This window comes from Parasteatoda tepidariorum, chromosome 11 (genome assembly GCF_982258835.1).
Source record: "Parasteatoda tepidariorum strain Cologne lab strain chromosome 11, Ptep-v5.0, whole genome shotgun sequence".
Lineage (NCBI taxonomy): Eukaryota > Metazoa > Arthropoda > Arachnida > Araneae > Theridiidae > Parasteatoda > Parasteatoda tepidariorum.
The window spans coordinates 34238063-34526420 of NC_141765.1; the positions used below are offsets into that span (position 1 = coordinate 34238063).

The 288358-nt window shown below is 28.8% G+C and overlaps 3 protein-coding genes across 7 annotated transcripts in view; 2 read left to right on the forward strand and 1 right to left on the reverse strand.

The window, feature by feature from the left end:
- LOC107450095 (uncharacterized) overlaps positions 1–11641 on the forward strand; it is a 169884-nt gene extending 158243 nt beyond the window's left edge. For both annotated transcript variants that reach the window (XM_043042126.3, XM_016065818.5), the window contains 7 exons: positions 352–471; positions 1095–1169; positions 1255–1324; positions 4468–4580; positions 6080–6188; positions 8223–11014; positions 11095–11641. In XM_043042126.3, coding sequence (XP_042898060.2) covers positions 352–471; positions 1095–1169; positions 1255–1324; positions 4468–4580; positions 6080–6188; positions 8223–11014; positions 11095–11169 — 3354 coding nt within the window. In that variant the 3' untranslated portion in view covers positions 11170–11641. The remainder of the gene's footprint in view (positions 1–351; positions 472–1094; positions 1170–1254; positions 1325–4467; positions 4581–6079; positions 6189–8222; positions 11015–11094) is intronic.
- A 14884-nt stretch (positions 11642–26525) lies between these two features.
- On the reverse strand, positions 26526–47378 carry LOC107450105 (leucine-rich repeat-containing protein 59). 2 transcript variants are annotated; one of them, XM_016065842.3, is made up of 7 exons: positions 46984–47378; positions 46835–46894; positions 36877–37140; positions 34381–34453; positions 33100–33261; positions 30063–30113; positions 26526–26869 (listed from the first exon to the last, which is right to left on the reverse strand). In XM_016065842.3, the coding sequence occupies exons 1-7, from the start codon at positions 47062–47064 to the stop codon at positions 26577–26579; spliced, it is 984 nt and encodes a 327-aa protein (XP_015921328.1). In that variant the 5' UTR covers positions 47065–47378; the 3' UTR covers positions 26526–26576. The 2 variants fall into 2 exon arrangements, with proteins under 2 accessions (XP_015921328.1, XP_042898059.1); XM_043042125.3 differs by having other exon boundaries at positions 47159–47278.
- Positions 47379–47576: 198 nt separating this feature from the next.
- On the forward strand, positions 47577–139187 carry LOC107450099 (ubiquitin carboxyl-terminal hydrolase isozyme L3). 3 transcript variants are annotated; one of them, XM_071187481.2, is made up of 8 exons: positions 47577–47771; positions 54443–54571; positions 61502–61744; positions 65400–65447; positions 66430–66505; positions 70462–70520; positions 135756–135835; positions 138363–139187. In XM_071187481.2, exons 1-8 carry the CDS (start codon positions 47730–47732, stop codon positions 138367–138369), a joined length of 684 nt encoding a protein of 227 aa, XP_071043582.2. In that variant the 5' UTR covers positions 47577–47729; the 3' UTR covers positions 138370–139187. The 3 variants fall into 3 exon arrangements, 2 of the variants coding, with proteins under 2 accessions (XP_071043582.2, XP_015921311.2); XR_015430567.1 differs by lacking the exons at positions 135756–135835; positions 138363–139187 and adding exons at positions 73598–73726; positions 75617–76360 and having other exon boundaries at positions 47586–47771; XM_016065825.4 differs by lacking the exon at positions 138363–139187 and adding an exon at positions 47855–47866 and having other exon boundaries at positions 47586–47771; positions 135756–135839.
- The last annotated feature ends 149171 nt before the right edge of the window (positions 139188–288358 follow it).

The window sequence follows — 288358 nt, forward strand, 5'->3', positions numbered from 1 at the left end:
GTTCTGAATTTCACTGACCATCCAATTAGAACGTCTGCTCCTACACCCCAGAACAAACGTTTTAGAAAACTGGGATAGGTGGAGTAGACCTTGGCCCTCTATGAGTTCAGTTTTTTCAGCTAATTTAATTCAAATAAGTTTTAAAATATAAATTTTGTTTATTTTGCTCTCAACTAGTTCTGCTTTTAACTATGGTTCATTTTAGATTTAATTTTCATGTGAGAAGAAGCAATTATTTATTTTTTTAATAATATTTGAATAAAATATTTTATCTGTTTATTAAAATAAAGCCACACAACTTATTTTTGAAGTTAAAAGGTCTTAAAATTCCCTCACTTTTTTTTTCTGCAGGATGAACTCTTTTCTAGAGTTCGCGCTAGACGGGACTCTGATGATGATGATGACATTGGTTTGCCTCGTAGTCCATGTACTAGTCCTACCACTGTTGATGTCCTAACTCAAGGCTTAAAAGTAATTAATATGTTTAAGTTTATAATATTCTAATTTAGTCTAAAGCCTGATCCACAGGGCGTTTTGGACAGGCATTGGATTGATATCCTATTATATTTGTCCACTCAAATCTTCGTTAAATTTTGGCCAATATTTATTAAAAATTTTATTTTTCTAAAAAGAATTATTACAAAATATAATAGCATATTATTAAATTTTTCAAAAAAATTTTAAATGACATTTAGTTTTTCTACTTCTAATTGAATGGCAACAGAATTTTCATAAAAAAAATCAAATAAATATCTGTTTTTAATTAAGTTCTAAATTTGATCCTCTTATAAAAAGGAAATTAAAAAAATAATAACTAAGATATTGCTGATACCTTTATGAATGATTTTATTGAACATTTGATGACTTTCTTTAATATCTATTCTTCTTCATTATTTGAACAATAAAAATATTTCAGTAAAATATTTCAATCATAAATTCAAACATTTCAATCATAAATACATTTATGATAAAATTAAATTGTAGATATGTTATTTTATGCATTTACTGTTCATGTCAATATAAATAGTGAATTTATATAAACATGTCAAGTATTATATAAAAATTAAGAGCCTTTTATATGGTTTCAATTACAGGAAAAATCATCCAAATCCTTTACTACTTGTAGTGCTGGTAGTTTAATTAGTATGGGTAGTTCTGAAAATGATGAGGTATTTCTTTTCTTTCTCAAAAAAAAATTGCTCTTGCTTTGTAATTTGTTAATGTAATTCTAATTTTCAAAATTTTCTCAACCAGGATTCTGCTGGGCAATCTTCAGGTCATTCTTCGAGGATGTCTCTTATTGATAAACGATCTTTTGATTCTGGTATAAAATTATTTCTATTGCTTTACATTACCTTTCACTTAAAAGTTGAAAGTTCTTAAAAGTTAAACTCTTAAAAGTTTCTATTAATTACACGCTTATTTACTCTCATATTTAGTTCCAATTTTTAACATCTTTTAAAGGGTTTGATATAAATACGGAATTTGATTCCTTTTTGTTTTAAGACTTGCTAAACCATGTTTGCATTTTTCTGTATAACTTAAGAAATATGTTTTCGGTTTATGTTATTTCATTTATTAATATATTATTTGCATATTTTTATATCCATTTTAAGAAATGTGCTAAGATATTATAAAATAAAGTTTAATTTTTTATTTCTCTATGAAGTTATAAAAAATTTTTAAAGCTAAAATCGGCATACAAATTGTATATGAATTAGCAACTGTTAAAAAAAAATCGCCAACTAAGTACATTTAAATGTATCATTCATAGAATAATTGGTGTTTTCTTTTTATCAGACTTCCACAATTTTGTACACTGCTTGACAATTGCCAAGGAACAACTGATTTATGCAAAGTAGTGTGCCTGGTAGTCAATAACAGTAAAATCAAGTGAAGAGGGCGTAATAGAGCAGGACTCGTTATCTATATGGAAGGCAGTGCACACAAGCTTTTCATTCCTTCAAAAGTTTGTTTTATTTTTGCAAAATTCAGTGTGGCGTTACAATAATTAAATGCAAAATAGCAGTAAGGCATAATTTGAGTGCTTACAGTCGTAGACGAGCAGTTTGATAAAGGAAGCTGGTCAAAATTTTGTCCCTGGGGCCACAGTAATGGGTATGTCAAAAAGTGTAATCTCGCAATTAAAAAATGCCGCTGAGGATGGAAATATTATGCAATAGCATGCCAGTGGTTCTGATAGGAATAACACACCTCAGGTTAGTCAATGTGTATCCCTAGTGGTGAAAAGAAGAAAAAATTTCACACCTAAGCAGGTAGCTGCAGACCTTGCAACCACAACCGGTATGCATGTTTCTGCCAGAACTATCTCAAGGCAATAAATCAAAATAGTTTGTATGCATAGAAGACTTTTTGATGCATCCCACTGCAACAAAGCAATCGTTAAAAAAGATTATGTTGATGTAAGAAACGTATTGATTGGGGTCACCAACAGTGGTCCTGAGTGGTGTTCTCCTATAAATCCTGTTTCACTGTGATTTGTGCTTCAGTTAGTGTGGAGAGAGAAAACATGTTATGTGCAACAGAATGTTCATGAGGGTGATCAGTATGACCAAGCGTGCTAGTGTGTGCAGGTACCTTGTAGAATGGCAGAATACCGCTTCACATTTTAAAGCAAGATAGCGTTACATCACAGCAGTATTGCAGAGAGATTTGTCTGGATCATGTTCATCTTTTTAGTGTGTGGTAGGTCCAGATTTTCCATTAATGGACGATGATGTGCAGATACATATGAGCGCAGATGTTTAGATAAATTAGAAAGTGAAGATGTTGTTCGTATACCATGGCCAGTGTACCCTGGACCTAAATTCTATAGAGCGTGTCTGGGATGCCTTTGGTAGACTTGTTTCACAAAGAACACACCCTCTCCAAATGGTGTAAGAGCTGAAAACCACCTTGAGAGAGGAGTGGGACAATATCCCCCAAGGACTCGTCGATAGTCAAGTGGACAGAATGAATAACCCATGCAAAATGTGTATTAGTGTCCAAGGTAATCACATTTTACTGAGGAACTCATATCTGTTTCATTCTGGCAAAAAGACCCATTTTTCGTGGCTGCACATTGTCTCTACTAAACATGGACTTAATTTCATTTCATCTATTAACGTCGATTATTAATTTTTCTGAAAAATATGGCTGTTTCTTAGCAATTGTCAGACAGTGTATTTAAAAATTTTCGTAAAAATAAAAATTTTTGTTTTTAGTTTTTTTATGTATATTTAGCATCAGTTATCTTAACAATGGAATGTAGAAAACTGACTTTGCATTGTCCCACATTTTTTCTCTTTATATTCTTATCTACATATGCTCTGAGCTATGGATGGTTGACAGTGTAAAGCTACGCTGAAATGGCTTAAAAATTTGCTGTAAGACTTCTGGGTTACTACTTCAAGTTGATTTTTACACCTAAGCTTGAAAAAGCATGCGATCCAAAATTATTATATTTGTAGCGTTTGTAATAAAACGCATCGCAAACAAATATAGCTAAATATGGGATAACACTTGAAACATGGCAAACCTTACACTTTGTGTTGTGTTATTACTTTTCTTCAATTTGCTTTAAGCTCACAACCAGTTAGAATTTATATATACAGGAAACTTTTATGAATGGTAAAATTACAGGTAAATTTGAACACAAATCACAATAATAAAACTTCCTAGGAAAATAAGCCTGTTCACATATCCCCTTGTAGCCATTACATACGCAGAGGGATACACAGGAAATTTTCTAAATTTCTTCTAGTTTTAGGAAGCTTGTTATTGTTCACATTCCATTCATATTATTAACAATGGCATAAATAGGTGTTTGGGGCCAAACCAAATGAGGCCTCTATCTAGGGTTGTCAAACATAAAATCAAGTACTTTAAATTAAACTAGAAATAATTTGGTATTGTATGGGTAATGTAATAAAGATTTTTATAAAATTAAAATAGCTAAATATATTTTAATTACTTTTCTAGTAATGATTAAAGTAAACTTGATAAGTGCTTACAAGGACAATTTTTGAAGTAAGAAAAAAAAATAATAATAACAAGCAAGAATTTTTTTTTCAAATATTTCCAAGAAAAAAATTTTTATTAACAAAAAATAAGCTTGATAAAAACTAAGCTAATAAAATATTTAGCTTTTTGAGGGAATTAATAAAATACAGATATTAAAAACCTGTAGTTTTTAAGTCACTGATTCTGTAATATAAAATAGTTTGCTTTTATCAGGTCATGTTTAAAAAATGCTTACTCCAAGTACAGTTATTTATAAACTCTTACACAATGCAATGAGTTTTTTGAAGATTCCCATCCCATCCCCAGTCTTTTATGTTTAACACCATAAATTACCGAACAGTGTTTTTAAAGTATAAATAAACATTCTTCTACTATAAAATATGTTTATAGTAATGAAATTTTTCATGTCTATGTTTGAATTTAATGTGTGTCCTGTAATTTAAGATGTAGATATGGATGTAAACCAGTCTGTACCCTTGAATCATAATGCTGCTCATCACAAAATTGCCATCAAACCAAAAAGAACATATGGATTACCTCGTCGTAGAATGAATCAAGTAAGTAATAAACATAATTTTTTAAAAATTAAAAGCTTATATGTCTGATTTAAGTGTTGTTTATTCCAAAGTGAATAATCAGAAATTTACTATATGTTCATACATGAATTTTTTTTAAATTTATCTTTGTTTAAATTCTTAGCCCTTTACTCAAAATACAGATTATTGGACAGTTTTTTCCAACAAATTGTCCTATTTTTTTAAATGGAGAAGTTATTGTTGTTTAACGCAGAGCATGTCCTCTTTTAGACTTTGTGTCTTTAGATCCTATATTAAATTCAACGCAATTCCACTAAACACTGCCTAAGCAATAGGTATAAAATTAACCATCTAATTAGTATAAAATTAACCATCTAATACATATAACACTTCTGCTACCAAATGTTTTCTAATATTTTTTTAAATCTACAATTTATATAATTTTTTATGTTGAGCTAACTATTCTATAAACCTTTTGAGTTCTTATTTAGAATTTTCATCAGTAGTTAGCAAGTAAGTCATAAAAATTAAATACAATGTACAAAATACTGTAGAAAAAGTAGATAAAAAATACTAATTCAAAATCAAGCATTTCTACCATTTACAAAAGTTTAATGATGAATTTAAGTGACTAAAATGTTTATTTCATTTTTAGCTATCAATTTATAAACTGGAAAAAATTATTTAAAAAAATTAAAATATGAGATCAATAGTACCTACATATGCAAACCACTGTCCCTTCCCATTTTAGCTGAAGCATAGGAATTTCATAAAATGTGGTATTATTTTCATTGAAATATGCTTAAATGACATTTATTAAGATACAAAAAAGTCTCATGCATGAAAAATATGTACTTTATTTAAGAAATGAAATAGTGTATGGTAAGTAATAATGGTAATAGTGCATAAATGGTAATGGTATTTTTTTAAAAAACAAGTTAAGAAACTTGGGTGTTTTAAAAATTTCTCAACAGAAAGTGTTTACTCCAATTAAAGAATGGCAGAAAAATAAAATTGGTGAAAATATACATCTTAGCGTCAATAACAAAAATATTTATTGAAATGGTGCCTTTATGCCCCTTCGGTTAAAATAAATCTAGCAAAAAACGGAAAACATAATCTCAAGTGGAAAACAGAAATTAATTTTACCCGAATGATTTTAGAAGTTTTAGAAATTAGTACTTAATATGGATATATAAGAGTTTAATTAAGCAATCAACAACTGCATTACAATTTAAGCTGTCAAAAATTAAACAGAGAAATAAGTTGCGTTTAATTTTTTCAAGCATTTTTTTCCGCATAATTAACACCAATTACAGTTGGTAAAGAAAAAGCAATAGAGAAATTTAACATGCTCAACCTTAATAACAATATATAAAGCTATCTATTCTTGTACTAGTCAGTTATGTTTCACGTAAAAAACTTTTATCACAACAAATTGCTTGCTATGGAGTATTAATGTAAGTGCCTGTAAAGTGTGAATTGATAATAATTATAATAAATATAAAATAATTATCTAGATTGCTGCTGCCAAACTGAATACTTTACCCTCAACTCCAGAAGTTGTAGAAGATAGCAGTAGACTTCTTCAGAAGGTTGAAACATTTGAAGTTGTGCGAAAGATACAAGGTATACTAATTTGAAAGAAAATGGTTACATAATTATGATTCTAGTAGATGTAATAAAATTACTCAATTTTCTTTAAAAGAGTTATCAAAGCTTATCTTTGTTTTAAATTTAATCAAACTTTATATTTTGAGTTGGCTGGATATTTTTTCAAATTCTGTCAAGCATATTGACATCTGTATTAATCCATTTTAAAAATGCATCATTTATTCAACTGACTACACATCTAAATTGACAACAAATACTTCTTGTGACAGAATAGATAAAATGACATGGAGATATAAACAGAGTTGCAGTGCTAAATTTTTTTCCAGGAACACAAGTTGAAAGAAAAACTTACCTATACTGTTACTGAGATGTAATATTTTTTAACAGATGTAGGAATAGGGAATGGGACACTGGGAAATAGTCAAATCCTATAAGCTATGTATGTAATTGTAGTACAAATTTCAAAAATAAAGTCAAAATTACATTAAATACTTTTTTATTTATTAATTATTATTTTGTGTTAACAAGGATTGATATGCTATTAATATCTAATGTATCAATATTGACTAAGGTGAGTTAAAAACATCATGCTTTATTGTTGGGTAAAATTAGGAAAACACTATAAGAAATTATAAGAAACACTTTGAAGTTTCATTCGTCAAATCAAATTCATTTTAATTTTTTCAATCCAGAATTCCTCATCAGTTATTTGTTTGATTTAAATAATTTTTCAAACTTATGTAAGCCTATAATTTTAATTTCATTCTTGATAAAAATTCTAAAAATATATTAAGAGCAAGTCATTACATCAACCCATATATATATATTTTCTTTCACTTCAAAATATTTTTACATTCATGTATATTTTCTAGTTTTAATCTTTCTAGACTATATATGTTTCTTTTGTATTCATATAATCAACATTTAGATTTATCACATAATATAAAAATGATTAATTGTCCTCCCATCTGAACTACCATTGAAAGAATTTTTAAAATTTATGTTTTTGTGTCAGATTTCATAATCTTATTAATAATAACTATTAAGCTTAGTTTAGCCCCTCGAGTGAGGACGATCACAACTTTTTACTTAAAAATCCGTTCATTATAGAACAAACGCTTTTGAGGTTGATTTATGTTTGATTTTGAGAAACTATTTTTTATTCTGATCAAGCAGAGTACTTTATCATAGCCGATGAAAATATTTTTAAGTACAAATTTAGTAATGAAGTTAACTTTATTTATAATTAACATTTATTTATAGTTCATAGTTAAAAAAGTAATGTAATCAAATAAAATAGAAAAAGAATTTAAAGTTTAACAATATCATTATCTTTTATTCTTGATTTTATGTATGCTCATTGTTTACATTATTCTTGACTTTATATAGACAGATTGATGTATGTAAAACAAAAAGTTACATCTTAGCATTAAGTTTTATTTTTTAACTCTCCCATAAGTTTTTTATACTATATTTTAGAGTATGGAACAACAATAGGGTTTTGTAGACATGTAGTCAACAAACGGCTCATTCTTTTGAAGTGTTTGACAGGATTCTTAAAAATAGCAAAATTTATTTTGTAAGAAAGAAAATAACTGTGCTGATGGTCATTCATACATAACTTTATAAACAAAAAAATGAAATGATTTTTTTTTCTTTTCTGTATTGACATCAGAAATAAAAATTTCTTCCATTTTCCTTTTTTGCACACTTAAACTGCACTAACTGCACTTAAACTGCACACTAATACTGCACACTTAAAGAGCAGAAAAATGTAATTCCTATAACAGAAATTTTTTTTACAATATTGAAAGTAATTTTAACCTCGTTATAAACAAAACTTTTTTGTTATTTTAATATTAGCATTTTGATGACGACTTGGAAACTTGTTGTAATGGAGTTTTTTTTTTTAAATGCGCCATTGTATGAGGTTTTATAGTGATAATATTTACTACAATTTTTTATTGCAAACAATATAATTTAAAGAATAATATAACTTTTAACCTCTGATTTATTTCAAAATTGTACATATGAGGTTTTATTTTTCAGAGTCAAATGCTTCGATTGAAAAAGAAAATGTGTCTATGCAGATGTCTGAGAAAAAAGTCATGCACACATCTTTTTCTTGCAGTGAAATGGCAGATTTCACTTCAGCTCTGATTCAAGATAAAACTTCATCTGAAAGCAATGTGAATATTATTAAAAGAAATAAGGATTATGAATCTAATTTTTTCCAAGAAGAAAAAGTAATGAAAAGTGATAAAACAAATCTAATTACCTCAGAACAACTTGACATTTCTAGGCAAAATGAAATAATAGGGGAAGATTCTAAAGAAAAATTCAAACTAAATAATTTACAGCAAAATTTCATTGAACAAAATGAATTCATTTATCGTGAAGTAAAGTATGAAAATACTTCCTCAGTTTTCGGAAGTGAGATTTTGAAAAATACTTTTGTTAAAAGTGATAATTTAAGTCCGATAAATTTGCATGATGCACTTCAGAATCACACAGAAGAGCCCATTAAAGTCTCATCTCTAGTAAGAAGTATTGAACGGTCAGAATCTTCAAAAGTAACTGATGAAAGTGGAGCCAATTTTGATAGAAGTGCAAATAATGTTGGGCAACACATTCAAAATGTGAAAATTGATGAAAAGCTAGATGAAATTAACAATATCGATCCAATCCGCGATATAATTAAACAAATTAGTCTCTCGAATGCATGCACTGATAAAGCAAATGAATCATTGCTTACAACTGTTTTTAAAGATAATCCTTGTTCTATACCTGGAATTCCAGAAGATAGCAAGCTTAATATAGATTGTGAGTTTGTACTAAAACCTGTAAAGAAAGACTTTACAGGTGATTCAGATTTAATCACCAAAGAAAACTTATTTGAAAAAGAGGGTACTTTAACTTCTTCTACATTTTTTGAGGAAGAGAGTATTATGAGCAGCAAAACTTTATCTTTGGGAGCTGAAGAAGGTGGTATATTTGTTTCTCATCATGCATCTACTCATAATGATCTCAAAGATATGCTAGTCACTGAAGCTCACAATTACGCTGCAGTTGAAGAAAAGAATGAAGTTTTCATTCAATGTACAACTTTGGACAATGATATTATGAAGAAAGAAAGTAATGAACCTTGGGTTAGTTCTGTAGGTTTTTCATCATCAAAGACTGATGTTACAGTTAGTTCCTCATCAACATTGTGTGACAGTAAAATGAACGAGGATAAAATAACAATTTCAGTTAACTCAAAACAAGCTGCCAAACATACGATTGCACCACAAGGTAAAAATATAAAGCAGCCTGTGGAAGAATATCAAAAACCTGCTCCTCTCATAAAATCTGATGTAAGTAAAAGAGTAGTCACAAAAGAAAAAGAAACAAACAAACAGAAGTCATTTTTGTCTGAAGGTTCTAATAACCCAACCAGCGTTCAAAATATAAATTCTCAAAAACGTGTTTCAGTTGAAATAGTTCCTTTTAGTCAAAGAATGAAAGAACGGAAATATCAGCCAATTACATTTTCAGGTAAAGAAACTAATACAGATAAAGAAAAGAAGACTTCAAATGTAACAGTAGAAAGAAAGCTATCAGATAGAAAACTAAGCACAAAAAATAAAGAGGTAGATAAATCAAACAGCAGACACTCTTTTTCTGGTGTTATTACATCAGATAAAAAGGAAGCTACAGTTGACAAAAAACCATCGAAACCTGAAAAAGTGCAGTATCCTGTTCAAATTAGAATACATAAATCAGCTCCAACTCAAGATGTAAAAGAAATAGCAAACAAACCTGGGTCTAATAAAGAACGTAAAAGTTCATTTAATAAAAATATCATAAAAGATGAAAAACTCCAATCTCCAAAATTAAAAGAAAAGAATGCGAAAATTGATAAACAAGAAAAATTAATTCCAGAAAATGCAAAATGGGAAGTTAAAATTCAGCCAGCTGCTAACTATTCAACATCCCATATTGTAGATGAGAGTTGCTCATCAGTAACATCTGAGAAAAATAACCAACAAAATGACTCACAAGTTTTAGCTGGAAATGAGCAAAGAGAGCTTCATTTAAATAATGAGCATGAATCTCTCAACACTAAGAGTGATACTAGAGTTCAAAAAGAAGCTCCAATTTCGTCTGATGAACCAGAGCCAGAATTGCTACGCGTGTTTGCTCGACGTTCAATAAAACAGAAGCACTGTGATAAAGTGAATGATATTGAGGAGAAGCCTGTCTCTGTTGTATCTTCAGAAGACTCAGTTCAATCTGAGAAAAAAGGGGATAATAAAGAAGTGATAAGTGTGTCACATACTAGTACTGTTATTAAAATTTCTGAAACTACAAAAGCTAATATTAAGCATGACTTAAAGAAAAAATCAAAGTCATTTTCTGAAAAAGAAAAAGTCATAGCTCGATCAGTTTCTCCATTAAAGGAAATAAATTTAATCCGCAGGGAATCTCCTACAAAACTCACATTAGATACACCAACAGCGAAAGAAACTTCACATCCAAGACAGAGAGTAGCAAATGTTCCTGACTTACCCGTAAGCTTACCACCGGATGTGATAAAAAGCTCTCTTAATGAGTTGAATGCTGATCATTCTCCTCAGCCAACTAAAGAAGAAAAAACAAGTTTGAGTCCTGTACCACCCTCAACTGGTTCTGTAAATGGAAACTTACCAAATTTAGGGACAGTCAAAGAAAACCAGGAAATTTTAAATGGAAAAGAGGCACATGCACCATCATGGTTACAGCTTGCACAACAGCGAAGAGAACTTCGAGAACAACGAGAGAGGCTTCTTTTAGGAGGGTCTCCTAATTCATTCATGGATGTAAGTAAAAATTTTATTTGAGATCCTTTCAAACTTAAGACATTTTATCATGTTAGTAATTGAATGATTTTTCTCCATAGGCTTCCAATAAACCATCACGCTCATCAAAAGTATGGGATATGGTTAATAACTTTCAAAAGCTGCAAATGACGTAAATAGATGTTTCATAACTAGCTGAAATTGCTTCAAGATTTATTATGTATAAGTGTACAGTTGCATAATGTGATTGCAGCTTTTGCTCGTTATACATTCTTTTGCAATTTAATACCACATATATGTACATGATGTATTTGTAAAAATAACTAAATTGCATACTGTGTTTTATCATTTTAATGTTAGATTGCATTTCTTTTAGTCTTTTTTTGTGTCTGTACAAAGGCCTAACCTGTAAGTTGATTTAGAGTGCTTAATGTTTTGTAGTAAAATAGAAAAAGTTGAAAACAAATCTTGAAAAGTGCATTATGAGTAGTTTTATATGTGATATGAAATTTGTAAAGCTTATAAGTAAAATATTTGTGAATTAAATGAAAAAATTTCCTTTATATACTAAGAAATTATAAAGCCAATTTTGATATGGAACAATATGCTTTTGAAAGAATGTAACAATTAAAGTATTCTATGAATTCAGTAGACTAAATTTATTTGTGATTTTATATACTAGTATGTTGTATGATAATTTCATATCTAAGTTACTCGCATTTTGTCAAAGAATTGATTGTATTGCGAAGATTTGGGAAGCTGCATATCTCTGCCATGCTAATAATTTTAAAATATTCTTAAATTTACAAAAAAAGTTTTTTTTTGAAGTTCACTAAACAAAGGAGTGTTATTTTTATATAATAATATAGTAAAAACTAAAAAAAAAATTTTTTTTACTGCAAATTGTGATCTTGTATTTAACACTTGAAAAATTTTCTTCAAAAAGGAGGTATGCCTATTTTTGAGAATTTTGTCTTTTAGTAAAAATCAACTCGTGGTAAAAAAAATTTCCACTTGATGCCTGAAGATAAAATTTTTAGTGTTACTGATTGTGTTATGCAAAAGAAAAAATCATCTTGCATCTGTTAAAAATTTTAGGTGAACATGAAATTCAAAGCTACCCCTCTTCTGAAGTAAACTATCAATCCATTTCATTAATATTGGTGAAAAGTTTCTTTCAAGGTTGTAATCAATATTTAAGCGTATGGAATTGCCTTAATTATTTCTCAATACAATAACATTAAAAAAACAAGCTTAAAAATTTGTGTAAATTACAAACTATTTATCTAGAATAACTTATGATACAAAAAGTGTTTTAACATGCCTTAGTTTCGATTTAAAAAGTTTAAAACTGGAAAATAAGAATAACATTCGGTTTCAAACATTTCTACATAAAATAACCAATTAGTTTACAACAACAGTTAGTAAGTTGTGTAAAATTTGAAATCAAATTTAAATATATTTTTAATAGAAAATGTGTATTGTTTTTCTATGCTTTGAATAGCCATTACACAATTGCCTTAAAATTTTTTATCAAGCAGATTGTTCTGAGTTCAAAAACCTTAAATTATTGACATTAATATTTGCCAATTAACTTAAAATATCGAATAAATTGTTTTCTTAAAAGCGTAGCTGTATGCATTTTGGAAAGAGTAATGTAGGATTTAGTAAAACTAATATTTTCACTAATTAACTTTGCAATTTTTTAGTAAACAAAAGGCACTAACTTTAAAACACAAAATTAGCAAAAGGTAATATATATTTTTTTCATTAAAGTAGTTAACCAGTGCCAACACTAAGTGTACAAAATACAATTTTTTACATTTCAATATTTCCTTGCTTTTTGTCTTTGGATATAATTAAATGAATTCAAAGCAATTCCTGTAGGAAAAACAAACCAATTAGATGAAAAAATCTTCACCATCCATAAAAAGGAATTTAAATAGTCTGGTTTGAAGAAGTGTACAAAATTTTTTTTTACCATGTTTTAAAACATTGTTCTGTGTTAAAAAGGTTTTAAATACTTATGTAAGTTAATTTCTAAGCTAAATTTTTCTATTACATCAATAACTTTCAATAATCCATTAACGAATTTTCTAGTATTCGCTAAGACATATTGTACTGGCATAATATACTACAGGAATGCATTTTTAATCCCATGGTTTTATTATGTAAAATTCTCTCTAATGATATTTTGTACAACAATATTTCGGCTATTTGTGATTGGTTTAAAATATTTTTTTCCCCTGCATAGTTTTGAAAATGTTAATTTTTTCCTTCTTTATGCAATGGCAAATATTAAATAAATAAAAAAAAACACAAATAAAGATATCTTTAAGTTTAACAAGAAAAACAAAACCATGTATCTTTTTTTTCCTCACTATTTTATAAATTATCCAAGATCGCTCTGACTGCAAGTAATTGAAAGTGGACTTTATTCTAGGAGCAAAAGGTTAAAAAAATTTAGTGCTTCATTCTTTCAATAATATAAAAGTTAAATTTACTTATGAAATTTGTATTTGCATGATTATCGGTTTATTTAAACCAATGAGGATTTTGCCTTTAAAGAAGTGTGAAGTTTCAACCTTAACTTCTTTCTCCTTTAGGTGTAGTATATTTTAAAAAAAAAACTGAAACTTGCTGGATTTGTAAACACTATACTAAATATAAAATTCTTTTTTCTTACGTATGAGATCAATTTAGGAAATATTATATACCTACCAAACTTATAGTAAATATTGTCAAGTATACAATATAAATTCTAAAAGCAGTTGAGCAAATGATTTTGATATATATATATATGTTTTAACTCTTGAAATATTTAGCAATATATAAATCTAAGGACAGTGCAATTTTCTTAATTCAATGGCTAACTTATGAAACACAAATTTAAATATCTGTTTTTCGAAAAGAAAAGTACAGTAGAGAACCATTTATCCAGTATCCAGAAAACCGGGAAACCAGAAAACCCGGAAGAATTTTGCTTGGTTTTCCTGTTATTTTAAAGTATAAGGATTAAAAAAACGGAAATTTGACTCATCCTTAAAAAGGAGGAGAGGGAAAGGGGGGAATTCTACTCCTCACTTGCCCAGTGGAACTTTTCTTCCCTTGACCTTGAAGATCATTAAATCAAGAGGGGGCGGGGAAGGGGAAAATGTTTTGTTTTCTCCTGTGCGTCAGTAGTTTTTCTGATAAGCTGCCATCAATCAAACTTAAAGGACTGGCAAGCTGATTTCGTTTTCTCTGATTTACGAGGGGGTGGGGTAAATGCATTGCACTCATATATCAACGAATGTCCCAGTTAAGGAACTTGAAACTTCTGGCTAAGAGTGTTGATTTTAAAGGTGAAATGTGAGATTTATTTTAATTTCACTTCAGTTGCTCAGTTTTTGTTATCCTTGATTTATTATGATGAATTGTTTTATTATTTGGGATAATGCATTATTTATTAGAAACAATACGTTTCTTAATAACCAGTTATATTCATCTATTTGACATCAATTAACAAAACAATATTTTTTTGTTGAATAAATTCTGATTTTTTAGAAATGTGATATCATTAGCAGTTTTTCTTGATGTGGAATCACATCTGCTTTGTTAAAAATAGTCTTTGTATAAAAAATAAAGAAGATTGTTTATTAATTTAAGCATATAATTATTTGTTAATAAAAGCAGACAATTATTTTATGAAGCAGCAGTTTTCTTTTTTTAATTTTGATCCTGTTTTTCTGATTCCACAGTGTTTTTTTTTTTTAAAGATAAATTTCTTAATAAATTAATTCTTTTTATTCATAAATTTTATCATTAAGTTTTTTTTTTTTTTATAATTCCGCTGATCTTATAATATCCTCTCTTGTTCCAGGTTTTAATATTTATGTTAGTGCCTTTTTTAAATATCGTTTCTGTTCCATAATTTTCAAGTGTTGTTTTCATTAAGATTAATAAGTTTTCTTTTTATTGTTCCCATTCCCCTCCCAGTATAATTAGGTATGAAATATATTGCGTTTTTGAATTATTGCTTTTGTTTTATATTAGTTAATTTGGGGATTTTAATTATCATCAAAAAATAAATATGCGAATTTTGCATTTTTTGAACTTGTTTTTCTTGTCTAAACTTGCAAATGTTTTTATCCTTTTAAAAGTTATTTTTCTACCATTTTTTTTTTTTTAATTTAGATCTTTTCGTGTTTTTTTTCTTCTTATTTTAAGATATGTTTCACTTTTTTCTTGTAATTTGGGTTTGATAAAACATTGATTAACGGCACTTTCGGCTGATCCAGAAAACCGGGAAATTCAGACATCCGGGATAGTGATGGTCCCGAGCATCCCGGTTAATTGGTTCTCTACTGTATCTGCAATTAATAAATTAGATTCATGTTCTGATTAATCATTAACAATCTGAACATTGCATGGGCTAAAGAGGTCCTTTCACTTGTTAGCGAAAAACCATTTTCTTTGTTATTCAATGGTTAAATTTGTATATTGAGTTGAAATTTCTATACAAACTTACCTGAATGTGAAACAGTTAAGATATTTTTTAATACTATTGTTGTACACTATGGTCTTGCTTCCAGCATTTTTTGGTGATATTTTGCTTTTCTTAATCTTTAGGGCACAGTAATATATGAAGGGTGTCTCTAGATCAAGGGCTTTTCTTTCCTTCATTACTTTCAGTTTTAAAATAAATATTGTAAAGTATGTCATAAGAAGTTTTTTAATAGCAATAAGTTTCAGCTGTGATTAAACATGTTACTTTTTCCACATAAATCATATTATGTTAGCTTGGTACAAATCTACAAAGCTTCGGCCACAAAAGCTGATATTCATAGTTTGTTAAAGGACACAAAAAGCTACCACCTGAGTCAGAGTTAAATTCTCTCTCCCCAGTACAGATTTTAGCATCTTTATTTAATGTAATTCACTGCATAGACTTGTATTAAAAAAACATGCTTCTGAAATTGCTGTAAAATTTTTTTTATAAAACTATTTATCTAAAAAAAAAAAAAAAGACTTAGAGAAAAATTTATATCTTTACCTTCTTAAATTACAAGTTATCAGGTAAGGAAAGTAAAATAATAATTTAAAGTATTAAAGATTTTGAGTATACTGACAAGTCTCCATTTCAGATTAAAATAAAATGAATTGTTGTTACCTGCTTTCATTTATTTGAAGAAAAAAAAAACTAAATAAAATACACGAAATTCATAGGAATAAAGATTGCAATCTTTGAATAAACCCTTTTATAGATATTTCATGTAAAATTCGCATTTAGACTATATCTTCTCAGTATTGCAAAATCAGATTCCCCGTGTTATTAAATTTAAAAACAGTGAGAGAATGCTTACCAAGTATTGCTTTTCTTTGTTACTATAACAGACATTTATTATAAATTACTAACAAGGGTTTAGGGTGAGTGGATGAATCAAAATGATGCTGAACCCTTAAGTAATTTTTCAATATAGATAACTTCTTTTTGTGAACTTTAGCAGGGCTAAGTGGGCTATCTATGCAGACTAAGAATCTATCCAGGATCTTCAGACTGGGTAATCCTTTACAAAACTTGAAACTTAGCAAAGTGTAAATACAAATTGAAGTATTAATTTGATAGTGCCTATTTTATGACCCTATATAAAACTAATTTCTTTTTACAAAAAAATAATGTAAAGTTTATGAGAAGAACAGATATCAAATAAGAGGTTCCAGTTTTTTTCAGACATTTTCAATGATATAATTTATTAAAGATTTAGACACTATCAGGACAAGAATAATTTTTAAAAATTATCTTCAATTGAGTTACTCTTTAATTGGAATTTAGCATTGTACTGGCTGTGTTTAATGAACATGCATTTAACTATCACCACTGATATCTATTAAAAATAAAAACATTTTTTATATGTTAAGTAATTTTACCAATTTTAAAATAATGCCAAAAAAATTTTAAAAGGACATTTGCGAAAGTTCATTTGAAATAAATAGCGAAATTTGTGATGTTATTAATATTATTTGACATTTTATTAAAAATTGACAAAATAAACTTGTTATAAATATAAACGTATATACTAAATTTAAATACTTTAATTAATAGTCAGGGAGTATTTAAAGTATATATACGACAAAATTGTTTTGATAATGTAGGTAACTAATATTCCAATTAGAATGTACCCAAATTAATCGTATAGCTATGAACTAAAAAGAAAAAATTCTGTTTCATTATGCATCCTTTGTGTTGAAATATTATTCACTTACAATTGTTACTAAAACTTATCATTCTACTAAAATTTGCATATCAGTAGGAATGAGTACTAATTTCTCTTCAAGAAATTTACCTGGATTCATTTTTTGCATTACAGGACAGATTTGTAATGTTTATCTTTTGTAAAGCTCGAATCGTTAGAATATGCAGCTAAAGTATTTAAGGTGTGTGTACAATAACAGATGGTTATATTCTCGACATTTATTTTTATACAAATACTTCGCACAGGTTATGCCTTTATCGTGGGTCCATTTTATGTGTCTTGCTAATCATTATGTACATAAAACACTGGAGTAAATAAAGATCTTAATGTATCTCAACTGCTCTTTTTTTTAAGTCCAAAATAAAGCACTGTGCAAAACTGAAATTTTAAATATCGTTAATAAATTCATCAATATACTTCAAAATAATCAGTTCACTTGTTTTTTTTTTTCATTAATAAATTCCATCAAGGAAGATTTTTTTCCATTGAAATGAAGATGATGATTAACAAGGAAAAGGTCACCCATATGCAATAAAATTTAAATGTTATAACTAATATTTTCATATGTTAGAAAGTTTACATTGATGATTATTTCGTGAATACTATTTTTATTAAAATTAGTATTGTGTTATTCAAACAGGGATGAGAGTAGTAAAAAAGAGGAAATCCAAGAATGAATATTTATAAATATATATATATACCCAAAAATTTGACAAAAAAAGTGTGATTTTTAAACTAGTAAACCATGTGATTATAAATCCTGAAGGTTAATTTTAAAATTGTATGATTATGAATCACATTCATGATTTTAAATTGAGAGAATATGAATCCCGATATGAGGCTTTTAAATCACGTGAATATGAAATCCTATATCGAATTTTAAAAAATGCGAAAATACAATTCATGATGCATAATCACATAAATACGAATTAGGATGCAAAATTTTTAAATTGCCTGTATACGAATCCCAATATCTAAATTCTAAAGCACGTATAAATACGAAAATCAATGTTTGATATTACAACCGCAAAAACGAATCACGACATTGGATTTTTAGCTCGCGTGAATACAAATCACTACATAGAGTTTTAAAAGCGCATAAATACAAAACGCGATATTGGATTTTAAAACCTCGTAAATAAGAATCATACTGTACGGTATTTAAATAGCATAAATAAGAATCACAATGCCCAACTTTTAAATCAGATAAGTACGAAAATCGATTTTTGATATTAAAATCGCGTGAATAAGAATCAAGATATTTGCAGAGTCTGGATTTGGGATTTCTAAAAGACTTGTTTGTATTGTTTTTGTTTAGACATAATAAATAAAAATTTACAAGATTAATTGAAAGATCAAATAAATATTTTCACCACAAATCCACCTTTATTTTTTTTCCGTTTGCTTTCAAGCCAAAAAACAGGAAGCAGCGACGTCTGAATTACGAAAATATGAGCTATCCGGCAGGCGGATAAAACTACGGAAAATCTTATTTTCTGAGCGTGAAATCGGAGAAAATAGTTAAAATTAGTAAAAAGGAGGAAGGGTTAGCAGCTAGGACGTAGTTTGAATTTTCTGTTTATCTCTAAAAATCGTAAATAAATATAATTATTTTATTTCAATGACTGAATTTTCACAAAAAGCGGGATATTTTTAGAAAAGAAAAACCCGAAACTTTTAGAGAATAGGAGTTCTTGATAAAAAGGCTGAAATTCAAGAGACAAAAGCGAAAAAATCTCATCCCTGATTATAAAGGTCAACCAGTTTTATCCCAAGGAAATGATTTTTAGAGAAACTTCAGAGGGAGGAATGAGGAATTCAATACTTTCGCTCCGCGGAAAATTAAATTCCACATGAAATATTTTAACTTGTGCAAAAAAAACTTTCATGTAAATTAGAGGGAAAAATGTAAAAATCTGATAAAAAAAAAAGCAGAATTTCGCAGAAGAATCACATCCCTGTTCAAAAAAAAATCAGTATTTAATTCATAATAGAATGTATTAATCAGTGAAAATGTGCAACTAGAGGATACTTTTGAGATTATTTCAAACCTGTCAATGTAGAAATAATTGAGTTAGAGAGTGTGAGAGCATCTTAAAGAGAAACTGTTTATTCGGCATAGTACAGTACAGAACCCGTTATCCGGAAATCAGAAAACCAAAAAACCGGAACGAAATTCGATACATTTTCCCGCCATTTTTTTAAAAATAAATTTTTCTTTCCTCATAAAATTTCAAGATTTTTCTTTCTTTTTTGAAAGATGTTTACCTTACCATCATTTTGGAAACAATCATTAGTGTATTACTTCATTGTTTTTTCTTCTTTTTAAGATTATTTCCAAATATATTTTTTTTAGTTCAGTTTGACAATAAGAAAAACGGCTTTTTGTGGCAATTCAGAAAACCGGAAAATCAGTTATCCGGAATAGCAATAGTCCCGATCGTTCCGGATAATCGGTTCCCTACTGTATTAAAAAAATAGAACAATAATCCTATAAAAAAGTAATAAAATAAACAGAGAACGGATTTCATATATAGAAGTTAAAGTAGTAGTACTGATCTGTTGTCAGATTATATAAATACCAATCATTTTTCTTATAAACATACATTAACACTTTCCCTTGTTAAAAAGAGAAGAAAAAAAACTTAACTACGAATTTCTAAGTAGCAGAGTTCATAAGAGTACCATCTTTTCACAAATCTTTAAAAGCCTCGGTTTCGGCAAGGGCTTTGTCAATATATCTGCAGTTAGCAGCTCCATTGAGATCTGCTGCAGACTAATTTCTTCTTCTAAACCTTTTTCACGAATGAAGAAATGTTTTATACTAATGTGCTTCATTCTACAATGAAACTCTGGATTTTGAGCTAATCTGACAGCTGCACTATTATCAACAAAAATTTTTGGCACTTCTTTCAAGGAGAAAATTCCATTGAAGAGTTTTAAGCCAAATTAATTCTTTTGCGGCTTCATTTGCAGCAACTATCTCAGCCTCTGTGGTTGATATTGCAGTCATAGCTTGCCACTGACTTAACCAAGATATAGCCCAATCTGCACACAGAACTAAAACTCTGAAGGTCAATCTTCCTGTTTTCATGCAGTCTCCTAAGTCAGCATCACTAAAGGATTCTAGAATTCCAGATTTACAGATAATGCATTTTTGCATTTCAATGCAAATAATGATTTTCGATAATGGATTTCGATGTAATGAAATATCCGCTTTACTTTGATAAAATCTTCTTTGGAAGGATTTTTCTAATTTATGTGACAAAACGCTAATAGCATATGCGAAGTCAGGTCTAGTGCCCATCATAAGATACACTAATGCACCAACAACCTCACGATAAGGAAACACTCTTTAATCTTCTTTTTCAGTAGTACATGTTTCTTCCTTTTCTTTCCAAAATGGGTGTATGAACTGGCTTACAATTACTGATACCGAACCACTGAAGTATCTTTCTGGCATAGGCTTCTTGTCCAATTTAAAAGCTTTCATCATCAAATTTATATATTTCTAGTCCTAAAAAATAAGATGGTGGCTTGCTTGTGATTTTGAACAGAGTTTTCAACTGATTTATGAAGTCTTTTGAATTTTGAGTAGCAGCAACTAGTCCATCATCTATATAAAGAGATATGACTAACTTTTTATCTTTTTTCTCACAAAAGAATAAACACTGATCTCTTCCATTAACTTTAAAGCCATGGTTTAACATTAATCTACCAAAACATTTATGACAACAACGAGGAGCTTGTTTAAGGCCATACAAACTTTTCTTGAGTTTACATGCATCTTTGGTGCCATTAGTGTAGCCTTTAGATTGATACATGTAAATGGTTTCCTCTAAATCACTATATAAATAGGTAGTTGGTAAATCAAATTATGTAAGACATACATTCTCACATGCTGAAATACTTATTATTGGACATACAGTTCCTAAGTTAGTAACTAGACTAAAAGTTTGATTATAATCAATAACCTTTTTTTGATTAAAGCCTTTAATCACAAGTCTTGCTTTATACTTATCTGAAGTGCCATCTGGATTTTTCTTGATACGAAACACCCACTTACAAGACAAAGCTTTTGCTTTCTCTGTGTTAATAGCCATGTGTGGTAATCTTTTAGTGATTTGATTTCAGCATTCATGTCTTTTATCCAACAATTGTGTACTTTACAATTTATAGCTTCTTATAACTCTGGCTCATTTCAATCTGACATGAAACTTTCAGTTGCCATTGCACAATCTTCAAAACTTATAGGCTGTTTTAGTTCACTTCAATTTCTGAGTTTTATGGTTAATAAATTTTCTTCATCTATGCTTGGATTTTCTGAATTTATTTTTTTAAAGTCATTTTGTTCAAGCTCTCTCTCATTTTCAGCTTCAATTGGTAACTGACTCATTGTATCAATCAAAGGTATTTCTGCAGAATCTTTACAACTAATTAGAGGTTTCTCATCAAATATTACATCTCGAGAACAGATAACATTTGATTGCTTTCTTATCCAATTTTCTACGTTTCTGACTAGGTATATGGACATAACATGATGATCCTACTAATCGCACAAGTTTATTTTGAGCCTTTGCCCCAACCATAATTCATAAGAGCTTATATTTAGTAATGAACTTTTTCCTGTTTTGTTTAATATGTACACAGATGTATTTATCAGTTCTGCCCATTATGATGAAGGAAAATTTATTTCTGAATTGGAATTCTTCAAAGTTTCCAACCATTTCTACTAAAGTCCTATTCTCTTGTTCACTGCCACCATTCTGCCGAGGCCTATAAGATACAATACCATACCATAGAGTACAGCCATACCTTGAGTACTTGTTACCAATTTTTAACCAACTTTCTTCTGTTGTTGAAACGAATCTACTGTTTTTATCCTGTGCTATTACTGAAAATAGGTTTTTCTTAATATCTGGGACTGACCAAACTTCTTTACGTTCTTGGAATTGTCTCTCACATTTAATTTTCTTTTAAGTGCCTCTGCCAACTGGTAGTATTTTACCACTAGCAGCAGTAATTCTATGCAGGGATTAAAAAAAATTGAAGAATTTACTATTACTGGTGACATGTTTTAAAGCAACATTTTCTATAACCCAATCGTAGCTGTTTTATAATCGCTATTTTGAAACTTTTAAATTTGCTTTGGCTTAGCTGGCCTATCATGGGCACTCCACTTTCAACAGACTTTCACCCAGCGACCATTTTGATGACAGTAGTTGCCCTTTGCAATTTGTCTTTTACATTTAAAAATCGGCTTGGCTCTAGTTACGTTTGTTTCTAATGCTTTTTAATTTAATGATTCACTAAAATATGAATCTTTCTTTATCTCTCCTGCATCAACTGTGTTGTTAGTTCAACTAGAGCTCTTTTGTTCATTACTCAAAAGTATCAACTTGATTTATAGGTGCAATAATTGAGATGAAGAGTGCCTTAAAATTTTGCGAATTAGCAACATTTCTGGTAGTCAGTTTTCCTTTTTAACTCTGAAGACCATTATTCAAATCATTCCATAAATGTTTGAGAGGTGATAAATGAGCTGACATATTATCATCGGACCAACTGAATTTAAAGAAGTGAAGACGACTGTTATAGAGCTGGTTGTCAGACGCTTAAGTTCAAGCCAAACTTCACCTGTGCTATCAAATCTCATTACCTTTTGAAATGTGTCTTCTGTTATGGATTTGGTCAACAACATCATAGCACAGTTATTTGCCTAATTAAAATCTCTGAGGTCATCCTTATATTTCTTTTTGATAGTTTCAGAAGCTGTTGGCTCAGGCAGTTCTGGATTGTGCATCTTTCCTTCAACAACTTCCAGAGCATCTGCTTGATAGTTCATAACAAATGTAATTCTGTATTTCAAATAGCCCAATCACTTTTGGCACTTAATGGTTTCACTTGGATTTTTCCTTGATCCATTACATAAACTAATTGCAGACTTTTGGAATATGAATTGACTTAGCCCTAACACCGCTGCTTAACCCTTGCCAAACTCAATTATTTTAACTTCCCATAAATAGGCCCATAACCAGTCGAAATTAATGAATTATACAAGTATTAACTGAATCTAACATCTTAAAAGTGAAACTGTTTCTTCATAGTATTTTTCACTTTCTTCAGCATCTGCACCTATTTAAAATTTCTTGATCGCTAAAATTCTCTGATCATTTGCATCACAATTGAACCACTATGTTTTTCATCTACATTTTCTCCTCCCAAAATATTTTTTACAAAATCAAAGACAGACATTTCTTCTAAAAAAAATTTTGCCAAAATATTTCCCCTGTTCTGTAAAATCTTTTCCCAGGATTTTGTTAACATTGAATTTTGACCAACTCCCAAACAGCATTTATGTTGCAATTGAGAATGCAGTTGAGAATTGTATAATATTTCCAAAAGCCTTTTAGATCAGTTCCCCTTTCAATTCTCATTTTTAATAAGCTCTTTGACACTTCTTTCTCATTGACGCAATTATGCCTTGATCTATGGATTGAATTAGAGCTGTGACATATGGAGGCAAAAGCTTTACCAGAAAAATCCCATCTTGGCACTGCAAAACTCTTCCCAGGGTGAGCTGTAGCATTACTGATCAGCAGCACAGTTTTCTTTGGTACATTTTGACATTCTGAATGTTCGTTAATTTGAGGAGTAAATTTTTTATCAAACCTTTCTTTGATGAAAATGGTGTACTGGAAGGTTGTCTGCTTTTGTCCCTTTAAATTATCTCAGTTTTTTTTAAAAATTTTCCCATTACTGCCAGTTTCAGTTTCTGAGATCATGCAGCATTGCTGCATGTCATTATTATTATTCCTTTACTGAAAGTATGTCATGAAGCTTGCTGTTCATTTTCATATTGAAACGTCCGTGTTGGCAATAATTTCCAATACAGTCAAGATTCGTCGGCATTGTATGTTTGCTAGTACGTTGTTCTCAAAACTCTTAAAATAGTTCTATCATCTATTAATTTTCAATTCTAAATGCTATGTTGTTTATCATTGCAAAAAAAAAAACAAGAAAAAAAAAGTAAAGCACGGATGATCCGCAAAGTAAATTATCCACCAGAGGATAATCGAGAGTTTACTGTATATAAATAATAAAGTAAACAAAATACTACTCGCCAAATAATATAGTCCTACAAAAAAGGACTTGTTTTTTAAAACATGTGCAAACAATAAAATCTATTCATATTAGATACAACTTAGCATACTGGTGCACGTTTGGTACAATAACTCATATATTTACGTGTGTGTTTGAAACAATAATTCAATGAATAAATTCATAATAAAGCTATAATTTCATATTTTAAAACAAGGACTCATCTTACCCTATATAATTGCCTTTTAAAAAATGTTCAGTTTAAATTTAATTCACTGTATATATTATAATGTATTTAAACTTTAAATTAAAAATGCTTGAAAATAGTTTAAGAAATCAGCTTAGAAGCGTATGAACTAGGAATTGTGTTATAACTCCAAGGAAATAAGATTTTAAATAGGCATTATAATTTCTATACTTTGTTGCAAGGTAAGAAAAAATCATCATTTCTATCAAGAGAGCCTGTTTACAGACACACTAGATGGATATCAACAATGCCAACTCTTGAAATGACATTGCACTACTTTCTTTTTGCTTGCTTTCTTAGATCGTGTGATATGAGGAAAACAAAATTTATTGAATAATCAATAAACAAATAATAAGATTATTAAAATATTACATCTAAAAATCGTAATAATTTTATGCCTTTCTGTTTGCATTCAAAGAAACAGATGAAAAAATAATAAATATTGTTTCTTGCAAATCATTTGTTTGTGGCAAAATAAAAGTAAAAACTTTTTATCGCTTTTGATTTGTTAAAAGCATGTCAGCATAAGACCTGCCATTTATAGAGGTCCAATAAAATTCAATGCTCCTGCAACGTCATATAGCTAATTCTTTCTCAAAAATGAATGCACTCCTTATTTATTAAAATATGTCGTCAAGTAAGACTACAAAACTCTACTTTTTAATAAATATATATCATAAAAGATGGCACAAATTAATTTTCTGTATAATGTGTTTAACTTTGAAAATCTTTTTACATTGTTAGGAAAGAATATTTGCATATATTGATAACAAAATAATACGGAACTATATCAGGGTGGCCACTCAAATCAGATTTGAAATTTCCCTGATTTTTCCAGATAAAAACTTTAAAATTTCCAGGTTTTTGTTTCTTTTTTCTTATTAAGTGTAAGATGAGTACAAGAAAAGTGCCTATATTATAAAATATTTCATTCAAAATGTTATTTTTTTAACTATCATCTTGAAAAAAATAATCTATTTTGACAATTTGGGAAGATTTTTTATTTATTTTTTAGTGTTTTGGTAAAAATTTTGAATCAAAATTCATATATTGACCAACAAAAGAGTACAATCAAATATTAATATATGGTAAGTTCTTAAAAAACCCTTTTTTTTAAATTAAAATATGTTATAAAACGTTAAAATGAAATAGAAAAAATTAGCATTAATGCAACAATTTGTCGACAAACGTTGCTGTTAGCGATTGTAAAAAAATGTGTGATTGGTTGGTTTGTTGAGAAAAAATAATTCACAGATTTCTTTGAATGGGAATAAATACAAAAGCTTTCAGAAAAAGAGTGCAATATAAAATCTATTATTATCAAATTATAACCAACTAATTTTTGAAAAATTTTATAAAGTTAAAAATACAAAAACATTTTGTCAAAATGGAAAAAAATTACCACGAAAGCATCGAACAAATTTTAGCCGTAAACAGATTCAGTCCAAGGACAGAATTTAAAAACAGAAGCTAATGTCCTAATCCCTTCTTCCACCTCCACCACAATCTTTCCTAAACTGCACAGTCCCATAGCGGTCAAAGATTTCTACATTCGTTTAGCAACCGTGGGAGAATTTTATGTGGCATTCTAGTTTAACAGAGCTGTAATGGAGCAAATTTTGATGCAAGCAAAGCATCGCTAAGTTGATGATATTTGTACTGTTGGGAGATACATTACGGTCTAATGAAAGTGAGTATAATGGATGAAATAATTTAAATTAAGAAAATTAGTAAATAATTTAAATTAGTGAAAATAAAAAAATTAAAGAAAAAATTGCCAGCTTTTCTTTAAAATTTCCTGATTTTTCCAGTATAAAAAAATTCCCTGATAATTCCAGGTGGGTGGCCACCCTGTATATACAATCGCAAATGATAACTCAAATCTTATATTGCAATGGTTTTTTCTTAACTTACAATAGAGTATTGCTTCAATAAAACCAACTAGATATTATCTTGAATACATTTTATTTATAAATTTTAACAATATATTAATACAGGGTTAAAAGTACCCTGAAAGCATCTGTTCAATTTGACTAGCAAAATGAGTCATTGATACCATATAATAGTGTACAACCTTCAGCAAATTTTCTTTCACAATAGGAGAGTAATATGAAGTCAATTTTAGGCCATGAAGAAAATGAGCTTTTCCTTTGAGAAGAACATATTGAGATGTTGCTCTTAAGTTGTGCATATTAACAGACTTCATGTTATCACTCCATAATAGATATATAAATATTGAAGAGCATATAACCAAAAGGAAGAAAAGGAAGGCCTTGAAAGACAAGTATTTTCCTACCAATAGAAAAAAAAAGTTATTTAATTTTGTAAGATAGAGATAATAACACAAAATCGATTTAATTTATTACATTGGGTCTGTGTGAATGAAATGTCTGATGGGAAGTAACTTTGGTTATAATCCCCAATGATAAGTAAACATAATTGACTAGGAAATTTCAGATTTATGAGTCATTTTCTTTTGAACATTTTGCAGTTAATGCTCCGAACAATCACATGGAGAACATTGTCACAGAGTTACTTTACAAAGTTTTGTATAAAAGACAATGAATTTGAAAAAGGAATCACAGGTCAGCAAACAAGAAAGCAATCTGCAAAATGCGCTTTAAATTAAACTCAGAAAACGAATTATGAGATTTCAACCAATCTTGGCCGCTATCAGTATACCAGAATCTGACAATCAAACTAGTTTTGGATAGCAGACATGGAGTTTTTTCTTGCAGTACACAATGGTTTGCCAATAGCTTTGTGTAATGTTTCACACGTAAATTAGCACTTAATCAGGAAAAAAACAGCGATAGTGTTTATAAGTATAAACAATAAACCTACAAATATTAATTTAGAGCAGAGACAGGAAGTGCACACAACTTTATCCAGAATAGTATTATGCAAGCTTACACACAGGTAAACATCACTAGCCTAGTTACACACATAAAAAATCACTAGTCTATATCCACACACATTTTAGTTTGAGTGAAGGGAGGTTCAGCTAGACAAGAATTTGTATCAAATCTTAAAATGCTAACAATGTCTCTGAAATGTAACCATTTATAGAGCACAGAGTTTGTCATACTAGAACACAATTTGAAACATAGTTTCCTCGAAATTCAAAGCACTGTGCATTTCACTGAAGTCAAGAACAAGAGAATGCCATGCTCTAAAAATGCCTTTAAACAGAGCTTTGCCATAATTAAAGTGCTGACAAAATAAAAGTTTATAAAAATGGCAACATGAAAAAAAAATTCCTTTATTTTAAAACAAAAAAATAATGCTGAAAACTTATTTCCCATATTACCAAACTTTATAGGAAAAGATAAATCTTGTAAAAACTTTTTAATGAAGTTAATCAAAAGAGCTGAGACTGAAAAAGATGAAGAAAACAAAAGAAACATAAAACTCCTCAGCATTTAATCAAAGCCTGCATCATATTCATTATTCTTGTTTTATTTTTCATCAAGATATCAGTGATTGTACATTAATAAGTTTTAGTCAAAAAAACTTTAGGCCCAAATCAAAACACAATGAAACAAAATCCTAATTTCTCTTTATTTCAGTTTATTGGCAATTTAATATTATTCTCAACCTCATCTCCTTCCTTTCAGAGGTGGGGGGAATTTCCTGTTCTCTTGAAACCTAAGCTTGATACAAATGCATGTTGGAGCTATTGCTGTCTTCACATTAACAATTAGGGGAGGGGTGAAGCTCTTTCCTTATTAAGTGCTTATATATATATATATATATATATATATATATATATATATATATATATATATATATATATATATATATATATATATATATATATATATATATATATATATATAGATTTGAGTGACATTTAATTTAAAGACCAGAGCACTTATCAGCAATTGATTGGTATTTCATAGTATCTTCTGTAAAAGAGAAGAAAATCTTGTTTTTTAAACTTCCGATAAACTACTAGAATCGATTATTCAAATTAGTCCAATTTGGGATAGTCATTTATTGTGCTGGATTTTTGGTTGTCACCATTTAAGTGTCATTTTTTTTTCAAGATATTTCATTTACACTGACCCAATACTATGTTTACCTTATCTTTCAGTCAAGACGAAATAAATTTTAATTAGGCGGCTTGTTAACCTTTTGCTTACGGCTGGTACAATTGATGGTCTAGAATAGCAGGTGCTATCAGGTGTTGTAAGTAAGAGGTTAAAAGCCTTCTATTGTTTTCAACTTAGATGCACGGTTTAGTTTTTTGTTGTAGTTTCCTTACATTTTGTATTTAAGAAATTTTATGACAGATGATCATTCTATAGTAAAACATTTTTCAAAAGAGATGGTAAATAAAAGCATTTTATATTGGATACAAATGCACATGATACTTCAAAACTTTCAGATATTTTTTTATGAATTGAAAGCAATAAAACATGTAAGTTATAATTTTAGATAGGTACTTTTATACTAATTGAGTACCTAATTCTAGATTTTTTAGTTTAAAATGATAAAAGCTGCTTTCAATTTGCAAGCTATGAAAAAAAATTCTTTTAATCTAAAAACATGCAGATATGTAACATTAAATAAACTGTATGAAATAGTTAATCTCAGAATTCTATATCGTAATTTTATGGGAAAAACTGGAAGAAACCTTAAAGTAATGTCCTGTTATATCCCCTATTTTTTAGGGTGACATTTTATCTTATGTGTTTGTAGGATAACGTTGAGAAACAACTAAGTCATATGTTTATATATTTGTGTAGATAGAGATGCTTATTTAATATTTCCTCTCAGCCAACATCCCTAGAACAACTAGGAAGATAGTACAATTATCATTTTATTCTGTGCCATTAATATTTATGAGAATGGAGATATACTTTAGGAGAGAAGAAAAAGAATTCTCAGCACAAATGTTAGGAAATTAATAAAATATATGCTTAAGGGCAATAACCAGTTGGAAAGGGGAAGAGAGATCACATTGGTGAGGAGAGGGAGAGCCAATATTGTAGCCTAATGCACCTTTCAGACGTAAAGAGCATCAAAGCAAGGCAAAACTGTTTAATGGCACAAAAGCTGGATATAGCTACATTGCACAAAACTCAAAATCATATTGTAACAAAAACATTGGTGTAGTTTAAAAGCAAATTCAACGTCATACCAATTAAAGCCAAGAGACAGGAAAAATAATTTACAATACCAGCCTAACTGTTGAAAAGTTCAAATAGAATATACTACCTCATATACTCTATTTTCTCACCATTCCAAATTTTAATTTCAACAAGTATTGGTTAATACTTTTGGTTAATACTTTGAAATAATGAAATACATACCAACTTTTTGAACACTCCACCTTACCCACCACTTTTTGAACACCATACATTCCCACCTTTCCTAACTCATGCACACAAAAATTAAAACAGTTTCAATAATATTAGATTATTAAAAAATAAAATTAAACTATGGAAAAAACTGAACCATTATATTGCAAATCATATACCTTTAGTTGAACTCTGTTCCATATCATTTTCACTTTCATATCCGTTTATCCCTAAAAAAATATGATTAAAGGAAAACATTGTTAGTTGCAGAAGTACTTTTATAATTATAGAACTTTAGAATTTTGATTTGAAAGTAAAAGTTTTTTTTTTCTTCCAGCATTGCATTGATGTATTTTCACAATAAAATAAGTTAATTAAAGAGCAAATAATTAAGATCAATTATAACAATTTCTAATAAAATGATAATAATTAAGTTGTACATTTTGGCTTATTTGTTATTCATTAAAAAAACTTCAGTGATGAGAAAAATCATTGATAGAGATACATACTATAATAGCACTGCCCTTGTGTTCAATAAAAGAAAGAAAATGAACTTCAGCTTTCTTTCATAAGTTTTATATATTATAACATCTAAAGCTATTTTTTAAAAACTATAGTGTAGACATAGAACAATTTGAAAAAAAAAAAAGAATTTAAAAAAGTGATTAAAAATTTGCAAACTGTTATTAAAAATGCTTCTTTTAGTTTTAAAAAAAAAGTACTACAAATACAAGTTCAATAATTTATTCAATACTACTGATCTGAAGATCATTAGAATGAAGTTTAAAATTTTAACATTATGTAAACTTAAATCGTAAAAAAAGAATTATAATAAAAATTATAATCTTTCAAGCTACAATCAATGCAAACAAAAAACATTGCTATACTGTTGTATTAATATTTTGCAAAATTCAAACATTTTAGTTGTTCAGAGTAATAAATTAAAAAATGAAATCTTCATATCAAAAAATAATGAAAAAGCATTATCACAGACAGAAAAAATTTCACCTTTTAAAATTTAAAAAAAAAGTTACATTTAAAAACAAATTATAATTTTTTATTTGTTAGGGTTGAGGGGCAAAAATGCTTTTTCTAAAATCCTTTCTACTACAGTAAAATTTTTTAACGTATCTAATGGATGTAAGCAAATTAAATATGACTCAATGCATTAATTTAAGTATTTAGAAAATGATTATTTACTATCTTACTATTAATGAGAGTCATTTTCTCTCGATCAAATAGAAATCCAGTACTTTATTTCGAAATTTCAAACACAGAAACTATTTCTTTAACCTTTTCATCAATTTTTAATTTAATTTAATCTTAAATTGTTTGATTTGTTTAAATTAGTAATCAGGTAAGGTAGAGATGCACTTTTTGCTAGTATTTATTATAGTTGTTTATTCTTTGGATCCCTGGCTGTGGGGCGTGAAACCTCCCTCTGTGAAGGAGATGAGTTTTTTTTTTCTTTCATTATACTCCCCAATTTACAATAGGGATAAGGTCTATTCAACAAATTCAGAAAACGCTTTTCAAAGAGCTTTTCGCAACTCAATAAATTGAAGTTAAACAAGCATATATAAAGTTAATAAGTCTAGAGGCAGCTGAACTCAGACTTCCACTTTTCAGTTTTGTTCTCACTAAAGTTATCTTCCCTGGCCTTTGGAGGGATTTAACTCTCCCTCTACCCACTTTACTACTTTTGAGATATGTGCTCCTCTTGTAATAGGAGAGCACAAATGTTGCACAATTTGTGCTAAAAGTAATAAAAAAATTTTTGGCCTTGACTTTTAGCACTGAAAAGATTGAGATTTCCCTAAGGAAAAAACATTTGAGATTGTGCTTTACGGCAGATTTTCATTGTTTAGATCACTTTTTCAGGTAAGAAAATTAATTTGCTTCGGTAAAAATTGAACAGAAGTAAAATATTTTAATTTTCAGAAAAAATAATAATATCTAAAAAATATCTGTCGATTTGGCACATTTCAGATAATATACCTATGGCAAAAGTCGCACATGCCATACCCTAGATTTTCCACTGAATATACAAGTATTACTAGGGTTTAAGTCAGTATGGCGACAATTGTTGCCAAACGTTCTACAAATGTTAGTAAAATCATATGCATGGGCGACAAATTTGTTGCCTTGAAATTTGTAATTCACAAAATAGTTTTTTCGCATTGAATTCCATGCATTTAAAAAGATCTTAAGATACTAATTTTATTATTCTACGTGCAGTACAGAATTCAAATGTATGGTATTCAAATGGAATAACTTAAAGTATCTGGTACAAATTATTTTTAAATTTAAATGTTGAAATTTCAAATTTACATATTGTTCTGTGCTTTGCATTCATATACTGATAGTGTAATTGTTCATCAATAAAATAATATTTTTTTTGCTTTTAGAATATTTAAACTTTTATGATTTTTATATAATTAATTTTTAATATAATATTTTGATAGCTCTTGCTGTCTCTGGTCCATGTCCATAAAATAGTAAATTTATATTTTAGCATTAATAGTTAAATATATAGAGAATAAATTTTTTTCATTTATTTTAATATAAAGGAGCTTTAACAATCTGCTCATTAACATAATACGGCATTAAACAAATATACCATGAAAATATTTTAAATAAATGCTAAATATTTTTTGTTAATTTTTTTTAACATAAAAAAACCATTTCAAAAATATGAAAATAATAAATGAAAACATAATGTGCATAGATTAAACAAATTTGTTCACACTGGTGTAAGAAAAAAATCTAAACATAAACTGAAAAATATAGTATATAACGCAGGATAGCACATAATTTCTATTTATGCTTTTAATTGTGAAGCTTAATGCATCTTTAACAAGATAAAAAAAAAGTTTTAAGTAGCGTGTAACAATAGTTTAGTTATTTCAGTTCACAAGTTTGTGCCAGTACTAACCAGATTTTGTGACTCTTTTGCAAGGAAAATGGTTTATTTCTGTCATAATACGAAGCGAAATCAATTTTAACTTTCTTTTAAATATTTTATTTACAAATAAAAGAAGAAAATAGATATATATTCTCTTTTTCCATCTACATAAACGAGCTATTGCTAAATGTAAATAAGAATTGCTAGATTAAGTAAACTATCTTCATGCGTTTTGGTTTCGTAATATCTATTAAAAAATTGAAAATGTCATACACAGAAAACATGATTAAATGACAGAAAATATAGATTACTTGAAGCGTTTCCATGGTCATTCTGCTGTTCTTTCTCAAGTAATAATTGAGCTTCTCTCTTAGCTTTGGACTCAGCTTTTCTTTTTTCTCTTTCTAATTTTTTTGACCTGCGCTGTTCTTCAAGTTCTTTATCAATTAAGGCTTGTTTAGCAGATTCTTTTTCTAAAAGAAAAGTATGAAAAGAAATGGAAAATATTATCTACTATTTTCAGTGCAAAAGGCAATGAAATGGACAAAAGTTATAAAACTTAAATTGTCTAAAGCAGCAATTAAAATAAAAAATACTGAAATAGTATGGGGACCTTAATCAAGAGAGTTGATGGCAAATCTTAAATTGATAAGTTGTGATAAGTTACGAAAAACTGATAAAATTAAGTTTTTAATTTGATTATTCCAAGTGTTCTACTTAGTTTATTAAAATTAGAATTTTACTATCTTAAGCATAAAAAATAGTAATCAAATATTTAGAGAGCATAATCCTATATCTAGGTCTCATCACATATACAAAATTAAAAACTGGGGGAATTCAGCCATTTTCTTAATAAGAGTTTGGGTGGCAAATAGTAATCATTCAAATGGACCCTGAATACTCTGCAAATTGCCAGGGCATTTAATGTAATGTTATTAGGGAAACTTTGCACACCCGGCTTTCTAATTTACTGAAAAAGAAAGCAATAAAAACATATTTAAACACTACAAGCCTTTCTTTTTTGCTTGGAAATTTACAGTTGGGCAAAATACGCTCGAACATTGAAAAAATAATTGCACAATTAGAATCTTAGCTAAACTTCACAAATGGTCCCACAGATGCAGAAATTAAAAAGAAATCACACATAGTCAGGTTAAGTTTGAAAATGTGCAAAAAGTTGGACCTTGATTGGCTATAATCCCTGATGCAGATGGATTGATTTATTCCTCTTTCTGTTTTTCTTTTTTTGACATTATCAGAACAGTAAAGAGAGAGAGAAGAGTATTTTTCGTTACAAATTTCAATAAAGATTGTTTTCCTTTCTGCCCTTTAGTGAGAAGGGTAACCCTGTTACTAAATTTTTACCATTCTCTCCAAAGTTAAAACAGAGATGTTAACAACCCTAAAAATGGTTTCAACAGTTTAATGCAGGTTTAGTAATTTTTTTATTTCACCATTTATCATGTTCAGAACATATAAATCTTAAAAGATTGGAAATTATGTATACAAACACTAAATAATCTGAACAAATACAAATTTCTTTTAAAAAAAGAAAACAATTTATGGAGAATGTGATAGAGAATGATAAATACCTCTAACTGCTTTTAATTTTTTCTGTTTTTCTCGCTCTAAATCAGAATCAATTGCTTGCATATAAGAAACAACCTAAAATGTAAAGTTCATAGTAATTTATTATAAAGATATATATATATATATAACTCGTGGCTAAAAAGCTAAGTAAGGTATTTAGGAGGAAAAAGAAGTTTTCATCGGGACAAGGTAGAAACTAGGTTTCAAACAGTACAAACAATGGGGAAAATAAAAACCAACAAATAATATTAATCATATATTTATTTATTAGCAGGTAGTGGTTTATTACTTATATCTGATACAAATTATATTATATTATATATACATATGCAAGTTAAGTAACAAACCATAGAACAAGTGAAATTATGAAGCTACCACCTGAATTTTGATAGTAAAACTAATTTTTTCAAAAACAAAAAAAAGCAAGTTTTTTTTTTTTTTTTTTTTAACTTTTAAAAACCTATAATGAACTAGATTTTCAATATGAGCTAATAATAATTAATTTAATATTAAAATCATTAATGAAATTATTACAAAAATAATCAATATATATCATATTATTGCAACTGTATGTAAATTGAAGTCTCATATCAAGAATCATCGGGACTTCGGCAAGTCTGGAAAATAGATTTTTCCAGATAAGTCTTGAAGGCAAACATCAAAACAGCCTTACTCAATAAAAAATAACAAAAGACAATAATTGACATCAATTCCAATCAACAAAAAATAAACCCACACTGTTTCCATGGTTTCGCAATTTTTGTTACAGATTTCCTCATGGTTTTTAAAATCTCGATATTTTAATATGCCATTATAACATGTTGCGAATTTCTAATCACCTATTTCAGTTGGTAGTCATTTCTCGATCCACTCGATTAGCAACAATTAAACATTGGATCTACTTGGCTTTGAAGATCGTTTTTCGGTAGCTATTAAAAACGGATTTTCACCTGGTTTCTAAAATGTCAATGTTTTAATACGTTATTATTTTGTCCAACAAAATTTCAATCCCACATTTCGCATTTAATTATTGACAATTCACTCACAATTCCACGTAAAATTAGGGTCAAATTTCTGTCAGTTATTTCTACAGACTTTCAAAGTTTTTTAATGATGCAGTATCATATATATGGGAAATTTTGAATTGGGCACTTGCAGAATTACTTTTTTATGCACTTGATTTATGATGATTTTATTGTGCACATGGTTTTGTCAATCACACTTTGGAATTTCTACATAGTTTTTAACATTTTGATTTAGTTTTTAATATAATATTATTATGATCGAATCACGCTTCTGAATAAAGATTTAATAACCCATTTTAGTCGAAACTATTTCATCTCAAATCTGAAATTTTTTCAAAATTAAGAAATTTTTGTGCACTCTGCAATTGAATGTGTGATTTGTAAGAGTAATAATCCTTTTATGCGAGGAATGAGAAAAAATACTTAATTTTTTCACGCTGTAGTGAAATGCTGAATTTTGTTTATGTGATTTTCATTTTTATTCCTGATTATAGTGGAAATTGGATTAAAAACGAACAAAATTTCGAAGTCAGGTAAAAATCATGAAGAAGCAGAAAAGAGGAGGATTCTCCCTTTATTTTTTTTAGCAAATTGTAACTGTAAAAAAAATAAATAAAATTTTTTGAAAAGAGTTTTATGTTTGATACAATATTTGATTGCTAAAAAGTGTCTGGAAAAAATATCTATCAGATAAACAGACTTCCAGAGATGGGACTTTGTATTGTATACATACATATATATACTTTTATTTTATAATTGTTGTTGAACAGCCGGCCCAATTTTTGGGCTTACAACTATTAATGTTCAACTCCGTAACCTTGTAATTTTGAACCCGATCAAGAAGACAAGGGACTTCCTGCACCAAGTATCCAAATACTTGATCCAGGACATTTTGAGACATTTAGACACTTTCCTTTTGAGGACGAACTAACCCGCATTTGTGATACATGGAGAGGAAAACCAAGAAATCTTCCCATGGTTAGGCTAACGGCAAGGGGACTCTAACCCACGATCTGTCTACCACTAAGGATATTTTAAGTCAGCACTGTGGTCGGAGCAAGCCGAATGCGTAATTCGTATTCAGCAGTCGTAGCTGAGATTCAAACCCTGTTCACCTCATTGGTAGACGAATGCTCTATTCCCTGAGCCATCATGGCTAGAAAATGTTTAACAGGAAAACATTAGTAATTACAATTGGTCCTTAAAATAAGGGTATAATATGGTTCACACAATTAGTAAAGGGAAAAACTTGAAATGTTAATTCATGCACACTTGAATCCAAAAATAGAATAAGACAGTATTTGAATGAGAAAATATGAAAAAGAGTAATTCTAAATAATAAATTAAAGAGGAAGAATTAAGATAAAAAATAATAATAAACCAAGATAATTAAAGCCTGAAATTTTCATTTTATTACAATATTTTATTCAAAAGTAATAAAATTTACTAATGTAAGATAGCATATGCACATACCTTTTTGGCGCAAGCTTGGCATTCTTTTTCATCCAAACAGTCGCCAGCAACTGTCTTCAATTTGCCTTCCAAAGGATTGTTTTTCAAGTCAAGCCAACGTAAGTTCTTCAATCTACAAAAGCTTACAGGAAGAGTTACAAGCTGATTTGAATACAAATCTAAATATTGTAAGTTATGCAGATTACCAAAGTTATCAGGAAGTTCAGAAAGACTATTGGCACTCAAATCAATTTTCACCAAGTGGGTTAATGTTGAAAATTCTCTCTGCACAGAAAAATAAATATGTGTCAGTTCCACATCGAAAAAATTACAGTATTTATTTTAGTTATTTCAGCTAATAAGAAATTATGTCCAATAAATACTTAATTTTAAACTTAAAAACATTTTATTACAATATTTGATACAGATATTTTTTTTATTTCCAATGGCAAGGAAAAGGGTACAAATAGAAAGATGAAATAAATAACGAATACAAATGTACGTAGGATAACAAAGAAAGAAGACCGAAGTTATTGCCTTAAAAGTTCTCTTGCTTCCCAGTATCTTGAGGACTCAGTGTGTCCATGAAGGACCCCACATAGAAGCAGGTGGTCCCTGCTCAATTTCTCTCCAGATTTACAAATAGGACAAAAAGGCGTGGTGGAAAGGCCTATGCGGTATAAGTGAGCAGAAAGACAATCGTGGCCTGTATATAAGCGGAAGGCCGCAACTGCATCACGTCTTGGCTTGATACAGATATTGCTACGAGGTAAAGTCAAAAAGTTCTCGGAATAGGTCAATTGCAAATTATTAAAAAAAATAGAATAATAATTTTACTTTTTTGGCCTACAAAGTAATGTCCTGTATCTACACACTTCTTCCAGCATTTGTGTAATTGTTGAAAATGCTCCTAGAGTCCACTTTTTGAGAGGTCCTACAGTCGCTTCGTTGCATTTTTGATCACCTCATCTGAATTCACTAAAAGCGCCCCTTCAATTTCATTTTTAGCAGCGGAAGCAGGTGAAAATACACTTGTGTTAGGTCGAGAGAATAAGGATGGTGTGTCAGAGTGGTAACACTGTGTTGCATAAAAGAAACAAATCCTTTGTTGTCCATTTTTCAGATCATTTTCATCTAATTATTACATAGTCATTTAAGGATCTCTAGGTAAAATTCTTTATTGATAGTTTGGCCTTTAGCAATAAATTCATAGAGAATGACACCCTCGTATTAAAAAAAACCCTCAAAAATTACTTTTCCTCGACTTTTGTCCAAGCAAAAATTTTCTTTTTTGGTGATATTTTTGCCTTTGATCCACTTGACTGACGTTCGTAAAGATACTCCATGTCTCTGTTAAAATTCTTTTAAAGTTGTCAGCTTCATCAACCATGTCAATCAAATCCCTGCACATGATCACTCTCACCTTATTTTGTTCAGGGGATAAGATTTTTGGAACCATGTGCAAAGAAAACATAATGCATATTCAAATCATCATGAAGAATGCTGCGAATACTCCCATGTGAAATATCGATTTTAAGAGGCAATAGCAATGATGGATATTTGTTTATCTGCCTGTACTTGAATGCACTCACCATTTTCATCTGCAGTGGAAGAGGATCCAATGATCACCTTGGATGTTTGTGCAACCTTCACGAAAACGCTCGTACGAAAGGCAGTTTTTTCATGGCAATGTTTTCATATAATTTCTTTTGCATTCCAAGCGTATCAGAATTATACGCTTGTAAGCGTATAAATTGATCACACCCAGTTGACAGTGAAACTACCTGAGGGGTACAAAATTTTATTCGGCCTTTTTATATTAGATTTATTTATTTTGCCACTTTTTTTATTCCATTGATTTATTTTTTACTTGGCTGCTTTATTTATTCCATTTATTTGTCTTTTATTCTGAGACATTTTTGATTAGTTATTAACTGTTCATTTTTTTATTGTTAATTGTTAGCTTGTTTTTTTAATCGTTATCAGTTGTTAGCTTGTTTTTCGTAGTTATTCATTGTTAGTTTCTTAGCATTAAGTGCTATTCTTTTGGGGGGGGAGGTGAGTGTCTTTTGTTAAAACAAAATGTTATCTAAAAGAAAAAACGAGAACAATAATCTCTCTCAGAAAAAGAAACAATTATTTCTTATTCGGAGGATTCGAATTATTTCTTCTGGAATTACTTCTTCTTTGGATTATTTCTTCTTGATTATAATATATAGATTATTATCTTAATTAAAAAAAAATAATTTAAGATGGGACAGTTTTAAATTCACCCCATCATAATCTACGATCGAAACTTAACTAAATTCATAGGTTTTCCTCAAATTAACAGTACAATTTAATTATCGCAATATATGAGGGCCACATTGGAACTTCCGAAGGAGAACCGAAATTCGGTAAATTCCGAAATACAGAATTTAGTCGGTCCAGTGAATGCCGGATTTCGGGTCCTATACAGTTCTGCCAACCTCTAAAAAAATATTTCTTTTCCAACGAATACATGCACAAATGTAGGTGACTATGCCAGGAATTTATTGACTCTTCCTCATATAACAATTAAAAAAGAAACAGCTTGACTGAAATATGCATTTAACCACAAATGATAGTAATCTTTAGTTATTTTAAGGTTGGATAACAGAATTCTAGAGTAAAAATTATCTGCAGGAATTTCCACTTATAACACTAGCTATCAATAATCAGAAAGCAATTAAGCAACACAGAAATATAGAAGGCTGTTAGTACAATTCGAGTTTTATTATTAAATAGATACCAAATTAAAAATCGTAAAACACTGAACTTTTATACTTTATTATAACATGATAAAATTAAATTGATTATTTGGAATAAATGAGATAAAACATTGTTAAAACCTTAAATTACTAAAAACTTGACAACAATGCATAAGACCATAATCTGTAACACACCAAACTATTTATTGTTGGTCAATTAGTAATACGAATGCTTCATAAGATCACAGGAAAATAAATACAGTAGAGCCCCGATTATCCGAGTTTACACTTTAATCGAGCTATATTTCTAGAATTTTTTTGTTCCAGTTTATTTTTTATTTTTAAAACTACAGCTGAAAAAAATCTGATTTCAACTTCCAAACACTCAGGAAAACAATATCCAACAACTTGATTTGATGAAATAATCGTTATTATAGTCAATAATGGAAGTGAATCTAGCGAAGATGATAAAGACAGTGAGGAGGAAAATCAACACATAAAAATCCCCCATACAGATGGATTAAAAGCTATCGAAAGTGCTATTGAACAAGAGGAGACATCAGCCTTACTGTTATCCCTAAAAAAAATGGTTAAACATTGCAGCAGAAAAGCGACAAAGTAATGTAAAACAATTAAGGACTTTAAGTAAAAACTTTTTCTCAAAAAGTGTTTTCTTTAGGAGTTTTTAAGTAAGCTTTTTAATTATAATATGAATTGTATGTGGTGTATTCCAATAAATTTTATATTTGTTAAATATATTACTTTTATACCTACTCTTTTTCTTTCCTTTTACATTATCTTCGCTTCAACCGAGTTTTTCTGTTATCCGAGTTGGTCGTCATTCACATTAACTCGGATAATCGGGACTTTACTGTAACTTTTATATACAAATACCACCAGTGACAGTGCAAATTATTTACCTTCCAAAAAAATCAATAAATAAAAAAAAAATACTAAAAAACAATTTTATTATAATGTAAGCACTGATAAAATTTTATTAATTAACAGGGCTTGCCAAAGAATTAAAAGGCAATTTTTGAAAGTGCGGGTTGGTTTTTTTCCTTCAAAAAATATTTTCATATTGTTGAATGTTAACGTCATTCAGACCTGTTAAAAGTTAACGCCATTAAGATTGCAAAAGTTAACGAATCAAACTAATCTGCACTCTATTTTTAATGATTTCATGGAAATTGATTTGTAAAATTAAGTGCAGAAATTAAGATTTGCAATTTTGTTTTCTTGTATATTTAAAAAAAGAAAGAGTAAATAAAGAAATTTGTCTGAAACATTGAAAATACTTCGCTACTACACCAGCTAATGCGTTATATTTACTTTTATGATGCATGAACTTAAACAAAATCCTTTCCAGCAAAACCTGTTATTAGGAATCAACTTTACATAATGAAACTAAACATTAACTAATTTTAAAACAACCAAAAATTTGAACAAAAATTGAAAATTGTACATTAAGTTCCAATGTTAACTGAATAAAATGATTAATAAAATACTATATGTGGGGAGAGTGTTGTTACAGACCATGTCAACTTTCATCTATGAAAAGATACCACCATAGAATCGAGTTAACATGTCTTATATACTAGTGAATTGTAGTTGTAATTTTGTACTAGTAAATACCCTACAGTACTCCCCCACCAGAATTTTAGCTGTGATAGAATTTGATGAACGGATGCCACTAGTTGATTCATTGCTGTTTTTTTGTGAGAAGTCGAGAGAGCTGTAATAAGATCATCGTACTTTTGAGCAGGGTTTGAAAAAACCCGGGGATTTTTGAAAAAACCCAACCCACCTGGGTTTTATTGAAAAAACCCGGGGAAAATTGGGTTTCATTTGAAAAAACCCGGGGAAAATTGGGTTTTTTCATTTAGTGCTCATAAATTTTACTGTGAAAATATTTTTATTTGTTAAATAGAGTTGTACAAGTAAACACTAAAATTTCATCTGACTTTTACCTGTAATAAAATTAAACTGGAATAAATATTTAATGGTCTTCCATGTTTTTATAATACGATTAACAGAAAGTGAAATTAAAATTACGTATAATTATAAAGAGTATCAGTTATTTGCCCCTTTTTTCAAATATTTAAATAAATATATGCATCTTTAGATACATTTTAACTTTATAGTTTCAAAAGACAAATTAATCTTAAAATTACAAAAAAAGCATATATAAAAAGTTATAGCTTATTTTTTTAAAATCAGAAAATAAAACTTTAAATTTGTTTATTGTTGTTTAATGTATCACTTAATAGAAATTTTTTTTTGTTTGCTTTCATTATTTTAAACATGATTAAAAGAAACAAAATAAATTGTATTCAAATGAAATCTTAAAAATAATATTTAAAAAATCTTAAAAGTAATATTTTAATTTTTAACTGTTTTTTAATTGTGATAAACTTTCTCCAAATAGTTAAAAATTGTCAGCAGATGTTAAGAGTTAACTTAAAAAAAAAGGTCCAATTTTTTCCTTTATTATTATTATCATACAACAGATTCAAAGGGTCTACATTTCTCTCTTAGATGGTGATACACTTTTACGAGTTTTGTAGCTTTATCTATTCCTAATCTATTTCGAAGTTTACTCTGCACCAAACCGAAACTTGAAAAGTGTCTTTCGATAGAGACAGAGGATGATGGTGCTGAGTTCAAATAAAAAAGAATTGACAGAAATTTTGTGGAAGCTAGGAATTTTATTTATTTATTTACTTATTTTTTTTGCCATAATTTACCACTATTTTTTGCACTCAAGCATCATTGATTTTGGAAAGTATTCAGGATCGGAAATTTTGAATGCCATAACACGTGGCAGAAATTCTGGATGATGCTTAGAAAGACAGTTTTCTGCTAATTGGTCCTGTTCATCATTTAAAAATTGTCCCCTTGTTTCGGGATCCAGGACGCATATGCTAATAAATGATGTGGCTGAACAGCCTGATTGAATTTTTTTACAAAATGTTTATGGGGTTCTAATTCATCACACGATAGTAAGTTAATTCATAAAAGCTTCTGAAGTTGAAAGGTTTTCTAATTGAAGCTTTTTTAAAGCTTCAGAAACAATTGATATCTGTTTTTCCAAATAGATAGTTTATTGGTAAAGCCCAACATTATTTAATATTTTTGACATATCAGTGTTTTCACTACAGCGCGAGAACGCGAGAATCTCGCATATTTTTTTCTTTTCTCGCATTAAAAAATGATTACCGCGAGAAATTCGCGCATTCTATAAATCAATTTCGAAATTCGCGAATTTCTCGCATTTTGGAAAAAGCTTCGATTTACGCCATTTAAAATAAAATCCGCTTCACTTTTCTTCCTGGATTCTTTCATTATTTTCAACATTTGCCCTGTTATCTAGCTTCCCTATTTATCAGTATTGTTCAGAACCTTTTCGAACAACAGAACACAACCCCTCCGAACCCCTTTCGGAACACATTTCTCTGCAACCACGTGTTTACCGTAGATAAGGTTTTTTCATGTAAGATGTTCAAATTTTTTATGCGCTAATGTAATATGGATAAATACCTAGTAAAGGCAAAATCTTCTATGATGATGCAGCAAAAATATTAAATGCTTTAAAAAATAGAAGACGTTAAAAATGTATTATAACAAACAAAAAAAAAGATTTTTTTCCAAGTCTATTTGTGTTTTTTTAGTTTTTAGAAATCTCACTTAACTTTCTGAAATCTCACCCTGTTTTTGAGAAAGGGTGAGAAATTCTCACCGATTTTTTTTCTATGATGAAAACACTGCATATTATTATTAGATTCATTTTGATGTTCAAGAACAATCTCTTCATATTTATGGTAATTATTGGCAAAAGTTTTTACGTGCTCATAATATGAATTCCACCTAGTTTTATTGGGTCATCAAGCAGTTTTTTTCATTTGCCCATCCATGTGCTTGATGCACATTTCTAAAATATTTGTTAACTTCAACGATGTGTCCAATGATAGTATTAGGAGCTACTTCTTTTTGAATCAAATTTTAAAAAAAAACAATTTGTGAAAAAACATCAAGTGGGTTTTTTCAAAGTGGGCCCACTTGGGGAACCCTGGTTATATGTATTTCATATTAAATTTAAATAGCGCATTATCACTACCTATTTGAATCTTCTTTATTGTTAAGTGCATTATGTTTCATAATTTTTTAAATTAGGAACTATAAAATATAAATGCAGTAATATAAAAGGAACAAGTTTATTAATCTTTTTGTTTTCACACACATTTATTTACTATATTTATTAAACATATGGATATTACCTATTATAAAATTATAATCTGTAAATATTTATAATCAGTAAAAACTAAAATTTCATCTGACTTGAGTTAAATAAAAAACTGAAATAAATATTTAATGGTCTTACATGTTTTTATAATAAAGTTAATAGAAAGTGAAATTAAAACTACGAATAATTATAAAGAGTATCAGTTACTTGTCCCATTTGTTTTCAAATAATTAACCCTAGGAAAATGATTTCATTTTTAGATAAATAATTTTAAAAAGTTCTCTTATAAAAAGTTTTAGATTTTTTTTTTTAAAGCCAGAAAATAAAACTGTTCAAATTTGTTAATGTATCACTTGGTAAAAAAAGAAAAAAAAATTTCTTTTCAATTTTTTTAAACATATGAATTAATAATAATAACCTGTTTATTAATATATAAAGCATGCAACTATATTTGAAAAATTGATCTTTTCAGAGTATATTATTTAAATCTTTATTTGATTTAATATCATTAAAATATTACTTTTTGAAAAAACCCACTTGAAGTTTTCAATAGTAGATACCTACTATAAAATTACATGAAGATTCCAGTTTCTTTTACAATTACGAATAATTATAAAGAGTATCAGTTACTTGTCCCATTTGTTTTCAAATAATTAACCCTAGGAAAATGATTTCATTTTTAGATAAATAATTTTAAAAAGTTCTCTTATAAAAAGTTTTAGATTTTTTTTTTTTAAAGCCAGAAAATAAAACTGTTCAAATTTGTTAATGTATCACTTGGTAAAAAAAGAAAAAAAAATTTCTTTTCAATTTTTTTAAACATATGAATTAATAATAATAACCTGTTTATTAATATATAAAGCATGCAACTATATTTGAAAAATTGATCTTTTCAGAGTATATTATTTAAATCTTTATTTGATTTAATATCATTAAAATATTACTTTTTGAAAAAACCCACTTGAAGTTTTCAATAGTAGATACCTACTATAAAATTACATGAAGATTCCAGTTTCTTTTACTTTACTGATATTAAAAACTTAATCATATAAATCATGACAAATTTATGCTGCACTATAAATTATATAAAAGTAAATGCAAAACAATAAGTTTTAGTAAGAAAAAAATTTTTTTTTTTTTGAAAAAACCCGCTTATCGTTCCAAGTGGGTTTTTTCAAGGTGGGCCCGCCCAATAAAACCCGGGCGGGTTTTTTCAAAGTGGGCCCACTTGGCGAACCCTGCTTTTGAGTGCTGATCGTGAGAACTGCATTAAGTTCACAAATATGGTTGCTCCTGTGTTGCCTTTAGCAGTCAAGTGGATACGTTGTGAACGATTGAATCTGAGCAGCAACAGCGCTAGGAGTTTGTTAATATCGCAGTCAGAAGTACCAAGTCAACTGTTCAATGTGGACCATCCATCGAAGTAGGCTTGTTTAGATCAAAATGGGAGTTTCTGCCAAGGTAGGCATGTTCACATCACGTCCGAAGGTCACCAATGTGGGGAGAGTGTTGTCACAGACCATGCCAACTTTCATCTATGATAAGGTACCCCACCATAGAATCGAGTTAACATGTCTTATATACTAGTGAATTGTAGTCGTAACTTTGTAGTGGTAGATACCTTACACTATAACAAAATTTTACATTGCAACAAAACAAATTATAAATAGGTATCAATTACTTCACTTTCTTGTTAGAACTAAATCATACCTTCTTATTTAGTACTCAGGAAAATAAAATTTACGTATTTTTGAAAAAAAACTTGGATTTCATCAAAAACCCAATAAACCTTAGGTTCTTGATGCAAAACCTAGTCGGGCTGGGATTTTTCAAACCCTGTTTCTTACAAATTTGTTTAATTTTTAGTACAATCATGAATTTTAAAAATGTAATGCCTTGTATAAATTTAGTTTCTTATTACTCATTGAAATATTATACGAATTTATTTAATTCTTCAAGATTTTAGGAAATAGTTTTCATTATGGATTCTAGTTCAAAAAATTTTTCTGATACTTCTGTTCTTAATGTTACCAGTAGAACTGAATTTCTCGAATTCTGTCAATTTTGAAGGTTAGTGTGGGTCTTCTACTTGGGTACCTTCATAGAGTATCATTCTAGGCAAAAGGCAGAATATATTAATGAAAGGACTTGCTTTCTTCCCCTTGCCTGAAGTTCCCTATGAAAAATTGTTTTTATAAACCATAGTGATGCTGAAAAATTAAGGACTTTTAAGAACTTTAAACTAATATTAAACATTTTTAAGGATCGTGGGAACCCTGTAATAAATATATACCCTTTTATATATATATATCCAGCTTATAATTTTTAGACCTGGTCATCATATGCCATTATTTTAAAATATCTTTCAATTAAAAAATATAAGACTTTAGGTTTTTTATGTTCATTCAAGTCAAAATTTACGAGTAAAATTTAGATTAGAAAAAAAGATACAATTAGAAGAAGTTTATTGGCAGTTTTATTCTATACAAGTAGGCTAATTTTACAAAATCTAAGTTTATCTATTATTATATATTTACAACATAAACATTTTTAACAATTAAAGGTCTTGTAGAAAGATATCAGTACTAGTCAGATTTGTCACAAGTATAGAGAAGAATTTTGCCACAGGGCAGACTTATTTCTATCATGCTTGGAAAAATATGGGGAAGGAAAGGGAGTACCTAAAGATAAAAGCTGTTCGAAAATTTCCAAAGCAATGAAGACTGGCAGCTAACAAGAATGCAGAATGAATTTTTAAGCACAAGTGAGAGATAGGGGTGATGTCCTTTCTATGGTCTGTTATTCAAAAAAGAATATGCCTCCCTGCTTTAAAAAAGAAGACTGTTGTATAAAACAAAACATAATAAATTATAGTTTTAACAGATTAATATATATTTAATGTGCTTTAAAAATTTACGAAACCTAATATTAAACTCCTCTACGCAGCAAATTGTAAAACTAACATGAACTACTTGTGATTAGTTTGATAATTTATTAAAAAACTTACCGGTAAAGTGCAAATGCGATTACATGATAAATCGAGCATTGTGGCTTTAGTGGCAGCAGCCTGAAAATTTAAAAAAGAAAATTAATTAACAAAAAATGCATTTACCGTATAACAATAAATAAAACAATTTTTGTCGAACGAAAAGCTACCAATTCTTTCACGGGAACTTCCGTCAACTGATTCAAACTTAAGTCAAGTTCATTTCCATTTATTTTTTCCTTCAGAGACATATTGATAAAGAAGAGATATTAATAGAAGTTATATACTTATCAAACTATTATTAGTTCAGTAACCATCTATGATGATAAATCAAGCCTTCCTTACTTCCACAGCTTACGCAGACGCAATCAGATTTAATTCAAACGAAAACTATCAGTCCGTGGACAATCTGCGATGCTTCAAACTGTTTAAACTGATAAAATATGATCAGTTTTGAATGAAATTCATTTTGGTAATCCATCTCATCTCTTTAAATGCAGTAACTGAAAAAATTGAATCAAACGGAATTCGTAGTTATATATTGTGAAATTTAATGAAAAGCAATACGATTTCAATTAAATCGATATTGTAACTGTCAATTTAGTGTGAATAAAATGATTATTTCAACAGTTTAAATTAATTGATTTTATTCATTTTTAATGAAAAAATTCTTTTAAAATAAAACTTTGTGGTATTCCGCTTATTTTTAAATTTCTTGTTTATTTTTAAATCTTATTTTAAAAAACTCTGGCAATTGAAAGTTAACTGTAAATAAAAATATCGTCTGCCCATGCCGCGCGAGAGTGGAAACTAGAGCTTCTGTCAACAATATTGTGATACTTAGTTCTTATTTATATATTTTACTGTCTTATTATTACCTTTTCGTAGATTATTTTTATTAAAATCTGTTTCCATTATGTCTTCCATTAAATGGTTACCTTTGGAATCCAATCCTGAAGTAAACTATTTAACTATTCGAACTGCGTTCTAAATTTCGTTTTGTTTTTCATTGAATACTCTAATTATTATTTTCTTTTCCAGGTGATGAATAAGGTAGGATTGCCGATTTCTACGAAAATTTTCTTCATTTTATAGCCAGAGCAGTAACATATATTTCTATTCATTAATACACTTTTTGTGATTCTATTATGTTGTGTGTTCTACCGAATATCCAGAAGCCGATACTTAACTTCTTTTTTATAGCACAACCAATTACTGCTGTACTTTGTTAAATAAAAATGAAACATATACCCATTATTTGAATACTAAAATATTGAGCCTGTTTTATCAAATTTGTAATTTAATCAGCTTATAGAATTGGAGTAGGGTATCTTTTGAACCAGGGTTCTGGATTTTTTTAAAAAAGTAATAAATAAATTTTTTTTATATATTTTGTTAAATCTAATTCTTTTATTTAAATTTATTTGTTTTTTTTTACAGATATTTAAATGCTTAAGTTTATTTTTACTAAAATTTTATAAATGTAATTGAAGTTATAAAAATAAATCATAACAATACAGTTCACTGTTCAAACACTATTATTGCATTAAAAATTGTCATATAGTATTCCATAATACATATGAATGCAAGACTCAAATTATTTGAAAATGAAAGAGATGTTTCGTAAATTAAAATGTAAAATTTCTATTGAGAAATAGACTAACAAACAAGTCAAAAAATTTATTTCACATTTAGTTATTTTTTAGTATTTGTAATGACAGCATAAATTTAATTACAATAAGCTTTAATTACAATTATTTTCTATTACCTTTGCGTAATAATTTTTAGACACTATTTACTTTTTGTAGCTGTTATTTATTTTTGAATATTTGAAATGACAGAATAAGTTCTGTTGCCTCTAATTACAATTATTTTCTATTAACATTGTATAATAATTTTTTTGTTAGTAACTGTGGAAGTTTTTATGGCTTTTACTTTTTTTTTATATAGCATTCCATAATTTCCAGCTTGTTTAATGCTAGAAAATGAACTCTAAATTTATATTCTAATTTGTTCTAAGTATATATTTCTAGGTATAATTTTATAGAACATTAAAGTTCAATATTCTTATAATTTCTAACCAATAAGTGCCATATCATACAAAATATTCTTTTTTATTACTGATGAATTTTAAATGTAGTGTATAAATTTTTGGTATATTCCAACAAAAGGTGTTCTAAATTATTTTATTTGTTTTCAAATAACTTTTGATGACCTAACATGAGACTTTGAAGTCTGTATTGCAGTAAATATATAAAAATGCACTGGCAAAATAGAAAATCCCAATACCAAGAAAAAGTTGTGCTGGATAAACTAAATTTGGTAGGCATCTTTATACAGCTAAAAAAATGTCCATTCAAGCTTCGTACTTGGTGCTAGTATCACCAATGTAAACATGGGTTGCTTTAAATACATGTTCTACAGTTCTTAAGAGTCATTTTTCATAAAATTTTCGCATAGTGAGTTGTTGTTTGTAAAGAATGCCTTTAAGAAGACAATATCAACAGCTCACTGACTTTGAACATTGTCGTGTAGTAAGGCTGTGAGAATATGGTTTTTCTTTCTGCGATATTGCAGAAAGACTAGATACTAGGCTGCCACGTGGCACTACTCAGAGGGAAGACAGCCGCGCATGGCATCTGCATCAGAAATTCGAGCTGCAGCTGGCACTGCAATGACACAACCAACTGTTACAAATCGGCTCATTCAAGTACAACTCCAAGTGAGATGCTCTGTAGCTTGCATTCCACACACTCCAAACCACTGCCGTTTACAACCTGAGTGGTGCTGAGCTACACTCACTTAAGGACAGAGTGGAGATCTATCGTGTTTTTGGATGAAGGTTAGTTCTGTCTTGGGGACAGTGATAGCCATATTTTGGTTAGGAAGAGGCCAGGTGAGTGTATGCTTTTGATCTGTCTTCGACCTGGACACACTGGACCTACACCTGGAGTTAGATCTCAGGAACAATTTGCTGTGACAGTAAGAACCCTCTCCTGGTTATTCCACATGCCTTGACTGCAAATTCGTTTGTCAACCTGGTGATTCAACCTGTGTTGCCATTCATTAGCAACATACAAGGGGGTATTTTCCAATAAGATAACACTGGCCCTCTTGCTGGTGTTGTAACCCAACATGCTCTACAGAATGTGGACATGTTGCCTTAGTCAACTAGATCACCAGATCTTTCACTAATGGAGCACGTATGGGACATCATTGGATGACAACTTCAGCGTCATTTACAACCAGCATTAATTATCCCCGTATTGTATGACCAAGTGCAACAGGCATCAAATTCAATCTCACAAAATGACACAATGCATGCCAGTTTGCATGCTTGCATTAAATTTTTTTATTATGACACCGGTTATTAATGTAACAGTGTTTCATATTTGAAATAGTTTTTCTCTTAATTGCATTAACCTGTGATCTTCTAACTTTTAATTAATTAAATATATTACTCAGTCAAACTTATTGCCAAAATTTCATTGCTGTACAATTATATTTTCTTGGTGTTAGGATTTTTTTCTCATTGGTGTATTAAAAAGCGACACATTATTGTACTTGGTAAAAATGTTATTCTTTGATAAATCTTAGAATCTCATATCAAGAAATTTAATTTTAAATAAATGAATTATGACGAATCCGATTTTCTTGTAACCTTCCGGGTAATTGTTAAAATGAAATTAAATGTGTAAAAACTTGTTTGTTTTGGTCACAGTGAATAAAGTGTTCAAAACTTATCACTAATTACAAGCCTAAACTAATAATACTATACTCTTTTATAAATATATTTTGGGACAATGAGGATTGTATTAAATTTTGTACTAATATTCAATCACAATTATATGTTTGAAAATTAAATTGAAACATAATCAATTGATCATAACAAGGAGTCATATTACCTTTTTTCTATCAACATTTGTTAAAGGGAAAAAGTTTTCTAGGTAAGTAAACTGTAATTAGAAGTTAAGTGAGTTTCAAGTTAAATAGTGTTTTAAATAATTTGATTCAAATCATGTTATATAGTTGATTAGTTAACTCGTGGTTTTCGAATATGATCGGAAATACTCGATTTCACATTATTCACTTCATTGATCTGAGTCACTTGATTAAAATCTTTGATCGAAGTAGTGATTGGAATCACTGTTTTGAGTACCAGGTTTAAATCAAATTGGTGATCTGATTCTCATGATTCGTACAGTACTGGACAATTTAAGAAGTTTACAGTTTCAATGCACTATAAAGAAAAATATCGGGTATATGTTACTGACAGCAAAATTGTGTGGGATTATTTTTAGTTTTTTCAGAGATAGTCACAGATGCTCTATGTGTGACCTCTTAGTCATACAATACACATTGAACTAGTAATCCAATTTTGATAGAAATGTTTTCCCAATGAGATAAAAACTGAAAAGTGGACCAACTATCCGGTTTTTCTTTACTTCTATTTGTTAAAATATATATAATAGTTACAACAAACTAAAATTTAGGAAAGATGGGAATTCTAATTATATAATTATTAACACACTTGACAACTCCCCCACATTGAAGCTAGTTTTTGTATCAAATATTCCATTGCTTTTTTATTATTTTTCTAGGTTTTTTAATAATGTTTTTTTGATAGACAATTTTAACAGTGTTTTAATATTTTTTATGATGTTGATTATTGTTTAATGTCTCAAATTCAATGTTCATTAAATTTTCAAATGATAAATTTGATAATTTTCTTGTTTACTTTTGCATAAAATTTAATTGTTTAGTTGCATATTAACTATTTTCATTTTTGTGTTTATTGGGACTATTATCAATTGTTTAAAATGTTATTGAATACAATTTATTACAGTAAAAAGATCTTCATAGCACAAAGATCTCGAAACATTACACTTTATATTTTATGTTAGATTATAGGTTATTTCACTTTAAATATGGTAATATTAGTTTGGAGCAGATCAATCTTAAATTGCTTTAAAATAATTTTTAGATACAAATACTTAAAAACACACAAAAGTGTTTCTTTAGTGTTTCATTTACAATAAATACTTTAGTGTTTCATTTACAGAAGAAAAAGAAAAAATTTTTTTTGCCACATTAGAACTAATAAACAAATTAATCAATTTTGGTTTGCTTTGCTTTTTAAATTTTAACCTCATAGCAACAAATAACGTAAAAAGTCGATAGTTCTTACTTAGTTACAGACATTTCTTAAATAAAAATTTCATATTTTACACCCACAAAGCTAGTGTGGTTTATGGAGAATTGAAGCCTTTATAATTGTGTTATGTAGCTCTTCTTTTACAAAGTTTTCAATTTAAGGTATCATTACTTAACTGGCATTTATTTAACTTAAATTTTGATGTTCTAACATATTTAATTAAATTACTGATAAAAAAAATTTAAGAAAAAATGACTTCTGAAGAGTCATTGTTTACATTTCATTTGGAATATGGATTTATTTAGGTTTTTTCTTCTGCTATACTTCATAATATGCCTTTATTAAGTAATAGTGATTATCTTAAATGTTTCAGCTATTGCTAAGTGACATTGGCAATAAATGCGTTCAGAAAAAATTTTGAGTTTTTGATTGTAGGAGAACACTTATGGTTTAAATAGTAAAAAAGAAAAGATTCAATTTTAAAATTTTGGAATTTTAAATAGTTGATGAATTCAACTGCTTATATATTTCTTTAATTTTTTAAATTTAACTTTTTAACTTTTCTGAAATTATATTAATAAAACGTTATTTATCTCTACAATTTTAAGACAAAAATAGTAATTTTATATTTACAAAGCAGCTATGAATTATCTTTTTTTTGTTTTGCTAAAATTTATACATTTGTTCTATAAACAGTATATATGTATAATTAAAATCTATTTGTAGTAAAATGTATTAGTTTCATTTTATTTAGGAGTTTGTTATTAGTGCATTCAAATTTGTAATTAAACATTTACATAACTCCTGTATATGCTTTGTATATAATTTAATTATTTACTGTATAAAGTTTTTAAATTTTATTTATTAAGATTTGCTTTTCTCTCTTTTTACCAATCTCATCAGTGTTGATGATAAAGGGTCTCATAAAATTTGCATCAATATGCATTTTCTTTCACGTTGTATTTTTATTACAACTTTAAGAGTATTTTTAAAATGTCTCTTAACTCATTTGTAGTGTAACTCAGAAACAACTGAGCATAGGCCTTATTGAAAAGCTTCATTAAAAGAAATTTACTTGTAGTTTTTTACTGTTTCTGAAATTAATATTCAATAATTTAAAACATTCAAAATAGTTTTTACGCCTTAAAGTGAATTTAAAAGTGAGCTCCTTGAAGTGAAGTATTTTTTATTAACCAGGACGCGAAATTTCCACAGGATGTGTAGCGTTTTAAAACAGTGCTTAAAGGTGCTTATTTTTTATTTACATTTTTTAAAAGCTCTTAACAGTGCTTTTTTAATTTGGGGTTTGTAAAAGAGGCTTAATTTTCTATCTTTTAAAAACAGATTTTTTTCTTTGTCGTGTCATTCTAAATTACCAAAAAAGGTATGATTTTTCCCAATTTTCTCTGCAATATTTATCAGAAACTAGTATTTTATCTGGATGATGTGAAGTTTATGAAAATGTTTTTGAATTTTATTGATTTTTTTCTTTGTCGTGTCATTCTAAATTACCAAAAAAGGTATGATTTTTCCCAATTTTCTCTGCAATATTTATCAGAAACTAGTATTTTATCTGGATGATGTGAAGTTTATGAAAATGTTTTTGAATTTTATTGATTTTTTGTTCATAAATTACGAACTTTAAATGATTGAAAAAAATAATTTTTATTACTTCACAGATCCTAATTATAAATTTTTTTTTTGTGATTAAAAATATTTTTTGTGTGCTTAAAAAGTACTTAAAAGGTGTTTATTTTTTGTTGAAAAATCTGGCTACGCATCCTGTTCCACTGATCACCTTATCATTGCTGACCAAATATTTAAGGTTAGCAAGTAAGTTTTGTCTTGTAAAATTTTGTATTTCAATTCAAACTATCCTAACATTTCTAGAATTTGCTTTATCATGCTATAGATAGGTTCAAACTTCTGTTAACCTTCGAGAGTGTAAGACTTTAAATTGGCTAAAATGATTTGCTTAAAATTTCTGCAAATGAACCTTAACATACCTAACATAGTATTTTAGTATAACATTTAGTGTAACCTTTAGTTAAAACCTGACATAGTATTTTAGTACCAAGATACAGATATGAAGTCTTAAAAGTATGAGAGCATCTTTTCTTATGCTTTCAACATGCTTTTCTTATTTTATTGACAAGTGGATGAAATTGAAACTGTATGGCAACCTTATTGAAAATTAATGTTATTTTTTTGCAATAAATATGCTTTAATTTTTCACCTTACTACATCTGTAAACATTTTAAAAATTGTTCATATTTTTCGTGAAAATAGTAGCAAGCTAAGGTTTTATCTGGCTAGTACCTAAAAATTGCAATTATTTTTGATTTTTTACATTGACTTAAAATATGGATTAATTGTTTCTAAAGAATTTGAAATTGGAGTGAAATTTTTTTAAAAAATCTGCTTGTTCTATATTATGTTGGTATTATTAAAAGTATTTATATTCTTTTGTTTAGTTTTTGGAAAATTTGGGTGTCCCATTCAAGTGGGGTATATCAGATATAATTTCACTAGATGAGGAGTTCTTGCATATGATTCCAAGTCCAGTGCTTGCAGTCTTGCTTCTCTTTCCTATTACTGAAAAGGTATTAATATTTTTGTTTTATGATAACTTTATTTTTTAAAAGAAATTAATGACTTTTATTAAATTATGCTGATTAGTTATTCAACTACTTTTAAATATTTCTATGACCTGGATGATGAATAATAATTAAAGTCAAAGATTATTTTAGCTTGAATGATAGTTTTTGGTGCCAAATGATCTTTTATGAAAAGTTTTAAGCAAAACTTTATCACATACATTTTCTTACTACAAAAATTGACATTATTTGAAAAGCGTTGAACTATAGTTTATATATCTTTATGGGGCACTATTTAAAAATATTTGTTGCTAATGGAGTAAGTTAATTATATTGAAAATATTTCATGTAGTGTGTGCCAATTTCTCAGAGAGAGACAAACTCAGAGATAAATGCAATCAATTGCTTATTAGCATCAGATTTCTAAGAAAGAGCAATGATTCTGCTTATTCAGGTCAAACACGTCAAAAATCATTGGTATTTTTTTATTTTTTAAATTCAGCATTCATGCTTTTAAAAGCTAAACATAATTGAAATCAAGAATATATTTCATTTAATTTTTGCATAATTAATTTTCAGAAAAATGTTTTATATCACTATTGTGTATTTGTTTTGTATTGTTTATTGTTTTCAATTAATATTATATAATTCTATTGTTTAATTTTTTCATACATAATTTTTACAATAGTTGTTCTAAGTCAGAAATTTTGCAATTAAATATTTCAAAAATGTGTTTTTAAAAAATCCTATTTTCTAATTCATTAATGCTGATTTATATAAACAGAGTTCTCCCTAGGAATAAAAAAAGGCAGAGCGCTGCCTCTTTAAAAAAGGCAATACAGTGCCCACCGCTAATAAAATCGGCCGCTTTATAAAATCAAATAGGCAAGAACAGAATCGTTACAATATTAATACATGTTAAAAACATCGTTTAATAAAATAAATGTCGCCGCTTTTTAAAATCAAATTTTGACTACATAATAAATCAAAAGTGCAATATTTCAGCTTTTTTTTTTGTTCTTATTTGTAAAAATTTTTTTTCTTCAAAATTTAAAGATTTTTTTGTAAGAAGCAACAGTTACTCACAAACCTGTGAAACAGGTGTGGTTAGCACTTTCCTGGGATATACATAGTGTAAGAGTTAAAGAAAAATGTGGGTGGTAAGCAGTGAGTTCATAGAAATCAATTTATCAATGTCAATTCCTTCACTTGAATGAAGTTTGGAGAAACCTATCTCACTCAACTGGGGGTCGAATTCTTATCTTACTTTTTATTTAATGAACCATAGAAGGGAGAGAAGTTTCTTTTGTTATCTATATTAACAGAGAGCATGAATAGATTTCCAAAAACTGTTGGTGCACATGTTCCATATTATTTAAGCTGTTTGAGTAAATTAGAGTTAGAGCACATCTCTGCCGCTGATTGGGTAAACAATGTGTGGCCAACACTCATCAAAGGCTATAAACCAGAGCAAATTTTCAACACAGATTAAACAGGATTATTTTTTCGAGCACTTCCTGAACACACACTGCTGTTTAAAAATTAATCGACTGGTGGATGTAAAAAAAATAAAGGAAAGACTAACCGTGCTGCTAACATGCAACATGACAGAACTGTGAAAAAAATACCCTTTAGTGATAGGAAAGAGTTTAAAACATCGGTGTTTTAAAGGAGTAAAACACCTGCCTACCAGAGTTATGCCAGCAGCTATAACGCATGGATGAAATCCAACATCTTCACAAAATTTCTTCTTGAATGGGACAAGGAGCTGAAAAATGAAAAGGTTGTCTTACTTTCAGACAATTGTTCTGCGCATCCTGCTGATGTGGACTTGCGTTTGAAAAACATTAAATTAGTGTTTTTGCCACCCAACACTACAGCTATTATTCAACCCCTTGATTGGGGAATCATAAGATCATTCAAGTTTCATTACAGAAAAATGGTTGTTCAAAAAATCATTCGTGGTATATACTGTGACAGCTCTTCAGAACTCTTAACTGCAAACAAACTATCGAAATCCCTTACTATTTTGGAATCAGTGCATTTGATTCGTAACTCATGGGACATTGTTTCAACACAAACAATATCAAATTGCTTTAAAAAGTGTGGATTAAGCACTGGCGATGGAGCTGATAACTGATTCGAAGAAATGCTGAGCAATGAAGAAAATGAAATGGACAAGAATTTTTCACGTTACGTAGCTATTGACGATAACCTGCAAACATCAGGAGAAAAATCTTATTCTGAAATTATTACAGACATCAAAAATTGCAAAGTTGTTTCCAATCAAGAAATGGAGGAATCAGGCTCAGTAGATGAAATAAACACATCAGTGCCATCTTCAATGGAAGTCAGAAAATCATTTAATGTATTGCGGCAAGCTTTAGAACAAAGAGGAGGTAGTATTGAAAACTATAAAAACTTCTATAAACTCTCGAATGATGTTGAAAAGTTAATTTTAAATACTGCAACTCAAGCAACCATTGATCGGTTTTTTGCAAAAATTTTGTAAATTTAATGTTATGTGGGGTTTTACTTTATTAAAATAGTTAAATTAGTTGAAATAAAGCATTAATGTTGTCATTATTTCAGCTTTTAAAATGTGTGCATTTAGAATATATCGTAAAAATTAGATTTTTTTTTTCAAATGTTGAATTGCCTCTTAATAAAATCAGCCGCTTAATAAAATCAAAAGGGCATAAGACAAAAGTGATTTTAATGAACGGCGGGCACTGTATAAGTTTTGGAAGAGCACTCATCAAACATTGAAAAATTTATCAAAATGTGTAATATTATGTAATAACTGAATTTGATCTTCAACAATTTTTAACCCTCTACTCTCTTATACTATTTTACATGGATATTTCAAAAAGGGATTCTCTTTATCTGAAGTGGAGAAAAATTTGTACTTTATTAAAATAATTAAAGGCATGCTAATAGATAATCTCAGGGCATGGATTTTTTAGAATAACTCATATACAAATAACTCTGCGCCCTCATTTTTAAACCAAATCTGCACAAACTGTCACTTCTTTACAAGGAGAGGCATGTGGCGTCTTTGGGGGGTAGGAGAAAGAGTTGGGCAAAGTCAATTGCGTCATCAGATCGGCATTCAGGCGCATGATTGACTTTTTTTATTATGTGGTTATTTTCTTACGTCACACGCATCCATAGACGTCACACGCATCTCCCCACCCATTTCTCCTTGTTCATCCTGGGGTTCTCAAACAAGAACTCTTGGGCTTTACTAGCCAATCTACTCGTGTATGGAAGGTTGACTGCATAATGCTAAACATGAAACAAAACAATATAAGAATTTGAAGGACAAGCATACTATGTCCTGCACGATGCAACCCCGAAAAAATAACTATCAGTGATATTTTATACAAATATAGCCAAATAAAGAATAACACACAAAACAGGGCAAACCTTACACCTCATTTGTGTTGTAGTATTAATTTTCTTAAATTTTTTTTTAGGCTCATAACCGGTTAGAATTTTTAAATTACAGGAAACTCCCATGAATGGTAAGATTATGCACAAATTTAAACATAAATCACATTAATAAAACTTCCTAGAGTATTAAGCCTGTTTCCACATCACCTCGTAAGCATAACATAAGCAGAGGGATACACTGGTATTTTTCTAAATTTCTTCCGGTTTTAGGAAGCTTGTTATTATTTACATTCTGTCAACCATCCATAATATGGGTTTGCTGGTTGTTATTTGCATTTTTATATTTCTTGTCAAAATATTACGTTCAGAAGCCTTTTTTTGTTGTTGTTAGTCCTTGGAACGGTTGATTCATTCTGATTGATCTGAAATTGCTCTTTGCTGTATGGCAACAAGTGTTTGCTGGTTGTTGTTTGCATTTTTATATTTCTTCCAGTTAATCTAGTAACAAACAGTTTTGATAGTTTTCATGCTATCTTACGAATTATTTCTGTGTATAAATCGATACTATGGAAAAAGAATGAACCAAATTCCAGAACGATTGGTATGAAAAATAACAAGACTATATTTTTCTAAAAGAATAGCTGGAATTGGTGGCTGGTGCATACCTGCTAAATCTCCTGTTTTTTTATTGATTGCAAGTCCCCTTTATTTTACGACTATCTCCTGCTTACCCGTATGCTCTCAAATTTCTCTGTATTTGTTGAAGAAATTTTACTGTTCGCATTCCTCAACAGATGGTGCTATTGCCAGTACTGCAGTTTGTTGAGTGTTAATAGTTTAAGTCAAGCTGTGGTGGCTCAAGACAGGTAGAATGTTTACCTTCCATTGAGGTGAAGCGGGTTCGAAACCCAGTGATGACTGATCTATACGAATTCCGCATCCATCTTGCACCGACCCTAGTGCTAACGTAAAATATCCTCAGTGGCAGACGAATCAAGGGTTAGAGTCCCCTTGCAGTCAGGCTAACTGTGAGATATTTTCTTGATTTTCCTCTCCATATAACTCAAATAATGGGTTAGTTCCATCAAGAAGTCCTCCACAAAGGCAAATTTCTCCCAATACTTGATCCAGGAGTTTCTTTGTCTTCTGGATTAGGTTCAAAATTACTAGGTTTTAGAGGTGAACATTAGTAGTCGTGAACCCAAAATTGGGCCGGCTGTTCAATGGCGGTTATAAAATGAAATATTTTAAGTAATTATAAATGATGGTTCAAAAAAATCTTCTTTAGATTAAGATTTATGTTCATATTTTTTACTTCGCTAAATGTAAGTGCTTATATTATTTCCAATTTTGAATTTCTCTTTTTGACTTACATGATTTTGCATGATGTATCAAAATTGTACTCATAGCCTAAAAAATGTCGCTAGTGAAATCTTCGATGTTGGTATTCGAGATGGCGTATTCGAGCACTGTGATCGTGAATAATAAGGGGTCAAATAAGAAGTTTGTCGACGCTCAGGTAAATATGAACTCGCTCAATAAACCGAAAAAAAGCGGACTGTATAATTATGCACAATATTTATTTATTATTATTTGGAAGAGAGCTTTTTGTAGCTCGTTACAGCTCTCCTTCCACACACACTCTCTCTCTCTCTCAGTGTTACAAGTGATACTAGGTGGCGCTACAAATCTGTGCGGATACAAAGTTAAAATTAAAGTTTTGCTATGTAAATTGAAAATGTTTTTTTTTTGGTGAGAAGGGGTACCGTTAACAAGAACAAATAGTTTTGAAAACCATCTATATTTTAGTATTATTATTATTGGATGCAATTTCTATAAATTAAAAAGTAATGTGTATGTTTATTAGTTTGTTCGTGTATATTTGTTTATCCATAAATTGTTCTTTATTTAAAAAATCAGTCCCTGACTTAGTTAGTGAGTCAATATTTTATTAGTGCTAAATAAATTTTGCTATAGTTCCATTTTCTTTTAGTTTAGCTTACTTCGATCACTATTTTTCATAAATAATTTTTTAAAGCCTTTGGTTTTTTTTTTAGTATGGATTTTTTTTACTTTGATTTATTTTAATTTTTGTCTGTTTGAGTACTATACACTTGGTTTTAGATAGATAATGTGTAAAATTGAAACTGTTCATTTTTGCTCTTCACTTCAAACATAATTTCATTCTTGACTTCATACATTTCAGGGATTTTTTTACTCACAATCGCATCTGAAATGTAAATATGTATACATGAATAGGAATAATCTTTTGTTTTGTAATAAACTATGGTGTAACCTGTTTTTATTCTTACTATTTTACCCCTAAAATTTTTTCGAAAAAATTCATAAAGTTACCCTAAAATTTTTAAAAATTGGGCTGCTACCCCTAAAAATGTGTAGAAGATATTACCAGATGAGAAAATTTTTTATCCATTAATATGTTGAGTATTGATTGTAAAAATTGGTTATTTAGATTTTAAAAGGGTACTATTACTGCTTAAGAATACTTTAGTGCAGAGATTTCTTATCCATAAATTTGATTTTATGGGATTTAAATGACTAATTTTATAAGCCGTTGATTTGATTATTGCTGGTTGCTGTTCTTTAATAAATGCTGTTATTACTAAGAATTCATACTAGGAAATATATTTTAATTTTTCATAACTTAGTGCTCATTGTTGTCTATTTAGTAGCTTAAAATATTCTTATAAATCTTGAAAATGGGCAGAAATAGGTTTTTATTAATTATCAAGAAATTTAATTCTCTCATAGTTTAAGCTCTCATCGCTGATAATTCTTTACTGTCAAAAACTAATTTCCATTGCTCAATCTAGCTGGTAGTTTCTACTGCTTATTAACATGGTGCGTAGCATTTGTAAAAAGTGCTTAAAGGTGCTTATTTTGTTTTTTTAAAGGCCGTTAAAGGTGATTATTTTCTTTGGGGTTTTTTAAAAAGTTTTTAATATTCCTTTTTCGAAAATGAGATTTTTTTCTTTATCATGATGATTTTTATGCCTTGCATTATGCAAAAGCTCTGTTTTCACATTGTTATATTCAAGGTTTTCACAATTAATACAACCACGATCCATTTCGTCTTACCATCAATCCCTAGCGTTTGTAAGTACCAATTATTTTATATGTTGATAAAATACTTGCGAGTCTACATGTGCTTCTACTAAGCTGGGTTCGATGAGATTCTAGCACTCTCATGTGCAACTCTGCTGCATTTTACAAGATATTCTCAATTTCAGACTTCATTTTCCACCCTTTGAAGTCAAAATGAAGAATCTTTCGATGCTAATATAATCAAGAAAAGAGTTCTTTATCAGAAACTAGTTATTTTATCATGATCATGTAAAGTCTTTTAAAATTATTTTGCATTTTGTTAGTGTATATAATACTTAAAAATATTTTTGGTGCTTAAAAAGTTCTTAAATGGTGCTTATTTTTTGCTGAAAGATTTGGCTATGCACCCTGTATTAATATATTATTTATTTTTCAAATTTACAAATGTACTTACGTATGAAGTTTATTTTACAGTATCAAGAGCATTGTGACAAGCAAGAAGAGCTATTAAAAACTGAAAAGCAAGATACTGATCCTGATGTTTTCTTCATGCATCAAACTATCAGAAATGCATGTGGAACTGTGGCTTTAATTCATGCTATTGCTAACAACATGGATAGTTTATGTCTGGATTCTGAATCAGTTGTAAAAAAGTTCATTGAGGAATCTCGCTCTTTGAGTCCTAGAGAAAAAGCTGAAATACTTGAGAGCAGCCAGGTATATTTTTTATATACTGATGTTTACTTTCAAATGTAATAGGAATGTTTGTTTGTGTATTAATTTTTGAGTCATACCTAACATCTTTGTAGGCCCTTTTAGTGTATAAGCTGCACATATTAATGTTTAAATATTGATAGATTGAGGCCTTTCAGTAGGGAATTACTGTGATAAATTTTTTTTTATTTTATTGTATGTAAAGTAACTTTTATGGGTTAGTATAAACTTAAGGTTGTTTAAAATTGAATTGTTTCATGTTTTGTTTCGATCAATGGCCGGCAAACTGTTGCTAGCGAGCCAAATTTGGCTCTTCCACAAAATAACGCACACAGGCGTGCACATTAAAAAGTAAGAAAATCTTGAAAATACAGCCCAAAAGCTGTTAAATTTTACTCAAGCATAAATATTACTGAAAAAATATCTGCCAGTTTTATGAACCTTTTCAAAAGAAAATCTTATCATGAGTAAATTGAAAAGTTGTCTTTTTGATGAGCATTTGAAATCCTTCTTAAAATTAAAAACAGCATACAAACTTAAGTTGCGCAAACTTTCTAAGGAGATGCAAGGCCATTATTGATAATATTTATTCATTCTTTTGATTTAAATTTTTGTATACCTTAAATTTTTTTATCAATAAGTTGTATTGTTATGATGTGTAAAATAAAATTTCATTTGATGCTCTAAAAATGCGAACATTGCGCTAAAAATGCCTTATGACATGACTTAAATAAAGTAAAAGTATTGAACTGAAACAATTTTTCACTCTTTAATATTATGAGTCATTTCAAAAAATATAAAGCAATGCACTACTTGTTCTACGTTCATTAAAGTTTGAAAAATATGTTTTACAGTTTAACTAGGACTTTAAAATTGAAGAATCAACTTAATTTTTGCCAGTTTTGAGAAGTAAAAAAAATGTAGTGTTGAGAATTAAGAAATGTATGTTAAGATGGTTTCAACATAAAGAAAGGAAAGATTAAAAAAGTTTCACATAGCAGGTATACAAGACATGTATGAATAAGAGAGTTGAAAAAGGGTCAACCTTAACTAGCATACAGTGAACCAAAAAAAAAAAAACGGACCACCTTGGATAACTTTTGATCTAATGATCTGATCTTCATGTTCCAGGACTTAATCTTTATAGTTTTAGGGGGTGACCGTAAATATGCTAATTAATAAGTGCAGATGATATTTTAAATTACAAAAACGTACCTTTTAATTTCGAAGTCTCCGATTTCTGACCCCTAGATATAGGGGGTAGTCTTATTCTGAATAATATGGTCCTAATAGTTTGGTTAGGAAAGTGATCCAAAGTTTGGACCCCTTAATATAAATTTTATTTCTTGCGTATTTCACCATAGCTTAACTTTTTAAACGAATTGAAAAAAATTTTGCACACAATTATAAAATTTATTTATCCAAAGATAATTCCATACAAAAAATAAATTTTAGTAAATATTCATTATTTTTATTATTTTATTTAATAATAGTCATACAAATTTTGAATAGTAGGGTATACAATTTTTTACGTCATTTTAAAGTAGGTAATTTTACATGGCACAATACAAAGTTTAAGCAAAATCGGTTGAAAAGTTCCTGAGAAATCTAATTTTAACTATAAGACTTCTTTTAAATAATTCATCTTTACTTAAAAAATTGTGTGAAATTATCTTTGGATAAACGAATTTTTTTATTGTGTGCAAAAAATTTTCAATACGCTTTCAAAGTTCTCAAGATTTGGCGAAATATGCAAAAAGTAAAATTAACATTAAGGCTCCAAGCTTTGGATCGCTCTCCTGACAAAGTTATGGGGACCACATGTCCTAGATTGCGGTCCCCCTATATTCCCCCTATATTTTGGGAGTTAGAAATATGAATCTGTGGGAAAAAATGTATTTTTATTCAGAGAAAGTATGTTTTTGTATCTAATTTTGTAACTTAAAATACCATCTGCACTTATTAATTAGCATTTGAAGTCACCTCCTCCAACAATTAAGATTGATTCCTAAAGATCTGGTCATTAGATCAAAAGTTATTCAAAGTGGTCTGTTGTTTTTTTGGTTCACTGTACATTGATCAATTGAGAACATTCTTAGTAAAAGCCAGCATAAGAGTTCCTAAATTAAGTAAATAACAATATACCTAATTATAAAATTGAAGTAAGATTGTAATTGTTGATCTGATGATAATTGGCTCTGTTGACTAATGAGTTAACCAACCGTTGGATTTGATAAAACTTTCTGATTAACTTGTGTAGTTCATTTTTTATTATATTTTTATTTATGTTTGTAGTTCATTTTTTATTATATTTTTATTTATGTTTGTAATTTTTGTTTATATCAAATTTAGGTATTATCTAGGCAATCCAACCAACTATGTCTTTAAGCAGATATCTTCTCTGTTGTTTCAATTTAAGTTATTATTTTAAATTTTGTTTATTGGACTTTTGTCATGAAATATAATACAGTGTAACATCCCATATCCGGAAGGATCGATATCTCGGACACTTTTTAACAATCAAAATAAACAAACATCTCTTCATCTTCCCCTCTCTTTAAAAAAAAAAAAAGAAAGAAAGATCTTTTGACACATTTTTTCCTTTTCTAGCTTCTAGTGATTTATGCATTGAACCCATAAATGAACAGAAAGGGTACCCCCCCCCCTTCTTTCCTTTGCATCTGGTTAGTAAAAGAGGCATTTCCTGGAACCTTTTTATTAGAGTGTTAGGGAAAAAAGAAATACTGTGGAAAAGGATAAACTCAGCAAATGTTAACATGAAGGGGGAGTTACTTTCAGTCACACAAGAAAAAATAATGAGGACCCAATCAGCATGCCACACCTTTATGCTTGATTGATAGCCAATGATGGGAGAGAAAATAAGAATTTGTCACTTCCCTGCCCTCAACTTGAATGACAAATAAGGAGGAAATGAATTTTTCTCCTCCACCTACCCACCTTAATGAATGACAGGAATTTCCCCTTCTTGCTTGAATCATTCTAGTTCAAAATGGTGGAGAGGCCAATTAATATTTTCATAACTGTCAATTTTTTTTTTCGTTTTCTATATTTTAAGCAATAATTATTTTTTTCTAATATTTTGTTTTTGATTGATTAGATATCATTCTAATACTAAAACATTATTGCCCAAAAAATAGTGTTTATTTATTTTTTGCTTCTTAGATTCAGATCATTTATTAGATCGTTTTAAGCTATGTTTACCTTGGGGGTCTACATGACTTTGTGTATTCAGTTTAAATAATTATTTTATTGTTCATTTATTTTAGTTTGTTCATCTCATGTTGTAAAAATAAAATTCAAAGTGTCTGCTTTAATATGACACCTCAAAACTATTAATTATCATGTTTTCTAAACATAAATATGGTGTTTGATATTAAATCTGGGGAAATGCAAATCAATATAATGATCAAGTAAATGAGATATAATTATTGCTATAATTATTTTATTATTATTATTTGATAAATTTAATCTATTTAGAATGTTTATTTTGGAAATTGCTTTTCATTATGTTGGAGCCAAAGGATTTGCTTATTTTCAAGAGTGTTGACAGGTCGATGGGATAATCCCTAAGTACCTGAAAAATTTTGTCAAAAAAATATAAAAATGGCATATAGTTAATTCATCATATCTATTTTAGGAAATTAGTGCTGCTCATGAAGCTATGGCTCAACAAGGTCAGACTGAAGTAAGTATAAACTTCTGTCTGTTGTAGGCAAGCAATTTAACAAAAATCATAAATTCCTTAATAAAAAATCAGTTTATAATAAATAAATTTTTTTTATTTTTGAAATTTATGTGTAATCATATGGAGTTTCGAAATAAAAAAAATGATTCATACATATTAATTAGTAAATTGAGAAAATGGTGCAGCTGCAGGGCCAAGCCCCGCGAGGCACCTCTGTCCATCAAGAAATCAAAAATGCAAGTGTAATGCGTATATTGAAATAGTTTTCGCCTGGGAAAGTTAAGCAATCCATATATTGGTCATTAATTGATTAAATTTAAAGCCAAGGCTCTTTTTCTTAGCCTTACACATTCAAATGTGTTGGCGGAAGAGAAAGTTGGAGAAAATCATAATGAATTACATCCCTTCCGTCATGTAGCTTGGCCAAGAGTCGAATCAGGGAAACAAAGGTATTTTAAAAGGTATCAAAAATGACGACTAGGGTAACTTTCCAGACTTCAATTTTAAATTTTTATTTGCAAATTACAACTAACTACTCTTATTTCAAATCCTGGATGGAATACAATTTGTGGAAAAAGGAACTGCTGTTCTGGAGAGGGGAAGTAATCCTGTCAAAATTTGTTTTCAATTTGAAAGAAGAGAAGATCATTATTTAAAACTTCATAGTTTATTCTTGATATATCTGAATTCATTTTTTTCTATACTTTAAATTTTAACTTATTCATGTATATAAGGAAGGGAATATGCCATGATGAGTTTCTCCTGTGATCTAGGCCAACATTTTAAAATAATAAAATTAAAGGAATATTCTTACTTTCTAAAATTTGTAAAAAGTAAAAATTTTAATTAGTAAAGTAAATGTTTAATGGCAAATTCAGCTGAGATTAAGATATAAGATAATAAGTCAGGGTGTAACTTATTTGCTTGATGATATTTCTTACTTGTTTGCTTTATGATATAGCAACTATTTTCTTATTTTTAGGCACCTGGTGTGGATGATGAAATCAACTTGCATTTCATTGCTCTTGTCAATGTCAACTCCAAGCTATATGATTTAGGTGATTAATTAACAATATTCATCCTTTATTAAGTGTCATTTTTATATTATTAAAAAATATATTTTAGTATTAAACAAGCTTTAGATTGAAAAAGGTTTAGCTATTTGGAATGTAATAGCTATTTAAACTGCATGTAATCGAAAGAAAAAAATTCCCTTCAATTTTTATCTATAGATTGTGTTTTCACATATTAAAACCCAGTCTTCGTTATTAAAATATCACATTTTGAATATTTTAATTTATTTCATCCAACTCTTAACTTGTAGAATCCAAAGCAAAACCACGCTTTCTCTTAAGCGTGCTATTTTTTCCTTGAAGGAATTCAAATTTTTAACCTCCTGCTTAAAATCCTTAAAGTGTGACCCTAATTGTTTAATCAGGAGATTTGTTTTAAATTTATGCCTTGTAATTTTTTTTTATTTTAGCATTTTTTCTTAAGTTTTTAATTTTATTTCTCAAATCAAAAATTTTTTTAATTTTATAACTCATTTACTCAAACTAAATTTGCAAAAAAAGAAATTTTATTTTTAAATTTCATTTTATGATTGAAAAAAAATTTAAGTTTTTAGTTATCTTTATAAAATTAGAAACTAAATTGATTAAAGAGCTTCTGAGCAATTTCTGAACTATTCTTCAATTACTTTTTCAAGTTAGATTAAAATTTGATACTTGGGAAGTTCTCTGCCTAGCACAAACTCTATAGAACTAATTAAAAATATTTCCTTTAAATGTTTCACATTATTTTTGCTAATAAATATATAAATTCAACATGATTTACACAATAGGAATTAAATTTATAATAAAATATGTGTGTTACTATGAAATGATAAATGTAGTTATAGACTACTTTTAACTTTTTATATTTCCTATGAGTCAGAAATTATCTGTGAATATAACTGATCATTTATTAACAAATATAAAATATATTTTATTATTATTATTATACTATTGTAATTATTATTATATAATTATAATCATTATTATTATACTATTGTAATTATTATTATATAATTATATTCATTATTATTATACTATTGTAATTACATATTTAAATTCAATTTTTTGCGTGAAAAAATTTGTTAAAAAATATTTGTGATTGTTATGTATGGAGTGTGTTATTTTGTTCAAGGGTGAAAGTTTTCAGACTTCAGGTGAATTTTTGTCTTTTCAAAAAATATTTAATGTAAGATGAAAGGAAGGCGAACAAGATAAAAAGTTATAAATAATTTTAAAAAATTTTGTAACTCTAGTTTTTATTGAATAATTTTTCCTAATATCATTATTAACCTCTTGTCGCCCAAATCCAGTTCGGGCAACTACTACGTGCATATTTCTGATGCCCAAACTGACTTCAAGCAGGAGAAAAATTAACGTTTTTATTTTGTGAAGCCAAACGTTTTTACATTAAGATACCTAATTAACTATTTTCCATTTTCCTAATAGATGGCATTAGTGATCCCCAAGTTTTTCACCGATTACGACTTCAGAAGAGGGAGGGACATGTGGGCTGGGATTTTGGCCTTTACCATACTGTAAAAGATTTGTAAAATTAATGTATTGAAAATCATATTGTTGTGCTTTATATTATATTATAATAGTAATATTTTTAGTTTCAAATTTTTTTTAATTTGCTCTAATTGAATAAGATGTGTGTAATCCATTACTTTTTTATGTGTATATTAAAATTATAAATGCGGTAGTTATGGCATTTAAAATTTTATTTTTGTAATAAAAAACCATTTTCTAACTTTTAATAAATATAAAGAACAAAATTAAACAGTCAAAAAAAATTCTTTTTCGGTCCATTTTTCTGAAATATATGTCACTGTTAAGGTAACTGTAGTATTTATATTTTTAAATGAGTTTTTATCTAGGTCTTTACATTTTAGTGCACTCTTTAATTTTGAGGCATGGTAAAAAAGGTTTTAAGTAACAATAAGTTATTAAAGGTGATTTTTATTTTTCATACTTGCTTATTGTAGCTTTTCTTTAACCACCTAAAAGTTAGGAATTTTTTTTCTATCCTATTAATTTTATTTTAAATATCTGTATACCCAGTAATATCTGTTTTCAGTAAGAATTTAAAACTTATATGCATAAGTAGGGTTCTCACCAACAATGGAAGTTTAGTGGTCCAATTAGACAATCATTTAGTAGTTCAAAAAATTAATATGGTAGACAAACTTGAGAAGAAAATATCGAACATTACGATTGCATGATTCATGTTTTGGTACATATGAAAAGTTTTTAATTGCCATCTATTACACCCTAAAACTAATTAGTTTAATTATTCCACAATGATTAAAGATTAGAATTTATTAAAATTAAGTGGAAAAAATAGCAAAAATAATATTAGTTAATAGATACAAATGATTAGATCAAATGAATAAATGAATGAGGTAAGCAGGGAAAGTAAAATTGAGAAAATATTAATTTAAAAAATTCTAAAATATAATATATAAGTAAATTTTAGAAGAGCAAAAAAAAAAAATGTTTTATTGATGAAAAAGTACACCGTCATTACATGAAAAAATACCAGAGTTTAAGGTACCACACATCTGAAATATATCTAAACATTATGATTGCTATCCTCACATATATCAATAAGCAACATAATAAAAGTTTAAAAATTACAGTTATTCCATTTGAAAAATCTTAAAACTAAAACCTAACCTACACATGGAATAAAATTAATGTACCATAATTTTTTTTCAAGGAATTTTGAGGAAAAAATAAAACTTTCTTTACTATTTTGTAACTGTCAAACATATTTCTAGGTGGCAATATTGTCCTCCATGCATACGATTTTAGCGGCATTCGTATAACATTTGGCGACATTTGTCACAATGTCACCATACTGGCATCAACCAAAAAATAATTTTAGTTGGCAAAATTATTTAACCCCTCCTCACTATTACTTTCCTTCGAGATACTGTGTGGTTTTTGGTAATAACTGGATATTTTTTTATGATCATCTGCCAAAATAAAAAAAGAGGCTGAAATAAGATAAATATCTAATTTCACTCAACGAATAGTTAGTTCTTTTTATCTTTTTTTTGTACAAAATTTTAAAGGTAATTAGCTTTATACATTTAAAGTAATATTGATTTTAAATATTATGATAGATTGTCTCGACTTTTACAATAAACACTGGCATAACTTTGTAATGAGCGAAATATATATGTGTGTGCGTTTGTCATTCACAGAAGAGACAGGGATTTCTAGGACTTAATATTTGTTATAAAAAGTATAATTTTTTTGTTGAAATTAATAAAAATTACCAATTTATTAAATTTATTGTTTAAAACTTTTCCACAAATGTTATAAGTCGTGTCTGTAAACAGTCAGTTCTCACTATTACCCCGATTTTCAGCCTTGTAATTTATAGAAAAACAATTTAAGTGATAATATCTGTGCATATTGTTTTTCATTTAGAGTACTTAAAAAATACTGACCTCTAAACATAAATTGATATTGCATACTTTAATAATCTGATTTTCAAAAATTTAATGCCTGTTCCTAGAGTGTTGTCAGTGGACAGAAACAGAAGTATCAATAAAAACAAAACTATCTACAAGTATTATGCCTTAAATGTTATAATTTCAGTAGTAATTTTCTTTTATAATTCCAAAAATAATGTGTAATTTTGCAATTATTAAAAAATTTTTTTTTTACATTTATGTTTTCTATATCATCGTTGTAAGTAGTTTGTGTACACTAATTTCTAAATATAATCTGAACTACTATAACAATTTCATTAACTTAAACTCATATCTATCTTAAATATAAGTATAAAGCCTAACCTTACTTTTATGGATTAAATTTTGCATTGTTATGCAAATTCACTGGAAGTGAAAATGGAATAGTTTACTTTTTGCTTATCTTTTGCATTAGTATATTTTTAGTAAATATGCATGTCATCAAATTTTTGAACTGAAATTCTAATTTATTTTTAGATGGGCGTAAGTCAGTGCCAATATGTTGTGGTCCAACTAGTAAAGAATCTTTCATGAAGGTAAGAGTTTTAATTGTTTTACCCATTGAAATTGCAATATTGTGCTTGAGAATGATTATTTGCATGTCTGAGTAATAACTATTTTGCTAAATAATTATCTTTAAAATGGCAAATTTATGATATTGTTTTGATTTTGTAAGCGAATGATTTTTATTACTATCTGATATGTATGGATATTAATCTATATAAAAAATAACGTACATTAGTACTTCCTGAAAAGAAACAATCTCTATTGTATTGTCATTCTGATGCACATCAGGGTTCCCCTGGTACTTGAAAGTCTTTGAATTTTGTTAAAAAGTCATTGAATTCTGCTATAGGGTACTTGAAAAGTACTTGATTTAAGATTTAAAATAATACTAATCTTTCTTACAAAAAAGCAGTAAAAAAATAATAAATAACTTCAAAGGAAGATTATAGAAATTCTAACAGATGCAATTTTTAATGCTTGAAGTGAAAGGGGGTTAAAGAAGATGCAAAACTTTTCTCTCCTAGATTTTTTACACCAGATTATTGTTCATCTCTGATGTTTTGAAAACTGAAATTTCTAGCAACTTTTAGGTTTTGTAGTCAGATTTTGAATTATATATAGTGCTTAATCAATTTACATATATGTTCAATGTGTTACCTTCATTATTACGACTGGTTAATATTTATATCCTATTTGTTCTTTTAATTTATATACGAAGGATAATTAATTTTTTATCATTTATATTCAAATTTTTACATTTAGTTTTTAATGATAATAAATAAAATTTAATTATACAGGTATCATTGATTATGAATAAGCATTGTGATTCACATTAAATTGATTCTTGATTTTCGGATTGGAATTCATATAAAATGTTCTATGAATTGCGATTTTCAAATCGAACATATCGTATATTGCTTAAAAGTGGTTTGCAAATTACTCATCATAATTCGTATTAAGGTATTTTATAAATCGCACATCATGATTCACATTAAAGTTATTTCTGAATCATATAATGTGATGCGTATTTCAGTAATTTCAGAATTATGCCTCACAATTCTCATTCTAATAGTTTACAAATCACGCATTGCGATTCACAAAAGAGAGATTTAAGAATTACCAGTCACAATTCTCATCAAAATGATTTAAGAATCACATATAGCTGTTCTATATTAAGCACCTTTCGAATCACAAATTGCAATTTGCATCATAATGATCACTATTCGCATGAAAACTATTAGCTGATCACCCAACAGAATTCACATTAAAGTGATTTATGTATCACACATTGTGATTTACATCTTGTTAGTTCGTGCGTTTTGTTTAATTTGCTATTCATATTGTTCTGATTTAAGAAACATACACCGCATTTCAATTTACTAATCACACATTGTGATACGTAATTTACGTAATCTTCGAAACTAACTTCACGTTTCTTATAATTTTGATTTACATGTAGTACATCTAGATTCGTATAAATGCGATTTAAAAATTATGCTTAGTGAAAATTACTCATATTCACAAAATTTTAAAAATCCCGCTTTACATTTTATGGATATATTTATTGTAAAGAAAATAAAGCTTGGTAAGTCTCAGTTAGTCATCTGTAAAATATTATTCTGCAATAGATTTTATTCTGTTCAAATTACATTACTGATATTCTGAAGTAACAAAATATGTTAAATGGATATATTTTGATATTTTATCTAATCATATACATTTCCCGTAACCTAAAATTTGATCTAACATATTAAAAAAATTATTTATATTTTAATAACCCTACAATCACACAAACTTTATCAATTATTTACTATACTTGTTTAATGTAGTATGCCTTATTCATTAATTCAGTTTAATTTAATTCTAATCCACTTCATTAAATTTTTCATGAAGAGTTTCGCTGATGCTAGTTTTTAAATGTTGGCGAGTATCATTCGTAAGTCAATTGGATATATTTTTTTTGTCAGTTGGAATTTTTTTTAAGTGATTTGAAACAGCAATGTAAATATCAACCATTTGTATTTTTTGCTGATAAATTTAATAAATATTTTTTTGTTGTCAAATAAGCATTGTGCTTTAAAAATATACAATTTCTGCTTCTACGTAATTGTAAAATTTGGTTGACATGTACTTTAGCGTATAACTGTAATACCAAATAGATCCTTGAAAAATTTGATTTTAGGTGCTTAAAAGTCATTGAAAAGTCCTTGAATTTTTTTTAAAAATTGAGTGGAAACCCTGCACATGTTGTATCAGCTGTAAGCAAAAGGTTATAGGACAATTCTAATGATCCAGATCCCTTATATCAGAGCCATAATCTATTTACCACTTTATAGGATGCACTCTATTTAAAGGACAGTGAAATAAGTAAGATAAGGGTTGAGAAATGCAAAATAAAATTTGAAATACTTTTAAGTTAGTATGTTCATCTCTCTTTAATGATTGTTGCTTTAAGGAGAAGAAATTAGAAAATAGCATGCTGTGGTGCTATTAAATGAAATTTCACATTCAATTTTTTTTACTTGGAGAGAAAGATGATAAGAGAGACCCAGGAATACCTTGAAAGTATTGTGTCTAAGGGAGAAAAATTATGATCAAATGACTGGACCCTGTTGTAATAATGATGAGTTACTAATTCAAAAGAACATTCAAATCTGCCAAGAGTGAAAATTTCTAACATTTTTAGTTCTTCAAGCTTTAAAGGGTGCTCTCTTTTTCAGAAAAAGATTTTTTCTTAAAAATGCTGATTGATGTCATGAATTCCATGAAAGAAAAACTTTGTTTTTAGCATTCAGACAAACTACCATTGTGATGACTTACACGTGCATGGTACAGAGATCAGTAAGGGGATCTCTATGTATAAAAGCCGGTTTTTCCAACTCTCTCTGATGGGTTGTAGAAAAATTGCTTTTTTTGGGATTATGGTCAAATTAGTTTTGTTGGGTTGAATTGTCTGTGGTCTGGTTATGCTATCTAAGATCAATGACATTTAATTATTCTTCAACACATGTTTCTTTATCGCCAAAGCTGAAGTGGTTGTTAATTAAAATTCTTATTATTTCATTATTCAAAATGTGGAAATGAATTTTTAACCTCTTATGAATAGCAAGAAAAGAGCATTGGGTCTGGCTAAGAGCAAACTAATCTTCTGTTCAAAAAGCTAAATGTCTTTGGTGTGCTAAAGAGTTAGACATTTCGCATATGCGGGAAGCAACTTTAAAAACATACATTGAAGGTAAGTAATTTTTTTTTTTTTTTTTGCATTAAATTTTTTTTTGCCCAATATGCTTAATAATTTTTCTGGTTGTGGATATAAATGTATTTTGTTTTGGTTTCGTTAAAAATAGATCAAAACGCCCAAGACTTTCATTAGGATACTAGTTTTATTATGTTTATGTCTGAGATTTCGGAACTTTTATGTTCAGAACTTTTATGTTTCTTTATAAGATTCAATAAAAGTTCCAATCAAATTTAACTATCAAAATTACGATGAAATTTATCTATCAAAATTAATTAAATCATTAAAATTCCAAATTAAATCATTAAAATTCCATAATTTGATTTCATTTTAATAAACTTTTTTTAAAGATACATCAGTAGCTCTAAATTTTAAGATGATGCAGAGGGATCATTGACTGATTTTCACCTAAATATCATGCAAATTTATGAATTGTTCACCATTAATTTTAATTTTTCATACTTTTCTGTAATTAGAATTCATTTAATGTGTAAATGCAAGTTGAAATAAGGGATAGTCCATTAATTTCATTTTAACAATATAAGCAAATTTTATGTTAGTTTACTTTTAATTTTGACCTTTTATTTTTTCCAATAATAAGTTTAGAAATCTTCTTTATCGTTAGGAAGTTTCTTATTATTTTAATGACTCCCTTAGCCTGATTTTTATGATTAACTGTTTGTACTATTTAGATAATTGAAAAGCTTTAGTTACAGCCTTACACTCTTTTCAAAAATGAAATTAGAAATTTTCTTTATCATTTCGTATTTTTCTTATTTTAATTAATTCTTCCTGCTTGATTTATACTTAACTGTATTAAGGCAAAGAATAAATAAATAAAATTCATTTTAAAATAATATAGTGGTTTTTTTTATGCATTTAGCAGAGATTTTATTTTATTGTTTGGGTATTCAATCTAAGTGATTTATTATGTAGGCTGTTATTTATTTTATTTAGTTCGTTATTTTCTGCATTATTTAATGTCATGTTGCTTGTTTCACCTCTTTAAATATTGTGCTGAGATGAGTTACAATTTATTTATATAGTTTAATAGTGTTTAAGATTGTATACTTTTCAATATCATAATTTGAACTGCTCACTTAAGTATTTATTTTTTATCACAATTTCAATCCATTTTCTAGATGTCCTTTTGGCTTAATACTATTACAATGTTACATTAAATTTTAAATGCATTTCAGTCTGAATTTATTGATTTTTGTTGTTTTCTGCTTATTTTATTCTTTAGTTTTCTATATCCAAATACAATTTAATCTACTTGTAATTTAATAACTTTGTATCAATTTCCTTTTTATTTTTAAAACTCTATTTTATGAGGTATTTAAATTAAAATTTTAATAAATTCATAAACATGATGATTGTCTGGTATATGATTTTTCTGACCTATATTATATGAATTAATTTGAATGAAAAAGTTCAGTTGCAAATATTTATTTACATAATTCAAACTTTTTTTAATTAAAATTATTGAAAGGTTTTATTTGTTATTTTAAAATACTAAGTAAGATATACTAAGTTCTGTCAAGGTTAGGTATGCTAAGTTCTTTTGAAATTATTATAGAGAGTAAAATTTATATCCAATTATAAGGATAATTGGAAAGCTTAGTGGAGAAACCTGGTAAGTGACATTTTAGTGAATTTGACTGCATCAACTTTTCCATTTTCTTCCTTTGTCTTAGAGTATGCTGCCAAGCGAGTGATTTTCTAGGGTTTGTTGTTGACTATTTTATTGCCAAGTCTTTTTTTCCTGGCTCTTCCATCCAAAGATAACTCAAATAATGTCACTTACTTGGTACTTCCACTAAGCTCCTCTATTGTGAACTTAAGTGTAAAATTATGTTAGAAATATTTTTAAACATTTTTTTTTAGGAGTTCAGTATTCTTCATTCCTGAAAGCTGAAGAAATCCTATCTACTGCCATTGGAAAATGTTTTTTTAAAATCAGATGGAAATAGCAGGGAAGATGATGATGATGTTACAACGAATATATTTTTCTTTCGCTACAGCCTAAAGCTATCACAATAAGTGTCTTCCAGTGGATTTGCTCTGATGCTATGGTCTGCCAATTGTTGATCTTACGTTAACAATAATGGAAACATTGCTTCTGTTTTTCTTGGCCACCTAAGTTCAAAAGATGTTTTGGTTGCAGAAATATTAGTGTGCTTGAAAGTTATCACGACACAACTCGTGTTAATTCAGCAGTGACATTCTAAATATGTTTTCATTCATGTTTCCTGATGGCTTCATTGGAATAAACTTTTCTTGCAGTAAAAGAAAAATGGCATTTCTTAGTCGTTTTAAGGTCATGCTACATTTTGAAGGAATCTAAAATTCATTGCAAATGTTGTGCACTTTATCTGAGTCTTTAAGTAAGATAATACAAAGCAGCTGTATATCCATGTTAAATAATTTCAATCATAATGTAAAAAGGTTGTTACCTCGTATTTAGCTTCACTATTTATGGGCCATACAACTGCTGCTGATTTGTAATCTGCTTTCCCCTCAGCTATGGGAAAATAAGATTTAAAAAAGTTGTAATTATAATTGGTGCTCTAGCTGAAAATTGGTGCTTTTACGAAAAATTTCAAACAGATCTAAAAAGAAAAGAAAAAAGAATTGAATATTGAATGTTTATCAATACTCAATTTGTGGATTATATATTTTGAATAACCCATTTTGTAAAGGGACAGAACAGAATTTGTCCTTCATTTTCAAAGATTTGTATTACTTATTTAATATTTCCCCTGCACAAGCAGTAAAACTCCTTTAGAATTTTGCAACCATTTGTTTTCGGAAAATGCATCTGTCATTTTAAGATCTTAATATCGACCCGAATTTCTTATATTCAGTGAAAAGTAGTTGCTAAGCTGTCTAAAATCAAAAGCAATCGTTTTTCAGTTATTCAAATAGGAGTTGAAGACAAACTTGTGTCTGTAAAGCTACTGCTTTTGCAGATATTGCCTTCCATTTTCTTACCTTCGATCATGGATTCAGTGTGAACAAGAACAGTGAATTTGAGTGACAATTTAAAGAAAATTTATTTACTGTTTTAAAAAACTGTAGAGGACTTCCTAAAGTTAACATTATGAAATAAATGTGTGATTCATGTAGCAGTGCACTTACTAAGTAGTTTACTTAGAAACCCAAAAGGTTAAGCAACAGGAAAGTGAAAAAATAATAAATAAAAAGAAGGCATATTTTATTTGAAATTCAGGAAGATAGATTTAGAGAAACATGTTTCAAACTTAAACAGTGAAGCATGGAAGCTGGCTCAACTAGCAAAGAAAGATATTTTTAAAAAAATGAAATTCTCTTACTATAAGAAAAACCATAACTGAAAATCAGAAGTTAGTGCTATAGCTAAGAAAGAAATTTTCTGACAAATAATAAATTCTCTATCTTTTTATGTAAATGATCCAGGCAAGAACTTATCACCTTATCATTTTAATAATTTTTTTTTATTTATTTAGTTTTTTCAGCCAAGTTTTTTATTTTTTATTATATTTATTTATTTGTCTTCTACAGTGTTATAATAAACCTCCTTTTACATGGTCCCATTTTGCATTTAAGTATAATTGTTATTTTAAAGTGCATTATCTATTTAAAAATATAGTTAGTAACTCCATATTTCTTAAGTTGAAAATTATACATAAAATGTTTTTATGGTGGCTAATAAAATCAAGAATGTAATTCTTTACTAGAAACTCGTATAATTTTGAAGAAAACAGTAATAAAAGCACTTATTTTTTTATTCAAGGGAAATTATACAAAACAAAGTGTCAAGTGCATGTACAGTGGGCCAAATAAAAACAGACCACCCTGAAAAATTTTTGATCTAATAATCAGATCTCCAGGTACTAGGATTCAATATTTCAAATATTTATTGTCCTATATTTAAAATTCGATTTCTCAGAAAGTACGTGATGGATTTCTCTCATGTTTTGTATTTTAGCTATGTAAAATTAAATATATGATGTAAAAAATTTTATACCTTACAATTCAAAATTTTTTTCGGCTATTATGAAATAAATTAATAAAAAGTAAAAAGTATTGACTAAAATTATTTTTTGCATGAAATTATCTTTAGGTAAACAAATTTTATAATTGCAAAAATGCTTAATTTTGCTTAAAAGTCTCTCAAAATACGGCGAAATACACAGAAAGTAAAATTAATGTTGATGAGTTTGAATTTTGGATTGCCTTCCTGACCAAACTATAGGGACCATATTTCCCACATTGCAGCTGTTCCCTATATTTTGGGGGTCAGAGATTAGAATCCGTTTTAAGAAAAAGATATGTTTATTCAGAGAGAGTAAGTTTTTGTGTCTGATTTTGTAACTTAAAATATTGTCTGTACTAATTATTTATCACCCCCTTGAACCATTAAGATTGAGTCCTGGAACGGGATGATCCAATCATTAAAACAAAAGTTATTCCCTGTGGTCTATGTCTTTTTTCTTTTCACTTTTTATTGTATGTATTAGTTATTAATTTTTAGCTTACGTTTTTAGTGCTGACATCTAGTTTAAAATAAACTATCTCTAAACACGTTACAAATAGTCTGGTACTGCCATCTGGTGTATTGATTAAGAAACAAATATGATTTCAGGTTTAAGAATGAGAATTTTAAGAATCTTTTTTAGAATGAGCTTAAGAATTTTTTTGGCTCATTACTTTTGAACACTCCAGCCCAGAAATATCACAATTACGAGAAATAGAGGGGGAAACTCACTCCCCCCCCCAATCATTTTGACAGGCTCAAGAAGAAAGGGGTTAAAGGCAACTGTGCTTCTGTTTAAGACCGAAAATTCTTAACATGTGAAAACATTTTTTTTTACTTTTAATCTTGATGAAGCGATTTCTATATGAAGAAACAAGTTTGATTGTAATGGAATTGAGAATGACTGGGAAGTTGTTCAGTTAGAGATTTTTTCAACTGTGAGGAAAATATTTTAACAACTGATTTAAAAGTAGATGAAATTTACAAAACTATTATAAATGATGATGACAGAGAGAAAGTATTGTTGAAAATTCAGTAATAAATGTCTCACCATTGCCTGTTTGAACAAATGCTGCTGCTGCAGCTATTGATGGTTTATGAGGATTGTTTAATCCAATATGAAAGATGGCTCCTTTAACTGCTTGATAAGCTTATAAAATGAGACCGCAGTTGAAGTAATCAATAACTTATACTTTTTTTAAAATTTATTTCATTTTTCTATTTTACTTTTTGTTATTCCAATTTATTCTTGTATTAATGTAACTTGTACAATAAAAAATAAATTGACAGAAGTTAAGGTTAATAGAAATATTTGATCTTATGAAAATCATTGAGGCAATTAATTTATTTCTCTTATTGTAATTTAATCCTCTTTCTTTCAAATAATTTAATTCTGTATAGGCTTGAATTGTAATTTTTGAGAAGTTTTATCCAAACAGGCCATAATCTAAAAATTATTATGCAATATAAGTTAATCTAATTAAAATAATTTTTTATCTCAGTAATAATTCTGAAATTTTAAAAAGTTTCATTAGCCCAAATAATACAGCCTTGAAGTAACTTTTAAATTATAAAAATATTGATAAACGCTTTTCTACTTCACAAACTGACTCTTCATTTTGCTCTATTTTTCTTATTAGCAATGAGGACGCTGGTTGAAGTAAACTTATTTAACGGTTATTAATAACAGTTACAAACTAACAACAGTTATAAAAATAGCATGTTATTCATAAAACTAATTCTCAATCTTCATAGTTCAAGGACCTTACTTTAAATATGCCAATTACTGAGTTACAAAAGCAGACACAATGATTAACTTTCTCTGAATAAACATTTTTTTTTTCGCCGAATATTGATCTTTGACTTTCAAAAAAAGCAGTAATGTGGAAAATATGGTCCTTTTAAATTGAAAGAGTACCGAAAGATCGAAGGACATATGTACTCCGAACATATGTCCTTCGTACTTTTGCTGCTAACTGTGAATTTAACCTTCTATAGTTGATTCAGCTTTCATAAGACCGAAACGCCCCTCTTCTTATCTGTACAATGAATTAGTTATTTGACAGTTTTTTCCCCTCCTGTTTGAAATAAAATTGCTATTATCCTTTCCCATTTTGATTTTAAAGTATTTTTTAGGTCTGTTAACTGAATTGAATTTAAGTTTATTAAAGATCCTTTCAGTTTTGAAAATCGCTAGGGCATATGCTACATATTTTGCCAATGCAACCTTGGCTAGAATGGACAAACCAGACTCGCTTTAAACTTAAGAAAAATTATAGATCGGTCCGTTATCAAAAATGCCATAAATCATGATTTACTGCACATTGTTGGAATCTTTGGCACAAATTCAATTTTGACAATGCCAAAATTATTTCCACCTCAGTGACATCAGCTCATCTTGATTCCCTGGAATCTTATTTCATAAATATAAATGCTGATTCTCTTGTTAACGACATTACTTACTCACTAATTGTAAACTAGTGAAATGCATTTTACCCTGACTTTCCCCTCACTGCCACAGCGGGTTTTCTGTTGTTTTTTTTTTTTTTTTTTTTTTTTGGCCCTTTCTTCCACTTTGACTATATTTTCCGTTTTTTGTTTACAACTTTATGTTTTATATTTTTAATCACTTTTGTTTCTTCTCATTCACGTCTGGAAAATCTTGAGAATGGGTGCCAATTTTTTGAGTTCTTGAAATAGATCGACTTCAATTTCCATTGTCATATTTTTGAAGCCCATGAAGATTTTTTTTAAATCAAATAATATCTTACCACTTCAGTTTCTTGTGATAATTTATTTAAGATTAAATTTTATGCTTGAAACTATTAATTTTAATTCTTTTTTAATCATTGGTTTAAATTATTAAAGTTAGAAAACAATGATTTTTTCTGTCATTATTCACTTTAATTTGTCATGATTTTAAAGATAAATTGAGTACAAAGAACAAGAAATAAAATCTAATCCAAGCAAATTTTAACTTTTTTTAGCCAGCTTATGTAACATAATTACATATACCATATACCTATTAGAAGAGAAGAGTAAATATGAGTTTTGGATGATTTATATGTAATTATATAACTTATATTCGGTCTTATGTTAGCTTATATAACTGATTAATTAATGAATTTGCTCACTCTTATCAAAACATTATATAGTATAATATTGTCATTTTAAGTATTTTATTGAAATATTTTTTTAAATTATGTAAGAAAAAAATTACTGGTACTTTCAATATAAATATTTATCATTGCAACTTATTTAGCTGTAATAATTTTAAATGAAGGCTTAAACGGGTTATTGACAGTTTTTGAACAATTGAAAATAAATTCAGGTCCCAGCAGAATATGCTCCAAATGAAGATGAAAGCAGAATTACTTGCAAAGAAAACTTCATTCACGTTCTTTAAAAAAAATCTAATTACCGTTTATATTACCAAAACCTAACAAAGTACCCAAATAAATGTATGTACTTTGTTAGCTTTTTAAACAAAATTTTGTCTGTCAAAGAATATTAAGAAATCTCCACGAATCTTAGAAGCAGATATGTAATGGCATTAAAACTTCTTTAAAAGAATTATTGCTAAATTGGTAAACCTCAGTAGGGTGCTTAGCATTTTTAAAAAGTGCTTAAATGTGCTTATTTTAATTTTTTAAAAGTACTTTTTTTCATTATGTGTTTTTAAAATGTACTTAATTTTTCCTTTTCTAAAATGAGATATATTTTCTTTACCATGTCGATTTTCGCCACGAATTATGCAAAAAGCGTGGTATTCACATTGTGCTATTTAACGTTTTCACTATTCATTCAACCGCAATCCATTTCGGCGTACTGTCAGTCCGTATGAAAGCGCCTATCATTTTACATGTTAGAGATTAAATACTTGAGCGTTTGCATGTGCCTACATACTGAACTGGATTCAGTGGAAAGGATTCTTGCACTCTCATGAGCAACTCTGCTGCATTTTGCAAGATATTCTCAATTTCAGACTTCATTTTCCGCCCTCTGAAATCGAACTGAAAGATCTCTCGAATTTTCGCTGATCACGGGGACCAACAAAACATTGCCAAATTTAAAAGCAACAGAAAATTTTATTTCTCTTGTTAATTTCATCGTTGGTGAAGCGTATTCGTGAATAGCCTGCCTTCCTGCACTATTCTCTTTATATATCAGCACCATAATCTTTGAATTTGACTTGAGGACCATTCACTAAGTAGTACATATTTTCATGTAGGTCCTCAGAGCAAGAGCTGTCAATAATCACAGAGCTTCATCACTTCAAAATTTCCATCTCCGTGTGATTCATTTAATTTAATCAAGATAAGAATTAATTGATATTTTTAAACCTATAATTTTTACCAGAGGGACCGTCCACTAATTGCATAATTTTAAACTTTTATTGTACTTCATTGTTATTTTATTTTTACTTATTTCTTTCTATTATTGTATTATTACTTTTAAAATTTTCAGTGCTCTTAATTTGTTTTAGAGAAAAACTTAATATTTAGAGGCAAGATTTTAAAAAAAGTATGAAATGAGGGGCTTTCAATATTTTAAATTCTGCAAAAAAAAATCTTATGTTATTCAGGTTTGTCATTCTAAAATACTTTTAATTCATCTCTTAATGATTTGATTTAGAAACAATTGAAATAGAGAATTTAATTATCTCAGATTTGTTAAATATTATGAGTGTAGGGGCCATGCAATAACTTACTTCTGACAAAAATGTTTACCTTCAATTTTCATTGTATTTACGTTTCATAATTATTTATATATATTTTTTTAATGATTTAGTTAGAGAGTTTTAATGATTCACGTATTTTCTGAAAGTTCAACGCAGATAGGATACCGTTGTCCCTTTCATATATTCATTTTTTTTCTTGTGTTCTAGTTACTAGCAAAAATATTTTCTGGTATTTTTCTATTATAAAAAATAGTATAATAGTTACTAAACAAATCTGTTAAATTATCAGAAGTTATATTTTTACTAAAATATATAATCCAAAAAAAAGTAATTAAAAAAATTTTTTTTTCATTCCAATTAAAAAATTTATCAATAATTGATTTTGAAAATTATAGAAATGTCATTAATGAAGAACTGTTTCTCTTAGATCTAAATAACTGCAAATTTGAAAAATTATTGTTTGGAAATGAGCTGTGTTAGGAAGATTATACCTTTAACGACGAAAAAAAACACCAGAGTTTCTTGCTTTATTTCATAGCGATAAATTAGTAAAATGTTAAATGTAATATTTTTTCTCATATTTGATCTAAATTAATACAAAATAATATTTAAAAAAAAGTATGAATATATGTTTAATAAAAATTCTGCGTCAAATGGTTAATATGCAACTAGAGTTAAAAGTCATTTCGCATAATTTTTGTTATTTGTTGGGGTAGAGTTAATAATTTATTTTTATTTTGAAAAAAGGTGCGTACATTTTTAGTAGTAATAAGTCCAAAAATAAACCAGTAAAGCGCCGGGATCATTCTCGATTTTGAGACGGTCCTATATATTATTGCATCCATACACTTGTGAATTAATATGCAACGATGGTTAACAATTATTTCTCTTTTTTTTCTCTTTTTTTTTTAGGGTAAGGCTAACAATTTATTTTTATTTAGAAAAGAAAGTGCGTTATTTTTAACAGTAATAAGTCCAAAAGTAAACCAGTAAAGCACCGGGATAATTCTGGATTTTCCAGCTGTACATTATATTATCGCATCCTTACACTAGTGAATTGCCCCCTTCTAATATTCTGTGATTTTCAAAATATCTATTTTATTTTGAATAGCAACATAAATGATAGCATGGTTCAGACAAATTGTTAGTGTAAAAACGTGTTCTTCGTAAGATTAAAGTGAGTATGGTCAAATGGTCACGACGGCATGCGCCTGAAGCGTGTCGACCCACGTGTAAATTTGGAGAAGGTATACTTTGCTTCGAAAATAAAAACACTGGGGTAATATGATTAAGGGACTTTCGTTAAAATAAAATATATATGTTTTTATATAGTTTTGAATTTTTACTATAGATAAGTTTTAATTAAACTAATTGTTTTTATTTTAATGCTTTTGATTTAGAGTTATTTAGAAAGAGAAATCGATCAAAATAGGAAAAGTGAATGATTTTTATTGTCTAGTGTGTTTGATTCAGAGCTATTAACCCTTTGACGCTGATGGGACACTGGTGATATCCCTTTTATATCTATTTTTTCTGACTCTCTTATTACAAGCAAAAATATGTTTTGTTATTTTTTAATTATAAAAAACAATAATAGTTGCTAAAAAAATCTTAGTTTATTGGAATTGTGTTTGTACTAAGATACAAAATTCAAATAAAGTAGTTTGAAAAAAAAATTTCATTTCATATTTAAAAATTTATCAATAATTGATTTTGTAAATTAAATTAATTTCAATGATGAATAACTATTTCTCTTTTATATCTAAATAAGTGCAAATTTGAAAAATTATTGTTTGAAAGATTTAACTTAAGGCAGAAAGAGACAACGGTATTTCGTGCTGTATTTCATTTCAATTGATAATATATTACTTATAAAAAGTAGTTACATGTTACATATATGAGGGAATTCTCTTCATTTTTCTCTTTAAAAAAAATCAGTTAAAAAGCAATACATCTTTTGTATTTAATTGCTGGGCAATTATCGCAAAATTTTTAATTAGAATGAAAAATTATCAGAAAGATAAGAAATTTTAAGTTAACTTTTGAACAATTTAATGGCATCGAAATATCTTATTATTTAATTCTATCTGTTTTTGTTTCATGAACAAAATGTAGAGAAATACACTATAAAAATATCCTACAATATGCTTCAAATGCTAAATATTAAAAGTTAGCATTTATTATACAATAATTTAAAATAACTAATTTTGACATGAAATGTTTCTGAACTTATAGTTACTTTTGGAGTCTTATCTCGTTTTGTAACTCGTTTTTGTAAATTCATGATTTAAATTTTGAGAGTTGTAGTATGTTTCAGTGTGCAATACTAAAAATTCAGAGCCACTACTCTTTTTCATTTTTATTTTTGTTTATTTATTTATTCTTAGTTCTCGTGATGAAATCTGCACTTATATTTTGGTCATGGCCAACAAATTAAGTGATAGTTAGGTTAGATTTAAATTGTCCCTGTAATTAACTAAATTTATTATCCAATACAACTTTACTAACAGAGTATGTTCTATCACCTAGTGAAACTTTAATCGGAAATTTCTCTACCCTTAAATTAGATTGAAAGCGTTATGAATGGACGTGTTTCGGTTACTTTTAGCTAAATTTCAGGAAGATGATGTAACCTTGAATCGGTTAAAAACAGATTAAGAGGAGGCTATACCTCGAGAGAAACTTTTCATCTCAAACTCTTTCACCTTCATAAGTAAGTAATTTAAAAAGTGAGTTCAGGCTAACCTTGAGTAAGCTATGAAGTTTGAAATACTGAAAAGAAATTTTCAAAATATCAAAATGAAAGCAAATTATTAAAAGATAACTTAGTATTATTCAATGGGGAAGTTCTCTTTCAATAATTTGTTTGCATTTTGAAATTTTCTTTCTGGCAATTCAAAGCTTACTCTAAGTTTGACAGAACTCACTATACTTTAAATCTTAAATTCGTTATTAAAACTTTTACTTTTATCTAAAGATTATTGCTTGCCATTTTTCTAATAATCGTATCAAAATTCAAAAGAAAGAAATAGCGTTAATGTATACTTTTTATATATCCCCTTATTAAACGGGTGGACCATTTTAGGAAATCCACCTGCTTCACCAGGCTTGTGCGTTACTTGCCGCCCAGGGCTTGACCCTAGATAACCCCTGCCTCTTTCAGAGACCCCGACCAGGATGTGATGGGCCCCGGCCAGTAATTTATCTCGTTGTTTTAGCGTGACCCGCATCATCCAACAGGTGGAGAGTGACTGTCCACGATCACGGTATTAGTTTACCCTTGTATAAGAGAAAAAGCTGATGATTATGAGACTGAAGAAGATCACTTTTTGCCTTTAAATAAGGTGAAAAAGGGGGATGTGCTTATAATTATATATTACTTAAGTCTGTTGGTTCTTATTGCATGCAACAATTACTAATTTTTACAATCTGAAATAAACATTTAACTTTTTGGATTTATTCTATCGTTACGGGAATATGATTATTTCTACGTAGTAATAGTTTATTAAATGTTTTAATTTTTTCCACTTTTTTGAGATTTTTTTTCTTTTTGATTGTACTTATTTTTCATTGTACTCCAGTTGCTGCATAATGAAATTTTTTTTCGATTATATTTTAATATTTTTAACAATCTGTTTTCTTAATGCTACCTCGGACTTGTAAAAGCAACGAATTCAAACGGTGAAAGGACTCTTGGGCTGAAGTATTAAAAAAAATTTCTTAGGTCATGTACATATTTCTATTCAGCATTTAGAAATTTGTTTAAAAAATTTTAACATCGGCTGTTTAACCGCGCGTAAAACATTGTATATTATAACGGAAATATTTTTGCCCTGTGTGTTATATTTTTTATGCATTTATTAAGGGAGTTTTCAAGCTGGATTTCTAAATTTTAACATGAAACGAGTTAGGGGTCTTTCAAATATTACGTAAGCATGTTTAGTACAATTTTGGACTTCCCCTTGTAAAAATCAGCATTGCAATTTCCCTCCCATGCTTACGTAACAAATTGTAACACCCTCACCCTTGTTTTTTGTTTTAACTCGGACATCAACTATAGTTATCTAGTAGTAGTTAATTTTAATAGCTTTGTTAATTTTAAATAAAGAATGTAACTTCAAAAAAAAAAAAGTAAAGAAGCTTATGATTTAATTTATTTTATAAAATTATGTAGAATATTCTTTAGGAATCTTGTGATAATTACTTCATCTCTAAAAGTCTTTCTCTGAAGTTAAAGACTTCTTGGAAGATAAAAAAAAAGTTCAAACTTTTTTTTCCCCCGAAATTTGACATTTACTCCAAATTTAAAACTTTTTCATATGTAATTATATGTAATGTTTTTTTTTCTTTGTTAATCTTAAAACCAATTTAGATTAGGTAGAAAGTTAATCTAAATTGGTTCTCAAAATTGTGAAGGTCTCATGCTACAAGGAGAATTCCTGAACTTAAAATTGCATTGAAATCATAGAAAATATTCGTCTTAGAATTTTTATCCTCGGGAAAGTGTATTGCCGTGTTACCTAGCATCTAAGTTATAGAAATTTTTTATAAGATCCTTATTTTGCGTCGGGAAACAAACGAAATAGCGATATAGAGAGATGAGACGCGTTATGACGAAGAACGTAAGATGACTGTAATAATTCTTGCAGCACCAATGAGGAAAAGTGAATCTTCATGCCCTGTGTTGAGAAATCTTTAAATGAAGCTATTTGCAATTTGATTTTCGAAAGAAACATTAAGGGAAAGAGAATCGAAGTCTAAATAATGTGAACATAATTTCAAAAATTTTATTTCGTATTTCATTATTTTTTATTATTGTAAAAATTGTTCAGATCGATAATTATTATTGCGTATTTTAGATCAACTAAATTTGTTAAGCTTTTCAATAAATTTAATTAAGAAGAAAAAAAAAGAACAAATTCTAATATTTTAAAAATTAGCAAAAATAGCATTGTTACTTTTCTACAACACGTGTTTGCTGTAATTACTAAACAAGACGCTTAAAACAATGAGTGCTTATGTCTTCAATAAAGATATAAACTCACCCAATTTCTTTTTAATTGGTAAAATACTTTTTTTAAGGCTTTCTCCTTTAAAATCTTAAGTATGCCGACTTGAACTAGATCTAGCAATATTCGTTTCGTTATGTCTTAATACATGTCAAATGCGTGATAATAAAAATGATCAATATGAGTGAGTGTAAATAAACATCAAGAATCTAAGAAATTAAATGATAACGTCTGTTTTAACTTCAAAGAAGATAAAAAATAAAAAAAAATATGTATCAAATCATGTTACTTAGGCTCTGAATATAAATTAAAAAATGAAATTTGATTCATAATAAACACAGATTCGTTTTATTTTCCTTTTGAAAGGTGTTTCAAGTCTTAAAGTTAAACAGGTGATAATATTTTTGATAATTAACAAACTTAGTAATGTCCAAGTCATTTTTAATCGCACAATGATTAGGTGATTGGGTGGATTAATCCACCGGTAATTAATCGGTGTTAAACCAGTTTTTGGTGTTCGCAATTGTGGGAAATGATACTTTCATCTATATAACGGTTTTTTTCGGCACAATCTTCTAAATCAGTGAACGATTTACAGATGTTGAGTCTCTGCGTATTATCTGTTTTAATGACCTTTTCGTACATGCATTTGATGATTTTTAAAAAATTTCAGACTTTTTATTGGAGTAATTTTTAATTTTTTATTGGAGTAATTAAAAAGTGCATTGAAAATATTTAAACATTTCTTTAACTCATAATAATTAAACAGAAAAATTTCTGAATGAATAAGATCAACAAAAAAAATTTAAAGCGTTTAAGAACTTAAGAGTTTTTGTTTCAAAATGCTCAATGGTTATATATGCATGTTGCCTGGCTTAATATATTTTATGCTTAGTAAAACTTTATATACTGCACTCTTCATATCCTTCATTACTTCAGAACCATTGTGACTTTGCTTGGCCTGCAATAAGAAATAAAATAATTTTTTTTGAAAATGGGTGCAAAAAAATATTTAAAATTAAGTTGATGCTAATTTGCATATTTCGTTTTTATTATTGATTATTTTTGTATCATTCTTTCATTTTGAAAATAAAAAAAGTTTTTAAAAAATTAAAGTAATTAAATTTATTTATTTTATTGTTTGATTGTGTTATAATTTAAAAGTTTTAAGTGAATTAAGTTTAGTCATATTCTGATGTATTTACATTGTATCTCTAAGCATTCCTCAGTTTTTACTGTTTTTCCATTTCATTCATCAATGAATTAAAACAATAATGGTAAATGAATTTTAGTTGTAAACTTACTGCTTTATTTTCTTAATTTTAGATTTAAGAGTCAAAAACAATGTTTACCTTGAAAACATTGCTGAGACTATTACGATTAATAATTACGTGCACGAATTTATGTCTAAACAATATTATTAACTTCAAGGATAAAATTTAAGATATTCAAATGTGCCCTTATTTCAAATCAATGTTAAATTTTAATTAAAAATAATGCTAACTTTTTTTCGATCCTTTGTTATAAACTTAATTGATTTTGTACATTTTCACATATTACTAAAATGAATCATAAAGCTCTTACTTAGGGATTGCAAGTATTCAAGTAAACTTTTATAACCTTTCATTCAAACCATTTTTAAATTAGTTTTTTTAGTTGACTTTTATGATTATTCTTATATTTGATATTTCTGAATATTTGATAACAGTACTTGAAAACTTAAGATGCGTTTATGCTTTTTTTTTTTAATAATAATGGTTCTTCGCATCTGAAACCCATCATTGACATTTGAAACAACGTGGTTTGAACTAGAGATAATTCTGGTTGATAATTCTGGTCGAGGCAGGTTGGGGTTCATTTACTGAAAAAACGTTAACACGAAAATAGATATTAACGAAGAATATTAACATAAAAATAGATTTTTAAAATTTTTTTTTGAAGGCAGTAAAATAAATAAAATATCTATAAAATTTATACTGAATGCTATTCATATATTTATAGCTATCAATGCCATTCAAAATCTAACAGCATCTTAGAAATATATTAATATCTCAGTTTAGGCATTTTTCACCTTAAATTAATGAAAAGTACGCATCCTTTCGGCAGTTAGGTTAGTACTGTGCTAATGAAGCTGAAAATCTAGTAATGTATATGCACCACATTTAACTTTATTTGTTTAATTTTTCCATACGGAAGAAAGTGATAACTGTTGTGTAAATCTCATCTTTCTTTTTTTTTTGAAGAAAAAAAAGAAAAACTTTTTGAACTCTACTCACGTTTCTTTAATAATACGCGCAGAGTAAACTGAAGTAAATCAACAGGTTGCACTGCTGTCAGGCACAAGCGGAAGGGGTAGATTTTCTGCCCTGCAAGTCATCCATGTGGGTGGAGATAATGTTAAAATAATAGATGATCTTAAGCCTGAAGGTATTATGCTTCATTCTTTAAAGATTTTCACGAATCACCAGCTCCTCTCCAACTTAAACCGTAATCTATCAATGAAATAGCTCATTATTTTAGAACAGCAAATGAACATAATTTTGCTCTTCATTCACTCTTAACAGATAGCATTTTTTTTTAAATGCAATAAAAAAGAGATCTTGTGCATTATTCTTAAAATCGGTTCACTTCTTATGCTTGAATTTTATTCCTAAGATTTTTTTTTCTCTTGTCGATTTGAACAAGCTGTTGTGAAAATGTTGGAAAATTGTAATTATTGTTGGAATTTCGATTTTTTTTTCTCTATTTTTAATTTTTTAACTGGATTTCTTTGATCTAAAAAAATTGTATTTCATGAAACATAATAAGTCACATTAACGTCACGCATTGAATTCGAAATTCAATTTTCGATTCGTTTATTTTAAAAATTTATCGGTATATGTTTTCGCTTTCTGGGTCTCTCTCTCTCTAAAATTTTGAATAAATTTGTTGTGTAAGCGCAATTGCAATCTTGTTTTCAAAGTTTTTTGTTGGGAGAAAAGTATCGAAATGTAATTTTTATCGTTCAATTCAAAAATGTATTCATATGCGATTTTTACGAACCTTAAACTCATTGCAGCTGATTTCATAATTTCTTTTCAAAAGCCTTTTTATTTAAAAAAAAAAAAAGTATATATGTTGCTCAAATTTAGGGCTAACTTAATTTAAATAATTAATAAAATATAAAAATTATACTGAATTAATGAAAAATTTTGTATTTTCAAAATGGAGAATCGCGGCCAAATCTACAACTTATAACTAGTAACTTGTCTTTAAGATAAGTTTACTTAAATTATGATATCAACTCCCTATGCTCAAATTATCTTGTTTCGTCGCCTAAAATTTTTAAACTGACTATTAATTTTACAGTTTTTAATTTACAGTGAAGATAACTTTGTCTGAATTCAAAAATGATCAATTCCATTCAATAATACAGTAATCGGATCATAGAATTTTTAAATGGTCAATTGACAAATCAACCACAAAATTACTAATGTACAAAACTGTTTTAACCGTATATTCACTGTTTCGTTTCAGAGTTATTGAAACGCTACTTTAAAATGAATTTAATTAAGGAAGTCTTTAACTCGATTACAAATTTTAAATAAATATTCGTATAAGAGAATATCTGATACTGTATGTTTGTTTTTTTAATGCAGCAATACTATAAAAGTTTTCTATAGATATATCTTAAAGCCTGTTTAGTGCTATATTAATAAAATTATGCTGGAAACTGCTAAAACATTCTGCTCTATACAAAGTAAATAAGAAATAGTATATTTTTTTATTCTTTTGAGATAAAATTTGTTTTTAAGTAGAGCAAACTATACTCTTTTAGTTTATCAGTAGCTCTTTTAAAGTAGTCTACTATATGTATACTGTTCCAAAAAAATGTCCTGATTCTTATTTTTTTTAAAAATTTTGACTTTGTTTTTTTCTTAGGCCCATTACGAGGCTTATAATTCTATTTGTGTGTAACTGTTAATTATGTAATAATTTTAAAAAAAAGCAGGCGGTAACCTAAAAATATACACGCACATAATTTATCTTGATATGTGTTTACATATTTATTTGAGGTAAAAATAACATAAATGTCATTTAAAAACAAATTATTATGGATAGTTATAAATATTTTAAAATTCTGAATAAAACTGTATACTCTAAAATATTTAGTGATTTTATAAAAGTAAAGGTGAAAAACTTTTTTCTTTCTTGTACTATTAAATTTTATTTGTTTAAATATTAACTGTCTCTTAATAATACTTATCGTTAAACAATTATATAGGTGATTTATAATTTCTTTCCGTTGTTTCCAGTGTCCTAGTAAAAGTAGGTTTCTTTCGGAAAAAATTCCAACCCTGTTTTTAAAACATTTCATTTTCTTTTTTTCTGTTTCTAACAATCCTCAAACAAGACATTCCCTATTCAATGGATTTGTTATGATTATTATTTAATATAAATTTGCCATTCTAGTTTTTTTTTTATCAGATATAGTTTCTAGTTCCATTTTATTTAATTTATTATGAATTTGATACTTGTTATTAACCTAGTCGTTCTATCAAATCCTAGACAAGATATCGGTGGTATATATTGCATTTTTTTTTTAAATTATTATTTACTGGCCAGAAGTGATACATGCTATTTTTGAAAAATATTAATATTAATAACATTCCTAAAAATTTTCAAGTTTATGTTCACACGTTCTAAAAAGTCAACATGATACTTTTGTTACATTTTCGATGAAATATCTTAATTTACCTTTTAAACAAATGTGTTAATATATCAATAAAACTGTAAATAATTATTATTTTTATTAATTTCTGCTTTGCTTTTGTTCTACAATATGTCGTCTTTTCTTTAATTATTTTGTTTACTATATCTATATATATATATATATATATATATATATATATATATATATATATATATATATATATATATATATATATATATATATATATATATATATATATATATATAATTTGAAAAATAAAGCTTTGGATAGAGCACTGAAAAAATTGAAGCATATTTTTCTGCATTTGTTTAAAAAATGTCTGAAAAGAATTTCAAGACATTTTTTAAACAATTTATATTTGTTTTAACTGTAAAAATATTTTTTCTGTGGACTGTAGTAGAATTTGATTTTATAAAAATTAAAAAAGTAAAGTTTTTGCACAAATATATCCCCTAACCACTTCAAATAAAATTCATTTTTTTGAACTAAATAATTTTAGTTCAATAAATCTAATCATAGTTTTTCTGCTAGTAATAATTATAAAGCTCTGTTTATAGTAATTAAACAATAGAAAATTTTCTGTGTCTGTAATTTTCCTTATTGTTAAATTTTTATTCGGAGTGAAAGTTATTTAATCGCATGTGTTTTATTATTATAATTGGAAGTGAAGAACTTTTTTTTAGTTTAGTTTAATTATAGCTTAATAGATGGCGCAAATGTTCTTTCAAGCTGATTTTGGTCAGAAGTAGTGTTTATGAATCATCAATCTCACTTACGCATCCTAACTTAAATTATAAGAACAAAAATGTTTAGTTGTGAGGATTCGCTGTGGTTCAGAATGATGATTTAAAGTATTTGGATTCGAGTATTTTAATAAACATGTTTTCTATAAAAGTTATCAATTAAAAAATTATTACTTGCAAAAAAAAAAACTTCTAAATAACGCTTCTAAAACAAATTTTCAATGAAAAATTTTAAATTTTAAAAGCAATTACATCGTGCAATGAATTATGAGAATATACCTTATTAGCTTGGAGATTTGCACTTTAATATACCATATTAAGAAGAATGTTTCCACTGAAAGTAAACTTGTTTCAAAATATCGCTGTAATAATTTCGTTTTTTGCTTTAATCATACGTTACCTTTACATATCGTTATAAAGAATATCAAACTTACTGTACACGAGATGAATTTTAAGCTTACTCTTTACCAATAAAAAATGGATTCAAAATGCAATATAATTATTTCATAGGAAAATATCTTATTTACTTATCAAGTTATTGAGTATAAAATAAGTGAGTTTTAATTCCCCATTGCCTACTCTTTAAAAAAAAAATAGTTTGATTAAAAACATCTCAATTACGTTCCAATTTATTTTGCATTGCCGACCTAATTTTAAAATTTCGCTTTAAACATTTAAAGTTAAAAACTCCTGATAAGTGACAACGAATGGTTTGTTTAAAAAATCGAATTTTTAAATCTTTGATACAATTTCTGATATTTTACGAAATTTCTATTAACCCTTTTGTTCCCGGTGATGCTCATTGGAATCACAATTTCACTCAGCTCTGGAAATTTTTATAAAATAAAAACTGCTTTTTAAAAATAAGAAAGGGTATAATTTTTTTTACGTATAATTCTCACTCTTATTTGGCATTGCTATTAAGTAAAAGGAAAACGGCTAGTTTGAAAAGTAAATTCATTGTATGAAAAGAATATATATACAAATAAAATTTGTTTTCAGGTGTTGAAAACAAATTGTAAAATTTTTTCCCTCTCCCCTGATCAGAAGTTTTCAGAAAGTTATTTGTTTTTTTTTTCTCTGTTCTTTTTGCCACTTTTGCAGTACATTTTTCTTAATTCTCAACAGAATTTTTTTTCCTTTGTAAATAGTAAGTAAATTAATTACTGAAGATTCTAATATTCAGAGTAATGATTCCATTTCCGCAGTATATTCAGTTCATAAAAAACACTCTTAAATTCTAAGCCTAACTATTTAAAATTAAGTCAGCAGAATTCTGTTTTTTTTTTTCTTTCTTAAAAATATTAGTGTTTATTATCACTATTTTTACTACAAATGCATTATAAATGTAATAGTGTTCTTTTAGAGTTCAAATATACATTTTGAAAGTATAAATAGTTGTATATTTATAAAAATGCCAACTTTCTATTCTTTTTTAAAAAATTTCTTCTAGTGGTAGCTAAATTTATGTTTTAATGTATGATTCTTTAATGAAAAGTTTGATAAATTTATAGTATGATATATATGATATGAAACGCCACTTTTTACCACCTCTCTCGGAGTGAAGCTTTTAAAATGTTGACAAATTACCAAAAATGTTGAAAGCGTTAGTTTTTAATTGTCTACCATTATAAAAAATATTTTGCAAAAAGCATAGTAGTTGACAGCCCTGTATTTATCTCCAGGCTAATCACTGGCGATAGTGAATTACTGTACATATAGACTAATATTTCCCAAACATCTGTGTACGGTTTACCTTGAAAGCGTGATACCTGTGGCTGCAGATAGCTGAGACAGGTTGAATTCTGTGCTCCGTCCGCTTCTTTTAGCAGTTACTGCCAAGTACTACCGGTCTTTATTTAGCATTGTAACTCGGGGGTGTCTTGTACTGTAAAGTCTTCTGGCATTTCCATCATGTTTGAATCGTTATCAAAGCCTAGAAATGGCACAATTCCTTGGGGCAATTCCAATTTTCTCGCATACTTCCATTTGAGTACGCCTACATTTCAGATGACCAATATTCTTAAAAGTGAATGTGATAATTCTGCAGCGAAAATTTTTAAATTGTAGTTGAATTCCGTGTGATTCTGGATTATCCTTAATTTATTGAGAAGAGTCTAAATAGATATCTAAAAATTAAGTCATTTATGTTAGTCTGTTACAACTGCATCTTTTTTTTCATAATTAAAGAATTTCTTCTATTAATTATAACTACAAATGTATGGTTTCTATGGTTACATACTGAATCTAAGTCATGGTTGAATTAAATTTTTTATCCGTTTTTAAGAAAGTGATGCCATTTTTTTTATGTATGAAAATCTTTATCTGTTACAATGGAATTGCTCAGTATATATATTCGAATTAATGATATGTACTATTAGTCTTCAAGACCCATCGATACTATTAAAATTCAAGTTAATACTAATTTTCTTCAACAATGTTTGATTTCAAATATATCTCTTTATTTGACTGTTTAGAACTAACCATAATTAGTGTGTTAAATTGAACAATGAAATTTAAAAAAAAAACTTTCAGAAAACCATTGCTTGTAAATGATGGTTTTGCGATGTTTTTTGTGTTGCCTCTATTATCTTTTTAAACTGGCCGCTTCTCCTATACGTGTCGAGAATACTAAAAAGAGAATAATAATCAAAATCATATATAACGTAGGGGTACACAGTATATATGACTCGTCGATACTACGCTACTTACTCGCTCATAATGGTTCTTCCGAAGAAGCGATATGATAATGGTGACCTCTTCATCCCACCCACCCCTGATACTTTTTTTTCCCACCTAAGTGAGGTTGGGGGAGGTAAAGTGTTTTGAAGATTAACCGATTCTAGAGATTAATGATTTTGCCAAATTTTCTACCAGTAGTGGCAACGGTTTTCTTTCGATAAGATACCAGGCGTTTTTAGCATAACATTAAATGGTGTATATTTTAGGCATCCGAGCGGTTGGTAAAAAATTGAAGATTTTTGCTATAAACAATAGAAAATTACTCACTATCTGTTGGTTAGATTAATGCCGCACCCATTAGCTATATCTACCTACTTGCTTACGAACCGCCCCTGAACTGGTTTCTGTAGCCAATAGGGTTCCTTAGATGCGAAATACAATAGAAACTTAATTACCAGCAGGGTTTCTGTGTTGATGCCGCAGTTACCTTGTCTTCAGAGAATTGATTCCACTTACCACACCTTCTTTTTTGTTTTATCGCCCTCATGAGGGGAGGGGGTTTCACTTCATACTTTTAATTGATATCTGCCTTTTCTTGATTACATAATGAGTTTTAATGTTTATTATGTGCCTGAGTGTTGATGAGGTTGCGTTCTGATGCTTTTAAATTCAGTTCTAATTGTTTTTTACTTCAAATGATTTCCGCTTGCTCTGAAATAAACGACATTTTTTGAAAATATGCTTGTTATACTTCATATCCTTTAAAAAAATTATCTATGTAACATCTCCAATTTTTCACCCTTCTTCCACTAAAAAGTTTTTTTCTTATTATATATTATTATACCAACAAACACTTATGAAATGTTTGTATAGAAATAATAAAGTATCGGAAAGAAAGATGAACACAATTTTAACAAACTTAATGTTAAATGAGCGTTTTCTCATCATCAGGCAAATCTGTCAATTTTATGTGTTTGAATGACCACTAGATGGCGTTGTGCACTACATTTTCGTGTCCCTTAGTTCTATGTACTATGTTCCATTCTATGTTCTCTAAAATAAATACGATGTCTCACGGAGAAGTTTTATGTTTGATTTTATTTATTATTTAAATTGAGGCGTTTTTTACAACAAGGGTAATCTAGGTTCACAAGTCCCGGCTTCTAAACTAATAAAAAAGCTACTTTGTCCGAAGCTATGATCGAACTCTACCTTTCTTTCGTGTTTGCAAGTAATTGTGTTTGTAAATCTCTTTCTTTTTGTCTATCGTGTGTTGTACCCTTGGGGTGCATGATCAATATGGATTAATATTGCAGAAAAAGGCTATATACAACAACAATGTTTACTGGCAAAATGCATTTTAAAGCATTAAATTCGACTGGTTTTTCTCCCAAGCCCCTCAATTTTACATACATGTACTGAATGGGTTAGAGTCCCCTTGCCGTCAGGCTAACTGTGAGAGGTTCTCGTGGTCTTCCTCTCCATGTAACGCAAATGCGGATTAGCTCCATCAAGAAATCCTCCAGGAAGGCAAATGTCTCCCAATACTCGATCCAGGAGTTTCCTTGTCTTCTGGATTGGGTTCAAAATTACAAGGCTACGGAGCTGAACATTAGTAGTCGTAAACCCATAAAAATTGGGTCGGCTGTTCAACGACAATTTTAAAATAAAATACAAGTACTGAATGAATTGATATGACTTTTTGCAATTGATTAAAATTATATTTTTGTCATTTTGTTCTATGCCTTGTGTTGTGAGTAATAATTGAAGTATTGCTTTATTTATTGTTATTGCCTTCTCTATAAAGTTATACTTTTTGAATCAGAATTTAAGATCAATCGTTTAAATTACACTGTGTTTACTAAAACTATTAGTCGTAACGTATCAGTAAAAAAATTCTTTTGATTGAGAAAAAATACACTTTGTTGTGTGTCTGATTTCCTAATTTAATTGTTGAATATCTAAAGCTGCGTGATCTTCGGACCATTGTAGTTGCATTTATTATTTGACCCATTATGATTCTGTGCCTACTACTGATCATTCCATCAAATATTATTTAATTGCAGGTGTAAATACGATCATCAGGTAATAAGGTATTCAGGGAATTTATCCCCCCATTCTCTATGTATAAGGTCCGTCAAAAGTCTTGCTTCTTTTTTCTTAAAACTTGGTAGAATTTACGTAGACTCAAAAACACTCTTTCAATCAATTCGAGAAAGATTCGAATGGTTTAACCATGACGTACTAAGTCTGTCTGTGTATGTCTAGGGTTTAACTCTGTTTGAAATTTCAAATGAGAATGCCACTACAAAAGCCAGTTGGGGGGAGGGGGAATTGTCTTGAAAAAAAATAAAAATCGAACTCGAATGTAACGCTGTCCTATAAAGCGGAAAGATATTTCAATCAATGGAAGATATATCAATGGAAAAACTTAATTATATTAAAGCGGCAAAAATCGTCAAATTTAAAGAGCTCAAGAGTTTATTTTTATTTATTATTGTTTGTGTGGAAGATTAATATATATATATATATATATATATATATATATTGATTATTTTTTTCTTTGCAAGGCAATACAATTTCATTTTCGAATAATCTGAATTTTGAATCTGTTAACTTAAATTTGCCGTCGTCTTTTTTTCTAAACCAGCTTTAATGGTCTTTTCGCATGTTATCTTAATGTAGATGTGTAATTTCTTCATTATACTTCACAATGAGGTGACACAACGCAGGTTTGAATCCTAGCAGTGGCTGTTTGATGAGAATTCTGCTCCCGGCTCGCACCGACCCCAGTGCTGACATAAAATATCCTCAGTGGTTGACGAATCATGTATGATTTCATTGATTCCTCTTGCCGTCGGGGTAACCGTGGGAGGTTTTCCTCTCCATGTAACGCAAAATCCAGGTTAGCTCCCTCAAAGTTTTCTACGAAGGCTAGTTTCCCCCTCTGTTTGATCCAGAAGTTTCTTTGTCTTTCGGGTTGGTTTCAAAATTACAAGGCTACGGAGTTCAACATTGATAGTCATTAACTCTGAATTGGGTCGGCTGTTCAACGTCAGCTGTAAAATCATAACTTTTTGAAATGAAAACTAACGGTCGTATTATGAGTTTTAAAATAAATATTAAATAAAGGTTTTTCTGCTCCAGGCTGTTGCAAATTTTTAATAACTTTTAATAAATTTCAAATTTTCTTATTTCTGTTCCAAAAAAATCTTGCTCGAAAAATACCATCCTTTTCTATTATTTCCTCGCTATTTCGAGTATTTTAAAACCAACCTTGAAGAAAGAGCACTTCTGAAACTAAGCCAAAAGAGAATTGAGGATAAAAAGACACCCAATCGAAATTCCTTAAACCACTAAGGAGTACAATAGAGCTGGCATACCTTAAACAAATGGGAGGGCAAGTGGTGTTATACAACCCCATCTGCATGAAAATCCCTCAGAAGCTCTGTATGAAAAGTGTGGTATATTTATCCGCCTACACCAATTACACCGCTTTCTGTTCATTGGTAAGAGTGTGCGGGAGGTGGGAAGCCGCTCCTCTGTTTACGGATGGTGTGCGAATCTCCTGCTGTGGCCAACTCGCGTGGCGCCAACCATGCCTCTCACGCTGCGACACTTTTTCTCGACCTTCTCCCACTCTCTATCCATCTGATTGTCCACTTCAATTGAATTGACATTTTCTACGTTCTATATGCTTTGAAATATTAGTTTTATCTAACCTACAAGTTTTCTTTCAATAAAAAAAAAATTTTAATAAGAATGTTATATTGATTTAAAAAAAAGGGTAGCGTGACTTAGAATTCTCTTTTTTACTTTTATTTGTAAAAAAAACATGTTTTGAAAAATTTATATTTTTAACACTAGAAAGACTGAAATACCTATATTGCCCAAAAGCAGTCAAAATGACTGCATTGTGAAAGAATAATGTTTAAAAAAATTTGTTTGAAATTAATTGTTAATATTTTTGATATTATTTTCAGTTATATAACAAGTTATTAGTAAATATCAACAATAAAAATAATTATAAAGGTCAAAAAATTCTTAAGAAATTGTGTCATTATATACATCATTGTTTTTCTAATTGAAATTAAAAAGCAGCAATTCCTTGGGCAATCTAGTGTTAATAAAGCTTCTAAGACTTTAGGATTTCTTCAGAGGGCTGTTTTCTCATTGTGAAGTATCGGTAAGCTAAGCATTCATATTGTTTTCGATAAAAAAAGATATTAACCCTTTTTATGCCAAACTTAGAAATTTTATAAAATGTGGTATTGTTTTCATTGAAATATGCCTAAGTAACATTCATTAAGATACAAAAAAAAAAAAGTTTCGTGCATGAAAAATAATGCTTGATTTAAGAAATAAAATGGTGCGGATAATCACCATAGGCCAAATCAGTGAACAATTCATTTAGTTGATCACTAGTTTTTTTGTAGTATTTGTTTGGTTTATTTACAGAACTTACAACTTTAATCCATCACAAAAATCTATGATTTATCTCAAATGGAATTATTGTACATTTTCAAAAAGTCAAAATAGTTTATTTTGCAAATTTCTCAAAGGAAACTGTTTACTCCAATTGAATTACAAATACTTTATAAATGTCTTCCGAACCCTTGAAAATAGCAGAAAAATAAAATTAGTGAAAAATATTACTCACCTTTAGTCGCAAATTGGTTAAAATGAGCTTTTAAAATTTGTTTAACTTAGATTAATTTATCCATAAACTATTGCGATATACTCAATCTCATTCAAAAGAACCATATCTTTTTGTTGAAGTTTTCGGTTTCATTTGCTAATAAACTAAACTTTTTTGCGAAATTGTCATTCAGAAGTTAGTTTTAGCGTCATAAAAATAGGATTGAAGTTGGTTAAAAGATTGAACGTGTTTTATGTTAAAAAACATTTTTTGGACTAACTGAAATAACTATGTAAAACTGCAGCTTCCGCGGATGATTTTATTTTGCATTCTATTCTTAGCCCCCCCCCCTCAAGAAAAATACAATATTTATTCCGAATCCTCATAAAATTTTACGACATTAAATTTTTTTTTAATTACATAAGAATAAAAAATTACTATGACTGATAATCCAACCCTTAGATTTTTAAACTCTACTGATAGTGCATAAAAAAAGTCGGAAATAATTTTGTGATGTTTAGATATCGATAAAAATATACTGGTAGTTGGTTATAGAAATGCAGATATTAATTGTTAGCAAAAAAATTCCTTCGAATTATGCAGCTTTGAGCTTTCCTCTTTAAATTTTTATTATTTTATTCAAAACTTAGTATCTTTTAAAAAGAAATAGATTTTAATAGGTAGATTATTACAATTAAGATCATAACTCGTTTGAATGTCATTGTGCAAATACGCTTGTTAATATTTGTAACGATTTTCTTTAAAATTTTATTTCTTTTACCATATAAGTGAGCTTATTTTTGATAGCTTGAACAGATTTTCTTTAAAATCAAATCTCCTTTGTTGATTTCAAAGAACCTGAGAGCTAGTTTTAACTAAGAGGATACCTTCCTATATTTGATAAACAAAATAGTGTACAACTTTAATGTACACATTATTGCATTACATTGGAAGAGATTGAAGTAAAAACGTGTTAATTGACGTGATTAATAGTCCCATACATTTGAATGACTGCAGTTTAATAAACACTCTCCTTAATGTCTTCCTTTGCTGAGAAATAAAACCACCTTTTGTAAATATATTTTTCTGCACTGTAAATAGCCAGCTAAAGAAGCTATTAGAAACCGAATGGCATTTTTTACAAACATTTAAGCGAAAGAACCATCAATTTTTGAGTCAAAAAATTCTAGTTTAAGGCAGCTTCAAGCTCTTACTCTTTGACCTTTTTCGTTTAGTGTAAGAAATTACTCTCAAATTATTTACTTCTATCCCGCTATTCTGTAGGTTCCTAAAGTGCCATCGAACAAAAGACTTCTCTTGCCACCTATTGTGAGTTTATGGTCTGTTACATGAGCTTGGAAAGTTCTTTAGCATGTGCTCACGTGTTCTTTTGTAAGAATGTTTAAACATTAAATTACGTACAGAAAAGAGTGTGAGCATATATTTCTCTTTCTTGCCAACTGAACCGAGTTACTGTAATTACATCTTGTAAACTTGCTGAAATTTGGGTAATTTTCTTTGACGATTCCACCATAAAGCATAGTTAATAGTTTGTGGGTGTAATAAGTAACGTCCATTTTTTTTACCCCATTTTTCACACTTTAAAGACTCTGTGTATTTCTTTTTTCATTTGTTTTTTTAAACGTATGTGCAACTTGAATTGTAAGTAATTTCTCTTTAAAACTTTTTTCCTCTTAATAACTGGTCATTAAATTTACTTTCACTACTGCTTAGTTGTAGGACACCCTACTTATCCGATGGAATTTAATTTGTGTGGATTTTGATATGTATGCATACGTTTATACCTTATCCTGTAGAATTTATTGATGAATGTAAATATCTTGTCGCGTATGTATTTTATTATTATTATTATTATAACTACAAGTTATTTTTCATTTCAGTAGTTTGAAATGAAAGATTAGACGATGGAATTGAATTAAATATACAGTAGAGGCTTGTAAAGTTGACCTCTATTTATATACTTTTAATAACCAACATCGAGCGCACATTAAAATAACTCAAACAATACTTATTAAGATAGCAAGAAACGTTAACAGCGTTTTAGTCTCTTTATTGATGTTTAAGCAATTTTGGTACTGCAGAGTGCTAAATATGGTACAATTTACATTTTATAAAGATTCGAGAATTTTAAATGTGACAACTAGTTTTGGTCTAGTAGGAATTGATTATCACGTGAACTATGTTTTTAACTCTATGCAAATAAAGCTTAGAACAATAGAAATGTATAAATATGGTGAAAAAAATTTCAAGGAGGTAATAAAGAAATAGAAATGGAAGAGAGGTAAAAATGAAATAAGTTTAGCTGTTAAATTTAGTTGATAGTTTTCTATTTTAGCTGTTTCCTTAATTTATAAAACCATAAAAAGAAACTTGAATGCTTCTCACTATAAATATTTTGCCACTTTATTTAGCCCGATATTGATTACGAACGAGTAAATTTTGCATCCACTTTAATTTTTCTTAGTACTATCATTAAAAAAGTAGCTTATCACTGTCTCGCAATAAACCCAACAATTTACCACATCACTACAACAAGAAAATTGCAATCATGTTAAGACCTGTAACACTGCATTTAATATAGTTTCCTTTTTAAAAGATTTCTTGCAAAACTTTTCAATAAATTAATTCACTTGAAAATATAACTACATTTGATAATACTCTATCGAATGTATCTCTGAATTAAAGACTAATTCAATACGCAAACAATTGACTGTGAAATAAAAATTATTGAAATTGGATTCTAACGAGAAAAAGTAATGAGAATATGTCCGATTTCTATTGGCTTATGTCCACAATGCGCATGCTCTTATAAGTTTAAATAAAATCTATTTGAAGAGACTTGTACTATCCTATTTCATATCTGTTGAAATTTATATCTACTTTTTGCGCATAAATTTTTCTACTGGTAGGAAAAGTTAGGTTTCAGTATTAAACTTAAATGTGACGTAGAATGATTTTGGTTACCGTGGCATATAAATTTGTCAAGTATATATTTAAAGGAAAATCCTGTTAACAATGATATATTTTAAAATGCTGGCAAAATTTCAAAGAATTTCCTATTAAATCTCTACTGTCGGTAAAAATTCTTCTGCAAGATGCTTAAAAGTATGATTTTAAGTAAGTTTTTAGCTTTTTAACTCAATTTACTATACATTTCTTAGATTATTTTTCAAGCTCAAAGGAACGGATATAGAACAGCGTAATGATAATTACAAACCATTCTACTGTAATAAACTTTATCAAGACATTTAATTATTGAGCTTATTTTTTAATACTCATTAAATTGTAGGAGGGAAGGAAATCGATGTCGTTTAGAAATCTTGCTCTTAATAATTGAATAATGTCCCTATTTTAGGATCGACAAATGTGTGCCCCCTTTAAAAGGTTTCATTATTATAAAAACCTTTCTTTCATGATACTCTTTTCAGCTTTAGGTAGTCTTTGTTCTGCAGTAATAAACGCAACATATTTTGCCTGATAAGACCAGAGAGGGTGAACATTGTCCCGCCTCTTTCCATCAACGTTATGCGATGTATAAATAAGTAAAAAATAAAATAAAGAAGATTCTTAAATTGGAAGTGATCTTAAAACGCAGGTGCGCCCTGATTACGAAAGCATCCCATGGGTCAGAAAGATCAAATAATTTTTTGGCTCTTCTGTGAGCTATTAAATACAATTTACCGTGTTGATCGCTTATAAAATCTATCTTATTTTCATTACAAAAAATTATCTGAAATCGCTTTAAATATTTTTCCTTTCTTGTTCAACAACATGACTGATATCGAAATTAAGATATTGTAAAGATGAAGTATGATTTTGGCAAATTTAGCACAAAAATTTGACAATTTAATTGGGATTTAAAATTTATATAACTATATGTTAAGTTATTGTGTAATAGTACCTATTTTTCTATAGTATAATAATGGCTGAAGTCTGTAAGTGACAATAAAGAAATCCGAAATGCTTTCCTGTTCTAGATTTATGTCAGTTTAGCAAACTAAGTAGCATAAAACATTTTCCTATTTTAATTACGCAATATCAAAATAGTTAATCTTTCATCATGATTTTTAAAAATGATTTTCGTTATTATCTTAATCTGTTGGTGTAATGTCATACTCTTGTCTTTGAAAACATTTTGGAACAGAGGAACGGATTTGTGGTAGTCATGTAATATCAGGGAAAGAAAATACCGATATCTGTTATGAATGCGTTTATATTACTCAAATTATATTTGATTCTGGGAAGTTTGAAAGTTATCGTTTACTCTACGTTTGTTGAACTTCTCGGAAAATCCTTTGACCTTAAGTTTTTCTTATTTCGTTATGTATTCGGTGACAAAATCAACTAAATATCACTTCAAAGGCTAACTGCGATCTGCCATGTCACATATTTTCTTAAAATAAGAAGTATCCTCCCAGTGTTTATGTATTTATTCTTGTTTAACAAGGCCGCTATGAAACAACAAAATGAACTTTGCATGCAATTGTTCGAACTCAGGAATGGTTAGTTAGACCCCTATAGTCTTAGTGTCTGGTAAACCAATGGTGGCATCATTTTATTACATTTTGACGATTCACAATGTCTCCATAAATTTAAAAAACTTACATAAATATTCACTTACCGCCATTTTTGCATTATCCTCGTGACGGTTCTACTCATTAAAAAATAGCATTTTTTTTTTTTTTTTTTTTTTTTTTTTTTGTGGAATTAAAGAGAATGCTTGTAACTTTTTTTTTTCTAATTTTTTTTATTTATTTTTTTCGTTTTGTATTATCAATAGGTTGCAGTGAAATATGAAAAAAAAGTTTCCGTGTCGCAGTTATCTCAGCGAGTTTTCTGCCTAATTGTACAGAAATTTTATTTTCTTACCGTTTCTTAAATTATTCGATTCATTTCTTTAAAAAAAATATCCTTACATTTTTAAACGAAATTTCGACAATTCGGAAGATTTTGTTTTACAAGTTATATAGTGAATATAACTTGAAAGACTATACTATTTTTATTGTTAAAATATTTAAATTAAATGAAAATCATTTATAAAATACTGATTTAAAATAAGTTGTCGGAGAGGGCACAATGTAGCGTGCTTTATAACTTCTAAAATACGTTTCTTAATGCCTGTTTAGTGTTTTCTTAAGATTAATAGTTTCAAAAAAAAAAAAAAAAAAAAAAGGAACATCTTGTTTTTTTACTAACTTTCTGTTCAAAATTTTATTAAACTAAACTTTGAAAATTAGTGGCATGACTTTACATTATTTATGGCTTTCTGCTTTGTATATTAAAAACGACTAAGATATTCTTACATATTTTTCGGTTTTATAAGTCCTTTTGGAATAATCGAAGTTTTTAATTTTTTCTTTGGACGTATTATCATTTTTGTTTCACTTATTCAAATTCAGTAACTCAATACATACACATTTTTATCACTCTTAATAAACGCTGATACAGGTTTTTCACGTTCAGTTTTTAAATTACATCTTTTTTTTTTCTTCCTTCCCATTTTTTTTTGTATCGGTAATCATACGCTTTTTAAAGCCCAGATGCAAGAAAGGATCTCTCTTGATATATATTTTTTATAGCGGCTTATAATCAGCGTTCCTCCTTCCTTCATACATCTATCACATCTTGTCTTACTGAAGCAAGTTATGCCTCTGCAGAAATCTTGGGCTTCATTAACGTCGACTGTTGACAGGCGCCTACGACTTTTCATCCATATAGATTACCCGCAATGATAAAAAGTTGTTACTCTTCTTTTCTTTACTGCTACGAAAAGAATAAGAATGAATGAAAGAAAAATAAGTTGATCAACGTCCGAAGCTGCTGATAATAAGATGGAAAGAAGAATGAAACGAAAGAAGAAAAAAAATGAACGAAAGATTGAAGAAGCAAAACAGTGGTACCCTCAGCGGGTGTCGAGTCGGAATTCAATCAGTTAATCCCGTCGTGATTGCCACCAGTCAAGCCATCTGAGCTTTTTTAGGTGGTTACTTTGGGGGATTATTGAAGAAGTTAATGACAAAACGATAAATCACATTTAGTTGAAACGCAACCTTTAACAGAAAACAACGTTAGAAATTTTTATTTCTCTGCGTCTTCTGTAAAAATTAGTTTCTTGACTCTTTGCAAAAGTTTGTTTCACGCTTTAAATTTTTACAGCTTTATTTTTTGTGTGAATTAAACGCAACTTTTTAATTTAATGATCACGATTAATTAAATCTTGAATGTTTAAAAAAAAAAGGGATCAGATAATTTTCTTTTTTTTTTTTCTTATAGTTTTTGTCAAAAAAAGACAAGTTGTTGAAAAAGTTTTTATTTTCACAATTCATTTGTACACATTTTTGTTTTTATTTTGTTTATTTAATTCAGAAGGGGGGAAATAACGTTGCAGTCAGGTAGTTAGAGGCTGTGTATTTATAAGAGAAGTCCTTTATTGTAACGCAAATGAATAAAATCGTTTAGCCTAATCTTTTATGCAATCTTGCATTGCCGAAAATATATATTCCACATAAATAAAAAATATTTCATAGTAATCGTATATCTCCTTGCAAGTATTAAATTATCGCTTAATTCTGTAAAAATGTTTTTTTTTTTTTTAAGTATTTCCAGGCATATTGATTGTATGTGGATTAAAGATATTAATGTAATCTTATTAAAAAAGAATTCCTTTTTTTTAAAAAAAATAAAAAGTTGAACAATTGCATTAAGTTTATTTCTCTTAAATAAATAGTGAATAACAGTAATATGCCATTAACTCAAAGGACTCGCAAAATCAACTTACACTCTTCCATTTAAAGCATCCTTAAAATTAAGAATAAGAAATTTAATTAGAGATATTAATTAATGTAAACTTTAAAAGAAAAAATTCCGCTTTGTTTTAGAGAGTAACAGCTGTATTAAGCTTTTTTTTCCCTTTAATACTTATTATTAAAAAAAATAGTGAATAACAATCGTATGCCATCAGCTCAAATGACTAGCATAATCAACTTTTGTTCTTCCACTAAAAGCATCCTTCTTAAAGTAAAGAACAAGAAATCCATTGCTGTCTTAAAACGTGTATTTTTATGAATTCTGTAAACTGATTGATTGCATTCCGTATTACTTTTCATTTAATAATCGATTGCTTGGTTTCCTCACTGTTATTAACCATCGCTCCTCCTTTTAATGGAACCCAACACTTTTTTCAAAGTTACCTTCTATAACTCGATTGATTCTGATTAATTTTGACCGTCGCGTTATGATATAAAGGGGGAAAAAAGTGAAATTATCCTTATGTGTATTTAGAAATTTGCCTCAGTTTTATTATTACTTCTCTTAACCCTGATCATCAACAGTTATTAACATTTCCTAATCTGTCAGTCCGCAATTTAATCGCTCTGGCAGACCTGACGCGTATACTTAAAATTCGATATAGATGGAAAAGAGGAAAGCTACATCTTCAAATTATGTTCAATTATAAGATCTGGAAAGTTTACGAGAGATTAAGGCGAAAAGGCCGAAAGTCAAAAACAAAATCATAATACTTCTCGAGCAAACGCGTTCAGGTAATTATGACTTTCTTTATGTTGTGGTTTCTTGGCACACCGTCTAACTACCACAGGTGATTCTTAATGTCCGCCTGTATGCTTGTAATTGCTAAAACGGGGTTGATTACTAAGTGCTTTCTTTTTATCTTTATTGTTCCCATAAATTTCTTACTCTTTCATTTAATGGGGCAAACTAATATATTTTTAATTTTAGAAACATTTTAATGCCCTCAGAAAAACGTGTTTTACAGCAAGGAAACTGAATAGCTCTTATTGATATTTAATTATTGATATTTATTTAATTGATATTTCGATTATGCCGGTGGCAAACATTTATGATATATGTATATGTATACATATATATGTATATATATATATGTATATATATATATATATATATATATATATAGCATAATAAATAAATACAAAAAAACACGAAGAAAATTTAAACAAACAATAAGTTTTATTTATTGCGCATAAGCTGCAAGTAAATAGAACTCATAAAATAAACTCAAAATGTAGAGAAAACAAGGGAAAAATTACAGAACAATGAAAAAAAGGGGAAAAAGAAGAAAAAAAATAACAAAAACCGGTGTTTCCGGTTTTTGTTATTTTTATTAAAAATTAAAAAATGAGGCTCTCAAATAAATATCGACAGATCCCAACCAAATTTCTATCTGCAAAATAGGACTTTTTTCTTGTAAGCTAACGAACTTTTTATTTTGAATTAAATTTTTTCAAGCATATTAAATTTCAGTATACTTTTAAAAACATTATTACTAATATTAATTTTTTTCTCGAAATAAAATTTTATTTGATTTCTAAGCTTCACAATTGCAATTACTAAATTATAAAACAACTGTAGTTCCAACTATAGCAAAATTTGTATAAAATCTTTATCATCAAAAAAATCAGTTTTATCATAATTTTTAATTTTTGTTTTTAAAAAAGTGCTTCGTTTAGTTTTTAATGGCTGTATTAAAGTTCTCAGTTGTCCTGATATTCCTAATTTTCCTGATAAAAAATATTTTGTTCTTATTTGTCCTGAATTTTAGCGTTTAGTCCTGATATTCCTGTTTATGTCCTACGGCGAATACGGATTTCAAAAAAAGTAAATTTGAAGAATCGATATATTTTGATTTTCGATCCGACGCCGTTTTATTCTAATAAATAGTGCTGGAAAAAATTGCAAAATTCGATAGTTCAAGCTTAAAATCCGTGCTTTAATTATATACATGGTTCAGATATATAGCTTTAACCGTCGAATTCACTGTTTCATACTTTTGAGAAATTTAATCATTTTATAAAAAAGTAACTTAATTAATATTTTAAAATTACCAAATTTTTATAGTAATGAATTCAAGGTTGATAATCTTATTTATTATTTTCAACAAATGTGGTAGAAATCTTGTAAGCTGGAGTTACGTAGTTTCACTATTCATTTTGCTCTTTCAGCTGATTTTGAAAGTAATCGATTTCAATCAACAGTACAGTAAGTATATCATAGAATTTTTAAATGATGAATTGAAGCATCAACTACAAAATTACTTTTGTACAAAAATGTTGAGGGACATATTCGTTTTGACTTCATTTCCAGATTATATAAAACCTACTTTAAAATAATTTGATAAAAGAACAGTAAGTATATCATAGAATTTTTAACAAAATTACTTTTGTACAAAAATGTTGAGGGACATATTCGTTTTGACTTCATTTCCAGATTATATAAAACCTACTTTAAAATAATTTGATAAAAGAAGTCTTGTACTCGATTACAAATTTTAATCAAATATTGGTATGAGAGAATATTAACTAACTGAAAAAACTGGGTATTTTTGTACTTCAACACTACTGTCAAACTTTTCTATGCATTAATCTCGAATAATTGTGTGTTGTTCAGTACTCCATTAATAAAATTATACTGGAAACTGTTATAACTTTTAATTCTAAGCAAATAAATTTTGAATTTAAAAATAGTATATTCTATTATACTTTTGCGGGGAAATTTACTCTATTCGTACTTAAGTAGAGTAAATAAAACTTGTTTTTAGTTTGCTTTTTTTTTTAAAGTATTTTATTATATGCATGCTGTCCTGGTTTTTATAGAAAATGTTGTCTTAATATTTTTCTTTGATCCACTGCGAGGCCTGCTTTATTTAATAAAATTCGAACAGTTATTTTTTTTTTAATTTGAGGTAATAAATAGAATGGATAAAATTATTTTGGAAAAATACGTTGTAAGCCTCTAAAAGAAATTATCTATAACTGAAATTATGTAATATTTTTTTAAAGGAAAAATAATAGTTTAACGATTTTTTGACCTACGAAATAAGACAAATATCTACCATTCTAACGTAATTACAAAGATGCTTTTTTTAAAAATTCAGAGACCCTAAAAATATCGGGATGGTGTGAAATCGGAAAATATGGTCAACTTATAGAGGGGATGAGTCGATTGTTTTTTTTATTATTGTTGTATTCATGAAACTAAAAATATCGTTAATTGTAATTCATTATATTATCATGATTTTAAGTTTTATTTAGCGTTAAAATATAATTGCTTACCAGAAGGAATTTTACATTGTTGAACTTCTATCAAATTGGGTTGATAAAAAAAACGAATGCGCATATTTAGTTCTTTAGCATGTTAATTATTTTTTATAAAATATTTCTTAAAATGTCATTACATAATTACCTATGCTTCGAGAAAACTTAATACTCATTTACCACTCTAAACTTTCACAAATATTTACAAAATAAATTTGTTGCACTGCAAAAAACAAAAGACCTTAATATTTCCCAATATGTTCAATTTCATCTATTACTATTATTCATCATATTTTTTAAGTTAACTTTTGGTTTTGATTAAATTTTATTGGATGTTTGATTAAATTTTATTAATATTATTTAACAAATTCCGTGAAACTCTAAGGTATGACCTAAATTAATAAAAATGTTTCTGAAATGAAATTTTTCTAGTCATCTTATAAAGGATTTAAAATAGTTTTCAATAATAGTATCAGACAAGTAGATTTATTTAAGCGGTGAACATACACGATAGATTAGTGGTCTAGTTGGGAAGATTTCGCTCGCTTTTGTTATATGGAATAAATTCGGTTCTTGATAAGAGAGATCAACTTAAACTGGTGGTCAACTTGACAGGTTCTACTGATTTTATCTATGCTTTTCAGCCAAATATTTACGCAGGGCCTGTGTCCTGCCAATGGAAAGGTGTTAAGTAAAATCTACATTATTTTAATGTAGGCAACAGATTAGCCTTACGAGAAATTTCACTGTTTTAGTTCTACTCCCGGTTTAGTTTGTCTTCAATTTTATTCTTTTTTCCTCGCGCTATTCTGGTATTTTCCTCAGCTGTTGCTTAGATTATGTGTAGAGCTTAGCGAAAAGAACGTGTTAGATGTTATGTTATCGAATTTGAGAAAATCATAGAATACACAGCAGGGTTGGGTTTTTGACGTCAAAAAGTGGTTTTTGACATGACAAGGGTATAATACTGGTTTAAACCGTCAAAAACCCGTCAAAAATGTCAAAAACTAAAGTTTGCCAAAAAAATATATAAACTTCAAAACTACCAACAGTTGCCATGCATTATATTGAAATTTAATTATACTATAGGTAATCAGCAGGTTTTAAAATATTTTTTAATTAAAATTAAGGTAAAATAACAGATTTAAGATCTCAGAAATTTATACTCAAATGCATGTGCAGAAAAATTTTGCACAAAATTTTTTTAAATATTTATATTTTGAAAAAAAAAAAATTTTTTTTTGATACTTAAGAAAATTAAAAGTTTATTACTATGCATGTTTGACATATAAGGAACATATAACTAATATTTATAAGGAACTTACAAGTTATGTTGTATAAATACAAGCTTGATACAAGTGTATGAAAAAAAATTTTAATGTTATACCGAATATCTTTATTATCCAGTATGTTAATTGGAATCTAAAAGTAGTTATATTTGTGAATAATGATAAATCTAATTCATATTGTTTATTATATTTATTTATAATTATTACACTTATCATTTTAAAACAATTTTTAACTCTTAATTTTTTCCCCCACTTGTATTAAGAATACAAATTATGCATATCTTGAAAGCAAGAAGTAATTATTCAACAGCTGAATATTTAGATATTCAACAAAACTATGTATATAGTATTCAGCAAAATGAAATTCACAAGTATTTGGATAAACTAAATTTTCAGCATAGTAAATGAATAGGCTGAATATACTGTAAACCGACACTAATTACTCTGTGTATTTAACAGAAAGCACTTAAATTTGTATTGTCTTATGTTAAAAAGATTATTAAGAAGATTTAAAAGAATATTAAAAAGATTTTTCTTTAAAAGATGTCTAATGTACAAAACTGCTAATGTTTATCTTTAAAAATGTCTAATTTTTAGTATAATCTATACTATACACTAAATTTGGTTATAAATAAATTTCTTAATAATATCACTGCAGATTTTCAATAACACATGAAAATGAATACATAATATTACAAAAGATGTGAGCTTTCAAAAGTACAAGATTTTGGTTACTATTCAAAATATAAGTGTTTCTTCAAAATTTTAAATTTATTTTTTCTAGAACATATTTAGAAACACTATCCTTTATAAAAAATATATAAATTTTATATATTAATTAAATTTCACATATGAATATAGGTTTTTGACATTTTCGACAGTGAGGTTTTTGACGTGACGGTTTAAACCATGGTTTAAACTGTCAAAAACTGTCACATGTCAAAAACCTGCCAACCCTGATACACAGTAACTTCAGGAAAGTGTTTATAAAATACACTTTCAAACCGAACTGGGAGTGTGAAAATATCATTCGAAAACCTGGAATTCTCAAAAAAACCCACAACTCTGAAATAGCAGTGTCATGATCGTAAGCAACTTTACAACGAGTGTGTTTACAGTCTATAATTAGAGATTGAAAGTTTTTCATATATATAAGTTATCATATCTTTACAGAAGCTTATTCAGAGATACTATCATTTATTTTTCTTGTCATTAATACTATTTTGATAAATAATTCAAATTAATATTTTTAAATGTCAGTTCATATCTAGATTTTTTTTTATTAAACTGGTAATGATTTTTTTTTATTTATCGGAAAGCCTAATGTATGAAGCAATAAACAATTTTAAGTGGAGAAAATTATCTGTTCTAAGAAAACTTTATGAATTAATATTTGAATTGTTAATGGTGCATTTTTGTATCTGAACCTGTTCGCGCCAATTGCAATGCCAAACACCTGGTAATAGTGCTTGCAATAAATTAAAAATATATTTGTAATTACTATCCCGTAGTTGGCAACGAGTTTATTCCTTTGAGTTTTTCCGATTCTGTGATGTTTTTTTCCTATCGTGTGCTAATATATATAATCTTAAAATTTTCCAAATTTTACTTAAAAAATCTCTGAGAACTTTGATTTGTTTGGAAAGAGACTACCCTGATACAACCAACCATTTCCTGTTTTTAAACCTGGAAAACTTTTCAAAATGTATCTCTAAGCCTTCACTAAACTTTTTTCCTTACCTGGCACTATCTCTACTTCAAATAATTGTTAACGCATACCTTTTGTTATAAATGTTCCTTAAATATCCTCACTTCTTTTGCATTTTAATATTTATTTATTTTTAAAATTGTCACAAATAAAGTGAAGTTCCCACATCGTCACCTTGAGACATCTTGGTAAAAGATCCATCTTTTTGTACATTGCGTGACATTCGTGCTAATGGGCGTGTTTTTTCTCTCCTCCCCATGCCTAGACATCTTTAAATGCTTTGACCCTCAAGGATGCTTGTTTAGGTAACTGCTTCAAAGCGATGACTGAAACAATTCAGAATATTTTACCCAAAGCTTATTCAGTTAATAAGGCATTGAGGCTTTAAGAAAGATCGATTGTTTTCCCTAATATAATTGTGGGTTTCTTGTGGGATCGTTAGAGCTGCCTGACATTAGTGTTTATTGGATTTAATTTTCTTTCATTACCTATGATAATTTTAATCTAATGGATATTTTAATTAAATCACTTTAGCAACTATAGTTTTTCTAATTTCCTTTTTGCACGGAATAATGGAACTACTGAGCTGAGAATACGATTCAATTTATTCAGTCATTGTGAAAGTTATATTATTGTTAAATATAACAAGAATATAATATGTATTTTAAAGGATTTTTTTTGACTGAAAGAAATAATACTAATGTCATTGTCGTATTTTTGTAGTATGTGTCGAACGACTAACGAATTCTATGAAATTAAAATTGTTTCAATATTTTTTTTTCCTTAATTAAAAATTCTCATTGATATAGAAGAGGAAAACACAAGAAGTATTTGCATAAGTACTGTTAATTATGTTAATGATGTGCTGTCTATCAACAATTCGTATGCAAAATATGCACTTACAGCTGTTTAAAATTATACTCGGAAAAGTGGGGAACCGTTTCAATATTCTCTTGTATTGGAAAATTTCCGGATATTATTTAGCAATGCAGTGAAAAAGTAGTTACAGCTGACTGCAATCTATGTATATGTTTAAATAAAAATTAAGTTTTTTTTTCTGAATTGGTCAACTGAACGAAAGTTTTATTTTAATCCTAAATCTTTGATTAAAATAAAGTAAATAATAAATATATTAGTACTGTAGTTAATGAAATTTGTCTTTCGATAAAAACATTTTTACTTGTACATGGGATGAACCGATCAGTTATTTAGGCTTGATATTGCTTATTCGGTATACAGCCTCCAAATAATTATTCTATTAACAAGTGTAAAAAAAATCATTTTCTATCGATATTTCTTAAAAATTAAAATAATTAATTTAAAATTATTTTTTATCATTGTTAGACGATTACTTATAAATGGAGATCAAAGACTAAATATTAGTTAAATAAACATAAAAACCGTAAGATATCAAGATGATAAAACTAGTTCATAGCTTGCATAGAGAAATAAACTTAAAGGTTTAAAATGGATGTTAACATAAGAAAAGTAAAAGTGCTTAATTGAGTTATGGGTAAAATAAAAAAGGGAGAGGGAGAGAATGTGTGATGAACAACATCACAAACATAAAATGAAACCTCTGACTTATTTGGAGTGTCAGGAGGTATGAATCTGTAAAATTTTCTATTGAATTCTAACCAAGCTTATATTTAAGAGAGCTAACCATAAACATTAAATAGGGTGCAAATTTTACTCTACTGTGGCTCTTGATGAATGTTAAAATTGTTAAGAATGTCATATTTTGAGTTTGAAAAGGGAAGTATATATCTGTTATAAATGCCTTTTGAAGCCACTGCAAATGTAAATTAAAATACGTGATTGCGAACATAATATTGGATCACATTTTACGCCACTGACGTTACTAAGGTATGAAAATATGACTCCTAAGTTTTAGTTAACTTATTTTAAATGTTAATAGCCGTAACTATCTAGTTAAGTTGCGTGGAGCAGTGGAACTGAAACATAATTATTGAAGGATATGTATTTATTAATTTAAAATTTTTACTTCATTGCTTTCAATTGAAAATAATGAATATTTTTCCTTTTGATTTAAATAAATAATTTAGTAAATAAAAATTATTTAAAAATCATATTAAAAAAAATAAAAATTATATTTTTTAACAGAAAAAAGGTTTTTTTTCTTTATGTTTAATTTGAATATATATATATATATTCCGCCACCTATCAATGGTTTTTAAATTCTCATATTGAATGAACTTAAATTAGAGGGGAAGTTTCATATTATGGAATGAGCCGCAGTGGCACAAAATTTGTACTCTACTCTGTTTCTCCCTTTTATATGTATATATATTAATAAAAATTAGTCTTGGTTTAGTTTTAATAAGAGTCTTATGTATTCACATTTTAGTGTTTTGTTCGTGTGTGCAATCTACACGTGCTTATTTTCGTCAAGTTTAAAAAAAAAAAAAAAAGAAATTCTTTATAAAGCTCAAAACGTCAAGGTTGTCGGATGATGGGAAGCCTTCTTCAGATAAAGACCAGTTTGACGATCTCGATGTGACCGTTATGATCTTTCTGTTCATGTGTCATACGTAGTTTACAAAACAATTTATTTTTTCAATAAGTTTAATTACGTAATATTTATTGTGATAATAATCTTGATGATATACTAACGTATCGTAAATGTACTATGATTATACTACGGTATTTCTCTTTTTTTTGTACTTTTGTGTCATACTTAGATTTGAAGCGTTTTTTAAAAATTTTAATTAACTAATTTTTATCATACACTAATAATTATAATTCATATTGTGGATGCTTCCGGATCTTGTACGTTTATATATGCATTCAAGTAAACAAACATTATTTTATGTCTGGTATTTTTTACTATAATTATTGTAAATTCATTATATAAATGATCCCTTAACAAGACTAAAGAGTTGCTGTTCTGTTAGTCCCTGCTCCCACCGTAAGTCTTCTTCAGTCACTTTTTACCTCTCTGAAATCCTCTTGCTTTCTTTTTTTTATCCTTAGGCTATACAAGCGTTCTTAGCTAAAGCAGCGTATAAGTATCACGCAAAGCAATCTGTCATCATAGCGTCCTGCGGATACACCCTGTAATTAGGTGGCTAGTGTGTGCTCGCTTGCTCACTGGCTTCAATGACAATCTCTAGGTAATCACTGTTCTTTGCTGATCTCACCTCCCCCTTCTCTTTTATTCGGTTTATAGACCTTTCAGGATAAATATGATATTCATACATATATAAGACTTTAATTTCTGTAAGGTTCCCTTATACTTTATGTGGTACGGTTGTTTTTCCGAACGAGTTTCAGGAGATTATTCGAATGACTGTAATCTATTCTATTGCGCAACACCTTTTTTTGTTTTCATCCGTCCTTTTTCGTAACTCGTAATTAGTGCTTTCTGGACTATACATTCCCTCATTGATGATCTTACGGTTTCTTTGTCAGTTAAAAGGTTTTCCGGGGAGTTCTTTCGCTTTGGGAGAAAAAAAAAGTTAAAGCTGTCTTTGTTGGTTTTAATATCTGAGGAATACATTCTGCAGGCTTTATGTATTCGAAAAAGTAAATAAATGAATTTAATTGCAAATTTTACGAAGTACTGTGAAGTTTAAAAACGAAAGATTTTTAAGTCGTCTATATATAGCATACGAAATAATATTGTTTTGCTTTATAGTATTTTTATATGTTGTATTAAAATTGTTATTGCATCTTTTTTTTGTCCCTCAGTGGACTGATCGTTAAGACACGGTTCCCAGCAGATCACCGAAGTCAAGCATCTCTGGCTGCGGTCAGTGTGCAGGTGGGTGACCACTTGGATCAGTCTGCGTAGGGACGGAGGATGTGCGGTATTGGTCTTCGTTAAACTGTGCTACCGTAAAGTGCTCGACTTCGCGCGCAGGTCGTCGGGCTACCGAAGCGGGGGTGCCATCTCCTCCGCAGAGGATCAAAATTGTGATGGCATGTCTTCGGATCATCCTCCGGGATGTTTCCCAGACCGTCGCCAATAGCCCATTGTGCAGCTCTAGTGCGACGTAAATTAACAACAACAACAAGCATCTTTTTTTAATAGCAAAAACCATTGAGGTTTTAAGTTCAAATAGTTATTGAATTAAATAAAATTAGATTTAAAGAAAAATTCTCTTCTTCAAAGATAAATGTTTGGAAATTCTTTCGATCAGCGTGGAGTGTTTTGGCGATTGTATCTTTCATTGTTAACGACTGTCTTGAATAGAATTAAAATATTAAAAGCAGTTTTTCTTTTTTTCTGGTTTACGATATGCATATAATGCATGTTCGTTTATATCCTCTCCACTATTATTTGGTTTGTTAATAAAGATTTTAAAAATAACGACACTTGGAGTGCTTTAAAGGATACCCTTTAAAAATACTTCAGTCTGTTAAGCAGTGTAAATATATATATATATATATATATATATATATATATATATATATATATATATATATATATATATATATATAAATATAAATAACAATTGTAGATTATTAATAATCTAGTAATCTTTACTTTCAAAGAAATTTTTTCTGTTGTGGGGTTAGTCTTTGTAACTAATTTAGGACTTAGTAGTTTTCAATTATTCCTTAAGCGATGGATTCTATATTTGCTTTACAGCTTCGTTAGTAAAATTTTAATTCAATTTTTAGAATAGACACTGAATTTTGACCATGAAGAAACGAGATAAGGGTATTTTAATTTTATTGATTATAACTCTATTCATAATCTGATGAGCTAGTTTTTATATATACCAGCTAAAAATAAATTCTATGTTTATTTTTAAAACAAAATTCAGAAGAAAAGAAACGTAATTTTATCATTCTGAATGGTAGATTGTGGTTTAGAAGTTTGGAGAGAGAGGTACCTGCTCAGGTGCACTCCACGTCGTCTGACCTTGGTCAAATTTACGTGGTATTCCTGCCATTGCTGTTAAGGGCTTGAAAAACAAGTGTGGGTGCTTGACAACGGTTAGGTGGTGTTTGTAAATTTAAAGATAGATTGATTGATAACTATGAGGAAGTGAAAATATAGTTTCACACTCAAATGTTTACATTTTCTTGAAGTATCTTCTATAGCTAAACCACCTGCATTTTTACTAGTTGTAAATTCATTCTAAAGTTTTTCATAGCTAAATTGTCGATATTCTTCTGAAACATAAGAAAGCAGGTTAGATAACTCTTTGCTATTTCAATGGGAACTCTTCCAGCAGCATGTGTATTTCTTGATGGTAATTCTGGGCTCGGTTTGTATGAGTTGCAATATTCTCAGTAATTGCATATCTTTAATCTTCTTAGCTGTATTTTAACATGCGTTTAAATGCTGAGAAAGAAATGGACCAAATTTTCTCCACCTCTGAAGAGGCTTTATTAGATAAACATATATTTTTATAATACATTGGCTACCAGCATTTGATATTCCTTACTTCACTAATTCCAATTACTTTCGCATTAAATTTACCCTGTTAGCAACTAGCCTTTCAACATCTTCTATTTACCATAAATACTATTATGAGACCTCATATTATTTTTGATAAATGCAAATTCCCTATTGAAAGGTAGATATGATTGGCCCTGCACTAGGGGAAAAAAATTGGTTTCTCTAAATCGATTAGAATCTGTGAGATCTAACAAAAGTTTGGGAAGACAATATTTTTTATTAGACTCCCTTAATTGTCAGGAAGCAATATTATTTATAGCAAAGCAAATTAAAGAATTATTATAAAATTCTAAGAGCTATTATATAACGCTGCTATCTGGTTCAATTTTTAGGTTAATGCGATCAGAAGAGACTCCAGTCTTTTCCGGTTGCAGAAACAAAAATGACCCCTAACACCCCACTTAATCATTAAATTTTTTAAAAAATTATCAGCATGTATCGATAGATGCGCTTTCATATATGCTTAAACCACCCTTTTTCTCGATTTTGATTGAAGCCTTCCCACTGTTATTTTGAGTTCGGTTGAAGCCCTTTCCACTGTTATCTGGATTTTGATTGAAGCCCTTTCCACTGTTATCGCGGTTTTGGTTGAATACCTTTTTGCATGTCGCGATTCATTAATTCTAATTGTGTTATTGCATGTTTGTAAGCAAAAAAAAAAAAAAAAAAATTCAAATTTGTGCTAAAGCCCATCGATTCAAACCCGCGAAGCGAGAAAGTTAATACGTAATGTTTTTATACGTATTGTGAATTGAATTGGTGCTGATATTTAAATTAAAGAATTTTTATTTTTCTATATTTTATAGATTGATCATTTTTAGTCCTGGGGGGACGGGACGTTTGACTTTCTTGGGGGGGCGGGGGTCCGACCCGCCCCCCCAATATTGTCGTTAGAAAGGGTGAGAAAATGACAAAAATTAATTGAATAGCTGAACGTTTTAAATATTATTTTTATTAAAAATTTAGAACTTTTCTTGTCTTTTTTTATCTAGTTGAAGCAACGAAACAATTTAAATTATTAAATTAGAATAAAGTCTCTTCATCTATGTTATTAAGTTCAACTGAAAAATATTGTTAAAAATTAAATAAATAAAAAATCTCATTAACGTATCTCCCTCTATCATTAAAACATTATGCTAGTTCAATTAAGTTTAATAATCTCAGTGTCTTAGTAAAAAATTAAAAAAAAATTGACAGTAGACAACTTGTAGCAACTGGCTAGTAATAATTTTTTTTTACTTGTTCTTTGTAATTAAAATACTTTGACAACCTCAGATAATGGAACCTGTCACGAGGAATTTCTCATTTCATTCAGAATCTATTAACAACATATTTTTCGGTTCTTTCCACTCTTCTTCTCAAGGCCAGAAAAGAAAAATTCAAGAGGGGGGAAACTCAATTTATATTAGCTGCCAGCCATGCACCAAAATTCAACGTTAACGCATAAACTTATGCCAGATAGACCACTTAGTTATTTTTCATGGTCCTCATAATTGCGTCGTTTCGGAACATGCGTGAAAGTATTCAGGACTCTCTGAATGACTGCCGTGATACAACATTCCGCATCATTATGGCAATTAGGCAACTCTAGCGCCATGCAGTCTTCTAGGACTAAAAAGCCTGAGGCCTATATCCCCCCCCCCTCCTTTCTCTTGCAGATCTCTTATCTATCTTCGCATTCTCCTGCGACACTTCGTTTTATTGATGACAATCCATTGCGAGTGAAACAATCTCCGCTATTAGATCGCTATTTGGCGAAATTAAAGTCATTCTAATTGTGTAACACATTTATTGATGATTTCTTTTTATTGGTTTAAATGGTTCATAAAATAACTGTTATTATTAGCTCCTACATTGTTTTAATACATTTATTTATTTATTTAAATTGTGTGGTTTTCATTTAGAAAGAAGAAATATGTATTGTAAAAATCTGTAAATGCTTGATATTTGTTTATTAATTGTCCTGTTCAGTTGCAAAACAAGCCACCTCATAAAATTTTAGAATTGCGTTCTTTTTTTGTTCTAAATAGAGTGCTAACAGGTGTACATTATATGTATTATCAGGTGTGTAAACTTTTCCGTCAACTGAACACAAGAAACGGTCAAATTCACTTTTTTACACGTTTGAAAATCACGTTTTGCTCTAAAGCTAGCCAAATCTGCAGACGGTGAGTTAAAAAACCGGCCATCTCCAGATTCGCCAAATGCCGTTTTGATGAAGAATTTATAATTACTTCTTGTTCAGCGTCTCAGAGTTTTTTTTCTAAAAAGAAAAAAGAAATTAACCCCTTAACGATCGGTTAATTTTCAAGAAAACGGTCATAAAAGTGCCTATTTTTTTGGCTTTTGTATTTGTATTACGTATTTGATTAGTGCTGCAACTAGTTTAAAATAAACTAACTATCTACAATTGCCTTAAAAATATCCTGGTACTGCCATCAGGTGTGTAAAATGAGAAATAAAATGTTTTCCGGGCAAAAGAAATGAATTAGTAGTTTTATTTTTATTGGCGCGTTACTATTGAACACTCCAGCCCGTCAATATCACAGGAGCGAAAAATAGTGGGCGAAATCTCACCCCGTCATTTTCACGGGAGCGAGAAGAAGGGAGTTAAAATTTAACAACAGTTATTGTTGGATTTGAACATTTCATAATAATATTTACTTATCATCATTTGATATTTTAATAAGGTATCATAGTATTCATTTTCAAGCAATAAATTCAAACGCCACAAAAGTTTTTTTTCTTCTTCTTTTTTTTTTAGTTTTAAGAATTAATAACTTTTGAATCATATCATTCAGTTTTGTAAATATCAAGTCAGTTTTAAAGTATATGCTGTAATTTTCAAAGTAATTTTTCTTGAATCACTTTTCTAAAGTTCTAATTATAAAACAAAGAAGTAATTTAATATAGTTCACTTAAACTATGATTTTAATTTTTATGTTATACAATTTAATCGAACTAAACGTTTTCTTGACGGACTAAACATTTTAATCGAACAAAACATTTTTCATTTCTTAAAAACCCTATAAAATTTTTTAGTTAATAGATTTAGTGAGATCATTTATTAATGTACATTTGTCTTATTTTCAGATTATTTTTTTTTTTTTTAAATTTGCTTTTTATTTTTATTTAAATAGGAAAACCCCATTTAGATAATGAATGGTTTATAATAAAACTTTTTTTAAATCATGCAAAAACAAAGATATTTTTCAAAAATCTAAAATTAGTTAAAACTAATTGACATACATTCGAAAAATTTTATTGATATAATTTCGCCAGGAAAAAAAAAAAAAAGAAACTTTTTTGAATAACGCTTTCTATATCTCTCAATCTAATAAATTATATTTTACATGTTTCCAAAGATTTTGTGATAAGAGTAATTCTCCATCAATAAATTTGTTAAAATTAAGTTAAGTAAAAGCATAAATTTAACGTTTAACTCCTCCGCCCACACTTTGTGGATAATTGAATTCGATTGCTAGAAAGAACTCAGACTTATAAGTACCTTAGCAATTTTATTCTCAGTTAAATTAATGCAAAATTTCAATCTGAAGAGTCTTAGAAATCTCACGAGAATGAACTATAGAGAAAAGATATAACGAATGGTCCTGACACCTTTCTTTCATAACGTCAAAAAGCTTTTATTAGAACTCTTGAATAGGAAGACGATAACACCCCTGCTTGGGATTTTCAACAAATTGATTCGATTTGGTTCATCTTCAAAAAGTTTTCTTGCCCCTTCAATGAGATAGTCTTGAACTTTTTGACAAAAAAACAAGAGGGAGAATCTTCGCCTAGTGACAAGCAAAAATGTTTTGTCATTGGTCATTGACCATAAAATGGGAAACTGATAGGTACTCGAAATCCTCTTTTTTACTTTGAAAGATCAATTAGTTTCGCTCTTCACTTTTTTATTATCCATGCCGTTTAGAGAAAATGCTTTTAAAGACTGGACACGTATGTTTTTTAGGTATTTCTCACTCTCTTTAACCCTTTTTTTAAATTTTTCTCATGGGGTACTGCAACGAAAAAGAATCTGTGAATGCAACTTGGCGCAATGTTTGGCGGAGTATCAAACCCGTTGTCAAATGTTATCATAATCGGATACTAGCGCAGGGCTGTCGGTGAAGATGTCAACCCGGGTAACCGGATGTCTATTTCAGTTATAATGACCCCCTCTCGGACGTATATAAAAATGAAACAACTGCGGTTTTTTTTTCTGATTCTGTTTAGTCAGCTTCCCCACATTCCGTGTCGCCACTCTGCAATTAACTGACTTCCCACCTGTGGCGGGACATTATTATTTATTTTGTAATCAATTTTGGTCTCTTCATTCTTTTTCCTTGACTGGGTCAATGGAGAGTCGAGTTTTCTTTTTCTTCTTACTATATGAAATTTTTAACCTTCTGGTTTTTAAAGAAAGTTTAAAAGGTATATTAGTTAAGGGAAAAATTTTTTTCTATATATATATATATATATATATATATATATATATATATATATATATATATATATATATATATATATATATATATATATATATATATATATATATATATATATATATATATATATATATATGGATTTAAAGCTATTTTCCACACTACTGCATGTAAATATTTTAAGGATTCATATAAAGCGTCGTTTTGTTCCTGTTGTTTCGTGATAAGGCTTTTAAAATGTTGGCAAAATTGCCAAATATTCTGAAAGCTTTAATTTTGAATTGTCTACCACTCTATAAATTGTATCTAGTCTTTACATCTGTTTTAATTCAGTTATATTTCATATGGACATTTAAGTTTAAAATAAAGAGTAAGAACATGATTTTTTTTTATTTCGTAAAACTATATAGCTTTCTTAGCAGATTTCTTATTTTGTAAAAAAGAAAGACGAATTAAATATAATTCGTATGAACTCTTTTTCATATCCAGAAATGTATTTTCAAATTCTATTCATTTGCATTGATTCTTTATAAATAACATTCTTCAATTTTGTTTTTAACGAATATTTTTGCTTATTATTATTATTTGAGGCACTCAGGGACATAGGGTTGTTAGTGGTATTTTGATTTTTCTACCAACCTGCAGAAACTGTTCCTACACTGACTGCATGGTAATAACCCTCTGAAGAAGCTGCTATGCTGCTTTCCATTGTTTATTTATATTTTTGATCGGTTGTGGTGTCGGTAGATTTTAGATATTTTTCGATTGATTTTGTGGTCTTCTGCTATTTTTGTCGGGTATTTTGTATTAAATTATATTGTCTTAAATTACAATTTTTGTTAAATATTTTTCTTCCAGTTATAACATAAGCGGCCTGCTGCTGTTTTAACTTGGAATTATATATATATATATATATGCAACAAGGACATCGAACCCATAATATAAAATGAAAACAAGAAAAAAATCGGCTATATTAATACTATATTATAAAGCGCTATTTTTTGCGATTGCAATCGTGTCAGCTGATGATGAGATCATATCTTTTCGTAGTTAATTTTTTTTATCTTTAATTTTTTTTCACTGAGTGTCATACTAATTTTATTTGCATTTATTTCAACTTGATATTTTAATTTTATGTTTAGTTTTAAAAATTAGAAAATAGATACTGAAGAAATTATATTTACACTAAGTAGATATAAATCGCGTGTCCGAAATATTTTTGTCTATAAAATGAAAAAAAAAAAAAGCAGCATAGTAAGATCCGTGTGTTAAAAATTGTGCTATTCCTTTAAAATAAATCATTTTACGATAGCGATAATGGCGTGAAAACGTTTTAATGTTCCTATATTCTACTCTTAATTTCTCCATCTTTTCTTTTTTAATGCATAAATTGTACTTCAAATGCTTAGATTAACTTTTATTTCTTCATTTATAGCATTCCAAGTGCTAGTAAAGTTAATAGCTGTCTCCCTGAAATCTCTCTAAATTGGTTTCTTGAATTGTTTTATGACCTTAACTTGTTTCTGAACTCGAGACCTTTTTTATTGCGTCATTCGTTGCATCTTCAATTTCTTGAAGTGCTGTTTGTCGTTTCGTAGAATTTTGTTTATGGATTTATTTTTCCTTCCTACTTTTTTTTTTCTTTCAATTAAGTAGGTGTCCCCCACTAGCGTTTAATACCTTGATCAAGAAACGTACTTAATTTGTGATCTTAAGGAGCTTTCAAATTTCTCGAGCCAATTATTTTTGAAAAGTACTGGTCACGTAAAACTAATATGTGTGCTCAGAATAAAAACAATGCTTTTAATGTGAACTGTAAACTTCATACAATAGTAAATCAAAATCTGGGGAACAAAAATAAAAATAATTGCTACTTAGACGATTGAATTATTGCTAACCAATTGTATCTCATGCCTTAATTTATGTGAGCTCTCTTTTATTGTTTTTCTGTTTCATTGTTTCCATAAATTCGTATTTATATTATATGGATCTATTTTATATTTCTATGTAATAAATATTATGCTTTGAAAGAAAAAAGTACCTTATTTGTTAAATTCTATTTCTATGTAAAATATTATGAAATAATTTTTTCCTACGTTTGTTTGTATTGTAAATTCAACAAAGAAATACAGCAAAATATTAAAAATTATGTTAACGAAAATTTTTTAACTTGAAAAAGGAAACGAGGCAAACTTTGGATAATAGCCCTTGTTTTGAATTAACACAAGAATGGAACATAATTAAAATCACTTTAAAAATAAGAGTCATTTCTTAAAAAATGTTATGACAAGGGTTAATTTTCAATAGTTTTAACTTAATGTAGTTAATCTAAATTAAAGAGTTGCGCAAAATTATTAGAAATTGGTTAAACATGTGTAAAATTAATTATTATTAACTAGAAATGTGCCGAATAATTTCAATGATTCCCAACAAACAAATTTCAATGCCCGGTAACGGGTACCCGGTTGTCAATTCTCATTAACCGGATACCTGCACCAGCCTATTTTTCCGGGTAATACTCATTTATACTTGGCACGATCAATTATCAAGATTTATAGTGAACTTAGTACTTTTCGTAAAAGCAATGTTATTCATAGATTTTTCATTTAAATTGAAATTACTTTTTTAATTTTGCAAAATTTTAATCTTGATAAATTTAATAAGTTGAAATAAGAATGTAATAATTTATCCCACTTATTGAGCGTGAAAAACCATTATTTTGAACTGTTAAATACTGTCTTAACATATAAAAAATACTATGGTTCCAATGCACGAAAAAACATTTTAAAATTAATTATTTTTACTAATTATATTTAACTAATTTAAATATTTTTTGAATTTGATTTGCTTTTATAGAATCTAATCACGAATAAATGAAATCGGCTTTCGTCATTCGTATAGTGAATAATTATTTATCAAGAAAAATGCTGTCCTTTGGTAAATGATAATGCACATTATCTAATGTGTTAAATAACACTTTCTCCAAAAAGCATGTTTTTAACTCATTGGCTTAAGAAGTTCTATTTCCAACTGATATGGTTAGAGATTTTACCGTCGTTCAAACCGTGGAAGATTTTCGTTCAAACCGTGAAAAGTTTTCGTCCAAACCGTGGAAAGTTTTTTTTCTCCTTGTACACTGCACTTGATGGTAGTTTTAATGGGTTAGTTTTACTAAAAGACTTTTTCCCGAAGGCTAGTTTCTTCCGATGCTTGATACAGAAGTTATTTCATTTTCTGGGTTGGATTCCATATTACATGGTTACATAATTTAATATTAAGAATAATAAATCCACGATATGAATATTCGGTTCAACGTTGGTAATAAAATAAAATCTCCATTTTGCTACAGAAAAATTTAAGAGTTTGTACTAATGTTACCATTGTACATAAAGTACGTTTTTAGTTATTTAGCAACATTTTTCATTCTACATACCATCCTTTTTTTCCCCTCAATATTTTAAAATTATTCCTGGTTTAACAGAAACTATATGAATAAATCTTATCAGTAAATAAAGTAATCCATCATTGATAGATGTTTCCATAGTAAAGTCTTATGCCAATCATTCCTTAAAATATGCAGAAAAATGTGAAAATAAATGTATATGTTATTTATATACGTGTGTAATAAATTTAATTAGAAATGCATCTTGTAAAATATATGTTTTGTAAAAAATCATGTGGTTTTTATAACGTATTGCATAAACGCTAAAATATCCGACCAATTAACAGTTCCGACCAGTCAACAGTTTTATAAGTAAAATTTTTGCTGGGTACCAGGAATCTGTCATCTAATGAATCATAGTTTTGCTGGGAAACCGGAGCTGGCCGTGTATTTAATTCTGCCTTTGCTGGTTACCATGTACTGGCAAATTTTAGGATCAGCATACCTGCGAACTTTTACCATTTTAACGAGCGATATTTTCTAATGGTAGTCAGTTTTTTGCTTTAATATATTACTCTGGATATGAAAAATTTGATTTAAAATTATTGTAACTAACCGTAATATAAAGAATTTCAGAAAACATATCTAAGAATTAATTCTAAAAATTATGCCTTATATATGTAAAAGCCTGACGAAATTTAAAAAATTGCTAATAAATTTAATGTTTTTACTTTGATATTTCACTACCTCTATGAAAAAAAAAAATTTTTTAAACATTTTTGAAGCTTGTAATTATATTAAGATCCAATCAGTAAACCATTATTTACCTAATATTTTGGTTGCCTTTACGATATGATTTAAAGTAAAATGTCAATAATAAAGAAATAGCAGGTATTTTTTTTTCGGGGGGGGGAAGAATATACATAATTTTTTACATAACACTGTATTGAATAAACTATAAAAAGGACATGCATTTATAAAATATTGTATTAGTACTTCCCATCGCGCTTTTCAAACCAAAATAAAATAACAAGATTGTTAATAAAGAAATTTTTTTCTTCTAGCTATTTTCAACGTTTATAGCAGATCTTTTTAATTTTCATTTAAATGAAAACCATAATTCGGCTTATTTCATTCATTTTTAGATTATGCTTGCACATCAAAAACAAAATCATAATAAGACTAGATTCAGCTCTAGGACTTTGAATTCAACTGTTGGAATAAAACCTAATTTAAGATTATTAAAGATAAAACGATGAAAAAATGGCATTCTTCTTATTAAATATTTTCAAAATAAAGCAGTCTTTTATAGGTTAATCTGCTCACAATTTTCTTTATATACTTTGTTTATAAAATCTAAGTTCCGCCAGAAGAATTTTAATCATTAAGGGTTCCATAGCGGAAAAAAATTGGGAACCACTGATCTAAGTTATACCTAATGAAATTTGTGAAAGGCAATTTTGTAAAGAACAATTTTTAATGGCAGGAAGAATATAGATGTTAACACTCAAGACACGTACCTTAAGATGTTCTCCCTCCTGAAGACTACCGATTGTTGGAAGAGAGTAAATCACCTACCTGTTTTAAAGCTTCTTACGACCCGGCGCTGACTGAAAGGCGATAGTGCTGTTTTTACCTATCACCTTCAAAAAAGTCTGTCACTTTTATCCTCAGTTCTAGTTGTTATATGCTTTGAATTGTCGACCTTATCTACTTTATGCTTTGGTCGAATGATTTTGCTATCACTGCTCCTTGACATTAGTTTCTCTAAGAGCTTTACTTTTCAAAAGTGCTTTTTCACTTAGCGTTTCAGTCTACTTACAAGCTAGAAGTCTTGAGGGATGAAAACTTTATTTTTCATTCAAATGATGGTAAATCAGCAAGGAAAAAAGAATTCTATTTGTATTATAAACAGGACATCTGGGTATCGTTTTAAATGAAACAAAAAAAAAAGTGAACTGATCTTCGGTACGCTGGATGTCAAATGGTACTTTTTTTTCCTATTTTTCATGGAAACTTTTTTTTTCCATGACATTTTTAATTTTTTAAAGGAGTTACATTTCTTTAAAAAAAAAGACCTAAAACTATTCCCCTGTCGGTAGATTTTCGAATATAATGCCAAAATAAATCAATAAAGAAGCACCAGCCTTGCGGCATATAATTATATTTTATCATAACTGCACAACAGTTCTAAAATTACGTACATCATAATTTTTAGAGACGATATCAACACGAGCTCTTTAGCACAAAAGTCTCTTTAATTTAATTATTAAATTTTAATAATTTAAAAACTTTTTGGCATAAAAAATTTAAAAGTAAAAAAAAATCTTTATCCGAAAATAGGTAATCTCTATTAGTAAAGTAAAGCGTTGTCCGTTGCAACAATCCGATGTGGGCCAAGGAGTTCATGGAGGTTAAGACTACACAATTTGATGATTAACAACTTGATTGTGGCAACGTGTTCAGCATTGCGCACAGACTGCAATGCTGAACACGAACCCATACTTCCCAGACAAGCTGGAATTCAAGCCGCCACTGGAAATTGAACCCCAGTTATTCACAATGGCAGTTCAGTACATTAACCACTGAGCCATTGCAACTCCGGCAATCTTTATTACCGTATCTTATATCTCCGTACATCTCGGTCTTATAGCTTTTTTAAAATTTTGACCTTTATTTACATATTAAATCTTGGACCTGGGCTAAAAAGTAAATATCACTCAACCTTGGGGCTCGGACCTCCAAAATTGAGCTTAAATTTATCTGTAATGACGTCGCATGAATTTTTTAATGCAAATTTTTTGTTTCATTTCTTTTACATGAATTATCGATGGAAACACATATCAAATATTCAAATGGTAATGTTGTATATAATGTTGTTTCGCTATATCTGGAAGAAAAGTGTTTAATTATTTATTTATGAAATTATCTGTGTATCACAACAATTTTAATCAAAACAATTGAAAAGTTTGAAAATGTTTCAAGTAACAATCTAAATTTAGGAAAAAATGTAACAGCAACAAAAACTTTTAAAAAGAACACTATACATTCCGTTAACCATAATGTTTATAAGCTGTTCATAATGTCATTTTTTTTTGTGGCATTTTGTATATCGAATGCCAAAAAACCGTATTTTCTACCTCCTTATATCTCCGTCTCTAAATTTTACAGTTTTTTTTTAAATTTTTTAAAATGTAAACAAAAGTTTTCAGGCAGAATATTTTTTTTAAATATTCCTGTTGTTTTCATAACATTTAATGTTAATGAATATTCAAAATATCTAAAATTTTCATTACTGGTTTTCATATCTCAATAATTACTCTAATGTCGATTTAGATATTAATGGTTAAGTTTCAAGCATAAATACACTAAATATGTAGTAGATGGTAAATAATTAAAATAATAAAAACCGAAACATGGTGAAATTTGAAAGAATCTCCCATCTCTAAGTTAAATTCCAAAGTAAATCAAAAAAGCTCTCTATAGATTTTTGACATCCTCTTCTAATCGTAACATACAAGACTCGAAATGTAAGAAGGTCAAAGATAGAAATTATTGTGAACGATTCGACGTATTTATGTAATATTCATGAAACAAAACTTATTCTTCTCCTTTTTCATACCTCCGGTTACTTTCTTTAAGCCGTGAATTTATGACTGGCTCGTGAGTGTTGAGAATCTTGTGTCACTATAAAATGTCTTTTCGAGTATTAAACAATTATTATTTATTGCTTTCTCATCTCTCGAGTATACTTGAATTTTAAGAAAGAAACAATTCAAATCACTGGATTTTTTATTTTTTTTATTTATTATTTTTTTTTTAAGCTTTCATTGTACAACACATAGGAATTTGTGATTCATTTTCCTTCCTTTTCTTCCCCTTTGAACACTTTTTTCTTTACTATTTTGATTTAGTTGGATGCTAGATGTAATGTTTAGTTTTTTTTCCCCCAATAAATATAGGGTTGTAACTATAATTTAGAAGTCGATTTTTTAGTATGCCCCTTAGTTCAGCGGTTCCCAATTTCTTTTGGCTACGGAACCCTAAATAATCAACATTCATTCAGCCAAATCTCAACTTTATGAGTGAAGTTTAAGGTAATTGTGAGCATTATAACCTACAAAAGACTGTATTTAAAATATTTTAATTCCTAGATTGAAGATTTTATCGTTTTATTATTAATAGTCTGAATTTATCTTTTATGTCTGACGGTTAAATTTGCTGTCTTTGTGCTATATCTAGCCTAGTTATGAATTCGTTTCCGGTGTATGTATTTAAGTTGAAAATGATTAAAATAGGCTGAATGATTGTTTATTTTGAAATGAAAACTTAGAAGAACTGATATAAACATTGAAAATTGTCATTATGGAAACAAATTTTTTTATCAAAGAATTTATATTTATTATGATTTGAAAAGCGCGATAGGAAATATTAATGGAATATTTTGTAAATGCTTGTTTTTTTATAATTTGTTCAACATATTGTTTTTAGAAATATTATATTTTCTTTAAAAAATGCCATTCTATTTTTGGCATTTTACTTGAAATAATTTCTGAAAGGATTTTGATTAAATATAAGTAATTTTAGTTTGTAAGATTAAATGATTTATAGATTATAGGTTTGATCTAAATATAACCAGAGATTTCATAACTCATCACTGGTAATAAAAAGTACTAACTCGTAGAATACCATTTGGGATTAGCTGCCTTAGTTAATCGATGGCATCTTTTCGAATCTCCCTTATGTTGAAAAAGTTAATAGAATTTTCAGACTAAGCATTTTTATTTGGTAAGTATAGCTTATTCAGTATTAGACGGCAACTTTCATTCAAGTTCTATTTTGAAAATGAAGAGTCTGTCAAAAATTAAGTTGAATAACGGTATAATAAAATATTTTTGATTACTGATTATTCAATTTTTAACCAAAATGACACTTTTTTTTCCTTTATATATATATATATATATATATGTATAATAAAAATTTAAAAAGTCTACCATGAACCCAATTGAGTAATTTACCTTAAAGAAATCTTTCAAATGTAAATCATCTTGGCTTGCGTATCATAGTTAAAAATTTAGTCGGCACGTTCTCTGACTCTCATAAAATGAAAAACTTACTCTGTGTGGCCAATTAAAACGGAAATAATAAACCAACAAATACAACATCCCCTCCTGCAAAACTACCTTGTATAATTATCTACTAAAAGCTCGACGGGGTATCGTGAACTATCGTGAATACTTGGCGATTTATGAATACACATTCTGCTTTGTATTCACTGTGTCTCCATTGCACCCACCCTGGTTTTTCTTCTTTTTTGCACTTTTTACTATCCACTCCCTCTATAAATGAAGACATCAAGAGACTTCTCGATAAGATTTTTTTAGTTACTTTTAGAAAAATCTAATCATTTGCAAATACGTGCTTCCGATTAACATTCCCTTTGGAGTGAGTTTCCAGTAAAATAGTAATCTATTAATTCTTGTATTTTGTTTCTGGGAATATCAGTCACCTTTTAACTTTATTCAAATGCAGTAACACCGAAATGGTATTCTTATCAAAACTGATAGCTTCTTTCGCCATCTTTTCTCACTAGTGGAATTACTATAAATTAGAGTTCCGGCAACTTATCCTCCGAGAATTTATTTTCAGTAATCAATTATGTTTTAAGGCTTTCTAAATGTACGATGAATTGATAAGTTGAGAACGCGGAGTAAAAACTTTTTGGCAGATAGCTTCGAGACTTCGATAAGGAATGAAGTAAAACTTATTGATTCATGTGTGTTAATCATTACGGCTTCTTAGTATCTGATTAACGGTATCTTTATGTATTCCTGTGCATTACCTGCGCTTGTCTTCCTATTTTATTGTGAAGCTTAGGATTTCTCTTCCAGGTGATTTTTGTTTTTATTGAACTGGAAGATTATTTCTATGTATGTCTTTATATCCTGCTCGTATTAAGGTTGTTGGTTTTTTTAATTGGAAGAGTTTGTTTCAATGGAATGAAGTAAATTCAAACTTAGTTGCAGAAAAAGTTTCATAAATTAACTTGTATGTGGGATATATCTTGGTTGACACCTACGTTCTTTCTTTTATGCTAACGTATTATTGAAAACATTTGATTCTTATTAATCTGTGGGATAATTTTGGGATTTCTTTCTTAGCAGTGTATATATATATATATATATATCACTTCGTTTTTACAGTTATTCGCCTTTCAATAGTAGTTGATTATGTAAGACCTTTTCTCGTGAGGAAACCCTCATTCATTAGTGGAATAAGACTAATTTTACTTCTATTTGTTAGAGTAAAAAATTAGAATCCAAAGTATTCTTTCTTGATACCAAGATATAATACCACCATTTAAATTTCATATTTTCTTCATCTTTCTAAATTATAATGGTATCATTCAGAGATAAAGGAATTGTAAATGATTATTTTAGGCGTTTCCCGATTAAATGCTCATTATTTGCTGACTTTCTATGTAATACGATCATGTTCTCTACCGTTTAACTTTCATGAATTGCATATAGATCGTTGTATTTAAATTACTCTACTCTGTTTGCCTTTCGGAACTCATAATATTCTGGAAAACTATTTTTTAAACATTAACTCTTTGCGGCCCTACGGCAGCTCTCAGACTCCGATTCTTATTAAGTATGAACAAAATTTAACCGCAATAAATTGTAAAATATTTTAGAAGTATTCCAAACACGTAGTGCCATTTTAAAATCATGAAAATCACTGCATGAAAATTTCCCTCTTGAAGCTGAAGAAATTAATTTTAAAAAGTATCTTTTGTGTTGTTTGAAAAGTTTTTCGGAGCCTAAAAAAAGCCTTTCGTTGACTATGAGGTATTTTGTAACAAAGTAAACAAGATCTTGAAATATATTGTTAAAAAATTAATCGTTGATTGTTAGTTGTATTTTGCAACTAAACTAATTAATTTTTATGGCTGAAAGCTCTGTTGAATTGCATGAAGGTTGAAATCAGAGATCTTTATCATCCAAAGTGATATTTTCAACATTATTTTGTGTTCCTATCGCAACACAGGCGAATTTTGAAGTTTTCTGTATTTTCCACTTAAACATTTTATGAGGAATTAAGAGGAAGGGATAAAGGCGTCAAAAATTTTGTTTCTTCTTGCAACAATTCCAAGTACTTAAAATTGAAATTTATACTTGTTGTTAAATAGCACTATTACAATAACAAACATTTTGGACGGTATTATTTATGCTTTAGTAACCAATACAGCGTTATGAACGGAGTATGTCTGGTCATATAATCTAATCAAGTGCAAAAACGCCACGACCGGCGTTTTTTACTCCACACAAACTTGACTGAAGGCTCTTCTTTGGAAGAGGGAACACTTCCAGTTCATTTTTTGAAAAAGGGTGCAACACTATATCGGTTAAGGAGGCTTCGCTGTTAATATTAAAACCATTACTTCCAGGAATTCTTTAATAAATCTATAATGAAGTCACATCAGAAATCGTTATTCAAACTACAACAGTGAATAATAGTCTAGAAATTGGGGTCGCAAGCGCAAAAATCAAATAGTTTTCAAAAAATGACTGAAAAATTCTAAAAATAGCTTTAATAATAATTGTTTGTTTTGGTGAGTTATGTTTGTTATTCTTTAGCGATGAATTCTGATACACTGTTAATCTTTTTATTATAGAATTTATTCTTTTAAGTTGCAGCGTATATAACTCAAAATAAAGAAAATATTAAGTGTATAAATAACATTTTGGCAAATCGGTGTCATTTGCCAAACTTTTCCCCTTCCTTTTCCAACTAAGAAAAAGGGACTTTTAAAAAATTTAAACTCTGTTTAAAAAAAAAAGTTCTTCAAATAACATTAAAAACATTTGCCTTCAAATAACATTAAAAAAATTGCCTTCAAATAACATTAATTAATATATATATATCGTTTTAATTATTATTTTTAAAACTTTAGGGCGAATAACTCTAAACTTCTTGCACTTTATTAAATACCTATTTACCCCCTCAACATTAATCGTAAGATAACTCTAATAAAAGATGCGCAATATACTAACAGTCCCTATTTTCTGTCGCTATATTATGTATACTTTACCAGAAGTTCACTGTCGTACTAAATGCCACATTTATGTTCTACTCGTTTGATACATCTGACCTCTCTGCATGCCTCTACTTTTTATAAATATAGCTTTTCAGTGCTTTGAATGCCAAAATCTTTTACCAATCAATTGTTTCTCACGTGTGACTACACAATACTCCTGTTGCGAAGTGCCATCAAATAGTAAGGGAAATCTAAATTTCTTGAACGAAACTTCAGACATAAAATTCTTATTTTGAGGGTGGTCTTAAATTTATGTGACATGGTGTCTGGCTTCTGTTATCGTCATTTTTTCTTTTCGGATTTCACTTCTGGCTAAATCTCAGTGCAATCTGACCAAATTGCAATGGTAAAACCAAATTGAAAAGGAGTCACTTACAGTAAATTAACCCTTTGACGCAGATGGGACATCGGTTTTTATATATTTTTTCTGACGTTCTAATTACGAGCGAAATATACTTTGGTATGTTTTAAATTTTTTTAAAAAAAACTGTCTAAAAGTTACTAAAAAATCTGCTTAGATTATCGGAATTATATTTGTACAAATATTTTAAAATCCAAAAAGAAAAAAGAAAAAAAGGTAGTTTGTAATTTTTTTTTCATTCGTATTCAGAAATTTTATCAATAATTGATTTTGTAAATTACAGTTATTTATCATTGAAATTACTTTCTCTCTTAGATTTAAATAAGTGCAAATTTGAAAAATTATTGTTTGGAAGATATAATATCACCTTTAATACAGAAAGAGACCGTGGTGTTTAGCGCTGTAATTCATACCCATGAATTATTTAAATGCTAATTATAATATATTTTACTTATTTTGACCTAAATTAATTCAAAATAGGGGGAAAAATATGTTTAATAAGAATTCTGCTTCAAAGGAGAATAATAAGTGTAACTTTTTTCAAATGTACAAAACTGAATAGAACGATTATTGTAGTTCTGAAAAAAAAGGTATATGCTACTTAATCTCGTTCTCAAATTGATCATTCATATATATTTAACGTTATTATAATAATTTTGTTCTTAATGATTGTTATTTACAATAAAAAATATTGCATATTTTATTTTTTTATTTTGTTTCATTTTTTAGGATGCTGCTGCAGTGTGCAAAGAGTACATGGAACGTGATCCCAATAATCTCAACTTCACTGCTTTGTCATTTGGTGCCCTGTAAGTTAACTTTTATTTAAACCATACTTGTGTGTGAACAAGAAACTATCTGGGCTAATTACCTGTAGGTTGTTTATATAGTGTTATATTAAACTATGTGTAATATAGCGTGATAATATTTATTATTATACTATTGAAACAGGTAAGTATTCTTGAGTTTTTTATTTTGCCCCTCCTTTATTAAATGTATTAGATTAAATTTTCCCGAAAAAACTCAAACTCCATAAATTAAAATATAATAAACTGGAAATGAAGTTTAAATGATTTTGTGAATGTTGTTCTTTTTAAAAACCAAATGTCAAAGGACATTTTGTCTTCTACACCTTTCAAAGCTTGAAACAAACGCAGTGTTGTAAATGTTATCTAATAATTTCAATTTACCCTATTTGCTTCAGAACCAGAATTTTTGAATTTCAAACATTAGTTTTGCTCCAAAGTAAACATTTCGCAGTAGTTTTGTCTCTTCTATTTCAACCTGTTTGGTTCAACGAAATGAAAAATTAATTTTCGCTACAAAAATGGAATTTTTTAATTTAAAAATATTAGTTTGGCTTTTATCATTGCCAAATTTTTATGTTGCATTGAAAAAAAAGTTCCGATAGCAATTTTATCTGTTGCTCCATAAGTATAATAATTTACACTTCATTCTGAACTGGGAAAATTGCTTCAATATCAATAGAAATTGCTACTTCAACAAAATGACGAACTTAAAAGTTACTAATAATATTCATTTAGCATGATATTTAAGTTGTGTTACTAAGTAGTGTATTAGAATTCAGTTCTTGTAATCTTTTATTGGGAAGTGAATCAATTTTGTCCTTTCTGTTACAAGTGAATCGACAATCAGTTACCTATCTATATAAATTTGCTGTTTATAACTTTAAACTTTCTAAAACATGACTAATAAATTGTGGCTTTAAAAACATTTTGTGCTTGATATACTCCAACAATACAGAAAAAAAATTTCATTTTAAATTAATTTAAATCGTTTTTACACCCAGATCATGACTTCCTAAAATACTATTACAGGATTGAGGCACTAAAGAATTTGTTTGACTTTATTTCTTTTTTAAATATACTACAATAGACTTAACATGCATATGTCACCATTAATTTAAAATGAAAGAAAGAGCATTCAAAATAAATATTAGAAACAAAACTGCTATAGAAACGTATTGAAAAACATACAGTCCTCCAGTTCCTTCCCTTTTTTTTAACGAGCTAGATTTGCAACCTTTATTGGTTCTAAATAATTGAATCTCTTTATTTGCAATAATCTGAGTTCCGCCCGAATCGGCGTGGCTCATAGTTAATGGCCTGGTGTTGCCAATAACCTATCGAAAGCGTTTAGGAGATCCGTTATTGAGTTTGTTATCACACCTCGAACTATCTAAACACATTTCTCTTCTAAGGGGGTGCTTACGTCGTGACCAAACGATTATTGTACCTCTCGCCAAAATAGATATCACGACGTTTGGCACGCGCTCTCTTCTTACTTTTTGTATTATCTTTTTTGCCTTAATTGCATTTTTTATTGACTCAACATTCGGTCAGAGCGTCGTGACTCCGGCACGTGGACTATGTCACGACCCGACGATCACGATTTTGCCGACTCTTCTTCAATATTTGTGGCGATCTTCCGTTCCTCTTAAACTGAAAGAAGCCGCCTAAGGCCACATCCTCACACATTTTGCTTCATAAGTTGAATGGTTAGTCATGTAATTTATTTGCGCGCAGGTAAAGCTAATAACTAATTGGCATTTTTCTTGTCTCCTCGTGTCTTCAGGCTATGGCTATGCTTTTGACGAAAGTTGTAAGCTTTCCCATCCAGCTATGAAAAATATGTGATTGCCATTAGAAGTGAAAGAGGCGCGATTTTATTTTTATAAAGAATTACCTTTTAACAGTTTTCATGTCAGCTTACAGCTAATTCTCTTCAATTCAATTAGTATATTTTATTTAAAAATCTTCATTACTTTTAGCTTTCTTTAATTACCTTTCGTTCTCTAATGAGTGAGATTGAAATTTTTAACGTTTTTCAATCATATTTGTAATTGCTAAATATTCCTAGCTTTCTCATTTTTCTATTCGTAGTTTTTTTCAGCTATTTAATCATCATTATATGGGTAGTTTTTATCGATATTATCTTAGAAAGCTTTCTTATTGAGTCATTAAACATTTACGTGGCTTTTTTTCCCCTAGACTTTGTTCTGTGATAATTAGCAAGGAAGATACGGCTAATTAAAGATTTAAATCTAGCCTACCTCCCAAGACAGTTGAACTTCTGTAGAGAGCGCTAAAACATTAGTATCAAAACCTTATTTAGACTAAATTTTATTTAGATGTGTTACATAAATATTTTTTGTCATCCTGATGAAATGTTCAAAAATGAATATTTCCAAAATATTAAGGGCTTACTAGTGTGGAACCTTGCCTATTTAAAATCTTAACTTTTGTGTCTTTATATTTTTTTTTCTAGACACTTTGAATGCATTATATTAAAATATCTTATGTCATTTTTTTTCAGGTTCTAACTATCTGATAGTTAGAGAGCTTGATCATCGTTCTTTTTGTTCGTGAAATTTTTTGTCAGTGATTTCATTATGTTTATCTTTGTTATATTATTTTCTAAGGTGTTTAATATCTCTCGATTGCCACTTAATCTGAACATATGGATTCAATAGATTCTATGCTCTTTAAACCCTTTGCGCTCGAAACAAAGTTAGGCTAAAAAAAAAATTGTGTGAAAGGAAAGTAGAAAAGATTAATAATGAAATAAGGTTAACAGAACTGTTTCATAATACGTAGGATAAAATAGAAGTTGGCAAAAAAAAATATATATATATATATATATTTAGCATAAATTTGCTACCACTTCATTACGATGTTTGTTATGCCAAATCTTCCAGCTAAAAGCTGTTTCAGCTCGAAAGCTCTGACTTTTACATTGATTATTTCTGATTATTTAATGTCAATTCGTTAAAACAAATGAATCTTGAGTAAGAAGGGGAAGTTCTCACAATGACATAAAGTTAACAGAACAATTTGCATATCTATATACAGTTATTTACAAAATATATTATTAATTATTACAATATAAAAATTTCAACATTTCTTTTTTCGGTTCTTCTTCAGTATAATCGGCACATCCAATTCATATTTTTTTTCTCTAATCCTATTCCAAAGTTTTTAATAATGAAAGATATAACCCTGCCGCAAACAGCTTAGAGTGGTAACCTAGACTTCCATACGAGTGCAAAGGGTTTGTGGCCAATATCAGTGTCATTTTTTTAAATAAGAAATAACTATTGATATGCTTAAGTGTATTACCTACTGCTCCATTTATGTTTATGGAATTAAAAAAAATATTTTTTTAATTATAAATACTTTTTAAAAAAATATCAAATATTACATTGCAAATACTTTTATTTCAAAAACTCCCATGTTTGCAAGCAAACAAAAAATAAAACGAAATCTAGTTGAGTTTTCGTAAACATTTTAAAAAAAATTTATTTATGCGTTAAAAATAGCTATTTATTTTAGCGATTCATTGACTAATAATATTGAACTTTTAGGTTATAAATAAATATAATTTATTTATTATTAATAAATTGATTTATAATAAATAATGGAATAAATATAGGAATATAGAATTAAAATATTACAGTTGCAAAACTTTTATTTGCATTAGCAAAAACTTGTTTTTTATATACTTATTTGAAAATTATTATTTTTTAACTTTATATGTTGACTGATAAAATGTTGAACAATTATAAAAAATTTGTAAATAAATAAACTTTTCAGTATCATATATATGAACAAAAACAAATTTATAAATACTCAACAAAATAGAATACATATGCTTACACAGATATACAAACAAAGAAGATATATATAATTAAAAAAATTATTCAAACATTTTTATTTCATATTTAAAAATGAAGTTTTTTTTCCAACAGCAGTAGGGAAATTATTTCTACATTGCATTAAGTGTTGTATGCTTTTGTTGCTTCTGTAACAATGTTTGTATTTCTACTGTTAACTGCGTTTGTGCGACTCATTCCTGCTATCTTTATTAATTCTTTTATGCTACTAATTTTTTTAGTGTTATTTTATGCTGCATACGTAGTATGTGGCTTCAGTGATAGTAAAATAACGCAAAAACATAAAGCTCAAATTAACAAGTTCAAAAGACGTGTAGTATTATAGCCACCAACTCTACTGGATTTCCTAGTTTCTCCTGGTGTACTGGTTTAATAAAAATTCTCCTGGTTTTAGAATATTCCCTAAAATTGAGTAAGTTTCCTAAAAAATAACTCCATTGAAATAGAAATGTTACCCTATTTATTGCTTGCTGGAATATTTAAATAAATATTACTATTACACAATGAAACTAGCCTCATTTATAATAATCATTTTAAAGCTTTTTCTTATCCTTTTATTTATTTACTTATTTATTTCTTGTTCAAAAATGTGCATTTTACGCCAATCAGAATTGGAAAATATTTCAGACCATTTATGTTATCAGTGTGCTAAAGTTTTGTATTTCGATGACTATAAAAATCCCTAAAATTCCCTTTGTTTAAAATATTTAGTATATTATGCAAGAGTTAAAATTAAATTTATATTATTTCGTAAAATCCACTGGATTTTTTCCTATCTATATTGGCAGCTATGTAGTATGAATACACATTGTGTTTACACACATGATTCTTTTATAGTCTCGAAACTACTGTTTGTCTTTCGACCTTGTTTATTTGTAGATTTTGGGTTATTTTATAATTTTTTACTCAATGTGTAAACCTACTTAACATTTACATTTGCTTTAAGATATTTGTTCTTCAATATATTTAAATATAAGTTTATTTGACTACTATACATATATACTAACTACTATATATTTTCAATGCTCAATGGTAAACCTTTGTTAACTCTTTGTACTTGAAGTACTTTAAACAGCTAATTTAAATGATGACTACTTATATTTTATAAAACACAACTTATTGTTTCTGCACTTAACATCCAATGGGCCACTAAATAACTGGTGCATTTTATATGTGGTGGCCTTAACTCCACCTTTCAAGGGCAAGGCTTATAATGCTGTGGATTTATTGAAAATTATTTGTCTTAAATATCTTGTCTGAATACCTTTGTTTTGCATGATTTGTTTAGGAATGTTGTCGCCATTTGTAATGTTATTGTGTAACTATGCTGTATTGCAAGTGTTTGTACTCCATATTTTGTACGTTTTTTTATTCTACTTGATGTTGAGCAAAATATGAAATAAAGTTATTTCAGAAATTAGGTGTTATTAATTCATCGTTTTACATATTACAATTTCGAAAAATTGTCCCAATAGAAATAAATTTTTCTTTTTTTAAGTGGAGATTATTTGTGAAACTATTTTTTATATATATGTATATAATATAATATTCCTTTAAATCTATTTTTTTTTTAATTCCCGTGACTTAAAGCAACACATTTCAAAATGGTAAAAACTAAATTTTAGAACTATTGAAAAATTATTACAGTTCTTGTTGTTTTGATTGTTAAAATTGTTTTCGCTAATGTTTAGACCTTTTTAACCGATTACAAATACCAACATTGGTCCTTCTTGCATTAAGCAACACATTTGTATATTATAGTACAAAAGATTTTATATTTCACTAATAATTTTTATTAAATAATATTTATCTATTTTTCAAAATTATCATAAAATTCTAATTTTAAACCACTAGTTATCAGTAAAAAATATTTTGCATTAATGTTTACATTAATTCTAGAATTTATGAAAAATACTCGTCAAATTTTTATTGAATAATTTCAAAAGATTATCCTTTAAAAATTAAATATTTTTAACCTATTTTAATGTCTTGGAATAATCTTATTATAAGTTGCGACATTAACGTTTTAGCACAATTCGCTGATGTTAATCCTTTACTAATGTTCTTGATAAGTTGAGAGCTTTTGCAAGGTCAACTTCAAAAACCTAAAATTGTTCAATCAGAAAATAACTTGTATTAAGACAAATTTGTGCATGATTAGCTTTTACGATAGTAGAATTGTTAATAAATGTGACATAGTGTTTTCAATTTAGAAATTGATTTTATTCCGTTTTTGATAAACAACTCTTAGTTAAAATTCTAAGAAAAAATAGGTGCGGTTTGTCTTCTAGCATCTAAATGATAAGAATAAAATGGGTTTTTATATATACAGACAAAAAAGAAATAGTGAGAATTCTCTTTACGAGTTATGTTTATAAGTTAATTCTATTTTCTGTCTGTTAATTCATATGTAACCTTTGCAGTTCTTACAAACTCTTAAATTGATTTTTCAAAATTTCTTTTATAAAATATGGTAGTCTTCTGGTAATTGAATTAATATAAAAGAGGCTGCAAAATTTGAGTTTTTTTGACAACAATTTTATTGTTGTTTAGAATTCACGCCCAGTGAAACAGATTTTAACGTTTGTGTCTCCCATTTGGACAAAAATACCAAAACAGCTTCCTATTTTTCTATGCGCTTTTCAAATGCTGCTCGAAATATCTTTCCCTAAACTGTTCTATCTTGTCATGTTCATCTTTTCATGGACTAAAATTAATTTTCACACTTGCCTCTTTCATTATATGTTTTCTTTTTATAGCAGGACTCAGTCAAAGAAAGAAGAGCGGAGGAAAATATCAATTAAGTTTTGCGAGCCAGAAGTTTTGAGTAAAGGTTAGCGAGATTACGTGAAATTAAATGTCAGATTATTCGGCCAAATTTTATGACATATGACGGCTCATGTCATACCTGATGAAATTTTTGTCTTGAGGGAGTAACTGCAAAGTAAAGGGTACATTTTAGAGGATATTTAAAAGAAGAAGAAAAAAAAACATTTGCTTTCAGTATTTGGTCCCTTCGTTGATCTTAAATTTCGGAATACATTTTTCACTATTCTTTTGCTACCAACAAAATATTTATAATACGATATATTTATGTACCATTAGCGTGTTATGTTTCAAAGATGAAATCTCTGTTTTAATAAAATATTTGAAATTGCTTATGGTATCCATTTTATAATATGGTTCCATATTTTCTCAACAATTTAAATTTTTAGAAAGTCTTTTTTTTTTTCCTAAATAGATATATTTCTGTATTTCTTTTTCTTTCTGCACTAAGAAAATTTTTTATTTAAACTCAAAGAAACAATTATAAATCTAAAATTATGTTACGTATAATTTAATTTTTCTCAAAAAGGATGAGTAACTAATAGCCTATCATTAAATTATTATATATTTCAAATTTTATTTACACAATTGTATTCTTTTCCATTTTTATGAAAGATTTTAATAAACCATATGCAAATATCTGTCTTTCTAATTGAGGGATGATTTCGTGCTTTACGTATTTAAAAAAAATTTTGAAGTAGAGTGTTGTTTAAATGCGAAGTAATAATTTACTGGCTACGGAAAATAAAAACATTTTTAACATTACTGATACTTTTTACTCGTAAAACTTATCTACATATTAAAGATACCTACTTAGAGCAACTTTTTTGCGTTTTCGCTTGCATATTCTTTAATTCGCTTGCATTTCTTTAATCTACTTGCATATTCTTAAACTGTACATTTTTTTTAAAAAAATTTTTATTTATTTTTTTATTATTTATTAAGTTTTGGTCCACAGTGCTTGGAGCTTTAGACGATTATTGTTCACAAATTTAAAAAGAAATTTAATACAATTCACATGTTGACTATCGTAATACCTAGTACAAAAGAATGCAATTAAAATGATTCTGCAAATCGAAAAAAAATATTTTGTATAAATAAACATAATAATTTTTTTAATTTAAAAAACATGATGGGAAGTTTTTTTTTATTGTTTTTATGACTTTTGAATGCTAAACGTTTTTAACTCGTAATCAGCCATCTTGGTAATACTAAGGGTTTATTTTTTCTTGATGTTAGCCCACCCGTAAACAAGAATATCCTTTCTATTTAGCTTCATTTCATAGGTTGTGTTTATGAAAACTTTGATATATACCGTAACAAAAAGAAACAAAAAATGAGGAAAGACCATTATCACACATTTGTAATAGGTGACTAGGTGTAATAATTTGATACTCACCTTATTTTTATGACGTAGCTGGCTTTCGTCTACAATCAAATGTTTGAAGGCAAGCAAATTAACTCATTCAAACAATGATTTACAAAAACTCCAGTGTTGCCTACGGCAAAATTGTGTAAATTACCCAAAACTATCATAATGCTCTTAAATAGTGTACAAACTGCTTTTATACCTAAAAATACAAAGATGTCTTCATTTGTTGGTTCAGTACAAAAAGTAAGAATTTTTTTTTTTTCATTGGACTAAAGTAGTCCGGTTGAAGGTAAATATTAAAAACAAACAATATATTATGAATTACGCTTGTTAAAATTTTCATTATTGTTTCCTCAGAGTGACTTTTTTTATTTCTTAGCAAAGTTATCTAGAAAATAAAAATTTCATTTTTTAAATAATGCTTCTTATTTTTATGCTCTTGAATAATTAAAAAAAAAAGTCTAATATTTTAAGTAAAAATTTGTTTATATTAGTAAGTAAAAAGAGTGTTTTAAAATGTTTTTAAATAAAAATTTAGGAATTAGGACTCAAGGAAGCTGTTCATTGATATAGCCTATTCGTCCCAAAATGTTTTTGTTTGTCAAAAAATAATTTGAAAACCTAATCCTCAACAATTTAAGCCAAAATGAAATGGTAAATCTAACATGTTTTATTTAAGGAAAAAGAATTATAATTTAATCCGGTATTATAGTTTTTATTTTAAATAATATACTATGACATAATAAAGTTCTCTCTTTTATTTATTTTATAAGTCAAAATCGTTTATTAGATCTTTCTTTATTGAATGGTCATTAATGGTGAATTTAGAGGGAAAACTATAATTTTTATACCAACCCATCTTTTTTGTATACCACCTAAGAGATGTATAAAAGGCCAATAAGGACCCTTAATGAAATGCTCAATCAAGGCGTTTGAATGTTGGAAAGCTTTAAAGAGGATGAACAAAAGGATGATGACATCAAAAACGAGTCTGGAGACTTCAACGTTTGTGATTGATGAGTGATGACATTTATCGTAATTATTTTTTAGATCTGACGATTGGATATGTCTTAAAGCCGGAACTCGTGAAATTCAAGCACAAGTAATATTAAACGTTGCAAGAAAAGTTTTCTTTTTTACATTTTTTAAATCAAGAAAAAATTTTTTCCAATAAAGATTTCTTTTATTGTTAAAATTTTTTCCACAAAATATTTTATGGCATTATTGAAAAAATATCTTATACTGAATCTTATTAAAGTATTATAACGAAATTTTACTATGCATGCTGAAAAATTATATATTTTTTAACGATTTTTCAGTTTTTTTTTTTTTTTTTCAAAATTTTTTTTACTAACTAAATTTTTTTATATTCTCGATACTAACATATTATACACAGGAATTTTTAAAAAATTTTTAGTTTGTGTGTGCTATAAAAAATAATAATCAAAAAAAATTATAAACTATGTTTTTTTTATTAAAACAAAAGGTTTAATAATATTTTAAACCTCATATTAAAAATAGTAACTAAACCATTCAAAAGTATTTCATAGAAAAATTTTTAACTATTAATGTCTTCAGTGAACAATTAAAAAATATCCACCTTTGTTCCATGAATATGATAAATGTATTTTAGGTAGGCTTATATATTAATTAACAACTCCGCTTAACGCGAAAGAAACATTCAACATCTAAACGTTATTTCAATAATTCTTGTTATTTTCCCCCTTGCTTGCGTACTATATGAAAATGTCACAATTCAGAATTATTTACTTCAATATCATTATTTAGCAGTGTACAATTTATAGCATAAGTATTAATCAAAATTATAAAATAAAAATGTTTTATCTATTGAATCAGTTCTAATTTTATTATGAAATATTTTAGTCATATTTTTAATATAAAAAAATAATGGAATGATGGGGAAAAAATAAAATTGGCAAATGAGCTGCCTATAAAATAGTAAAAAGTATGTTTTAAAATTAAGGATTTAATAATGACAAATAAAATACTTTTTTTTTCATTTACGTAATGTAGGTTTAAATTTAACAATATTCTAACATAATGCAGCATTGAACTAAATATACAATGAAAATATTTTAAATATTTTTTATTGAAATATTTGTTTGTTTTTATTTAAAAAATGTATTATGGAAATATATCAATAATGAATAAAAACATAATGCATTTATACAATCTAAATTTATTTACACTGATATGAGAAAAAAAATCTAAAAATAAATTTATATATTTCTAATAATATATATATACAAAAAAAAAGCTCATTTTTTTTTAACTCGTTCAATAATTACAAAATTTAACTAATTTGAAACACTCTCAATATATAGATTTGGTGTTGATCTTTTTTATTTTAAACAGTTTTAGCGACATAACTTACTTTAAACTTGTTCACATTAATTTATTTTATATAGATATTTTTGCAGAAATGGATTGATTATTTTAAGATATATATATATATATATATATATATATATATATATATATATATATATATATATATATATATATATATATATATATATATATACAGTATTTATATCAATAATAAGAATAATTGAAATGATGATTTAAAAAAATTAATTACGCAGCAGTTCCAATTTTACTTGCTTCTTAAATAAATAAATATTTTACATAAAAAATTAGTCAAAATTATCAATAAAATAATAACTATTCTGCAGAAGTTAATAAAATAAATATAAATAAAACATAATAAAACTGTACTTGCTTAAAAGCTGATTTAGATGCAAAAATTATTATCTATACTCTGAAAATCTACTGTATTTCACATGCATATTAAGAATAGAGTCATACAAATGATAAATTCCCAATTTATTCAATATGTGGTGCTGGAATAATATTTATACCAAGAGATAGTAGTGATCAGTAAACTAAGGGACATAGTTTTCTACTGAATTGTGAAAAAAATAAAGAGGCTAATAAAAATATAATATACTTTTCTAGCAACTTTTACGTTAAAAAAAAATATGCACATTATGTATTTATTATGCTTTGTTCCTACTAAATGAAATAAAAAAACAAAAAACATTTTAAATATCTAACAAATAAACAGCTGTTCATTATTCAAGGTCGTTTACATACCGCCACTGACAAGAGAATGCCTCGTTGATCTGTAAATTTTTCTTCGTTCTGATTCGAAACGAAAGGCAGATGTTTTAATTTCTTTAACTAAAAAAATAACATCTGTCTGAAAAGAATAGATTTCATTAAATCTTTAACTTCGATAAAATTCTACTTTTGAATTAATTTCTACTTTTTTCTGTAAACAGCTGTAACAGCTTAAGTAAGTTTTCTGTAAACAGCCTAAATAATTCTTACTATTAAAACAAATATATTAAAAATTCGATCACAACAGATATTGTTTATATTTGAAACTTAGTTTACTATGAACAACTTATTAGTTTTTTATAATAGTTAGTTTTAAGCAAGTTAAGACCTACTAAATTCTCAAAATGATTTTTTTAAAAACCTTCAAAGACGAAAAAGTTGTTATACACTTTTATTTTGTCTACTTGATATTTCGTAAAATTAGCCCATACTGCATTAAAATAATTAACCAAACTTTAATAAGCTTAACTCGTGCAAATTCTTAAATAAAGTAGCGCAAGTTATTTATTTATTTATTTCATTTATTTATTTATTTATTTTTGTAGCTCGTGAATTAAGAACTTCACTTACATAAAAGGAAATACTCTCCTGTATTATAAAAGTGATCAAAACGTTGGAAAACAATTTTGGCCTACCTAAATGGCTCATTACCATTAGTAAATGTTTCTAATTGCAGTGTAAAACAACAAAATTATTTTGGTAATGTTGGTTGGGATCTTGCTTGTAATGTGGGTGTGAGTTGTCTATCTCGATTTCTCTGAATGCTCCACCTTATGTTTCTCAATTGTCTTAGGGATCCATAAGATTTTTAATCTGTTATTCAATGCTCCTTTTTTCCTTAAGCAACATATCAATTTTCAGTGACTTAGTAAATTATTTACATGAAATGGTAGATTTTGTTTTTACTAAAAACAAAAATCTAGTGTTACAAATTGTTCAAAATTGACTTTTTAGAAATGTATGATTATAAAACTATTTACAGTAATATATGTTTTTACGTTAAAAAACTCAAAACATGTAAATTTTGTTATACTTTCTAACGAAAAGATTTTTTTAAACAGTTTCATTTTTGTTCAAAATGGTGAAAATCACAAAAAATATGCAGTTTTATAATTTTCCATTATTAAAAAGAGCATTCCTGAAACTGGTCAAAAAAAAATAAAATCTATTCTGAAATTTCAGATAATTTTTGTTAAAAAAGGTAAATATCACAAAACACATACACAATTGTATACCTTACGATTCAAAATTGTTTCGCCCATTCTTAAATAAATTAATAAAAAATAGTAAATATTTGCTAAAAGTTATTTGCTGCATAAATTTTCTTTGGATAACCGAATTTTATAATTGTATGTAAAAAATTTTCAATTCGAGTAAAATGTTCTTAAGATATAGTGAAATACTTAAAAAGTAAAATTAACATTAAGGGGTCCAAACTTAGGAGCGCTCTTCCGAACAAAATATTGGTACCATATTTCCCAGATTGCGGATAACCCTGTATTTTGAGAGTTAAAATCTGAATTCGTCAAAAAGAAGCTATGTTATTCAGAGAAAGTAAGTTTTTGTGTCTGATTTCATAACTTAAAATACATTTTGCACTTATTAATTAACATATTTGAGGTCACCCCCTAAAGCCATTAAGATTGAGTTCCAGAACGTGAAAATCCGATCATTAGATCAAAAGTTATTCAGGGTGGTCCTTTTTTTTGCGCACTGTACATAAAATAACATGAAGTATTCAGAGCCATGTAGCACATGAGAAAAATATAAATAGAATATTTTGCGTACATGCTCAGAAGAGTATAAGGTATTAATTCCCCTTAAAGATAAATAAATGAAAATAACTCTAAAAGGAACTGATAGAGGAAAATTTGGCATTGCAAACATCATACACATTTGCTAAAACATCAGAATGGTGGTTACATTGAGTTTTATTCGCAAATAATAAATGTTGCTTCTAAAAATAAAAAGTAAAAATCATATGAAATAAAATATAATAATAAAAAAAGTTGTAATTTATTGTTTTAGTTAATAAATATGTATTCATTTTTTATACATATTATGTGTTAATTTCTCCTATCAAATAAATATTTCTCCTATCACGTTATCCTGTCAAATTTCTCCTATCGGTGTCTTCTGATATTATTTTTCTACATTAGAAACTTAAATCATATGTTCGATTGAGTGTTATGTTAATTATTTTTTTAATTCTTTGCATTCACACTGTTACTGTAGGTAATAGTGAGTAGGCCTGGGCAATATACCGTAATACCGTCATTTACCGGTATTTCTTTGATACCGCGGTAATGATATTCGGAAGTATATTCTTCGGCAATACCGAGTTATTGAACTTCGGTATGCCTGCACCTCTCGGTACTCACCGCTAGCCAATATCTTTGGCCGACCGGCGGCGAGGAAGTGGTGGTATGGTATGGTATCTAGGAGGTATTGGTATGGCACGTGATTGATTTAGGGGTGAAGAACTCAAAGGCTTGCGCGTAATATTTACGGTACCTCCTATCGGCAGCTAGAAATTTCTCCTACAATATATTGTGGTATCATTTGACTTTAAAGCGCATGCGTCATATCCGTGGTATTGGCGATATCGGATTTCAAACACCCGCGCGTTATATCAACCCTCCATGGTATACTTAGTTACTGATTTTGGTTTCATTTTGAGAATAGCGTGCTTCTGATTTTAAAAATATCCGAGATTGTCGGATCTCCTTGTGATGTTTATAATTGTGTTGATATTTATAATTGTTGATGTTTATAATTGCGTTGATGTTTATAACTGTTTTGATGTTTATAATTGTGTTGATGTTTATATTAGTAATTGATGCTTATATTAATAAAATTTTTCTGTTTTAAAATAATGATGCTTTATAATTAGTTGATTCCATGGGATAATTATGCTGCGAGCTAATATAGGATAAGTACCCCATTTTTTTTAAATGATGCTCTTTAAACACATTAATTTTTAATTGCAAAATAGTCTTAGCATTTATAATATACGTAACAATTTAATTACCGCGGTATATCATAATATCGTGATATGAAGCTCACAATATACCACAATATCGAAATTCTGACATTGCCCAGCCCTAATAGTGAGCTTTACAGCGTACCGGCAAATATATTTACCACTTCAACCATTGTTCTTGACATTCATTTGTATTTCACAAATGTTTACTTTATTTTTTAATGAGTAAAATTTTTTATCAAAAATATTTTAAAAGTGTTAACTGTTTATAAGAAATTTTTTGCAAGTTTTTTTTATCTTTGAAAAAATTTGTTGAGTTTTAATATTTGCTGTCCAACACCTTTAAAGTGTAATAAATTATAGCATAATGTGCTATTATTTATTTATACGTTAAGATTTCCGTGGAAATGACAGGCTTACTGCGAGCAATGAATTGATTATAAAATAAATTTATAAAAAACGATTTTATGCACGAGTTATTATATTTCTTCTCCGGCAAGTCTACTACTATCGAACGGCTACTTTTCTTCACTTTTCGCGGACCGGTTGCCGCAAACTAATTCAAACGGCAAAAGCTTGATTAAAATTATCATTGTTCCCCAACTTTGAAAAAAAAAATTTTTTTTCTTTTTTTAAAAATCTACGATTATAAACGTTAGTTTAAAACAAGTATTCTTCCTTTTTTGTTAAAAACAAATAACTACTATTTCTGAAAAGAAAATAATTAATGTTTTATTTTATTGTGATTTATGATTTCAAGTTAAAAATTAGATAAATCTTAGGCTAATCCATTTTAATTTCGCATTGAGATGAAATGGAAAATTTAATTTTGATTAATAAAAACATTATTATTTGCTTATCATAATTCTCAATGAGTGATTAATTTGATTTGATCTAAAAGACAAATATAATTGGGAAGCAATGAAATAAAGAAACTTTTATACCAATAGAAACGTACTAATCAAGCGTTTTTAATTGTTCGCTGATTAATTAGGCTTTTCTGCTAAAGTGATGTAGTACATATTATGAACAGGATTTGAATTATTATTATAACTGAATCGATCAAGACTGCTTTTCGGTAATGTCAGTTCTGGATAGAAGAAAGAAAACTACATTTATGGGAAATTTCAGAAAGAAAACGGGAAAAAATTGTTTATTTTATTAATTTACATAGTCAAAACTTCAATTGATTACGGAAATCCGTGAATTCAATTATAAATATAAATCCAATAATAGATTCAGTGTGCATATGTAGTCTAAAACGATGCTTTAACAAAAAGTCTTATCGTTTCAATGGTATTATTGGAAAAGCTAAAAATTTCTAGAAGTTATCGGAACTAAAAAAGGTGAACCAGAAGAAAATAACTTACAAGTAGGCGTTTGTAGTTATTATTTACATTGTCTACACTGTTGCTGCTATTTTCTAATTTCAATGAATAGTATCTATTAGTTGAAATTGTAAACCTGTGCGTGATTTAATTGAAAATACTTATAGAAAATATGTAAAGCTGAATTTACTTCACCCGAGGAAAATTCACTGTCTTAATTCCGCAAAAAAAAAAAAATTCACTGTTTTAATAATCTCCCAATAGTCGCTCCTTTCAACTTAAATAGATACGCTATTTTCAACCGTAAATTTTTTAGAGCATATAAATATTGAAATAATATAGTAATTAATTTAAAGTATGATTCAATAAATGTATTTAATTGAATAATTTTTTATTTAAAAAATTTACCAAGTTAAAAAAAAAGTAGGAAAAGAAACCAATCTCACCTACGTACATATATCTGCCGAAAGATTAATGAATTTTTAGATGTAAACTAAAACTTGGGCAATTTAGCATTGTGGGATTTAAAAAAAAATTCTGTATCCCTTTTCATGATTTTTTTAAAATTAACAATAAAATTTGTTTTTAAAATATGTGATAAAATTTATTAAATGTGGTAAAAGTTTGATAATTTTATCACGATTCCTTTGAGTATGGCACAAAAACCTTTTATTCGGTTAAATTTACTTTTCAGGTTTGTATTTTTTACTAAATGTGTAGTTGTAAGAACTGTAATTTTGAAAACCAGAATTTCCGGTAAGCCGTTACTATACGAACGGAAAAATTACCAAATGAATGATTTAAATACCTCATATTTAGGTTTTATAAACCAAAACTACTGTTTGTTCGTTTGTTTTTTTACTAGAAATGTCATTACCGCAGAGTACGTTAACGTTACCTGGATTTTTTTTCCCCGTGCCCTAACAAATTAAGACTGTTGAGTTTCAATTTTGTTTGCTTTCCTTATTTTTCTATGCATTGTTCTTTTTTTATCTATGCATTTTAATATTTGTTTGTTGTCCCCCAAAAACCGAAATTAAAAAAAAAATATAAATAATCATCAAAAGTCTCTTAAATATTTCTTTTTATTTTGTAATTTAAGAACGCGGTACAATGAAACATATTTTATTAAATTTATTAACTTGAAATAACACCTTAGGGTTAATATAATATTATTGGTTTAAAAATAAAAAATTCTGGTTGTCTATTGAAACAATTATATGTGTGCATTTTTTTCATATGGCATTTTTTACTAAATGTGTAGTAGTACGAACTATAATTTTGAAAACCAGAATTTCCGGTGAACCGTTACGATATGAACGGAAAATTTACCAAATCAATGGTTTAAATACCGTATGTTTAGATTTTATTAACCAGAATTATAGTTTTTTTTTTCAATCCCAAAAATTTTATTACATTACAGTATGCTAATTTTACCAGAATTTTTTTTTCTCCGTGCAATAATCAAACACCTAGACAGATCATTTTTATTCTTTCCTTCAAAGTGCATAATTCATATGTTTCGCTATAGCCTTCAAACCACACTTTCAGTTTTAAAAAAAAATTAAAAATTCATAATCACATAGTTTACATTAATTGAAAGGCAATTCATATCACCACTACTGAAACACAGTTAGGTCTAAAATCGTTCCGACGAAGTATAAATACTCGCGTGGTGGCCGATCGAGTTCAAAGAACTGGGACAATAGTTTTAAATTTATTTTCATGTCATTCATTGAGTTTGGAGAAAGTCCCTCCTCATCTTTCAACTGTGATCTAACTCCATGCTGGAGATCTTGAAACTTAAAGCCAGTAGCACGAGCATGCAGATGTTGTATACATCAATGAGTGAAGATGTTTCTTGTAGGTAAGGCATACCACACCTATTCTTATGTTAACACAACTGGGATGGTCCAAGTTGCTACTGAAATACTCCTCCAATACACCGCTAAACATGTAGGTGCAGCTTTTTTTAACGTCTGATACACATGTTGTTAAAGAGAATTATGTCATCAAGTTAAGTCTAAAGTATTAAAAGAGTGCATGGATTTTAAAGAAGAATAAATAAATGTTTAATAAGCTAAAAAGTATGGCTCAAATATAATTTTTTTTTTCGTAAGATTTTTAAGCTGAACTAGAGATCATTTCAGACAAGCAAAACTTGCATTATAATTATGATTGGATTACTGAAAATACTCTACTTTTTTACTTTTATATTTTAATACTTTTGACTTCATGAAAATAATTTTTAAGTTATGAAAAATATTATTTTAGTTCCGAAACTGGCTACTAATACTTAAATCCATGCTTGTAAGATTAAAAATCAAGCAGTAAATATCCTTTTTTTTTCTTTGGGAAGAAAAACGAAGGATAATTCCCTTTTGAAATGTGATAGAAAAATGAGAGAAACCTACTTTCAAATCCTGACAATAATTTTTTAGACAAAAAGAAAGACTAAAAAAAAAAGTTTTTTTTTATTTGCCTAAAAAAATATTCGAAATATATCGTTCAAATTTTAAATTTTATCTACGTAAAATTACATGATTTAAAAGGATTAAAAAATTATCGTACTTAAATCAAAACTCATTATGAAACTAGTTAATATGAAATAACTAGCAAAGTTATTTTTGGCATGGAGTAAACTAACTTTAGAAATAGGTGCAAAAATATATGTCAAGTTGATATTAATAAAATGAAGTAGTAATTAATGCTTGAAAGGAAGTTTACTCGAGGAACTTGTAAAATAGGCACTATCCTTCGTGCTCTAAAATATACATGCTGTACACTAATTGAATAATCTGCAATTGCTAACCGCCGCAGTAAGTACACAGTACGCGTGACTAAACGAAAACAATTTCCTGAATTTTCTAACTAGCATGACAATTTTTAGGCTTATTGTAATGAATAATTGGGATTTTTCCTATGTGTTTTAATCTTTTTAATTTAGTACTTTTACTTTTCTGTAGTTTGGTAGTGTTTAGTCACGTGCAAACGGGTGAAACCCTTATCCGCAAACTCCTTCGGGGGTAGGTCGGTTACTATTGGTCTTATTGTAATGAATCTACATAAATTTAGGCTAATTAAAAGATACATCAATCATAGCTCAATTAGCCAGAATTATTTCAGGCTGTTTGCAATAGCCTAAAGTAGTGAAATGAATATCGCAATAAACCTATTGTAAATAACCTTATTGGTTTATATTTCAATGAGCCTAAGCAAATTCAATCTGAATAAGTTATTCTTAGCACATTTCCTAATTTACCTAAAGGCATATAGGATTATTGTAATAAGCCTAAAAAGTATGAGGCAGGTTAGAAAATACTGATGATTTTATTTTTCCTATTAGCCTTGCGCATTTGCAAAATGCTGGTGATATTTGCTAAGAACCAGATTTTTCTATTATCCTGTGATATATATATATACCTCACGTTAAGTTCGAACTGGTTGAAAATTGAATCGCGCGTAATAATTACCGTTTAAACTAATGTTAAAGTATTCATAAAAGTAGAAAGAAGTTTGAAAAAGTTATGATAAAGAGAATATTTAAATTGTGTCCTAAAATGAATATTTACCAAGCATGCTTAATTCAATCCATTTCAAAATTTTAAATACGGATTGATATGAAATAAAAAGTGTTTACCATTTTATCCTAAAACATTTGTAACGCAACATAGAAATTTTGGCAGGTTCTGAAAATACATTTCATATCCCACTGTCAAGTTCCTTACAATACAGTAGAGAATACAATCGTCTCCTATATTTTTTATAGTTCAGGGTGGCAAAAATCATTTTTAAAAGATCTGTAGAAGTTGTCCCGGTTTACGATTTGGTTTAAATTGCAAAATTAATATCGCAGAATCTTCAAAAGAATTTAATCTGAGATAGGTCGGAGAAGTTGTAAGTATGTAATATTTTTCTTGACATGCTCTCAAAAGCATGCATAGAAAGGTTGGTCTAAATCAATTAAAAGCTATAAAAAAAAGCAGACAAACGTTGACATTAATATACAGCTGACGCTCCATATAAGGATCTCTTTCTTCAAAGTGAAAATGGGCGTTATAACGTGAGGTCTCTACATCATGAGTGCATAAAAATACTGTATTTACTCATAACTAAAAAATACTAAAGTCGACCTCCTAGAATAAGAATATCGGAATCTAGGATAGAGCGGTCATTTTTCTCTTCCTTCATTTATTGGTAATTAAATATGTTTAAAATTCAATGCGCTGTAATATAAAAAGAAATAATGGCTGAAATAATTTCTTTGAAACTTTTGCTGAATCAAATGACTTTGTCAAGGAAAAAAAATTTTTTGGAAAGTTTTTGACACTTAATTTCGATGTGATTTTCATGGGAATATAAAAATTGAACAAAAATTCACTCACTTTTTTTTTTTTTTTTAGTGAACTGTTTCAGAGCAGATGTTCTAATGGGTGTTAAAATAACATTACTTTTGTGTAATAAAAAATGGTTCTGAATGTATCGGTCGTTATAATGGAGGGTCGTTATAATCGTTGATGTGGGAGATCATACTGAAGAGGTTTTAACACGTGATCGCGAAATCTTAACATTATTTTCTAGATGGTTTTAAAAATGGACGCCAATGTTCTAATTTTTTTTTTTTTTTTTTTTTGTTTCTTATTTTGGGAATCATGTCAGGAATTAATTTGGAAATGCTGTTATTTAATTCTTTTTAACAAGTTTTGTACCATAAGCTTTTAATTTCCTTGATAAACGCAAAGAGCTTTTCCATCCATTATATCTAAATAAAGAAAAAATAAGAATTTTTTCCCCACTGACCAACGATTTTTTGTTTCAATTATTATTTATTCGACTCGTCAAAATATATATTATTCTGGAATCTTTCCGATTCCTGGCTTGGATGTTATGAATTTTAATAAGATCAATGCGTGTATTTCCTTAATTTTATGATCAATATAGCCTAAATAAATCAAGCTTTATGGCTTAAGAAGATGAGTATCTCCTGATCTTAAATTGTACTCTTTTTCGAGCAAATTATCTAAAATCATACCATTTATTTTTCCCCCCAAGAACGAAATTAACTTTTCATCAAAATTTATGTCTAAAATGGCTTGGAGCATATTTAATTCCACCATTTTGATAGATTAAAGCGCAGTTCCTAAAGTGTCCCAAAAGAAATCTTTTAATTGCTTGTTTTGGAGATAGAGGATGTGAATTAATGCAGAAGAAAAAAAAAACCTATCCATGATGCTTGGCATGTACTATATCTCGATTACCTAATCGATTAGGCATATTGAGCTGAGACAAAGGAGACTATTAACTAGGTATTGCGCCATTTTGTCTTATAGCCTCTTATCGTCCTAGATGCTAAACATATAATCCAAACTCTCTAAGATCCGACCTTTTCCAACTATTAAAAGGAAATAATAAAGTAAGAAAAAGTCACCTTATCTTTTTTAATGGAAGTAAACTGCCGATAGGAGGGGGGTTGTAGAAGGATGAAGGTATTCATAATCCAGGAATTTCATATTCTACCAGGTGCTCGCGGTATAGTGCTACTGACGCCGTACCACCAAATTACTCCCTGAGCTTTTGTCTTGTAGATGCTTCTTAAAACAGAGAATTGGGTGTGTCGCTGGATGGATAGATAGATAGAAGAGGGGGTTTAGTTGAGTAGACTACCAACAATAACCCACGATGCAAGAATGCTTAATCGAGATCCGGGATCTTGTATTAGCTATCCCACGTGACCTCGACATTACTTGGCCTTCCTATGACCTGCGGCCATCTTTTCTTGAATGCACCGATTAATGATTGGAGCTCGACATGTGTGGGGCATTGGATATATCTTTTTATTTTCTAATTCTACATTGAAATGGGGGAAGGAAATTCGCTTTTAAGATTTTTGATAGTCTTGGGGTATGATTTGCGAGCTCTCTCTCTCCTAACAATACTCGTGAAAGTGGTCTTGCACCATTTACTTTTAATTAAATTCTAATTCAGATCCGAATTTCTTTTGGGTTTAGGAAAAGTGTTCTGCTTGATAGCTTTGCGGTTTGAAAAGGGTATCGTTTTCTGATATTTCCATGTATTATTATCACGCAATCCAATTACATTTTTGACTAGTTCCAGTTAATTTCTTGAAATTGCAAAATGACGTAACTATTCCGTAAGAAAAACAGTCAATAAGAAATATCCGAATTTCTTTTGGGTTTTGGAAAAGTGTTCTGCTTGGTAGCTTCGCGGTTAGAAAAGGGTTTTGTTTTCTGATATTTCCATGCATTATTATCACGTAATTAAGTTACATTTTTGACTAGTTCCAGTTAATTTCTTGAAATTGCAAAATGGCGTAGCTATTCCGTAAGAAAAACAGTCAATAAGAAATATCCGAATTTCTTTTGGGTTTAGGAAAAGTGTTCTGCTTGATATCTTCTCGCTTTGAAAAGGGTTTCGTTTCTAATATTTCCATGTATCACGTAATTCAATTACATTTTTTGTCTAGTTCCAGTTAATTTCTTGAAGATGCAAAATTACGTAACTGTTCCAGATGAAATACATTCAATAAGAAATATCCGAATTTTTTGGGGGGTTTTGGAAAAGTGTTCTGCTTGATAGCTTCGCTGTTAGAAAAGGGTTTTGTTTTCTGATATTTCCATGTATTATTATCACGTAATTAAGTTACATTTTTTGTCTAGTTCCAGTTAATTTCTTGAAGATGCAAAATTACGTAACTGTTCTAGATGAAATACATTCAATAAGAAATATCCGAATTTTTTGGGGGGTTTTGGAAAAGTGTTCTGTTTGATAGCTTCGCTGTTAGAAAAGGGTTTTGTTTTCTGATATTTCCATGTATTATTATCACGTAATTAAGTTACATTTTTTGACTAGTTCCAGTTAGTTTCTTGAAGATGGATAGTGACGAAACTGTTCCATAAGAAATACAGTTAAAAAAAAAATTAAAAATTACATTTTTAAAACTGTTGTTAATTTACCATTGTAATTCCCTTACAAATTATGTAAACTGAAATGACGAAGAAAAGTTTCTCGGCTTTCCTTACTCAATAGTTATCTTGAAAATGTGTTTTTCATGCTTTGAATACTTGAATTACCTTTTTTTTCTTCTTAAGTATAGTTTGATACAGATCTACGGTAAAGAGAGAATTTTACATTTGTATTTATCATATTAAGTTCGAATATTTACTTATAAAACTCAAAACACTTTTTTTTTAAACTTTTCTTCCTTCATCATACTGCTTGTAAGAAAATGGGACGGGGAAGTTTTAAATGACATATTTTTCTCATAATTATCACTCACCTCAAAACGCAATATCATTAATTGCTTGTTTTATTGTATAAATGATTTTTTGTTTATTTTCACTTACATAACTAGTGTAAAACTGAATACTATTGCATAAACACATACGTAAACATTTATTTTTTATCATTATTATTTGCTTTAAATAATGCTTTGTTATTGATGTATGCGTTTAAGCAAATTATATGCCTATATTATATAAGTATGAGGGCTTCATTTGGGTTAAAATTAGAAAACCTAGCGCTTCCTAAATGCCCTGAGTCCTCTTAAGAATTGTGATTAAGGACATCTTCAAACACTTTTAAAGGGTTAGTTTTCTGATATTCTTGTTTATAAATACAGGAATAAAAGGAAAACACGACATTAATATAAAAATAATATCTTATTACTTGGGGATTACTTACCTACCAATAACTAATTAATATTTAAATACAAATTTTAAAACCGTATAGCTTTACTTGGTAAAAAAAATTTGTAAGCAATCGTGACACTACTGTTTGCTTGTAATGATTAAGGCATATACCAAATTTAGATATTGTCTTAACAGAAATATTTCATTCCTCTCCTTTCTCTCTTTCATTTCTTTCATTCCTCTCCAAAAATATCTCATTCAATAATAATTGTTTCTTTTTATTGCAACTATATTTTGAAGTAAGAAAATTTGCGCCGCTTTTGTCAACATCAGTGGCAAAATTAATTTGACTTTTCAAATAATCACTGGAAACATATTTCATTTTCTGCATTAGTTGGTAATTTTTTGTATGTCATTGCAAAAACTAGTAGTTGTTATACTTGATTAAAAATTGTTTCTACCATCGGCTGAGCTCGAAGAAGTTTTCATACAGAGGAATAAATTCTGGTTAATTTACAACCGTACTGTTTAGCAATAACATTTCTGTTTTATTTTTTTAAACAACTTAATTCTGGCTTAAAAAATATGCTGTGTTTAAAACATTCATTTGGTAATCTTTCCATTCATATGGTAACGCCTTACCAAAGATTTTGTTTTAAAAATTATAGTTCTTATTACCACTCATTTAGAAAAAATTTAAAACTGAAAAGTAAAGTTATTCAAATGAATGGTTTTTAGGCTATGCTATCATGATGAAATTACCAAAATTACTAAATTTTATCACATAGTATAAAACCGCATTTTTTTTTTATTTTATCAAAATCATTACAAAAAAAGCTTCGGTAAAAATTTCCCTACTCTTTGGTGTTCTAATAGAGTTAGAAACACGGAAAAATTTTACCGAATTCTGGTAGTTTTAATCATATTTTTTGTTTCTCAGAGTAGAAGAAATGCGATATTTTATCTTTATCTTCATTTTGTATTGGAAGATTAAATCCTGCGATGCCTTGTAAATTTGATAACTTTGAAATGCTCAATCCATTAAGAGTATTAACCAAACCAAAGAATGTGCAGAAAGTGATTTTTAAAAAAATTGACTATTTAAAGCTGAAACAAAGAAGAATATTAGATAGTATATTTAATTATACTCGGAGAAGAACTATATTTCATTGAACTCAGTTTAAGTAATATTCAAGTAATAGATTAGTTTCTAGCTGAACAATTGAAACCGATCTAATAAGTAACTTAGTTTAAGTTCGGAAATAAAGAAAGGGAATAAAAAAATATCTGCAAGTTTTAATGCAAAATTTACATTAAATACGAAAGGAACGTAAAAGTAAAAAATATTCGCTTCAAAATAGCTTTAAAACTGATCAATTGGCACTTTTAAACATAATAAATCGCGATATTTTCCCTTTAATTTAGTTAAATTAGTGAGGTGTAAATGACGTTGAGACGTTGATTGCTTCTTGGGATAAATAATAAAAAGTAAAACAAGTATTATTTCTTTTAAATACTGTTCTACTGAGTCTATTAAGAGTATTAGCCAAGCCAAAGAATGTGCCCAAAAAGATTTTTAAAAAAAATGAATAAATAAATAAAAAAAACTTGGATCTTAAAAGTTTAAACAAAAAAAAAGTTAGCATATTTTATTGAACGCAGATTCGAGCTAAAAGCTTGAAACTGGTCTAATAAGTAACTTAGTATAAGTACTGAAATAAAGCGAAAAAAAATAGGAAAAATAACTGCAAATTTTTTTAATGCAAAATTTACATTAAATACGAAAGGAACGTAAAAGTAAAAAATATTCGCTTCAAAATAGCTTTAAAACTGATCAATTGGCACTTTTAAACGTAATAAATCGCGATATTTTCCCTTTAATTTAGTTAAATTAGTGAGGTGTAAATGACGTTGAGACGTTGATTGCTTCTTGGGATAAATAATAAAAAGTAAAACAAGTATTATTTCTTTTAAATACTGTTCTACTGAGTCTATTAAGAGTATTAGCCAAGCCAAAGAATGTGCCCAAAAAGATTTTTTAAAAAAATGAATAAATAAATAAAAAAAACTTGGATCTTAAAAGTTTAAACAAAAAAAAAGTTAGCATATTTTATTGAACGCAGATTCGAGCTAAAAGCTTGAAACTGGTCTAATAAGTAACTTAGTATAAGTACTGAAATAAAGCGAAAAAAAATAGGAAAAATAACTGCAAATTTTTTTAAGGCAAAATTTACATTAAATACGAAAGGAACGTAAAAGTAAAAAATATTCGCTTCAAAATAGCTTTAAAACTGATCAATTGGCACTTTTAAACGTAATAAATCGCGATATTTTCCCTTTAATTTAGTTAAATTAGTGAGGTGTAAATGACGTTGAGACGTTGATTGCTTCTTGGGATAAATAATAAAAAGTAAAACAAGTATTATTTCTTTTAAATACTGTTCTACTGAGTCTATTAAGAGTATTAGCCAAGCCAAAGAATGTGCCCAAAAAGATTTTTTAAAAAAATGAATAAATAAATAAAAAAAACTTGGATCTTAAAAGTTTAAACAAAAAAAAAGTTAGCATATTTTATTGAACGCAGATTCGAGCTAAAAGCTTGAAACTGGTCTAATAAGTAACTTAGTATAAGTACTGAAATAAAGCGAAAAAAAATAGGAAAAATAACTGCAAATTTTTTTAAGGCAAAATTTACAATAAATACGAAAGGAACATAAAAAATATATATATATTCGCACCAAAATAGCCTTAAAAACTGATCAATTGACACTTTTAAACATATTAACACACGACATTTTCCATTTAAATTAGTTAAGTTATTTAAGTGATTGACTGCTTTCATGACTGACTGCTTTAATGGAATAAATAATAAAACTATAGCAAGTATTATTTTCTTTAAATACAGTTGCAGTAGTTCTCTTCACAAATTGGAGAAGAATATGTGTGATAATTCTTCAAAAATGTCCAATTTGATGTCCTTATTAACTCAATACTTATGTCCTTTTTAATTTAGAATTACAATTTTTTACACTAGAATTGATGCACAATTCTGATATAGAATTAATGTGAATTCTGGAATACAGTGCGAAAAAAAAGTTCTACCTTGAATTACTTTTGATCTAATGGTTGGATCTTCACATCGTTACAATCATAATGATTCGAGGAGATGTCCTTAAATATACTAATTAATTAGCGCAGACTATATTTTAAGTAATGAAATCAGACACAGAACGTACTTTCTCTAAATAACCGCACCTTTCTGTTTTCAACGGATTCGGATTTCTGACTCCCAAAATATGGGGTGTAGCTGCAATCTGGGGAATATAGCCCCTGTAGTTTCGTAAGAACAATCCAAAGTTTGGACCAGTTAATTTTACTTTTTGCGTATTTCACCCTATTTCGAGAACGCTTTAAGCAGGTAGATCAATGCTTGCACCCAGTTATAAAATTCGTTTATGCGAAGATAATTCAATACAGAAAATGAATTTTAGTAAATATTTATTATTTTAATTACTAATTTAAAAATAGTCGAAAAAATTTTGAGTTGTGAAGTATGCAATTTTTACGTCATTTTAAAGTATGTAATTTTACATAGCAAATAGGTTGAATAGTTTTTGAGCGAATAGATTTTATAGTTTTTGAGAAATTCAATTTTAAAATGACTTCCTTAAAATGTTTGATGCAAAATCTATTTTTAATATGTATTTATAATCATAATGATTCGGGATACATAATTGACCTTTTTGAGGTGTTATTAGATGTTTTTTTTTAATTTATTTTTCCTTTTTTTTTTTACCAAAACTGTCCTAAAGTAAGTTCATTTTGTTACGCTTTTCCCCAGCGCAACTCTTTCCCTGCTAATGTATGTACCCTGCAGGTAAATTTCGTACAGGAGATTTTGACTTAAGTTAGTGGTGCAAAGAGTAAGTAGTCATAAAAACGGTTATCTTGTTTGAAATCTTTTAGAATGTCCATTTGAAATTTGCTAAGTTTCTTATTTTTCTTAAGACAATAGAATACCACAAGATTATAAATCACTTCATTGACACGGTGATACTAACAGAGGAGTTAAGTGTAAATGAAACGGCTGTTTCTATTAATAAAGCTTAAAAGAAACGAATATACATATGTAAATAAATAAACTTTTCACAAGAGGGATAGTAACCTATATTATTTTCCTTAAATAAAGCTATATCTTTACACAATATTAATTTTTACAAAAATGTGAATTTACACAAAATTGTGACTTTATTAGTTACTGTAAATTATGAAGTATTTTGTTTTGAAACCGGCTTTGAACAGCCGGCCCAATCGTGAGTTTACTACTATCAATGCTCAACTCCGTAGCTTTGGAATTTTAAATTCACTCCAGAAGACAAGGGAACTCCTGGATCAAACATTGGGATAAACTAACCGCAGTGGAACATACCCACAAATGTGTTACGTTGAGAGGAAACCCACGTAATTCTCCCACGGCTAGCTCGAGGGTAAGGGGCTTTTTATTTCATTTTATAACTATCGTTGAACAGCAGACCCAATTTTGAGTTTACGACTACTGATGTTCATTTCTGTAGCCTTGTAATTTTGAGCCCAATTCAGAAGACAAATGAACTCCTGGATCAAGTATTGTGGAGAAATTTACCTTCTTAGAGAACTTTTTGATGGAACTAACCCACACTTGCGCAACATTGAGAGGAAAATGACTAAAACCTCCCACGGTTAAGTGTGACGGCAAAGGTACTCTAACACATGGTCCGTCTACCACTGAAGATAATTTACGTCAGCACTGTGGTCTGTGATAGCCGGGTAAGAAATTTGAATCCTAGTCATTAATGGGATTCGAACCCGGTTTACCTCGTTGAGAGGCGAACGCTCTATCTACTGAACCACCACGGTCAAGGCAAGGAGATTGAAACCCATGATCCATCTACTACTGAGGATATTTTACGTCAGCACTATGTCGGTGAGAACCGGGAACAGAATTCGTATCAGTCAGCTACCGCTGGGATTCGAACCTAGGTCTCCTCATTGGGAGGAGAATGCTCTATATCCTCAGTCACCGCTACTCATAGTAGTAACTTTGACATGGTAAGTAGAGAAACAAAACTACTTTGGAACATTTGGAATAAGTAAAAACGGTTGACAAATTACAGGCAGTAAATATGATCTGAAATCGACCGTGTGATTATTTTCAATTAAATAGGCACAAAATTTTAGCGAATGACTGTACTTCAAATTGCAAAAAAGTAGTGTTAGTTTTTCACAATTCCAGACTAATTTTTAATGAAAGTCTTGTATTCTCTCTTAAATAGAATTTGTTGTTGACAAAATAATAAGAAAGATAAGAACTGTTAAAGTCCCGTACGATAGCGTGAGTCATATATCAAATATAAAAACTTTAACTTCTCAACAATAATTGGAAGTGGGGCTAAAAATTTTAATTAAAGTTACATAAGTAAATTTTACAAGTTATGAACTAAATTTTAGTAAATAAATGAGCTTATGCAATACATTTATTACATTATTTTGCAATGAGAATATAGTTTTTGCGTCGCACCGTAACGCGTCACTAAATTATCTTTCTAAGTTTTGAAGCACACTATTTCCAATTTGTAAAGAGAATCCAGCTATGAACCTAAAGGAATCTTATTTGATCCTTGGAGTCTCTAATCAACATTCGAAATTTAAATGTCATCGACAAATTCTTTTTTTAATTTTATTCTTCTTTATGTGCTTCTTCTTCATCATCATTATCTTCTTCATCACCATCATCTTCTTCTTTTTCATCATCCCTTTCTTCATCATCTTTTTCTACTTCTCTTCCAATAGCTCAACAGTCCGGGGTGAGAGAACACCTACTAGAAGAGAGAAGGCCTCCTCACGAATCAAATTAGTAGTTCGACGTAATGAACATAAACTGTGTGGTGAGAAAAAATATGAAACATTTCACAACATTCGGACTACTAAGGATTTTATTTCTCGTTTATGGTGAGCCACGCAGAGACCTCTCTTTTAGGTCTTCTAGGTGGTGTTGGGTGGGCCCTGGCCTTTTCTCAGGATAGTCATCTACCTGCCAGTATTCTCCAATTTTTTTTTTATTTGCAGTTCCAGTAGATATTTTTCTAAGCCATCTAGCTATCTCAAAATTTAGTCTGCCTTTTCTTCTAGTGCTTGTTGAATAAAAAAAAATTTTTTGTGGTGCAATTTATAAAAATCCTGATGACGTGGCCTGCCTTTTTTTATTCTTTTTGGTTTAATGAAAAAAAAATTTTTTTGACGTTTGTACATAATTTTCATATAATCATTACGAAAAGTTTATCATTCAATCAAAAATAATTTAAAATATTGAATAGAAATGAAATTCAAAATTGAATTAATTCTGTTTGAAAAAAAGAAAGAAAAACACAATTTTTCCGAAATCTTAAAATTATTTGAAAAAAATTCTCCATTTCATTTTGTAATTTTCTTAAATAGGGTTTTGACTGCTACCGAGAATGACCGGGGCAATTAATTATATTTGTATTATTTTCATTACTTATTCAATGAAAAAAGAATTGAATAAGATTTTAGTTAATTTATTAACGGGATATCATAATTTTTCTTTGAATTTTAAGACCTTGTTCCCTTTTGAGTAAAATTTATTTATTCATTTCTTATTTTAATGAATTCTTTTCGAAACAAAGAATTGATTTCTTCTGCGTAAAAAAAAAAGAAGAAAATCTCAAGATAATTATTCTATCACGGAAGTTTGAATAATGATGTTGAAAGAAATCCGCGTGGGTGGAAAAAAGTGACTCAATGTGAAAATGTTATTTTTTGATTAATGATACTCGTACATCAACACGTGGACTCCATACATTTCTTTAATTTTGTTTCCTGCTGTTAATTTGATTGAATATTGTAGTTATCCAAAAGCTTATCAGGAAGCGTTTCTCTATACAACAAAACACAGAATTCCAAAAATATTACATATCTTTAAGCTGACATCGTCATTTATCAGGTCTACTTAGAAAACAGAGTGCAAACAAACAGAGGTTTAAAAAAAAAAAAAAAGATGATTAAACTAGCAGTTTTTTTCTAACATTGAACCTTATTATTAAATGGTAATTTTTACAAGGGAATTTGTTAACGCTGAAATAGGAAAAGTACGGGAAATATATATTATTTACACATTTTTCAGTTAAGTAATTTTTAAGAGAAAAAAAAAATCAAAATGTATCGCAGATTAATTAAATAGTTATCAATAAGTACAATTTTTTTTCACAATGCCCTCCTGGATAATGACCTAGGTCAGGGATGGCGAACCAATGGCACGCGTGCCATTTATGGCACGCGACACACTATTCTGGGCACGCCACTGATCACAAAGTTCACTACGAAGCATAATAACAATTAAATTAAAATTCACAAAAACAAACAAAAAAATTGAAAAATTATTAACAAAAAATTTATAATTAATGCCAAAAATAATTAGTAACTATAAAAAAGAAGCTAACAATAAATAACCAGCAAAAAGAGATTTAACAGTCCTGCTTAAACTAACATCTTACAACCTAATATAAGTTATTTGTCATCTAATCTGCAAGAACAGAATTCACACTGATGTTACTTTATGTTGAATTACGCTTATAACCGAGACACTGCAAATTTTTTTTCTTCTTTATAGTAAATAAAGAGTTTTGATAGTATTTAGTATTATTATTTTCCCAATAATCACGAAGCCAAAATTATTTGACGGTACGTCTATGACCTCATTAAACAATTTTTTGAAAAAAATGGCACGCTGGTGCATAATGGTTTGCCACCCCTGACCTAGGTCATACAGGCACCTGAAGGGCAGATTTGTTGGCCACACTTTCAGGGCACCATATTAGGTGGGCCAACGTTGCTCCCACAGTAAGGACAGATAGTACAGAGAAGGAAAGAACATCCATGCCCTGCCCGGGATTCGAACCCAGAATCTTTCTGATGCAGGGGCAGTTCCCTGACCCCTACACAGGCCGGTCGGCCATAAGAACAAATTTAAACTTACGGATTTTTATTACATAGCTTCACTAAGCTGAGGTCTGTAAAGGTTAAAAATTTCTTGGTGTCAGAGCTGATATTTAGGATGTCAGCTTGTTATGGAATAGAAAGTAGCCTGACAGTCAACTAATAATTCAATAACTTCATATTGAATGTCGATAAATGAATGTCGATATTTTTAACTTGAACAGAAAGTGGCGCAATAATTCACTCTGGAATATCAGAACTTTCAATATCTCCAAAACGTCATTTGAAATCATCGCCAACTTTTCAAAATATTGGCGATTGTATTGCATTGATATTCATTCATCGACCCCCTTAGATCGGATCAATCATTTTGGCGTCCCCTGAATCTATTGTAGTCATTTAAAAATATTTTTATAATTTGACATTGGTATGATATCAAATGAATACTGTCTTTATAAATCAGGTTTCCTTTTTTTAATAATACAAAAGACATAAATGCGTTAAAAAAATCTTATGTTCATTGGAAACAATAGTAATAATACATATGCTGTTAAAGTTTTAGATTAATTGATTGAAAATTGAAAATCCAATCGAGTACAAAAAAGGCTGTCTTAAGAAATGCCTTTTAAAAGTTTGTAAAATCTTATGAAATGAATGAAGAATTAATTTCGAACCATAAGAAAAATCTTAAGTTTATATCTTTAATATGTTTGTAATATGCTGACTTCTATATAATATAGTCTGTAATATGTATAGATGTATATATAATCTGTAAGACACTGACTTCTAAGAAATTGGTCCTGGACTTTTGCAGACTAGCAAAAGTCTTAGTTTGAACACGTAAAACGTATTTTTTTTAAAAAAAGTTATTGTGCTTTAGATGGTTTTGTAATGCTACGTAATAAACAATTATTATTATACGTAATAGCCTAAAAACCGATAAAAATATAAATTTCTGATTTTTTTACTCACTTTTAAATTTTGATACAATGAAAATTGAGGTTAAAAAGCCAGCCACTTTATTCATTTTTAAATTTCAAAGAGCGAAAGCATTATTAGCTTTGAAAATAAAATTAAGCCACCCCACTATTTTACGGCTCAGTGCTTTTTATTTCACATTCGAAATTCTAATGGAAAATTTCCCCTACTCTATGTCCATAAGGAAGTTACGACCGTCGTCTCTGTGGGAAATACGGTCCTTACATCTAAAAAAAATACCCCCAGACCATAGTTTGGACATATTTATTGCTTTATTACGGAAGCTTACTAAAGACGGAATAATATACGAGCAAAAAAAGAAATCGTCTCCATAAGACGATCTAGGGAAGAATGGAAGAAAAATGCATTGTTCTTTTGTATCGGGGACACTTCTCTTGTTGAGTAATAGATGGCGCGCAAGTGCTCACAGTTTCAAACCGCTTCCGGCCTTTTGAGAGCGATACGTTGAGTTGCGGTCGTAGAGAAACTAACGATTTTCGAGACGCTTTTCAAAATGGCTGACAGGGTAATATGTGGCTCCAATCTGGTTTTGTATTTTATTTTCAAACTGTTTTCTCACTTACATTGTCCCCAGTCAAACATTATGGCTAAAAGGTGTTTTTTATATGGTTATTTATTGGCTAAAGCCGGTTCTAGTTAAGTTATCAGAGTTGACATATTTGGAGGGAAAAGTAATTATTGCCCTAGCAAATTTTTTATTCATTTATTTTTCGAATATTTTAAAGTTATGAGGTTGTAGGTTTCATAATCCATTGACAATGTCCCTTGGTATATTTTATGGAGGAAATTCTTGCGTATGTTTAACACGGTGGAAAAAGAAAAGTTCCAACATTCTATTGTGCTTTCTTTATAGCAGGTGGAAATCTTTAAAAATTTCTTATTAAGTGGAAGGATGCGGATTAAGATCGCGTATTTTATAGCATCCGTTCTCATGAGTTGAGTCTGTTTTTTAAAAGATTACACCTTTTGCAAGTATGAATTTTATACATAGAAAAAAATATACTATCTGATTCAAAGAAGATTCAAAATTACAACTATATTGGCTTAATGTTATTTGTGTCAATTTTTAATATTATTTTTTTGTATAGTACCTAAAATACCTCTATACTTTTTTTTAAACAAAGTTAAAACCACCGTAATTACCTTTTTTATGCAAAAATTAAAAACTTCAAATTAATTAATCAATGCCCTTTATGATCCCCATTAATTAAAATTCAATTGAGGAAATTAAAAAAAAACGTGATTAACATTTTATAGAATTCAAGTTCAAGATATCTGAGTATATCTTAGTGTGCAAATTCACGTATGAGGAGCCTCATAAATGCATTTATAATCACTTAGATCACATTTTACTAACATTGGGCATCATAATTAGTATTAAAAAAAGACATACAATACAGTTGGAAGACCAGAAAGCCTAAAGTGGCGTTGCTAGATTTTTTTTTACCGAATATATTTCTCAGTTTAAAGCTGGTAATAAAAAGTTACTGTAAGTACCAAATTTTAAACTTATAAAAATAAGGTGAAAATATCGAAAACCTTATTATCGGCTTCTGCATAGCACGCAAACCGATCATCAAGAAACTTCCCTTTTCGTTTCTTTATTATTCCGTTATTTTATTTTCTTAACAATCAATCAGACATATCGTATAATCAAGAATATATTTACTATTTTGTAGACTGTAATAGAAAAAATTATAAATACCAGATTTAAATCATGCAAAAGTTATGTAGAAAACAGCATAAATAACAGTTACTACATTACACATTAACCAGTAGCTATGGAACCTTCACTTTTGACTTATTGCATAATGATTAAATAAAAATTAACAAAAAGTCGATCAATCACCAAATATATATTGATTTCTCGATATCTGCTTTGGTAAAAATGATTTTCTGCATCAAATTTTTAAAACTTGTAAAAATAATGGTTACTACATGCCAGACTAGCCAAAGGTAGAGGAACCTTCAGTTTGCTTTGTTGCATTCACACTTTTTTTTCCATAGTTGTTATCGAGACAATGGGAAAAATAAATAACTATAGGTTGAGAATACCACATATTGAATTATTGGGTACCATACTCTAAATCGATTAAACTTATAAATTTTGAGGGGATGCAGCAAGCGCAATTAACTGGATCTTCATTACTTCTTATTTAACACACGAACCAATCATCAGAGAAGCTTCAGCTTTGTTTCATTTCTCTAGAATTACCTCATACTTGACAAATTTTTTTTTAAAAAAATAAAATAAATAAATGACACACACCTTTAAAAAAACTAGTTTATAAATTATTCACGACAACAATAAGAGTAATTTTAGTTAGGCTTAATCCTCAAACGAATTCGTACTGCATGTTTCCTACACATGTAAAGGAAAAAATCATTCTTATAACAAACAGTAGTTTTCCAAAACAAAGTCCCAAGTAAATGATTAAAGTTGATAATTTTTTCAAAGAGCTTTTGCGATGCATGCTCTTCACAATAATTTTTTTTATGAACGCATGATCAGAAAATCCATAAGAAAAAAAGGAAATTTCACTAAAAAATTACCATTGACTAATTCAATAAAAATCAAGGAAAATTATTTTTCTCAAGATCTTTAAAATTATTTCTAGAAATTTTTAGATATGCTATTGGAACAAGGAAAGAAAAAAAAAGGGTTGAATCTAACTGCTAAAAATATATCAGTTTAGAATGTTTTTAGGTGAATAAAAAATTGAAACGGTTATAATTTCTAAAAGTTTAATGATTTACTCAATTTGATTTGTTAGAAAAGATATGATAATAGAATAGATAAGATAAAGCAGCTCAAAAAAAAAAATGTAGGAGGATCTCGCAAATCATAAATTGTATTAAAATATGTGTGCAACAGTATTACTATGCCATAGTATGGTCGCTTTTCCTCGCTTATTTTTTTTAAAATAAGTTTTTTAGAAAAACATACTTAAGGGTTAAAATAATTCTATAATTCAAATTTTTTTTCAAAAATGTATAAGTTTTCAAAAAGAAATTACTCCAAAATAATTTGAAATTATTTTCTGTTAAATTCATCTTCTTCTGGACACTATCGCTGTTGAGGGAAGCAATACATGAAATGACCAGTTGTCATTAGAATTCGAACTTTGATCTTCTGTATCAGAAAAAAACGCTTTTCTCCTGAGCCATCTTGATCTTGATTTGAAAGTATGTTTGCATTTTTAACTGAATTCAAAATTAGAATTTTTTCTGTGAAAACTCGGAAGGTAGGATGCCAAGAATTGTATCCCCCCCCCTTTTCATGGTCATAAATTACCATCTTCCAATTCCTTGTCAAAATATTTCTTTTTGATGCCTTCATTAATAAAAATTTTCCTTGTTCGTTAACGAGAAGGGAGAATTCATTACTTTCCTAGGAGAACACAGAAATTAGAAAGTTGTAGTATTACGATTCGATCTCAATCTACGATTCGATCACTGTGATATTAATCACAAAAAGGAAGAAGTAATATTTACTACGATTCCTTGAAAAAAATTTTTTATTGATCCTTTCATGAAAAGGAATTTGACTCGATCATTAATGGAAAGGGAATGTTTACTATTTTCGCTGAAGAGAACATGGAAATTAGTAGTAGTTGTAACTACGAGTCGAGTAGTAGCAGTAATCACTACTTTTTTCTTTAAGGAACATAGAAATTAATGAATAATAATAGTCATTAAGATTGGAGTAGTTATTATCACTATTTACCTTGGAGAGAACATAGATACCTTTAAGTAAAAACAGTAGTATTCACTATTATTCAATCTACAAGTCGAGGAATATTATTCACTACGACTTCTTGTAACAAATTTCCTAATTTATGCTTTGATAAATGAGAATTTCACTCGATTATTTATGGAAACTTTATTAATGTGAAACTTCATTATTGGAAAAGAATTCATTTAAAAGCAGTAAGTATTAGTTGTGTTCACTACAATTCGGACTACGTGTTAAGTAGTAGTGATAACAAGCACAAGTAGTTATATTCACTACTATTCCTTATCAAATATTTCGATATTTATTAATAGTTTATCCTGCGATATTCACATGTTTTTTTAAACTTCGATATTTTTAATGCGATAATATTGCGATTCCCAAAGTTTGAAATTGAGTACTCACTTGTCATGCACATGATTCATGGCTATTCCGTCGTTTATCTACGTCAGTGTTTCCCAAAGTGGTACGCGTATCCCCAAAGGTACGGGAACAATTTAGCGGGAGTACGCTTTCTTATGCGAAATAACTTGCAACAAACGAAAATTTCAGAATTTTATTTAAAAACAAAGCTAGCCATGAAAATTTACGATTACGCATTTTTCTATTGGCTATTTCTTGCAGAATTAACAGGTTATAATTAGTGGTGTCAACAGCCAGTTGTGATTTTTGACTTTTGAACAATTTTTTTGTAGTAAAAATACATAAATTTTTTTATTAGTGGTACACAGCGTTACAAGAAATTTAGAAAGGGTACACAAAAGTCATAAGTTTGGGAAACATTGATCTACGTAGTTATTTTTAACTACTTTTCGTTGTAACGGCATTTTTGTATTTTTAATTTACATCATTTTTTAACCATTTTCTCGGCAATTATTTATCGTTTCTACTGTCTTTTCATATTGTTTTTCAAATAACGATATTTTTAACATCATGTTATTACCAGACGTGATTTTCAAATTTGATTAATCCCTTTTTGACGCACTCAATTTGCGACTATGCTGTCGTAAATCAACCTCATTTGCAAATCGCTTTCAAGGCAGTTACAACAGTTACCTTACTTCCAGCCCAGCAATTTCCACGTCGTTTTTTAATACGCTATTTTAAATACGAGTTATTGCAACCAATGTGTTCAGAATCACACATTTGAGTAGGGGCGAGTGGGGTCAATTGTAACATTTTTTACTTAACTATTTTTAACTAACAAAAATCCAATATATTATTAGTATTAATTGACAGACGAGTAAAGTAGACTATCCTCTACTAGAAAAAAAAATTCCTTATTTTAAATGTTATTATATTAGTTATTAACAATTTTTGACTGTCGTGCACGTGTTACAATTGTCCCCACTTACGGGGTCAATTGTAACAGTTTATAAATTCAACTAAAACATAGTTAATTATACATATTATCATAGTTGTGATATATTTTTTTATTGATCAAAATAGTAGTGATATTTTAGGAGTAAAAATAATAATGAGCAGAGACCTGAAGCGTTAAACTTTTAACTTTAAGGGGCTAAAAATTTTAATTTATGCTGTGAAAGGTGACAAATAAAATAATGCACATGCAACATAATATAAATGATATAGGAAACTATTGGTAGTTCTTAAAAAGTTAAGTAATGGTTTGTAAACATAAGATTATTTATTTTCAGCTGTTACAATCGTCCCTTTACTTATTGTTACAATCGTCCCCAAGACGCCATTTCAGCTTCATTTGTTAAAAACATTGCTAGTTAATTAACAAAACTAATTCTGTTTTATTGAAATGTTAATAAGGTGTCCACTTACATATTCGGTTAATAATTTCTATTTGTTTAAACAAAATTACTTTGTTACAATATAATAATCTAATACTAAAAAAAGTACTTACGTAGCTTGGAAATATTTTTTGTGATGTAACTCTTTCAAAAGTACATAAAAATGGTTGCCAGCAGGGGTGTACATGTAGATTTATTAAATACACCTTGTGCGCCACCTAGGAACCAAATCTAGAACCCGAAGCTCGAAATTTTTGCTCTGTTACAATCGTACCCTGCTACAATTGACCCCACTCTCCCCTACTTAAACTTTCATAGAGTAAAAATATTTAATATTTACCATTCAGTGATCGTTTATTATAATAAGTCACATAGGAATGATTATGTTAAATTCTGTGCATTACACAATGTATTGCGATATCTCTTAAAAATTCTAAAACTCATGACCTGATGATATTCATTACTTTCATCACACATTTTAATTACATTTTCTCATGTTTTTTTAATCTCCTTACGTCTTTTCATATTCTTTCTTTAATTAACTTTTATTATAGAATCCAATTTTTTTCATCAGTGTTTATCTCTAAGCCAAGTTTCTTTCCCTTCCATGGCAACATACAAAATGTATGACATTTTACGACCTTATCCAAACATATTTTTAATATATATCTGCAAATAAAATTGAACAGAGAATTATTTGAAATGAGTTGAATGGAAACCTAAAAAGCATTTTAAACGATAAGGAGGAGCTTTTATCTGAAGTAGATGACTCCCTGGAGTCCCCATATCTTGTCGAACAGTAAAAAAAATATACAAAGATTCCTTGAGAAGAAGGTTAAGAGAAGGAAAACATTCTTTAATCGATGTGAGATCGAATTTCTTTTCCTACTTTTCTACATCTTCCACTTGACTTGATTGACTGAACTGTGTGGGGAATCCGTGTAAACTGCAACTGTTTGTAGAGGGCTCCCAACCACGAGGATCACCTGAAATATGAAGAAAGACGAGTGTGCCACTCTTATGCTCCCGACATTTACTTTTTAGGAGTATTTTGCTTTGCTTCATTTATTTTTAATCGCTGTAGATATATATATATATATATATATATATATATATATATATATATATATATATATATATATATATATATATATATATATATATATATATATATATATATATATATATATATATATATATATATATATATATATATATATATATATATATATATATATAAACACAAATAATAAAATAAAAATTAATGTAAAGAGAAATTAAAAATGGGAAAACCAATAGTCGTTATCAAGACACATCTATTGGTATAAATTAATGCGATATTTTTGAATAAAGAATATTTATCCTAAGATAAAAATTATTCTTTATATATGTGGATATCGCAAAAAATTTTTTTTTGAAAAAGATCATGAAATAAAAGTAAAAAGTAATCAAACTTACCGGCGTGTAACAAAATGCGGTTTAGGCTTTAAAGTACAATAATTAAGCAGTTAACAAAATATATGTGTGTGTGTGTGTTATCAACAGATGTAGTAGGCTATATGAGATAAAAATGACATTTGTTTGGCAGAAAAAAATTAGTTTTTTTAAGCATTTGGGTACAAAGGGGAAAAAACCACAATTTGTGCATATGAGAAAAACAAGTAAAAAAAAGTGTTTCCTTAAAAGAAAATCGTTTTTAGTTGGGGGTATGGTTTCTCCAGACGGCCGGCAATGTTCAACACCTTTGAGGCAACGAGTCAATGAGGGGCTGGGGTATTCTGTCCCACTCCTCCAGGATGGTTCTTTTCAGTTCTTGGAAAGTTTGTGGGGGTGGTAGGCTTCCAGAAATTCGTCTGCTAGAATGTCCCAAATATGCTAGATTGGGTTCATGTCCGGAGAACACGCTGGCCAATCCATTCGTATGATTCCTTCCTCCAAAAAGAAATTATTCACGGAGTTCGCACGATGTGACCTGCAAATGTCGATCATTAACATGAAGTCATCGTCAATTGCTGCAGCGTAGGAGACTACAATAGGTCTCAGGATCTCATCCCTATATCGGCAACCGGTCAGAGCTCCATTTCGGTGCGCCCATCAATGGAGATGCCAGCACAGACCATCACCCCCCACCCCCAAATCATGCACTTTCGTGCACGAACGTGGGATTGTTTCTTGTGTCACATTCTCTCCAGATAAAAAAACATCTATTATCAGGAGGAACTGAAAAACGGTACTCGTGAGAGAAAAGAATATTGTGCCATTTCTCCTCCAGTTAACATGCTCTACGGGAGCGATGGTGCTTTGCTGTTAACGTGACTCACATAATTGGGCGGCGAGCATACTGGTCTACAGCATGAGGGCGGTTTCGTACAGTCTGTGAAGAAACTGTGGTGCCAGTAGCCGAGCAAAGGTATGGAAGAATAGTGGCATTCATATTTCGGTGTCTCCAATGGCGCTGCTGCACGTCTACGCCCTTGCCCTGATCTTTAGCCTGCATTTCCAGTTTCCAAAAAACGGTTTCAGATCCAGGAAATCACACTTTGTGACATTCCAATGGCTTCTGCTACTTCGGCTTGTGTTTTGCCCTCCTCTAACAGGCCAACAACTCTCTAAGCTTCTGATTCAGTTAAATGACTTCGTTGAAACACCGCACTCATCGAAACAACACGCTTACTGAATGCCGATCATTCTTTTCCACTTTGTCTTTCGTTAAGTTAAAAGCGAAAACAAATACGCTCCCCTAAAACGTCGTCTTCGATGTCAAACTCCAAATTTGCATACTGCGAAGTTTGAAAATAAGAAAAATTTGCATTTGTGACTCTCTTCTTCCATGTTATGCGAGAAAAAAAATTGCTTTATGAAACTTACAACATCCTTTCATTGTTTTGAGCAGTGTGAATATATATAGATATATCACTTAAAATACGCATTTTATACTCGGACAAAATTTGGAAGTATTATTGCGTTAAGCGGTACTATGTTTTAAAATATAAATTTTTATCTATTGCATAAATCGAATATTTGTGGTGCCTGGAATGCTAACGCTTGGATAAACAATATTATAATTTAAAATATGAGTGGGACACATTCCAAAGACCTTTAAACATTTTAATTCCTTTTTTAAAGGTTTTAAGAAACGTAAGATTTTTTCGAAAATTTTACAGACTGATACTTTTTAAAAAATGAAGTTAATTTTTTGATATCAAATCTACCTTAAAATAATAACAAAAAATTGCAGTATTTCAGAAGATTTTCAGTGGGACTATATAGCTCTATTCCCTGGTGATAAATAGAAAAATGTCAATACTTTTATATGTGCATCGCGATATTCAACCCATGATCCGCCTAACATTGAGGATATTTTACGCCAGCACTGTAGTCATTGCGAACCGGAAACAATCTACTACTCAATCTGTCATTAATAGGATTTAAACTCAGGTAGCCTTAGTGAGTTGAAAAAGTTCTATTCCCTGATGATAAATCGAATACTGTCAATGCTTTTATATGTGCATCGCGATATTCAACCCATGATCCGCCTAACATTGAGGATATTTTACGCCAGCACTGTAGTCATTGCGAACCGGAAACAATCTACTACTCAATCTACCATTAATAGGATTTAAACTCAGGTAGCCTTAGTGAGTTGAAAAAGTTCTATTCCCTGATGATAAATCGAATACTGCCAATGCTTTTATATGTGCATCGCGATATTCAACCCATGATCCGCCTAACATTGAGGATATTTTGCGCCAGCACTGTGGTCATTGCGAACCGGGAACAATCTACTACTCAATCTACCATTAATAGGATTTAAACTCAGGTAGCCTTAGTGAGTTGAAAAAGTTCTATTCCCTGATGATAAATCGAATACTGCCAATGCTTTTATATGTGCATCGCGATATTCAACCCATGATCCGCCTAACATTGAGGATATTTTGCGCCAGCACTGTGGTCATTGCGAACCGGGAACAATCTACTACTCAATCTACCATTAATAGGATTTAAACTCTGGTAGCCTTATTGAGCTCTATTCCCTGATGATAAATCGAAAAATATCAATACTTTTATATGTGAATTACGATATTCAAATTTCTACATAGCGTAACATTATTTACTAAACATTAAGTTGAAAAAGTTTTAAAACCCTCTGTGGTGAAGAACATTTTAAATCATTTATATAATAGTCCGAATTTTACCTTATGCAGGAGTAGATTAATGTATATATATTAAGTTATAATTCACCATTATACATCTATCGCATATTCATCCATCATAATTGAATAATCCTACACATGAGTATAGTTATTTGAGTTTGAAAATTACTGAGTATGCTGATAATAAAATGCTAGAGATTCGACAAAAAAATCAATAGAGCTTTTTTTTTTCTTTTCTCCCTTTTGAACTCAGTAAATGAGTAAATAATTATATTAACAAAAATTTTGAGTTCACGAGAACTATCTATTGAACAAAGAATGCTTTGTATAAAATAATAGGATGGTACAATTGAAAAACGACACATGTCAAGATGATAAATGTTCTTATTTTGTGCGAATAGATACTGAAGAGTGAGTCATTGTGAGAAATTTCTCAAATAGATGACGATGACTGGCATTCATCTCATTGAATTACGTTGACTTTCCAAAATTTGTAGTTTATCAGAAAAAAAGCTCCTGCTTAGATCATCGATGATTTATTTCATTAATATAGTGTTAGCAGTATTGGAGAAAATGTTTTCGTCTTGCGTTATATTTTGAATTGTAAGCTTTTTCTGTTCATCTACAGATAAAACAGGAACAAACAATTGTTCCTTAAACAAGTATAAATATGTATATGTTGATTTTTATATCTCAGTTTCTTTATTTAAAATGAAGGAAATGAAAATGAAACACTTTATGTTAATTAAGAAATGGTGAAACGAATTCATTAAATGTAAGGGAAACTAATCTCACGCAAATTTATAATTAGTATAAATATTTTTTTCCTATTTTAAAATATTTTACATATTATAAGTAGTTTTCTTGTAATGATGTGCTGCATTAAAGCTACATTAAATTATAATTATGCAGTTTTAATATGATAGAATTATATAGAAAATTCATCTCAACTTGATGCTATAAAAATTTCATGCATTAATTTCATTCCTTAAAATTTCACGCCAATCAATTTATGATCTATGACAATCGCGGTTTCCATTTATATGCATATATATGGTTTTACTTTTTTCTAAAACTTGGAAAACTTTTTTTATTTTAAATAAAATATACATAATATTCATTAATAAATAATGAGAAAAAATTTGATAATATGTATTTTTAAGAAATGATTTAAGCAAATTTTAAATCAATTTTGATTGCTTTTCAAATGATTTTTGCTAAATATTTCTTGAAACTTTCATATATTTGTGGAAGAGTGACGTTGCTATGGAAGCCGTGGTAATAAAAAGAAAAAACATATTTTCGTTTTGTAGAATTAAAAATAAACATCGTTATGCATCATGCATCGTTTTGTAGAATTAAAAACATACCACGTGACAAAATTTCATGCACATAATTAGGCAATGCATAAAAAGGAATAATAATTCATAGTTTTACTTGATATTTCAAGTGAAAGCTAATCTGGGAAGAGAAATATTTCATTGGATAATACCAAAGTTAGTGTAGGATAATCGAGAATAAAATAGATAATGAAGTAATGTAAAAATTCGATAAGAATTACTAGTTAGTTTCATTGGACAATGTTCAAAACTTTAGAAAATACGTGATAAAAAAAAAGTTGTTGGAAAGTATGCGTAGTACGCCTCATTGGACAATGTCTAAAACTTTAGATAATACGTGATAAAAAAAAAGTTGTTGGGAAGTATGTGTAGTACGTCTCATTGGACAATGTCTGAAACTTTAGATAATACTTGATAAAAAAAATAGTTGTTGAAAGTATGAGTAGTACGTCTCATTGGACAATGACTAAAACTTTAGATTCATAGATAAAACAACATAAAAATGTTGTGGAAAAAGATGTGAAATCCTAAAAGTTGGACAGTATGCAAAAGAAAAACAGATCACCGTGAATAACTTTTGATTTAATGATCGGATCTTCATGTCTTAGGGCAATCTTAATGGTTCGAGGAGGTGACCTCGAATATGTTAATTATTTAGTGCAGGTAATATTTTTAAGTTACGAAATTAGACACAAAAACGTACTTTTTTTTTTAAATAAACATACCTTTTTTCGAGGGATTCGAAATATGGTCCCAATAGTTTGGTTAGGACGGCTTAATGTTAATTTTACAATTCCGTATTTCGCCATACTTCGAAAATCTTTTAAGCGAATTGAAAAGTTTTTAAACACAATTATTAAATTCGTTTATCCAAAGATAATTCCATGTAAAAAATAGCTTCTAGTAAATATTTATTATTTTATTTAATAATAGTCGCAGACATGTTGAATTGGAGGGTATTAATTTTTTACGTCATTTTAAAGAATGTAACTTTAGATTTCAAAATGCAAAATTTGTGCGAAAGCAGTCAAATAGTTCTTGAGAAATCAAATTTTAAAAAATCGTGTTTTTAAAATTCAATTTCTCAGAAACTATCATTCAAAATTCTCTTTGAAAAATTCTAAACTTTTATGTCGGATATTCAAGGGAATGTGTAAAAACGTTAAATAACAAAATAGAAAAACTGTTTTTATAATAAAAAACACGCATTAAAATAATCAAATATTATTTATAAGCAATTCTATTTTCGGAAGTTTCGTCTTGTTTACTCTTTCAGCCCAAAAGTGAACGTCGAACAAGTCTTATAAAAAGTAAATGATAAAAGTCATGTACAAAAACAAAAAATAAAAAAAAAGATTTTTCGTGACTCAACGTAAAAAGAAGGAGGGAGGGTAGTAAAGTTAGGAGGAGCAAAAAGGAGGTAAAAAATTTCTAAGAGCAGATTAAAGGTTGAAGAATATTTTCTTTTCGTTGCTTTTACCTAAGACTACCTGCCGACTAACGCTAGTCAACACTTGACATTTTTGCAACTGCCGGAAAGGGGGTGGTTCCTGTGTGCACTTCGAGAACCCTGTTATGACCCTTCACCCCTGCGTAGGGGCAGGTTACAGAAGAGAGAATGGTCTTTTTTGTTTCTTAATTTTTTAGCCGTGTTTTATTGTTTCTTTATATTTTTCATAAACCTCTAGTCTTCGGGCATTATGGCGCGAAGGTGGGAAGCTGATAATTGTTATTTTGAATTAAATTTTTTTAAGAGGGCTTGTTTAGACAGATGTTTATGGTTAGGGTAAGTGTTTGTTTAATCACGATTTAAATTTGATATCATCTCAATATTATGATCATTCATTGAAGAATGTGTTAGAGATAAAATTCCACTTATATCAAAAAAATTTTTTTTTCATTTTATTACTGCTGAAAAAAATATTTTGAGCACAATTCAGAAGGCAAAGGAACTCCTGTGTCGAGTATTGGTAAATATGTTTTTGTTAGGGCTGGAGATATTTTAAATGACGTGATACTTATTTAAGTAATAGTACGCGAAAGACATGAAGATCTCCCCCGTTAGTTTAATGCTAACTAATTTGTACTCCGAGCCGTGATGGCTCAGGGGATAGAGCATTCGCCTTCCAATGAGGTGAATCGGGTTCGAATCCCAGCAATGGCTGGTTGATATGAACTCCTCATCCGGTTCGCACCGACCACAGTACTGACGTGAAATATCCTCAGTGGTAGACGGATCATGGGTTAGAGTCCCCTTGCCGTTGGGCTAACCGTGGGAGGTTCTCGAGGTCTTCCTCTCCATGTAACGCAACTACAGGTTAGTTCCATCAAAAGTCCTCCATGAAGGCAAATTTTTCCCTATAATTGATCCAGGAGTTCCATTGTCTTCTGGATTGGGTTCAAAATTTCAAGGCTACGGAGTTGAACATTAGTAGTCGTAAGCGCAAAAATTGGGTCGGATGTTCAGCGACGGTTGTAAAAAAGTAAAAAACTTTTAAACTGGTACCTATGCAACATGAGGAACGTAATTTTTTTTAATTTCTTATATATTTATCATTATTTATTATTATTATTTTGATAAAAGAAAAGTGAGGCAAAAAATTAATCACGCTGGTAGCTGTATCTCAGACGTGTACGCTATTTGGGAACATTTTTTTTTCTACTTAAAAACAATTTTTTTTTTCTTGGAAGGTTAAGGTGCCGAATCAGAACTCAGATTTTATGACATTTTTAAGAATAATACTAATGAAAAAAAAGTTTAAAGTTTAACCATAATATGCTTACCTTGAACCATAGTACGGTGCCACTTTGCTGCATCTCTAAAAAGGTGTTATATGGAAACACGGTATCATTTAATCAAGTTTCACTAATATTGTTCAATTTAGCACCATATTAAAACTGCAACTTAAATGAGCTTACAAATTTTCAAGCATTCAGTTACATTAGGTAAGTTATGCTTTATTAATAAGAGAATGTGTTGATGTTGCTAGTCTACTTTTAAATAGTCTTCAGTTACAAGAATTTTTAAGTAAAATTGTTTCAAACTTTCAGGAAAAATCTGTTAACATTTTTGTACAATTCTTTACTCTAAGTACAATCTTTTATCCTCTATTTTCGTTTTTTATTGCTGAACTCCGTAGTGATTGCGTTGTTTTTTAGGGACAGGTTTTAAATAGCATCAGAAGCTCATACATTTTATTTTTTGTAACATATTATTAAGTATCATTTTCTCTTAAATTCTATTAATAAATGGACGCTTTAAGTGTTCAGTTGATTATGGTTTATTAATACATATACATAGAATTATATATATATATATATATATATATATATATATATATATATATATATATATATATATATATATATATATATAAATTGTTCTTTTGATTTTTTTAAGAGTTTTCGTTTTTTGTTTAAAAAACAACACGATTTACGGCTAAGCAATAATAAGTTTATGACTATATTGTTTTTTCATCTTGTCGTAGTTCCAAAAATTTGCAAAGTACCTACCTGAAAACAATGCTAAGAACAATTAGATGTAAAAAGGAAAAAGTGAGACTGATATCTTTATTAGGCAAAATCCCTTTATATGTTTAACAAAAATATAAAGATATTTCTAAATTAAACGGTGGGTAATTATTAAAAGTGATTAGATCAAAAATACAATTTGCAATCAATATCACTGATATTATCAATAATAATTATTAATCTTAAATGTATTACTTATTTCTAACGAAAATGTTTGAAAAATTATCTTTATGTTAATTACTAGCTGGCAGCATGTTAGATAAATTACCTTGCAAATAAAAATATTATAATTCCAGATATAATTAATTATTTTTTTAGACAACCCAACCCTATCTCGAAGAACCTTACACTAGAATCTTTATAGGCTGTTAAATTTTCTTTCAGAGTTCCAACTGTAAACATATAATAAATATACTTTTAACACCTAAAGATAAATTTACTTTCATTTTCAATTCAGCTGCGTTAACCTGTTTCCCAAGTTGAAAAAAGAAATATTAATTCCACATACTGTCACTTCAAGTAATTTATTACCTAAGTCTTAACTTTCTAAACTGTATATGTTTGTAAACAGAGGTTACCACAGCTTTATTTTCTGAGTTCTTATTGGTGTTTTTCATCTAGCCAGCGTTGACAATGATGACATATGATTTTTTTCCTTTTTTAAAATTGGGACTGATACATGTATGTAAGACTTTATTTAAACCTATAATCGACGCTTGATATAACGATCCCAGCCGTACAAGCAATCATGAATGTTATAACGTGAAATTGCTGTGTAATCAAAAACATCGGAAACAGTTAATCATAAATAATAAATACTAGTTAATTTTGAAAAAAATCATGCTATATTTTTAATAAAATAAGTGAAATTGACATGCATAAATCCACATTCCATATAAATAAATCCACATTTTCTTGATACTGTTCTATATAAGTAATTCCACATTTTCTATAAATAAATCCACATTTTCCTAATACTGTTCTGCCTAAATAAATCCACATTTTCTTGATGATGTTTTTTTATTTTTTAATGAATCCACATTTTTTTAACACTGTTCTTTGAAAATAAGTACACATTTTCTTGATACTGTTCTATAGAAATAAATTGACATTTTCATTTGTATATTTAAAGCTTTAAAATAAATAATATACTATTTCAAAACTGTTCAGAGCGTTTAAAAGTTTTTCTTGATGATTAGTTTAAAATTTGTCCAACTCTTGCCCTCGCCATCCACTACTTTTGAAAAAGACGAAAAATATCAGCATGAAGAATTACCACAGTTTTGTAAAATTAAAAACATTTGCGTTTTAATATTTTATAATTTGAAAGTCACTCTAACGTAGCATTGCTTGGACTCTCTTGTAAGTTCGTAATAGTTTTCATGACAGTTAGGTTGAGTTTTGGCCATCTTTAGCCAGCGCCCTCTATGTTAATAGTGAAAATACCGCAAAATATCAATAAAAAGAAGAGCAACAGTTTTGTGATGGTACCGGCTGTATTGTATGGTAATCGCCTATAATAGTGCTAACTGCTATATACACGTAACTGCTTACTACTAAGATATCACATTTCATATTCTATTAAATAATTGTTTTAGGCTACACGTGGAATAGTTATTCACTTAATAATAAATATTTAGTATTTTTGAGGCAGGTATGACTAAGGGAGCAGGTGATACGATTTAGACAACTGGTATCTTAAATCGTACCACTTGCAGACCTTGCGAAAAAAATTAATTTTCAGAACTTACCCCTCGAACATTATTACCAAAAAAAATATATGTATCAGAATAATATTTTGAATGTAATTGTCAGGGATTTGTGACTGATGAAATTCATGTGTGAAAAGTGTTACGATTTAGGCAACATTCCTATATGATTTAACTATAAAATGGTTCTTTGTGTGGCTTGCATAGATAGGATTACACTTTAATTTTCCAAATAAGTTTGACAGAGATTGTTATATCGACAGCAGTTTACTGCAATGTTCAAAACAGCAACTTTGTAGTTAATTTTACAGCAGTTTGCTGTAATATTCAAAACAATTTACAGCACCCTCTGACAGTTGTGGTGCCAGCAACTTTTGCTGTAAAATACGAACGATTTTTTTTACAGCATACCTTACAGTTTAAAATTTTATTTTCCACCATTATTTAATTAACCGAAACATAATAAATCTTAAAATTTTATATTTTGCTTGAAATTAACTTTAGATAAATGAGTTTCACAATTATGCGCAATTTTTTTTATCACCTTAAATAGTTTCAAAGATTTGTCAAAATACGCGAAAAAATGAATTTCACATTAAGTAGTATTAAACTACGACCTTTCTTGCGAATAAACTGTAGGGACCATACATTTTCTAATACTCGGCACCAACAGATATTGAGGGTCAGAAATTCAAATCCATCGGAAAAATCATCCATCCAATGTTCATTCAGAGATTTTTTTTTTTTTCATAATATGATTTTGTATCTTAAAATATCACATGCACAAATTACTTAGCATTTTTAAGGTTGATTTTTTAGTACGTGATAATTCAATTCGATCAAAAGTTAGAATGATGCCCTGTTTTTTATTTTACACTCTATAATGTGTGTACATATTTTGGGAAACTTTAAATATTTTCAAAATATTATAACTATATTTTGAATTTTAGACGCTAAAGAAATATATTGAAAGAATTTTCGTGTCACTTAAAGGCATAATAGAATTCCTTGTAATTTAAATTATCATCTTATTATTTTTCATATTTTATGTACAAAAATGTTGAACGCGTTTGCCCTCCACCATTTAATCAATGTCGAATAGCTGAATCCATTTATAAGCTAATTAATTTTTTTTACTACAATAATTATTTTTCTAATTATACAAATTTTATAGCATCTCAAAAACTCTATACAATTTCTGTAGTTGTTGCCAATAAATATTTAAAAGACTGCTATGCACTATTTCCGTTTATGGAAAATACGATAGCTTACTTATTTAAAATTCTATGCAACTTAAACTATTATCTAATATTTTTTCATTTTTTATATACCAAAAGTTAAACGTGTTTACCTACACTCTTTTACTTCACGTTGGGTCCTTTTATAAACTTATTAATTTTTTAATAATAATTATTTTTTAAAACTCGCAAATTTTGCAACCATTTTAAAAATTCTCTGAAATTTCTGTAATTGTCTCCAATAAGGATTTGAAATATTACTATGCACTACTTCCGTCCATGGAAAATACGATAGCATACTTTTCAGTAAAAATTCTTTATAATTTAAATTATCTTATCATTTCTCAATTTTTAAGTATCATATATTGTGAAAATGTCTTCGCCTTCCTCTCCTTTAATTTAGGTCGGATATTGAATGCATTTTATAAGCTTATTAATTTCTTCAGATTATTTATTTTTCGAACTACGCAAATTTTATAGCATTTCAATCATTCCACCAATAAACATTTAAAATATTACTATGCGCAATTTCCGTCTATGGAAAATACTATAGCGCACTTTTAATTTATTTCTACCTTATTTGAATTAAACGTTTGAAAAAAATTGAAATGAAAAAATATAAATAATATAAATTTACCTTCCTACCAACGACACTCATTAAATATTTTTTTAGCTTTAAATTGTTATTTACCCTAAACACTTTTAAATTTTTTCATGAACCCAGCCTAAAATGAAATCCGAGAAATAAGTAGTTTCGGTGAGTAAACACTATAAATCGCAGAGAAATAAGTAGAAGGTAGTTAAAAAAGCTTTGCAAAAACTCATAAATCACCGCAATAGGGCACGCTTTTACAAATTACGTCTATTGAAATGCACTCTCTCTTATCCAAGGCTTCAAATTATTTTTGGGCGATGTTTTGAGCAAAAAATTAATACGATAGAGAAACGAAAGAAGAAGAAAAGAAGTAATCCAGCTAACAACAATTGCAGAACTCCTAGTTGCTACCCGTATATTTCTGAAATATGCACGCAAACAAAAAGGTTTTCTGAGACCAATATAGTTCGCAGAAATGTAGAATTGTGATAATAACGTTTTCAAGGTTGTATGAGATAGAATAGATAAGAAGTCTACCCGAAGCTCCAAATAGACCAGCATGTTCCGATAGGAAATTTAATATCCTGTCCATTTTATGGGGATTGTTTGTGAAAATGAGGCCTCTATACTTACTTCCCCAACTTTGAAGGTCACTCTTCAACAAAAATACGTGGATTATATTTTTGGAAACAAGCAGGTTATGTTTTTGCTGTAAATAGTGGATCGTATGATCTCAATATTTTTTATTCATTACATGTTAGCAATAACATAACAGTCACGATTTCCTCTAACATTAACAGGTGGTATCACAAACATTTATAAATATATCACAAACATTTATATTTATGGAGAGTCACAAATATAATATATTTTTTTTAAAATTTTGATTTCGTAATGTTATGTATGTTTTTTTTTTCTTTTTTTAAAGTTAGGATTTAGGTAAACTATGAATTTAGTTTCTTTATTTTGATGAGAACAGTATTAAAATTATCTCCTAAGTTCTGTATAGCTTTGAAATTATTGCAGCATTTGAATTAATTAAGTAACAAGTGCTTTGCTTAAGAAAATATTTTGAAGGTATGAGAGGCTTAATTTCATTAAAAAAATGCACTTATATGAGCAAAATTGTACATTTTTAAAATAATTTAAAATTTTTTTGTTGAATAAAATTAAAACTTTTCTTTGATAAAAAAAAATTCTTTAATTGTTTTCAAACGGGCAAAATTTGATTGTCAAATTCAACGCATCTTTTACGTAAGATGTGCTTGAAATGCTTGTCTGTAAAGAACATTAGTATTAAATAAAATCTTTTAAACTTAAGTACCTTAGAATAGACAAGGTGAAAATGACATTCAGATAAACCTTAGAACAGTTACTTGAACTATCATAACGTTTAGAGGGTGAAAGAAAAAACAGTTAGTAACAATACACATTATCTATTTATTTTAAAAATAGTAATTATTAATCTTCATTAAGTCTAATTTTCTTGATGAAAGTAGAAAGTTTCTGTCAATGTATCTATCAAGTTTAAGTCAATTTATCTATCAATTAAGTTTCTGTCAATTTATCTATCAAGCTTAAGGATTCAGTTAACCTCTTTTAATTTGCCTGTGGTTTTCAGTTCAATTTCAAATACATCAATTCCCCCAAATAGTATTTTGTACCAATTGCTGCGATGTGTTCTAGCCAATTTTCTCATAAAATACTGACATCAAGAAAAGCTTTTAAAAAAAATCCAAAATGAAATGGTTTTAAAGGGTTCCATTTAATGGCTCCAAGAGTGAAAAGAAATGGCTTATAGCAATATGTATTATATATTCACTTTAAAAATAGTTATTGTTAATCTTTAAAAAGTCTATTTTTATTGATGTATGTATGAGGTTTCTGTCAATTTATCCATCAAGATTAATGATTCAGTTTATCTCTTTTGATTTGCATATGAATATGTTTCGTTCAATTTCAAGTAAATCAATTGCACCATATCTTAATTTGTACCAATTCCACGATTTATTGTAATTTGTTCCATCCAATTTTCTCATAAAATATTGACTTGATAGAAGCTTCTATTTTTTAAAAAGAAAGTCATAAATGAAATTGGTTTTAGGAGAAACCATTTAATGATTTCAAGAGGTAGAGGCGTAGTAGTAAAAGCAGTTAAATTTGACGCCCCTTTTAGGAACTACTGAATCAGTTTTCAAAAACTATCTATTTCAATCATTTATCTCTAAATCTGGAAAATTTTAAGAATTAGGTTTTCGGTATTTCAAAAACTTGAATTTTGAAATTGAATTCAAATGCAAGTAATTTTTTAGAAAAAAAATCTATTGCAAAACTGCAAATGAAAAAAAAAAGGAAAAAGATCCTTGTATCAAACTAATCAAATGAAACAAATTTTTCTTAATGGCCGCTTTGAATTATTTTACATAAATTATTCTAAAATACTATTTATAATAATCTTAGCTTCAGATAGATGGGCATATCTGAAAAATCAAGGCGGTTAGCACGCGATGTTGATCAGACTACTACCATCATTTCGTTGATCTCAAAATTATGGAACCTTAACCTCCATTACTTCCTTGAACGACAAATGGTTGCTGCTCGAGTACTTTATTTGCAAATTAAATACTGGCGCTAGCTTTTAGGAAAAATCAGTTAGAAATATTAAGTTTATCAACATCAAGCTATTTACACTTAGCATTACGAGACAACTAGACATAAATCAAAACTGATTGTAAAATTAAAGACCATTTCTGGTTTTAATTTCTAAATTGACTCATTTAATGTGGCGACATAGGATAAAAAAATTTTTTAAATGTGTATTGTGTTTTTTTCTGAGAAGATATTTCCTTATTTTTTTCCAGTTTATTTCAATGCCATACTAGAAATAATTTTATACAAAATACTTTGAATATAACTTGATTTCTAGTATCATTGATCATAACTGGTAACAAAAAAGATTTAAAAATTAAAGATCTATAAAAGACATGTTGTCAAAATTGCTTATTAAAAGTCGTGTTATGATATGCACTGTTAGAATTGTCATTCTAAAATTACGGTAAAATAACCGGAACCAGTATGTCCATCCAATTAACCGTAAGGTTTACGGTGAAGAGCATTTTTTATCTTTACAGTTTTGAAACCGTTTACAAATAGAATGATCAAAAAATCATGATTACGAAATTATGTGATTTTTTAACCATTTATAACTAGCATGGTTTCAAAGCCATAAAAAAGAAATTTAATTGATAGTGGAGCCAGGTTATGGTTGGGTGGTTTTATATTAAATGAACCGTGGGTTTAATTAATATTTTTTGCTTGTTTCCATTATTGTAAGATATGAGCTGTATGGTGCTGCCATCGATGCATGAATGAGAGTATCGTACTCTAATGGTCCAGGCTCACAAATTGAAAAGTGCAAGACATTGAAAACTCTTCATATGTTGAAAAAAACGGAGAAAATGTTTTAATGTCAACGCTGGAACTCGAACCCCCGTTTTATCTGTCACGAGGCTGACAGATTTGTCTTCTCGACTATAATAAGTATCCAGCTAAGTGGCTTCATTATGTGGGCCTAGTTGGCATGATTAAATTCTGGTTGTTTAACCGTATTAGGAGAAAGCAGTTAATAAACGGTTTTCCTCACAGTTAACAGTTTGAATACAATCTTATTTAGGGTCATTTAACTGTTTTGTTTAGATATGGTAAAATAACTAATAAATTTTTATTTAACCATTTTTTTGTGAGAAATTTCTGACAATGTGTAATCGGTTAAAAGTTTAACTTAATAATTAAAAAAAGGTGCATCGCCATTATATTTTCAGGGGTAAGATGCAGCTAATCCTATCTGTTAATTACTATAAAAATAGGAACAGGGAGACATGCTATAAAAAGAGAAAAGAGCTTGTAAATAAGCATGATAAAAGCTTTTGTGGATGAGTTACTTTATACATTTGCTCTCGAGGAACATATTCTTTCATCTTTGATGTTTCTCATATCCTGAAAAACAATGCTTTATATAAGGAGTTCCCGCCAGGCGTGGCACCTCAAAGATTATTAGAAAGCATCTCAGACTTATAATATCTATCTGTAATCTATTATTATACAGGGTGTCCGAAAAGTAGGAAACGGTCAAATATCTCGAGAAACTCACACCAGATTAAAAAGTATGAAGATACACGCGTGTCATTTTCAAAAGTTGCGTTCAATGTTACCAAACCCAACCTCCTATACTGTAAAAAATTCTGGTGAATAGTTGCCACCATTTTTGGTATTGAGAAAATGAAACGAAACTTTACATACGTGATGACTACTTTGATATAAGTAAATGATTAGAAAATCAAAGATTATCGCTTTTCTTTGATTTTCTAATCATTTACTTATATCAAAGTAGTCATTATGTATGTAAAATTTCGTTTCATTTTGACGACTCCTTCTAGGTGCGCTAATTTTTTTGTCCATGAGTGTATTATATATATAAAATTGAGTTAAAATGACAATTGGTTGAAAGAATTACTTCGAATAAATTATTAAACGTGTGCATGCTTTAAAACGAAATGTTTTTGTAAAGAAGCAAGCCATTAAATTGATTCTTATGAGCATTAAAATATGTGTTTTCATTCAGTAAACAAAGAAGCACAAAATGAATAAATAGAACTGTAACAGTGAAAAAGTAAATTAAAAATGTGACTAAATTTCAGTTTTCCCCAACACCAAAAATGGTGGCAACTATAAGCCAAAATTTTTTACAGTCTAGGGGTGGCCGAATTAATATGAAATTGCATGCCTTATTTTTTATTGCAGATTTGTATTATTGCAGATTGGAAATACTCGAATTTGACTTACAGAGCTGAGCATTTTGTTTAGCAGTGGTTGATGTAATCTCAAAAATAAAATTGGGAAAAATTTTTAAAACTCGAATATACCTCAAGAAAAGCAATTTTTATCGAAAACATAAAAAATTTTTTTTTGATAGTATGCAAAGCCTAACTATTTATTCTAAACTAGGCCCCTCCCCCCTCCTTAACTTGGTTAACTCCCGGAAGTGAAGTATTTGTACTGTAAAGTGTGTAAAGATGCTGAATACAAATTTTAATACAAAATTTTCGCAACCACTTTCATTGTATTTATAGAAAAAAAACGAGGATTGGTATAAGTACAAATAAGTTAAGCGTTCTTGATCTTGGAACTAAAATTAACGTCAGGAGCTTGAAGATACTAGTTTTTAGTGAATGTTTAGTGTTGCGTAAGAGTCTGCTGCTCATAGCATATTATTTCGAACCATAAGAAATTGAAAGGTTTTTAAACTCTTTCAACATTTATAACTTTCGAAACATAATTGTTTTTTTGCAGCTAACTTTTTAAATTCAAATTCATTAGAGTTCGTAAGTAATAATAATATTTGAATTATCCAAAATTTGAATCAACAAGAACGGGATTTTTATTTTCTTTGTTTTAACTTAACGTGAAAAACTATCAGGTAATAAGTAACAATATATTATGCTTTAAGTTTTGATGATTTTGGAGAGAGCATTTATTTTATGGCCCACAAATTTACGATTGTTTTGTAGACAATTACAGCTCTTATTGACTTAAAAAGTATCACTAAAAAATAGTTATTGAAACCATTAAGGGGGGCATAGACTAATAATATGGGTATAATTAGTTTATGAAAGTGGGAGAAAGGTTACATCTTATTGCTTTTGCCAATGTCTCTAAGAATGAAATTGAAACAAATTGAGAAAGGAATTTCAAAACTATTGTAAGTGAATAGCACTCATACTCCTAAAACGCCTACAGTTCTTTAATTAAATTTATCTATTCTAGGGGATTAATTGCAAATCCCAATAGTTTGAATTATCTATGTTCAAATTAAGTGATAAATGGAAATCGTGTGTATCTCGAAGTAACTGTGACCATTTTGCATAATTTTCCTACAGATATTATATTATGTGAGATTAATATGACAAATGGAAAGTATTGAACATTTTTTAATCTACCAAATAGTGGCCTAATCTGAGATTTATTAACATTTATAGAAAAAAAGTATGATCAAGCCAGAATATGGTAAAATCTACATTTTAGTGGTGGGACATCAAAAAGCTCGGTAATTTTTACCGAGTCACTTTAGTAATGATTTTGAGTAAAATTAACGATGAAATAACATTTTATAATGTATGACAAAATTTGGTAAATGTGGTAAAATTTAGAAATTCTGACATGATACCTTACAGCATGGCATAAAAACAATTTATTTGGTTAAATTTACTTTTTGACTTTGTAATTTTTTACTAAATTTGTGATTATAAGAATTATAATTTTGAAAATCTGAATTGCCGGTAAACCTTTAACATATGAAAGGAAAAATTACCAAATGAATAGTTTAAATGCCGTATATTTTGGTTTTTATTACCAAATTTATTATTTATTTATTTTTACCAGAAACGGCATTATCATACCACACGGTAATTCTACCTGAATATTTTTTCTCCATGTAGAAAAGCATTTTCGAACAACTGAAATGGGGAACGCAATTTACTTTTTTTTAATTATCAATCATTATTATTATTATTATTATTATTGTTATTATTATTTAGGAATCCTTCGGTCGACAAAGATGTAACTAGATAATGTTGTGTGAATATAAAGACGGCAATTTGATCTAAAAAAATTATGATTTTAATTTTCCGGAGAACAATGTTTCTTATACTCCGTTGCAAAATGAGAAAAATTCAAGTCATACTTAAAAAATTGCGGAAATACTTAATGCAACTTATTGCATGACGGCGCAGCTATGAGCCTTTATAATGAGCAATTTTCCATTCAGTTAGTTATAAATAAAATTTTCCTAATTGTAATTGCTTCCAACTGAATTGGCCCGGTTTTGAATGAAGGCAAATTAAGCAAATGTTAAATATTTCCATTATCCTCCTTTGTTTCAGAAAATTTAAAAGTTATGCTAATACCATCATTAATTTTCAGTTCACACCTTAAATAGCCATAATTGCTAATCAACTTGAAATAGAACAACGCTGTGATTATCTCAAAAATGCTTTATTTTTAGGTGAATTTATTGATTGCATAATAAATCGGAACACGTAAACACAAATTTACTCAGATTTCACTTTTATATTACATGTTTTGAAATTATTTGCATAACTTGCAAAATTGATAGCAAGGTAAATTATGCAAAACTTTTGCTTGAATGGTCGATGACATAAAACATTATATATGTATTAATGAAGTTTCAGCTGGTATTGGGTTTACCTTTTTCTTGAAATTCCTTCTTTCGAGAAATTCTTCTTTCGAGATTCTTTACGAGAAATTCCTTGAAAATGAAGCTTTGTTACTGAATTAATAAAAAAATATAACCCCAAAACAAAAACCAGTGGAAAATTTAAATAGGTTTTGTATTTAAACACGATGTGGCATTTTTACTTAAATGAGATTAAAATTGGACAAGTTATTTTACAACACTGAAAATGAAAAAAAATATGAGAAAATTTAAAATTAGTAAAAGTACTTTATTCCATAAGCAAAATTTGCTGTATCTAACTCATTTAAATGAATTTCAACTTAAAATTTTAGGCAAATGTTCCTAAATCTGCATACCGTCAATGAGTTAAATAAATATAAAGAACGATTATTTGAAAATTTTATAAGGAGGTTAACAATTAGTTACTTCAGATTAGTAGTCTTTTTTTTATTTTCAATAAGAAAGATGTTTTGTGGGAAATAAAATAATAATCGTCCCCTATAAAATAGCGTTTAGAAAGTAATAGCATTTAATTCAAGATCCAATTTATTAATATTTACCACGTTTATTGAATGTATTTAATAAATCTGCAATGATTAAATTCTCAACTGCTCCATTGTCACGATTGTCTTTTTGTTTATATTAGAGTTATAAAATCTCTTTTACAGACACAACACAAAAACCTTTTTTTGTCCTGAAATAAAGTGTGTACAAAAATTTTCATCGCATACAAAATCATAATCCACTTGACTCTACAACAATCCAAATAGTGCTTTATTTAGTTCTTTTTTCTTCTTTTTTTCAGCTTGAAAAATTTTAGAAAATGGATCGGAATTAAGTAGCATTTAAAGAGTATTTTTTTAAAGTGATTTTTGTCGAAAATTGTTTGAGTTATGAGTTACACCGACTTGACATTGTTATGAAAATAAGCCGTTAGTACTTATTAGTTTCTCTAAGCTATAAATTTGTCCTATAGATACTGGTTATGGAAGGATTTTACTCCACGTTTATCTTGCAACTCTCAATCTGAGCAAATCGCATACAAAACGCGCTCATTTCTCTTCAGATGAAACGTAGGAAGTAAAGAAAAGAATATTAGCTGGATAACAACACGTATTAAATGGGATTTTATTTTTGTCAGAGAATGGCAATTTTTAATTTAATGAAAGTTGAGGGTGGGAATATTTTAATATTAAAGTGGCATTATGTGATATACAGTCAAACCCCGCTATAGTGAACACGGTTTACAGTGAGCTCCCGAATATAGTGAACGAAATGTTCGGTCCCGTGCCTCTCTATACACGTCTAATGTAATTTTTTGTGGATATAGTGAACTAAAAAAGTGAGGAAGTTGGATATTATGAACGTTTTTCTGTCTTCGACTGATTTTTTTAAAAATAATTTTGAAATGTCTACTTCAAAATAAATACTTATACAAAATAAATACTTATTTCAAAATAAATACTTTTTTAAAACCATCTATAGAGTGGAAAGTAGCCATAAGCATTTTTTCATGTTTGCTTTTTTTATCACACTTTTCCATCTCTAAACAAAGGCCTACCCAGGCAGATGTATGGACAAATTTTTCCTTGCATCAGCTAAAGATCACAATTATTTTTTTTTTTTTTGGAAAGGGAATTTGGGTGAATATGAGAACTATTAACAATTTAGCACTTTGGACGAAAGTTTCAAGAAATAAAGTTTCTTAATTACAATCCATTCAATTTATTAAAATATTATAACTTTTAAGAAGAATTAATAACCCTTATTATAAAAAAACTAAATAGATACCCAAATTATTAAAAAAAACTAATATATAATATAATATAAATGGAGAACTTTTTAAAAACTAAAAGCAAATTCAATATATTAAATCAAGATTCAGCTTTCAAAAGATTAGCATTCAATAAACACATGTTTACTTCATATTTCTGAAAACATCACGTCTCACGCTTTTTTTATTTTTCGGAAAACGTTAAAAAAAATTATAATTTTTCCATATTATTTTTGTTACGATATCATTCGGTGTCCTTTAAATTGAAAAGCCCCTGGCCTAAGCATTGTCTGCCTTTGTAATCAGTCCCTGACCCCTATATTTAAATGACTTTACACTTCATTGAATACAATTGCCTGATTTTTAAAACAACTCTCTTACGGAAGCTTGAGAAAAATCTCGAAACACAGATATTTATTAAATACTTTATTGCTCAGTTATGTAAGATAAAAGAACAATATTTTTTTTCTGATTTATTTTATTTCCTTCAAAGAAGTTTTTCAAAGAATAAAATCTGATATAACACGTATCCCAAAAAGATGCATTCTTGCTCTAACTTTAAAAGCTTTTTATCATTTCATCAAAACTGTCTCTTTGAAATAAAACTTTCATCAATGTATGAATAAGCCTAATAATGAGAGGGGTGGAGAGTTCTCAAAGAAGTATTTTCAGAAGAGGACAATTTCAGTCTTATCCTATCTTTCTTGACCTCCACTTAACCTTTTTTGAGTTCTTTAGTCAAAATTTAACCAGCCTAGTATTTTCTGGGAGATGCCTCCAAATCATAGTCATTTCCACAGCTTAAAGAGAGAATTTAGGATCCGAGTGAAAACTTTTCGTGATTGGTCTATTAAGTGTAATCGTCACATGCTCGACGACCAATACTAGAGAAGTGCGTGACTGGATTGTGGAAGATGTGGCGGTTGATTGACGTATTCCGGAACGCCTACTTTTGATCGAATTCATTCTCGGGAACCTTTTTTCATCTTCACCGAACTAAAACCACATTCAAATGAAGTTTTTTTCTTTGAAAATGCGCATTATCACTGAAGCAGACAAATAAAAAGAAATAAACAGAAATTTTTTTTTCAACAGAAGCATTTCAATTTAATGTGTATATATATAAATTTTGGTTTCCTTGATAATTCTAAACTTGATGTTCACACTTAATGAACTTTCAAATATTTTTACTTTTTTTTAATCAAATTTTTATTGATTTGGAAAATAATTTTTTCTATAACGCATTTATAATACGTAATAACGTAACACACTTGAACATTAAAATATAAAGTAAACAAGTTATTTCAATTATAGATTTAACTATTAAAAGAAATTAAAAATCTAACTAAATTGCACTAAAAGTCATTTGAGGCAACATTCGTATACTTTACAAATTATTTTATGATATTGTTCTAAAAACACGGTACTAGTTTTAGAAATAGAAAATGTTTTAGTAGAAGTTTCTAAAAATTTATTGTTATTAATGTAATAAAAGTTTATAGTTTCAAAATGAAACTAAATTGTTTAAGAGTTTTGAATGTACTCTTATCAAGTTTCCCTTAAAAGAGTTATCGTGATACAGTTGGACGATTCAGTTAACATATTTTTACTTTTAATTTTAATATTATGCTGCAAATGTAAAAATATTCCAAAAAATTATCAAATTAAAGTTCAATGACAACTAAACTAATTAACATGGCTCTTTTGGATTCAGAACGTATTTAATATAGTACATAGTACAAATATTTACCAGAGATCATTGCTTTATTAACACATTTATAATACATTTAGAATACGTGAAACATTTATCTAACAGTGATATATTACATATTCTGAATATTTTTTTCCTTGCAAATATACTTCAAAACAAAATTGCTACTTACATTAAATTAATTGAAATCAATTCATTGACAAACTAATATGAACTATTGGGCGAAGTAAAAAGTCTGTCCATCAAAAAGTATACTAAAAAAATTGTACCAGCTCACGTTAATTAAATTAAAAACTTAATTTTTATCATATAATGTGAGGCCTCACTCTCAGAATAAGACATTCCGGTAAAATTACCATACTGTATGGTAATGACATTTCTAATAAAAATAATAATAATAATTAAAAGAACTATAATTCTGGTAAGTAAAACTAAAATATACGGTATTTGGTGATTTTTCCGTTCATCATGGTAACGATATGAAATTGAAAAAAAATTTTCCGAATAAATACTTTTTGTGCCGTACTCTAAGGTATCATGATAAAATTACCACATTTACCAAATTCTATCACATATTATAAAATCATATTTTCATTATTCATTAGTTTTCCAAAATCATTAGCAAAGCGATTCGACAAAAATTACCGAGCTTTTTGGTGTTCCCATGGATCCAGAAACACGGTAAATTTTACCATATTCTCGTAGCTTCGAACGTACTTTTTTTTTCTCAGTGTGTATCGATTCAATTTAACTGGTCATATGCAGATTTATTGTATAAGGATCTATAACACTAAATATTACATAATTGAGAAATTCCACATCAATTTAAAAATTTTTTGGTATATTAACTTTCATAAAAGTATTTATCGTATTCGGGGTGGTTTTCAGATTTTTACAAGAAAATTATTCTCGAAATGCAGATTTTATTAGGCAAGTAACCAATAGAGTAAATAATTCTGCATTTGTTATAATACATATTTATTAAAATATGTAGTTTAAATTTTATTGTTTTCCTAAATGTGAGTGTGTTACAGGTAAGAATACTGTTTTCTATTATTTGAATTGAGGCAGCATGTAAATTATATCAAAATTATATATTTTATATGATTATACAAAATTTTACATTATATTAAACATTTCTTAATTCCCATTTAATGAAATACATTATTTTGCTATAAAATATGCATTATTTTGTGAGCAGTACGCTTAAATATAAAGGTATCTATGAAAAGGTAGGCTATGTTAAAGTGTTATTACAGCTTTAGTCATAATTATTAATTTAACAATTATTAATATTATAATTAATTATTAATTATAAATACATTTCCGTGGTTCTTAAAGTCACATACTAAAGTATTCAAGCTTGAATTAATTTTTAATGCATAATTCCATTTATGCATAAAGTAAGGCCATTTTTTTTTTATTTATAATCATTATTTTGTAACTAGTCAATGGTAAATTGCTTCTCTTCTTTATATAAATAGATTGCACTACAAAAATAGTGATTTAACATCTCATTTACTGATTAAGAAACTTTATTTAACATTTTAAACATAAAAGTGAAAAAAAAAATTTTTTTTCTAATTTTTTAATAAATTCTAGGTTTTGTAACTTATTTTTTATTCAACATTTTGTTTGATTTGAGCTTGTTAAGCTAGGCTGTAGAATTAGGTTAATATAGTTTGAAAAAATCCTCTAAAAATTTGACACACATAAAAGATTTTATGTATTAGATCAGCGGTCACTAATTTTTTTTTGGCTATAGAACCCTCTTTCGACGGAGCCCCGACTTTATAAACAAAATATATAAAGAAAATAGTGAGCGCATTAACCAATAAAATACTACTTTACTTTGAAAATATTTCATAATTAACGTTTGGGCCAGGATAGCGTGGTTGGTAGGGCACTGGGCCCATGTCCAAGAGGTCGTGGGTTCTATCCCCGCTGGCCGAAGACTCCCCGTGTAGTAAATGGTGACTGATGCACGTTAAATCTTTCGAGTCACAAAGTCCTCCATGTTCCCATAACAAATCATGCATCTGAGGGAGATCCAGGAGTTTCCTTGTCTTCTAGATTGGTTCAAAATTACAAGGTTACGGAGTTGAACATTAGTAGTCGTAAATTCAAAAAAATTGGGTCGACTGTTCAACGATGGATTTAAAATAAAATAGCTAGCGTTTTTTCTTTAATAATCTTAAATCAGGTTTTAAGTCCGACAGTTTAATTAGTAGTTCTGGAGCTGAACCTACTCTAGATTTGAATTTGTTTTTGGTGTACATAAAAAAAGCTGAAAGTGAATGAAATAAGACGAATTATGATTTCAGTTGAAATTATAACTAAAAATAACTGCAATAAACTTTGAAAATAGTTATTAGGGAAGAATATTTTTTTATTGGCAAAATTAGTTTTTTTAATTTATTTGAAAAGCGCAATGGAAAACGCTATTTCAATTTTTGTAAATTCCTATTTTCTTCATAATTTATTCAATACATTGTTACTAGAAAGATCATATTTTCATAAAGAAAAAAGAAACTTGCAATTCATTCACACTTTAGGTGCCTTGTCACTTTACTTTCAATAATTCCGTAAAGTCAACCAAAGTAATAAGTAAATAGTGTATTATTGATTGGATCTAAATGTAATTACAGGTTTCAAAAATGTTAGAAAAACTTTTTAAAAAAGTCCTAACTGGAACCCCTTATACTTTTCCACGAAATCCTAAGGTTCCGCGGAACACCATTTGTTAACCGCTGTACTAGATTATATTGCCAACCACATATAGGGTGATAAGTATATTTGAGTTAGAAACAAACCATTAAGCACAATTCTGTTACACTGTCTTTAGTTAGACTGCGTCTCACAAATTTTATAAAAAATTTCAGTGATATATTAAGTAGAAAAGTAAGACAACTTTGATTATGAGGATGCTAAAGGTATGTAACAGTATTTAATCTTTTTAACTAACTACTACATTAACTTGGTGAATATAATAAGATTAAAATGCATCGAACTGGAGGAAAATTTGTGAACTCGTATCATTTTCAAAATAGCTATGTTCTCTGCAATAAACTCTTAAATCAGTTTCATGAGTTTGCAGGGTTTTTTCAAGTACATTTGATATCCATTTGATATTCAAGATTAAAAAAGATTAAAGAAATAAAAATAGGAAAGCTGCGAATTTTATAAAATTTTATTGATTAATTTATATTTCTCAAATATTTCTTGAAGACAGCTCAATGGTTGTAAACAATAATGCAAAAAAAAAAAAAAAAAAAGAAAGAAAATATTTTCTTGGGGGTGTTTAAAATCATCAGCGCAAAAAGACAAAACATCAATGCTGAGCTTAAATAGATTTAAACTATTAAAAAGAAGAAAAATATCTAGAATAAAAACGTGTTCAATTTACAGACAAAGTAACTTATTCAAATCCTTTTGTATCTACATCACAAACAAATGGAAAATAGTAGCAAAAGACTGCATTTCTCATAAATTAGTTGTGTTCTCTACCTTGAGTAGCTACGGGTGAATATTTATTGCTCTGAAAATAAAAGAAGCCGAAAAAGACATTACGATTCGTTCCACTTGGACTAGTTAACTTTTGTTGAGAGAAAATATAGCTGCTCTTTTGGCGCCATTGCGTGTTCTCACGTGGGTTGGAATCTGTTGTAATATGATTCACGTTGACACGTCTCCATCTGAAATAAAAGGTGAATTGGTAAAGCCACTTTTCACCCACGTATTACATTTCTTAAATGTTCACTAACTCTTGACTCTTAATATTCCATACCATTGATTCTTTGTAGGTACAATCCTCATGGATTCAAGAAATCAGAATATTTTGAAAGTCAGATGAAGAAGGCGCGGCAAATAAATTGTTTGAATAGAAGAGGTCTCGGAATCGTTCTTTATTGATCAAAGGTTATGAATCTCTATTCATTATAGAACTTGGTTTCAAAGGAGTGAGATTTATTTCATCTTGATACGAGGGTAATTTTATTTTATACTGAAAAGGGAGTGAACTTAAGGTCTTAATTATATCTGGAAAGGGAAATAACGTGATATAAACTGTTCAATCTCAAAGAAAGATTTTATTTTGCAATGATAACGATGTAACGCTGGGATACTGAATAGTAGTAATTGTTTTAAGCTAAAATAATTACACGAGAAAACGTTTTAGCATACTTATGCAGGGTGTCTTAAAATTCACGAAAGAAGATAACAGTGAACCAATAAAAACCAGTGATAGAAAGCACTGGTTTTTAATTGAAAGTTTTGATTCTTTTCTATTGATTCATAAATTATATCGTATAAGATAAAATAAGATTTTATTTTGAAACGATAATGATGTAACACTGGGGCTCTAAATTGTAGTAATTACTTTTAAGTTTAAATAATTACACGATAAAATGTTTGAACATACTTATAAAAGGTGTCTTAAAATTCCCGAACGAAGCAATTTTGATAGAAAAAAACTGATTTTTAATTTAAAGTTTTGACTTTTTCTATTGATTCATAAATTATATCGTGTAAGATTAAATAAGATTTTACTTTGAAATGATAACGATGTAACACCGGGGATCTAAATTGTAGTAATTACTTTTAAGTTTAAATATTTGCACGAGTAAATGTTTGAACATACTCCTGCAGGATGTCTTAAAATTCATGAAAGAAGCAATTTTGAGAGAAAACACTGGTTTTTAATTGAAAATTTTTATTTTTTTTTAAAACTTTATTTCATAAATTATATCGTATAAGGTTATATAAGGAACAGAATATTGAGCACTTGGATGGGAAATAACTTCTTTATCACATACGAACTTAGTTGTCGTTTTGCATGAGGTTAGATTTCTTTGTTACTGCTTTCAATTTCTTCATTAACCTATTTATAAGACCTATTTATAAGACTGCTTTCCTATTTATAAGACAGTGGAATTAAAGGTGAAAAAAATGAAAGGAATATTAAAATTCGACATGAAAAGATACCTACATTTCAATGACAATTCACCGAAGGGGATCGTTTTTCAAAATTCAACCATTTTTTTCAAGAACTAAATATTGAACTGCAATAATTTGGAATATTTTCAGAAACCTAATTATTGACGAAAGAATGGTACGCTTTTTTGACAGACATGATTCTCATTTTGAAAATTAGTAATTAGTAAGTCACCTTGGTGAATCAATTCCAAGAAAAAATATTAGCAAAGAGGTGTTCTTCAGAATAATAAAGACCTTGAAATGTTTACCTTAGGACCTTAAAATTTGTTAGTAAAAAACACAGATGGTCGTCAAAGACGATGGTAATTAAAATCTTTTCAACGAAAATCTGTTAAAATTTGCAAACTGTGTTTGGGACTAGGTAGAGACTGTTTTTAAGTTTTTAATTCATAAATATATTTTTTGAAAAATAAGGCAACCTTTGTAACTTTTGGGCTGCTGTCCTATTTATAGGACAGTCTATATTTAAAAATAAATATTTAAAATTTTTGTTTTATGTGCGAAAGTACCTTGTATTGATCATGTTTTAAAAATTTTGCGCGTTTCCCATGGGTTATTTTATGAATGGTCCAATATGGGTCAAAAATGTGGGTGATCGTAGGCTTGTTGGTGTGCCCCTTAGACTTAAAGAAATAAAGAAATAAAAAACACGAAGAAAGTCTAACAGCTTTAAAACGCATTTTTGCCTTCTGCACAGCAGAAAACAAAAATAATAACATCATGAAATCAAGGAAAAAGTCACGTAGAAAAAAACTAAGAGGAATATTACAGTCAACAAACTGCCATGTCTTGTGACAGGAAAGTTAAATGATTTTAATTAGCTATTGATGATTTATCGATCAATACGATAAAAAATATCAATATGTTTTTGAAGTAAATAAATTCTAATAACGAGACACTCAACTGTGCTAGGGTAAAATCTCTGTCAAACAAGTTCGTTGCTAAACAACCACAGAGAAAATCCTGTAATGGTAGAGAAGAGTTTTATTAAACATTACTCAGTTGCTTAGCAACAAGGAGAGTTGTGATGAAATTTTCTTTAACTCCAGATTTCTAGACAAATTTCCTCTAAACAAGTTTTCTGCAAATTTGAACGACAGTATATAGAAAAGTTGGTCATCAATAGGAGAGCAAATAACAGAGAACTCGTGCGTGCCATTCTTTCTGCAGCAATTTTCAAAAGTCAACAATTAAATTTAGAAAAATTTAGCCATTAGTAAGATAGCAAAAATAACAAAGAACTCGTACAGTTCCTTCTGCAACGATTTTCACCCCAGAAAATTTTTTTGCAAAAAGAAAAGTGCGCGAGCAATTATGGAGCGCAATTTGCTCCATATTCTTGCTTCAAGTAATGAATCTCAACAGAAGTTGATCCCTATAAAAGCTACTCATCTGGACTATCTCCCCTTTAAATCATTTTATAGATGGTATGGGGGAAACTTTATCATTCTTGATATAGATCGGCCCCGTGACATACGCAGCACACTAAAAACATATCACCCAAGTGTTGTTGCACCCGGAAGCTTGATGCACCCATACTCATATCGAAGTCAAAGGTTAAGTTTCACTGGAACGAACATAGCTCTTATACGTCCATCATAGTTTTCTACAACCACGAATTAGATTCTTGATGGTGAAGGGTGAAAAAAAAAGTTAAAAGACCTCAGTTTTGGAGAAGGGTAAAGTTTCACTTTAACGATCGGGTTATGGTCCCTGATTAAATACTAAAGGCCTGGTATTAGAGGTCAGTAAGATATGCCCCTTCTATAGACGGGTAGACGCTGGGACGTAGTTTTGGATTGCTGAATGATTTTGTTGAAGCTGATTGTAAACGTTTAGAGGTCTTGCGGTTTGTTTTAACCTTAGGATGAGGTTCTCTAAATAATGTTAACCCTCTAATTAAATCTAGAGTTTCTTAGAAAAATTTGTCAGGGAATTCTAGAAACTATAATAACCTTTATTTAAGCAAATACTAGGTTTCCTTTTCTTTATTTTTTTTCTCTCTTTCGTTTACAGTAAATATTTCACATTATAAATGAACTAATGTTTGAGTTTTCACCTAAAAAACCTTAGAAAAACTTGAATAATTTTGTTTTCAAAGTTTTCTTCTTTTCTCTTGCGTATTGGTGCCAAATTTCCTAATTCCTGTCCACCATAGTTAATATATAAGTTTTGAGGATACGAAATCAGATGTAAATATCTTTTTGGAGAAAGAACGACTGATTTTCATGTTTAAGTAATCCAGTAGCTTAATACTAAAAAATAATTAATTAGTATTTTGCTTGGATAACTTCTAAGTTTGAAGATTTTAATTTACTATTTGAAAATCCTTTAAATAGATCGAAGGATATTCAGGGGATTTCGATTTTATTGTTATTTTTTATTGATGATAAGTTACTAAACTGAAATAAATCATGGTAATATTCTTTTTATTAAGGTGCATTTTCGATGTAATAAATAAATTATTTAGGGAAGTGTGAAATAAAGGGGTAAGTTACTTTTTCTTTTTGTCTCTCACAAAAAGTTTTGCTTTGTATTACTTTATATTAATTCATGCGGGCTTTGTAATGGACAATTGCAGCATCTCTTAAATTTTCCAAATTATAGTCATTACTTCTTAAGATTGATTTCCTGATTACGAAAATATAATTTTTAACTCTGACAAATAAATATTTATTTAATTATTAATATTTTAATTTGAGCGAAAACGCCCTCACTCGAAAACGACCGCTGATTTGTGTGACGTCATTAGAGCCTTACTCCTCACGACCTTCCCGTTGTTATTATGTATTTTCTTTCTTGCGGTTTTAACTAGCTCTTCTTTAACTTATTTTTTCCAAATTTTCCCGCGTGTATATAAATGCGTATTTAGCAGCAAATATTTTGAAATCTATTGCATATATAGAATCAAAATGGAAGAGGGGTTTCAAAAAGCTCAAACGGACAATTTGCCGCAAGTTACTGAAGAGATGATTATGGATTTTTTTCGAACGAACCAAGATTTCATTTCGCCTGAAATCAAAGGCATAAAGGCTCAAAGGTATAAATTTGTTTATTTATAAACTGTAGCTGTAAATAAGGGCGTCGGCAAGGAGGTGCACTTGCACTACCCTGGATTTTCTTTAAGCAATTAAAAATAAATAGAAAAGCAATTTAGTTATAAAATTTTATGTAAAAAATTGATTAATCAAACAAGAATTGCAATCATACAGAATAGTTTTAATCTTTTTTTTTTGTGGGGATGGTAGTTTGTTAAAGGGTTGCACCCCCCTATATTTTATTCTACCGGCGCCCCTGGCTGTAAATAATTTTGTGTGTGAAAATGGAACGGCGATTTGTTATAACACATATAGGTACACGTTAAAATATAGCAAGGATTTAAGTATACTAAAAAAACATCTTTCCACTTTCATAAAAGTATAAAACTAAACGCTATTCTTACACACTAAATTATTATTACTCACAAAAACAAATAATTATACTTACTCACAAAATTATTATTATAAACGTTATACTTACTCTTTTATTAAAATTATTTTATTAAAAATTAATTTTAATAAAATGTATTATTTTATTAAAAATTAATTTGAATTAAAGTTATTATTTTATTAAAGACCAATTATAAACAACTTTGTAATAATTACAATCAATTTTATTAAAATTAATTTAGTTAAAAATTAATTGAAGTCAATTTTATTAAAAATAATTTATAAACGATTTTATAAAAATAAATAAGCTATTATTTTTATTAAAAATTATTGTTTTATCAAAAATTAATATTTAATAAAATAAAATTAAAGAAAATTAGATTCTAATTTATAAAAAAAATTAAAGAAATAGTCAGAGGCAAGCTAGTTATAGAATATTTTTACCCTTTCTACTGTCAAACATAAATACACATCTTCAATTTTAGTATATTTTACTTTAACTACACCTGCTAATGTTTTTTTATCGAATTTTTTTATTAAATTTAAAAATAAGTTTTGCTTCATAATATTTTTTAAAGTGTTAAATCCAAGGTGTAAATAATAACATGAACCATTTTGAAAGATACTGGTACATTTTATGAATGATGTATTAAAAATCAAAAAGATTTTTATTACATTATATTTTAAAGCGTCTAGTTATGCAGATAGTGTGCATATTGAAGGATTTAAAAAAAATATAATAGTTTTTATCCCTATTCTGTAAAAAAAAGAAAAAATTAATGTATACTAAATTTTATATTAAATAACTATTTCATAATTTAAGGTTTCCAGAAACTTTTGGAATTTTTACGGAAAAGAAAGATATGAAATAGCGATTAACACAAACTAATATTACATGGACATAGGAAAGCTATAAAAAACTTCTTCTTCTTTATCGACACTATGGCCTTGGGGAGGCCAGGTCTGTCTCAATTGGTTGTTTAGTCTAATAAGATTCTGTTTTTCAGTTTTTAAATCATCTTTTTCATATATATATATATATATATATATATATATATATATATATATATATATATATATATATATATATATATATATATATATATATATATATATATATATTAACTTCAGATCAGCAAGACAAACATATGGGAATAATGCTATAGGCTATGTGCAAGTTAAGCGAGAAAGTGATATCTGCATTGTTAAAGGGAAAATGACTCCTGAGCATAAAATAAAAACCAAAGCATATGCAATAACTTTGACATGTGATGAATCTTCTGGGGTCATAAACTCATTAGTGTGCGATAACTGTGCGGCCAGCGCAGGAGGATGCAAGCACATGATAGCATTTCTTTTCTGGGTTCACCGTAAATGTTCGCTACCATCTCCAACAGAAATAGAATGCTATTGGAAAAAATCTAAACTTTCATCAGTTGGTTCATCCCAAAAATTTATTCATGCTTCTAGTTCAGGTAAAAAAGATATCAAAGATCTTCCCCCAAAGTGTCCTTCTATTTTAGAAGCAATACACTTCGATTTTAAAATATATTTTTAAAAAAACAAACGACGTTCAACTAGGCACGTAAACAAGCGTTAAATCACCAAGGAGAAAAAGTGTAAACAAACGCGAGTCAGGCTCGAATGGCGTCACTTTCTTAAAAGTCACGAGACTTCCTTTTTAAACTGAAAACGAAAGTACACGATTTTTAATTGCTCTTAATTAAAAAAGTAGCATTTTTTGGGAGGTAAAAAGATGTTTTTCAGGACTTTTCCATCATTCTGAATTCATTAAGAACATAAAAAAAATTGACTGCAATTGTCCATTGTATTCAGTTTTAAATACTGTATGGAGGAACTATTGCTATTTTTATTAGATAAAATAAGACCATCACTTTTCTGAATTAACTATTTTTTTTAAATTAAAAAAGAATTTTCTTGAGCTTGTTTTCCTAAATTTAAAAAAAAATCATAATTATCAGTGAATACTGAATCATTATATTTCAAAGTTAATTCAGTCACTTTAGAATTGTTGCTCTTATTTATAGCTTTGCTTAACTAGTAATATATAAGAGAGTTTTCTGTTAATATTTTAAAAATCAGAAGAAAAAATGAGATTGCAAAAGTTATCATTTCTATTTATTTTATTTTTTTAAAAATCTAATTTAAAACCATTAGAAACTTATATCAAACATTTAACTTGTAGCGTATCTACTAATACTAGTGAAACTGCATTTCACTAGTATATAAGACATGTTAACCCGACTCTGTGTCGGGGTACCTTTTCATAGATGACGGTTGACGTGGTCTGTAATTCCACCCTCCACAAACTTTTGTGACAAAGTTATAATTAAATTACCTCACCCCTTCTTTAAAAACATAATATTTTTTAAATTTCTTAGAAACTCTATTTTTTTTTTAATCAATGACTGATATTTTGATTATGTGAGTGCCGATGTTAAAGGTAAAAGCAAATTATATTCTAACATTCACTGATAAATTTTTAGAATTTCATAAAATAAAATAAAAATGTTGGGTTAAAATTTAAATCATGTTGTGGTACATGAAAGCACAGAGCTCATTAAATTAAAGCCTTGATTGAGAAAAATGTTTGTTTTTTGCTATACTTTTGCATCTTCAAGTTTCACTTGTTAAAATGATCATTGTTTTGATGAATTATATTCGACAGCTTAGCTGCTAAAGTTCACTAATTTTGAATTTATAAAATAAAATTTAAATATATCTTGGCTTCCACATTAAGATTCATCAAGTTTCGATAACGCTTCAATTTTTTAATTTTCTGGAATAATAACTTGTGATCCCTAATGTCCATACAACTTTGTAAAATCCAATTTTCTAAAAGATTCTAAAATGATACATAAAGTGTAGTGATTAGAGAACACCCTCTACATTAATCTAATGAATGCTCGAAAAATAAATTATTGAAAACTATTGAACTAGTGTCTCGTTCTTGTATTCTAGAAAGTTGTCGTTTTGGCCAGAAAAAAGAAAGTGTTATAAATTATTTCAACGGCCTTAATGCCCACCCCCCTCTTTGTTCGGGAGCAATTCTGTTTCGGGAAGTTATCTTTTCTCATGGAATATATGGTCGTGATCATTTATCGAAAGGCATAGTTCATTTTAAACTTTCGAATATATCGAATGGATCAAACTGTCACAAATTAATTTTCGCTGGTAGATAAAGGATTCTATAGGGGCATGTTTGCTCTAAATACACACATTGCCAAAGTGGATGTAAGAGATCAAAAAGAAAAAGAGGAAAAAAAATTGCGAGAATTTTTACAAAAATCGGAAGTTATAAAGAAAAATATGAAAACGTAAGAAAAAAAGTATACTTTCACCCTATTGGACAGGAAGCGAATGTCACGCCATTGTGAACCTTTGTTTACAGAGATGGATGATAGTCGAAGTGACACGATTCGAAACCTTTTTGCGAATAGGGAAGGTTTTATTCTAAGGTAAGCCTTATGAATATATTGCCGTAGCGGAAAAACTACCGAAATGCGGTCACTTTTTAAAAGAGTACTAAAAAATCACCTTAAAGCAGTAGATCGATAATGGGGGGGGACCGTCTGAAAAAATAAAGGGGGGGGGACCTAGCTGAGTGGGATGTTTGCTTAAGGACTATGAATATAAAAGACCCGTTTATGATATGCTCGTTTTAAAGATGGATTTTACCAATTTTTTACATGCATTTATTCACATTGGAAATGTTTCCAATATGCTTTTGTAAAAAGGCCTGGTTGTATTTTACGCACAGTTGAACTCGGGGCCCTAGAGTTCCTGACATCAGCCCAATCGATTTTAACTGATGGGATACTAGGGCTTTTTATTTTCATGCAAAAATAGTTAGTAGTATACATCATTGATACCATGGATTTAACATCGTTTCATGTTCACCGGCTTGGTATTCCATCAATAATTCAGTCAATGCCCCTCTATTGTTGATTCCATACATTGGTAACTTCGAATAAAACTTGATGCATACATTAAGTAAAATCAAAAACTCTTTAGTGGAAAATATCCATTTCAATTTACGATTTTTTTATTTGCATTGAAATGCAAATAAAATTTTTTTTTAAAAAACATGTTTATGAAATACGGTGACCAAACTTGTTATTGAAAGAGCTGTTTCATTTTCTTTTTATTCCTTTAAAAAGGCATACAAAAAATCCATTTTTGTATTTTTGAAATAACAAATGCTGCTATGATTATCAAATAAGTATTTGAATAAAAAGGGAGGAAATTGTACAATGGGAATTTGGAATTTTAAAGTTATAGAGGAAAATAATAACTGAATTTATTAAAAAAAAATTCCCCATCTGCATTAACAATTTGTATGATTTAAAATGGGCATTGATTTTACTGAAGAGGTTTTTCTCTTAAGAAATTTAGAGAATTCTTTTAAGCTTCGAAATAAATTTTTAAATCCCTTACCTTACAGAGATAATTATAATATTTTGATGTAAATCATGAAAATGTGTCCTATGTGAACCTAAAATTTTAAAAAGTGGTGACAAATAAAATGTAAAAATCTATTAGATTAGATTGAAATTAGCATTCTTTTCTCGTATATTTTTTCAGCTTAATATTAAAAGTGAATGCCAGAAATATTGTATATATTGTGATAACAAGGTCAGCATTGGCACAAGTCACCTTTACTACTAGACAAGCTGCAGTCCAGATTGCTGGAGATCGAACTTCAGTCTTTCACAATAACAGTCAGCAATTTTTAACCACTGAGCCGTCGCGACTCAATCTTTGCCTGTCCGATGGATCAGTTTTAAGATTCCTCTCCTCTTTTACAATTTCCAATTGAGAAATTAAAACCTACTGTAGTAAGAGGATGAGGATCTAATTAAAAAAAATTCACACAAAATTATCCTTTCTTATTGAAGAACGTTTATCTTTTAAATGAGCAAATTTTTCTTCATCAAAGAGCATATTTTTAAGAAGGTGTATTCATGTTTTTTGAACGGTCTCTTAAATTAAAAATTTTAAAATTAGATACTTCATTATATACAATCAATTACAAGCATTACACTATAAGAAAAATCTACTCATCATTACTGATACCTGGATCAATACCTGGAACTATCATATCATGCAAAGTTCACCCTTTATCAAGAGCAAAATTTCACCATATATCCATACCAAGTTGAACTATAGTACCAAATAAACAAGTTAAAGATTGTTTAATTTGAAAGATAATATGATTCAAATTTCACCATATATAAGTCTGAAGCAAATTTGTACAATATTATGGTTTAAAGAAAAATTACGATAAGTTTTGTATAATATTTGTTAGACTTTGAAAATGACATTTTTTTTCTTTACGAATTTAAAAATATTAAGCAATCAAGAAGTACACACAAAATTAGTAGTATTTGCAAAATATATTATAGTTCATTGGTTATGATTCAAGTCAGCATTGCGTGCGATTTTTACAACAGTTTGATTTTATGCCTTTAAAATGGAAATTATTTTATAAATGATGATCGCGACTCTAATTGAAACATTTCAGATAAATACAAAAATAAAAACTTACAATCGGTAATTAATGATTTGCTACAATCTGTATATAGCCGGTAAACGTCCTCAACTTTTTGAATGAGCAATTTCATAAAAGTAGTATACTAGTACAAATGAAACTATTTTTCTTCTAATGATGGCTACTTAAAACGTATTTCAAACAAACCCAAGAACTAAACTTTTCAACAAGTTAGCAATAATCATCTGTAGCCTACAGAGAATCGGTCAACTTTTTTAACCTTTTGAATAGGCCACTTCATAAAAGTAGCTACTTACCAGGCTGTCGTGCTGCCCACATTAAAAATTAACGTAAAAAATGGAGGCAAATTTTTTGTCAAAGGACACTGAGATGTATCGAAATTTAAATATAAGCTGCAATTTTTCACAATGCAGATCATATGTGGTCCCCCGGTTTATATCCAAAAGAAACCAAACGTTATCAAAAGGAGGCTACACTAAAAAGACGAGTTACAATATGATCTACGCCTGATTGCTCACATAAAATGGTCGTCCAGCCTTCTTTTTAGATGTCTTTTCCATAAACACGGACATTGCCGCTTCCCCTTTCACCAGCATCTACTTCCCACCATTTCTCATTCATCATGATATGGCTAAAAAAGAAGAAAGAAAAGATGGGGATGAGACCCCCTATTGCGCGTGACCCCCTTTTTTCATAACCTCATACACTTGTGTCTGTTTGAAACTTTTCCAATCGAACCCCTATCCCCTTTTTTCAGGTTCGCCTAAAATATGAAAGGGATGTCAAAGTAACGGAATGGCAAAACTAGTGACGTCAATTTTATAAGAAATCTATGTGTTTTTTTTTTTCTGCCCTAATTTATTGGAAGAATTTTACTTCAAATCTTTTTAATATTTTGTTATAACTACTACTTTTATATGAAATACAGAAAAATTATTAAACTGTGAAAATATATAATGCTCATATCCAATAAGCTTTTGCATGCATACAGATATACTTAACTTGAAATGTGTACTCAATAAATAGAAAAATTTACGGTCAGTATTAATTGGCTAGTACTTAAACAAATCCTGAAAATTTATAAAATTTCCAAATGATCAAATAATTCCTTCTAATTCGTGAGGATGATTAGTGATAATTTAGTTCATGATTCCTAATATTGAATTTTATATATATATATATATATATATACATATATATATATATATATATATATATATATATATATATATATATATATATATATATATATATATATATATATATATATATATATATATATACAGTCGGAACCCGATTTAACGAACCCCTAATTAGCGAATAATTAACCTCGAATTAACGAATTATTTCAGCATCCGGAAAAAATATTTTTCATTAATTTTGATCAGAAAAATATTGCATTTTTTTGTAATTGGCAGATTCTAAAGGGAAAAAAATTTTCCTGAGAGGAATAAAATAGAAAAAGTTCATATTCGTCTCAAACAAAAGAAAAGCCCGCAACAGGGAAAAACAAAATTCGTCGTGGGTAGTTGGGCAGAGTCAATAAGACATATTACACTTGCAATGTCATTTTCCGGGAGTTTGTCGCGTGGACTATGAGTCAAACAGGAAATTCCTTTCTTATCTTAGATAGTCGTTTATAACTAGCAATTTTTAATAATACATATGTACAAAAAAAAATTTTTTTTTGAACCCCGATTTTACGAATGACCCCGATTTAACAAATAAAATTTCCGGTCCTGATGAATTCGTTAAATCGGGGTCCGACTGTATATATATATATATATATATATATATGTATCGGTATTTAATAGGTATGACATTATACTAATTTAAATCAATAATCTGACTGGTTTTAGTATTTAAATATTTACTTTTAATTTTATATTATTTTGAAACGAAAAATCTTAAAGTATGAATCTATAGATACATGTTTGATTAACTCATTTCTATAATTTTTAAAACTTAGTTTTAATTTTTTACATCATATAAAAAAATCGTTTATAGAATCTCAAGATTCCATGTAATTTTACGAACAATCCAGTATTAAAACTTCTTTATACTTTAATCAGTTACGTAACACTCATTGTCATCCATTTCAAAATCTATATTCTTATTTTATCGAAATTAAGGGATATAGATAGGCTTATTCAAAATCAATTTCGTTATAGGAAATTTTATAGAGTTTTAAATTAAGAGTTTTAAATTTTATTTCGGCAATAAAATGCATTTTTATTCCTTCAAAAATATAGAGTGTTCTAAATTTCTAAATCACTAAAATGGCCATTGTAAACTTCGTAAAAAAGATTGCGTACATGTCAGCTAAACTACAGAAACCATGTACCTGATATGGTATTTTAAACTCACCAAACCTATAAAACAATAAAAAAATTCAAATTTACAAAAAACCTTTTTTTTAAAACTAAAATTTCTTCTAGCGGGAATTTATGGGCAACTAAACTTTTAACTTGCTGTATAACATAAATCCATCACAAGAAAACTTTTGATATTAGCATTTTATTGCAAAATTAAAACTCATTATGATCATAACTGATCATGTTTTATTCTTCTTTTTTCAGTTTTCTTTCTAAAAAGTGAGGCCGGATTTTCCTTTCTGACGAAGACGCATCAGTAGGAGGTTCCAAAGATGAAAGTTCACTTCCTCGTGCTGAGCTAACATAATTTCGCTGTTGGAAATCATGGATAGCTCCTGTTCATTTCTTTGTGTTTCCCATTGATTTCAGAAAAGAAAAAACGCTCATTGAAATAGACCGCTAAACGATGTAAAATTACATGAATCTTATTGCGGGCATCCAACTGCACATCTCCTTTCCTGCCAATAGAGATACCCTGCAGGTAAATCCCAACCAGGGGTCTTCTTTACCATGGAAGAAGTCTTCCGCTTGCTGGACAAGGCGCGGGCTCATGTTCGGAGTGTACTACAAAAATCTAATTTGAATCTTCAAAGCGATTTATTTATTATTTTAAAGCATCTCTATACCACAAAATGTTACTCAATTATTTAGTGACTCATAAGATATAACAAGAAGAAAAAAAAGAAACTTTTTTATTAAAAAAATAGAAAGTAGTTTGGATTACTAGTTAACAAAAATGCATAATTTAAACTAGAACTAAAAGCGTAAATACTAAGTACAAAATCGAGTTCAAAGATCTTCTTTACTATGGAAAAAATCTGCTTGTTGGACAAAGTGCGGTCTCATATTCCATGTGACCGACAAAAATCTAATTTGAATCTTTATTTGTTTATTTATTTATTTTGTTTAAACAAAAAAAACTTTTTTTGCGCTGTAAAATTTTACTCAAAATAACTTTTTCATTAAAAAAAATGGAAAGTAGTTTGGATTATAATTATATACTAAGTACGAAATTAAGTTGCTGGTTAATCACCCAAGGGGTCTTCTTTACCAAGGAAGAAATCTTCCGCTTACTGGACAGGATGCGGACTCATGTTCAGAGTGTACTACAAAAATTTACTTCGAATCTTTCATGTATTTGTTTTTTTTTTAAACATCTTTTCACCGCAAAATGTTAGCAAAATATTTAATAGCTCATATGCTAGAACAAAGCAAAAAAACCTTTTCCTTAAAAAAATGGAAAGTAATTTGGATTAGAAGTTATGTACTAAGTACAAATATAAGTTGCAGGTAAATCCTCATCCAGGGGTCTTCTCTACTATGAAAGAAATCATCTTGATAATATGCCGGCTCATGTTCGGAGTGTACAACAAAAATCTATTCTGAATCTTTAAAGCAATTTATTTAATTTTTTTTAAAGTCATATCTGCTCCGTAAATTGTTACTGCTTATACTTTATGCACAATTAGCCTAAAGGTTATTCGGGAGTGTAGCGTTTAGTTTGCTTTGTTAGTTGTAAGATGTGAAGCATTTTTTTTAGTTTGGGAAAAGATCTTTTTCTTTAAATTGCATTAAGTTTTGTAATTGGAGGAATTGTAAACATCATAGTCTCCTAAAAAGATATGTATCTTAGCCATCTTTCCAATTGTAATTAATAATTTATAAAAGCTAGCATGGAACAAATGATTGCTGTTTCATTCTGATTGGAATAGGTAATCTTAAAAATCAATAAATTATTTAAAAGCTTTCAAAAAAGGTTATTGCTAATTGAGTAGAAAACTTAAGGGCATCTGAAAAATAAAAAAGTAAATGCATCTTGAGATTTTAAATTTGTCTTAAAAGCTATAAAATATTAAATCAGGGGTGTCAAACTCAAAAGCTAACTTGGGCCAGATAAACAATGCTTAACTTTAGGTGGGTCGCAAGAAAAAAAAATCAATGTTCATAGAAACAAATATTTTTATTTTGAATAATACATTGTCAGGGGTCTGCCTAGGTTTTTTTTGAAGGTACCTATTTTTTGAAAATTTGGACATAATTTGTGAAAAATTAAAAATTATAATAAAAAGTCAACACAAAAATATGGTAAAAATATGGGTTTATCGTTTCTTACGAGATACAAAAATAAAATTTTAAGAAAAAGTATTTTGTGAAACTACCGTTTTTCGTAAAGTTAAATTTGTGAAGGTACCGCTAAACGGTAGTAAATATGGCCTGGACAGACCCCTGATTGTAATAAACATATATAAAGTTAAATTATTGTATGATACTTGACATCTCTTCTCTGCTACTATCTTTCCTATTTCAGGAGAAATTGTATTGGCCCTATTTTCAAAATTGACCCAACGTGAGCGTTACTAATAGGAGATTTATTTCCTTTCATAACAGAAAATAATTGCTTGCACTGAATAAGTACTTCCAAACATGGAAATAATTTCATATGCGAATTTTCGAGTATTTTCAAACATTGCCGGTAAATATTTGTAAAATTCAGGCATACCCACTTCAATGAATTTTGCCTTCAAATTGGAGTCGCATTGAATCTCAATCACTTCCATTTGCATATTACTGGGCACTAAGTCTATATTTATTGAGAAAATCGACTAATACAAACAAACTTTGTCTTCCAAAGAATTAAAATCTTTAAACTTTGTTTCAAATTCTGTTCTAAGATTTGAAATTTTTTCTGCGTATTTTTGATACGATGCAGTATCCCTGGAATGGCAGGGTGCCGCAAGTCAATTACAATTTTACATTTTCGCGCGTACAATTTAAAATGATCCGTATAGTTTATAAATAAAGTATATTATAATTTTATATGCTACTTTTCTCTCTAATTCACATTTCTATTTTACTTTTACTTTGCGTCGGATATATTGACTGGGCCGCAAAAATGTTCATCTCGGGCCGCATGTGGCCTGCGGGACGCGAGTTTGACACCCCTGTATTAAATATATTTCAGTGGAAGGTTATTTAAACAGCATTTTTAGTTGCAGTAATATTTGAAGGATATTTAATACATTAATGATATCAGTTTATGATAAATATTAGATAATAAATGCAACAAAAATCATCATTTTATTTCTACTATACTTTCACACACCTAATGCATTTTTGATCAATACAACAAGAGACGCTCACGGTTTTTGCCAGACAGTTGTGGCAATAGAATGTAAAATATGTTTGACTCGTGCCTTTCCATTTAACATCGTACCAAAGCGTGTCTGTCAAAAACCTTAAGCTTCACCCCTAGTACTCCGAGAAAAAAAAAAAGTCTTGTCAAAATTACCAGAATATGGTAAAATTTACCGTGTATCTGGCACTACAGAAACATCAAAAATTTCGGTTCTTTTTACTTTTGGTAATGATTTTGATAAAATTAACAATGAAATATAATTTTATTATACTATGTGATAAAATTTGGTAAATGTGATGAAATTTGGTAATTTTATCGTGATACTTAACAGCATAGCATAATAACGCTTTATTCTGTTAAATTTACTTTTCAGTTTTGTACTTTTTACTAAATATGTGACAGTAAGAACTATAATTAAAAAAACCTGAATTTTCGGTACACCGTTACCATCTGAATAGAAATATCAACAAATGAATAGCTTATATACTGTATATTTAGACTTCGTTTACTATAATTATTATTTTTTTTACCAGAAATGTCATTCGCGTACAGTACAGTAATTTTACCAGAATTTCTTTCTCCGTATATTATTTGCCGTAAATATGTAGCATTTATTGAAATGAAAAGTAAATATAATGATGTTAAAAATCCAATAATATCTGAAAAAATCTGAATTTTTAATAAATATCTGAATTTTTGTTTATTGTTCGCGTATCTTACGTATAATTTGCAACCCTCTCTAGTAGTTCCAGGCACCGTTTGTCGTTTGAGATTTTTTAATTATTTTTCTAAACCTGCTTGGGCCGTTCATATGAAGCAGCCTGTAGTTCAAGAGATTTAGTCACAGCAACATTAATTTAACATGATTTAATAAAAAAGCTTCGCAAAATTTAATTTTAAAAATATTTATGCAGAATAAGTATAGATGTAAGCGATTTTAATCGAGTAAATACTGTGGTTAAGAGGACAAAGGAAAAAAATATTCCTCGTATAAAAGTGATTTCATACAAACCTAGAAATAGCCATGAAGTTTTGAATGCTGAAAAGAAATTTTCGAAATATCAAAAGGGAAATAAATTATAAGAGGAAAGCTTAGTATACTCTAAACTTGCTTTACTTGCTCAGAGGAAAGCTTTTCGAATAATTTGTTTGCGTTTTAATAATTTGAATTTTTCTTCTTCAGCAATTTGAATTTTAAATCGTACTCTAGGTTTACCGGAATTCAACTTTTCTATACTCTAAACTTTAAATAAATTATCAAGGAAAGGAGAATTTGCAATGAAAAACATCTCCTGCTGAATAGCGTTCTTTTAAATAGTGAAAGTAATATTTAATAAATGTCTGACATTTTTAAATAGCAAATAATATATATATATATATATATATATATATATATATATATATATATATATATATATATATATATATATATATATATATATATATATATATATATATATATATATATATATATATATATATATATATATATATATATATATATATATATATATATATATATATATATGGGTCATTCTCACAATAACAGTCATTTTCATGTCCCCAGTATATTTTATGTTTGTTTTACAGCTTACGAAAAAAAAAAATTCAGGGAAAGTGTCCTTCGGAATGCAAGCTAACAAAAGAATGAAAATAAAATTATCAATTTTTATTTATTATTTATTTTAGGTAATTAAAATATACCAATATGTCATTCCCTCACTTGTCCCCACTGCTGATTTAAAAAAAGAATAAAATTGTTTCTGAAATAATTTTCTTTTATTTACAAATTCGTGTTTTTTATTTCAGAATACTGAAATATAGAATTCAGAAAATCAATTTTATATTTAATTTCTGATAAAAATATTAACACAGCACTATTTTAAACTTTGTCCCCAGTGTTTCGCGTCATTCCCTCACAACAATGTTCTTATCACCTGCAATCTTCTTAGAATAAAAATATTTTAATAAAAACTTCAGAAGTTAACAACTGGCATCATAGAACAAAATTGCAGTATGTTTCCATCTTCAACTTAAAGAAGCTTTGCTGTGGAATAAATTTGAATGAATCAAACCAGGTAAAATTTTTTACATTTCTCATTCCCTCATGTCATTTTTTAGAGTAAAATAGAATACAACTTCATCGAGAAAGTGGATAATTATATGTTGCTTTCTTGTATGAATATAATTGTATGTGATTGACTTCAGAAATTAATTAGGCCTAACTGTTATTTTTAAATTTTATTGAATTCGTCATTCCCTCACTAGTGTATAAGTGAGGGAATGACGCTGAAGTGAGGGAATGATTCAAGATGAGTATATTATCAAATTTTTTTTTGTTCAATCGTGCCAGCCAATTTTATTTCCCAAACCTGTAAAAACTGTTAAATATATAAGACTAAATTATAATAAATATTAGATATACTTAGTATGTTATCATTTTCAAACTTTAGGTAGATGTAACTTAGATAAAAACATGTATTAAAATAAAATATCATTCCCTCACTATTAGTGTCATTCCCTCACTTTTCAAATAGTGAAAATAATTAATTTACTTATTAATTAATTTGAAAAATAAATTAAAAAATTAATAAATTAATTTATTAAATTAATTAATTAATTATTAATTATTATAAATTAATTAATTATAAATTAATTATTTAAAAGATTAATTAATTTAAATATTAAGTATAATTTATAGGATATATACTTTCTTTATAATGCCATTACGTATTTCTATTAATATAAAAAGTTTCAGAGCTTTTTATTCACTTTACTTTTTTGGGATTTTATGAACTGAAAAATGACAGTTTTCGTGAGAATGACCCATATACAGTCAAACCCCGCTATAGTGAACACGGATTATAGTGAACTCCCGGATATAGTGAACCAAATATTCGATCCCGTGCCTTGCTATACACGCGTAATGTTATTTTTTGTGGATATAGTGAACCAAAAAAGTGAGGAAGTTGGATATAATGAACTTTTTTCTGTCTTCGACTGATTTTTTTCTTCATTTTTTACTGATATTTTCAGAGAATATAAACTATCCAAATCTGAAGTTTGTAACATATGGAAAAATGGGCAATTAATAATTTCTGCTCATGAAAAAAATTTAGATGGTAGAAAAAAGTTGAGAAAAGCAGATCACAAGGATGTTGAAGTAACATTACTGAAGTGGTTCACCATTAGAAGAAGCCGCAATCTGGACAAATGTGGATAAATTTGCTAAGTGAATTTATGAGACTACTTTCATGTGCTCGAATGGCTGGTTGGACAGGCTTAAAAAACGGAATAACAGAAATTCAGGAAAAATTATCTGAGAGTCGGGAAGTGTTTCCATAACTGATGTAGAGGATTGCTCATCAGCTACTAATTTTTATATATAGAGGATTACAAATTTTTTTTTGTACGCAAGGCGAAGAGTAGTGAAAAATAACACATTTTTTGCTACTACATAATATTTTTCAGTCATTTATTTGAATAATGTGTAATAAAAGGGAGGAGTTTGGGAACCATTAGTTAAATTGCCTGCGTTACGGGTATAGTGAACACCCGGTTATAGTGAACTTAAATTTCGGTCCCTTGAAGGTTCACTATAGCGGGGTTTGACTGTATATATATTTAATAATACTCAATCGTGTGATAGTCTTCAGTGTTTTGGTATAATTTCACAGAAAAAAGTCTCAATTGTGTCGATAATTTGTCAAAACTTCTCTTTAAATTAAAGAGCAATTGATCATTTTTTTTTCTTAAAAAGCCTTGTACTACACAAAAATAAAGCAAGGAGTAAAAATCGTGTTGTATTAATTAACATAAAAATGGTAACAGATCAGGCATTTTTTCACCTTGAACAGTATCAATGTTTCTCAACTTGAATTTGATGAATGACCGGTAAAATATTTCAGTGTTTTTTCGTGGATCGGTAAGGTAATTCGGACTACTGTCATAATTTTCACGAATTCAAAATTGTGGCTCTTAAACAGTTTTCTGACCGTTTGTTCTGGATCATTCGCGTGTACTCAACAGTAAAAATGTTTTGAGCCTAAACCTCTTCAAATATAAATAAAATTTATATTAATTCTAATACCAATATTAATCCACCCTCCCATGTTTGAGAAAGAGTGGTCAAAAAAAGAAAAAGTGATTAGCAGTGTGTTCGATACTAACCCAATTAATTTATTATTATTTTCTTTAAGTGTGGGTTGTTTGCACCATCTGTTCTCTTTGGGACACCTTTTATTTCTAAAATTAGCTTTGGTACACGAAAACAATTTTTCGTCCTTCTTAATGCCAAAAAGGGTTGTAATTACTTTACATAAAAGTGGTGTTCCACTGTACCCAGAATGATCTATTACAGTGCATGGTGTGAAGTAGCCGCTACTATTTTTTCATTTAGTAGCAATACAATTTATAATTTTTGTAAAGTAAGATATATAAGAGAATTAGTAAATGTATTATTACATTACAATATAAAGTAAGAGTTATTAATTTAGAATGACATAATGACTAGTTTTCAAAATAAAATTAGTTTGTCAGTCAAATACACTAGTAACACAGAGATAACATTAAAACGAACTCGAGCAAGACTTAACTGAATGATAAAAATTATACACGTTGAAATCACTTAAAAAAGTCCATAAAGATTTAAAAAGTAAAATATAATTATCCTTATTACACAATTAAAAACACGCATGCGTTTTTTAACGACAAAAAACAAATCATTCAATCAAATCGCAACAAATCACTAATAAAGTCTTGCCAACTAACAACGCTGACTTCTGGCTATAAAAAAATGCGTGCCGACACATCGGGCTTTCGGAAAAGAAAATAATTCTCGTTTCTTGTGAATGAGTGAGAATTTGATGTGAACTAATTCTATTAGAACTGTTTAGTTTTAAATTATACCTTTAGAGACGCGATGGCTCAGGGGATAGAGCACTCGCCTTCCAATGAGGTGAACCGGGTTCGAATCCCATTCGATACGAATTCCGTATCCGGCTTGCACCGACCGCAGTGCTGACTTAAAAATATCCTCAGTGGTGGACGGATCATGGGTTAGAGTCCCCTTGCCGTCAGGCTAACCTTGGAAAGTTTTCGTGGTCTTTCTCTCCATGCAACACAAATGCGGGTTAGTTCCCTCAAAAAGTCCTCCATGAAGGCAATTTCTCCCAATACTTGATCCAGGAGTTCCCTTGTCTTCTGGATGGAGTTCAAAAATACAAGGCTACGTAGTTGAACATCAGTAGTCGTAAACCCAAAAATTGGGTCGGTTGTTCAACGACGGTTATAAAATAAAAATAAAATTATACCCTTAAAATCGTATATGAACTCTCGATTTGGAACAGAAAAAAGTTTTACTTCACTCTATTTTTTAGGTTATTCAACCTTATATTCATAGAGATATTACACCACAGTTTCAACAGTGTATTTGTACAAAATATGAAACAAAGAAATAAATTTTACCAGTTTAGCACCATGATATTTTTACTATTTCATATCTGGAAGCAAATCGTGCCTTGAATTAAAAATGAATAAAGTATCTACGTGAAATATTTGACACCTTATTGAAAAAACCCGAATGCTATATATTTAGATATTTGTATCTTCTCATTTGGCATAATGTAGAATATTTTGAGTCAATTAAAATCAGATAACAATTCATACAGCAAGTGATGTGTCAAAGATGCTATCTATATTTTGATAGACTACATCAAGGGTATCATAATGCCTTTTCATGGGCAATTGAAGGTCATTAGAAAGAAACTTTAGATAAAAACTTTCGATATCGTGAAAGCGGTAGGATTTAAGAAAGGCTTCTGTTTGAGTGCGAAAATGAAAAGCTTGTGCGTGATATTCTTCTCAATTGGGCAAAGAGCTGTGAGCTGTATTTCAATGATATTACTTTATAGTTTGCCTCGTTCTATATTCAAATAGATACGCGTTTTCCTGCATTATTCAAATACTTATTTTATTTTTTTACATAGTAGCCACGGAGATGAAATATTAACAGTAGCTGATATTTGGTATTCAAGAACCGTGAAATAGTATTCAGTAAATCACATAATAAAGATTAAAACTGAGATCTTCTCACATTAAAGTCTATGTAAATATTTCGTCAGAAATACTCGATATTTAAAACAAGTTTTGCATTGTGATAAAAGGGATTTAGGAAACGGATGTACGCATAAATTAAATAAAACATATAACAGTTATTGAAGATAAATAAATCGATAATAAAACATTAAATAAAGCGCAACTAATAGTTTATTTATATATTCTAGAATTTATCTTGCGCAGCATAGTTAAAATTACCCTTTATCTCTAAAAATTTCGAAAAATTTAATTAATATAGAAATAATGTTATCGAAAAATTTATATAACTTTATGCTTTTGTACCTTTATTTGATTAAAAAGAGCTGAACCATATTTCGATTTATCATGAAAAATAGATATTTTTTAACATCATTTTAACAAAAATTATTCACACTTTATATAGTGAATATGATTTCTCAAGATGAATATCGAATATCTGATAAACGACAACGACACTATCGCGATCTATATCATCAATGATAAATATTGAATAAGATAACATCTTGCAAGAGTAATAGCGAAAATGATAATTATCGAAAATGATATTATCTTGAGTATTGATAAAATTTGATGCGTGCAGCGACACTATTGATCAATGAAAAATTATGCCTTTATTATCATAGTTGGTCAGACAGCCTAATGTGAGCTAATGCCTTCTTCTGAAGATTTCTCCAAAGCGACTTCCGATTTATCTTTGATCTCCAATTCTTTTCATTAATTGCAAAAAAATCAGACTCCACCGAATCAGCCCATCTCAACCGCGGCTTCCCCGTTTTTTTATTCCAGTGGATCTAAAAAGCAATGTCTTTTTTATTGTATTGTTATCACTCATTCGGATTCCGTGGGCCATCCATTTCATTCTATTTATTTTTATGTTTTTAGTAATATCAAGTTGCTCATGAATCTTGTACAGTTGTTAAATCTCCTTCAGTTATTGTTTTCCTTTGCACCACCAAGTATACTCCGCAAAATCTTTCTCTCAAATATTACGATACAATTTTCCTCCACTTATGTCATTGTCCAAGCTTCAGAAGCATATGTTAAATCAGGCCTGACAAGAGTTTTGTAAATTAAGAACTTTGCTTTCCTAAAAAGAAAATTAGATTTAACAAATCTTCTTAGCTCATAGACAGTTCAATTTGCCAGATACAGTCTGTTTTTTATTTCAGGAGACATTCTGATATCAATAGTAATAATTGATAAAAACCTAAGAATAGTAATAATTGATAAAACCTAAGAAAAACTCCTTACTCTTTCAAGTCTATTAGAGTCTAGATGGGAGTCTGGGACTCTGTTTCTTGAGAATAACATGTATTTTGTTTCCTCTACATTTATGACTAATCCCATTTGTCATACAGCCACCTCAAGAGCGAAAAATTGCCTCTTTCAGGGCAGGAAGAGATGAAAAATTATGTAAATTCGTTAATTTTATTTCATTGTATAATCATTGTTTAACAGCCGGCCCAATTATGGGTTTACGACTACTAATGTTCAACTCCGTAGCCTATTAATTTTGAGCCCAACCCAGTTGACAAGGAAACTCTTGGATGAAATAATGGGTGAAATTTGCCTTCGTGGAGGACTTTTAACCCGCATTTGTGTTACATGGAGAGGAAAACCGCGGAATCTTCCCATGGTTTGCCCAACAGCAAGCGGCTTCTAACCCTTGATCCTTCCACCAGTGAGGATATTTTTCGTCAGCACTGTGGAATTCGCATGGATCAGTCATCGTTGGGATTCGAACCCGGGTCACCTAATTAGGAAGCGAGTGATTTATCCCCTGAGCCACCACGGTTCTAAATTTTTTTATCATAAAGAACTTGCGATTGATTATGAAATATCAATATTTCATGTATTAAAATGACTATAAAAATATTATGTTCATGAGATAAATAGAATGTAAAACCTGATAATATAAACAAAATACAAAGCCAGTGTTTCAATTCATCTCGTAAATATTTTCAAAGGTGCTGTCATGTGAACAAAAAGTTTGAAAACGAAAATAATTCTAAATAGCGAGCTTTAAAATAAAGTAGAAAAATGAAAAAAATTTCCCTTTACAATCTTTTTTGATCAAATGAAGCATTTATTTTTATTCATCGAGCTCTAAGGAACAATGTTGAAAGATTTTAATACAATTTTCAAATTCAATGTAATTTTACTGTGAAATTAATAAATTTTTAACAAATTATTTCACAATAATTATTGATTAACATTCCTGCACACTTTGACTGTTTCAAACTTTGAAACACATCAACCATGGTCAAGACACTTGTCTCATTTTTAGAGCTCAGTCTATTAACGCCCATGGTAGAATTGGCTTGCAATTTTATCCTTGGTCAGACGACGTGGACAGCGCCTGGGTGTGAACTCCTCTCTTCAAAGTTCCACACCACAACCAACAAGAGGACTTCCATACCAGACAGATTTAACATGCACCTTGCTGCTTATACACACCGGCTGTTTTGTCAGCTACCAAGATCGAACTCACTACTCCCAACTCCCCTGTCAGCAGTGTGAGCGACACCTTAACCGATTGCTAAACTGAAGGGCAAACTCTGAAACAATAAATATTCTTGACTTCAAATAAATTTCTTTTGTAAAAATGAGGAACATTGATTTTTTTTTAATACTGTGCTTTCCGTAATGGCTACCTTTAATGCATATGTCAAAAATCTTTATCGAAAGTTAAAAAAAGTATACACAAAGGCCGTAGCACGCCAAAGAAAAAAAAGTAGTCAAAACCTGACGAAAAGTTGTCAAAATCTGGTTTTTGCAAAGATTGAGAAAAAGGTGAGATTAATAATATCAAAATCTATTTGATAATCGGATAAAACTAGAAAGTACAAATTTGAAAATTTCCCATTTTTCTCGAACTATCAAAAAAAGATTTTTATATTTTCAACTTATACGCTTAATTGTTAATCCCACTCCTGATTGTGATATCATTTTTAATTATTAATTTGAGAATCATAATGAGAATCATATAATATTAATTTGTGAATCATAATGTGAATCATATTATATTAATTTGTGAAACTTAATGTGAATCATATTATATTAATTTGTGAATCATAATGTGAATACTTTTTTCTACCTTTATTTTGACAAGAATTTTTAAAATATATATTAAGCGAAATTGAATTATATTTGTTAATAAGCACAATTGAATGAAATTACTAGTTTTCCAAAAGTTTATGCTTTCGATGTTCCATGACTTTAACTGAGTTTAGTTATTAAAATAAAATTCCAAATAAAATATTTAGGCATTCGAATTAATTTATTATATGTTTTTAGTTAGTTCAGGAGCATTGCAAATAGTATTTTAAAAATAATGGCGGTGTAATACCTTTTAAATATATCAGATTCAGTTAAATTGCTTTGTCCCACCCTTTTCTGTCTCTTATTTTATTGAAATTAAATCAATTGTTAATTAGAAATAATTTTAATTTATCAACGTGGGAAAATTTTGTTATATGTAATATACATCACAGCAAATGTAACATACATTTTTAGAATAACTTTTGAGGAAAAAAAAGTCCTGTTCAAATAAATTGACTTGAAGTCCCCCCCCCGCCCCACACTTGGCTAATTTTTCACTCTGTTGCCATGTTCATGGTAACTTTATTTATTCATTTTTAAGTTAGTATTTAATTAAATATTTAGAAAAATTAAGGTAAGTATCGATCTTTGTATGACTAAAATTCAGTAATTTACAATGCAAGAACATTTAAAAGTTAACTCTACTATTAGCTTTCCACTCTGTTACCTTTGACACTCTGTTACCTACAATTTATTAAGCCTTATTTCCCCATATAATATAACAGAAAGAAATTTTAATGATTTGCAGAGTAAATTTGACTAGAGTGTAAATTATTTACTGTTTCAGGTATTTTATTTAAACACTTCTGAACACTGCACGGAGAAAGAAATTTTGGTAAAATTGCTGTACTGTATACAAATGTCATTTCCGAAAAAAGGAAGAAAAAAAATCACAATTCTAGAAATAAAAATCAAAATATACGGTATTTAAACCATTTATTTGGTAATTCCTCCGCTCATGAGGTAACGGTCAGTCTGGTTTTCAAAATAGTTCTTATTACTGCTCATAAAGTAAAGAAGAAAAAAAATACAAAACTGAAGGGCAAATTTAATCGAATAAATTGTTTTTATGCCATGCTCTAAATTTTCATGATAAAATTAACTAAATTTTATTATCCATTATAAAACCATATTTCATTGCCACCATAAGAATTATATAGTTTATATTCTGTAAAAATTACCGAGATTTTCGGTGTTTCCACTGAGTCAGAAACATGGTAAATTTTACCATATTTGGGTAGTTTTGACCATATTTTTTTTTCTCAGTGTGGTAACAGAAGAGAACATAATGCAGATTCAAAATATTGATAATTTTTTTTTTTTAATTTTATGTTCCAAATCAAAAAGTGCATGGCTGCTTCAAGTTTCATGGACAAAAAACATCCCAATTGTCATTGAAATTTTTACAAGTGATAATTCGAGTACTTATCTGTTTTATGAAAAAAATTTCAACATGCCTCTGAATTTTGAAAATGTTTCCAATACAAAACATAAAGGAATAGATTTTATCTAGAGTATATAAAACTATAAACAAAATAATAAGTTACATTCTACATTTTGAAACAAATCATATTGCTCGTCAGCAACAAACAATAGCTAAATATCATAATATATTTAATAGATAATTTTGTAATTTTTTTAATATAACAGAAAGACAATTAAAAGGAAAGGAAATTAAAAATTTCTTTGCATTAAGGAAATTATTAAAAAAATAAATAAATGTTTAACTTAAAAAATGAATTATCTTAATGAAAAATATCAATCTCAGTTGCTACTTGAAGGAAATAAGATTGAAGTTCTCAAATTTTGCTGTAAAAAAGAGCAGAAAACTCATAAGCATTTCATTAAAGAGGAATTCAACTAGAATTCTAGGATGTTTGAGTAAAAAAAAATTTAAAAACTTTCAGCGAACATAAAAAAGCTAACATAAAAGTGTAATATTTAAAGTTTAAACAGAAATGTAAATACAAATATTCTTTAATCAGATTTTGCAAATAAAAAATGCAAACGAATCAATTATGATAGCAAACAGCTTTCAAGAGAACTGAAACAATTATTTCTTTTATCGCATATTCGGGAAAAAAATTAAATAAATAAAAATAAATAATAACTAGTTTCTAGGATGAATTCCACTTTTATTAAAAGTAAATGAAAATAAATATTTTTGCAACAAGAGGGTAAAATATGTAAAATGAAACAATGTTAATACTATAAAGATAATTTTTAATAAGAAATCATGAACGAAAAGCATCTACAAATGAATTTCAATGGAAAGCAGCCTTCAGGAAAACAGTAACTTCTTTTCTCACATATTCACAAGGAGAATTAAAAAAATATTTACAAATTTCTAGGTTAAAAAAAGTTATCTGTGAGAGTAAAAGAAATTTTAGTATATTCGCAACAAAAGGATAAAATATGTTAAATGTAGAGGAAAAAATATATTAAATATGTTAAATATGATAGTTTAATGAGAAATTATGGATAAAAAATAATTATAAATAAATTATACTGGCAAAAAATTCTTCAAGAAAACAATGATTTCGTTTATCACATATTTATAAAAAGATTTAAGAAGAAATTAAAAAGCTTCTGAGATTAGTTTCGTTACCATTAAGAGGAAAAGAAAATTTATTATTTTTACAACAGATCGGGTAAAATGGATTAAGTTTAAATGAAAAATGTCAATGCAAATACAATTATTTAATGATAAATTATGAAAAAAATATATATACTTGTAAGTAAATTCTAATATCACGCAGCCTTCAAGAAAACAATGATTTCGAGTATCACATATTCATAAAAAGAATTGAGAAAAAAATTAAAAAGCTCCTAAAACGAATTCCGTTACCATTAAGAGTAAACGAAAATTAAATATATTCGCAACAAAAGGGTAAAATATGTTAGTTCACATGAAAAATCTTAGTTCAAATATGGTTTTTTAATGAGAAATTATAAACAAATAAAAAAATTCTTTAAGTAAGCTCTAATGACAAACATCCTTCAAAAAAACAATGATTTCGTTTATCACATATTCATAAAAAGAATTCAGAAGAAGTTAAAAAGCTTTTAAAACGAATTTCGTTACCATTAAGAGTAAAAGAAAATTAAATATATTCACAATAGAAGGGTAAAATATATTAAGTTTAAATGAGAAATCTTAATACAAATATAATTATTCAATGAGAAATTGTAAACAAAAAGTACTTCAAATAAGTTCTAATGACAAACATCCTTCAAAAAGATAATGAGTTCGTTTATCACATATTGACAAAAAGAATTAAGAAAAAGTTAAAAAGCTTTTAAAACGAATTTCGTTATCATTAAGAGTAAAAGAAAATTAAATATATTCATAATAGAAAGCTAAAATATATTAAGTTTAAATGAAAAATCTTAATACAGATATAATTATTCAATGAGAAATTGTAAACAAAAAGTACTTTAAATAAATTCTAAGGACAAACATCCTTCAAAAAAACAATGATTTCGTTTATCACATAGTCACAAAATGAATTACAAAAATTAGAAAGCTTCTAAAATGAATTCCGTTGCCATTAAGAGTAAGAGGAAATTTAAGATATTCGCCACAGAAGGGTAAAACATGTTAAGTTTAAATGAAAAATCTTGATACATATATAATTATTTAATGGGAAATTATAAACAAAACAAAAAAAATACTTAAATATAATATAATAAATTCTAGTGACAAACAGCCTTCAAAAAAATCATTTCGTTTATCACATATTCACAAAAAGAATGAAGAAAAATAAGAAAGTTTCTAGGATGAGTTCCGTTGCCATTGATGACACAATGAAAACTGATAAATCAAATAAAAAAAATTGTATACTTTCTCCCGTAGAACACCCTAATTACTTTTTTTAATGAATTTTTTTTTATTTAGTATTCACGTCACTCGGTAGTTAGGAAGATTTTAGCATCTGACCCGGATTTCATAGAGGGAAATCAACAAATCATCTTTATTCAAATCTCTATGGCGCGAATAAATAAAGAATGTCTGCGTACAGAATAACGAGCCATCCTTGTGTGTTGATTTTATCAATACACGCAACAGGGCCCTATTTAACTAATTGACTAATAGTTGCATAATAATATGATTAACTCGTCGCTTTTTCTTACCTTAAAGACAAGAAAAATATGCAGCACAAAAAAAAAGTGTTTTTGCAACTTAACTTCGCAGAAACTGATGATAATGCATCGTCGTTTAACACATCTCTAGACACTTTTTTTTTAAATGGAAAGTATCTTTGCTTTAAGATTTCTTGCTTTGTTGTTTTGATTGACATTCTTAGCATTTATTAAGCTTAGGAAACTTAGACGTTCGATTAATAGAAGAGTTGTAGACGTAAATTTCTATAACAAACTTATATGAATTTTTATAAGAAAGTTAGTAATATAATTTTATTTTTCTACATTCGTTTCGTTAGTTATTATATTTACCTAGTCTTTTAACAACGATTTAAAAATTTATGAACTTAGACGTTCGATTAATAGAAGAGTTGCAGACGTAAATTTCTATAACAAACTTATATGAATTTTTATAAGAAAGTTAGTAAGGTAATTTTATTTTCCTACATTCGTTTCGTTAGTTATTATATTTACCTAGTGTTTTAACAACGGTTTAAAAATTTATGAACTTAGACGTTCGATTAATAGAAGAGTTGCATACATAAATTTCTACAGCAAACTTATATGAATTTTTATAAGATAGTTAGTAATATAATTTTATTTTTCTACATTCGTTTCGTTAGTTATTATATTTACCTAGTCTTTTAACAACCATTAAAAAGTTTATTTGAAATTAAATTTTTACCTTATCACACTGAAACTTAATTATGAGACAAAAAAACTTCTAATTTTTGTTAGGGTCAAAAGTAGCATTTTAAATTTTCTTCCAAATTTTTTTATTCTATTTCACTGTTTTAATATTTAAAAAAGTAATCAGACAATTTATCAATGCTTTTCCCAGAAATAAACAAAATACCGAACCTCAAAAAGCATAATAAATTAATAAAATATTTACATTCAATTATGTCCGCTGTTTAACTATGGATATAAAATAAAATATCAGACATTCCAACGAAACAGAAGCTCACTATTATAAAAGGGCATATATATTCTTGGAAATGCAGCAAATAATCAAGTTCTCAAAAGAAGATTAGCATAAATCTGCCTATTATATTAAATAATTTTCTGACATTTAATTTTTATCCGCTTCTTTCAATTTAATGATTAACATAGGTCTTTATGATTAACATAGGGTTAGGGTCGTGTTGGGTTAATAAACTAATTTTATTTCAGGAATAGGTGAGTGTATGGAATTGAAATTAATAGTTCTTGATGCAAATGGTTCGTAAAAACAACTTTCCTGACTTTTACATGAATTATATCTTATTGACATGCCTTATTTCCCTACGTTTTAGTGTTACTAAACATCAAAAATGATGACAACCATTTTTCACCAAAAAAAATGTAATGAAACATTTCTGGTGTTTACTACACCATGAACTATCCTTGGAGTTTCCTCACACCATTTTTGGTGCTAAGATAAACTATAACCTTCTACACTGTTTAATTCCTTTAAAATAAAATTGTTTAAGTGCATATAAGTAATTTAAAACATCTCTGTGTTTCTCAACTACACGACCACAAAAAAGAATTTCAGATCCAACCCTAAAAGTATGTTACAGTAACGCCTAAATATTCATTTACTCAGAATCTAAATTAAGTACAAATGAACAATACCACAATTTACAAGTTTCAAGTTTTCTGATCACGTTTCTCAAAGCAGATTTATTTTAAATAATATAGTCAGAATCCTTATTATACACAAACTGTTCCCCTTTTACTTTCTCAGTGAAATTACCATCAGTTTTAGTGTTGTTTTAAAGAATCATATTTATTCGCTGGTTTTAGTCATTTCTCTTAAAGTGTGAACATCTACTTTTGTCTCTGCTTCGTCTGAGAGTTTAATACACTTTTAACACGCTATTCTAGATAATCTAAAATCACAATATATGTGAATCTTCTACAGTAGCCTTTTTTTGTTCGTTTTTTGTTTGAAGTTGCATCTCAGGACATAGAATAAGAGGAAGGAAATGGCCCACACCTTGCTTAAAGTGTGGGAATTAGTTACCCGCGGACATGCAGAAGAACATCTCGGATCTGTACATTAACACCCCCTTTTTAGGGGGTATCACAAACACATTCTTTAAGAAAAGGGTATGTCGGAAAAATCCTTTATTTCTTAACCCTTCCTTACTTTTTGTGCAAACTGAATGAGGGAATCAAAAAAAAATTCAACAAACTATTCATGACGAAAAAGATGGCAGACTTTGATAAAGTGGTTTCGAGTCCCTCTAATAATGAGTTTTTGGGGTTAAGGTCAACAAACAATACATATTTTAAAACTTCATTTCAATATTAGCCCTTCATTTTTTAGAACACGAGTTTCAAATTATGCTTTATTCGAATATTTCAGTAAATTCATTTAACTTATCCTAAAATATAGTGAAAGAATATTAAGTATAATCCGGAGATTTCATTGGTAATCCGGATTTTAATTTAAGGTCCTAACTTTTCACCTTAAGTTGAAAAGTTAGGACCTTAAATTAAAAAGGTATCAATTTGAAACACTATTAATAAACTTGCATATAACACATAATTGTTTTAAAATACGTATGTTGAAGTGTATAAGTATTTTGAAGTCTACTTGTGTTTTGAAAGGACTATAGGAAACACTTATGCTTCCTTCTCCTGTTCTTGTCAAAATCATCTTCTGTTCTGTTCATCTCCTGTTCTTGTCAAAATAATAATTAGTAGGAAATTCAATGCCTATCTCAAACTTTAACTCAAAGTATGAAACTCAAGTAACTCAGCAGTCATTTCTAAACTCTAAAATTTGATTTCTATTACGTACTATATTTAAAATTTTACGGACATATATTTCAGATAGAGGAAATGATAGGCCAAAATCATGTCATTATTACTTTATAATCGTGTCAAAATTTTTACTTTTCAACTAGTTTTCAAAGATAAATGCTCGACTTCACGCGCAGGTCATCCGGCTACCGAAACAGGAGAACCATTTCCTCTTCAGAGGATTAAAATTTTGATGACATATCTTCGACTCATCTTCAGGGATGCTTCTCATACAGTCGCTGATATCCCATTGTGAAGTTTCTAGTGAGATGTAAATAAAGTGCTGTACTACTACAGTTACTCGACTGAAAAAAGTCTTATAAGTCTTGATTTGTAATGAGGACACAAAACTGTATAGACTTATGTAGCAATAAATAAATTAAATATGTGTAGCTTTAAATCAATCGAATGTGTGTAACAATAAATAAATAAATAAGTTAATCTTCTGAACCTTTAAACCCATCAACTAATTTCCATACCAATATGATGGCATTCAAATTCTTGGATTCCTCAGTGGACTGATCGTAATGACACGGTTAGAACACCAAAGTCACGCATCATTGACTGCTGTCAGTAAGCGGGTAGATGACCACTTTGATCAGCCTGCATAGGGACCGAGGGTGCACGGTCTCGGTCTTCGTTAAACTGTTCTACCGTCAAGTACTCGACTTCACGAGTAGGTCGCCGGGCTACCAAAGCAGGGGAGTCATCCCCTCTGCAGAGGATCAAAATTTTGATGGCATGTCTTCGGATCATTTTCAAAGATGTTTCCCAGACCGTCACTTATAACCTATTGTGCACCTCTAGTGCGGCGTAAATAAAGTACCTACCTACTTACCAAATTTTTGGCTATATATTTGACGTCTAATCTTTGACTATTTATTTACTGTTGGGCTATGGTAGCACAGTGGTTTGAGAATCGGGCTCCGGTCCGAAGGGCCAGTATACGTACTCGTAAGATATGAGGAATCGAAAAGCTTGAGGTCAGTCGCTGAGCATGGGCACAAGGATCTGGAGAAAATTTCCTTTCCCTTCATATCTATGTCAAAATTGAGGAAATGACCTTACTAATGAAATCCCCTCTTCTGAGGACCAAAATTGTGATGGCATGTCTTCGGATCATCTTCAGAGATGTTTCTCAGAACGTCACCAATAGTAAACTGTGCAGCTTTAGTGCGACCTAAATAAAATATCTACCAACCTTATTTATTGTTGCACATGCATATTTAGAGTGTACTCATTGCTAAGACAGCTTATAAGTCAGTGTTAAGTTGAAAAACAGATCGTAGAAATTAGAGACGGTCATTAGACTTCTCTAATTTCTGCGATCAAAGGTATCAATAAGATACATCCGGGATTACGTCGGGATTCGAACCTTCGCGTTACCGAGCGTCTCATAGGTACGGTTTGCTTCATCAAGCCGTGAGGCCATCAGGTTTTACTTTACTATGGAAATGAAACTAATGGTTTATAATTGGTTCTACTTTGATTATGCGCATATCTGTATGCCACTCACTATTGAGTAACAAATTCATTCAGTTACTTCGGAGTTCGAACCTGTAACATTCTTTGCCCCGGTTTGGGACCTTAATCAATAGATAAGCCAACCAGTTTCCTCGGAAAACTAAAAAACTGGAAGTAATACTTATAACAGGATCTTTGAATACTTATTGCTTTACCTATCCAATTTAATATTCTGAGAACAGAAATTCCTCGCAGGGATGCTCTTACAGAATTTTTTTCATATGATTGGAAAGGTAAAGTGGTGAGTTTTTAATTGCTCTTTTAGAAACTTTGCTACTGTTTTTTTTTTGTTTTTGTTTTTGTTTTGAAGTTTTTTGAGGAGCCAGGCCAGCTAATCTATAGGCCGAGGGAACATATTGAAATGTTTGATGTAATATACATAAATGTGAGACCACCCACTCGCAGTGTTGGGTTTAGTCTTCGTGCAGTGGATTTAGTTCGGTAATTATGGAGCAGGAGCCTGTGATCCTGTCTGTGGTGAACTGGAACCTTAATTTTTCAGGCACCTAATCTAGATAGAGAAAAAAAGAAGCAACGAGTACGAATCCTGCCATACATTTCATTGTGTCTTTGTTATGTCCTTCTGTTATTTGTGATTTTTTTTCACTTTGGCAATATCTCATAAACCCCTTGTAAAAAAAAATCTCTCTAGCTATGCCCTTCTAAGTTGTACAATGGTGAAGTTTTAGATCAGCTAAGTTAAATCAGTTGAGTTACTAACCCTCGAAATTTTGGATCTGCAAAATTTAGTACACGCAAAATTATGGGTCGACGAAGTTTGGGCCGCGAAATTTTGTCGAGCGAAGATATGGCTGCCACGTTTTGACCCCGAACCAAAATCACGCTATATTGGACGCTAGCCATGGTGACTGAGTGGATAGAGTGTTCGCCTCCCAATGAGGTGATATAGATTCCAATCCCAGCGGTGGCTGGTTCTGCTCGCATCGACCACGGTGGTGACGTAAAATATCCTCAGTGAGTGACGTATCATGGCTTAGAATCCCCTTGTCATCGGGCTAATCGTGGGACGTTTTCGTGGTTTTTTTTATCCATGTAACGCAAATGTGGGTTAGCTCCATTGAAGTCTTCTACGATTGCTCGTTTGTCCCAATGCTTGATTCAGGAGTTCCTTTGTCTTCTCGGCTGGGTTAAAAATTACATTGTTACCGAGTTGTACATACTTTAAAAGTCGTAAACTTAGGTTTGGATCGGTTGTTCAACGCCGGGTGTAAAATAAAATATATCGGATGCGTTTAAGCAAACTTGAATTTGGGCAAAAATAGTCTGCCGTAAGTGGACACTCATGAAATGTAAACAAACACAATTTTCATGGTTTAATTGTGAAAGAATTAGCTCACTAGTCTGCATATTCGCTTACAAACTAAATAGTTAGTTAAGGTAGAAATCCAATAGGTGTGAAATTGGCTGTTAATTATTGAAATTTGTTTTGAATACTATATTATTAGAAACACTTTTTTCAGAACGTATCGTAAATAGCAAAAAAAACTGAATTCAATGAAGGAGCATCTTCTGTTTCATTAAAGGGTAAGTTATATCACTGTTTTTCTGCTTTTTGTTGGAGCCTAAAGGGGAAAGTATGACTTTTATGAAAAGGCAGGATAAAAGTACTTGGACACCCTGCAGAGGAACACTGTATTAAATGCAAAGGTTTTGCATGTTGGGTACGATGTATAACTAAAAGGGAAACACTTGGCATCACCTATTAGTGATCCATCACTTTGGACTGGGCTACCAATTGTACTACGAAAGAGGGGGCAGGGCTCGATTTTACAAAACCTTGTCGATTACTGTCGAGAATGTTTCATAAATGAAGCAAGGCAGCAACATCTATTTTCCAGATATTTTTTTACACCTAAAAAAGTCACTATGAATCCTTAAGAAAGGTTAAAGGTGATGTAAAATGTAGGTGAAAAAGGTCGTTGGCAAGTTGCTTCCTCTTTTTTTTTTTCTTTAAATTTAGTACTTCGTTTTGAAAGAGTTGAAATTTAAGTTGTTGTTTTTTTTATTAAATAAATCTATGTGATGTCATTTTCTTGCAATAAAATATTTTATCAAAATTTTAACATTTTATATGTAAAAAAATCATTCTTGCATAAAATGTGAAAGGGTTAGTTCCTTTTCTAAAAAGCAAGTTTAACTAAAATTTAAATGTAGATTTTAGAAACTACAAATATTTTTATTTAAATTACTTGCCAATGAAGAAGCTTTGTGTTTGAATGATTGTGCACAATGTATTTCCAAATAAAATAATATTTCTATGCTATTGACGATTATTCAATTGTAATTGTATAGTTAAAGTAAATAGTAGTAAATGTTTCTAGCTTTAACTGTCACTACATTTTATAAAATTTCTTTTTACAAATTATTACATGGATTTCTGACAAATATTTCACCAAAAGTCTTTGCAAATTTGAAACTTTTAACTTTTTTAACTTTGATAATTTTGTCAAAAGTAAGATAATTAAAGAATAAAGTTGGTTATCATGCCATCAATTACTTAAATCGGAAATTTAATGACATTTTTTTGAATTAACCAAATCAATTTTTAATATTAGCTAAATCAAAGAATGAATTTTATATACTAACGAATTGTAATTTCATTGTCAAGGTAGGTAGTTGCAAATGCTTCTAGCTTTAACTTTCGCTACATTTTGTAAAATTTCCTTTTAAATATTATTACATGGATTTCTGACAAATATTTCCTCAAAAGCCTTTCCAAATTTGAAACTTTTAGCTTTTTTAATTTTAATAATTTTGTCAACAAAAAAAAATCATTGAAGAAAGTTATTTATTATGTCATCAACTTCCTTAATCGGAATTTTAACAACATTTATCTAATTTAACCACATCAATTTTCAATATTAGCTAAATCAAAGAATAAATTTTATTTATTAACGAATTGTAATTGCATTGTTAAGGAAGATAGTTGTAAATGTTTCTAGCTTTAACTTTCACAGCGTTTTGTAAAATTTCTTTTTAAATGCTGTTACATGGATTTCTGACAAATCACCAGAAGTCTTTCTAAATTTAAAATTTTTACCTTTACTAATTTTACGAATAATAAAACAATATAAAAAGTTGCTTATCTTGTCACAAATTTCTTAAATCGAAAATTCAATGACATTAATCACATCGAACTTATAAGTGAATAATAATAATTTAGAGAATAATTTTAGATATAAGTGTCAAACACAGACTGAGAAGAAATTTTTGTAACATTTCAAAAATTTTCGTCGATTTGTAACTATATTCATCTTCCTGGGCATCCATTTAAACCTACAGATTTATAGCGGGTTAAAGAAGAAAAAAAAAGCCATTTTTGAGGAAAATAACCTTTTACGAAAACGAATCGTACACAACAATGGTTTTTCTTGTAAAGAGTAAACGTCAAATAGTAATTTAAGATGATCTTTGAAAGGCAAGAAGAATGTTTCTACCACCTGGCTCTTTCTCTCCCCCCCCCCCTCTTAGTATTATTACTGACCGCTGGTAAGTTGGATAACTTGTTGCACACAATCCACAATTGATTCATGTTTGGAATGATTTTTACAAGACGAGCATTTGAGCATTAAATATCTTGGAGTTTACGAGAAATAACTGCTATCAATGCTTGGCCATGTCGCAACTAAAATGTAGCGAATCATCTCCAGAAAATATCTATTTCTGACTTATTGCGGTATTTTTGTAATTTAATTAATTTAAATAATTTTTTTCATCATTCACAACATTTACGTTATCTAAATGGAATGCATCAAAATTCACAATAGTTACGCATTCCTTAATTGCCATTATTGTGATTGCAGCATATTTGAAATATATATATATATGTATATATTGTTATTGTATGTATTGTATATATTGTTATATATTGTATATATTGTTTGTTTATATAAATAAACATCATATAGCTTTTGCTAACTATGACGATATTGTCATAATTAATAATATTCATAGCATTCTTGTATTCGATGTAGATTATTGTTGCAGATAATTATCTCGATAATATTGCACTCGATATACTAGCGAATCATCTTCAGAAAATATCGATTTCTCTTGGCATATTGCGGTATTTTTGTAATTTAATTAATTTTAAAAAATTTTTTCATCATTCACAACATTTACGTTATCTAAATGGAATGCATCAATAATAGACACAATAGTTACTCATTCCTTAATTGCCATTATTGGGATTTCAGCATACTTGAAATATATATATATATATATATATATATATATATATATATATATATATATATATATATATATATATATACTATATATATATATATATATATATATATATATATATATATATATATATATATATATATATATATATATATATATATATATATATATATATATATATATATATATATATATATATATATATATATATATATATATATATATATATATATATATATATATATATATATATATATAATTATGTATATATACTATATATATATATATATATATATATATATATATATATATATATATATATATATATATATATATTGTTATATATTGCATATATTGCTTGCTTATATATATATAAACATCATATTGCTTTTGATAATTATGACGATATTGTTATAATTAATGATATTCGTAGCATTCTCGCATTCGATGTAGATTATTGTTATAGATAATTATCTCGATATTATCGTATTCGATATTTATCGCTGTCGATATTACAGTTGCTTATGCGTTGAACTTCACCTAGATTTCGTCCACTTGGTACATGAAACTATAATTCAAATACTTTACACTAAATTTTGAATATACTTAGCACAAGGGATTTAGTGTGTATCAGCGTTTATTACATGCGTGTTGTTTCACATAAACTAATAATATATTGCCCCTAGTTTTAGACTTTTCAAAGGATAAAAACCGTGGAAGTACAGTTCAAATACTCTGTGCAATGAACTTGATATAAACCAACTATATCTGCACATATGCTGTTTACATAACACCCGTATGGTACAATAACTTGTTATTTCTAAAGTATTGTCTTTCTTTCAAATTAAGGTTTTGTCAATAGATAATAGACAGCTAAAAGTTAACTTAATGAAGATGCTGCGTTCATTCTTGAAGCTAATTATCGCTAATGATTGCGCGATCTGACGATGGATTTTTTTATTTTATTTTATTTTATTTTATTTTATTTTATTTTATTTTATTTTATTTTATTTTATTTTATTTTATTTTATTTTATTTTATTTTACTTTATTTTATTTTATTTTATTTATTTTATTTTATTTTATTTTATTTTATTTTATTTTATTTTATTTTATTTTATTTTATTTTATTTTATTTTATTTTATTTTATTTTATTTTATTTTATCTTATTTTATTTTTATTTTATTTATTTTATTTTATTTATTTTTCATTTTTGATAACTCTGCATTGTTTTAATAAATCAAACATTTATTTCGCTTCTCAACTAAACAAGTTAATATGCTGTTAAAATGATTGGCTTTTGATGGTAATTGGCAGTATGGTCATTTTACCAGAATTTTTTTCTCTGTGTAGAACAAATTTATAATTTCATAAAGATTCATTTAACTGAATGTAGAGTTTTTTTAGCGCAAGATCTGTAATTAACTGTACTGCGGCAAACACAAGTGATTACGTGCTCTAGATAAAGTGGCTATGCAAATGTTGTGAACTTTGTCTGACGAAGAAAAAAACGAAAAAAGGCAAAGATAGCCGTCTTATCTGGAAGTCGCGACACTCGTATTTACCTTAAGAAAGTAAGCAGGTAAGCGCATTGTGGAGTTATAAATTGTCATTTGACGCAAGGAAAATTTATCTGAGCGTAGGAAAAATCATGAAGTCTTGTATAGGTCAAATTTGATTTAGTTTAGCATCGCAACGCTTATTGATTACAGAAAAACCATTCAAATAATAAATATTAATAATAAAAACAAGTTTGAACTTGGAAAACTAGCAGTTCTTTAAAATTATTGACAAATGATATTTAAAAAAAAAAAATTAGGCTTGACTATCTTTCTCGTTTTATGTCCAGTTTGGGAAAATTTTGAAATGATTATTTTTAAACTCAGCTTGTGTAAACTATTTATTAGCCAGATAACTTGCATAGATAGCTGAACATTTTTGCAATTTTTTAATACTAATAATAGAATTGGCATCTTTGGAGTATAAAAAAAGCAAGACATTCATATCTGACATTTCAAAATAATGTTTAACTCTGGAAAGCATCTTTTTCATTTTTGTAATAAGTAAAAAATAAAAAATGAAATTGCCCAATTATTTTTAAACACTTCGAAATAAATATTTTACGTGTTTTCATCGTTAGACATAACAAACCAATGTTACGCAAGTTTCATTTTTCAATTAAGATGTAAGATAAAAGAAGGAGGCTGAAGTTTAAATTTATGAAAGCCGTCATACATTTGTCGTGTGTTCATGAAAGAATGTTAAAATGTTACGTTTATTTAACGTGCAATGCACGCTGCTCAGATTTTAACTACGTGCTCTTGAGGTTTCATCAAGTCTCTTAACCTTGGTCACCGGAAGACTTACCGGTCTCGCAACTTCTTCGGGGTACTTGGGATACCCACCCCCAACTTACGGGTCATAGGTGAAATTTCGAGAAAGAAAGCATGAATGAAATGATTATACTTTCTCTTTCTTAGTTTTTTGGCGGGATTTAGTAGTGTTTTTTTTTCTTCCTATGTATCTTAAACGTATTTTACTTCATTTTGTTAGATGGTGATATCCCGTAATTGCTGAATGGAAGATGGTATAGGGGAAAAAAAGGCGGCAATAAATCGTGACGCCAACGTAATCTTAAAGAAAACGTGCCATGTGGGTACCTCCGGCAATTTAAAACATTGCATCCGGATACTAATAAGGAAATACTGAGTAAAATATTGCGTACCAGATCGAAAGTTTGAAATAAAAATGATAATAGGATGAAATGTTATACTTTTTATCGAATCTGTCTGAAATACCTTTTAAAGTCTCGCTACCATTTCGTTTTAATTCATTAAAATAATTCTTTTTACTTGAAAATGTTTAACACTTTTTCTGCAAATTAATGAATAAATAAGTCTTTAAAAATAATAAAAAGTTTTATAATCACAAAAGGTTTTTAGAATTAAGACCAAACAATGTACACCAAAAACTAAATAAATATCATTTCCGTAAGTTCATGAACACATTTCAAACCGATTTATAAAGTCATGAACCAAAGTTTTAATAAATTATTTTTTATATTACTGTATAGTATGTAATATTAATTTTTAAAATAATGTTAATAATAAAGTGTATAAACAGTATTCAAGCAAGTTTATGAACATAATTCAACAAATAGATTTACGCAACCATGAATTAAAGCGTAAAGATTACCTTATATTATGCAATTAAATTTTTTGTATTACAGCTTTGAGCCGCATAGCGTGTATTAGTTTTTTTAATGATTTCTGAATAAGTATTGTTCTATTTTTAATTTCACTTTTTCTATTCATATATTTCATTTATATTATTTCATTCATATTATTTCATTCATATTTTTTCATTAATGTTTCTTTCATATTATGGCTTCCAACACATTTCAAATATGCTCTCTCGATTTTAAATCCTGTTATAGTTGAAAGATTGAAAATATCTTAGTCTAATTATAAAGACGCTTATAAGAAAAGATCATTATCCGTATGCTAGAAATTATCTTATTAAAATTTTAAAAAAGAATATGTATGTAGTTGGCGTTTTTTATCACTTTATAAAAAATGTGTAGATAAAAAATAGTTTCAGATGTAAGGAATGTAGCCAAACCAAACGATTTTTTTAGCCTTTTAAAACACTATCACTGTGATTTAATAGGCCATTTTATCAATCTGCCATTTTATCATTTTATCATTTGACGGAACTGAAATTCCAATATTGTTAAATTTAAATTTTAATTACTCTTTATAAATTTACTCTTAAATTTAGAGAGATTTGAGACTTGCAAGTTGTTAAAAAATATTTTGATAGTTTCTATTACCAAGATTTAATTTACTTGATATGATTTAAATTTTACTTCATACCATGACTGTATTATTAGAACCTTTTAGGGCATTGTTTTCAAATCCATCTCTCTCGATACATTGAATGAAAAGTATTTTTTTTTATTTTATTTATTTGACTTTAATCAAAGCATTTTTTTTTTTTTTTAGATTTCATTTCCAGCATGATATATAATCAGGACAAATGAAAATGTTAATACAGTGAATTCGCGATAACTCGAATCTGATAGGACTCACGAAAAACTTCGACATATCGGAAGTTCGACTTACCGTTAGTTTCGGTTTTGGACTTTCAAAATATTGTCGGATTATTTAATTAATGCTTATTAATTACAAATCTTCTAAATGCTTACAATATTTAAGATCATTTTTCTGACAAGCCATTTACGATAAGACTGTTTGAAGCACTTTATGATACCCTGGTCCATCGGCTGCAACTTTGCTGTTGTGTTTGGCGGGAGAAACTGCAAGTTTACTGCTTTCAAATTAGGTAGATCATTATGCGCTGTGCTTTTATCCATAAAGAGTATCACTTTTCTTTTTTTAGCGAAGAATTTTCCATCCAATTTTCTTACATAGTCTTCAAATAAAACTGATGTCATCCAAAACTTTTTGTTAGACTAGTAATCCAAAGGATACCTTTTTACATTCTTGAAACATCGGGGATTTCGGTATTTTCCGATAACAAGTAAGGGCAATTTCTTTGTCCCCGACGCATTTCCTTCAACTAGGACAGTCGAACGTTCCTTGCTCATTCAAGACATTTAAAAAATAAACCCATTTCATCAATATTGAAAACATAATTTTAACTGTATCCTTGAAGTAAATTTGGTAACGTTTCATTTAACCACTTTTCAAGAGGGACAGCTTTAGCTTCTCCATGAAGAGTGCGAAAGACATTGTGTGTGTTTTGCAAAGGAAGGGGCAAGATATCAGCTCCTAGGTTTTTTTTCTTGCTTTAAAAGATTAAAAAAAATCGAGTTAAAGGGAGTAAAATTCGAGTAATCGAGAATAATTAACATGAAATTGAAGATAAAAGGGTCGGGACCTCATGAAAAAATCGAGTTATAGCAATATTCGAGTTATCGTACTTCGAGTTATAGCGAATTGACTGTATAAATATAGTTTGAAAGAGCATTATTAAGCTAAATTTTATACAAAATTAAATACAGTATATTTTAGAAAGTATACTTTACATTTATTACTGTAGTTTTTTTTAAGTGGGAGAGAGGGAGCTAATGGAGAGGGATGGAACATTTCTGATGTTTATCACTTAAAATTTCTTTGTAAATTCTAGAATACTGGTAACGTATATGAACATGCAACGTGTTCACGTATCACGTGTTCATATGCAGTAGCATGACAACACACATGAATGTCAAGTAGCAAAGTAAAAAACAAGGTTACTACGGTGGAAAAACAAATTCTTAATTGCTTTGTAAATGCTACTTTTTATCCTATTTTTATTCATCATTTTAATAATAAGAAAATTATTATATGAATAGATGGATATGTTTACTATATATTTTAATAGTTACTTTTGATTTGCCTATTTTATGCCTTGTTTTACTATGTGGACACATAGTAATGCATGCACCTGTCAATATTAAGATTTTTGTGATAATAGAGTAGGTTAATGCCTATACATCACTTAATGGGCAATTTGTTAACTAAACTAGTTATTCAAACTACCATTTTTTGACTAGTCTGAACTAGAAATTTGTTAACTAAATTTATTTGCAATTTTTTTCGCATTTTATTTATTAAATTCGATCGTACTGAGAGTCAAAAAAAAGGACCACCCTGAATAACTTTTGATCTAATGGTCGGATCTTCACGTTTTAGGACTCATTATTAATAGCTCGAGGGGGGGGGACCTTAAATATGCTAATTAATTTGTGTAGACGATATTTTTTTAAGTTACGAAATCAGACACAAAAGTATACTTTTTCTGAATAAACATACCTTTTTTTTGAGTAATAAATTTCATGACTAGTCTACACTTATCCCATGTCACTAGTCTTGAGCTAGTGAAATCGAAAACGATTATATTAATCGATGGCAATAACATAAGCCCCACAACCATTTAGACGTTCTATGTCATCAGTCTTGGGCTAGTGTAATCGAAAATAATTTTTAAAAAAATATTTAAACGTATGAATTCAAATTAGCTTACGGATCATTCAAGAGGAAGAAAAGTACTAACATTTTAATTTAAAAAAAAAGTATATTACGCATAATAATGCTTAATGAAAACAATTTGGCAAATTTATAGATACTGTTCTCATTAGCCTTATTTCCCTCAATAATTTTTAAATTTTTCTTCGTAGGATTATTACATATTTTCAATATTTCTTTAATCATAAAATATGTTTCTAATGTAACATATATTTTCTCGTGTAATTTTTTATATTAAAAACTTATTAGTTACTTTAGTTATTTCATATTAAAGTTATTTTATACTTATTAGTTATTTTATGTTAAAAACTTATTAGAAACAAGTTATTCTAGATTGCAAAAGCTACTACAGTGGATATCATTTTGAAAACACATTTTTTTTGAATTGAAATATTTTGATAAGCCAAAATTTTTTTTTTTATAATCTCTGAAGGAAGGACTATTTTCAATTACGAAAACATCAATTTTCGTTGCTGAATGGTTATTTTTAATCCACCTTAACTTTCACACAAATTTACGTCTCTAAAAATTGTATAACTGTCCAGTTTTACCATGAGAGCAAAATCAAAAATTATGAAGTTCCCCAAAAATTTTAAAGAATATCATTTTACGAAAAAAGTAATACGATTTTATGCCTGCATTTATTTTTTTTGATTTTTTATACCTAATCAATTAATGTCTTGAAAAACTTGAGCGATGTTTAGCAGGTGATTTCGGTACAATCCAAAAATATCTGTGTTTCACAATGGAATCGCACCGTAAAGTATGTAGAGAACGCCAGCTGCTCTGATATAAGAAGTTGATTGCTGATTCATTGTTTTTTTTTGAGGGTGCAGCTTCAATTTAAAACTCTAAATGTTTTGCTGCTGTTTTGTGCTCACAATAATTACAGCGTAATAAGAAACCGAATGTCTAATTGACCCAAGTAAAAAATATTTTGAAATAATAACATGTTATGAAATTCACATGATTTAAATTCTATGTGGGAGGTCATGTAAACTAATTGTAAGTTAACGCTAATTTTTGTGAAATTAGTGTTGTACATAGATTTAGTACAATTAGGACTTAAAGCTTAATAATTTTTCGATAACAATGCGTACTTTTAATAATTGCTTTCGAGGTTAAGCTACTTATGTATAATCGAAATTTTCATAAAAGTTTGATTCAAGATGTTAAAACAAATATTAAAGTCACAAAACCGAAGAACGAATATATTATTCGAAAGGACCATTTAAGATATGCTAAATAGAAGGCATTTATTATAATATATAAAATGAAGATAGTGAACGTATTTTTTGCATCTGGTTTTGCAAATTATGAGCTATTGTACTTTATGGATTTAGAACCATTATAAATAAATTTGTTTTTGATGGATTTTTGAAGTTCAAAATTATGTCATCAATACGGTAAGATATGACGACATAATATCCTAATGCAGGATAATATCATAATGCAGATGCAGTTAAGTTGAGTAAGTTCAAAAGATCAAAACTCATAATGTTAGTTTCAGATTTTGCTCTTTCAATTGTAATTCATAAAATTAATGCGAACAATACAAAAAAATATTGAAAACAAAAAATATTCAGTTTGCAAACAATTAATAAAAAAAATATGTATGATAAATGCTTAAAATAATGATGAGATAAAATTTAATAAGGTTTACAAAATTGTTAATATTGGTTCAAAGTTGAATCGTAATATTGATATCTTGAATCATAATATGGTGCCACTTTGCTGCTATCTTAATAAGGTGTAAAATTGAACTACGTTTTTGCTCAAGTTGAACCCTAGTATCATAAGTGAATTCAAGAAGTACGATAATAGGATTTAACAAAGCCCCAGATATTTTGGTTTGATAAGCTACAATAGTTTCAAACGGTTTACGTATTATTTTAAGCCTAATTATAAAACTTGAAGAATTGAAGTTGAATTGAAATGAAATATTACGTGAATCAGTAGGGCATAAACATTTTCATACTTTTTTCTTTATTGAAGACATAATTTTGCATAACATTATATTTGATTCCGAGCGTTTTTAAATGTTTGCAAAATTTATTTTTTCAGAGATTTACAAAAGAGTATTTTTTAAATAAAGTTAATGAATTTTGTGATGCTTCTACGAGATGTGAGGTTTTTCAACCACTAATAACAACCTGTTTTAGTTTGCTTTTTTTCTTAACTAAATTCAAAGATTAATTACAAGCATCAACACATTTGTCAAATACATTACACACTAGAGTTATTTAGCTCTTAATTATAGACAAAACGGCTGTCTCCTGCCTATAATGAAACAACCTGTGTTAGTTACAAATCAACTTCACAAGAAGTCTTCATTTTATGATTTTTATACATTTAAGCTAATATTACATGATTACATGATATTTTAAAAGACTAAAACCGTGTACTTCGATTTTGACGAAATTAATTCTTTTTTCAGGCGGAATAACTGTTAATTACACTTTACTAGTCAAGAAGAGCCTACCATATTGGCGTGTTAGTTAACTGCGCCTGTGTAGATAAGTTTCTTTTACTATATCAACTCTTTAATGTTCTCTTATTTTCAAGCAATCCTTATTTGTTAATCATTAAAGTTATAAAAAATATATTAAGTCCAACTTATTATGTGTTCTTTAATTCTTAAATTTAAGATTAATTTTAATACAAGTTTTATTAGGGTATATTTTGAGAACATTAAATCCAATATTCTATTGGTTTTTTCTTCTTTTTAGACAGCACATATATCCGTCTCGAGATACTTGTTTTATATTCCAAAGAGGTGTCTTCCAAGAGGAGAAGCTGGTTAATACGAATCCTGCTCTCGGTTTGCACCAACCATTGTGCTAACGAAAAATATCCTCAGTGGTAGACGGATCATAGGTTTAAATCTACCTGCCGTCGGGCTAACCGTGGAAGGTTTGAGTGGTTTTCCTCTCCTTGTAACCCAAAATCCAGTTATTTCCATCAAAAAGTCCTCCACGAAGGCAAATTTCTCCCAATACTTGATCCATAAGTTCTCTTGTCTTCTAGATCAGTTTCCAAAGTACAAGGCTACCGAGTTGAACATTGGCTGTCGTAAACTCAAAAATTTGGTCAGCTGTTCAACGACGGTTATAAAATGAAATTTAAAAAAATGGAAAGAATGAAAAAAGCATATTGATTTATTTGCTGCATTTTGCTTTCATCATAGCTGTCAAGCGACGCCACTATTCGTGCTAAAATTACAATTGGGTCACTAAAGAAAAGAAAAAGAAACATAATTCTGGTTAATAAAATTAAAATATTCGATATTTCAATTCAATTGTCCCGTTTATATTAAAATTAAACCATATAACCACCATGAAGTAAATCAGCACAAAGTTAATTGATATAATCTTAGATTCAGATTTTTATTGAATTTTAAGTTTACCCTTATAAATTTTATTTTTCTAAATACTATTTGTTTAAACCTTGTAAAATGACCAAGCATCAATGGGGAAATTACGCTTTCGTCGCATTAATATCATGATACAAAGGTAATGATAACTAACCAATGTAAATCTATCAATAAAAAAAATCAGATTTTCATACAGAATATTTTTAAAAACAATTCTCCAGTTACCTGAATTTTAAATATCAAGGATAAGAACCTAATGATGAAATAATAATATCAAGAATTAGTTCTACATTGTTAAAAGCTACATCATCATAAAAGCTTTCGCGTGCTCCTTTTTCACTTTGCAACAGTACAATGGAGTTATACCACTCTTCAACGAAATTGCCCCCATCACAAAAGCAATTTTCTTCAAATGTTACCAGGTGCCTTTTTTTAAATGCTGTAATTATAGAATCAACTTAGCTTAATGATGTGTACTTGTTGCGAGATAAATATATTTGTGAAACGGAATAGAGAAACCTAACTTTAATGGGTGGTAAAAATTGACGTTTATTATTGAAAGTTAAATGAAACTCAGTTCGTAAAAGATGGTGGGGAAAGACACCTAATGGAAATATCCCTTAAACTGCCTAATTTTTATTTATTTATTTATTTATTTTTTAGTTCGTCAAGTGTTACTAAATACTAATGGTAAACACTATAATTCCGTTTAAGGCGAGGTACAATTTCCCGCATTTAGAAGTTAAAAATTTAAGCATTGTGTAATTATTTCCTTAGTTTACTTTCAAATTTGAGTATATTATTTCCAATTATTTTACTAGGCGTATAGTGCGATGCGAAAATTTGACAAAGATGTGAAAAAAGTTATAGTTGCCTCATTTTGTTCAAATATTTAATGCGTTTTAAATTCTTAAACTTCTTTTAGATTTCTGACTTGGCTTTCTGTCAAGTATGGACTCTTCGAAACTAAAGATCGTCGATTAAAAAGAATTTTTCGTAGATTAAAGAATGAATATATATCATGAATATATATCATGAGATTATGAATATATATCAGTAATAATTTTTTTTTTAAATTTAATTTGCTAAAATTGCGTTTTACAGTATACAATGCCTTAATCCTTAAGTGTGTGAATTTATATTTTTAATAAATAAAATTTGAAATGGGTGTAGTTCACAGCAAAAATGCAAAAAAGAAGGCACATAAAAATTTCTTTGAAAATAATTTTTAAAAAACAATAAACTATAAAATTAACTATCAAAAATTCTTGTTTTGTAAGGAAACGATAAAATAGTTTTGGCAAAATTAAAAAAAAAAAAAAACACACTATGTTAAGTTTGCTACATAAAGAGAGATGAGGTTTTTAACATGTATGCAGATCTACATCGCTATGCATAAGGAGTTCAGAAAAAGAAAAAAAGAGAAAACATAATATAAATTAGATTAGATTAGATATACATTAGATATAACCTTATTAAGGTGCTAAATTGAACAATGTATCCGCTAAAATTGAACCATTATATTTAATAATATTTTTAAGGAGAATTAGTTTACACTATAATATCGACCTACTTAGTACTGCATTAAAATTGCAGCTGATTTAAACGATATTATGGTTCAACGCCTTCTAAAATTTCTATATGTGTAGCTTTAAATAAAATAACTTACATTGTTTCTATTTTTTATTGCTATTTTGTTTCTCCTATAACCGTCGTTGAACAGCCGACCCAATTTTTGGGTTTACGACTTCTAATGTTCGACTACGTAGCCTTGTAATTTTGAAGCCAATCCAGAAGATAAGAGAACTCCTGGATCAAGTATTGGGAGAAATTTGCCTTCGCGGACGACTTTTTGATGGAGCTAACCAGCATTTGTGCTTCATGGAGAAGAAGACCACGAGAACCACCCAGGGTTAGCCTGACGGCAAGGGGACTCTAACCCATGATACGTCTACGATTGAATATATTTCACGTCAACACTGTGGTCGGTGCAAGCCAGATGCGGAATTCGTATCGATCAGCCATCGCCGGGATTCGAACCCGATTCACCTCATGGAAGGCAACTCTCTATCCCCTGAGCAATCGCGGTTCCTATTTTGTTTATTGTCCTAATTCGTTTCAGCGATAAAGATTATGTTCATTTTAATAAAAAATGCCAATATTGCATAAAATTGAAAAAAAAACTTTTTTTACAGCTCTTTCGTATGTTTTTCTATCTTATTTATTTCATTATTTTTATAATGTGTGCGTCTTTTAGTTTACTCCTTCAGTTATTTCTCCAATTTATACCTTTCCTGTTTATTTATTTATTTCTCGCAAAAGTTTCAGAGTTCCTCTCGAATCTTTCGTAAATTGTAGCCTTTTTTTCCGTGGCAATTTTCAGCCCTAATTATAAATAATAGTTTAGAATTTCAATTACACAGAAGTGTATCTGAAAAAAAAAATTATTTGGATGTCATTAACCCTTTGACCAAGAACTTTTATTTAACATATTTTTCATTAATTTGTATTAATTTAGGTCAAAATAAGAGAAAAATATTATATTTTACATCTTGATATACTTGTGATTATGAAATACTGCAATTTCTGCGCCCAAGGTGAAATCCTCCAAACACGGTTCACTTCCAAGCAATATTATTTTCAAAATTACGCTTATTTGCAGTTATTTAGAGCTAAAAAAAACAGTTATTCATTTTTTAAAATTCAATTTACAAAAATATTTCTGAAAATTTCTGAATATGAATGAAAAATAATTTCAGACTGCTTTTTTTTATTTTATATTTTAGAACAAATATAATTCCGATAATTTAACAGATTTTTTTAGTAACCATTGAACTGTTTTTTATAATTAAAAGATACCAAAATATATTTTTGCTTGTAATTAGAGCTTCAGAAAAAATTGCACAAGAGACACCAGTCTCCCACTTGCGCCAAAGCGGTTGAGCATTCAATATACAAGCATTTTTTTCCATTTATTACCTATTAAATATATTCATTTATTGTACATATTTAATAGTATTAAGATAAATGGAAAGCATTAATATTTACAATCTTATTTTCCAAGATAACTTTAATAGTAATACCTTTAATAACTCAATCGGTTGAGAATAATTTCTTTAATATTTATGAAATGAACAAAAATTTATTTTGAAATTTATTACTCGTAACATTTAATAGAATTATATAGGCTTAGTAAAGATGTCATTTTAATATTGTGATTTTGTCAAATAATAATTTTCAAACGTTCTTCAGAGACAGGTCATGTGACGCTGCTATATAATTTCTTAAAACATCTCGAATTTTCATGTATCTCCTGCAAAAATTTTATTTCAGAGGGTTCTTGTATAATTTAATTTCTGTACCCATAGTACTTTTTCCAAATGCAGAAGTAATTTTACTTCTTAATAGCTGTTAAAAAAGTTTCAATTTAATTTTCAGAGATTTTAAATATTTTTAAGGCATTTTGAATTTTTTTGGGCTGTTGCTTCATTCAAAAAAGTTTCACAAATCTTTTATGAATGATTTTTTAGTAAAACTCAATTTAAAAAAAATTCTTTGGAACACTATCGAATAACTATTGAACTTTTTTAACGTTATAACAATTTCTTTTAAAATTTAACATGATTTTATACATGATTATGTAATTTTATATATATACACGCACTTGAATCATTAGTTACAAATAAGTGTAAATGAATTTAATACAATGAATAGAATTAGAATTGTTATAACGGAAGTTAACGCTATGAAAAATTCATTGTAACATCTCACTGCTTGCGCCGCTTCCCAAATGTTTGTAGATGAATAAATCGGGTGTGGCTATCAAAACTTACAGATGCGAAAATTATTGTCCAATAAATTATTTATGCCTCAGTGTCATTTAAAATAGTGCTATTTGTATTTTGCACCAATGTTTTCACCTTTTCTTTCTGAATAGCTGATAGTGACTGATAAAGTGTATAGTTTTAAGCTTATGAACAGAATGCACATTATAACTTTGTTCCACCATGTAAACATTGAAAAATAATTCTTTTACAATATTCATTAAAAATACTTCAAAAATTATTTTTACCACACATTAGATGTACATTGAGAAAAAAATTCTGATAAAATTACCGCAAAGTATGGTAGTAACATTTCTGGTTTAAAAAAAAAAAGGAAAAAAAAGGTAAATATATATATATATATATATATATTTACCATTCACTTGGTAATTTTTCCGTTAATTTGGCAACGGCTCACCTGAAGTTCTGGTTTTTAAAATTAAAGTTCTTATTACCACACATTTAGTAAAAAATGCAAAATTCAAAAGCCTAGTCAACCAAATAAATTGTTTTTATGCCATGCTCTGAGGTATCATGATAAAATTAATAAATATTACTGCATTTACCGAAATTTATCACCTATTATAAAACTATATTTTATTGTTTATTTTACCAAAATCATTATCAAGACACTTCGGTAAAAATGACCGGGATTTTTGGATTCCCACAGAGTCAGAAATACGGTAAATTTTACCATAATCTGGTAGTTTGGTTTTTTACGTGTTTGCAACCTTAGTCAAACGAATTGAAGTTATACAATTTCTAATGCATAACTTTCTTTATAAACATTCCTGTTTTTCGAAGGATTTCTAATCCCCAAAATAAAAGGGGTAACTGCAATCTGGGAAATATGGTTCCAATAGTTTGGTCAGGAGAGTACTCAAAAGTTTCAATTTCTTAATGTTAATTTTACTTTTTGCGTATTTCGCCATAACTCGAGAATTTTTTAAGCGAATTGTGAAGTTTTCGCACACAATTATAAAGTTCGTTTGTCCATCCATGCAAAAAATACATTTTAGTGAATATTTATTATTTTTTATTATTTCATTTAATAATAGTCAAAAAAAATTTTGAACTGTAAGGTATACGATTTTTTACAGAATTTCATAATAAGTAATTTTTCATAGCAGAATACAAAATTCGAACAAAATCGGTTGAATAGTTCCTGAGAAATCGCATTTTAAATATACGACTTTTTTAAAATTTAATTACTCAGGAACTATTTGAACGATTTCGCACAAATTTTGTATTTTGCCTTGTAAAATTATTTACTTTGAAATGATGTAAAAAATTGAGCACCTCAATTCAAATCTTTTCGACTTTTAGTGAATAAAATAATAAAACATAATACATATTTACTAAAATTTATTTTTTGCATGGGATTATCCTTGGACAATCAAATTTTATAATTGCGTGCATTGGCTGTAAAAGTTCTCGAGGTATGGCAAAATACATGTAAAGTAAAACTAACATTAAGGGGTTCATACTTTGGATCGCTCTCTTGACCAAAGTATGGGGAGCATATTTCTTAGATTGCGGCTACCCCCTATATTTTGGGAGTCAGAAATCCAAATTCGTTGAAAAAAAGGTTTGTTTATTCAGAGAATGTACGTTTTTGTGTCTGATTTTATTTTTGTAACTTAAAATATCGTCTGCTCTATTTAGCATATTTGAGGCCACTCTCTCGAAAGATGAAGATGACTCCTAAAAGATGAAGATCATTAGAAGTTATTCAGGGTAGTCAGTTTTTTTTTTTTTTTTTTTTTTTTTTTGTGTGTGTGTGTTTGTGTGTGCACTGTGGATACTCGTTTATTCCAAGTATATAATTCTTTCCATTACCTACAGCGTTATCTTAAAAAGAAAAACACTATCGTTTGACTTTATATCCTTATATAGCTTTATTTCCTATAATACATTAATTTTATAAATATCGAATTTCTTCAAAATAAATTCTAATATTGAAACATTTGCAATCCCACTTTTCCATTTTTAGAAAAAAGGAACCGTCCTTTTAAAAAACGGTTTGCACAAATGTGTGAAGAGTCTAATTTGTACTGGATTTGACTTCCTTTGCTAGTTTTTTTTATTTTTTTCTTCTCAATTGCAATTTTAAAACGCATGGGATGCGTGATTTATTAGAGCAACAGAAACAGTGTGAAATATAATGTTGGTGAGCTTTATATTCCAGACATAACTCAAAATGTGTATTTAAGAAAATTATCACTGCTCAAAATTCCTGCTTTAAAAAATGAACATAACACTTGATTCTGTTTTCAAATTTCTCTTATGAAAACTTTTTTTTAAAAGTATAAACTAATAAAACTAAATATTTTCGCAATGTGATGCGTATATCACTTAGCATCATAAATTTATAATAGTGATATGAAATTGACATTGTTTGAATTTAAATTTATAAAAAACAAAAAAAACACTGTATTTGTTTCATGTTCTGAAAAAGGTAGAGATGCCTGAAAAGTTACATTAGCAATATACTGAGCCACCTCAACCCTCAAGTCTGGGATTTTGCTCCAAATATATTGAACATAGAGCTTAAAAAAAAAAAAAAAAAAAACAGGAAAAAGTAAGTACGAAATTTCTTGATCAAATGTTAAAGTTGGGATGAACATTGATAAAACTCACTTTTTGTTGTGCCTACTTTTTTAAACATGCATTTTAAGTTATGTTCATTTTCTTAAACACGCAATTTAATATGTGTTCAATTTCTAAAACGTGCATTTCGGGCTGTGTCCATTTTTTTAATACGCATTTCAAGCTCTTTCCAGAATAAAAAGTTCAATGACGATAACGTGCGTGCATGGTGCTTCAACTTACTGGTATTGGTTTATGTTTTAACTCATATTATAACAGAAAAGGGAATTTTTGAAAAAAAAATTTTTTTAAGAAAAGAAAGTAGCTTAAAAGAAATGACAAAATAGTTTACTTTGTCTCTAGTTTAATGCTTTTTTTATATGTAAAAATTGGTAATCTATAAAATAACTAAAATTTACTTTCAGTCAAACTAACATGTTGATAGTAAAAAATATTTTAACATTTAGTGATGAGTATTTTACAATGAGTATTTGTAGTGCAATAATAAAACTATTAACTTTTATGAAATTTCTATCAGTTGAAAGATGATAGAAACCTTTGTATTTAGTTTTTAGATTTAGGTCATGACAAAGTTATTTTTCCATAGAATAAATAACTGTTATTTAATTTATTAATAAACAAAAACATCTATTAATGCTGAAAAATATTATATTTGTTGAACAATAACTAACAGTGATGTGACAACTTTTTTCTGTAGAAAGCAAGTGTAAATTTTGAGTGAAACAGTAAGATTTATTTTGATAAGCGATGTAGGTTTTCATTGGGAGAAATAAATCTTCGTTAAACTTTTTTAAAATTATTCTAGAATACCAAAAAAATAACTATTATCGAAGTAAGACAAAAGTTAACACGCGATTCAATGCAATATTTTATCTAACATTACTTTAAAATTTTGATGCAATAAGCCTTATTATTTTTAAATTATTTTGAGAACCGTCATACAAAATAAAACAGTTAATTCTTCATTTAAAATTTCAGTTTGGAAGTTTCGGGGTCACTAATTTCAAATCTCTTTTCCGGTCCTTGAAATTAGTTATTGGCGTATCCGATGCCCAAAATTTCTACAACTTATAAAACAAATTAAAGTATTAAACAAAATTTAAAAATACATAACTTCGTCTCTATCTATGAATATGAATTTGAATAAACAATGCTTAAAGCAAAAATTCAGTATGGCGACAAAAAAGTACTAATTATCTGAATTTTAAAAAAAAAGTTCAAAGTGCCGCGTGCTTTCCAGCATCGGCATCAAAATGCGAAATAGCAATTCTGTTTTTTCATTTGCAAAAATATATAAACGTTTAATATTAGAAAACTATGGATTTTAGAGATTCTTACCTTCTTAATTTAAACTTTTGGCCGGTTATACGCCTTATGTATCAAAAAGTATATTGAAATCATTCTTAATATTTTATCGAGTCATTTTCAAATGTATTTTCCTTCAAACTATGCTAACATTTAAAAAAAATTAATAATGGGAGTTTTTTTTATTATTATTTTTTTTTTATTTATTCTTTTTTTTAAATATATATATGTCTAGAATAGGTTTCTGAGTCCCTAAAGAAAAATGTAGATTTTCCCGTTTTAAATATACTTTGCAAAGTTAAAGTTGATTAAGAATCATAATTGTATTTAATGCATAACTTCCTAGTTAATCAACCCTATTTTAATCACATCAGTTTTTATTTCCAGCTTTATTTAACATCCACGAAATCTTTAAATTCTCATTAGAAACTATTTATAAATTCAATTGCAATGATCAAGGATTGAAATATACATCAGATGATTTATCAGATGATGTTTCAGTAAAAAAAATATCTTCACACGAGTGAATATTTTTTTCAAGTGGAGAAACTTTTGAATCTTCCTAAAGTAAACAACCTGGACAATTTGTTTATCGTGAAGACGATTTACCTGTCATCGTTATCGAGGTGGTTCACCGATTCATCCCCATACCCCAACCGATAACAATAGTGATTTGCTCGGGCAATGCTCCTGCTATTCCGACCTCTATCAAGGCTCCTTATAAAGAAGCTCATGCAAGATCATTTACTAACGTCACGTTTCATATGGCTCATTACTATTCATTAGGTACAGGGATTAAAAGGCGGAGTCGCGATCTCTATTGGTTGAAAACACTCGTCAATCAAATACCAACCCCATCTGTTCAAGTGATATTAATGACCAGGTCGCCTGATGGTTTGTATTGGCTGAAACAAGTCATGTTGGAATAGCCATAATTAATTGAGGAGACGCGGTTTGTTATGTCCCACAGCACGTCTGTCATAGCGCGGTTGGATGCTATGCACTAATGAAGACTAAAAGGGACGAAGTGAAACTGAGATATAGATCTAAGGCCGGATGAATTTGTTAAGGCAATGTCAGACATCATCGAACAGTGACGGTTTCCACCATTCTCTCGCGTGTTTCTTTGGTCTAATTGATAAATAAAGAGGAGGGGCAGCAAAGTGGTGTCTTTGACACCAACAGAATAATTTTGTATGCACCAACTGCTGTCATTCGAGCAAATGTTGTATTTATCATTTCATACTCTAGGAGAATAATAAGAAACAATACAGTTATTAATTAATAAAGTGACATCTCAGTTGTTTGCTGTTACGACAATGGGAAGTTTCACTATATTTTAGAAATACTGTCTTCGATACTTTTTCATACAAACATGACTTTTTTAATATCTAGTTCAAAGCTTATATGATAGAAGAAAACTTATGCAGGTGGCAGTAATTCAAAAGTGAATAATGTGCTCTAAATTTTTTTTAGATTATTTGATGCACTATTCAGTTTTGTACATAAAAGAGTGAAACTAATTGGATTAAGAGATATGCAGGCTCCAACTATTACATCCTACCATAGTTGAATCTTTGACATTAATATTAACCACTATCTTACTACCTGAGAGTTTTAACATCAGTTACAGTTTTAGTGTGGTAAGAACCACACTAATACTGTAACGGAAGCTAAAGAAGGAGAGCAATATTTGTGACTTTCTGAAGGATTTTTTTTTTTTTTTTGTAGCATAAGTATATTATTTTTCTGGAGAACCGTAGAATATGTTAAATCGTTTCCAATAGTTGTAAAAGAGAAAAATACTGAGACTTAGCAAAAACTTCTCCTGGAAGAGTTAAACCATATCAGAAGAAAAGTCTAGAGCAATCAGAGCAATCTTATCTGGAGCGCGTTTTGAAATTTAATAGGAAATCGATTTTATTTAACTTCGATGATAAAGTGTAAGAACTGAAACCTCCCAAGTAAAGTAACCAGTCGATGTACTTTATTTGTAGTTAAAGCTGTGAATGTCGATTTTTTTTCTTTTTTTTTATTTATTAATTTTTAATTAAATTTATTTTAGATATTTAGTTTTCTTCATACTTTTTTCTTCCTTCTTCTAATTGTGTATAGTTAACCGTTTGAAATTTAACAAAAATAATTAAGACAGAAAATGCAGAAAATTTTCTTACAAATAAATTGAAGGATCTTAATATGCCTCACATATAAAAGACTCTCAAAAGTTTAACTCTCTGTTTGTTTATTTGTTATAAGAATTTTTACCCTTTATAGAATAAATCAGGAGTAGAATATCTTGATTGGTTATATCCTCTTAAACTACTGCAAAAGCAAATTTCTTTTTTAAAAATGCTATAAATTATTCGTGTTTGGTCATTTCGTTTCTTTGAATAATGTTTCATGTGTACTAATTTCTTTTCTTTTTCTTTTTAAAATCATAAGTACCCTATGATTAAGTGTCCTACAAATATTTCTTCATTCGCAATAATTGTAAAATAAAATTTAAAATTTTGTGTCTTCTCGATTGTCCAAATTCATAAATATATATTACGTAAATATGCATATATGTGATAAGTAAAGCAGTGCATGTAAACGCTCCTATGCAGTTGACAGAGTAATAACTAGTTAGTAAACAACTAAGTTCTTATGTTATGGATTTTAAAAATCATCACAAATCTCTGATAGTTGAATAACAAGCTAAAGGCAATGGTACATAGTTATAAATTTGAGCACACCATTTATTGCATAGAAGGATAATTACTTGACATCAAGAGTCACCATGTATATCTTAAACAAATATGTACACGTTAGTAGAAATACGATGATTGTATTATGATGTAAACTAAATTAATAAATTTGGAAGATACTAGAATCTGTGCAGCAATCTCAAATTTGTGCCAAAGGACGTAAAGCAGAGTTGACGAAAATTTTATTTTAAACATTAAAATAAACATTTCATTAAAATATTCTAAATTTCCATGGATACGAGCCCTCTTCTAGAGATTGATCCAGTTAATTTATAGCAAAAAAAAAATTCTTATACTTTTAAGCTCTCTTTTCAATATTCTTTAATAAAAGTCTAATAGAAATTTTGTTTATTAATTTTTTTTTCATAACCTTCAAAATTTTATCATAAACATAGAACACTTTAGCTACTTTTTTAGAAATCTAATTAACATAGAATAATAGGAATAAGAATAATAGTAATAAGAATAAATAGAATAAGAATAATAGTAATAAGAATAAACAGAATAAGAATAACAAGAAAGAATAGACAGTTTCCCTCAGAACCACACGAAGGCGCAAATTATAGAAGATGTGAAATTGTCTCATAAAATTCGCTCGTAAATTAGACTACCTGCTGTAAAAATGACAGTTAACAGTTCTTCTTTTTATCATTTTTTATTTTACAACCGTCGTTTAACAGCTGACCCTATTTTTGATTTTACGACTACCAATGTTCAATGCCGAAGCCTTGTAATTTTTAACCAAATCCAGAAGACAAAGGAACTCCTGGATCAAGTAATGGGACAAATTTGCCTTCGTGGAGTACTTTTGGATGGCGTACTTTTGGAACCCGCATTTGTGTTAAATCGAGATAAAAACCACAAAAACCTTCCATGCTTAGCCTGACGGCAAGGGGCTTCTAACCCCTGATCCGTCTACCACTGGGGATATTTTGCGTCAGCACTATAGTCGGTGCGAGCCGGGTGCGGAATTCATATCGACCAGCTATCACTGGGATTCGAAAACAGGCACCTCATTGGGAGAGGAGCGCTTTATCCCCTGAGCCACCACGGCTCTTGCGTTAACATTTAATGGAAACTATGTTTTGTGTCTTTTGTCTAATTAAGCAGTTTTCAATGGATTCAGTTTATTTGTAAGTGTTAATTTACCGCGTTGCTCAATTTTATTATAGGAAATATTCCAAGTAAATTTTTAGACTACTTCGTTTCATTAGTTTTATTTTTAAACCATTTGTTGCTTTAGTCTATTTTTAAAATTTTTTTTAGTCTATTTCCTTACCTTGCCAATCAAATCCTAGTGGTTGAAATTGACACCGTGATATGAATCATTACATTCTGACAAATGAAAAAAAAAAAAAAAAGAATATATAAAGCTAGTATTTAGTATTGCGGTTTAAGCCGACTCTGTATTTAGAACTGCCCATAATAATAAAAAATAAGGACCTGTTTGAAGATATGCATATCCAACAAGAGTTATTTAAGTCTGTAAGCTAATGACTATAATTTGGCGTATTTTTATTGCAGTATTACGTCTCCTTTTTTTTCCTCAGAATATTTAAAGTAACAAATTAATAAGTGTTCACTTAAGTGACTCGATTAAAATGATTTTTCTTAGGTACAATTAGTATAATCTGCTAAAAAAAAATATTATGTCTAATTTTGTTTGGGTATGCATAACTGTGTGTTATTTAATCAGCTTTCTATATATGTATGTGCGTGGGATGAAAATTTAAATAAAAATAAATTACCAGTCCAATCAATGACAGGAGATCAGGAATAATAATCCAATCAACATCGAAGGGTGGATTATTTTTCCTGACAATAGAAAATATCCGCAAAATTAAATATAAAAATGGAAATGGGAAGCACTGACAAATACTATAACGCTATCAGGGGTGCATGAAAATGCCGTCGGTGTAGAAGCAGTTTCTGCGGTATATAAGAAAAATATCACTAACAACCATGGTCCCAACTGCCCCGAGAAAAAGCAACAATCAAGAAACAAAAACATGTTAGATGAAGATAATTTAATACTAAGGTCCCGAAAATCGAAGGAGAAGTAAATTTATTAATAATTAATTCGTATTAATTCGACTGAAAGGAAACTCGATCTTTCGGATGAGAGTCAAATATCGAGATTCGAGCATTAAATTAGTTTATATGTCATAATGGAAAATCACAAAACTATGAATTAAAAATCTGAAGTCGTCGAGGAGAAAAGTATTGGAAAAAAAACTTAACTAATCAATTGGAAGTATTAGCACTCAATAATCAATTGGAAATATTGACAGGCACTCAATTATTTTTTAAGGTGATTCAAATTGAACTAAATGGCTTGGAATTGTATGTGTTTTATCTCTTTTAATTCTCAGATTTTAATATTATTGCACTTTATCTATATATATATATTTCTTTACATTGAATTCTAATGGTCATTGATATGGACCTAGAAATCTAAAGGTGATTCGGTGACTTAATTTCTTCTTGCATTTCTTTATTGTGTTGTATTGAATTGTTTCTTTTTTGAATGAATAAAAATAAATAAATAAATAAAACAAATTTCTATTATAAATTTAAATGAGGTATTAAATACAGCATTGATCTTTGAAATGTTGTATAATAAAACTATATTACATAGTTTAAATCCGTAATAGTTTTCAAATTGCACATTTGCAGGTTCATAGCAAATTGCTAGAAAACTGTAGAAGGTCATAAAAAACCTCTTTTAATGTCGATCTCAACATTGAATTTCTTCCTGGATCAAAGTTCAATCAGAGATACTTTTCTAGTATTTTTATTTATTGCCCTTGCCCTAATTGTTTCTGGAATAGCTTTTATAACTCCACTTTGAAATTAGACAATATGGAAATATGAACCTAAGGATTCCCCCTCCCTCTAAATGATATCGAAGACGGGTTAAAACGTCAACACCCATATCAAATATCTCTCAAATAAAAAACCCCACCATCCCATGCTTGTCGCCTAAAAGGGATAAAGTCTTTGACAAACTTAATTGCCGTAGAAACCCTAAAAGCTGATACAAGTCCATTAATTTCACCACTCTACAAAAAATTCAACTTCCCTTGCGTTATGGCACTATATAGCTAGCACCTACAATAAAGGTAATAATTCATCATCTTTATTGTTTGAGGTGCGCGTAGAAAGGTGTCAGGTGGTTATTGGAGCTCATTTACATAGCCTATCGTGTCCTTTCCCACGGTTTTTCACGACCTAAATATCGATGCTCACGCCTACAAATAGTATATAATTCTTTTTAAACAGAGCCTTGCCCCCCAGGCTTTTAAATGTACTTTAACCATTCGTCGAATCGCTTATAATATTGTAATTGTGATTATAATAAATTTCATTTTATTCATCCTCTTAAACGGTATTGGTGCAACGCTTCAGCTTAGAAATCGAGAGATAATTGCAACGCGTGGTCGACAATTGCAAACGTTTGAGCGATTAATAAAAAGTTCAATTAAAGGCAATTTCGAGTGCACTGATTTGAAAAGTACGGCCTTTCAGTAATTTAGGCTTGTTTCTCTTAAATAAGACGTTGCGCGAACCCATTTCTCAAGACGTTTGAGGTGACTTTAAGTCTTGACAGTTTAAGTGTTTTTTAATTCACGTTATTGAATCTTTTTTCTCGACTTAGTAAATAAGTAAAAGGTTAACTGTTTGAATGAAATTTTTAATTCCTTATGCATTGTTTGAAAAATAATAAAACTTATTGAAGCAGCAAAAGTTTATCTCAACATTTTGATGATTAAAAACTAAATTATAATGGATTATGGGACTATTAAATAAATTAAGATAGTTTGATTAAACGGGGGTAGACTATATACTACCACCATTTTAAAGAGGACGATAACGCAAAAAAATACATTTGAGGGTTTCATTATTGAAACATACTTAATAAGGGATACTAATGGATCCTTCATTTCTTAATATTAAACAAATTTTGATTAAATTATTATCGGAGAAAAATTTCCTACCTTTGATACTGTGTAGAAATTGCGGAAAAATATACAAATTTACCTAGTGCCTAATATACAAATTTACCTAGGAAACCTAGTGCCTGGATTTCCTGTCGATTTGTTTCTGATTAGTGAACCTCAAGATAAACAGAATTAAATGCCTAAAAAAAAGAAATTTTTTTCTAATTTATGAACAGCGTATTCTTAATATCAACTTTTAGTTCTTAAGCATAGGACGTTCATTTGCAGCCTTTATTTTTGTAATTTTAAATATAACTCAGAAGACAAGGGAAATTTGTAAATCGAGTATAGAAGTTCATTAATATTGTCTGAATAGTTTGGTTTGCAGAGCGGTTGAGAATTAGATCCTCTTAATGCTATTTTTTCTTTTCGCCATATCTCGAGAACTTTTTAAGCAAATTGAAAAAATATTTGGGTACATTTATAAAATTCATTTATCAAATGAAATTTTTGTACATGAAATTATTTTTAATACTTATTATTTTTTATTATTTTATTAAATAATAGTTGAAAAAAAAATTGAATTTTAAGGTATGTAAAAATTTACAAAAGTTTAAAGAATGCATTTCTATGTGAGAAAATGCAAATTTTGAACGAAAATCGGTCGAATAATTCCTAAGAAATAGAATTTAAAAAAGTAAACAGTATAAGGTACCAGTGAATACAAAACTGTACTTTTTATGCATAAAACATTAGTAATTCCTAAACTAATAGTATTAAATTGGGATTTCTTTTTTATTCAGAGTAACACAATTCTTTCACAAAGTAGTAATCTTCTAGTACAAATTTTCTTATTCGGAATAAGAGCATTTTTAAACTAAAATCTCTTCAAAACTAATTATAATGCATATGTTATTACTTTTTTTAAAAAAATTCGTTCGCATCTCAGACTACCCTAAAAAATTTAAGTTTCAGCCAGTACTGATGATTTATGACACTACATATTCCTTTCCTTAGAAGATTACAATACAATGGAATGCTGGCTACGAAGATTAAAAGATTCAATTTTTAAAAAAATAATTCGCGACAGAATTTTATCAGTTATTTTATGCTCTAAGACTATTAAAAGACTACTCAACCAGATTCGGTTACTGGTTTCTAAGCAATCTTTTGGTTTTTGGCTTGTGAAACTAATTTGGCAAGTGAATCTTAGAAAGTTTTAGTTTTGACTCATTAGTGTCCGAGGTTCCCTTTTAGAAAAAAAGTAGTTTCAGTATAAAAAAGAAATTTTGGCGCAAGATTTGCATTAATTATTTTTTAAAGTATTCATTTTTCTTAACTTAATCAATGACATTCACGGCAGTTATCACACAGTCATTTAATTATGTCACCTAATTCTTATTTAAGTATCGTAGCTTTTCATGATGTTCAGAAAAAGGTTGGTTTAATTTATTTCATAATTAGAAAACATTTTAGCAAATTCTATTGCAGAAATAATTTATTTCTTAGAATTCCACCCTATTTTAGATTTTGATATTTTTTTTTTCATTTTCACGAAAAAAGAAATTTACATTGCGCTTTCAAATTTGAGGGATTTTTTAAATAATACAAAAAACTTAATAGTACATTGTAATTTTCTTCTTTTTTTGCGATTTCCCGGGTAATTTCAAGATTTTCTAAGTAATTATCATAAACTCCTTATTTGAAAATTAGTTTTAACCTCACAAATTCCATTTTTTTTTCATGTATTAACTTCGTTTATCATTGAGTTTTCAATTTCATAATTTTAATTTTTATTTATTTTTTTTTAAAAATAAAATCATATTTTAAAAGTTATTATTTTTCCATAAAGTTTGTACGGTGCAAAAAAAAAAAAGTGAAACACTCCAATTTTTGATCCAATGATCAAATTTTCACCTACTGGAACTCAAACTTAATATCTTACGTGCTTGACTTCGAATATGCTAATTAATTTGAGCAGACGATATTTTAACTTACGAAATCAGACACAAAAACGCGCTTTTTTTTAAATAACCCTACCTGTTTTTTCCATGGATTACGTTTTCTGACCTCAAAAATATGGTCCCAATAGTTTTGTCAAGTGAGCGGAGAAAGTTTTGACTCCTTAATGCTAATTTTACTTTTTGTGAATTCCGTCTTATCTCGAGAACTTTACTAAGCGAACCGAACTTTGCACTTTATTATAAAACTTATGCACCCTTGTAAAAAATAATTTTTAAAGATTATTTATTATTTTTTATTACTTTGTTTAATGATAGTCGAAAAAGCTTTAGTTGTAAAATATACAATTTGTTGCATCATTTTAAAAATGTAATTTTATGCATTAAAAATGTTAATTATTAAAAAAAAAAAAAAGAAGAAGAAGAAGAAGAAACTTGAGCGAAATCGGAAGATTGAATTTAAAAGCTGTCGTATATTTCAAGTTCGATTTTTTTTCTATTCGACCCATTTGAGCCGTGATAGCTCAGTGGATAGAGAGTTCGCCTTCCAATGAGGTGAACCGGGTTCGAATCGCATCAATGGCTGGTCGATACGAATCCGCATCCGGCTTGCACCGACCACAGCGCTGACGTGAAATATCCACAGTGGTAGACGGATCACGGGTTAGAGTCCCTTTGCCGCCAGGCTAACCATGGGAGGTTCTCGTGGTCTTCCTCTCCATGCAACGCAAATGCGGGTTAGTTCCCTCAAAAAGTCCTCCACGAAGGCAAAATTTCTCCCAATATTTGATCCAGGAGTTCCCTTGTCTTCTGGATTGGGTTCAAAATTACAAGGCTACGGAGTTGATCATTAGAGGTTGTAAACCCAAAAGTTGGGTCAGCTGTTCAACGACGATTATGCAATTATAAAAATATTCGACCCTTTTCATTTTGATTTTCTTTCTGTCTTTTATTCGCTCATAAAATTGCAGTTTGAGCCCTATGTATCATTTAAAGTTAATAAGAAGAGACCGAAACTCTTCCTAATCTTTATATTTTATTTTATTTTTAATTTTTGTCCGATTTTCTAACCCCTGTTTAACATCCTTTGACTCCAATACGCAGTATGCACAAGCATATGAGTGCATTATAACTGCAGAAAAGTTAATAGGTATTACATCAACCAATTTTCATACCAAACTTTATTTAAATCAGTTAATTAGCTTTGTTTATCTGCGTTCTCTGTTTTAAGTCCTTAATATCGATGCAATATGAAATTTCTCTCTTTTGAACGATATTTGACTTGCGTAGGTTGACATCAAACTTTCTGCGTACAGCGTTGATGAGCATGAAAGAAGAAAAAAAGAATAATAAAATTAAATACTTGACACCTTTAGTTTTATTGATTTTGTCAAAAAGCTTTCTTTTTTTTTATTTTTGCTGGCACTTAAGGTTTTTCATACAGCATTTGTTTTAAATCGTATTTGTGACAAAATTTTTAAAAAAGTTAAATTAATTTTCAAGCATTGTAGCGTGAGCTGGCATTTTTGATTGCAAACAATTAAAGTGACTTAATTTCTCCATGAGATTTGAATATTTTTTATGAAACTTGTAAATCTTGCAGGGAATGGTTATATCATTGGGCCACCTGCATTATTTTCTTGTTATTAGCTGTATTTTTTTTTTCGATTGAAATCACTGTCTTGACTATAAGTTAATTCACGTTCAAACGAAGTTTATGCACCAAAAATTACGATTTTTGTACCTTTTTTTTTATTATCAAACTTTCATTGTAAACAAATTATCAACAACAGTGAGGCTTTGAAAATGCTTTAAATGTTACTGATAATACTTCAAAATATGTTTAATCAGCGTTATTTAGCCCAATTAACAATGATTATTTAATTTTTATGTTTGAGTTTGCGAACGTATTACGTATCAGAACTTATTAACTTAGTGAATCTGGTACGAATAGACTCACGACCCAACCTTATAAACATTATCCATGCTAACACCTTGCCAGTTGTAAAAAAAATCAGTGTATCTGATTATTGTATTTGATTTAGTAAAAACATAATCAAAAGTAATTAAATTTAAATTAGATAAAACTCTAGTTTATTCCTTAAAGATCGATGCATGTACACACATAAAAATCACGAAGCATTAGAAATCGCTCGAAATCATGGTGTAATTATGCTCTCACTCCAAAATCACATCAGCTCATAATATTTTTAATATGTTACATTTAATAATTTTTAATAATTTCTTATGTGTTATTAATAAATGAAATAACCTGATTATTCATGGAAACTTCGTGACCCAATGAAGACGATCGGTTTCCTTCAAGTACAAAACTATATAATTGCTAAATATGACACCAAAATTAATCACAAAGCATTGGAAATCGTTCGAAATCATGGTGTAATTATGCTCTCACTCCAAAATCACACCAGCTCATAATATTTTTAATATGTTATATTTAATAATTTTTAATAATTTTTTATATGTTTTTAATAAATAAAATAACCTGATTATTCATGGAAACTTCGTGACCCAATGAAGACGATCAGTTTCCTTCAAGTACAAAACTACATAATTGCCAAATATGACGCCAAAATTAATCACGAAGCATTAGAAATCGTTCGAAATCATGGTGTAATTATGCTCTCACTCCAAAATCACACCAGCTCATAATATTTTTAATATGCTACATTTAATAATTTTTGATATTAAAATTTGTTATAATTTTTTGTAATAATTTTTAATAATTTTTGATGTGTTTTTAATAAATAAAATAACCTGATTATTCATAAAAACTTCGTGACCCAATGAAGACAATCAGTTTCCTTCAAGTACAATACTATATAATTGCCGAATATGACGGCAAAATTAATAGCTAAGTAGCCTAACGATAGCAACCTTCATCCGTATGTATAACTGGGACACGTAGATTATAAATTATTTAATTTTTAAGGTCAACAATTCTCTTAAGTTTTATATACATATAAATTGCTAACGATGATATTATGATGAAATTTTTTATATTTAGTGCTCCAAAATTTTAATTCATGCTATAATTAACCCGCATTATGATTTAATTAGTGTATTCTTGCAACAATGCCGAAAAAAGTCTTTACGCTTCCAATTTTAGAGATTTTATCAAAATATTTTGTCATCTCATTTCTTTTTATTTTACCTATTTAAATAATTTCAAATTCTTATGTTCAATTCCCAAACATCACGCATGCGCATACACTGTCATAAATTTTTAGAGAGCTTTGAACCACAATATCGGAGCCAAGTTGAACCATCTTGTTAAGGTGGCAGCTAGTTAAACCATCATAAACTGGATTACACGACTTTATGGTTTTACTTGACCGAAAATATTATATAATTTAAAACTGCATAAATTGAACAGTTACTGTTTTTAAACTGTTTACTGTTTTTAAATACAACAGAGCATTCATTAAATACCAATAAACGTTCTTCGCATAAATATCGTCCCACTGTTGGAGCGAGTTGATTAGTCACTTGTCTTAATTTTTCTACCACGCATTTTGCTGTATAACATTGTCGCGATATTAATTAAAACACTCATGTCTCCCAGCGTGTGCCCGTAGAAAATTAAATCCGAACAAGAATCTAGATGCCATAAAAAGTGATAGGGCGTGCCAAGAATCATATATTAGTGTCAAGTGTCTCCTATGTGACACTCGACACCATTTTTGACACCTGTCCTCATAAGAACATTTTCCCTTTCTTTCAATCTTTTTCCTTTATTTCTACAAATTAGACGTTGAAAGATTAAAAAGAAGAAAAAAAAAATAGAAGAAAGATAACATTCCTCCTACGAAATTATTTTACTTAAAGAAAGTTATTTTATCATTCTCTTTTTTTTTTCTCTCTCTCTCTCTCTTCGACTTGTTTTAAGTGGTTGACTTCCTGTATAACGCTCAAGTAGTTCCAGTGCTATTTTTATTTGATTTAAAGAATGATTAAATAATACTTCTGGAATTTCATAAGCACATTGTTTACACTTACTATTTAAGGCTTACCAGTAACGTTTACTTTCTTATCAGTAACACTTAACATTGCTTTAGTTAGAAGTAAACGACAAAATATAAACAAATGTCAATTTTTCTTTCGAATAAAATTGCCTTCAAAGATAAAAGTATTTCTCCAATTTAGTTTTGAAGTTAAATAAAATTTACGAATTTTACATGAAGTAATTTTGATTCGAAATTTAAGAACAATGCAGCAGTCACATTGTTCTAACAATAACGTTGAGAACAATACAACAATTTAAAACTTTAAAAAAATAATAGTAAAAATATAAGGTTTAAAGGTAATAAGGTTAAAAATATTGATATTTAAGTAATCCCTTCTAATTATATACAAGTTTAAATTATTTTTTCTTTGAAAATCGCAAAAGTGAGCCTATAAAGATTTTTTATAGACATTTCTTATAAAAATGTTGCAAGAATTTTATAATGTTTATTTCTCAATTTCTAAAGATGTTGTAAAAATAAAGTTACAATTAATACATTTTTCATAGGCATGAAAATGTATTATAAACCAAGTGACTTGAGGTAAAGATAAGAGATTTTGCGCACAACTCAAGAAAATAATTTTAATAATAGTAAATATTAATTTTTAACTAAACTAACCTTTTATACTGTTAATTACATTTTTATTATTATTTTGTTGCTGTGCTTTGATTTTAAACAACAGTTGCAATAAAACTAAAAGCATTCTTTATCGCAATTTATCATTAAGGGGCTTGAGAGATTGTGCACGTGGGAAAATGAGATTGCTATTAATAACTGCAATTAAATCGTTAACAATGATAATTGCACTTAAAAAATTTTGTAAGGTTTTCATTAATAAATGTTGTAATGTTAGAATTGAATCTTTCAATTTGATGATTAAGGGACCAGAAAAAACAGAAGAATTTTAATAATAGCTAAATATTGATTTTAATATAGCTTTTATTGATTTTAATGTAGCTTTTATTGAAATTAATTTGGAACCTTTTTTTCTTTGTTATGCTTTTTTTTTATGCGGCTTTAAACTCTACAGAATCTCACCTAACACTAACATAGGAACAATGCCCCTAGAACAGAAAGTATGCACATTTTTTCTAAGTAACAAATACGCAAACTCTCCCAGTTTGGTAGAAGACACTGCGCGGTCTTTTATTTAAACGATCGCACTGTAAAAAGTTCTGGCATTCATGGTACCGGTACTTTTTACCATAAACATTTTTATCGGAACATGTTACGGAGCAAAATGTCTGATATACCACGATTAATAATCACCTTAAAATCACAGAATCACTCAAATTAATTAAATACTGTAAAAATTACAGCATAATATTTTACAGTAGAAATGGAAATTATCGATGACGCACCCAAAGTGCCCGTGCTTTATATCGCAATTTGATCCGGAATTATTTACAGTGTAGAAAAAAACCATTGATGTAAACACAATGACCAAGGTACTTAGTTTTTGAGAAAGCGCTTAATTTTAAATTATTTTATACTGCTAATATTCTATGAAGAATTAACAGGAAGGCCAATAAAAATTCAGGCACTTGCTTAGGGAAAACAAAATAGCTTTGTTTTATCCTTGACGCAGATAACAATCAGATTTTTCATTCAAGTACGCACAACAGTACTATTGTTGTACATACAAACACCCAGAACGGAACAGCGCATACTGTATCCCACCATCTTCGTTGTGCGCAATCTTTCGGTACCTTATGTTTCAAGTAATTTTCTCAATGTCTTTAGGTAAACTATACAGCATTGTGATCTACATTGCGGTCGTAAGCTAATGAGCAAATGCAAAGCATTCTAGAATCGAAACAATTCTTAAGTTAACTTGTTTTTGTTACTTTTGAGCTTTCTGTATCTCATCTAAATATTTTTGATAGTTAACATTACCAAGGTCAACTTCGATTGAAGCGATGTGAAGTTATCTACGAAGATTACGAAAAGATTATAGCACTTCTTGTTGCTTTTTACATAACAGTGTTTCAATGCTTATTTTTTTTTCGTTTTAAGAAATCAGAAAATAGATTTGTTTTTGTTATTAAGAAGTGCCCAGGAAATAGAACCTTCCGGAAAACGGACATCCGAATGTGGGATTCTCGATCCATTGTGTAATTAATACAAAACTATTCTAATGAATTCGTAAACATACTAAATTTATATCCGTTTTAAATTGACCATATTTTAAATTTAAAGTCACATTAAGTTGCATTACATTTCTTTGAATAGAGTAAATATATATTTCTCAAGTCATTGTCTATGTATCAATTTTTTAGGTAAATTTTCTATTTGTTTGTTTGCTATGAGGATACAATTAAAAAAGCAGAATAAAAATTTGTTCATAACACAGATAATTAATATTTTAGTTGTAAAATTTAATTTTTATTTTTGTGATTCTTGTTATATATTTTTAATAGCAATTTCTATCTTCGAAGTCATCCAATTTTTTATTTTCTTTATATAATTCCTTATTTATTTTTTTCAGAAAAAAAGAGCAAATACAGGAAATTTGCTGTTACGCTCAGAAAGTCGATATGGAATTAAAAATTAATCTGAAAATAGCCTCGACTTTTTATTAACTATGCTATAAATGCTATGCTATAAATGCTTTCGATTAATGAATTCACGAATTCGAAAGCATGGATTAATGGGAAATTCACGCACTCTTCAGATGTATTTCATTGGATATATCAAATAAGAAAAAAAAATTAAGTGTGACTAAATTAAAAACTTTTAATTAGTCTAATCACGTCGTAATTAACTCTCGGATGACTGACTCAGAAATTTGCCATAACCAGGTGTTAAATATATCGTAACTTTTTTTAAAAGAACTATTTACATTGAATTGCAATTAAAAAGTAACAATAATAATTTAATTAAATTCCAAAATAATTACACAATAAGTTTAATCAATCTAACAATGATTTCTTAAAAAAGGTAAGTATATGATTTTCCTCCCTCCCCCTTAATTACTTTTTTTTCCTTTCGTAAAACTCTCTCCGGAAAAAAAGTAAGCAAAAAGGCAAGGAAAATTATAAACATAATTAATAAAAAATGAATCTCAGTTAACTGTCAATAAGTTTTAACCATTATTAATCTTATGAAAACCCATTTTTTACTGATCTTTTGAAAATCATTTCGAATATTTGAAAATGCAAAAGCTTAGTTCTATGAGAACAATTCGTTTAAACCGAGAGTTCGATTAAAATTAAAGGCCAAATCTTTTAATCGATTTATTTAATTAATCGGTTAAAAAATTTTCTTGTTCACCAATCTTTAAATCATTTAAACTTTACAATATTCAGTTCTTTTCTCTTCTTTTTTTTTTTTAAATCAAATATCGTAAACAAAAGCTAATAAATCTAATGATTCGCTTAATATTTTTTTGGCTTTATTCTGACAATAAATTTCATGGGTTTTAGGAATGATTATTCAGATTAAATTATGCTTGGTCCATAAGTCGTAGCTAGTTCCCCTTCTTCAGTAAATGTTAGTATTTGAAAGAAAGGCATCGTTCAAAAAAGTTGAAAAGTTCTTTTATCAGAAAGTCTCATTATGATGCTTTGTTATTTTGACAATGTGAGGCCAGATACATGATGGATAGCCTATATCAAAAGGAAAAAAAAAAGCAAAGGCTCTGCTATGGATGGTAAAATCTACAATACAATCAAAGAACATGAATACGAATTTAAGGGGAAGAAACCTGTCTTGTTATAGGGATTTCGCTTTAAAATATCAATATCCAATTCCTTATTTTCGTTGTATCGGCCAAATGGTTGGATACAAGGTATCTGGAGCAATCAAACTAGATTTTCCTTTTACATACCTTTCTATTTTTCTTTTTTTTTTAAAGCTGTGTCAAAAGAACTTTAATCTTTGAGTATATCTATAGCATTAACTGTATGTACTATATTTTTAAGTTTAACTCCGTTGAAAGAGGTTAAGGACATCAAGAACATTTCTATAATCCAAATTTGAAAAAAGCAAAAAAAAAAGCGCTCTTCTGACTATTTACAAAATTTTAACAAATTAATGCTGCTCCTCAATTTTTTGTGTGTATAATTCAAGAATGAAAACGCTACAAGAATTAATCATTGTTAATATAAACTTCACGCGACTAATAAAATTAAACTGAACTTGAATTTTTCTTAAATTTATTAATTTATTTTAACTTATTTACGAGACTACTATGAACAGTTTGCGACCTCAGTGAGTAAAGTTCTTTAATGACAGGTTTAACAAGCTCCGTTTTATAACAGAATATGCGGTGTCGATATGAAATAAAGCATACTGTACAGATTATTTATTTATTAATTAAAAACAGAAAGCTATTTACACGTAGAAAAATAATGCAAAAGCAATTATCAAAGAAGGCTCATGAGGGAACTGCAAATTAAACTAGTTGCAATTGAGAGAGACATTCTAGAAAGTAATGTGCTTTGAGTAAACAGGTAGAGATGCTTAGTGAAGTGGGTGATGGCGAAAGGGGTTTTATTCGTAGGTTTAAGTCAAACTATATAAGTATAATTAATTGCTGAAGTTATGATGATTGTGGTTTAGGGAGAAAATATTTCGATCTCTATTTGTTAGAGATCTAAACAGAGTCAAAGCCAAGATAAATTTTAGCGTCTATTTCCAGTTTTTCGAGCTCTCGACAGCTCCGTGGTTAAGTGATTTGAGGCTACAACTGTGCAGAGTTAATCCAATTTATAGTGGAGGACAAACAATGTCAAAAATCTCAGGCATGTTTTTTTAACTTTGTTTTTGTGTTTTCTTACAGTTGAGACAGCTAATTGAATTGAATTATTTTCTTTTTAAAAAATAATTCTTATTTCTCCTTGTCCAGCCGCCATAATAGGTGTCTATTTGACGCGATATTTTTTTACTTGTATGTTAAGCATTTAGTTCGAAGTTTTATTTACAAAATTGGTGGTCGGCGCAAACTAAAAAGATTGGGAACCTATGCTTTAACATATACCACTTCACTGCGCATTATTTGTCTGAATTGGTAAGACATTACATAAACATCTTGAAAAGCTAAATCATTAAAAAAAAGTTACAATCACAGCACTGTATGTATAGTTGGTATAAAGTAAACATACAGTCATGAATTATTTCAACTTACGCAAGTGTAATTGCTTACTTGAAAAAAAGGAAAAGTTTTTGTGAAATACTTTTTAACAGAACTAATCCGTATTTGCGTTGCATGAAGAGGAAAACCACGAGAATCTTCCACAGTTAGTCAGATGGCAAGAAGATACTAACCCCTGATCCGTCTACCATTGAGGATATTTTACCCCGGCACTGTGATCGATGCAAGCCGAAAGCAGAATTTGTATCAACTAGCCATGGTAAGGATTCGAACTTGGGTCACCTTATTGGAAAGCGAACGCTCTATCCCCTGAGCCAAAGTGGCTTAAGAATTCTTATTTTTATTTTATATTTTATTTTATAACCATCGTTGAATAGCCGACTAAATTTTTGAATTTACGACTATCAGTGTTCCCCTCCGTAGCCTTGTAGTTTTAAACCCAATCCTAAAATCAAGGGAACTCCTGGATCAAGTATTGGGAGAAATTTGTCTTCGTGGAGGACTTTTTGATGGAACTCACCCGCGTTTACGTAACATTAAGAGGAAAACCACGATAACCTTCCACGGTTAGCCTGTCGGCAAGAGGACTCTAACCCATGACCACTGAGGATATTTTACGTCTGCACTGTGGTCGGTGCGAGCCGGGAGTGGAATTCGTATCGACCAGTCATCGCTGAGATTCGAACCCGGTTCACCTTATTGGAAAGCAAACGCTTTATCCCCTGAGCCACTATTTCTTGGCTTTGATAGCCAAGAAATAGTGAACAAACAGTATCAGAATTAATATTCATAAATTTGAAATTTACAAGTAAAAACTCATCTGTCCATAGAATTCACCAATAGCCTTTTGTAAGGGAGACATCATTATTAGTTATCAAAGCGTAACATTAATACAAACGTAACAAATTTGAAATTTTCAAGTAAAAACTCATCTGTCCATAGAATTTGCCAATAGCCTCTTTGTAAGGGAGGCATCATTATTAGTTATCAAAACGTAACATCAATACAAACGTAACAAATTTGAAATTTACAAGTTAAAACTCATCAGTCCATAGAATTCGCCAATAGCCTCTTTGTAAGGGAGACATCATTATTAGTTATCAAAACGTAACATCAATACAAACGTAACAAATTTGAAATTTACAAGTTAAAACTCATCTGTCCATAGAATTCGCCAATAGCCTCTTTGTAAGGGAGACATCATTATTAGTTATCAAAACGTAACATCAATACAAACGTAACAAATTTGAAATTTACAAGTTCAAACTCATCTGTCCATAGAATTCACCAATAGCCTCTTTGTAAGGGAGACATCATTATTAGTTATCAAAACGTAACATCAAAAGTAAATAAAGCTTATACGTTTTGAATATAAGTATATAGCCAAAAATATCTTTAATAACTCTTTCCATGGGAATTAGATACTCATATTTATAAATAAACTTTAATAAATATAGAATGATAAAGTTGTTTTATATGATTGTTTCTTTTATTTATTTAAACTTTTTCTACGATCTGTTTCGATTCCTCTAACATAGGTGGTTCCTCTTCCTTTGGCATTTCAACCTGAGATTAGAATCTCATTTATGCGTTAATCTGAAATATTCATTACTATAAACAGAATCTTTTCCCTTATAGAACAATTTTTATCTTTAATGACCTTGATTTTGTAACGATCAACAATCCTGAAATAGAACTCCTTTTAATTTGAAATATCTGCACATACCTTTGAATGAAACTGCATACATCCATTTTGTCTCTAGATATATATATGATTTTCAACCTATTTTATTATTAGCTAGCTCAGTAGATATAAACGATGGCTGACTTCGGGGATAAATTATACCTCGAGCTTTTAATCTATCGCCAGATGCATTTTTCCTGCATAACATACAAGTGGAGAATGAGTCACTTGACTTCGGCATGATTTCCTTGACTGTGCCAAGAGAAAAGGATAAATCAGTGTTAGGTCTCCCGACTTCCATTTCTTCATGGGCGGCATATTTCTTATCCGATTTTCTGTGCAAATGATTTGTTCCATGGTGCAGCTGTAATAAACATTTGGCAATTGGCATTAAGTAACTTAAGATGGATACTAAACAATTGCTACAGTGTTTTACGATGTTGAATTTAACAAGACCTTCTAACTTTAAAAATGACTACGTTTGAAAATGAAATGGTGTTTTTTAAATGATTTTGTTTTCTGATTTTTTACGAATGAATGTTTTGGTTTTGGGTTCTGCTTGTTTGAATATTTATTAGTATTAAACAGCTTTGAAAAAAAATTCAATAAATTCTTTCTATTCAGGTAGATTACTTGACAGGAATGAAATTTTAAACTGGTTTTTAGTTTCTTCATAAAACCTTTTAAAAGTCATATTATTTAAGAATGAGTCAGAAAAATGTTCACCTAAAAAGTTCTAATCTAAAAATCAATCTAAATAGCTCCTTAAACCTTTTGAGAATTCTTGAAAAATCATTTTAAGAGATAATATTTCCTTAATATGACTTTTAACAATTATTCAATTGTTAATTCTAGTTAACTGTTGTTTCTAATACAATTCTATTCAGAATTCTAAGAATCTTCTCTTTTTAACTTTGAAAGATAATGCTTTCAAAGAATCGTATGAATCATCTTCTCCTGGATCAATTAGTGTAAACTTCAAAGTTTCTAAGCATCTGATAGTTTGATATTTAAATATACTATATTTTTAAATTTTGGTTTAAAATAATGCTTATCTTGATATTGCTATTCAGCGAATGGTATTTTTAGCAATTTGTGAATAAACATTCTGTTTTTGACAATAGGTCAGAACTCTGTATATTATTTTCAATTGAAATTTTTTTTTTACTGGAAGTTAAAATTAGTTTAATCTTAGTTTATCTTTTAAGATATATGTCTTGTCTAGTTACCTCTCTTTCCCCAATTCAATGTCATGTTGGATTCCCCACATTTTATGGACTCCACAATTCCATATTTACTAATCATCAACCAGAATGGCCATAGTCGGAAAATATTAAAAAAAAAAAAAAAAAATGGTTGCAAAGGAAATTGTTTTATGAAGATTGTTAGAAATTTTATAAATTTTAGCTTTATTTTAATTTTGAGAATTCAGTGGGTCAGTCTAGCATCCAAATTTATTTCCTTTAATTTACGAATGTTTTTTGGTAAGTAAGAATCAGTTAAAATACTTTGTTTCGTCTATCTTTCTGAATTTTTCTAGACAGTGGCTACTTTTTCTAATAGACTATTTTACTTCAATATATTAAGCAGTGTTTGAAAAAAATATACTAAAGGACAAATAATTTATATTTTGCGAAAACAGTAAAAGAACATTACTTTACAATTTCTATTATATCGTTATGTTTTTAACATAATTTAAAGTGAAAAACTCAACATTCTTCATATGCATCAAAATTACTTTCTGTCAAATTAAATGGAAAAGGTTTTTTTAAAATTTAGTCGGTACTATTTGCTTGGTGACTTTAACTCTTGAACCGCTAATATTTGTGTGATATACAGTAGCCACTCTAACCAATAAACTATTTTACTTAACTATATTAATCAGTATTTGACAAAAGTATACCAACGGACAAAAAATTTGCGTTTTGTGAAAACAGTAAAAAAGAATTACTTGCAATGAAATTTCTATTCCTTCATTATATTCTTAACATCATTAAATTCAAAATTGTATCAAATTTGCTTCATATCAAATTAAATTCAAATTTTTTTTTTTAAAATTCTGTCGGTACTTTGTGCTTAGTGACCTTAACTCTTTAACCGCAAATATTTGTGTAGAAAAATACTAGATTGAATAAAAACAGCAGCATTGCAGTGATTTACATGAAAGTGGATCCTGATTTTTTAATGACGAATATGAACCTGTGATGTTAAAGTCAATAATCATAGTGTTCGTAACAGCAGGGCATATTTCCCCCTCTAATTTTTTTTCTTCTTCTTTTCTGTTGTAATAACACGAACCGGTTCTGTAAAGTCATTTAGGCCTTGCACCTGCAAGCAAATTCATATGCTTCATTCCCCTTGATTATGCCCCATCATAGGGACTTTCATTTCTGAAGGCATTTTATCATCGAATTATATCAGCGTGATGAGCTAGAGTAGGGAGGTGTAGGGTGAGTGTCATATTGAAAGCTAAACCGTTACAGACCCTCAAGATGTTGGCGAAGAACATAAGAAAAATATTTGTAGTCTAGGTATGCGTCGCTCGCATTTGGCGTTGAGTCAATTCTAATATGATGGTTTAAAAAATTAAATTCCTTATTATTTTATTATATGTTTCATTTTTCTAATAAGACCTATAATTTAGAGGTTTGTCTGAATATTGAGAAAACTTTAAAATGAAAATGAATAACTTGATATTGAAAAGTTTTGAATAGTATATCAAGTAAAATTTTATTCAACAAAATGGACACAGCTCAAAATGCTTGTTCAAAAAAAAAAAAAAAAAAAAAAAGCATCGACACAGCTCAAAACACGTGTTTAAAAAGATGGATGCAGCTCAAAAGGCTAGTTTCAGAAAATCAACACTACTCAAAACGAGTGTTTAAAAAGATGGATGCAGCTCAAAAAGGGAGTTTAAGAAAATAGAAGCAGCTCAAAACGCATGCCTTAGAAAGTCAAGAAAGTCCACACAGTTTAAAAATCGCGTTTATGAAAATGGTCATAGCTCAAATTCGTGCAATGGATACAGCATAAAATGCGCCTTTTCAATATTCAACCCAAATTTAACAACTAAACAAGGACTTACACTCCTACTTTTTCTTACTTTTTTAAACACTAAGCGTAATCATTACGGGGCAAAGTCCTGATTTTGCTTCCGGAATGGATGGGTGCATTACAGATTTAACTTTTCAGGCAATCTCTTCTAACTTTTCAGGCGATATAATTAAATGATAAACTGGTTTTTAAAATCTGAATTCATACAACATAAATTTATTATTACTTTTATAAATTTATAGAACCTGTGACAACCTAGTACAAACAACTGTTGACTTTAAAAATATTTTCAAAAAAGTATAACATGCTACGTGATTTAGGCGAATGGATAACATCGCCTTATGGATTTATTTAGATCCATTAGTTTCTTCTTTTGAAAAAAAAAATTTCATGTGGAGAAATTTAAACAACGGAATCAAACGCTATATCTCATATAGCTATGCCCATCTTTTTAAACACTCATTTTTAGCTGAGTCTATTTTCCAAAATGAGCATTTAGAACTTAGTGCATTTTCTTTACGCGCACTTTGAGCTATCACCGTTTTCTTAAACATGTTTTTTGAGCTGTGTTCAGAATAAAAAGCTCACCAACAGACGATTTCATTTTAATTGAAAAAATCATAATAAATTATCGATAGCACTGTTAGAAAATTTGAGCAATGATACATCTCTAACTTGTTGCAATTATGGTACTAAGTTGAATCACATTATCGCACTTTATTTTAAACTAGAATACTCGACTCTATGGTTTAATTTAAACAGACACAATTTCGCAGCAAGTTACCATGGTATTATTGATTCAAGTTATCGATATTATGGCTCAATGCCAAGTCTATTTTTATTTATTGTTACTAAATGGGAAGTATAAAACTGTATCGAAAATCATTACAAATAGAAATCTTGATGTCTAAATTGACATGCCTACTATTCAGGCTTTACAAAAAGCCCGATATACAGTTCTCTTATTAAATGTTTTCAACGAGGTATTAACGTGCGCAAGTACTGATGCCTCAATCAATAACCTCTCACTGTTATAGATAAACAATGAATTGATCAAAACAAAATGTTTTGATTTCTCAATGATATGCTGTCATCCTTTACATAAAATATTATTAAAATATAGAGCTCGATAACTTGAAGAAATAAAATAGATATTTGAAAACACAATTGGGAAATGCTGCCATCAGACCAAAAAGTCGTGATCATACTTTGCAAACATCATTTATTTTTGAATGTCGGGAAATTTGTTCGGGTGAACTTGAGATGAACCGAGTCTCAAAACTATCTCAAAACTTTTCCACAGCCGGTTTCGGGACTTTAAACCCACAAAAGATAAAGTAGCTTCTGTATCAAGCAACAGATGAGGAGCAAATTTGTTTTCATGAAAAACTTTATCTAGGAAATTAACATGTTTTTGTTACGGAGGAAAAACCGCGAAAACATCCTATGCTCAACCTGACGGTAAGAGAACTTTTGCCGGAGTGGTTAGAAATTGAATTTATTGAGCAATAAATGGTTTTTTCCAATAACTTAGTTTTTTATTACTGATGGCCAATTTCATTCATACATGCTTCCTTCAATATTAAACGTAAATTTACTTATACTGAGAATGTGATAAAATGTTTCTAATAGAGTTTTTTGTTGATTAAAAAGTTTTTTTTTTAATAAGTAAATAAAAACTGCATTCAAAAATTTTAAGAAAATATTCATATTCTGTATGCAACTTTTGGCAATTATACATCTATAAAATACTAAACCTACAAACCAAAATCGGAAAACATATTATTACATTTTCTAATTTGCTGGAAGCAAATTTAATAGAGAGTAATACACATATATCGCAATTTTCTACAGTTATCTTTGAATTTTATTTATTATTATTTCATTAACTTTAGAAAAATATCAATGTAATTCAATCCGTCTAATTTTTATTGATTTAACTATATTAACTTATTTAAAATAGTTTTCAGCATTAGATTTCATGTCCTTCTAAGCGGACACATCTCTTTAGATAACATATTTCTCTGTCCCGAAAGTGTCAATTTTACCATTGTTTCTCTGTATTAATACTCAGAAACAGGTGGGGTGCATGGATTTTCAAAGCTACATATAATATGCAAATAATATACAATTGCAAGGTTACTATAATTCTGAATATGGCGGTGTCGGACATAAATGAGAGTTATCCGTCAACGGATACCCTGTAAAATTGACCACTTTCGGGTACCCGGTACCAGGTCTTGTGACTAATCCCGAGTCTGAGTATCCGATAGCGTGTTTTTCAATTCTTTTGTCAAGCCAGGGTAATAACTGGGTAACGAAAATATTGTCGGGTATCCGATAATCGCCAGGAATTAGGTACCTCTTTAGTAAGCAAAAATTTCTTGATTAAACTAAAATACACTACCCTGATTTTTTTACCTCTATAACCCTTCTACGAAAAAATTATAAAACTTATTGTTTGTGTTATTTTGTAAAAAAAATTTCTTTCTTTGTGATTTTTCGATTTCTTGTCAATTAAAATTCCCTAAGAAATTTTAAAGAAAAACTAAATTTAATGCCTATTTTTTACTTTTTATACTTTTATGCCTATTTATACTTTTTTTTATATGCCTATTTATACTTTTACAAATATCCCTATTTGGATTTTTTTGGTGCCCGGTGAAAATTTATAAAGTTACGAAACTCTAAAGTTTGGGTGTCAAGATCTTAAAAAAATGCTTTCAATCTTACTCCAAACACCTCTTAGTTGTGTAATTTAAGTACAGCAATGATTCATATCTAACACCAAACGGCAAACAAAACTAAACAATGTCAAGAAATGCCACCAAAGCGTAGAGATGGTTCTCTTTTATATAAGTGATGCCAGAAGCTGGAAACTTGAGACGACGGAGAAGGTCGGTAAAAGGTTAATCCTCCAAAAGTCGGTGTCGGGTATTAGAGGCATCGGGCAACCGCAATGACAGCCGACAGTTTGATCGACAACAGGGTTAAACACAAACTATCTTAAAGACCGCTGCATCTGGAGGGCGTTTTATAAAGGGGATGTCAGTTTTTCGGCAACGAGTCGTTAAATAAAGCTGAAGTATTAGTATACATAAGACGTAAGTCAAATGCTCGGCCACAAATGCGATGATCTTCACTCACGCAATAGAATATGAAAAGGATAGCTTTGATGACACGTTTAGAGTGTCAGGTAAACTAGAAAGAGATTTACGCGTCAAAAATATTACTAATGACCTCAGGCTCACTTTTTATGTGACCATTTTATGTAATTTTTATGGCATATTTGCGATAAAAGTTCTTTTCCAGTAATTGAAAAATATTTTCCTTGAAAATAGGGTGCGGAGAAAACAAATTCTGGTAAAATTGCCGTGCTGTATGATAATGACATTTCTGGTAAAAATATATGTATATAAGTAATTCCGGTTAGCAATACCAAAATATACGGAAATTAAACCATTCATTTGATCATTTTTCCTCTCATATGGCAACGGTTTACCGGAAATTCTGGTTTTCAAAATTATAGTTCTTACTAGGACTCATTAAGTAAAAAATACAAAACTAAAAAGTAAATTTAATTGAATAAATGGTTTTTCTGTCATGCTCTATGGTATCATAATAAAATTACTAAACTTTACCACGTTTACCAAATTTATCGCATATTATAAAGCTATATTTCATTGTTAGTTTTACCAAAATCATTACCAAAGCGCTTCGGCAAAATTACCATACTTTTAGTTTAATTTTAAGTTTTGACTACACTTTTTTTAGAATGGAATAGAAGAAGTATTGTTATGACTTTCTTTCATCATATTTTTTTCTCTTTATGTAAGTGAAAAACGCAACTTAAGTAAAGAAACTTATACGTATACCTTCTACTTAAAACGTTTCTTTTGTTTCGTAGTTCATTACTCATTTTAAGAGATTTTTACTTGCTTTACATTTAGTGATGAACTATAGATCTTCAACTCAGTTCAAGGCTTTTGAGCACATAAAATCGTATTCTTGTAATGGTGTGAACAATTCGAGAGACCAGAAAAATTTTGCGTCAGCCAAGCATTTGTATAAATTTGCATTCAAGATATTTTTTTTAAGGAATTAAAATTTGCTCTTTAATTCCATAAAAGAAAAATTAACTCACATTTGAGGCATTCGAGATGGAAACTATGAAAGTTTTCAAGTTACCTCTATAAAATTAATTAGCATTGCTTGAAATATTTCTGTAACATAATTCACCTATGTTATTGAACCGTAAAGTTATTTGTAACGATTGTTACTTTACTTGAAAACTATATTTTGATGTTGAAAAAGTTACGTGACATTTACGTCCATTTCAAATAATTTTAGTAACGATTCCTTTTTAAATAATCAGGATAATTGAAGAGCTAAATGGAAGAAGATTTAAAGTTTAATTTTAATGAGTTTTGGAACACTGATTGTACAAAATAAGCAGAAGCGGAAGGCGATTTTAAAATCCATCGGCTTATAACGACAGTTTCGCATTTTTTTTAAATTAAGAAAAATATGATTTCAGACATTTTTTTAGCTCAGGTGACAAATTTTAAAAGAATTAAAAGCTTGCATTGTAATTGTGATCAAGGACCATCTTTTTTGCAGAGAAAAATTTGCAGAAAAGAGAGCGAGTCGTTAAAGGCAGTTGAATTGTAAATTAGTCAGTTGGGGAGGCTGTTTACAGAGCACATTTTCTGTTTAAAAAACTGTTATATTTAATTGATCAGGTTTCTTTAACTCCCATTGTCAACTTGGCAGAAGAGAAAAAATAAGTTCTTAATAAAAAATAATAAACTTTAAGTTCTTAATAAGTTCTTAATAAAAAATAATAAATAATAATAAACTTTTTAACACGAAATTTTGTGCATTTAATGTGACATGTTACCTTTTCACACTAAGGCGAAATTCAAAATTGCCAGTTGTACGAGCTAAGTAAATGTTTTTCATTTAGATTATTTATGTATGTGGCAGATTTATATTATGTAACAGCACCTAAAAGTCTTTTTAAAATTTTTATTTCAATATAATAATCTTCCTTGACTATTTCATTTCATTATGCTTATTGCACAAATGAATTTCTGATGAACATAATGAAATTATGATGAACAAATGAATTTATGAATGAACAACGGACAAATGAATTTATGAATGAACAACGGACAAATGAATTTATGATGAACACAATGGATTTTTAAACTTATAACAACAAAGTTTATAGCTTGAACGCTTTTTTTTTTTTTCTTTTTTTTTTTTTTTTTTTGCTTCCGGTTCTTTTTTCCGTTGCGTTTTTTCTAGTACTTTTTCCGGATTCTTTTTTAACCCAGTACTCTTCTTACTGCGCACCTATTTTATAACACCTATTGGGTAACTCTACTATTTCTTATCTCTCATGATGTATAAAATTAATTAAAATATTTCTCAAAAATTTTTTCGTAAATATAAATCTATGCCTATAATATTTAAGTGCCAGATACAAATAGATAAAAATAATTTTATTCATATTTATAAAAAAAAATTCTTATATTAATGGTTTCTAACTATCCCTTCGCCATTGAACCACTCTTTAAATTATTTTCGTTAACTTAAACATATATTAACTGGAGATTACTTGCATAATATTATAATGTTTCTATTTCTTAAAACTCACGTTAAAAAATAAATACGTTTCTTTTTAATTGGATAAATAAATAAATGACACAAATGAATATGCTTACTCATTCACTTAATCTATTGCGAACATAAAGTTGATTAGATTTAGCTGAACATTACATTTTAAGCTGCTTTGAGCAATTTCATTTCTTAAATCCTTATATTTATTACCTCATAACTAGAGCCCGGAAGTTCAGGCAAAATGCCATAAATGCCCTTTTCTGCCTTTTTTAAACGTTTTCTTCTGAAAATGCCTTTTTCGTTCCTTTTGTTCATAAATGCCTATTTCTGTCTAATTTAAAATATTTCTGCAAAGCTTTTTGTGCTTTTGACAGAGCATAAACGCAAAATGGAGAAATTTTGAAGTACAGAAATGGTTGATTGTCATCCGACGTATTGTAATGCATTTATAGAGATTAGGACTTTAATTCCTTTTGTCTTATTAATATTTTCTCTCCGTCTCTTCGTGATGGCGTCACCTTCGTCGTGGCGTCAGAAAACATGGCGTCACCTTCGCCCGATGCGCTTTGTAAGGAGAGAGAGAAAGGGAGTGAAAAGATTGGAGTTATTTTTACTTACAGTCAATAGAATTTATTCTTACTTACGGCCCATATAGCCCACACCATCGAATAACTCGTATGCTCTCTTATCTACAAAACGAATTCACCAAGCTGGTTGAGCACATTGTAGCAGGAGCGCGAAAAAGTTTTCTAGTACTACTAGTTATTTCTAAAATGCCTAAAGTAAAAGCCTGCACAAGCAAAAAACTGGACAGTTTTGTGAAAGAATTTGGGTCGGATGTGTTTTCTACTGATGGGAGCATTCTGTTTTGTAAGGCATGCGAGAAGTCAGTAAATTTTGAGAAGAAGTATTTTATATCTCAGCACTTGGAGACATCTAAGCATAAAACAGCAAAAGATAAAAAAGATGGGAAAACACCAACTCTGATTCCCACTTGTTTTCAATTATCTTCTCGCAAATCGGAATTTGCAATGGATTTATGCAGATCATTTGTAGATGCCGTCATTCCGCTGTGGAAACTTGAAAATAAAAGTATACGAGGTTTTTTGCAAAAATATACGAATCAAAGTGTGCCCTGTGAATCAACTTTAAGGAAAACTTATTTAGATGACTGTTATACCGAAGTTCTTAAAACTATTCAAAATGAAATCGGAACGAAAAGCATATGGCTATCTATAGATGAAACGACAGATGTAACTGGACGATATGTTGCGAATGTTATTGTTGGTGTTATGGACCCATTTGAAAAACATAAAATCTTTTTGTTGACATCTGAACAGTTGCAAAAGACTAACAGTACTACAATTGCACAGTTGTTCACTAATGCACTGGCTTTACTTTGGCCAAATGGTACTGAGCATGAAAGAGTGCTATTATTTCTTACAGATGCAGCCTCCTACATGAAAAAAGCTGGAAATGCCTTAAAAGTTTTATTTCCTAATATGATCCATCTAACGTGCCTTGCTCATGCATTGCACAGGATAGCAGAGGAAGTAAGAGGTCTCTATCCTGAGGTAGACTCGCTTGTTTCTAGTGTGAAAAAAGTATTTGTGAAAGCCCCTTCAAGAGTTCAAGTGTTCAAAGAAATTGCACCAGACATTCAATTACATCCTAAACCGATTCTTACGAGATGGGGAACATGGATTTCAGCAGTCTCATACTACTGCACAAATTTTGAGGAAGTTACTCGAGTCCTTACCAGCTTTTCGGATGAAGAGGCAATATCCATAAGAAAAAGTAAAAATCTGCTTAGCAGTTCTAAAATTAAAAATGAACTGACTTTTATTTCAACTTATTTTGGGAAGCTCCCTGGAGCTATTGAACACATGGAAAAAAGAAATATGTCTTTGTCCGAGTCACTAAAGATTTTCGATAATATTATTGAAGAACTAATGTCTGTGCCTGGACCATTTGGTGACATAATAAGGAAGAAATGTGAAAGCATCATCTCTGCAAATACAGACTTTGAATGCATCAAGGACATTGCAAAAGTATTTTCTGGTGATACTACAGTTGAACTTACCATATCTCTTACCATGGCAAGTTGTTTCAGGTACGCGCCCATAACTTCTGTCGAAGTAGAAAGATCCTTCTCTTTGTTAAAAACTATATTGACTGACAGGAGACAAAATTTCTCTTTCAAAAATTTGAAACAGCATCTAGTTGTGATGTGCAACAACAACCAATCATCAGAATAAATTTGCATACAATATTATTGTAAGTACGAGTTTTAAATTTTTATTTCGCACCTACGCAGTTGAGGTTTTTTTTTGTGCAATTATGTCCACTTCTTTTGTACTATTGCTACGGCAGTCGAGTGAAATGAATATGTAGGTATACTGGATACTTCTAGCAACTTTTTTTATACCTTGGATACCTATATAGGCTTTTAGGCATTACCAACTACCATTTTGCTCCAATTTTAAGTGCCTTTTTTAAGTGCCTATTTCAAGCTTTTTAAATGCCTTTTTGCCTGCCTATTTTTGCATTTTTTATTGCCTGAAAGTCCGGGCTTTACTCATAACTATTAAGCTTATCATTAGTAAAAATTGCGTAAAAATTAAACTTTGATAGGCTTCAAACTTAAAGCTTAGGTTATAAATGATTGCTGGGACTATCTGGGGTAGAAAGTAAAAAGTTCTTTTACGTTCGAAGAATAATAAATTCATAATTTGAACTATCCTCAAGAGATACATGTCAAACACTTGAAAAATGTCAAGGGTTAGGTAAAGGATTTTCATATTTTACCTCCTACGTAAGTATTTATGTAATATTAATGCTTCTTTCAAGTTGAGTTCTAGCTTTCTATACTTATCTTAATTTTTGAATGCTGTTTAGCAGGGAAAAAGTTTTAAAATATTCTTGAGGGAAGAAAATGTTTTTCTAGTCAAAATAATATGTATTTACCTATTTTGAAAATCGATGATTCTTTTGAGAATCTATGGTTTTTGAGAATCTATGATTGTGTCCATAAAGAAAAACATTAAATTATTGTAAATGACGCTTCTCACATTTATGGAACTTGATTTAGTTCTAATAAAATGTTTTTAATTAAATTCCTTTGTATTCCGTCCCAATTAAAAATTAAGATACATCGTATTCTGTCTCACTAAAGATTCAAAATACAAAACAATTACAAATTTTCATTTTTCATTTTTTTCCGCTTTAAAAATAAATTATACTGTCTCTTCTTGATGTCAAAAAAACTTGACATATTGCTCATTTACTGAGGTAAAACAGACATAGACTTAAATTAATATTGGGACATTTTAAGAGTTCTAAACACTGAGAAAAAAGTATGGTCAAAACTACCATAATATGATGAAATTTACCATGTTTTTGGGGCTATCGAAACTCCAAAACATTCTGTAATTTTTACTGAAGCACTTTGGTAATGATTTTATCAAAATTTGGCACTTGTGAACAGTGAAATATGGCTTTATAATCTGTGATAACATTTGGTAGATGTGAAAAAACTTGGTGATTTTATCATGATTTTTTAGAGCATGGCATAAAAACCTTTTTTTTTCTCGGTTGCATTTATTTTTCAGTTTTGCATCTTTTACTAAATGTGTGGTAGTAAGAACTATAATTTTGAAAACCAGAATTTCCGATAAATCATTACCACATTAACGGATAAATTACCTAGTGAATGGCTTAAATATCGTGTCGTATATTTTGTTTCCATTAGCAAAATTATGTTTTTATTTATTTATTTGCTTTTTTTTTATTTTTAAAACCAGAATTGTCCTTAACATGTAGTACGGTAATTTCTTCAGAATTTTTTCTCCGTATGGTCTCTCGCCAGAAGGTGTGAAAAACATAAATTCTCCGTTATTTTATTTTATTTATTTGTTTTTTGTGTGGATAAATTAGTCTTTATTTAAAACTTATTTTGATTTTTTGGTCCTTTGTTTCATTTCTTTGTCCCTTAAGATGATTCAAAATAAACTTACAGTATAAACAACATGCGAACAGCGTTAGTTATGTTAATATAAATACTTAAAACGATTAAATCTATGAATGACTATATAAATACTTAGATAAATGTTTATATAAATATTTAAGCATACTTCTACTTTTGAAGTAAGACAACCAGTATTGCCAATTACATGAAGCACAATTTAAAGGAATTTAATTCTATTAATTATGTGGAGAAAAAAAATTGAGATTGAAAAATTACAATCTGGAGTTAATAAGAAGATGTTTTTGTTTTTTTACAAAAGTGTTTTCTGATTGATTAAACTTTACAGAAGTTAATGAAATGAAAATGGAACTATTCGTGAATTTAATTAAGACTTCTCCTCAGAGATAATTGAGAAAGACAAACTGGATAATAGTTTCAAATTATCTCCAATTTACTTCAAAATTTGTAACAAATATACAGCATTGATATAGTTTTAGTTGTACGTAGGGGATTTAAAAAAAATTTCATGACAAAAAGGTGATATAATAAGCAAGAATGTGATAAAAAAGAATTGTCATAAAAAAATCCTATTTGAAACTGCAATTACATTAATTTTATATAATACATTGCTTAAGCAAATCAGTTGAAAATTTAAAGAGTTAGCGAGTATAAAATTTGCTATTTTTCATAATGCATATTTCATTAATATGCTAATCACTGCAAAATGCGCGACATCTTTGTCCTTTTTCCAAATTTCGGCTTATTCTCGAACATTTGGAAAATTTTTCACATATACGTATAATATCAAACTTTTAAATAAAATCGTTTCTTTTTTCACTGGTGTTTCTTTAAAACAATAATGAACTATCTAGGTGTTAGTAATTGCCCAACAGGTGTTATAAATAGGTGGACGTTAAAAAGAGCACCTAAAAACAATGGAAGATTGAGCCCGAAAAAAAGGACCAT

Excerpts from the sequence above, each read along its gene's own strand:
- LOC107450099 (XM_016065825.4), top strand. The coding sequence starts at position 47,730 with ATGTCTTCCATTAAATGGTTACCTTTGGAATCCAATCCTGAA. Across the intron at positions 54,572-61,501 it reads TCTTTCCTATTACTGAAAAG|TATCAAGAGCATTGTGACAA; the intron begins GTATTAATATTT and ends TTTATTTTACAG. Across the intron at positions 70,521-135,755 it reads GTAAAGAATCTTTCATGAAG|GATGCTGCTGCAGTGTGCAA; the intron begins GTAAGAGTTTTA and ends TTCATTTTTTAG.
- LOC107450105 (XM_016065842.3), bottom strand. The coding sequence starts at position 47,064 with ATGTCTCTGAAGGAAAAAATAAATGGAAATGAACTTGACTTAAGTTTG. Across the intron at positions 46,895-46,983 it reads AAGTTCCCGTGAAAGAATTG|GCTGCTGCCACTAAAGCCAC; the intron begins GTAGCTTTTCGT and ends TTAAATTTTCAG. Across the intron at positions 33,262-34,380 it reads AAAATTAAAAGCAGTTAGAG|AAAAAGAATCTGCTAAACAA; the intron begins GTATTTATCATT and ends CTTTTCTTTTAG.